The sequence below is a fragment of the Canis lupus genome, chromosome 6, assembly GCF_003254725.2.
Source record: "Canis lupus dingo isolate Sandy chromosome 6, ASM325472v2, whole genome shotgun sequence".
Taxonomy (NCBI): Eukaryota; Metazoa; Chordata; class Mammalia; order Carnivora; family Canidae; genus Canis; species Canis lupus.
Genome location: NC_064248.1, coordinates 39,682,923 through 39,894,247, shown reverse-complemented (window position 1 = coordinate 39,894,247; position 211,325 = coordinate 39,682,923). Strand labels below are relative to the sequence as shown.

The following is a 211,325-nucleotide window of genomic DNA, read 5'->3' as shown; positions in this document are numbered from 1 at the left end:
TGGGGCCCAGCGTGCCCTTCGCTGGCCCCCCGCCAGCCCCCGCGGCCACGATAGGCATCGGCGGCCTTCACAGCTCACTGCGTCCCTCCCCGCGCGGCCGTGCCGCAGGCGAGGGCACACGGGGAGGGGTGCTGCTGCTAATCGCGTCTGTCGCCGGGAGCTGGCCAGACCTCTGTGCCCACCAGGAGTGGCCCCGGGGAGGGCGGCTCCTGCCTGCACGCGGCTCCCCGCGCTGGAGCAGCCGGGCCAGGCCAGTCGGAGCAGGACCCACGGCCGCCCCATTAATCGCACCGGGCGGCTCCCCGCCGCAGGGCAGTGACAGGCCAAGTCCCTGGGGTGGGGCGAGCGGGGGCTGGGCAGCAGCTGACTGGGGTGCTGGAGGTGGGGGTGGAGTCCCAGGGACCTGCTTCTCGCCTCTGCAGCGCCCCTACCAGGCCCAGTTGCACAGCTGCGGGGTCAGGCCCGGTGACCCCGGCCACCAGCGCTGGAGTTACTTCACAGGGGGTGGGCTTTGGGGTCTGGGAGGGTGTGTGGCCTCGCGGGAGCCGTGGGAATCACATCCCAGAGGCCAGTGCAAAGGCCCCAGGCGGGAACGCAGCGGCGCTGGGGCAGCCCTGGGGAGGGCAGCTGAGGGTCCCCGGCCACCCGCCCCTCCCACCGGGTCCCAGCCCCTCCCCCCAGGCTCTGGTTTCTAACAACAGAGGCTGCGGCTGCTGGAGCGCAGAAGCCAGCCCCAGGTAGGAGACCCCGGCCCCCTGCCTCTGAGTGGGGGGGGGGGCAGGGGGCCTAGGACCCCCCCCATGCAACCCCTCAGGGGCTGGAGCTTGCAAAGGGCGGAGCCTGGGGCTGCCCCCCAGGAAGGCTCATTTCCTTGCCTGGAGGAAGGAAGGGCTCCCTGGGCAGGTGAGCCTGAGAAAGGCCGCCCATGTGTCACCGGCCCCCCAGCCCCGCCCCGGACCCCTCACCTCGGGACCTCCCAAGGCCCGAGCCCACGCAGGCCTCACAGTGGGACCCACAGCCAGCTCTGCACGTCCCGTGTGTCCCGGGAACGTTCCCAGGACTGCGCCTGGGAAATGGGGCCTAGCCCCCCGCTGCTTGCTGGGCTTGCAGGCTGGGCCTGCAGTCAGGCCCTCCCTGCCCCCCCATGCCCGAGGCCTCCTGGTGAAGCCAGAGGACAGCAGCACCGCGGGGTGGGAGGGGGCCAGGGGGGGCCAGGGGAACGAGGGGGCCAGCGCTCCCCCCAAAGTGCCCATAATTTCTCTTGCAGCCACACGCCGGGTCGGGCCACAGGACCTCGCCCAGGGGACCTGGGACTGGGATCTGTTGCCACCCGGCCGTGTGTCCCCTGGCCTCCAGGCCCCCGGGCCCCCCGACCAGCTGGCAGGCTGCCCCCCAGGGTCTGCCCTTCGCGCTGGACCCACCCGGAGACCCTGCTGGCCCTTGGCGGCCCCGGCTGCTTGGGTGGATCCCGGTGCCCGCGGGGGCGGGGGGGACCCCGGGGCCTGCACTGCTCCCCGGACGGCCTGCTCTTCCTGACGGCGGGGGCTGCGCCCTGCGTCCACATGCTGGACCTCGAGGGTCGACACGTCTGCTGCGTGTCCTGCCGCTTGTCGGGGCCCGGGGCCTTCGTGCCCGAGGATGTGGCCGTGACAGCTGCTGGGCTCGTGGTGGTCAGCGACCTCGTCCACGGGGCTGTCCGCACGCTTCGGCACACTGCCCGCACCCCCCAGGGCCGCTGGGTCACCGTGGGCGCCTTCCGAGCCCCGCGGGGGCTGGCTGTGGGTGTGGCCAGCCGCCTCCTGGTAACAGACTACGTGCCCGGGGCCGTACACTGCCTTGCGCTGGGCCCTGCCCTGGAGCCGCGCGACGTGGGCCTGCGGGCTGTGGACAGCGCCTGCTGGGTGGGCCCCGGGCCCGATGGAGGCCTGGCCGTGAGTGGGGAGCCTGGGGATGTGTGGCTGTTCGGCAGCGCCTGCCAGCCCCTGGGCTCCCTCGGGGCGCTGACCGGGCACGCTTTCGGCACCCCGGCGGGCCTGTCCACTGACGCCGAGGGCAGCGTGATCGTGGCCGACGAACACCGGCGCTGCATGACGCTGTTTCCTCGGGCCGGAACGCCCGTCTGCCTGGTGTCCGAGGGCCTGAGGCGGCCCCTGGGGGTGGCCTGCGCCCCTCAGGGCCAGCTCATGGTGGCCGATGCTGGGGACAGCTCCATCAAGCTGTACGAGTACCGGTCCCAGCTGGCCTGAGCCTTGCGTGGGCGGGGCAGCCTGCTGTGGGCATTGTGGGGTGGCGCCAGGCCCGGCTGCCTCCTGTGGAGGTGGTCCAGGGGCCCAACCTCCGAAGCGGACCCGGCCTCACGGCCCTGCGTCCGTCCGCTCAGCTCCGGCTCTGTGGGTTCGGGGCGGCAGGCCTGAGCTCCGGGGCTGGGCGGGGGCGGTGGGGGGGGGGGCGCTGCCGGGCGGGGGCCCCAGCCCAGCTCCTAATCAGGCTGGAGCAGGCAGGGCGGGCGCGGTGGGCGGGCAGGGCGGGGTGGGGCAGGGGTGCCACCTTCCCTGTCCCCATCTGCAGAGGCCCCCATGCCCCAAGCCTCTTGCAGCTTCTCTGGGCCTCACTGAGGTAAGGGAACGAAGGCGGACAGCCCCGGGGCACCAGGGGGGGTCCCGCCCTGTCTGCTTCTCCCGTGTGAGGCTCTCCCCCAGGCTGAACCTGTATTTTCTCCTCTGCAAACCAGGAGCAAATGGCTCCAAGCTCACGGTGGGGCGTGCCGGAAGGTTCCAGGCGGCGGTCACGCCAGGAGAGCTTCCCAGGAGGAAGGACTCCTGTTACTGAGACCAGTGGCCAAACAGGGAGGGGGGGATGCAAGAGCGGGACGCTGTGTGCGGGGTGCAGCCGGTCCCCGAGTCCCAGTGAGGGGCTCCGTGGAGGGGACAGGGCCTGGTGCAGTCCCAGGTGTGGGACCCAATGGGGTCCCCATCACATGCAGCAGCCCTGGGGGTGCAGGGTGACGAGGTCCACGTGAGGACACACGTACTCAGTAAACGTGACTTGTTGCTACTGGTGTTGGGGATACACTTGCCCTGTGCGGAGGGGCTGGGGACACCTCTGACGTCCCAGCCCAAGGCCCCGGGGGAACCCAGATGTACCCCTTTGCATAGCCCGGGGTTGGAGGGGGCCAGTTGGGAGCTGGGGAGGCGGCTCCTCCTGGAACCCCACCCAGGGCTGGGGGTCCTTTCATCCTGGGAGGATGGTGGCCCTCAAGCAGGTCCACTGGGTCCCTCAGGTGACCACATGGGGTGGGGGAGGTTTGGCGGCTGTGAGAAGGTGGGGACTGGGGGGTGGGGGGTGGGGGTAGGTGACGCTGCAGGTGGACTGGCGGGGGCGAGGCCCGTGGGGGGATGGTGTGGGGACGAGGATTCTGGGGGGGGATGGAGACTGGGGGGGGGACGAGGACCATGGGGCATGGGGAGGCTGAGGATGGTGGAGGGACAGGGACAGAGGAAGACGGGGATGGTGGGAGATGGGACAGGACAAGGGCAGTGGGGGATGGGGGACGGGGTGGGGGACGAGGACGGCGGGGGAACAAGGACGGGGGATGGGGATGGAGACAGTGGGAAGGCAGGACGGGGACGGGGACGGGGACGGGGACGGGGATGGGGACGCCTCGCCGCCGACTCTGGGCACAGGAACGTTCTGGGCCCGGAACGCTCGGGCGGGGTCGGCGGGCAGCCCGGGCGCCTTTGGGGGCCGGACCGTCGCGCGGCAACGCGGGGAGCAGGCGGAAATGGGGCTCGTGTCCCGCGGCGGGGCTGGGGGCGCCGAGTGCCGTCCGCCCGGGCCGCCCGACGCCGTCCGCCAGCCCATCTCGACCCCGCAGCCGAGCGCGCGGCCCCGGGGAGCAGCCGGTGAGCATCCGCGGGGCGCCCCCCGCCAGGGCGCAGGCGAGGCGGCGGGCGGGGCCCCGAGTCCGGTCCCCCGTAGGGTGGGGGCTCTGCGGGGTCCCCCAGCCTCCCCCCGGCCTCGGGGGCGCCGGGCCGGTGACTTCAGAACAAACAGAACAGAAAAACCCAAAACAGAATGGTAGCTTCGGGGAGGAAGGGCTGGTCGCCGCACGGGGATTCGGCGTCACCCCAAGGGCGGCGGCCCCGCCCCCGCGCTCGCCCCGCCCCTCAGGCCCCGCGCTCGCCTGGCCCCGCCCCGTGCTGGCCCCGCCCCCGCCCGCCCGCCGTCTGATCCGAGCGGGGCCCCGGGCTCCTAGGGCGGGCGACCAAGCGCGGGTGCGCAGGTGCCCCCTCGGTCGCCCCCCGCCCCCCACAGATGAGAGCATCCGCTTCTGCCCTCTGCGCTTCCTCCCCAGATAGAAGGGGCTGCTGCTGCTGGGGCTGCTGCTGCTCTTTCTTTTTCTGTTTTTAGGCAAACTTTGTAGATGAAACACAACACGCACAAAGAAAACGTACAAACCGCGCGCGTGCAACTCCCCGAATTCTCCCGGAGTAAAAACCCCGTCGCTCCGACAGATGCGGCTTCCCCCAGAGCATCTGTTCACTGTCAGGCCAATTGTTTTTCTTCTCCGACAGTAGCGGGGGGTGGTTTTCCCTACTTCCTGCAGAGGAGTCCCCAGGGGGTGTGATCGGCTGTGGGGGGGCCGCCCCTGTGTCTCCACGAGAGGCCCTGGCGGTGATGCCCGCCCTGTGATGGCCAGCAAGCCCGACCGCCAGGCCCGTCTCAGCCTGGCATTGTCAGGAGGAGCAGGAAGCGTGGCCCTGGGATGGGGGATGCGCCGGCCCTGGCAGGGTGAGGAGGGTTGTGTGGGCCGCTCAGCGGGGGCCGCAGGGGGGGTGGGTTGCTGGGAGAGGCCTCTGCCTTCCCGCCTGCCCGGGCTCCCCGCAGGGAAGGAAAGCAGCCCACCAGACCTCGAAGGCCCTGGGCGTTTGTGCCCCCATAAGGCCTCTCCGGAAAGACGTCCTGCTCTCCCAACATGTAGGTCCCCCGTGGCCCGTGCTCCGTCCAGGCCTGCGTCCCTCTTCTGGGTGTGGGCTCCAGCTCGGGGGGTCTCACCCCAGGGTGGCTGCTCTGTGCTTTGTGGGGACCCTCAGCATCTGAGAAAGAGCGAGCTCCAAGGTGAAGCCCTCAGGGCTCCGCAGGGGGAAGGCAGTGCTTGCTGAGAAGCCCACATCCCCGTGAGCTCAGCCCTGGGCGAGGCTCGGTGTCAAGACTCGAGGCACTTGGGTCGAGGCACTTGGGGCCAGTCTTGCCGCCCAGAGGCCCCGGGAGAGGCGTGAGGGGCCGGGAGGGCACGTGCCTCTCATCCTGAGACCAGGCCGTGGGGAGCTGGCCGTCCTCCAGGTCCCTGTGTTGAGACCGCTGGCTAGCTCAGCTGCAGCAGGAGAAGATAGCCCCCCCCTGGGGACGGCCTCGAAACTGTGGGTGGGCGCAGCCACGGGCCAGAGGCTAGGCATAGCGGCCACGGTGCCACGAACGCCCCGAGGCTCCTCTGGGGGCTCCCGGGACGAGGTGGGCTTGGAGTGCGGCCCCTGTGCCAGGGCCCGCAGCCACCAGCAGGAACGCATTTAAATTTTCATGTTTATTCTCTGCAGGTTAGTCAGTAAATCAAGGTTCATTAGATTCAACGCGAGTGACTTTTATTGTTAACGAGTGTACATTTTCCCGTGTGCTGCGTGAAGGAAACTCTCCTCAGTTTCCTTGAAAACAAAGCCGAAGCTGCCGTGGTCAGCCCTGCACACCCTTGTGAGTGGTGCGGGGGGTCGTGCCCCTGCCCTGTGGGGCCTCGCTTGTCACTCAAACCTCCGGGACCATGCCCAAGGCCCGGGCGCCCCCCCACGGGCCCTGTGGCCTGCGGGCCGGGGCCTGCACTGAGCCTGTGCCCTCTCTTCCAGCGTGCCCGGCATGGTGCTCAAGGCCTTCTTCCCCACGTGCTGCATGTCGGCCGACAGCGGCCTGCTGGTTGGACGGTGGGTCCCGGAGCAGAGCAGCGCTGTGGTCCTGGCTGTGGTGCACTTTCCCTTCATCCCCGTGCAGGTGAAGGAACTCCTGGCGCAGGTGCATCAGGCCAGCCGGGTGGGGCTGGCCGTGCTGGGCACGTGGTGCCACCGCCACCAGGACGCTGAGGAGGGCCTGGGCCACTTCCTGGAGGGCCTGGGTGCCATCTTCTCCCACGAGCCCTGGCTCCAGCTCTCCCGGGAGAGGGGCGGCAAGCTCTGGAGCTGCAAGGCCACCTGCCACCAGGGGCCCCCTGGCCCTGCCGCCCCGGATGAGGACCAGGTCATGCTCGTCTTCTACGACCAGCGCAAGGTGCTGCTGTCCCAGCTGCACCCGGCCGCGGCCCTGCCTGACCGCCAGGCGGGCGATGGCACGGCCGGTGCTGAGGGCTTGGCTGTCGTCTTCGACACGGTGGCTCGCAGCGAGGCGCTCTTCCGGAGTGACCGCTTTGACGATGGCCCTGTGCGGCTGAGCCACTGGCAGTCGGAGGGCGTGGAGGCCAGCATCCTCGCAGAGCTGGCGAAGCGGGCCTCGGGGCCCGTCTGCGCGCTGCTGGCCTGCCTGCTGTCCCTTGTGTCGGCCGCCAGTGCCTGCCGGTAGGTGCCCCTGGGGCCGGGGCGGGAGGAGGTCAGGGCCCTGTGCCCGAGGCCCGCCCCTCGGCGTCCGAGGCCTGGAGGCCCCCGCTGCCCCCTCCCCCGGCAGCTCAGGGCGCCTGGCGGTGGTTGCCGCCTGCCGTCATGCTCCCTGGGCAGAGCGGGCTCCCTCGGCAGCCTCGGTGGTTCCGTGGGACCCACTGGGTGGTGGTTCAGGGTGCGCTTCCCATGGCTCAGCCTGGACGGCAGGCTGTTGCCATCGAGGGCCCGGTGCGGGTGAGTTGTTCTCCTGAAGGCATTGGGTTCCACCGACCTCCCTAGCCCTGGGGGCAGTGTCCACTCACTGAAGGACATGGGGCAGGGTGGTGGTCCCCCGCCGTGGCGCTTCTGCACGGTCACCTGGACGCCCGGGCTGCAGGCCTGGCCGAGGGATTGGGGTGGCACCGGGTGTCCTGGCTGGGTGACTGGAGGCCTGCAGCTGTTGGGCGGGGCTGGCCTCCCTGCTCGCCCAGGGCTGCACGGCGCTCCGGCCAGGTTGGCAGAGAGCCCTGGCAGCCGTGCGGACACGCCTCGGGCCGAGAGCCGCAGGGCATCTGACGGAAAGGGGGGGTTTGGACCCTCACAGTTCCCGGGAATGAATGACAGGGAAGTATGTCGCCCAAGGTGCCGCACGGGGAGACATGGTCCTTAGCTTTTATCGCCTCCCCGAGGGCTTGAGGAAGGTCAGCAACTGCTCGTGTGCCCCAAGTCGTGCTCAGCCCATCGGGCTGGGCCGTGGTCGGAGCGCACCGACAGTCACTGGACAGGGGAGAAGCCCCCTCGCCTGCGGGGCGGCCCCAGGGACCGTCTGCGCCTGGGGGAGCCTGGGGAGGTGCCTCTCCAGTGCTGAGGGTCCCCGCGTGGCCAGCTGGTGGCTCTGCGCTCACCCGCCCTGCAGCTTCCTCTCAGCGCTTGCTTTGCCTTGTGAGAGGTTGGTGTCGCTGGGCAGCCCGGGGGGCCTGGACACCCTTGACGTTCACCAGGGCAAGGCGCCGGGTGGCGAGATGCACGAGTCCCTGCTCTGTGTGGATGTTGGGCTCCCCATTAGCAGCCCTGGGTGCCCCGGGACCCCGCCGGGCTGCCTGCGCGTGCCCCCCTGGGGTGTCCCTGTCCAGCTGAGGTCGGGGCCTCCCGGCCTAAGGTGAGCCTGGGGAGGGTGTCGCCGCCAGCTGGAGCAGGCAGCGGAAGCTGGCAGGGCCTGAGCATCCACCTCTCCCTGCAGGCTGTTCCAGCTGTGGCCTCTGTCCTTCATCTGCAGCAAGCTCTCCGTGTGCGAGCAGCTCAGACACCGGCTAGAGCAGCTCACGCTCATCTTCAGTACCCAGAAGGCCGAGAACCCCGCCCAGCTCATGAGGTGCAGGGCCTGCCTGGGTCTCCCTCGCGGCGGCACCCCTCCGGGCACCAAGCCCACCCCCACTGACCGCCCCCGCCCATTGGATCCCCTTGCAGGAAGGCCAACGTGCTGGTCTCCGTGCTTCTCGATGTGACCCTTGGCCTCGCGCTGCTGTCCTGGCTTCATGGGAAGGACTGCATCGGGCAGCTGGCCAAGGCCCTCGTCCCTGTGGCTGACGTGAGTTGGTCAGGGAGCCTGGTGGTCCTGGAGCATCTGTGTCCCTGGGACGGGCAGGGGGGCCCTCTCCGGGGGCAGCCGAGCAGCCCTGCCCTTTCCTTCTGTTGAGCAGTAGAGCAGCCCCGTCTGTGACCCCAGACAGGTCCCCTAGGAGCCACTATGTCGCAGAGTCCCCAGGGCTGCAGACTGCAGCCGACCTGCCCCCGGGGCACGTCGTAGCTCCTGGCCTCTACTTCCCTTTCCCGAAGGCGCTCATGTCCGGGTCCACCTTGTGGTTGGGGCTCTGACCGGGAGCCCCGTGTCCCTGGCTCCTGGCCCTTCAGGCCACCTGCGTAGTAGGCGCCGCAGAGACCTTCCAAGTGTCCAGGGCCGCGTGCGTGCCGTCAGCCCGGGCCTCACGCCTGTGGTGCTCCGGCCCCTCCCACGCGGCTCCGTGCTCCCCCGCTATGGCCTCCCCCGCTGTCCATGCCTTCCCCAGAGCCAGAGGCCCCGCTGGGAGCTGGTCGTCCTGTGTGGGGCAGTCCCTCTGGCCCCTTGGGCTCCCCTAGGCCTCTGCCAGTGGCCTCCTGGCTCCGGCTGGGCGGCCTTCACGTGTGCCTGGGCCTGCGCGTGGACAGGAGCCCCCGGGGCCTCTCGGGAGGCTCCATCGAGAGGAGGGGAAGGGGTGCCCGGCGGTCAGGACAGGGGCTGTGCCATGGCACCTCACTCACCCACATTCTGGTTTTGGCCAGCTCCCTCTTCGACATCCCCTCTGCAGAACTGCACAGGAATATAAATATTTAATTGAAAAATGAAAGCCACTTCCTGTCGCCCAGCTCTTATCCTTTAAATATTAGATAAGCTCTATTTATAAAGAATGCTCTATTCTTTTTCTCACTGCTCCTGATCGGCCGAGGCTTCCCAGGCCCGCACGGTAGGCAGTGGGGGGAGCGACAGCCTCTGATCGTGAGGCAGGGCTGCCTTGGCCATGGCCTCCACACTGCTGACGGGGCGGAGGGTCCCGGGGCCATGCTCAGGGCGTGGACACAGGCTTTCCTCCCTGGGCAGCCAGGACGCCGCTCAGCTTCCCTGCTTGCTGGTGAGAGTCCTGGTGCCATCACTGGGCCTCACCGGACATTCCTGACCTCTAGGGAACCCGTGGCCTTCCCACCGGCCCCCCAGGCCCCTGCTGGGCTGGACACCCTCAGGGTCACCTGAGGTCACACGCGCAGACACAGGCCTCTGGGGTACCCTGGCACGTGGAGGGCGGGATCCTCAGCAGAGGGGGCTGGGTAGGCCCATCAGCTCCCCCGAGGTTCCTGGCTGGCTGGGGTCTGCCCTACATGTGGGCATATGGGGCCAGAGGAGTGAGGCGGAGGCCAGCTGGGTGCCCATCAGGGCCCCTGCAGCCCAAGGGCCAGACTGTCAGCCTTGTAGGCCGTGAAGAGGGACTCCTTGGCCAGACACGCAGGGAACCTGTGTGCCCCTTGCGCTAGGAGCCACCTGGAGGGGGCACCCAGACTGCCCTTTCCCCGCCCAGTGGGTTGGACCCCTGCCCCCTGTGTGTCTACAGCATGTGGCCGAGGAGCTCCAGCATCTGCTGCAGTGGCTGATGGGTGCTCCTGCTGGGCTGAAGATGAACCGGGCACTGGACCAGGTGCTGGGCCGCTTCTTCTTGTACCACCTGCACCTGTGGATCAGTGAGTGCCCGCTGCACCGGCCCCACTGAGCCCCATGAGTCCTGGAGCCTGTGCCCCCGGGTCACGGAGCCCTGGCTGAGCCGGAAAGCTGAGGCCAGGCTGGGCCCCGTCCCCTTGGTGCCTGCTTACTGCCCCCTTGGCGCCCCATGCGCGTGCGTGTGTAGCCCTGCTCTGCCGGGCCAGATGCTCGGCCAGGCGACAGCCAGCAGTGAATTCTGTTGCTCGCAGTTTCCAGAAGCCTCAGGCGCCCCTTCAGTGAGGAATTGGGGAGGGCCAGGACCTCCCTGTGGCCCCCCTCAGGGCGAACCCCCTTCCCACCAGGCTACATCCACCTCATGTCCCCCTTCATCGAGCGCATCCTGTGGCACGTGGGCCTCTCAGCCTGCCTGGGCCTCACGGTCGCCCTGTCCATCCTGTCTGACATCATTGCTCTTCTCACCTTCCACATCTACTGCTTCTACGTCTACGGTGCCAGGTGGGTATGCGCCCCTATCCTTGCCAGCTGGCCCCGGGCCGCCTTCCAAGCCCTGGGTGCGTGGACACTCCTAGGGCCTGGTGGCCGCCAGGGTGGCACAGCGGCCTGGCCATGGTGCCCATGCCCTGCAGGCTGTACTGCCTGAAGATCTGTGGCCTGTCCTCACTGTGGCGTCTGTTCCGGGGAAAGAAGTGGAACGTTCTGCGCCAGCGGGTGGACTCCTGCTCCTATGACCTGGACCAGGTACTGGGCAGGACTGCAGGGAAGGGGGCACCCCAGTCCCGGGGGCCAGTGGGACCCACAGGTGATCGCCTCCGAGCTCCCATCCACGTGGTCCCTCTATGTGAGCCTGGTCTGTGTGGTTGCCCAGCACCGTGACGGGGTGGCCACACTCCTGTGTAGCTCACCTGCCGGCGGGTCAGCATGGTCCCCGGGGACCGTGGGGAGGCGGCAAGGGGCACGTGGAGCCCTCAGACCATGCAGGACGGTGCCCCAGGAGGGAGGTGGACCCTCTCCCAGAGCTCCTGGACAGCAGGGCATGTGGGTGACCTGCGCACAGGACCTGGCTCTGGCTTTCCCCACAGCGTGCTCAGATCCATGTGCAGCCTGCAGGGCAACTTCTCCCGCCTGAGCTCACAGCCCTCCCGCCCCTGCTGTATGTGCCCACTCGGTGCAGCGGCTTCTGTGTCCCCACGTGTCAGTGTGGCTCCCAGAGCTGTCTCGGGAAGCCCGGGGTCCCTGTTGGAGGCACCCATCTGTGCTCGGTGACAGGGAGGGATGGGTGGGGATGGGCAGTGGAGGTGTGTCTCATGCCGCGGGGCTGTCCCCGGCGTGGGGCTCTTGCTGATGCCCCAGTGTCCTTTGTCCCTGTAGCTGTTCATCGGGACTTTGCTCTTCACCATCCTGGTCTTCCTACTGCCCACCACCGCCCTGTACTACCTGGTGTTCACCCTGGTGAGCTGAGAGCGCACGGCCCGGGGGCGCTGACCAAGTGTGGCACGGGGCAACCTGGCCAACGGGCCTGGCCCGCAGTGCTTGGGGTGATCACTACTTGCAGCCAGGCAGCCCTGGGCAGCCCATCTGCCCCTACCCCGTGGAGGGTGTGGCTATCCCGACTCTGGGTGCCGTGTGCTGGGCCCTGCAGTGGGCAGGGCTAGGGTCCTGGCCTGGGGGATGCCACTCACTGCTCTGGGGCATGCAGCTGGGTGCACAAAGGACGGCCCTGGGTGACTGGCACCCTGCTGGGCCCGGCTGGGGAGCCAGTGGCCTGTTTCCCTGCCCCTTGCCTCCCCACAGCCGGGCCTCGGGGGCAGGGTGGCAGCTGTGCCCCCCTCAGGATGGGATCCACGTCCTCCCCAGGGGGTGGGGTCTGGAGGGGTCTGGAGGAGCCCCCGCTCCAGGGGTCTGGAGCCTCCGCTCACTCCCCATCGTGGCCCGGGACCCCATGGGCCGTGCGGGGTGACTCTGAGCACCGTGTGTCGCTGCAGCTCCGGCTCCTGGTGGTCGCCGTGCAGGGCCTGATCCATCTGCTCATGGACCTCGTCAACTCCCTGCCGCTGTACTCGCTCAGCCTCCGGCTATGCCGGCCCTACAGGCTTGCGGGTAGGTGTGTGCTGCAGAGGATCCAGCTGCCCTGGGGCCCCTTTTGCCTGGGAGCTGTGGCGTGTGGGGCACCGGGTGGCGGGAGGGCAGGGACCCCTGGGTGTCCATGGCGCCAGCTGCCTGCAGTGAGCTGGGGGGAGAGGACGCCCCGGCCCTCAGGTGCAGAGGCTGCACGTAGCCCTATGTCTTTCCCACCCTCTTCGGCACAAGAGTGGACATTTGCCCCGAGGCCTGTGTGCAGTAGGGCAGGGGGTGCCGGCCGTGGCTCAGAGAAGTGGCCCCGTGTGCTTGTGTGGAACCGTGGTGCCCGCGGTGCCCCTCAGCCCTGGAGGGGACAGGCCAGCGACAAAGATGCTGTGCTGCCCAGGTCTGGGTGGCAGGAACTGCTCCCGGCCCCTCCCCACAGCCCCCTGCCCACTGGGACAGCCCCCAGCATCCTGGCTGCCCCCGCCGTCCCTGTCTGCAGCTGGCACCAGCCACTGGGTTGGCCAAGCGCCCCTGGGAGCAGCCATCCCCGCGGCAGGCCTGGGTGACCTGCTGCTCACGGCCCTGTGGGTAGGCCTGTCCCCACCTAGGGCTTGTGAGCACGTGGGGAACGTGGGGCACTCTGGGTACAGCCCCCCCAGTGGGTGGCAGGCCCCTCCTCCAGGGCCTTGAAAGCCAGAGGGAACCTGCGCATCCCTGGGCTTTGCTCCTCGTCTGCCTACTGGATGCCCTCGCTCCTGCAGGCCCCACGCCAGGGGCCCCCGCCTCTGTCCACTCGTCCAAATGCCGGGGCCGGGCGGGTGAGGAGCCCAGGGCCCAGTGTCTCCCCGCCCCCCGCAGCATCCCCCCACATCTCCCCCTCCCCAGCCCACTACATCCCCCCTGCAGCATCTCCCCCTCCTCAGCCCACCGCTTCCCCCCCACAGCATCTCCCCCTCCCCAGCCCACCACTTCCCCCCGCCACAGCGTCTCCCCCCCACAGCATCTCCCCCTCCCCAGCCCACAGCTCACAGAGCAGAGCTGTGTTAACTTCACAGTAAAGTCCACAGATGCTGCGTTTTCTTTCTTTTTCACTGACTTTGCCTTGAGGCCTCTTCATCAATTGATAATTAGCTCCCACTTCTCTTTTCAAGAACTTTCTGCCTTGGAAATTCCCCGGCTTGGGAGCCCAAACTATAGGTCAGGGGCGGGGTGGGTTCCCGAGTTGGCCACGCACGCAGCATTTGGAAGACATTTAGTTGCCAGCAGGGCAGTCACACCCCATCCTGTGCACCCCGTGGGAAAACCCACGTCCCGTGTGGGAAGCAGCACAGCCTGCGCCCCCAATGCCCAGCTGACTTCCCTGCCTCCTGGACCTGCAGCTCCTTCAGTGAAGCTGTGCAGAGGCTTTGATGCAGGCCAGGCAGCCAGCACAGAGGCAGACGGATGGGGGGCAGGGGGCAGTGAACCTTCCGAGTGCCGCTCGCAGAGGAGGGGGCCCGCCTCGGCTGGCGCGCGGGCTGGGGCCCTTGCAGGCCGTCTGCGGCCCCGGGGGGCCTCACAGGCACCTCCCTCTGCTTGCAGCTGGTGTGAAGTTCCGGGTCCTGGAGCACGAGGCCGGCGGGCCCCTCCGCCTCTTGATGCAGGTGAGGCATCGTGCACCTGTCACCCCACTGCCTGCAGGCAGATCCTCACCTGCCCACCCCGGGCTCCTGGCCCTCCCCGGACACGCAGGCCTTCCCTCTTGGGCTCTTCTCTCTGAAGCTGTCCCTCTGGGTGCCTTGCCGGGCAACTCGCTGAGTGCTGGTGGGGTCGACCCGAGGGCGGCATCTCTGGGACAGGCCGGCCGCTGAGGCCGGGGGGCCCGTGCGGTTTCCTCAGGGGTGCAGTATGTTCCCAGGCCCGTGTTCTGGGAGGTCCGTCCTGCAGCACAGCGGGCTCCGCGCCCCGCAGCCTGGCCCGGCTCACTTCCCTGCCGCCCGCCCGGAGGAGAGTGTGCTGATCTCGACCTGAGGGCTCCCCGCTGGGCTGCTCACCTGCCCCTGGGTGCCCCTGGGGGGACAGAGCTGGAGCTGCCCACAGCTGGCAGCCGGGGGGCCGCCAGGACTGGGGGGCCTGAGCCCCAGGGATTGCAGGCCATGTCCCGGCTGATGGCTGCCCTCGTGCTTACAGATCAACCCCCTGCCCTACGGCCGCGTGGTGCACACCTACCGCCTGCCCAGCTGTGGCTGCCACCCCAGGCACTCCTGGGGCTCTCTGTGCCGCAAGCTGTTCTTCGGAGAGCTCATCTACCCCTGGAGGCAGAGAGGGGACAAGCAGGACTGAGGGACCCCGGCCTGGCCGGCTCTGCCCCACGGCCCAGTCAGCCCCTGCCCTGCCGGCCACCGACCACCGAGCAGGGGCAGGACGGGCTCCTGAGGCTCGCCCCCTCTGCCCCCGCTCATCGTGGCCTCCGCCTGTTGCCCGGCTCTGGGGTGCAGAGGCGCGGAGTGGGAGGCCGGGGCGGCCAGGAGGGTATGCCTAGGGACCTGCTGGGACCTGCTGTGGCTGCCCTGGAGCCGGGCCGCAGAGCACCCCTCCCGTCACACCCATCACACCCGTCACACCCGTCCTACCTGTCACACCTGTCACACCGGACTGCCCGGGTCAGCGGCGGGGCCTCCCTGTCACAGCTGGGGGACCCTCCCGGGACGCACTCAGCGGCTCTGGAGGCCGACCCCCATGTCTCCTTGTTTGGGGGTTACACTCTGTGTCCCTGTCCCAACCCTGCAGCCCCAGCAGAGCAGGGCCCTCAGCCGGGGTCACACGGGGTTGGCTTCATGCCGCCGCAGGGATCGCTGCCCTGGGCCCTTGGGACCCCGTGGGACCCCGGCCACCCGGGCTGCCTGGAACTGGCTGGCTGCCACTGAGCATCCGCACCCCTGTGGGGACCGGCCCCCTGGCCCGTCTTTGTCCCTCACGGGCTTCCCCGAGGCAGCAGCCGGCGTGGAATCTGACTGGGGGCGAACCCGGCATCCCGGGGGGAGGCCCACCTGCTGCTGGCGGCCCACGTGTCCTGTCACGTTGGAGTCGGAAGCGCCTGCGCGGTGGCCTGCGCTCCTTGGCCGCGGTGGGCAGCCCCGGGGCAGCTCACAGCCCCGTCTCGGGGACAGCTCCTTGCTCTGCCTTTTTCTGCTGCGACAATAAAACCTCCCACCTGTTTGGAGTGCGTCCCTGTCTTCCTGTCGTCGCCACGTGGACAGCGGGTCTCAGGAGGCCCCCACCCTCATCCTGACCTTGGGAGGGGATGGGGTGAGGTTCCCCTTCTCCTAGGCTGGCCCGGCAGCCAGCCCCACTGTTTGTCGTAAGGTGTCTGTGACACCTGTTTCATGTTTGACGCCGAGCTGAGGGGCACGGCGCTCCGTCCTCTGAAGCAGACCTCCCTGTGGGTCTGGCCCCTTGAGGGTCTCCTGGCATGGGTGCCCGCATCCAGGGCCACGTGCTCCCTGGTTTGGGTCTCCCCCTGGTGTGGGGGACAGGGCTGAGGGCCTGGATCTGATGAATTCACCCAGAACCTGTGGACTCCACGCAGGGCAGCAGTCCTGCCCGATTGCTGACCCAGCCTGCAGCCTCTGGGGACCCCCGTGGCCCCTCTGTGCCTGGCATCCAGGCCTTGTGGGGCAGGGCTGGAATCCAGGGGGGTCAGCCAGCGCCTCCCCGCCTGCGCCTCCACTCAAGGGTCAGCAGAGCTGGATGGGGAGCTGTGAGGTCAGTGGGGAGCAGGGCAGGAGCCCAGCCAAGGACCAGAGCCCCCAGGTGAGCCCACGGCTGCCCGAGGCCCCCAGAGCCCGATGAGGGCGGCCTCCCCAACTCCTGAGGCCGGCGCCAGCACACCCACCGGCCTTCGTGGGTGGGCCACTCATGCCCAGCCCAGGTCTCCCTCCGCCTCTTCCTCCGCCCCGGGCAGAGCCGAGACAAGTGGCCGTGTCCCGTTCAGCTGGTGCAGCCACGTCCCGCTCAGGTTCTCAGGGCTGTGGGAAGAGGGTGACTCACGCACACGACAAGACGGGCACTCAGAGAGGGCCGGTGACCAGGCCAAGGCCACTCAGCAGGCGGGTCAGCCCCAGGCACACCCCAGGCGCACCCCAGCCCCCGCCTGCGCTCGGAAGCTTCCTGCTTTCCCTTGTCTCAGACGTAGAAGCCACGCACGGACCCGTTCAGCGCCCTGACCCACATTCCCCGTTGTTCACATTTCGCCACATTTGCTTTTTCACATTTGTGCTCTATTTTTTATCTGAATCGTTTGATCATCAGTTGCCCCCAGTTCTACCCCAACATGTTCAGTGTGTGTCCCTCAAGGCCAGAGAAGTGACTGAGCAGCCCCAGGCTCCGCGAGGGGAACCAGGCTGGCGTGGGTGGGCCCCTTGCCGGGTGCCCGTGACCCGTGCTGGCCACCGCCTGCCGCCCGCCCCCCTGCCCGCCTGCCTTCCATGACACGGATGTGGAAGGATGTCCCTCTGCGGATGATCTCACCAGGAGATTCTGCTCGGGTGCTCTTGGCATAATGAGGACGTAAATGCCACCGTGTCCTTCCTGGGGTGTCACCTTGGGAGACACACGGTGACGTCCCACTGGCTCACCAGGTTCTCTGCAAGGCCACTAACCCTTCAGTGAGTAACTCACGCGGAGGGCCGAGCACCTCCGCGTGAGTGCTGCCCCTCCCCACCTTTGGGCCCACCGTCCTTGCAGGATGCACAGAGAGGTTTGGGGTCTCTGCGCCGTGGGGCCTCTCTGTGGTCCACTCGTGAGCTGAGGAGTTCCAAAGTATCTGAAGTATCTGAAGCTTTCGTGGGTGCTCCCAGAGAGCCGGGGCACAGAGCTTTGGGGGCCCAGGCCTGCTTGTCTCCTGGGACAGCGGGGCTTGGGGTCCAGCAGAGAGGGCGGTGCATGTCCCGGACATCCCAGACCACTCCCTTGTTCCCCACTCCCTGCCTGGCCGGGGGCTGGGTCTGCAGGCCTGGCCCCACGCTTGCCCAGAGCCCGCAGGTGGGGCAGCTGCAGGGGGCACGGGCAGGCGGTTCTTTACTTTCCTGCGTCTCCTGGACAGGGGGTACCTGGGTTGCCGCTGACCACCTGACACGGGGCACCTCATCAGGGCTGACCCAGGGCTTGCAGGGGAGGGCTGCTCTGGGCTGCTTCAACCATAGCCTGCGACCCCGTCCTCGGTCCCCAGAAGGGCGCACGTCTGTGGGAGGCCAGCCCCTCCATGCACGAGGCCTCCCGGAGACCAGGGGGTGGCATCCTCCAGCCATCCCGCCCGGGGCTGGGCCCTGCTGCCCCACAGCCCATGGCCTCCTGGGGGCCTTTGTGGCCTGAGTCAGGGGGCAAGAGGCCAGAGGGGAGCCGTGCAGGAGCCCAGCCGCTGAGAGGCCACGGCTGCCCCAGGGTCACAGCCCGGCACTGGGCCCCAGCCTACAGAGCTGTGTCGGGCAAGGCGGTCAGAAAATGTGCGTGCGGAGCCTGATTCCTCGGTGTCCTGGGCCGTGGGGGAGCGGGCAGCGGGGCTGGGCCCACAGGAGTCCTGGCAGCCGAGTCCTGACTTACGTTCTCTGGAAAGGCGGCGACAGTTGTTTCCCACCCGTCACCCCTCGCAGACCACCTCGGGACCAAGAGGGAAACAATTGACCGCCCGGTGCCGGGGTGTCGGCGGCCCCAGGACAGGGGCAGTGACCCCGCAGCCCCCCCGCCCCCCCGCCCTGCCGGCTGCCCCGTGCATTGCTCTGTCCCCGGCCCCTGCGTCCCAGGCAGCCCCTGCCCACTGCTGGTCCCGGCGCGCCCCGTGCCCTCCCCGCGAGGGTTGCAGGTCGTGTTCGCTGTCAGCCAAGCCCGGGAAGTGGCCAACCCCAGGAGGAGGACGTGGCCCAAGCCTGCGGATCCCCGGCCCCCCAAGCTTCCTGGCGGACCCCGGGGCCAAGGGCCTCTCTCTGAAGGCAGGGAGGGCAGGCAGGTGCCGCGGGCCCCAAACACCTGCAGTGTGCGTACGCACCTTTCCCAGCGAAGGCTGCCTGCGGCGGGGGTGGGGTGGGGCGGGGGTGGGGCAGGGGGCACCCAGGAGGGCCACTCAGGCTGGGGCCGCCGTCGGAAGCCCACCTGCTCCTGCAGGCGCGGCCCAGGTCCACTGACTCCTTCCCTTGGAAGAAAGTTCTTGCAAGCTGGTCCTTGCCTGACGGCAGAAGTGCCGCTCTCGGGGCAATGGCCCTGCACCCGCCTGTACCCCCTGCGCAGAGCTGCCGGTCAGGGCCTGACCTCTGGCGTCGCCCGCATGTGGCCCTCTGCATGCTCAGGTGAAGGCCTGCGCTCAGCTCCGCTTTCACAACCAATTCTTCTGCTTTATTTATTAATAGCTTTATTGAGGCATATTGGACATATCATAAAGTTCATCTGTTTCATGTGCACAATTCAGTGACTTTTATTGTTTTATGGTGATAAAAGGGTGCTCCTATTACAGCATGAGGAGAGGAACCCGAGGGCAGAAAGCGCTGCCGAGTCAATGATTTTTAGCGACTTTACCAAGTAGTACAACCATCACCACAAAAAGAAACCGCTACTCTGTAGACAGTCACCACCATCTCCCCTTTCCCTGGAGTCCTGGAGACCATGAATCTGTTTTATTTCTGGATTTGCCCGTTCTGAGGATTTCGTAGAAGTGGAATGTAGCACATATCACTACTTTATTCCTTTTTATAGATGAATATACCCATTGTGTGGTGAGGTTACTTTTTTTTTTAATTAAAAAAAATATTTATTTATACATGACAGACAGACACACAGAGAGAGAGGCAGAGACACAGGCAGAGGGAGAAGCAGGCTCCATGCAGGGAGCCCGACGTGGGACTTGATCCCGGGACCCCAGGATCACACCCTGAGCTGAAGGCAGCACTAAACTGCTGGGCTACCCAGACTGCCAGTGAGGCTATGTTCTGTTCATCCATTGATCTGTTGATAGAGGTCTGGGTTGTTTCCACCTTTTGGCTTCTGTGAAGATTCCCTACAAGTTTCTGTGTGGAGGTAAATTTTCATTTCTCTAGAAGCTGAACTACTGCTTTATTTTTGTTTTTTAAAGATTTTATTATTTCTTTGAGAGAGAGAGAGAGACAGAGCTTGAGCAGCAGAGGGAGAGGGAGAAGCAGGCTCTGCACTGAGCAGGGAGCCTGATGCAGGACTCGATTCCAGGACCCCGAGGTCATGACCTGAGCTGAAGGCAGACACTTCACCGATGGAGCCCCCTAGGTGCCCCTGAACTACTGTTTTTTTTTTTAAGATTTTATTTTTTAAAATCTTTTTTTTTTTAAATTTATTTATGATAGTCACAGAGAGAGAGAGAGAGAGAGAGAGAGAGGCAGAGACAGCAAGCTCCATGCACTGGGAGCCCGACGTGGGATTCGATCCCGGGTCTCCAGGATCGTGCCCTGGGCCAAAGGCAGGCGCCAAACCGCTGCGCCACCCAGGGATCCCAAGATTTTATTTTTTAAATTTTTATTTATTTATGATAGTCACAGAGAGAGAGAGAGAGAGAGAGAGAGAGGCAGAGACACAGGCAGAGGGAGAAGCAGGCTCCATGCACCGGGAGCCCGACGTGGGACTCGATCCAGGATCTCCAGGATCGCGCCCTGGGCCAAAGGCAGGCGCCAAACCGCTGCGCCACCCAGGGATCCCTGAACTACTGCTTTGTATGGTATTTTATTTTATTTTATTTTATTTTATTTTATTTTATTTTATTTTTTTAAGATTTTATTTATTTATTCATGAGAGACACAGAGAGAGAGAGGCAGAGACACAGGCAGAGGGAGAAGCAGGCTCCATGCAGGGAGCCCGATGTGGGACTCGATCCTGGGACTCCAGGATCACACCCTGGGCTGCAGGCGGCGCTAAACCACTGAGCCCCCCCAGTCTGCCCCCTCTCTGGTATTTTATAGTTAACTTTCTGAGTCACTCATTATTAGGGGTCACATGTAAATACGTTCCATTAAAACAAAGGTCATCACTCTGGGTCCCTGATGGAGTCATGCTGTCCCCCGGGAGGGCATAGTCCCAGGCCTCTTCCTGGGCACACAGAGCTTCTCTATGCATAAAGCCTGGGATCAAAGGAGTCGGTAATTTTTTAAAAGCATAAATGTTCAAATGATCCTGGTGATGCTCTGCTGTCACTGGAGTTCTTCACTGTTGGCGCAGGCTCTCCGTAGCTCCCCGGTCTCCTGGAGCACCCCCACACCGACCGGCTCCCCCCCTTCCAGGTCCCCCTCAGCTCTCCCTGAGCACCCCCCCAGCTCCCCCCACCCCTACCCCTCCAGGTCCCCCTCATCCCCCCAGCATCCCCCCACCCCTGCCCCTCCAGGTCCCCCTCACCCCCACAGCATCCCCCCACCCGGCTCCCCCCACCCCTGCCCCTCCAGGTCCCCCTCACCCCCCCACTTGGCTCACCCCAACCCCTCCCCTCCAGGTCCCCCTCACCCCCCCAGCACCCCCCCCCGCGGCTCTCCCCACCCCTCCCCTCCAGGTCCCCCTCCCTACCCCCCCTCGCCCCCTTCGCCCTTCCTCTCCCCCTCGCCCCCCCCCACCGGCTGCCCCCACGTCCGGGCCCACAGGCCGAGGGGTGGGGAGGGTATTATTCTGCTTTATTTTCCATTTTGCAGAGGAGCTGCGTCGTCACGCGTGTTCGCGGGGTCCTCACGCTTCTCTGTCCGTTAAGTAAAGCAGCGGGTGCAGCCTGTAAACAACCGCCGAGGCGCTTCCTCCCGGACCCCCGCCCCGCCTGACCCGCCCTGACCCGGGGGGGGAGGGGGGGGGGCTCCCGCCGCGAACCCAGGGCCGGGGCAGCCATCCGCCCCGGGTCCGAAGGCAGGCGCTGCCGAGCCTCCAGCACCGTGGGCCGCGCGCGACCCAGGCCGCCCCCGCCCCCGCCCCCGCCCCCGCCCTCGCCCTCGCCCTCGCCCTCTGGGCCGCTCCGGCCCCCCTCCCCCCGCAGCGGCCCCGGCCCGCCCCGCCCCGCCGAGAGCGGAAGTCCCGCCCCCGGCCCTCCGAGCGCTGATTGGCCAACCCCGTCCCGCCACGCCCGGGCCCCGCCCCACCGCGGGGAGGCCGGCTCCCAGGGCGCAGTCGCACGGGGCTCCCCGCCCTGACTGGGGTCTCCGCGGGAGCAGCGCCGCGGCTGGCGAGCGGCGTTCGTCCCCCGGGACCCGAGCGCGCCGCCTCGGCCGGGGACCGCCACGGCCCGCGGGCAGGGGGCGTATGCAAACAACCGAAGCCCCGAGCTCCCGATTGGTGAGCGTGTAGAGAAAGGGGCGGGAAGTGCGGGGCGAAGGGGCGGGCTTAGCGGGCCGTGATCGACGTGCGGGCGGGCCAGTGGCTGTGGGAGACTCGGCAGCGGTGGCCAATGGCGGCGGGGAGGGGGCGGGCGAGGGCCGCGGCGTTCCCGGGGCGGGGGCGGGGGGCCAGGGTGGCTGGCGACTCCGGCCGCTCTGCGGGGCGCGGCGGGGGCGGTGAAGGTGCTGGTGGATGTGCGGGCGAGCCAGGGGCGCCGGGGAACCCGGAGGCGAAGGGCCAAGGGCGGCGGCGGCTAGGCCAGGCGGCTGGAATCTTGCCCCGAGAGCGGAGGGGGGGAGCGGCGGGGGGGCGGGCCGTCGTGACGGACGTGCGTGCGGACCAATGGGCACGGGAGGAGGCGGCGGGCGGCCAATGGCGACGGCGCGGAGGCGGGGCGGCCGGAGGTTTAACGGCGGGGTGTGGGAAACGGCGGGGGGCGGGCCGGCGTGACGGACGTGCGCACGGGCCAATGGGGCCGGCGGGCGCGGGGCGGCCAATGGCGGCGCTCGGGCCGGGGGCGGGGCGCGGGGCTGTGCGGCGCCGTGCGGGAAGCGGCGAGCCGCGGGGCGGCGGGGCGGCGGGGCGGCGGCGGCGCTGAGGTGAGGCGAGGCGAGGCGAGGCGGCGGCGCGGGCGGCGGGGGCGACGGGGCGGGCCCGTCCTGTCCTCGCCGGCGCCCACTCACCCGCGCCCGGGCCCGCAGGTCGGTCCGAGGCCTCCTGGTGCCGCCGTGCGCCCGCGGCCGGCGCGGGGGACATGCGGGCGGGGCCCGCGCGCGCCTGAGGATGGGGACGCAGGGCAGCCCGGTCAAGAGCTACGACTACCTGCTCAAGTTCCTGCTGGTGGGCGACAGCGACGTGGGCAAGGGCGAGATCCTGGAGAGCCTGCAGGACGGCGCGGCCGAGTCCCCGTACGCCTACAGCAACGGTAAGGCCGCGCCCCGCCTCGCCGCCCCGCCCCGCGCAGGCCCCGATCCCCGCGGCGCCCCTGCCCCGCCACCCGGCCCGCAGGGACACCACTGCCCGGCCATTCCCCCGCCCCCCTCGCCCCCCCCCCCCCCCCCCCCGGCAGTGACACCTCTGTCTGGTCATCCCCACCCACAGTGACACCGCTGTCCCCACCATCCCTGCGCGCAGTGACACTCCTGTCCCCACCATCCCCGCCCACCGTGACACCCCTGCCCCCACCATCCACACTCACAGTGACACCCCTGCCCTGGCCATCCCTACCTGCAGTGACACCGCTGCTCTGGCCATCCCCGCCTGCAGTGAGACCCCTGCCTCCGCCATCCCCACCTGCAGTGATACCCCTGTCCCCACCATCCCCATCCGCAGTGACACCCCTGCCCCGGCCATTCCCGCCCACAGCAACACCCCTGCCCCGGCCATCCCCGCCCGCAGTGACACTCCTGCCCCCGCCATCCCCACGGCAGTGACACCACCACCCTGGCCATCCCCGCCTGCAGTCACACCCCCTGCCCCGTGCTCTGTGGGGGCCACTGTGCCAGGTGTGCCAGGTCTGCTGTGACCCCACGGCCCAGGTGTGCAGGCAGGCCGCACCCTGAGATGGTGGCAGCTCCGTGCGGGCCCAACATGTCATGCTAGGAGGAGACATTCTCTTCCCGGTGTGACTACATACTCCTGAAATTTCTGCTTGTGTTGGTGAAGGGTAGGGTGGGTACACAGCCTGGCACCTGTCAGAGCTGCTGCCAATTCACGTATCTCACGTAAGAAAGGCAGCGAGGTCAGTGCCTCCCGGCGTGGGGGCCCCAGCCCCAGGAGGATTTCTTTGAGGGGAACCAGGAAATCTACTGGTGGCCCGGCAGCCATCTCCGCAGGGACCTTGTGTGCTCCTGGAAGTCCTGCTCCATCTCCTCCTACTTCTTCTGGTCTTTGTTCCCCAGCCCTTTGCTATTTTGTGTCTTGGACCCTTGGCGGTCTTGTCGCACTGCTCTAAGTGTTTGCTGTTTGCTCAATCACCTGGAGGCGGCTGACGGTGTGGACGCTGCTACTCCGACCCTTTCATTTTAGGACCTGTCGGGGTTGTTGGATGAGCTGGACCTGCTGACTGCCCTTCCCGCTGGAGCCGCTTCAGCAGGGGGCAGCTCTGCTGGATTTATACCGTGGCCCCTCCTGCAGCTCATGCCCTCTGCCCCACCTTAGAGGAGACAACTGGAAGGGGAGGAGAGGAGGGGCCCCGGGTTTGTTTTAAGGTGAAGGAGGGCCTCCGCTGGGGCCCTCGCAGGCCCTCGCCAGCGGATGCTTGGCAGTGATTGTCAGAGGTGTCCTTCCCGCCGTAGACAGTGAGTGGTTGAGGTGTTTTTCCAGTAGGGGCATCGCCTCCCAGAGCCCCACTCCTGGGTGGCTGCTGGGGCGTGTTTACAAGAGCGTGAGAAGGCCGGGCTTTGTCCGGGGCAGCAGTGTTTTCCTGGAACGTTGATAACGTGCTTCTGAGAGTCAGCGCAGCCTCACCCTCAGGTGTTCCACGTGGGGGCCGCCGGCACTCGGGGAACACAGGGCCACCGTATGCCCCTCGTTGGTTGTGGTGGTTGCCACGGTTCCTGTGACACGTTGACTGGAATAGGGCTGGCAGTGAGCTGCCTGAGACCCCGGAGGAGTCAGAGACTCCCAGTGAGCTGGTCCAGTGGGACAGCCATCTGCCACCGTGCTGAGGAAAGCCCACTCTTAGAAAGCGTCCGGGGGCTGTCCTGACCGCGTTGGCGGAAGAGGCAAAGTGCCAGCCTGTGTCGAGGGTCCTTGAGGTTAAGAGATGCACGACACAAGGACTGGGTGTTTGTGGTCAGGGCTTCAGGGCGCTGACCCCGGTGACCAGCGTTCTTCATCGGGGTGGAGTCGGTAGGCCCAAGAGCGCTTCTTTCTTCTCCTCTGGAGGCTTCCTAAGGAAGACGCTTGAGGGTGTTGGAAGCTCTGGACAGCTGGTTCTCAGGATTCCACATCACGTGACTTCGTTCTTTGCGAGAGCTACTGACATTCAGGAATTTTTAAATTTCTGATTCTCTGACAAAGCACATACATGTATTTATTTCTTTTTCTTCTTCATTGTTGGAAGCCCCCAGCACGTTTCCAGCCTTGTTTTCTGACTAAACTCTCTTGGTTCCTCTGACGAGGAGTGGATGACCCACGCCAGGGAAATCCCCACTTGGTGCAGGACGTGTAATCGGACTCCTTTCCTTGGGCCAACCTGATTACTTACCTGCATTGAAGTCTTGTTTAGCTTGTTCCTCAGGCAAGTCCGTGAGAGCTTTGCAAACACGTGAGTCATCAAAATGGTCTTTTCTGGTGCTGGCACCTGAAGCAGTCACAGCCGCATGTGTCAGTGTGCCCACACCCGGGGGAGCTTGCAGCAGGCCCTCGGCCTCTGGTGGTGCTCACATGCCCTGTGTGTAGACCTCGGTAGATCTGGAAACCTTCCTCTCAGGAGATTTGACTTCTCTCTGAGCACACAGCAGTGTTCTATTTATTTATTTTTTAATTTTTTAAAGACTTTATTTATTCATGAGACACAGAGAGAGGCAGAGACACAAGCAGACAGGGAAGCAGGCTCCCTGCGGGGAGCCCGACGTGGGACTCTATCCCGGGTCCTGGGACCCTGTACTGAGCTGAAGGCAGACGTTCAACTGCTGAGCTCCCCCAGCGTCCCCACAGCAGTGGTTTTAGAGGAGGCATCTGCTCTCCTGGGGAGGCAGCACAACACTGCGAAAAGGTTGTACCTGGGCCGTCTGCAGGGGAAATGACGCTGCAGGGTGAAAGTGTTGGGGAGTGTCAATCGTGAAAGCTGGCAGGAAGGAGGTGCAGGTGTTTTGTGAGCAGCTTCTACTCCCGAGTGTACCCCCAGCTCCAACTGTGCACTGGGGGGTGGGTGGTGGTCTGTGCCTGCCCTGCGGCAGCATGCCAGGTACACGCAGGAGCGCGGGCCTGGGCCCACTCTTCTGAGGGCAGCGAACATTTAGGGCAGTTACCTGCTCTGTGCCTCGGCTCCCACGAATCTTCACATTGAGGGTGGGAGGCAGGCAGGAAAATGTACCGGGTGATGGGCCCACGTCCTGGGGGACTCCAGAGCGCACGGGAGCCCATGTCTCCCTGTCTGCACCTCTGGGGGGCGGCGTGGGTGGGAGCCGCGGGGTGTCCTTGGAGCCCAGGGCACGGGGGCAGGGAAGGTAGGAGCGAGGCATTGTGATGGGTGTGCACAAAGCCAGGCAAGCACGAGGACTGCCATGCGTGTCTGGGTTCTGCTGGTTGCTGATGTGTGTGGGACCAAACAGTGCTTGCTGTGCCCACAGGGAAGCTCCCTGAAGTGTAGGCTACAGCCCACGTCCGCGGCCCCGGGCGAGGCTCGAGCTCACCGTGTCCCCCAGCTCGTGGTCTTGCACTGGACGGTTCTGGACTTGACTTGTCATCCGGCTGGGAGATGGTCTCTATCCTTGGTGCAAACCCAGGGAGAGACTGTGTCTCTGCCTGTGGTGTCTCAGCCGCTGCTTCGTCCCCAGCATCGGCGTGAGGTGGGCCCCCAGGGCACGGCCCGGCGTGCGTCCTGCCTGGGCGAGCAGCCCGTGGGCAGCACCGTGTGTTGACAGGACCGTGCTGTTGGTGGCCGCTCATCGTCCTCTCCCTCTGCATGTGGCTGGTACTCGTGGCTGGTCTCTGCCCGTCTTCCTGGGCCGTTTACTGGGTCTGCCTTCCTTTTGTTGGCTCCCAGGCTCCAAAGAGGAGTTGGTGCAGCGTGTGGTGTGTGCCCACTGCGTGCCAGCCCAGGGCCGCCTCTCTGCCGCCCTGTGTCGGAAGCACCGTCGTCGTGCTCAGCTGGTCGCTGAGCTCCTGGTTGGCGCTTCTTTCCAGGCTTGTCGGTCAGAGTCTGTCGGTGTGATTGGCAGGGATGACCCTGTGCTCACCACGGACGCTCCGCGGTCCCGGGGCTGCCTCCCCCTGCTCTGGGGCCTGCACAGTCACTGAGGCCCATTTGTTCTTCCTTCACTGGGCTGCTCCTGCCCTGCCTGCCTCCCTCTTAGCTGTGACCAGCGGAGCAGAGCCCCGCAGCTCCCAGGGTCAGCTGCTAACCACCAGTTTCTAGAGAAGTTTCCAGAAGGCCGTAGAGTGCCGCGCATACACTTATCCTTACGGGGCTGTGATTTCTGGCTCCCCTTGGCCAGAGGCACTCAGCGGTGTGCACAGTGTCGAGATGAGCGTACCCCCAGCTGACAGGCAGGCTGGGAGCGGCTGGTCTGCTTCGGGTTCAGCTAATGAGGCTGGTTTGTCGTTTGAGCTGGCACGGCCTTGCCTGAGTTTTCCTAGTTAGTAGGTAGAGTATGTTAAATGTCAAGTTTTACCCCCAACCATTAGTGGCTTCCATGAGCTCGGGCACGTGGCCACGCAGAGCTGGACCCTGGTGGGGCCGTGCTGTCACGGTGACATTGCTGTGTCACGCCGGGTACACATTGTTCCTGTCAGCAGGAGCGTGGCGTGGCTGATGAAGTAAACAGGTCTGTTTCAGGAAGGAACCCTCAGCAGGAAACCAAGGAAGTAGGTGGGAAGGGTCTTTCAGGCACTTCACCTCCTGTTGTAGCTGAATTGTACCTGGTGTGGCCAGGGAGGAGGGCGAGGAGGGGGAGGGACAGGCTGCAGTTAGTACAGCTCGGCCTGGGGAGTGGGCTGCCGCTAGTGTGGGATTTGTGGGGTCTGGGGCCACATGGGTCAGGGTGTTGCCACCTGCCACTTGGAGAAAGTCAGGTAAGGTCCATGTCCGGCGCCCCGGCTTGGGGCATAGTGGCCCACGGGGCTGGGTTTGGTGCCCGGGGCGTGCAGGGGAAGGAGGCTGGGAATGCGAGTGCAGATGTGCCGGGAAGGAGGTCGACTGAGCCAAGACTGGGTGTGTAGGGTCACCCTTAGGGTGGGAACATGGGCGCCTTTCGTCCTTTGGGAATGCGAGTAAATACATGGGAACAAAGTGAACTTGAACTTTGAGTCTTAGGCATTACGGAGCTTTGCTCATTACGACTGTGCCCACGCAGGCCCAGTAGTGACCGGCTGAGTCTGATGTCCGTGGAGTGTTGGGTGCCTCCTTGACCGTGGACATGTGTCCTTCAGAGGGTAGAGGAGGCCTGGGGAGCAGACGTGGCAGGGACCCAAGGACATGACCAGACGAGCTTTGGCCCTTGGGGTGCTAGGCGTTTGTTTGGCAGAGGGGTGCGGCCCTTGGCTGGAATGCGTCAGGGGGAAGTGATTTGCTCAGGTGGGTGGGTGGTGCTCTGAAAGATAGGGCTTCGGGGTCGCGAGGAGGGAGGGAAGGTCAAGAGTGGTCTACCCTGGGAGGGGTGCAGAGGGCCTGGTGTCAAGAGGCTGGTATCTCTGAGCAAGAACAGACAAGCCTGGAAACAGGCAGGAACTCTACGGATTTTGGAAAGTGCCAGAGTCCAGACGCGCAGGTGCCAGATCTCTGGGCGAGTGAGTTAACATCCGCCCTGGACAGAGATCTTGGCCAGGTGATAAACCCACGTCCGTGAGCTAAGGAGGCACCTGGGCAGGTCGGAACAAACTGCTGCGGTTCCCAGATCAGTGGCAGTGCTGTGGCCGAGGCGGGCCCGCGCTCCATCTAGTGGCCTCGGGTCGTGAGCGGGGTCATGGCCAGCCTGGACCTTCCTGAGCACCAGTGTCCGTCACCTGGGCCGAGGTGGGGGGGTGCCTAGTAATCAGGTCTGTGGGATGCCTGGCTGAGAGGACGGCTCGTGGGTTAGGTGGCATGACCCGGACTGCACGGCCTTGAGAGGGTGCAGGAGTGTGGTGGTCTCCAGCAGGGTGGCCTGGGCCTTCCTGGCCCTGATGCCAGCAGTGCCCACAGTGCAGGAGGATGTCAGGCAGGAGTCTGGCTTGCTTGCGGAGGCAGTCTACACAGGGAGGGGTGTCCCTGAGCGCAGATTTCAGGTGGAGTGAGCAGCTGCTGCCCTGGGCTGACACGGGGCTCCTGTGGGGCGCAGAGGTCCTGCTGCACCTTCACACACGCAGCTCTCTTGGTCACGGGCTGGCAGTGACCAGAGCCCCGGGTCAGTGAGATGAGCTTGGTGGTCGATCACTGGTAGGATTTCCCTTATTTTAAGTCACTTGGCCAGGGCCACACACGCAGTCCTCAGAGAGGGGCTTCTAATGAAAAGTCCCAGGCAGTGGGCTGGAGCGTTCACTTGTAAGTACCTGGCGGGGAACGGTGTCAGCAGTGAGGGAGTCCACAGCATGTAGTGTCCAGAGCCTTAAAAAGTAGTCCCTTTTTTCCAAGGAATTAGGAATCTTCGCTGGGAATGATAGGGGACACAACTGAAGACACTTATGGCGTAGTTTTTTCTTCCTTTTTTTTTAATTTAAAATTTTATTTTGAAGCTTTATTCATTTTTCTCATTTTACAGTGAGAAAGTGAGCACGTGTGTGTGCACATGGCAGGGAGGGTCAGAGGGAGAGGGGCAGCCGGCTGTGCTGGGCACGGCACCTGAGGCGGGGCTCGATCCGCGAGCCCGAGATCACCCGATCCAAAACCAGGTCAGTCTGCCAACACGCTGAGCCACCCAGGCCCCCCTCCCGCCTTTTTTTTTTCTTTTAAATAATAAAAAATGAAAACCCTGAAACTTCCAAGGGTCCAACAGGGGAAATATGGTTTAGTAGCAGGGTGAGGTATTATACAGCCTTTAAAAATGGGAGTTCGGGGGAATAGCGAGTATTCAGTGAGGTGAGGAAGGGTCTGCATCGTGTTGAGTAGACGCCGCCTGTGTAATTACGTAGTCTCAGTGTACGAAGTGAGAGAGCTGGACAGTGGCGCACAGGAGAGCACGCATGGTGGGTTTCTCCAGATTTTGGGGTCACGAGTAATTTTTGTGTTGTTAAGTGCTCAGTGCTTTGCTAAGTTTTGTACACAAAGTGTGCTTAACTCTTTATGAAAGCTTTTGCCTTGAATTGGCTCTGGTGTGGTTTATTTTATTTTTAAAGATTTTATTCATTTGTTCGTGAGAGACACAGAGAGAGAGGGGGCGGTGCAGAGACACGGGCAGAGGGAGGAGCAGGCTCCATGCAGGGAGCCCGATGCAGGACTCGATCCCGGGTCTCTAGGATCATGCCCTGGGCTGCAGGCGGCGCTAAACTGCTGAGCCACCTGGGCTGCCCTCTGGTGTGGTTTATTAAGGAAAAGTTCTTCTTTTACAGGAAACCAGTCCCCGAGCTGCCCTAGAGCCGCTCCTGAAGCGCGGCGTGCTAGTGCAGAAAGGCGTTTTGCAATGTATTAGGTAACTTCTGCTTCCTTTCCCATCCCTCATCAGGCGGCCGCCGTTCCTTCTTGGCCCACCGGTAGCCCACGTGTGCCCGTGGAAGGCATCCTTGTGCCCACGGCGTCTGTGCGCGCTGTGTGCTCAGGATGGGTGTGCGCACCCAGCTCTCCTCTGCGCTCAGGCGCAGCCTGCAGGGTGATTCGGCGCCCAGCCGTTGAAAGGCCTGTTAGTCTGAAATCTGTGCTTGGCAGTATCCTGTGGGATCACTCGTCTAGAGCACGTTATGTTGAGTTGTAATTTACATATTCTTTTTAAGAGTTCTTTTTTTTTGTTTATTCATGAGACACAGAGACAGAGGCAGAGACACAGGCAGAGGGAGAAGCAGGCTCCGTGCAGGGAGCCTGACGTGGGACTCGACCTCGGGACCCCTGGATCATGCCCTGGGCTGAAGGCCGACACTTAACCGCTGAGCCACCCGGGGATCTCCCTAAGTGTTCCCATTTCGGGTGTTGGGTTCAGTGAGATTTGACAAGCACCGCCTTGGTCAGGACATGGATTATTTCCACTGCGCCCTAAAAGTTCTCTCATGGCTCTGCAAGTCCAGCCCCCAGCCCACGCTGGCCTGCTTCCCGTCCCTCTAAGGGGACTTTGCCTCTCTAGGACGTCCTGTAAATTGAGTCACGCAAGATGGTCTTTCGTGTTGTTGGTTTGTTTCACGTGGCAGGATGTGTGTGAGACTCACGTGGGGCACAGGCCACAGCCCTCATCCCATCCCGGGGAGCATTCCTTCGCACACATACACCCGTTTGTTCATCCGTTCACCTGTCAGGATGCTTCTGGCCACTGGTTATTTCCTGATTTTGCCTGTTGTGGAGAATGGTGTTACGAATGTTCTTGTACAAATCCTTAAAGTTCTTTAAAAATTTTATTTTTGTGGGGGGCCCCTGGCCGGCTCAGTCAGAGGAATGTGTGACTCTTGATCTCTGGGTCACGAGTTCAAGCCCCATGTTGGTTGTAGAGGTCACGTAAATAAATAAAACTTCTTAAAAATTTAGTTTTGTGGTAAATGTGCATATTTTGTTGACCATTGGTACATGTACGATTAAGTGGCATGACACATATTTGTAACCCACAAGTCTTTGTATGGATGTGTCTGGGAGTGGGGTTAGTGGGTCATGTGTGTCTATGCATATAATTCATAAGAATTTGCCAGACTGTGTTGTGATGTCATCTATTGTCCTGAATCCCCGCCAGCTGTGTAGTGAGTGAGTCCCAGCTGCTGTACGTGTTAGCCAGTGTTTGATGTTGTCAGCCCCTTTTTTTTAAGGTTTGCGTATTTATTTGAGCGCTCAGGAGTGGGGGGCGGGGCAGGGGGAGAGGGAGGCTCCCCGCGGGGAGCCGGGGGTGGGGGGGGCGCATCCCAGGACCCTGAGCTGCACCTGAGCGTAGCTGGGTGTCGGAGGTGCGGCTCCGGGGTGCCCGCAGGCGTGCCCGCCGGGGGGACTCCCTGCCGCCCCGGTCCTCCTGGGCGCCACAGAGCGCGTGGCGGTGTGGCCACAGCTCGGCCCTGTGGGTAGTGCTCCGGCCGCGCTGTTGTGTGTTCCCAGCGGGTGGCCGGTTGCCGAGTTCTGTGTTTGGGTTTTTGTGAATGGCGTTCCTACGAAACTCTCATACCTGATTTTGGTGACTGTATGTGTACGTTTGTGTCCCGGACACACCGAGGAGTGGGATTGCCAGCTTGTAGGGCGTGTCCAGCCTCCATGGGCACCTGCAGACAGTTTTCCGAAGTGTCCCACGTAGCGCGGTGGGGGCTGAGAATTTCATTCCTCCCCTTCCATCCTGTTTCTTTACAGCAGCCACGCAGCCTTCCCTCCCAGGGATCCCCTTCTGTTGCTTGGCCACCCCCTGTGGGCGGGCTTTACTTCCGCGCCCAGTGGGTTAACGAGGACTCCTTCAGCGTCCTGCTGTAACACAGTGCCGCATAGTTAGGAGGTCGGCTTCTCGAGACCACCCACGGGCCTTGCCACCTTCCCCCTCCTCTGTCTCAAAGCCCCGTCACGTCCCGGCCAGGCCTTGAGTGTCCCGTCCTTCCGTCTCATCTCTGACTCAGCCAGGAAGGAGTCCCCACCTGTAAGGCGCACCCAGATAACGCAGGACCCTCTGCCTCTCTGGGCCCGTCACCGCAGTCACACATGCAGGGTCCCTTCCCTTCGCCTTGTGGGAGGACACCTCCAGGCCCACCGCCCCATCCTGAAAAGTTCTTTTCCTTGTTTTGGTTTGGATAGATTTTGTGGGTACGGTGCTGGTCAGAGGAGTGCGTGTTTGCATTTAGTTAGTGGTTTGGCCCCAACGTTTGTGTCTTGGCAGCTGACCCCCAGGTGGTAGGGGCAGGGCCTCTGGGGCTGACCTCCCCGGGGTGGAGGAGGGTGGACCCTGGGAGCGGGATCAGAGCCCTGGCGAACGAGCCCCTCAGCTGTGCAAGAAGCAGACGCAGACTTGGCTGGCGCCCCCAGAGCTGTGAGAATAAACCTCCGTTGATCATAAACCACCCAGTTGATAGGAATCGGGCACAGCAGCCCGAGCCAGCTAAGATACCACCACACAGAGGGGCTTAAGGCAGGACCCACTTACCTGCTGTGTCTGTGGCTCAGAAACCCCAGCAGGGTCCCCACGGAGCCGCCCGCTCTCCCGGGCTGCAGGTGCCTGCGGGCTGGCACACACAGAATCCTTTGTTTTCTTTCTTTAAGATTTTATTTATTGGAGAGAGAGCGAGCAGAAAAGAGCAGGGGGAAGGGGAGGGGCAGAGGGGGAAGCAGACGCCCTGCTCATCAGGGAGCCCGAGGCGGCCCTCAATCCCAAGACCCCAGGTCAGGACCTGAGCCAGAGTCGAGAGTCGGATGCTCAGCTGGCGGAGCCACCCAGATGCCCTGAAGAAGTTGTTTCAAGTTGCTGTGGTTGTTGGCGGTACCTGCCACCTACTTCCCAGCCCCCGGTGGGGGGGAGGCGAGGGGGCTTCAGAGGGCGGCCTGCTCCGTGGAGCGGTAAGGTGGAGAATCTGCCGTGGACTGTCCCACGTAGCCCGATCATGGGGGCCGTCTCGGCCTCGCTCCTGGTACCAGGGGCCTGAGAGCCAGGAGGCGGGACCCCGTGCCCACACAGGAGTGCCTGCCGCGTTGCCTGCGGCTGCCCCCCACCTGCTGGGTCCTCAAGACGCTGGTGGTCCTTGGTGTCATGTGTGGGGAGAGGCCTGCCGGCCTGGGCTGTCAGGAACTGCCGTTGGTGGGCGGGGGGGGCCCAGGGCCCTGTGTCCTTCTGTGTTGGGGGGAGTGTCTCTGATTTCTCGAAGACTCCGGCGTTCCTATTCTGCTTCTTGTCTGTCTTTGGGGCATTGAGAGCTTATTTTCCCTCCTTAGGGAGTAACGTTTAAGAAACAGGAGCTGCCTCCCTTGGGTTTAGACGTCCCGTGGAAACACAGGGGAGCGTGCCTGGGTCAGACCGCCGAACTCAGCCGGCCTTCTGGGAGGCGAGATCCGGGAGCCCCGCGTGTTGCGCTGCTCTGGGAGCCTGCAGTGACATGCGTGGGTAACCCGGCTCGCTGTGGGGGTGCGGTGGGCCGTGCTGTCGGGAGCTGCTGCAGCAGGGAGATCCTGTGGGGAACTGCCCCGTGGACCCCGGCTGGCATTCCAGTTCCAAAGGCAGACACGATCAGCACGTTTCATTCTTTTTTTTTTTTTTTTTTAAGATTTTTGTTTACGTATTTATATTAGTGCATGAGTGAGGGAGGGGCCAAGGGGGAGGGAGAAGCAGCCTCCCCAGTGAGTGCGGAGCCTGACGTGCGTGGGGCTCCATCCCAGGACCCTGTGATTGTGACCCCAGCTGCAGTGGAGAGCTCGCTGCCCAGCTGACTGAGCCACCCAGGCACGTCCTCCTGTGGGGTCGCCTGGCTGGCTCAGGGGTGGAGCTCACAGCTCTTGATCTCAGGGTCATGAGTTCAAGCCCCACACTGGGCATGAAACTTACTTAAAAAAAAAAAGTCTTCCTGTGGCTTTTCATCATGCTGTAAAGTAGCTGGGTAATTACACGTTGGGTGTTGCCGTTTCTCCATAAAGGCTGGAACCTCAGACAGAAAGCAGGTGGCGACAGCGTGCTGCCTGGGCAGTTGCTGTCCTTCCTTTCCGCCCCCTTCCATGGGTCTGACTGGTGGCCTTCATTCTGAACACTGGGACCTTGACCAACAATCTCTGTTTACACACAGAATCAAGCCGGCAGGGCTGACAGCTGAAGGTACCTGGTTCTGTTCGTGTTCTCCTCAGTCTGACGGGTTTCCTTGGAGGTCTGCGGTCCTGCGTCCGTGCGGACGGGTGTGTCAGTGAGGCTGTGGAGGGGGCAGCGGAGGAGGAGAGTGTGACATGTAGCCTGTTCCGTCTGGGACACCATGCTTGCACTTCTGCCGGCGGAGTGGCTCCTGCACCAGGTTGTCCTCGACGGGCTGGCCGGGGGGCCTTCCTCCTGTGCGTGCCCGCGGCTCTGCTCGCAGGTCCTGGTGAGGCAGGAGGGGTGCCTTGGTGAGCCCCCCAAACCACCAGCAGGGGCGGGCTGTCAGAAACAGGCATTCGGGAAGGTTGGGACTTGACTGGGCTTTCCTGCGCCACCCTTCGTCCTCCGTGCCGTCCCCGGCTGTCCCCAGTGTGCTGGCCCCTCACCTCTGCCGTGTTTCCTGGGGGCCGCTCGCTTCTGCCTCCCGGGGCCGAGCCCAGGGAGCGGGGACCTGCAGCCTTCCCTTCCCTGTCCCGAGAAGGCCCGAGGGCGGTTCCCAGACCGCATGTCCTGAGCACGCACATGTGCACGGCGGGGTCCCTGTGGCAGGAAGCAGTGTGGTGCATCCTGGTCATTTGTGCCGGGACACAGTTGTACAAGACGCCAGCCCCAGGACAGTGGGAATGGACCTGGTGCTGCTGTTACCAAGGGGGTGGGGGTGGGTTTTTTTTTGTTTTTCTAAAATGATGAAGAACTTGTGGTAAAATTCTGAACAAAACAGGGCACCCGGGTGGCTCAGCGGTTGAGCGTCACACCTTCAGCTCAGGATATGATCCTGGGGTCCCAGGATCGAGTCCCACATCGGGCTCCCAGTAGGGAGCCCGCTTCTCCCTCTGCCTGTGTCTCTGCCTCTCACTGTGTGTCTCATGAATAAATAAATAAAGTCTTAGAAAAAACATTCTGAACAAATAAAACATCCACAATTCACCAGGTGGTGGCATCCCCGACAGATGTGGTATGCTGACGGGTGGTGCACGCTGTGTGGGACAGGCACAGGTGCTTGCCTGTATGCACACCTGGCCCGATGCGGAGCTGCTTGCAGGGCCCAGAACTGTGCCCAGTAGTGGTCATGTGCATGGCCCTGGCCTGTGCCTCCACAGGTGGTGACAGCAGGTGTATCCTCTGTGGACCCTCTGCGGCTCCCGGAGTGCAGTGCAGGACAGCTGGCAGGGGGCCTGATGTCTGGTGGAAGCGTAAATAGTAATTGTGTCAAGTGAGTCACCACCCCCTTGAGCCGTAAAGTAAAGTTCTTAGAGACTGGGGACTCCATCAGGTGAGCAAAGCTGTTGGGGACGCAGGTACTGCCGCCAGGATGGAGCACAGAGGCTGGCACCTGGCATGGGGCGCCGGCAGGAACCTGTGCCCCTGGCCCCTCGGAGCTCAGGGTTGGAGGAAGGGTGGAAAGGAGGGCGGGGGGCAAGCAGGGACACAGGAGGTGGGCCCCGGGCACAACGGGTGCACGGGTAGGGTTGTCGGGCTGCCCCAGGAGCCACCCGTCATCCGCCCTGAGGGGCCTGGCGGCTCCATCCTCAGCCCCCCTGGCCATTGCCTGAACCTTCTGCAGCTTCTTGGGGCCTCTGAGGGGTGCTGGACCGCCCCGCGCTGCCTGGTGGGAGGAAGGACACCGAGAATCCTAGCGGCGTGATAATCAGTGTGGCCTGAGATACAGAGTTACCGCGGCCAGGAACCAGGAACAGAATGCTATTTGAAAAGAGCGCTCAGAGGGCCAGAAAGAGCGTTTAGAGATTAAGTTAGAGCAGCAGGGCCGCCTGGGTGGCTCGGTGGGTGAAGCATCTGCCATCAGCTTGGGTCAGGGTATCGCAGTCCTGGGATAGGGTCCCTGTGGGGCTCCCTGCTGGGGAGTCTGCACCTCCTGCTCCCTCCGCTCCTGCCCTGTGCCTGCCGGTGCTCTCTCAAGTAAATAAAAAATGTTGGGAAAAAAAGAGGGGATCCCTGGGTGGCTCAGCGGTTTAGTGTCGCCTTCGGCCCAGGGCAAGATCCTGTAGACCTGAGACTCGATCCTGCATCAGGCTCCCATGGAGCCTGCTTCTCCCTCGGCCTGTGTCTCTGCCTCTCTGTGTGTGTGTGTGTCTCTCATGAATAAATAAGTGAGATCTTTAAAAAAAAAAAACCAAACAGAGAGGAACAGTACAGTTGAGGACAGCTCCCAGGAGGTGGAACAGGAGCATAGAGAGGATAGGATGATGAAGCTGTTAACCGGGATGTGGGACAGATGAGCTGGACGGGCGCAGGGGTGACCTGGAGTCACCAAAAGGGAAAAAGACCCCCCCCCCCCCAGAACGTTGGCCAAACAACATGCTTCAAAAGCTTTGAGAGGAGAAAAGGAAAAAAAGGTCATGTGAGAAGGATCAGGAATGAGGACAGCACGTGCTTCCCAGGGCGCCTCTGGTCAGCTGCTGCTGGCCCCTGCTGGCCCCTCAGCCCTGCCTCCGCCCACCGTCCTGGGCTCTGCGACCTGGTCACCCAGTGTGACCCCTCCCTGTGTGCACGCTGCTCCTGTCTCCTTGTGCGCTGAGCGCAGGGGTGGGGTGCTGGGGCCTGGCCCTCGGGAGGCCTGGTCACCCCCGGGTGCACCCGGGCACTTAGCCCAGCTCCCACTGGTGGGTTCTGCTGAGTGGTCACACCCACTGTACGAGACCTTCCGTGTTTTGAGTGAAATCCCTGGGTATCATTTTCTCCGACAGATGCTCCCTACCTGTGGCCTGTAGGGGTGAGGCGGGGAGGGGGTGACTGAAATTCTCCGAGAGGCTGAGACCTGAGCCGATGGAGCAGTGGTTCGCTGGGCGCCCCCTTGTTTGTCAAGATTCGGCTTGTCTGCAGCTGGCGTCTCTCCTGGGCTCTGTTCTCTGATACTTCACACATCCTGCTGCACGTCTTGGCAGGTCTGGGAGGTGGAGAGGAGGGGCGGGGTAGGTGTGAGGATGTATTTGAAATTTTGGCGCCCTCATGAACCTGTCAGCCTGGGGCTGGGGCTGGGGCTGTCCCCGGCGGCCGGGCCATCCGCAGCAGTGCCCTGCTGTCCGCCATCCTCAGCCCCTCCCGGGGCCCCTCAGCCTTCCGTGGGGGCTCGAGGGCTCCCGGGAGAGCGGGCGTGGGGCGCGGCCGCATGCTGGCCCTGGGTGTCCTCTAGGCCTTCCCTGAGAGCCCCGTGCTCCGGGAGCCTCGGAGCCAGCCGGTGAGCCACGCAGCAGGCCAGGCTGGCAGGGCCCACGGTCCCGGGTGCAGCTCCCGGTCCTCGGGGCTCACCTGTGTGCGCCCCACTGTGTGGCTGGCAGGGCGCCTGGTGCAGCTGCTGGAGGGCGCAGCCGCGGCCCAACGTGCAAGCGCTGTCGTGCCTCATCTGCTGGAACGCGGGCAGGCATTCACCCTCTGCGCCTCGGCCCCGGGCATCCCCTCCTCCCTGCCGCTCCCGGCTGCGCCTTGGGGAGTCACCTTGAGGTGTGCTTGCCGCAGAGCTGCCTCATCGTGGGGAGCCTCAGACTATGCCCTAACCTGCTGGGCTGGACGTGGTGCTGCCCGAGCACGGAGTCCACACCACGGCCTCCCTGGCCCCTGCCATTGCCAGCATTACCCTCCCAGGGACCACAGAGCCAGGACCCAGGGGGCGAGGCCTCGCTCAGAGCTCTGCTTCCTGTGCCACGGCATTACGGGAGTCGGGGCGCGGGCGGGTGCAGGCCATGGGCTGGGGGACCGGCCTGAGTTTGCTTCTTCCCGGGGAGTGTTTGCTTGAGAGTATCTGCAAGGGGTGCCTGGGGGCTCAGCCAGGCAGGCGTCGTCCTGGGGTCCTGGGATTGAGCCCCGTGTCAGGCTCCCTGCTCAGTGGGGACTCTGCTTCTCCTGTGTCTGCCCCTCCCCTCCTTGTGTGCTCTCTCTCTCCCCCTCTCTCCCCCTCTCTCAAGTGAATAAATAGATCTTAAAAAAAAATAAAGACAATACGTGTAAGAGAGTCTTTTTTCCCTTTTCTTTTAGTTGTGCTGAAAGATGCGTGGGGGGATGTCTGCCCCTGCCCGTGTGTGGGTGCGCGGCTCAGGGGCATCAGCGCCATCCCACTGGGGTGGGAGCGGGACCGCCGTGGTCCACGGGGCTCCCCCACTGTCCCGACCTGGAGCTCTGCGCCCCCGCTCCCCGGCCCCTCCGCGGCCCTCCTGTCTCCAGGGACCTGACGGCTCCCGGTCAGGCTGCGCACGAGTCACTGCAGGATGGACCGCGCTTTGTCCTCCCCTGCCGGGGGACACGGGGGCTGCTCCAGCTCCTGGCCGCAGGAGCGGCGCTGCTGGGAGCGCGGGGGTGGCGCGCCCATCCTGGGTCCCCAGGCCTCGCTTCTCTGGCTGTAAACCCAGCAGTGGCATTTCTGCAGCATATAGTAATTCTGTTTGAGTTCACGAGGAGCCACCAGACCGTGTGCCGTGTAGCTGCACACCCCACACCTGGGCCGCAGAGCACGGGGCTCCAGCTTCTCCACACCCTCGCCAGCACTGGTGACTTTGTCTGTTTTTTTTTCTGTAATAACCGTCTAAACACTTGTGGTTTGATTTGCATTTCCTAATGACGAGTGGGCTTGAGCACCTTTCTGTGTGCGTATTGGCCATTGGTGCGTCTTCTTTGGAGAAACATCTGTTCAAGGCTTTTACTTATTTTTAAATTAGGTTTTTTGTTTTTTAACAATTTTATTTATTCATGAGACATGCAGAGGCAGAGGGAGGAACAGGTCCCTGCAGGGAGCTCCATGCGGGACTGGATCCCAGGACCCCGGGATCATGCCCTGAGCTGAAGGTCAACCCCTGTGCCCCCCAGGCGCCCCTAGGTTGCTTTTTGTTACTGAGTTGCAGCATTTCTTTCTATATTCTGCGTATTGGTTCCTTATCAGATACATGATTTGCAAATATTTTCTTCTATTTTGTCGTTCCAATTTCATTCTGTTAAATGTTTTTATTTTTTATTTTTTATATTTATTTATTTATTTATTTATTTTTGTTAAATGTTTTTAGATGCATGGGAGCCAGCTGGGAGTTGGCCAGGCCGAAGGACGGCGAGGGTAGAGGCACGGTGCCCGAGGGGGTGTGCCGTGTGCACAGTGAGGAGAGCACCTGCATTAAGAATGCCCGTTTTGGGGGATCCCTGGGTGGCTCAGCGGTTTGGTGTCTGCCTTCGGCCCAGGGTGTGAGCCAGGAGACCCGGGGTCGAGTACCGCATCGGGCTCCCTGCATGGAGCCTGCTTCTCCCTCTGCCTGTGTCTCTGCCTCTCTCTCTCTCTGTCTCTCATGAATAAATACACAAACTCTTAAAAAAAAAAAGCCCATTTGTGGGGTGCCTGGCTGGTTCTGCTGGTGCACTGTGTGACCATTGATCTCAGGGCTGTGGGTTCAAGCCCCACGTTGGGTATGAGGTTACTTACAAAAACAAAAACGGGGTGCTCAGATGGCTCAGTTGGTTAGGCATTTGACTGACTCTTGATTTCAGCTCAGTTATGCTCTCAGGGCCAGGAGATCGTGCTCCTCCCCCCCGTGGATGCGCACTCTCAAGTAAATACGTACATAAATAAAATCTTAAAACATAAAAATAAACCTTTAAAAAAAAGCCTATGAAAAGCCAAGAGACTGATGAGATTTGTAAGGCTTAGGAAAGAAGAGGGAAGACAGCTTGTGGGAAGTTTCTGGACAGCCCACAAACCACGTGAAGATGTTGCGTGTAAGCTAAGTGTCCCTGCTCCTACCAACTTGTCTTGGACTATTTCTCATAAAAGAGTAGGAAAATAAAAACTGGGATCCCTGGGTGGCACAAAGGTTTGGCGCCTGCCTTTGGCCCAGGGCGCGATCCTGGAGACCCGGGATCGAATCCCACGTCGGGCTCCCGGTGGTGCATGGAGCCTGCTTCTCCCTCTGCCTGTGTCTCTGCCTCTCTCTCTCTCTCTCTCTCTCTCTCTGTGTGTGTGTGTGTGTGACTATCATAAATAAAAAAAAAAAATAAATAAATAAATAAAAACTAAAGGTATGGCAGGCATAGATTCTGCAGAGAGCTCTCCAGAGAAATGGCATTTTAGAAATTACTTTACCCTTAATAATGCTTGCAGCATGCTCTAGTTGTCAGTACCTGGGGGCTACGGTGAACCCAAGAACTCGGGAGGTCGACGCCGGGACCCATGCAAAGTAGGTCAACAGGGAGACGAGCCACCCTCCCTCCCCGCCGGGGCCGTCAGCACCCAGCCCGGGCTCTTGGGGCCATGCAGGCTGGCCAGCTCGGGTTGCTGGGTGGAGCCACAAGAAGGCCGCAGGGGGGAGCAGCACACTCCCCTTGGCCCCGCGGGTGAGTCCTGGTGGGCCTGTCCCCACGGGTCACTGCAGCCGCTCTCTGCTTCCTTACAGGAATCGACTATAAGACGACCACCATCCTGCTGGATGGACGGCGGGTCAAGCTGGAGCTCTGGTGAGTCAGGCCACGCGGGGCGAGGTGCCTGGGGTAGGGACCAGCCATGCAGTGTCATTGTGATAAGGAGCTGGGACGGCGTCCCGTGCACGTTCATCGGGGCCCGCCGTTTGCACCGACACGCTGTCAGTGTGGATTGGACTTTGCTCCGTGATGCAGAAACCGCAAGTCTGGGCTGTTCCATCTGGTGGAGCCTGGCTCCCTCTTGCCCATAAAGACTCGTTTCTACAGTGACCTCTCTCCTTGCTTTTCACTGGGCTGCACATTAAGGGGCATTTCCTGGAACCTCAGTGTGGAGGCGGGCATCTGCAGGGTGGGGTTCTGCAGCCTGGCAGGGCAGGGCAAGCTTCCAGGGCGCAGAGGCCCACGGAGGCCGGGAGGGGCAGCTGGGAGTGGGAGGGGCAGCTGGGAGCCCCACTGGGGTCCCATGGGCTGTGTTCCCCAACCCCCTGTGTTTCAGGGACACCTCGGGCCAGGGCAGGTTCTGCACCATCTTCAGGTCCTACTCCAGAGGTGCGCAGGTAAGCCCAGCGACTGTTGGGGTGCCACCTCCTCCCGCCACTGTGCTGTCAGACCCCCTGCATGATTCTCTAAGGACATCCTGACATTTGAACGCCAGGCTGCCCCCTGGGCCCACGCACACCCGTGGCTCCTGCTGTCGGAGGCGCCATGGGAGGTGTGCAGAGACCCTTGGAGGTGCCACTCAGCCACCCAGCTCATGGGGAAGAAGACGAGACTTCCCTGTCTCCCAGGACCGGGACGTGCTGGGTCAGCGGGCTCTGGGTGGGCTGCCCCTCCCAGGGTGGGGGGCTCTGGGTGGGGTGGCCTGGGTCACTGTGGAGGCCAGAGACAGCCTTGGAGCCACCGCAGAAGGGCTGCCGCAGGTCCTCCGAGGGGCAGGGCAGCAGCAAGGAGCAGGAGTCGGGTGTGCAGGGGCAGGTCCGCGTCCTCTGGGTTCCCCCCAGCATGCCTGCCCGCTGCCTGGATCTGGCTATGGTTTGAGGAGAGAAGGAGAAGGGAAGGGAGCCGTGAACGGATCTGCCCTCAATGCTCACCGTTGTGTCAGTGTGTGGTCTGGGGACAGGACAGCGATCCCAGGCTTCTGGGATTGCTGAGAGACCTGGGGTCGGACCTGCCTGCGCTGCGGGGAGGGGCCTCTGTGGAGGGCAGCGTGTACAGGGATTGGGCCCGTGGGCACATGGCTGGGCCTCTGGCTGTGTGGGGTGCGGGCCCCGGGGGGCTGCCTGGCTTGGGCTCGTGGGGACCCCACAGGCATCTTTTTTGCTTTGTGAGCAATGATTAATGCCCGGCTACCCCCGTGCTGCTCTCTCTGTTCCGTGGGACCTGGGAAGCCAGGGGAACTTGGTCTATGACTGAGTCCAACTGAGTCCCAGCAGGTGTTGGCAGGAACACCCATCCCAGCCCTTCGTCCAGGGCCTTGTTGACAGGAGAGCACCCTGGACGCGGCCTTGGTCTGCTCTTGGCTGGGGGTGGGTGGGGGTCCCCCAGGCTGGGCTTGGGAGCCAGTGCCACAAGCTCGCACAGAGGTGTGCACAGTGCTCCTGCCGCCGCTGGCTTGGCAATGTCACTGGTCCTCATCTGCGTCCCCCCCCCACCCGTGTTGGGGGCACCCTGCGGAGGAGGCGTGGAACTGGCAGTCCTACCTAGAGCCGACTCAGGGTGTGGGTTGCAGCTTCGGGGCATCTGTCATGAGCACCAGAGGTGAGGTTAAGAGCAGGAGCTGCCTGCGGTTCCCAGCGCCCTCCGGGGGAGCGTGGGGAGAGCTCGGGCGCATGGAAGCATGGCCCACAGCCCCCTTTTATTGAGGAAGGGACTGTGTGTGTGCTTTCAGCACACGAAGGGGGAAGGCTGTCAGAGGGCAGCGTTCACTCTGCGCTGTGGGGTTCCTGCCGAGCTCTCTTGTGATCCTTGGAGTTTGAGAATTTCCTAATTTCTCTCTGATGAACACGTAGTGCTTCTGTGATGAAGACATGGGGTAGCCGCCTCGGGGGGCGCAGGGTTGGGCCCCTGACCGCGGCCACCCTGCCTGCTCTGGGTGCAAACATGGGCCAGGCCACAGACGCTCCTTTCTGGACAGCCAGCCAAGGCCGCGAAGGACGCAGGGAACGGGCCTGCAGGTTTGCCAACTTGTGCGTTTTGGGAAAGCGCGTAGCGTTACTGCGTCCTCTGCAAGCATCCAGCCCAGTCCGCTGTGTGCTGGCTGTTGCTTTTACTTTGCTAGCTCTGGGGGCTCTTGTCATTTTGGGGCTGGAGGAGCCCGTGGCAGATCTGAGGCCTGGGCGGAGCCTCGAAGCGGCCTCACTGCACCGCTGCCGCCCGTTGTACTCCCACCCCACGGGGGGCAGCGAACGGTGCCAAGGGGTCTGCGGGGTTGGCACCCGCCTGGTGGTACCCAGAGTTCTGTATCTCCTGTCACTGTCCTACCCTCCGAGAGTCCAGACCAGGGAGGGACCTTGCAGGGCCTTTGGACCCAGGTCCCAGAAGCCTGTGCCGACCCGGGCTGCTCGCCTGCCCACCACAGTACGATCTCGGGGCGCTTGCCACCAGCACTTTTGTGTCCTGGGCCTTGGCCCATGTTTGCTGTTGCTGGGGTCTCAGGTGGCCACTCGTGTCCCTGAGGGCTGGTGCCTCCTGCTGGGGCTCCCTGGGGTCCCCTAGGCCCTGTGCAAAGAGGGAGCTGGGGGCTTTGGGGTTAGCTGGATTAGCACTGGGCGGCCCCGGCTGGGCACCGGTCTGCTTAGTTCCCATGGAGGGGAGCTTCCTGTGGGAAATGGCCCCGGGCTCGCATCTACCTTGAGTGGGTGCTGACAGGCACCAGCATGCCACCTGTCTCCACCCAGGGGGGCGGGCATATGGGCTGGGGACTGTTTGGCAACTGCCCCGTTTTCGGTACTTCTAGTGGGGGTGTGGGCAGAGGGCTTCACCACAGCTGTTCATTCCTTGGGAGCTTTACTGCACAAAATGCATCACACACCCCGAAAGTTAAATTCATAAAAAATGGACCCCTGTCCCTCAGTCGGGGTGCTGGTGGCACAGGTACGTTCATTTGTCCATACCCATCAAACTGTCCACGCTGAAAATCTCTGCCTCTTCTGAGGTGCAAGCTGTAGCTGAGAACTAATCTTGGGGCCGGGGGCTCCTTCGTTCAGGCATCAGACTTGGTTTCGGCGTAGGTCACGATCTCGGGGTCCTGAGGTCGAGCTGGGCTCCCCAGCTCAGCGCAGAGTCTGCTGGAGATCCTCTCTGTCCGCCCGCCCCCTGCACACGTCTGTGCCCTCCTACGTGACAAGTGGAAATAACCTTGATAGAATGAGGCCGCGCAGCTCCACTTCTGGGATTTTATCTTCCCGGGCAGGGGGGGTCGGGGGGTAACAGACGTTGGTGATAAAGGTAGGTGAAATGACCCGAGTGCCAGCAGTGGCAGCTCCTGAGCCTGGTGTGAGGGGTGGGCTGCCGGGGGCGGGGCCCGGGGTGAGGGCCAGGCACGTAGCCCCTCGACCCTGTCTGTGTGGGGAGTGAGAGTGAGTGCCGTTCCCGGAGGGGTGGGGAGCTCTTCATACCCCAGAGTTGCCCCTCGCGTACAAAGCCTGAGTACCTGTCGCTGATTGAGGAAATAGGATGTAGCAAGAATGTGTTTGCGCCTCTTTGAAACACACAGTGGACACTAGCACCCCTGGGGCTTCTGGGCATGGACGCTTGGGCGTCTGAGTCGTCCCGGCCTGCTTGACCCCCGTGCCCCTCCCCGCCACATCCCTGCGGCCCGCCCCGCGGCCTTCGACCTGACGGCTGTGAGCGGGGCTCCTCCGTTACACCCGGCAGCTGCAGGGCGGCGGTGGCACCAGCGCAGGCCCAGCCAGGGCTTCCCAGGGCCCGGGCTTGGGCGGAGAGCAGGAGCAGGACAGGAGGCCCCAGCCAGCCGCCCGCCGTGTGGTTGTGCTGCAAACGCCTATGGGAGTCGCCGTATGTTTGTGTTTGTGTTTGTGACCCTTGTGCCAGGGCTCACGGGGCCGCGCACTTGGGTGCTTCTCTGGGACTGGCCATCCATGCGCTGTGGCCACAGCTTGTCTTCTGCCAGCTCTGGGACCGCGCGTCTCGGTACTGCTGTGAACAGTGCAGACATGAGCGTGCTCACTGGACGCGTCCTTGGGTATCTCTGGAAGGGGGCCCTAGGCGTGGAGGGTCAGCGGCATGAGCCCCTGGGCCCCAGGCAGTGGGGCCCGTCCAGTCTCACCCTCTAGTGCCCCCCAAACTGGTGTCTTTGCCCTTGACGCCATGTAGGTCAGTGCCCATCTGTCTCGAAGGACTTCCCTCCGGGCCTGGCTCTTCTCCCCCGGCCAGTGTCCCCCTCCCTGGTTGGCGGTTGGCTCTGCTCTGCTCTGCTCGAGGCTTTCCGGGTAGGGAGTGGGATTGTGACCTGTGTGCTCAGAAGACCTGGGGGCTCCCCTGCATCTTCCAGGATTGGAAGGATTTCTCTGAGGGAAAAGACTCATTTTGAGTTGGAGGCTGCCCTGGGTCTGACCTTGGCTGCAGGGTCCCAGTGTGTGAGCGGGTCGGGGTGGGTCCTGAGCTGCTGCCTGGGGAGCGTCCGGGTAGACACAGGCAGGGGCCCGCGGTTCGCTGGAGTCTGAGGCTTGTGACAGGTCCCTGAGCTATCTGAGGCAGGGACGACAGGCGAGCCCAGCAGGTGGAGCCAGCCCACGGCCGAGCTCTCACTAATTGGTCTCTGAGGGATGTGACAGACCCGCCCGGCTGCTGGGGGCCTACGGGGGTGGCGCGCTGAGGACGCCTCCGCTCCGCCCCCGGTGCCTGGGCAGAGGACACTGTGGGACACACGTGGCCTGTCGGCCCTCCAGGCTTGTCCGCAGGGCCCGGCCCACCCGGAGGCCCTCATAGGCTGCCTGTCCTACGGGAGGGATTGTGAAGTGATCACAGCTTCATGCTTATGGTGTGTTTGTAAGAAAGACGTTGAAAACATGCCCCTTGTCCCAGCCACGTCCCCAAGATAGGGAGGGGGCCGCATGGAGGCCACAGGATCCCCCACTGCCATCAGCCCACACGGGGCACCCAGGGCCGCGTGGGCCGGGATTTGGGGAGGGGACGGAGCGAGGGGCTGGCCCAACTGTAGGCAGAGCCGGGAGCAGAGGTGCCTCTGGACGTGACGGAGTCTGGAAGCTGCCCGTCTCCCGCGGGGCTGTGTTAGTGACCCATGCGACCTGCCTGAAAGCCCGTGTGCCTGGCCCACCTGTGAGGGCGGGAGTGGTGCCCTGCCACACCGGGCACTGTGCCCGGAACGAGCATCCAGGTGGCCCGGCCTCTCGACGCCCGCGTCTCCCTTGCAGGGGATCCTCCTGGTCTATGACATCACCAACCGCTGGTCCTTTGACGGCATCGACCGGTGGATCAAGGAGATCGATGAGGTAGGTGTGCACCGCACATGCACCTTCGGGTCTCCATCCCCGGCAGGAAGCCTGGGGGCCTGTTTGCTGCCCCCCTCCCCCCCCCGACCCTGGGTCCTCCGCTCTGAGCACCCTGGCTCCCAGGGGCCTCAGCATGGACCCCGAGGCTCTTCCTGCTCTGGGGCCTGGGGCATGGCGCCAAGACGGGGCACCTCTGCTGAGCTCTGTGTCCTCCCAAGCATGCACCTGGCGTCCCCCGGATCCTGGTTGGGAACCGGCTGCACCTGGCCTTCAAGCGGCAAGTGCCCACGGAGCAGGCGCGGGCATACGCAGAGAAGAACGGAATGACCTTCTTCGAGGTCAGCCCGTTGTGCAACTTCAACGTCATCGAGTCATTCACCGAGCTGTCCCGTATCGTGCTCATGCGGCACGGCATGGAGAAGATCTGGAGGCCCAATCGGGGTAAGGGGCTGCCCGCTGGACCCCAGCTTGTTGGGGGGCTGGGTCTGCCCCGCATGGGGTCCTGCGTCATGGGGGGGCACCATGCACGATGCCCCGCCCCGCCGTGTGCACCTCGGTGCTGGGAAGCGGTGCCGTGGCCTGCAGGCCTCCCTGCTGGAGCTGAGCCCGAAGGTCCCGGCTGAGGAGCCCCGGGGTGCAGGGCAGGGGCCCCCAGGGCTTGGCACACCCGGCCTCTCGCGGCGCCCTGACCTGCCTCCCCCATGTGTAGTGTTCAGCCTGCAGGACCTCTGCTGTCGGGCCATCGTCTCCTGCACCCCCGTGCACCTCATCGACAAGCTCCCGCTGCCCGTCACCATCAAGAGCCATCTCAAGTCCTTCTCCATGGCCAACGGCATGAATGCCGTCATGATGCACGGGCGCTCCTACTCGCTGGCCAGCGGGGCGGGCGGCAGCAGCAGCAAAGGCAACAGCCTCAAGAGATCTAAGTCCATCCGCCCCCCCCAGAGCCCGCCTCAGAACTGCTCGAGGAGCAACTGCAAGATCTCCTAGCGGGGCAGGCTGGGCGCCACCCTGTCCAGGGCACTCTGGGAGAGGTCATGCTCGGGGAACGCTTCTGGCTGGGCACTGGCAGGCGCGGTGTGCGGGGGAGGCTTGGCCACAGCGCCTCCCGGGAAGTGCAGTGGTCTCTGTCAGACCAGTTCTGTGGGACCAGAGAGCCGCAGGAGCCTCGGGGGGCAAGCCTGGGCCCCCACGGGGTGGGGTGCGCGGCAGGGAAGCGCTCAGGAGGCAGCCGTGCCTGGCCTGGGCCTCGGGGGCCGTCTGTGAGGACCCGGAGGCCTGGCTCCCTTTTCTTATTTATATGGAAGTTGTTCACCTTTTTGTACATTTTTAAAGGACGGGCAGGGACCTGTGACGCAGCCACGTGGGGGGCCTGTCTGCTGTGGGACATTTGGAGGGGGAGCACCCCCCCCTTAGGGCTCCAACCTGGGAATTCATAGACACTTCCTGCCCCGCGATCTGCTCGGCGTGGCCGCCTCGTCCCCGGCTCCCCCCAGAGTGCTGGTGCTCGTCCGAGGGGACAGCGGCCTCCAGCGCCGTCACTTCCACTTATATTCCCATTGCCGCATGAAGCTGAGGCACAGGGTGGGGCTGTCCGGGTGCCCCTGACCCGCCCCGGCCTCCGGGGCACCTGGCTTCTGCTCCCTGGCTTCCGTGCACCGAGCCCTCTGGGGCACAACTCCCCAGGGCCACCCTGACCTGGGTCTCCATGACGCTGCCTGGACTGTTCCCGGCAGGGACGCCGAGCCCCCGGAGCGGCCGGCAGCCAGCCCTGAGCAGGAGGCCTGGCCCCTCCTGCCGCCTGCGTGGCGGCTTGGCCACCGGTTCCACTGGTGCTCAGCTCTACCTCCTACTCACAGCCGCGCCCCGGGCTCCAGGACCCCTCCCGCTGGGTGCTGGGAGCGGGGCGGGGGTCGCGGGGCAGGCAGGGAAGGCCACACCTGTCCCGTCCTGCCAACCAGCCCCTCTCTTCGGACTTTGAACCCAAGCACCCGGACGTCGTCTCAAGGAGTGGACGGCCCTGTGTTCGCTCTGTCAACACTACCCTTCGCTGCTGTCGGACGCACCATTCCTGTGCTCACTTTGGACGGTTTTCATTTCTTTGTACAGTAAATGTGATTCAGCTCTGATTTCCAGGCCACGTTTTCTATAAATTAAAGCCTCTGGTTGTAACTGGCCAAGTGGTAGGTGGATGTGACGCTGCGCTGGGTGCAGTGCAGGTCCTGGCTGGGAGGACCGGAGCCCTAGTCCCCGCTGCCCCCCGGGGGACTGTGTGGACGGGGCCTAACTTCCAGGTTCGCTGTGCTGCCGGAGAGGGTGGCGCACGACCCGGGTTACCACTGCTGAGAACCCGCACGGCCCGGGGCAGCCGCCTGCAGACGGCCTGGTGCGCGGCTCTGCTCCGTCTGGGGCCGTGGGGAGCACAAGGGTGGGACCCGGGCCTCCGGCTGCAGCCCCGAGGGACCATGCTGGGCCTGGAGCCCTGTCCGCGTGCGTTCCCTGCCTTGGCGGCTCGGGGTCAGGCTCAAGGCCAGACGCAGGGCCCCGGGGCGCGTGGGGCGCGTGGGGCCTGGGCCCTGGGGTGTTTGCAAGGGCAGGGCGCATGGCCTTGTCCTGGCTGCCTCAGACCCACCTGCCCGCCCAGGGTGGCTCCTCCTCCCAGAGGCCTGAGCAGCCCCCAGGGAGCTTGGATGACCTCGGCCTGCCGGGACTGGTGGCTGGTGGGGGCACCGCTGCCAGGAGCCGTCAGCCCAAGCCCCCAGGCCCCAGCTCCCCCGGCCAGGGCTGTGCCACCTGTGTGGGCGGCCAACCCCCCTCGTCCAGTCGTGGGGGAACCTGCACTGGGCGGCGAGTGCGCGGCCCGGTCCCCGTCGGTCCCTGTGAGCTGCGGGTCACCAGGGGCTTCCCCACTAGCACAAAGGGTTGTCCTGACCCCGGGACCCGCTAGCAGGTCGTGACCCTGAGGATCGAGGGAACAGTTGGATTTTCTTCCTGAGGGAACAGGATGCCTGCTGGTTGCTGGGCCAGACGCAGAGCCCGAGCCCCTGCCTCCCCTGGACGTGCTGACCCAGGGGCGGGGGTGGACCTGCCCTGGGGAGACCCCGGCCGGCCAGCCCAGCCCCCTCCTCTGCCCAGCTGGGGAGGCCCCGGGCAGCTTTGATCCAGCCTGCAGGCCTGCGGGAGGAGGGGCTCCGGTTACGCGCCTCTCCCGCCAGAGTGGGCCCTGCCCTGCCCCGCCCCGCCCCCGTGACCCTCTGGCCAGTGTCTTCTGTGCTCCCGGGCCTTGGCCCCTCCCCGCCCCCTCCGCTTGCCCCTGCCCTGCGCTGACCACAGAGGGGCCCGGCAGGGGAGGGGCCGGCGCCACATGCAGACCGGCTCCACGCTGGAGAGGCTCCGACCTAACCCAGCCCCTGGCGCTGGGGTGTCCCGACCAAGCTTCTGCCCTGGGCTCCCCCCTCGGGGGCTGGGGAGAGCCCCGGGGAGCAGCCAGGGGCCCGGGAAGGTAGATGCCTTCAGGGAGGAGGCTCGGCAGGGCCTGAGGAGGGCCTGGTGGTCACGTCCCCCAGCCCCCGGCCTGGCGGTCCCCATGCTGGCCCCGAGGCCACTCCTGCTGCTGCTGCTCCTCGTGCTTGGGCCGACCTCGGGGGCCAGCCTGCCGCCGGGACCCAGGAGCCATCCGGGTGTGTGCCCCAACCAGCTCAGCCCCAACCTGTGGGTGGATGCCCAGAGCACCTGTGAGCGTGAGTGCGTTGGCGACCAGGTAAGCGCAGCCCCCGCCCCCCGCCCTGGGGGGTCAGACCAGCCCAGGGGAAGCCCAGACCCCACCCAGAGGGGGACCCCAGCAGCTGCACTGGGCCCCAGCCTGGGAGTCGGCTCCCCGCTCGGGCTCCTCACACTCTGCTGCGGGGGGGCCCCGGGGCACCCCCGGTCTTGGCCTTCACGGGTTTGAAGATGAAGAGCCCCCGTCACTCCCCAACGTGCTGACCCCCACCGGGGACCAGCAGCTGTTCTCAGGACCAGTGGGGTGGAGGGGGGGGGCCGCCCCTGGACCTGAGCCTGCAGCCCTGCCCTGCGGCCCGTGGGCCCCCCGCCCCACCCCCCCGCCTTGGAGTCCCCATCTGTGCCATGAGAGCTGCTCTGTGGGGGGACGACCCTATGCTTCAGAGCTTCCGTGACGCGCACACCTGACGGTCCGCAGAGTAGCTATAGTGGACGGTAGAGGACGGGAGGGGAGTTCCCGCAAACCTGCCCAGCTCTCTGTAGGGGAGGCGGGGGGGCGGGGGCAGCAGGGGCGCAGCCTTGCTCCCCGGGGGCGCACACTGAGCCACTCCCCCCACCCCCAGGACTGCGCCGCTGCCGAAAAGTGTTGCACCAACGTGTGCGGGCTGCAGAGCTGCGTGGCGGCGCGCTTCCCCGACGGTGGCCCCACCGCGCCCGCGCCGCCCGCCTCCTGCGAGGGCTTCACGTGCCCCCAGCAGGGCTCCGACTGCGACATCTGGGACGGGCAGCCCGTGTGCCGCTGCCGGGACCGCTGTGAAAAGGAGCCCAGCTTCACCTGTGCCTCGGACGGCCTCACCTACTACAACCGCTGCTACATGGACGCCGAGGCCTGCCTGCGTGGCCTCCGCCTGCGCGTCGTGCCCTGCAAGCACGTGCTCAGCTGGCCGCCCAGCAGCCCGGGGCCACCCGAGACCACGGCCCGCCCACCGCCCGGGGCTGCGCCCGTGCCGCCAGCGCTCTACAGCAGCCCTGCCCCGCAGGCTGTGTTCGAGGGCGGCACGGCCAGCCTGCACTGCGACGTCAGCGGCCGCCCGCCGCCCGCCGTGACCTGGGAGAAGCAGAGCGACCAGCGGGAGACCCTCATCATGCGGCCGGACCAGATGTACGGCAACGTGGTGGTGACGAGCATCGGGCAGCTGGTGCTGTACAACGCGCGACCCGAGGACGCCGGCCTCTACACCTGCACCGCCCGCAATGCCGCCGGCCTGCTGCGCGCCGACTTCCCGCTGTCCGTGGTGCGGCGCGACGCAGCCCGGGACACGGCGCCCACACCCTCTGCCCCAGCCGAGTGCCTGCCCGACCCGCGGGCCTGCGCCGGCGCACCCTCTGGCCTGGTCCTCTGGCACTTCGACCCACAGCGCGGGGGCTGTATGACCTTCCCTGTGTGCGGCTGCGACGGCGGCGGCCGGGGCTTCGAGACGTACGAGGCGTGCCAGCAGGCCTGTGCCCGGGGCCCTGGCGACGCCTGCGTGCTGCCCGCCGTGCAGGGCCGCTGCCAGGGCCGGGAGGCGCGCTGGGCCTATAGCCCGCTGCTGCAGCAGTGCCACCCGTTCGTGTACGGCGGCTGTGAGGGCAACGGCAACAACTTTGAGAGCCGTGCGAGCTGCGAGGACGCCTGCCCCGTGCCGCGCACGCCGCCCTGCCGGGCCTGCCGCCTGCGGAGCAAGCTGGCACTGAGCCTGTGCCGCAGCGACTTCGCCATCGTGGGGCGGCTCACCGAGGTGCTGGAGGAGCCTGACATGGGGGGCGGCGGCATCGCCCGCGTGGCCCTGGACGAGGTGCTCAAGGATGACAAGATGGGCCTCAGGTTCTTGGGCACCAAGTACCTGGAGGTGACGCTCAGCGGCATGGACTGGACCTGCCCCTGCCCCAACGTGACGGCCGGCGACGGCCTGCTCGTCATCATGGGGGAGGTGCGAGACGGTGTGGCCGTGCTGGATGCAGGCAGCTACATCCGCGCCGCGAGCGAGAAGCGCATCAAGAAGATCTCAGAGCTGCTGGAGAAGAAGGCCTGCGAGCTGCTGAATCGCTTCCAGGACTAGCCCCCCGCACCCCCGCACCCCCACCCCCTCGCTTGTGTCCGCCCCGCCCACCCCACCCCACCCCCTGAATAAAGCCTGTGTTCTCCAGACCTCGTGGCCTAAGGTGCCTGTCCTCCCGGGGGACCCTTACCCCACTCGCCTTCCCTCCAGCTGGTCTCCCTCCAGCTGGTCTCCAGCTGGTCACCACACACACCGGCCGTCCCCTCCTTAGGGACCTCCTGTTTCCCCGCAGGAGCGCGAACCATGACCCAAGCCTTGACCCATCTGACACAGGCACCACCTCTTGTGGCAGGATTGCCAGGCGGTCCGCTCAGCCCTGCCCCAGCCGCGCCTCAGTCCTCTACCCTCCTCTGTCCCCCGAGCCGGGCAGCGTGGTCCAGGAGGCCCCCAAGCCCTCACCCCACAGGCCACACCTCTCCTGCCCCGGGTACAGAACCCTCGGAGACAGCCTGCCCGCCTAACACCACGGGGACTGGTCCCACAGGACACAGGGTTGACACTGGCAGCGAGCAGCAGAAAACACTTTATTCCCAGGTTCTGAGCAGCCCTGTGGCCTCCGGCCAAGAGCCCCCAGACTGGTCCAGGCCACCCCTCATGGCCCAGCCCTGGGAGGCAGGGGCTGGCATCTGGGTTTGTTCCAGGGGGACCCCGTGGAGACACAAACATGCGAGAGAAGGAGAGAGTTACTCTTTCCGGAATATCAAGCACTTGTTGTTGGCCGGCATGTCCACCTAGGGGAGAGGCTTTGGCTGGAGCAGCTGACCTGGTCCCCTGGAAGTCGCCGGTGTCCCCCAGCCCTTCCCACCTACCATCCTCTCCAGCAGGAGGCCACTGGCTTGGCCCAGGTCCTCCAGGAGGGCTGTGTCCCGCAGCCCCCACTCAGGGTTCCTGCGGTGGGGAGGAGGCGGAGGAGATCGACCGTGGAGTTGGGGACGGGGGCGGTCGCCCAGCGCCTCCCCCCCACACCAGCCAGCCACCCCCAGCTCTGACCTGCATCTAAGAGTTAGATCAAAATCCACGTTACTCTGCGGAGTGATTCTCCCGTTGACGGCATAGGGCTGCGGAGATGGGAACACGGCTCTGCCCGCCACCCACAGACATGGGGTCAGCCATTCCTCAGACGACACACAGGCAGTTTTGCACACACAGCACCCAGAGAACGAAAAGGACGCACCCCTCCCTGCCCCCAAGATGGGGGACAGCTGAGGATCAGCTGGTGAGCCAAGGGGGTGCAGAGAGACAGGCAGGTGACCAGGGCCATGTTCAAGAAGCATGACCTTGGGTGCGGTTTAAAGACAGGCAGGGGACAAGGCCACTGAGACAAGGAGACCCAACGGAGGGAGTCCAGGAAGGAGGACGGCCGGGAGGGCCAGGACCCGGTCAGGGCCCACCCGCGGGGGAGGCCCCCAGTCTCTGGCAGGAGCACTCACCCCATAGGTGATCAGCAGCGCCTTGGGCTTGAGCAGATGTCCCGCGGCTCTGAAGAGCCCCTGGGGGTGAGGGAGGCGCCGTCGGTCTCGCACCTGACCCCGCGGGCCCGCCGCCCCCTCCCCTGCACCAAGGGGGTGCCCGCGATCAGGGGGGCTCGCCCCGCCCCCGCCCCGCGGACCTCCGTGCAGCTCAGGGGGCTGATGTGGATCATGTTGATGCAGAGCAGCAGGTCCAGCGACTGCGGCAGGATCCCGCCCCAGTGCTCCCAGTCCCAGGTCACGTCCAGGTACAGCGGGGCCTTCACGTTGGACAGCCCCTGGGCCCGGGTGGTGGCCGAGATGCTGCGGGAGGGGCCACACGGTTGGGGCGGGCCCTGCCCCCCGCACGCCCCCGCCCCCGCGCCCGCGCCCCGCCGCACCTGTCCAGGCAGCGCTGGTCCACGTCGGACGGCTGCCACTCGGCGTGGGGGAAGGCCCGCGCGAAGTGGGCCGCGTGCTGGCCGGAGCCCGAGGCCACCTCGAGCACGCGGACGCCGCGCTGCGCCGGGTCCATGTACTGCCGTAGCACGCGCAGGATGGGCTCCTTGTTCCGTTCGGCCGCCGCCGCCACCAGCATCGCAGCAGCTCCGCCGGCCCGCCGGTAGCCGCAGTCCGACACCCCGAGACCCGCCGGGAGCCGTGAGCCGACGCCGCGCGGCCCGCCGGGAGTCGTAGTCCGGCGCCGCGCGGCCCGCCGGGAGTCGTAGTCCGGCTCCGCGAGGCCTGCTGGGAACTTAAAGGGCCCGCAGCCCCGGGGGGCGCGCCGGGCCGTGTGCTGGGGGCGCTGGCTTACGGGTGACCGTCGGCTCCGCACCCAGGGGCCCACGGACGCCCCGGTATCTTCAGGGCGCGTGTCATTCTCCCTTTCTCTGAAACCACTTCGTTGGCTCAGCACCGAAATGGGTGTTTCGTCGTTTCTGGTTTTCTTTCCTTTTGAAATCGGTGTCGTTAGTTCAAATTAGTTTGTTGAGATAAGGAGAATGAAAGAAAAAAGTAAAGAAAACTGATGCGCCGCCCGGGAATCGAACCCGGGTCGCAAGAATGGGAATCTTGCATGATACCACTACACCAGCGGCGCTGTTAGCAATCAGGGCGCCCCCGAGACCTAAGGGATTGTGATGCAACCGCTCCGCGCGCAGAAGCACCATGGCGCATGCGCGCTGCTCCGCGGGGAGGCCGCCGGGACGCCTGGCAGTCGGCCGGCGCGGACGGAGGCGGGGCGGGGGCGGGAGCGCCGGGTCCGCGTTCGGGAGCGGAGACTAGAGGTGTCGGTTGGGCCTCCAGCACTACAGAGCACGGAGCGGAGGTAGGGGGTAGGCTGGATTCGCGCCTGCGCGTTGGAAACCATGACAACCCCGGGCGGTCGGAGGCGGTGGGGCTTGGCCACCGCCGGGTTCCTGGTAGGCGGGGCTTTTCGCTGGGGGCGTGGCCGCGACCGGGTACCGGGTGGGCGGGGTTTAGCTGGGGGCGGGGCGGAGGCGGGCCTGCAGCGGGGACCCCGTGGGGCTCGGGGCTTCCCCGTGACTCCGAGTTGACCGGCGCTAGCCCAGGCTTCGGGGACGTCGTGAGGGGGTCGGTGACCCGCGGATCAAGCCGGGACCCTATCTGATGTCCAGGGGTGCTTCCTGTTGTCAGCCTCGGGCCCCTGTGTCCCAGGCCCTGCCGTGCAGGCTGGGGGCTAGCTTACCTGCCCTGTGCGGTCCTTCAAGGAGCCCCCCTGACCCGACGTCCCTCTGGCCGGAGCTCAGAGGATGGGCCCGCCGCAGGCTTAGCCGTGATCGCCGGGGAGGGGCCGGGGTGTGGGCTGGGGCGGGCGAGGGGGGCGGGCTTGCAGCGCAGGGTGGGGAGGTGGTGTAGGCTTGGCTGGTCTGGACGGGCCTCCCCCTCCAGGCGTCCCCGGCACTGTGCACCTGACCACCCTACCGTGGGCTTTCCGTTTCCCAGCCCAGAGCTTCCTTGCATGAATCACGTTGTGCTTCCCTCCACCTGGTGTGTCGGCGGGGCCGGGAGTTCCCTGTACCCTTCGACCTGCGGAGGCTGTGAGCAGCCTGTGCGGTGGTTCCGAACAAGCCCCTTGCCCCCTTACCTGGGTTCACACCGACCACATGACTCTCGGAGCTTGTGGGCTGGTGATCAGAAGGGTGCACACCCCGCCCAGCACCAGCGCCTTGGTCAACCATGGGGCCTCTGCAGAAGCCCGAGGTGCAGGGGTTTGGGAGCCTCGGGTGGGAACACGTGGAGGTGCCGGGAGGGGCGGGTCTGGAAGCTCGACGCCCCTTTCCCACCCCCCAGCCCCCCCATGGATGTCTTTCATCTGCTGTTGCCAAGTCGATGAACCAGGAAACCTAAGTGAGGTGTTCCCCCGACGTCTGTGAGCCGTCCCAGCAAATTTTTTTTTAAATTTTTTTTTTTTTTTTTTTTTTTTATTTATGATAGTCACAGAGAGAGAGAGAGAGAGGCAGAGACACAGGCAGAGGGAGAAGCAGGCTCCATGCACCGGGAGCCCAACGTGGGATTCGATCCCGGGTCTCCAGGATCGCGCCCTGGGCCAAAGGCAGGCGCCAAACCGCTGCGCCACCCAGGGATCCCCACCGTCCCAGCAAATTACGGCCGGAGAAGGGGGTCGTGAGAACCCCGACTTACAGCTGGGGGGCCAGCAGCAGGCTGACAGCCTGGACCTGTGGGTGGCCTCTGAGGTGGGGGTGGGCTCGTGGGACAAGGCCCTCAGTCCCGGGGCCTGCCCTTGAGCAGTGTCAGGACTGAGTGAAATCGTAGGATGCCCGCTGGGTGCCCGCGGAGGAGGAGGATGGCTGGCTGCGGACACCCCACGCGTCGGTGCCCGTGTTGTGTGCACAGTGTTGCTCTACTTTACCTCAGGCTCAAACCCAATGGGCCGGTCTCCTGCTCCCGGGTCCTATGGCCCTGCCTCGGGCCTCGGGCGAGACCTACATACTCAGCAGGTCTCCTCCCCTGCTCCGCCCCCCCCCCCAGCACTTGCCACATTTTGGTCACTGTGGGCTGGACGCTGCGCGAGCTACCCACGCACAACACGCCCCCCCAAGCTCAGCCAGAGAAGCCTGGCCCTCGGTGTCTGCAGTGTGTGAGTACTTGCACACGCGTGTGACTACTTGTACACACATTTTCCAGATGTCTGTCGGACTCTGGGAGGGCCAGGGACTCGCAGTGAACTTGCGACAGTGGGCGCCTGGGAATGTCTCCCCCCCCCCCCCCCACGGCCTGTGCTGCATGGCCTCCTGGAGTTTTTCTCCTGAGGGGAAGCCCAGCTCCCATGCAGCCCTCCGGAGCCTCCTCCAGCCCTGTGTGCAGGGTACTGGCCGGGCCACCTCCAGTGAGTGTCCACCCGCACCGTGAGCACACAGGAGCTCCCCTGCCCGGCTGCCCACGGCCACTGCGCCTCATTCGCTGGCTTCCTACAGCTGCCGTGACAAAGCGCCCCAAACCTAGTGGTTTGAAACAACAGAAGTTTATTTCCCCATACTTCTGGAGACCAGAAGTGCAAGATAAAGTGGTCTGCTCCCTCCCAAGGTCCTCCAGGAAGACGCTCTGTCACCGTGTGCAGCTGCTGGAGGCTGCAGGCACTGTCCAGCCTGTGGCCACCTCTGCGTCCACTATCACCTAGTCTTCTCTGTACCTGTGTCCAAACATCCCCCTCATTTCTCCTTCAAAGACACGTTACTGGAGTTAGGGCCCATGCTGGTCCAGGATGGCCTTATCATGAAACCTTGCCTGAGTTACATCTGCAAAGACCTTTATTCTGAATAAGGTCACATTCTGAGGTCCCCAGTAGACGTATTTTTGGAGCCACCACTCAACCTAGCGCACTTGGGTTTGGGAATGGTGAAGCAATCCCTGAAGACGGCAGCGGGAGCCCGCAGCCGCACCTTTCCTTAGGGTCCGCTGGCCCCCCCTCCACTGGCAGAGGCCGGTCCTCCAGTCTGGGTTGCTGAGGGCGTGGATTTCAGAAGGAGAAACTTAGAATGAAACCACTTTCTTCTCTCTCAGATAGGGTTTTAGTGTCGTATTCAGAAAGACAGGAAAACACTATTTTTATTATGATAATTGGGGTCTGGGACACCAAGGCCTTTTCTCACCCTGCCTGCCTCTCTTCCTGCTTGCCTGGGGCGGGGGAGGGGGAGGCCCCACCCCCAGGTCCCTGCTCCAGCTCGGGGTTAGGTTCCCAATCTTCCCAATCTCTCCAGCCGTGGGGAAGCCTACTGGCTCCTGCAGGGGCTTCATGACCAACCTGCCTTCCAGGGCTCTGTAGTGTGGGGAAGGTCAGACCCCCAGGCCAGGGTGTGACCCAGGAGGCGTGCTGCGGGAAGGCCCTTCTGGGGGAGAGGGCCGTCACTGTCTGCACCCCCCTTCCTCCTCCATCAGCTATCCCGTGGACCCCTGGGCATGTGCGCACCCCCACATTCCTCCCACTTGCCAGCATCACTGGTGCTCAGTTGCTTCTCCCCTGAGCTCAGGGCTCTGGACCCAACCTTTTTTTTCTTATGAGGATTTTACTCATGAGAGACACAGAGAGAGGCAGACACAGGGGAAGCAGGCTTCCTGCAGGGAACCTGATATGGGACTTGAACCCAGGACTCTGGGACCAGACCCTGACCCGAAGGTAGACCCACCCAGGCGTCCTTGGATCCAACCTTTGACCTTACGCCTGGCCTGCAGGCAGGGCCTGTTCGCCCATCCCGGGCCCTAGTCTTGTCCTGGAGGCCCCTGCAGGCCCGGGGCTGTGCCCGAGGGAGCAGGTGCTCTCAGAGCTTTTGTCACCTTGGGGGCCCTTCCGTCTGCGCCTCTCCTCCTGGGGGCGTGGGAGCTGGAGCCGCGCTCAAGGCCAAGGGCCAGCACAGGTGAGCCGAGGCAGTGCTGCGCCCTGCCGGGGGGCCTGCTCAGGCCAGCACTCGCCGTACGTGCTTTTTGCCTGGGGGGCAGCCCTCACTCCCCTCAGGCTGGAAGGCCTGCCCCAGCCCAGCCCCACTGCAAGCCCGCGGAGGAGGAGCTGAGCAGGCCTGGGGACCGCCCCCACTCGGTGCCTGGGGAGCGCTGGGGAGGGACACTGCCCCGGGCGGTGGGGAGGGAGTTCTTCCTGCCGTCACGCCCCGCCCCCCTGCGCAATCTGCTCGCGGCGTGGGGGGAGCCGGGCTGCTTGGGCCCCGGGACCCCACGGCGCCCTGGGGCACAGCTCGCAGACGGGGCCGGGCCCCGTGGACGCGGCGGCGCGGGAGCGGATCGCAGAGCCCCACTGTGGGTGGGCCGCTTCCTGGGGCGCCGGTGGGCATGGTAAGGACCGGACGCGACCAGATGCTGGACGAGGAGCGGCCTCCGTGGAGCCCAAGGGGGTATCGGGCCCACAGGCCCCGGGGGCGCCGCTCGGGAGGGCACCGCCTCCGGGGCCGCCGGGTGGGCGCTCAGCTCCCGGACCTGCGGCGAGCGCGGCTCCCCCCGCCCGGCCCCGCCCGCCGCAGGGCCCGCCCCCGGCTCCCTGGCCCCGCCCCCGGTGCGGGCCCTGCGCGTGGGGCGCCGGGAGCGCGGCCCCAGCGCCGCCCGAGCCGCGGGCCCTTTAAGGGCCGGGGGGCGTGTAGCGGGCCCGCCCCTCCCGCCGCGCCGGCCGCCCGTTAAAGGGGCCGCGCCCCGGGCCCCGCAGAGCGGAGCGCGGGCGGAGGGCAGGGCAGGGCGCGCAGCGGCGAGCGCGGGCGGCGGCCCCTCCGCACCATGTACACCATCAGCAAAGGGCCCAGCAAGCTGGTGGCGCAGCGCCGCACAGGTGCGCGGGCGGGGCGCGGGGGCGCGGGGGGCGCGGGGGGCGCGGCGGCGGCTGACGCGCCGGGTGCCCGCAGGTCCCCCGCAGCAGCAAGTGGACAGCCGGCTCGGCGAGCTCCTGAAATGCCGGCAGCCCGCGCCACCGACCCCCCCGGCCCCGCGGGCGCAGCCGCCGGGACCCTGGCCCCTGTCGAGGTGAGACGCGCGGGCGGCCGCCGGGGACTGAGCGGTTGACCTTGGGGAAGGTTCGCGGAGACCCGCCACATGCGCGGGGCGGGCGCGGGGCGGGGCGTGTGACCCCGCCTGCGAGGGCGGCTCGGGGCTGCGGGCCGCGGGCCGCGGGCCCCGTCGCACCTGGTACCTGGCCTCCCGGCGGGCGGCACAGCACGAGGCCCCGCTCCACTCTGGCCCCTGGGACGGCGGAGCCCGAGCGCGGAGGCGGCGGAGCGGCTCCCGGACCGGAGGACTCCACGCGGCCGACTCCCGTGCCCCGGGCGACCTTGGGCGGCGAGGCCACGGCTGGAGGCGAGCTGCCCGGGAAGGCGGGAGCAAAACCTCCCAGGGTGCTGGCCCGAAGGCCGCCTGGCTCCCGCCCCGCGGGAGGCTGCCAGCCCCGGCCTTGCCCAGCCTGCCTTGCCCAGCCTGCGGAGGGAGCAAGTGCACGTGGCTCCCCCCTCCCGCCCCCCCCCCCGCCCAGGCACCGCCCTCCTGTGCCCTTCACCCAGAGCACCCTGGCTGCCACGGGAGGCCTCCCACGGATGCTGGGGCCTCGCGGGAACATGCAGCCTCCGGCCTTAGGAGTCTCAGTCCTGGCCAATTTGGCCTCCACGTGACCTTGACGGGGAGGTCAACGGCCCCCATCCCCCGGAGCTGAGCCGGTTCCTTTTTTGTTTCAGTTCTGGACCTTTGGTTTCACTTTCCGCATCTCCTGGACCCGGGGCTTTCTTCCAGGCCCACAAGGCCTGAGGCCTCCCGGGCTAGGCTGTGGGCGGGGGAGCAGATAGGGCTGCCGGCTCAGGGCCCCTGACTCAGCGCTGAGGAGGGCGCTGAGGAGGGCGCGGGTGATGGGGCCTGCGGGGGTGGGTGGGGGCAGCCTGTGGGGATCTTTCTGGGCTGAGGCCCTTACCCCGGGACCTTCTGCTGGGGGCATGTGGACATTTTGAGGCTGCATCCTAGTGATGGGAACGTTCTAGGCCAATCACAGGTGTGCCCTGGGGAGACAGGTGAGCAGGGCCTCCGGGGCAGCTCCTGAGACCCAGGCTGTGCTAAAATATTGTCTTGTGATTTCGGCTTTGGTGCTCACGGCTGCCCCACTGCCCAGCAGAGCAAAGCACACTTAGGTGTAGAGCCACCACGGCTCACCCGGGCAGAGAACCCGGGAGCAGAGTGGTCCAGGGTGCCCCCCACCCTCTCACCTGGAGAAGCACAGCACCTCCCTCTACAGAGTCCCGTTGCTGATGAAATCAGGGTGTATCCGTGGCAGGGTTGGGGAGTGCCAGGGAAGCACATGCGTAGAGCTCCTAAGGCCCCCAGGAGCCTCGCCTGCCCTCTCCGCTGGCCCTTAGCCAGTTGGACACACTGCAGCCTGCCAGGTCGGGAGGGTGCCCACAAGCCCGGCCTACGGGAGTGCAAGGCCCAGCCTGCCGCAGTGCTGTGCGCCCGGGGGCCTTCTGCGCCTCCCTGGGGCGTGAACAGACACCCCTTCCCTCTGAGGTCACACCCTCCTCCGGGGCTGCCCCCTCCCAGCCCCAGTGGCCTTGAAAAGACCCTGCTGGGAGGCCAAAGCGGCCAGTGGGTCCTCCCTCCCCCCTGAGCCTTCCCAGGGGGCCACCCTCCAAAAGGGCTCCACCCGCTTTCCTATCCACCTTCTCTAGTTTTTCCTCGGTAGTGGTTTTTTACTACCCAGCACCCCTCACCCTGACTTGCTCATGAGAGGGGGTGTCTGGGCCCCCGCTGCATCCCCCACACCTGGTGCCTGGTGCACTTTTAGGTGCTCCGGCCAAGCAGCTGACCTGCTAATTACGCAGGCTGGGGTTGTGGCTCAGCGGCTCTTGCTCCCAGCGTGGGACAGCAGAGGATAGTGGAGGTCATGTCCATTGCTGGGAAGAAGATAAAATGGCGCCGTGTGACACCCCCCCCCCCCCCCCGCCCCACGGTCAGGAGAGCAGGTCCGGGAGGTGGCCTGGGAGCTCTAGTCATGGGCCTTGAGGTCGGGCAGGTGTGCAGTTCAGTTCTGGGACTACTGCCCATTTACAGCATGTGACTTTGGGCGGGTCACTTCCCTGCTGAGCTCAGGGCCCTGGGCTGGGAATGGGTGGGCCGTTTACCTTAGGGGTCAGAGAGGAGGCCGAGTGCGAGGATGCCCAAATGGGTGCTGACCAGGGACACCAAGCCTGCCTCCAGGCAGCCTCCCTGAGCGGGCACAGTGTGGCCTTCAGCCACAGGTGCACACTTGAGCCAGTGCCCTTGAATCCAGAGGGCCCTGGAGGATCCTTTATGGGTTAGGGGGTGCCTGCCTGCTGGGGCCCCTGCTCAGCCGGGTCAGGCCGCCACCTTGGTCCCCGTGATGCACAGCCCATGGCTGCAATTCCCTTTTGTTCACCCTTTTTGATGTCCAGCCTGCACTTTGGTGGAGTCTGCCGGCTGGGGGGCGGGGGGCAGGCAAGGGCTGTCCGAGCTGAGGACAAAGCTGCCCACCCTCCGGTGGGTGCAGCCTGAGTGGAGCCCCCCCCTCCCCATTTTCTCCGCTGGCCTGGAGCTGGCGGGAGGTGCCCCTCAAGACACTCCTCTTTATTTTAGTGCCCCTCTCAGCCAAGGAGGACCCCCGAGCGGCGGTGGGGCACCTGAGCCCAGGAAGGCGAGCAGGCCGGCGGGACCGCGAGTGCCTGGCGGAGTGGCACGTGCAGCCCAGGACTCCCGGCTCCCACCTCCTGCTGTAGGTGTGGGCCCCGTTCCCTCCACGGCCCCATCCTGGGCTTTGTGTGTGCAGGGCTAGGCTGCTGCCGCCAGCAGGGACAGCCCATCGCTGCCCTGGGACCCCCCACCCCCCCCACTGCCCTCTGATCCTTGACACAGGCCCAGCGGCTCCCTGGACATCCCATCTCCTCACTCGGCATTCCCACCCCCTGGGCAAGAGTGTGGCCTCGTCTGGGACCTGCAGGGATGGGCTGGGGTTGAAGTCACAGCTTCCCCACTCAGTGGCGAAGTGCTGTCTGGTCAGACCATCACCTAGGGCTCGTCCCCATGGAGCCTGAGGCAGCCAGGAAGCGGGAAGGGTACAGATGGCCTGTTTCTTGTTTGGGTCCTTCCACACTGGGGACGTTGGTGAGATGGAGAAGCTTCTGTGGGGGGAGAAGATGGCCTCGAATTGTGCTTGGCCAATTGTGGTTGGGTCGGAGTGGTCCGGTTGTAGCTCATACCAGAACATGGGTTGCTGGAGGCCTGGCTGGTCCTGAGGAGGTGGGGTGCAGGTGCAGTAGGGGTGCCCGAGAGACCCGTGGAGGAGCACCTGTGTGCCTTGAGCATGGAGCCCTGCTGGGGGTCTGGACACAGGGCCGGTGTGAATCAAGCTGCCCAGGGCTTGGGCCTGCAGGAGAGAGGCCTCGGCCACCACTGCAGCAGCAGCTGCCTTGAAGTTCAAGGAAGTGCCCAGGCTGGGCCTGGCCTGGCATGGTGGGCGGGGGGGGGGGGGGGGGGGGCTGAAGCTGCTCTTGGAGCTTTGCCAGGCATCACCAGGGCATAGGACAGTTGCTGACCAGCTCGTCCTCCGCAGTTCGGGGCCAAGGCTTGTGTTTAACCGGGTGAACGGCCGGCGGCCCCCTGCCACGTCTCCGTCCCTTGAGGGAGCCCAAGAGACCTACACACTGGCCCATGAGGAAAACGTCCGGTTTGTGTCCGAAGGTAGTGTCGAGGCCTGAGGCTGGGGCCTGGGGCCTGTTCCTCTTCCCCACTGTGACCTGATTCAAAGTAACTGGAGGTCTTGGCTCTTCCTAAGCCATCCCCCTGTGTGTCCCATGACGGTCCGGTGGGCTTCCTACTCCCACTTCCTGGCTGGGGTCCAGGGTGGCCACCCAGCCCTGGGCGGGAGACAGGATACTGGGGGCCTGGCTCAGCCCGACTGCCCTCTCCCCACAGCTTGGCAGCAAGTGGAGCAGCAGCTGGGCAGTGGCCCCACTGGCCATAGTGGGCCCAGGCCTGTGCAGTACGTGGAGAAGACCCCCAACCCCCGGCTGCAGAGTGAGCCCTCCCCTGCTCTCAGGGAGTCCCCTCCACTCCCTCCAACCCTGACCAGACCGCTGGGTTCTAGCCCTAGGGGGTTGGGGAGGGCCCTTGAACTTGACCTGCTTTTTCCTACTGCTTGCTACCTCAGGGTCTGGGTGAGGGGCCTGTGGTCAGCTCCAAGGGGGAGATGCTGAGTGATGCGGGAGGCGGCATCACTGCCCAGCCCTCTACTCTGCCCACAGACTTTGTGCCCATTGACCTGGACGAGTGGTGGGCGCAGCAGTTCCTGGCCAGGATCACGAACTGCTCCTAGCTGCCTTGTGAGGAATGCTGCCGTGCAGGGCTCAGCCCTGCCCAGGGGCAGACCCCTCGCCAGGAGAAGACCGTGGCGCCCCGTTTTGCCGCCGAGGCAGGCCGCGCTTCACCCCAAGTCTGGCCAGGAGCCGGCCACACCTGAAGTGCCAGCATTCGGACTTTTGCACCTGCTGAGCCCCTGGACGAGCTGTGCCACGCTGCCGGGGGCCGAATCTGACCTCAATTCTGCTCACTGTGCCCAGGGACCAGCCCCTGCGGCCGGCAGGGAGGAGCTGTAGGCTAATAAAGTTGAAAAACTGCCCTTGTGAGTGGCCTTTCCTTGGCGCGTGGGGGTTAAGGTCCGCGTGAGCTAGGCCGCGCCTCCTTGCCTCGGGGCTGCCGCTCCGCCCAGCTCCGGCCTCCCGGGGCCCGCCGGCCGCGGCCTCTCCTCGGGCTGCCCGGTGCGCCCAGCCTGGTCCCCGGCTCCGCATCCGCCAGCGCGGGGAGGGCCCCGGGGCGCAGAATCGGGGTTCGGGCCTCCCCGCCGCCCAGGCCGGTGGGGCGCGGAGCAGAGCGCGGGCTGCGCTGCCGGTGCCCCGGGGGACACGGGGGGCCAAGCCGGGCTGACGGGGCGCGCTCCCCCCAGCTCCCGCGGCGGCCTCGCAGGGGCACCCGCGCCGCTCCGCTCACCAGCCCGCCCCCGCGCCGTCACGTGGCCGTGGCCCCGTCCCCGGGTCACGTGACGCCGCCGCGAGCTCGCGGCAGGGGCGCCGTTGCCAGGCGGCCGTTGCCAAGCGCGCTGCGTGCCCTGCGTGAGCGCCGCGGCCGAGGCGGGAAGTGCGAGCGGCGGCGCCATGGCGAAGGGTAGCGGCGCTCGGGGCCTGGGACCCGGGGGGCTGGGGGGCAGGGGGGCTGGGGGCAGGCGGCGGGGAGCTGGGGGGACCCGGGGGCGGGGAGCTGGAGGGAACGGGGGGGGGGGCGGGGGGGGCGGGGCGGGGACCGGAGTCCAGTGTCCAGGCGGTGGGGCGAAGGCCCAGCTCTGCCCTCCAGGAGGCCCCCCAGGCCCTGACCCGCCCTGACCCTCCTTGACCCTCCCGTCCCTGCCCCGCAGCCTGGCAGCGCCCGTTCGTGAACGTCTTCCGACACTGCAGGGTGGGGGAGTGGAGGCGGTGCAGCAGGGAAGGCGACGTGGCCGCCGTGACCGTGAGTGGGGCCCTGCCCGCGACCTGGGCTTGGCGAGGCCGCGTGGCCCCCCCTCCCGCCCCCTCTCTGTCTCCTAGGACAAGAGCCTGCGCTGCGCCGTGTACCGCATCCGGGACGCCCCGTCCGCCGGCGGCTACATCCAGCTCCCCGGGACCAGCATGCAGTCTCTGGGGCTCACGGGCCGCTACCTGTACGTGCTCTTCAGGCCCCTGCCCGGCAAGCATTTCATCATCCAGCTGGATGTGGCCACCAAGGTGCTGAGCGGGAGTGGGCACCAGGCGCGGCCTCCCCATCCCTGTCCCCGCATGTCCTCACGCTCGCTGCCCTGCAGGACGGCCAGGTCGTCCGCATGTCCTTCTCCAACCTGTTCAAGGAATTCAAGTCTACGGCCACGTGGCTTCAGTTCCCCCTCATCTGTGGGGCTGGGGCAGCCACGAAAGGTGACATGCGGACGGGGCACGGACAGGCCACCGGGTCAGGGAGGGGCGGGCCCAGGCGACTGCAGCCGGCCGGGTGGAGCGCGGACACCCAAGGCCTGACGGCGGCTGCGCTCTGCAGGGGGGACCAGGGTCGGCGCCTCTGATGCCCGCTGGACGTGCCTGCAGCTCGACCTGCGCAACATTCTGCTGGTCTACGTAAACCGTCGCTACGGCCACCTCAAGAGCGTCAAGCTGTGCGCCAGCCTGCTCGTGAAGAGCCTCTACACCAGCGACCTGTGCTTTGACCCCAGTGAGCTACAGCCTACCTGCCCGCTGTCTGCCGTCCTCCCGAGGGCTCGTGGGGGCGCCGGAGCCTCGGTGGCTGGGCGGGTGGCCCTGCCCTCGGGACTCACCTCGGGTGGAAGAGGGAGCTGGGTGGCCTTCCCTCCTGGACCAGCTCTGCTCTCCGTAGCTCTTACAGTCGCTGAGGCCCAGCGGGCGAGGCTCCGTGTCACACCTGTGCCTCGAGAGATGGCCTTCCCGGTGCCTGAGGACGAGAGCTGGTACGACCACTATGTCCACATCCGGTGAGCGGCTCTGCCCGTCCCCAGGGGGCCGGCGGAGGGAGGTCAGGGCGGCCCCTGGACCCGGACCGTCTCTGCCTGGCCAGGTTTCCAAGCGACAGCTCAGAAGCATCTCCCGGGCCGGTTCAGGAGAGCCGCTCTCCTCCTGAGGCAGGTGGGCCTGGGGGTCACAAGGGGCACGGAGGCTCTCGGAGGGGGTGGTGACGCCGTGTGAGGCTGCGGCTGGCTAGCCTCGGGCCGTCCTGAGGTGCCAGACACGCGGGAGGCTGCGTGGGGGGCCTGGTGTTCTCAGCCTTTGCAGCTGTGGTGCCAGCTGGGACCTGGGGGCGCGGTGGGTGAGGCCCTGCGGCCACGCTCTCTGCAGGCCGGTGGGTACTGTGCCCAGTGGCTTCTGTGGCCATTTGCTCCCTTCCAGATTTCCTGGGGCGTGTGCCGCGGCTTCTCCCTCACCCCGGGGCTTCCAGCAGTGCCGCCCAGGACGGGGCGCCCTCCGCGGGCCCCATAGCCGTGAGTGCTCCTGCGCCCTTGCACACAGGCCCGGAGGGTGGTGGCCTCAGGGTGCTGACGGCCTCTGTGCTCCTGCAGCCTTGCCAGGCCCCCTCGGTGCCCAGGCCCCTTCCAGAGGTCAGCTTGTTCTGTGAGCCCTCAGAGGTTCCCACGGGGAGCGAGCCCTCGGCCCCCGCACACGCCAGGCACAAGCACGCAGCTGGCAACGGTGATGATGTGTCTGCCCCTAAGCCGACCGTGGAGCCCGCGGTCCGGGGGGATGTGGCCGTGCATAAGGTTAGTGCCTACTCCTAGGGAGGCGGGTGGGGCCTTGACGAGGGTGTGCAAGGGCTGCTGGGCCTCTGATCACCTGTCATCCTCCAGCCTTTCGGCGGAAAGCAGAGCAAGCAGGAGGTGGCCCTGGCCAAGCATCCCTTCCAAAAAAGAGTAAGGACGAGCCGCTGACCCCTGGAGGCCTTGCGCTGCAGGCGGGGGCAGGAGCCGGGGTCCTCGGGGGCTGGCACAGTGGCAGTTGGCAGAAGCCCCCTGGGCTACTCTGCTGTGTTGGGGGGAGCAGCTAGTGTGGGCTGGCCGGTCCCTGTGGCAGGCGGCCTCACCTCCTGCGGTCTCCCCGGGTTTGCCTGTTTCAGAGCTTCCTCCCAGATCCAATCCTGAGGCTCAAGGGCGTCGTTGGCTTCGGGGGCCACAGCACCAAATGGGTGAGGGGTGCAGAGCTGCCGCTGGCTTGTGTGTGTCAGTTCCGTGGAGGGGGGCAGGGAGAGCCCTGTGTCTCCTCTAGGTGGCTAGGCACGTCTGCACGTCTAGGCTTCCTCAGGCCCGAGTTTCTCAAGCCAGGGATGGCCGCCTGCTCGGGTCTGCGCGCGACTTGGGGCTGGGCCTGTTTGTTGTGTCGCGAGTGCAGGCGGCTTTGGCGGGGGCCCGGGAGCTGGAGCTGTCCCGTGTCCTGTGAGCCTCTGATGCCTGTCCGGCGTGTGGAGCTGGCGTGGCACCGATGTCAGGTCTATGGCTCTGTGCTTGCCGGGTCCTTCTGAACGCAGACCAGTGTCTGTGGGTCCTGCCTCACCTCAGCCCCAGCGTCTGTGGTCGTGCAGACGGGGTTTGCAGGAGGTCCTCGTGTGTGTGCCCCCGGCACAGGGTGGGGTGTGCTGGGCTGGGGGAGGCCAGAGGCCTGAGCCTGTGACGTCAGCCTCTGGGCCCCGCACGCAGGCCCTGTGGACCAAGGACGGGTCTGCTGTGGTGTATCCCTGCCACGCGGTCGTCGTCGTTTTGCGCACCGACACCCGGGAGCAGCGCTGCCTGCTCGGCCACACTGACAAGGTGAGGTGCCACCGGCCCTGCAGCGGGAGGCTTGTGCCCACTGGCCCAGGCCGTCCCGTCACACTGCCGCCTCCTGTAGGTTTCTGCCCTGGCGCTGGATGGGGACAACGTGCTGCTGGCCTCGGCCCAGGCCCGGCCCTCAAGCATGCTGCGCCTCTGGGATTTCGGGACCGGGGCTTGCCTGTCCCTGTTCCGGAGCCCGGCCCACACGCTCTGCTCCCTCAGGTGGGCGTGGGGCCTCTGACGGGGCCAGGGGGCCGGCCGCAGCCACGCTGACCGCTTTCTGTCCATCCGCAGCTTCTCCCGCGGCGGGGCGCTGCTCTGTGGGGTCGGCAAGGACCGGCAGGGAAGGACGGTAACGGGGCCTCTCGGGGAGGCGGGGCAGCTGGTGCCAGGGTGCGGGTGGCAGCCAGAAGGCCTAGGAAGCGGCGCTCCCCTGCCGGAGCCCCTGCCCTGAGTGCAGCACGTGGTGCCTCACGTTCTCCGGCCTGGCGGGTAGAGTCGGTGCTGAGGCTACCCTTTGCCGTCTTTGCTGACCGCGGCGACGTGTCAGCCTTTCTGAAGTCAGGGGTACTGGGGGCATCTGTTCGTCTTTCCTCAGACGCGTCCACCTTGGAATGTGCAAGCCCAGGGGTACACCTGTGGGTTTTGGTGGGCAGAGGCCAGGCGGATTGGGGGGACTGCGGGCACCCAGTACGGGCTTGTTGCAGGTGGTGGTGGCCTGGGGCACGGCCCAGGTGGGGCGAGGAGGTGAGCCAGTTCTTCTCGCGAAGACGCACACCGGGGTTGACATCCAGGCGTTCGAGGTGGCCTTTTTTGATGAAACCAGGTGACCCTGTGGGGATGAGGCCTTGGCAGCTCGTGGGCCCAGATGGGGGCCGAGCCTGCCCCTCCCTGGCTCGGGGACCACCCATAGCATCACGTTTGTGCCTTGTAGGATGGCGTCGTGCGGGCAGGGCAGCGTGCGGCTGTGGCGGCTGCGAGGGGGGCAGCTGCGGTCCTGCCCGGTGGACTTGGGGGAGCACCGTGTTCTGGAGTTGACCGACCTGGCCTTCGGGCCGGCCCACGATGGCCATATGCTGTGAGTCCTGCCCTCGCTCCCGTAACACCTGCGTCCTGCTCCCACCCGCCTCTTCGGCCCTCACTCGTTGCCTCCCTGAGCAGCTACGTGTGCGGCCGCAGTGGCCACATCTTGGAGATCGACCACCAGCACATGGCCGTGCGGCACGCTCGCCGTCTCCTGCCCGTGTGGACGCCTGGCAGCCCTGTGTCACAGAAGCAGACCTTCGGCTCGGGTATGTGGGTCCCCTGCTGCGTGGCGGGCAGTAGCCCGGGTGCGGTGGGCTCACCCTACTCAATTCCCTAGGCCCCGGCATTTCCATCAGCAGCCTCAGCACATCCCAGGCTACGTGCGCCGTGGGCTCCGAGGACGGCTATCTGCGCCTCTGGCCGCTGGACTTCTCTTCTGTGCTCCTGGAGGCAGGTGGGCCTGTTGTGCCATCTTGCCGTGCGTTGCTGTGGGAGGGCCGTGTCCCTGGGCCATCCCCTGGCTAGGGGTCAGTCCCGGGCTCCGGGGGTGGAGCCCTAACCCAGGAGCGGTGGTTAGCAGGGAGCTGCCTCCCCTAGCGCACAGACATGGAGCGGCAGGCTGCGGGCTCGTCTGTGTCTTGGGGGAGCCCGGGAGGTCACGGAGCCGCCCTGTCCGCAGAGCATGAGGGGCCAGTCACCTGGGTGCGCGTCAGCCCAGATGGTCTGCGTGTGCTGTCCGCCACGTCTCTGGGCCACCTAGGCTTCCTGGATGTGCCATCCCGGGAGTACCGCGTGCTGGTTCGCTCGCACACTGCTCCGGTGCTGGCCCTGGCCACCGAGTGCAGCCATGGGCAGCTGGCCACCGTGTCCCAGGACCACACTGTGCGCGTCTGGGACCTGGCGACCCTGCAGCAGGTGGGGCATGGCCAGAGGGCGCCGTGGCAGGGGTAGGGTATGAGTGCCCGTGGTGTGGGGGGGGAGGCAGACGTGGAGCACGGGAGGGTCCATGGGGGCGCCCCGGAGCGACCGGCTCCCAGGCTCTGGAGGCCAGCTGCTGGCCCCATCTCTGCGCGCCCTCACGGATCCGTCCTCCAGCTTCATGACTTGAGGTCCCCCGAGGAGGCCCCGTGCACCGTCGCCTTCCACCCCACGCGGCCAGCCTTATTCTGCGGCTTCAGCAGCGGGGCCGTCCGTTCCTTCAGCCTGGAGTCTGCCGAGGTCCTGGCAGCACACAGGTGGGTGCCCGGTTGTCTGCAGCCCCACAGACGCCAGTGCTGGAAGCTGAGGTGGTGCGTGGGCGGCTGGGCAGGGCAGGGAGGGCCGTCCACAGGGCCCCCACCGTCTGCTGCCCGGGGCAACTCCGCCAGGGTGAGCTGGGCCGTGAGAGGTCTGGGACGGTGCAGCTGACGGCCGGGGCGACGCTCTCCTCCTGTGGTGCAGGTGTCACCAAGGCCCTGTCACCGGCCTGGCCGCCAGCCCCGACGGCAGCCTCCTCTTCAGCTCTTGCTCTTCGGGCACCCTGGCCCAGTACCACTGCGCCGCCACCCAGTGTCGCGTGCTGCGTGTAGCAGGTCAGAACCCTGTGCTGCCCATCCAGCCTCCCGACCGTGTCCTTGTCGGGTCCCCACGGGGTGGGGCTCGCCTGTAGCTGGAGTGTGGTTTTAGGGCTTACCGCCCCCAGGACGGAAGGTCCGTGCCCTCGGAGGCAGTGACCGGCCTGAGCAGTCGGTGGGGGTCGGGTCACCCGGGGCATCTGTTTCCCCTCGAGGCCGCTGTAACTTGGGCCAGCCCAATCCAGGGGAGCCACCTGCCCCAGCAGTAGCTGTGCTCGCTGGTGTCGCGCCGCTCTGTGCCCGGGCTCTGTGGGCTGTGCACGGTTCTTGTGTGGAGTTCCCCACAGCTGGGGGTGGGCTCGGGCCGGACCTGTGTTTCCCGTGGGCGCCCCCTCCACCCAGCTGACCGTGTGCCCCCGCGCTGCCGGCAGCTAACGTGGTGTGCCGGGACGCCCACCCCACCCCCAATGCCCTGGTGCTTAGCGGGGACAGCCACCTGCTGGCCTTCGTGGGCCCTTCCAAGTACGTGGTGACTGTTATGAACGCGGCCTCGCTAGAGGAGGTGAGTCGGCCAGAGCCTTCTGTCTGTCACGCTGGCTTGGCCGGCAGATCTAGACAGCCCTGCCGCGCCGTCCCACGCTGCCCTGGGTCCCAGCAGGGCAGAGGGAGTCAGGGAGGGCCCCGCATGGAGAGGGAGGGAGCTAGGGGCGGGTGGGAGGCCGTGCTCACCCCAGAGAGGATCTGAGCCTCGGGGTCGCGACTCCCACAGAACGTGTAAGCCACAGGCAGGCAGGGGTGCCACGGGGCGCCCAAAGCTGCCCACCTGTGCTCTGGCTCTGGGGCCCCCGCTCAGCCTGCAGGTTGTGCCCGGCAGCCACTCACGGCTCTCCCCCAGCTGCTGCGAGTGGATGTCCGTGCCCTGGACCTGGCCAGCGCTCGTCTGGCCTCGGCGGTGGCCCTCTGCTTTGGCCCTGGACCCCCTGGCCACCTGTTGGTGTCCACCTCGTCGAGCACGGTCGTTGTGCTGGACAGCACATCGGGCCGCGTGGTTCGGGAGGTGAGCCCAGGGCCGCGGTCTGCAGCTTCACCTCTTTCCTTTGGGCTCTAGCGTTAGTGCCTGCGGTGCCTCGAGGATGGGGAGGCCCTGGACACCTGCTGCTCCTGAGAGGTGGCATTTCTCAGAAGGGAGACTCTGTCTGCAGGTCTGTGGTTTCTGATCTTCCTTCATTGACGAGAACGCTTCTTGCAGCTGCCAGCTGTCCACTCTGGGGCCTGCCCCTCCCTGGCTCTCAGCAGGGATGCCCGCTTCCTGCTGACGGCCGCGGACCGCGCCATCAAGTTGTGGGACTACCCGACGCAGGCCTGCCCAGGCTGCCAGGTGGGTGCCGCAGGCTGGGGCACGGCAGGCGGGCACGGACCACCCCGACATCCCTGTGCCTGCTGCGGCCTGGCAGCCCTGAGAGCCTCTTCCTCACGCCCCGGTCTGGCGGGTCGGGGGGCCCACAGCCGGGTCTGCGGGCTACGTCCGCCAGGTTGAAGCATGTGCCAGCGCTGGAAGGACCATGGTGTCCCTGCTGCGCCTCAGCGGCCCCTGTGCGTGACTCCCGTTGCCCCCAGGTGTATATCGGCCATTCAGAGCCCGTACGAGCTGTGGCCTTCGCCCCTGACCAGCAGCGGCTCCTCAGTGTGGGGGATGCCATCTTCCTGTGGGACATTCTGGGCCCCCTGGAGAGGTCGCCTCCAGGAAGGCAAGTGCCTGCCCTTGGCCTGCTCCCGTCGGCCTTCTGCTGCACCCTTCCCACCTGATCTCTCGTTGCCTCTGCAGTGCTGGAGACTCACCTGGGGCACCCCCGACCTGCGAGGCTAGTGAGTGGCCCCACCTTGTGAGTGGGCTTTGTGACGGTCTCCGGTGCTGGCCTTGTCTGCGGGTGGCATAGCACCCCTTCCTTTCTGGGGGCCCTCGTGCACACCTGGGGTGCATGGCACAGGCTGGCTGCTTCTGTCTTCAGGCCCAGATGCAAGGCAGCTGGAGGACGTGGTGTCCGGGGCCCACGGGCTCCCCCGGCAGCAGGTGCCTAAGCCATCGCAGGCGTCCCCACTGCAGCTGGGCGTCTGTGCGGGACTCCTCAGGGATGATGACGGTAAGGGTGGGGCCTGGCCCCGGAGTCCGCGTGCTTCCCTCAGGCCTGTGGGGGGGCAGGGGCCGTGGAGCTCTGCTCCTTCCTCTCACTGCTCGTCTCCTCCATCTCCCCAGGTGCTTTCTCCTGGTCAGATGAAGAAGGACCCTCGGAGGAGAGCCACATCCCCGAGGGGCTCCGTCAGGGCTCGAGCCTGCCCGTGCTGGTGAAGGAGGCCAGCGGGGCTGGAGACGGGGTCTGGGGGTCTCCAGGGGACCCCCGGGGCCTCAGCATGCATCCCCACCCCCATGGCTGGCCCAGTAAGCAGAAGAGGGGCAGCAGGTTGTGGCAGGGACACTCATGACCGACCATGGTGTTTCGTGGGCTCCAGGGGTCTAAGGGAGGCCCAGCTGCCCTGTGGGCTGAGGTTTGCCCTGAGCTGAGCTGTGTTCACTGCAGGGCAAGGCGGCCAGCCTGAGGCCACAGCGGGGCCAGGCCAGGGGTGGGGCGTGGCACCTGGGCCCTCTGAGCTGCCGTGTCTGCTGTGGGGCAGACACGTGTCCCACCCGGTGGTGCCCGGTGACCGCGTGTGGGGAGGGGTCTCTGAGCAGTCACGGGTGCTTTGATGTTTCGAGGCCTCTTTCTTTTCCCGTCAGGTGCTCAGGGCACCAGAAAAGCCCAGGTGTGTCCCTCTGCTCGCCCAGACTGCTACAAGCACTTCGTGGCACGCTACAAGACCTCCTCGCTACCCAAGGTCAGTCGGGGCGGGTCCTCACAGGCCCAGAGTGGGGGTCATGGCCCCGTCGTTTCTGGGTGTGTTCTTTCTCCCTGAGGGAACTCGGTTTCCTGGGATGTCCCAGGGGCGGCTCCCAAAGCTCACAGCTTCGGTGACAGGGCTTTGACGTAGATCTTGGTGGCCGTCCCCATGCAGGCCACACGTCCACGTGTGCTGCACTCTGGCTTGGCTGGCCAAGGCTCTCATTGTCCTGCTGCCCCCAGAGCGGCCCCAGGTGGTATCCTGTCGAGCCCTCCCCTTTGGCCCTGTGCCCTCCCAAGACCACCCCGGGCCACTTTGCCCTCCCCTGGCCACCCTGCGCTCCAGCTGCCTCCCGCCCCCCAGCTCCGCTGGCCTCTTGTGTGGGTTGTGGGGCCCGTGTTCCTACCGCTTGTCTCCTCCCGGGAGCCTGCATCTGCCGAGGGTTTATCCCAGGGCCCAGGCTGACGGGGAGGGCAGGCACCATCGCGGCGCCCCAGCGTCCTGCGCGTGTCCTTGCAGAGTGCCTCCGTCTCCCGTGGCAGTGCTGAGCGTCTGCTCTTGAAGGCGGTCATGGGCTACAACGGGAATGGGCGGGCCAACATGGTGTGGAAGCCAGACACAGGTGGGGCCACGCGCTGCGTTAGCTCAGGGAGAGCACGGGAGCTGTGCGTGTGGGGGCCGGCGCAGGGAGGAGTCCCCGAGCGAGCCGTGCCCTCCTCGTGGCATGCTGTGTTGTGGCCTCGGACGCGCGTGGGCCCGGTGCAGTGGCTCACGGGTACCCTCCCTGCACAGGCTTCTTTGCCTACACGAGTGGCTGCTTGGTGGTGGTGGAGGACCTGCACTCTGGCGCGCAGCAGCACTGGCTTGGTCACCCCGAGGAGATCTCCACGCTGGCCCTCAGCCACGATGCCCAGGTGCTGGCCGGCGCCCCCGCAGCACACCCGGGGTGGATGTGCTCGCCTCAGCCTAGATGCCCGAGAACCGGGGCTGGCTCTCGGCTCCACAGCAGGACGGGGACGTTGTCCCGGCCTCCCCTCCCACCAGCACCCGATGGGCCTGCGGGCCCCGGCCCCCCGCTGACCGCCCACCCTCCTGCCCACCAGGTCCTGGCCTCTGCCTCAGGCTGCGGCAGCACCGCCTCCTGCTGCCAGATCCGCATCTGGAACGTGCCGGGGGGCTCCTGCCGGCAACTCATTTCTTACCACAGCACTGCTGTGCAAGCCCTGGCTTTTTCGCCAGACGACGAGCTGCTTGTCACACTGGGTCAGTGGGTTGTGGAGGGACGGTGGCCCCTGGACGGCCCTGCCCGTCCCGGGACCCGGGGGTTGCTGATCCCATGCGTCTTCGCCAGGGGACTACGGTGACCGCACTCTGGCCCTGTGGAGCATGGCCACCTGTGAGCTGCTGTCGGCTACCTGCCTCCCGGAGCCAGTGCATGGAGTGGCGTTTAACCCATGGGATGCTGGCGAGCTGGCCTGCGTGGGCCAATGTGCTGTCACCTTGTGGCTCCTGCGTGGCCCCAACGCCAGCCTCCAGGTGCCAGGATGCGGGGCGTGTCCTCGAGCGTGGGGTCTGGCTGGGGCCCTGGACGTTGCTGACCCGTGCCGTCCTTGTGTCCCCCAGGGCCGCCGAGAGCCCCTCCCTGAGGAGCTGGGGGCGGGCGAGCTGACATCGCTCTGCTATGGGGCTGCCCCTCTGCTCTACTGTGGCTCCAATGCTGGCCAGGTCTGCGTGTGGGACACCAGCGCCAGCCGCTGCTTCCTGGCCTGGGAGGCAGACGACGGCGAGATCGGTGGGTGCCTGGCAGGGCCCCCGCGGCCCGACGGCCCGGGCTTGGCCTCTCCTGGGAGGCTCGGCTCAAGCTGGGGATGCAGGGGCAGCGGCTCATGCCGCCTCCCGCCTCCAGGAGTGCTGCTGTGCTCGGGCACGCGGCTGGTCAGCGGCAGCAACACAAGGCGGCTGCGCCTGTGGGCCGTGGGCGCTGTGCCTGAGCTGAGGTGCAAAGACTCCCGGGCCAGGTGAGCGGCCGTGTGTGCGTGCCTGTGTGCTGGGGTCCCCGGGTCCTGGACAGGGGCCTGGGGGCTGTGGGTGGGGGCATGGCCCCGGGTTCCCTGGGCCGCCGCTGCCCGTTCAGCCCGCTACCCCCGCCCCCACCCCAGGTCTAGCTCTGTGTTCATGGAGCGCGAGCTGACCTTGGACGGGGCCGTCGTGAGCGCGGTCTTCCACGACACCATGGACATGGGCGTGGTGGGCACCACAGCGGGCACGCTCTGGTACGTCAGCTGGGTGGAGGGCAGCAGCACGCGCCTCATCAGTGGCCACAGGAGCAAGGTGAGGGCATTTCCAGCCTGGACAGAGGGCGGAAGGCCACGTGTGCTCCAGCCCGGGCCCCGCAGCCGTCAGGTGGCTGTGGGTGTCTGTGGTCCGGGAGGGCCGAGACGGGGCCACCGAGAGCTGCGTGCTCTCTGGTCTCCTGGTCCACGCAGGACCCGCATGTGTCCCCCAGGGGTTTCGGTGTGGCCTTTCCGTCTGTCCTTTTTCTGTTGGTACTTTTTTCTTGCAATTTGTTTGTTGGAAAAAACCAGGCTCCTTGTGCTGGAACCTCCCACCACCTGGGTTGGACCTGCCCCTCGGCTCTGTGTTCCCTAGAGGCCAGAGCAGCGTCTGGTCGGGGGCAGTCTGTCCGTGGGAAGTGCGTGGGGCTGCTGGCCTCTCGGCTGGCCCTGGGACAGTGACCCTGTGTTTGGGCGGGAGTCGCAGGCACTGCCGGCCTGATCCTGAGCGGGAGGCAGCCTCACGAGCTGGGCTTCTCCAGGGGAGACTGGGGCAGGCGCCGCAGGGCGGGCCCTCTCCCTCCCGGGCCAGGTCCCTGAGCGCTGGCACAGGCCATGGGCATCCAGCAGCGCGGCCCAGGCTTTGCGAGGATCTGTGTGAGCTGCCGGTGGGCACGTGGGTCCATCCTCCTCCGGGTTGCTGTCCCCCGTCACATCTCTCCAGCGCCATCTCTCCCCAGGGGTGGGTTCTTGCAGGTGGCTCCCGAGTCTTTTGTTCCTTTAACGTGTTCAGTTGTTCAGGTAGAACGGTTGCCATCAAAGAAACTTGAACTTGAGGTGGGCGAGCAGTAGGTGCTTCCTGTGCTTGGCGGGTCTAAGTTAAGGGGCGAGGATGTGCCACACGCTCTGCCCGCTTGAGCCTGAGGTGGCGTGGTCGTCACAGACTCGGACAGCCATCACCACAGCAGGTTTTAGGGCGTTTCATGTCCCCACGAGGAAGCCCTGTGACCACTCTGCCCGTTGCCCTGCCCAGCCCCGGGGGCTCACTGGCTGCCTGTGCCGCGCACGTTCCTCTGTCTGCCCCCGTGCGATGCCTCGCGCGTTCCTGTGCAGCGCAGTGCGTGTCAAGGCCAAGTGCCGTCCCGGCACAGATAGAGTACATCGGGTGGTTCGTCCGCTGGCTGGCGCGCACTCGGGTTCAGGGCCTTGGCCGGAGCTGCTGGTCGCCCACGATGCCCGCCTCGTCTGGAAGGACAAGGGTCTGAGCTCCCCTCTGCCCAGGACCACACGTGGCTGCTGCTTCTCAAGCCCGGGGGCTCCTGTGGGAAACGGACTCGGGGGTCGTGGTTGAGTCCCAGGAGGCCAGTTGCTGCCCGGCCAAAGACCTGAATTGTTATTTTTTAAATAAGATACATTACGGGCTCACGCTTCCCCTCGCAATTCACGTTCGAGACTAGACCACTCTGTTTTCCCGTGGGGCGTGTGGCGTCTGGCTCCTCTCGCCTGCGCTCCTGCCCGGGCTGTCTCCCTAACCTTCAGTCTGCAGCCCTCTGGGGACACAGCATCCCATGGTGTCAAGCTGCCACCGTCACTTGCTCACGGTCTTAGCAAGTGAGCCATCGGGTCTGGCCGGTGGACTTCCTGTGACTTCATTCCACCCAGGTCTTCGTGAGGACACGTGGGAGGCAGGCCAGGATGGTTTCTTTATGGCCCACGGAGGTGGCTGGGGCCCGACAGGGCTGTGCAGAGGTGGCTCAATGGGAAGTGTATGCGACTCTTGATCTTGGGGTTGTGAGTTTGAGCCCCATGCTGGGTGAAGAGATCACTTCAAAAAATGAAATCTTTAAAAACAAAACGGGATCTCTGGGTGGCGCAGCGGTTTGGCGCCTGCCTTTGGCCCAGGGCACGATCCTGGAGACCCGGGATCAAGTCCCACATCGGGCTCCCAGTGCATGGAGCCTGCTTCTCCCTCTGCCTATGTCTCTGACTCTCTCTCTCTCTGACTATCATAAATAAATAAAAATTAAAAACAAAAAACAAAAAACAGCTTTGGCTGTGCTGGGTCTCCCCTGTGCCTGAGGGCCGCGTGGCCTCGGGGGGCTGGCTCCTTGCAGGTGAACGAGGTGGTCTTCAGCCCCAGCGCGTCCCACTGGGCCACGTGCAGCGATGACGGGAGTGTGCGTGTGTGGTCCCTGGCCAGCATGGAGCTTCTGATCCAGTTTCAGGTGCTGAACCAGGTACTGGGGGCACCAGGGCTGAGCCAGACCCTGTCCCGACCCTGCCTGGCCGCCACACCCTCCCTGAGTGCCTGTCCCAGCCGTGGGGCTCAGCCCCTGTCCTCCACCCCCGGGGGAGTGCTCATGTCTCCCTCCTGGGGCTCCCCAGAGCTGCCTCTGTCTGGCTTGGAGCCCTGCCTCCTGTGCACGCCCGGAGCAGCAGCAGGTGGCAGCGGGCTACAGTGATGGCACGCTGCGAGTCTTCAGCATCTCCCGAATTGCAATGGAACTCAAGATGCACCCCCACCGGGCTGCACTGACGGCCATCGCCTACTCCGCTGACGGTGAGCGGCGGGGGCCCACAGGCCGACAGTAATTGCACGTTGGGGCTGGGGCCGGGGGGCTCACGAGGTAACTGGCCTTGCCTGGCACAGGTCAGACCATCCTCTCCGGAGACAAGGATGGGCTTGTGGCCGTGAGCCGCCCCCGCACGGGGATGACGTTCCGTGTACTGAGTGACCACCGTGGTGCTCTGATCTCCACTGTCCAGAGCAGGAGCAAAGAGGTGAGGTGGCCTCATGAGCCGGCAGGGCCTGGCCTAGGGGACGCGGGCAGGGGAGGAAATTGGGTGGAGCAGGGCAGGGGGCATCCACCGGCCTTACCCACCTCCAGCATGGAGACTTTGGGGCGCAGTGGGGCGACCTGTGGCTGGCGGCCAGTTCAGACCAGCGCATCAGTGTCTGGGCCGCCAACTGGCCGCAGGGCCACTGTGAGCTCGTGGACTGGCTGAGTTCCCCGTCACCCACCCTCATGGAGGTAGGTTCTGGGGGCAGCAGGGGCGGGGGCAGTGCCTGTCCCCCGGACCACAGCGTGCTGCGTCCCTTCACAGGGTCCCAGCCAACCACCGTCATCTCTTGTTGCCTTCTGCCCCTGGGACGGGTCCCTGCTGGTGTGTGCGGGCCTCGGCGTGCGTCCAGAGGTGGTCTTCTATAGCCTGCACCAGAAGCAGGCACGTGTACCCCCCACCCCAGGTGGTGCTGGGAGCCCGAGGGACCAGGGCTGGGGAGACGAGGCTCACGCTCACCGTCCACAGGTGGTGGAGAGGATCCCGTTGCCTTTCTTTGCCGTGTCCCTGAGCCTGTCCCCCGGAGCCCGCCTTGTGGCCGTTGGCTTTGCTGGTGAGTCTTGGTGGAGCGGGACTCCAGCCTGTCTTGAGTGGAGCCAAGCGGGCTCTCTCGTATCTCCACCTGAGACTTCCCTCTCCCCTCAGTGCCCCAAGGTCCTCATCCTGGAAGTGGGGTAAGGACACGCCCCAGGGAACTCACAGGGTCAGGCGATGAGGGGTGTGGGGTGCCAGGGCCTCAACAGAGGGACTCAGCGGCCTAGCTTGGGGCCTTGACGGCACCTGGGTGCTGAGAGGCCTCCCATTGCCTTTGCTGTCACAGGCGGGGGTGCTGGTGTGGGGGACCCCAGGCCCTCTGCCTGCCTGGACGCAGCCCCGTGCCATCTGCCCACAGAGCGTGTGCTGAGGCTGGTGGACTGTGAGTCGGGGACCATGCAGGACTTCGCTGGCCACGATGACTTGGTGCAGCTCTGCAGGTTTGCCCCGTCCGCCCGGCTGCTCTTCTCCGCCGCCCACAGTGAGATCCTGGTGTGGGAAGTCGCAGGGCCCTGGGCCGCAGGTGGGGCCTCAGGCTCAGGGCCCCTGCTTGGCTGAGATGCTGGCACGGCCGAGGGCCTCCTGCGGAGCCAGGAAGGCTTGGGTCTCTCCACGGTGCAGGGGCCTGTGTGGGTCAAGACCCTGAACTTAGGGGGGTGCTGTTTGTTCTTTACCTGAGAGCTCTTCTGTGTCTGCCTCGTGAAGTTCAAATAAACGTGACCCTTGCATCCTGGCCTTGTCAGCTGGTCCCTCCAGGCTCCTGTTTGCCTGGGCCTAGCTCAGCTTCCACCAAACCCCTGGCACCAGCTCTGCAGAGCACTAAGCCCACAGTGTGGGCCCAGAGCGCGTGCCCGGAGCGCCCAGCCCAGAGCGTGTGCCCAGAGCACCCAGCGTGGTGCACCCAGCCCAAAGAGCGTGCCCAGAGCATCCAGCCCAGAGCACCCAGGCCAGAGCGTGTGCCCGGAGCACCCAGCCCAGAGAGCGTGCCCGGAGCACCCAGCCCGGAGCACCCAGGCCAGAGCACGTGCCCGGAGTACCCAGCCCGGAGCGCCCAGCCCCGAGCGCCCTCCCCGGCGCAGGCCTACAGTGCCCAGAGTGCCCGCCCGGGGGCGCCACCGCACAGCGGGGACGCTCTGGCCCGCCCGGCTCGTCAGTGTGGCTCCGCAAGCCGGGGCCGGAAGTGCGATCGGAGGCCGGAAGCGCGGGCGAGTGGGAGGGCAATTGTCGGAGCTGGGTCGGGGTCGGGACCGGGGTCGGGACCGGGGCGGGGGTCCGTGCGGCCGCTATGAAGCGGGACGTTCGCATTTTGCTCCTGGGCGAGGGTAGGCGCCGGGGCGGGGCGGGGGCGTCGGGATCCCGGGTCGAGGTCGGGGTCTGGGGGCGGGATCTGGGGTCCGGTGGGGGGGGGGTCAAGGTCCGGGGTCGGGGTCCGGTGGGGGGATCGAGGTCCGGGGTCGAGGTTCGGGGTCCGGGGTCGCGGGCCTGAGCGCGGGGGGGGCGGGCGCCGGTGTCCGCCGCTGACCGCGCCGCCCCGCGCAGCCCAGGTGGGGAAGACGTCGCTGATCCTGTCGCTGGTGGGCGAGGAGTTCCCGGCGGAGGTGAGAGCGCAGCGCGGGCGGCCGTCGGGGTCAGTGCCGGGGCGCGCGGCCGCCCTGACGCGGGTCCCCGCAGGTCCCGCCCCGCGCGGAGGAGATCACCATTCCCGCAGACGTCACCCCGGAGAAGGTGCCCACGCACATCGTGGATTACTCAGGTAGAGCGGCGCCGCGCGGGTAGGGAGGGTGAGGTGGCGGCAGCCGCGGTCAGCTGTTCCTCCCTCCGCAGAAGCGGAGCAGACAGCCGAGGAGCTCCGGGCAGAGATCCTCAAGGTGAGGCTGCGCCCCTGCCCTGCCCGCGGCCCCCCCCTTGGCCCCGCGCGCCTGCTGCCCCTCTCTACACCTTGGGGAGCAGTCTGGGTGCGCATCACCTTGGCCGCTAATGGGCTCTGCACCCAGTCCTCCCGCGCCGCCCTGACCAGGCCTGCGGGTCCCCTTTGCACCTGTTCCCTGGAGGAATGGGCGGGTCGAGGCCACCACTACCCAGGGCGGCCTTCTGCACACCGTCGTGCCTCGTGGGGATGTCCTCGTCGCTGCCCAAGTTGTCACCGTACCCGAAGCAGCCCGGGGACCCAGAGCTGGGGCTGGGGTGTCAGGCTCGTGGTGGGGGCGGTCTGTCCTCAGCCTCCCAGGGGACTCCGCAGCACTGCCGGGTTCGGGGGTCAGGATCCCAGCCCAGTCAAGGCCGCCGTGGAGCAGGAACCTGTGGTCACGTCAAGCTTCTCCCATTCCCACAGGCAAACGTGGTCTGCGTGGTGTACGACGTATCTGAGGAGGCTACCATTGAGAAGGTGAGGCGCCTGGGTCCTCGGTGCTGGCACGCAGCTCCGTGTCGTCCTTTGCGAACTGTGGACGGGCCTTCGCTGACCCAGGCTGAGCCAGCCCCGGGCGCGGACGCTTAGAAGTCTGAAGCCCTCAGGTCTCAGTCACATGCCGTGCCCTGCTGACTGTTCGTTCCGTGTGGCCCCGTTCCCAGCATCTGTGATTTTGTTGCTTGGGGCCCAGGCCTCCCCGTGTCCAGGTGTGAGTTCCAGGACGACCTGGGGGACAGCAGGCTGACCCTTGCTTTTCAGATCCGAACCAAATGGATCCCCCTGGTGAATGGGGAGACTGACAGGGGCCCCAGGTAACAGGCGGGGCCCAGGTGGGTGCCCCCTGCCAGCCCCTCCAGCCACGGTGACCATGGACCTCTCCCCCTAGAGTCCCCATCATCTTGGTGGGCAACAAGTCAGACCTGCGGCCCGGGAGCTCAATGGAGGCTGTGCTGCCCATCATGAGCCAGTTCCCAGAGATCGAGACCTGCGTGGAGGTGAGTGGGTGGGCGGGGCTGCGAGGCAGGTGCCATCTCGGAGGGCCTGCATCTTCTGGGGAGGCCCCTTTGACATCTGTGGTACCAGGCACACCTGTGGGTCTGTCTCCACGGCCACCAGTGCTCTGCCAAGAACCTGAGGAACATCTCGGAGCTGTTCTACTATGCACAGAAGGCGGTGCTGCACCCCACGGCCCCGCTCTACGACCCCGAGGCCAAGCAGGTGGGCAGCAGGCGCCGGCGAGGCAGCCGGGCTGGCGGGGGTGGTGCAGCGGGGACGTGCTGAGCCGGCTGTCCCTGCAGCTGAGGCCCGCATGTGCCCAAGCCCTCACACGCATCTTCAGGCTCTCGGACCGGGATCTAGACCAGGCGCTCAGTGACGAGGAGCTCAACACTTTCCAGGTGCGGCCCCCATCCCTCGGGGACACGGTCTCGGGTGTCCTGGTGACACCGAGCAGTCACTGAGGGGCTGGCTGATGGCCACTTTCCCTCGGGGGCAGAAATCCTGCTTCGGGCACCCCCTGGCCCCGCAGGCCCTGGAGGACGTGAAGATGGTGGTGCGCAAGAACGTGGCTGGAGGGGTGCGCGACAACCGGCTGACCCTGGACGGTGCGTGCTGGTGCCCTGCCGGTGCCCTGGGAGGGGGTCGCCGTGCCCAGTGCTACCCGCCTTCCCGCCTCTCTCGCCACAGGCTTTCTTTTCTTGAACATGCTGTTCATCCAGCGTGGTCGCCATGAGACCACGTGGACCATCCTGCGGCGCTTCGGCTATGGAGACACGCTGGAGCTCACCCCTGACTACCTGGTCCCGCCGTGAGTGGGGGGGGCACCCCGGGCTCAGCCTCTCCCCTTGGGGCCTCATTGTGTAGGGAGGTCAGGGTGGGGCGGTGGCTGAGCAGACGGCTCCCTGGCCCAGCGCCTTCCTGTGGGCCCCCTGCGGGGCTGCTCGGCTGCGGGGCTGTGCGGGGGGCGGGCGCACCTGGCGGGCCCGGGACACCCTGTGTCCCCACAGGCTCCACGTGCCCCCCGGCTGCAGCACCGAGCTCAACCACTTTGGCTACCAGTTTGTGCAGAGGGTGTTTGAGAAGCACGACCGGGTAAGGGGGTCGTGAGCACCACTGGGCACCGCTGCAGTCCTGCCAGCCCCCGGGCACACGTCACAGCAGCCCCTGTGCCCGCAGGACCGTGACGGCAGCCTCTCGCCTGCGGAGCTGGAGAGCCTGTTCAGCGTGTTCCCTGCTGCCCCCTGGGGCCCCCGGCTGCCCCGGGAGGTCTGCACCGAGGCCGGCAGGCTGTCTCTACATGGATACCTCTGCCAGTGGACGTGAGTTTGGTGCGTGCCCGCAGGGACGCTGCCTGTGCCGGCCGCATGGTGACCCCGCGCCCCTCCTGCCCCCAGCTTGGTGACCTACTTGGACGTCCGGCGCTGCCTCGAGCACCTGGGTTACCTGGGCTACCCCACTCTCTGCGAGCAAGACTCCCAGGCCCACGCCATCACAGGTGCGCGCCCGCCCTCGCCCTGAGCCCACCCCTGCCAGCAGCGCCCTGGGTCACGCTTGCCCCGGCTGCCGTCCACAGTCACTCGAGAGAAGAGGCTGGACCAGGAGAAGGGGCAGACGCAGAGGAACGTTCTCCTGTGCAAGGTGGTGGGAGCCCGCGGAGTGGGCAAGTCCGCCTTCCTGCAGGCCTTCCTCGGCTGCGGCCTAGGGGTGAGCATCTGCGGAGGGTGGGAGCTGTGGGCAGCATCGGTGTGCAAGGGTCAGGCAGCTGCATCCCCCGCCGCAGGACGGCAGAGAGCTTGCGGAGGAACGCCCCATCTACGCCATCAACACGGTACAGGTCAACGGACAGGAGAAGTATCTCATCGTGAGTGCTGGGGTCCCTGGGGGCAGCCCTGGTCATGCGGGGGCGGCCCCGAGCCTGCCCTGAGGCCAGCCTCTGTCTAGCTGTGCGAGGTGAGTGCAGACAGCCTGCTGGCGCCCGCGCCCGATGCCGCCTGTGACGTGGCCTGCTTGATGTTCGATAGCAGCGACCCCGGCTCCTTCGCACTCTGCGCCCGCGTCTATAAGGCAAGCCTGCCCCACCCGGGCCCCGGGGCAGTACACACCCCCAGCCACCCCCCCCCCCTCCCCGCACCCTCCCCTCCCGCCCTCACACGCCCGCCCCGCTGCAGCGCCACTACATGGACGGACAGACCCCCTGCCTCATCGTCTCCTCCAAGGCGGACCTGCCCGCGGGCAGCACGCCCCCTGGCCTGGCGCCCGCTGAGTTCTGCCGCAGACACCGGCTGCCCGCCCCTGCCGCCTTCTCCCGGGTGGGCCCAGCCGGGCTCAGCGCTGCCGTCTTCACCCGGCTCGCCACCATGGCTGCCTTCCCGTGGGTACCGGCGTGGCCCCCTCCCAGGGAACCCTAGTCCTTGTCACGGGGAGGGCGGGACAACTGTGGTGTTGGGACTGGGGTCCCGCAGGTATCGGGCGGGCCTGGTCCCCCGTGGCCCCGGGCTCTGGGGCTTCGCAGACGGTGGGTGCTGTGGCGGCATCCCCGGGTCGTCCAGCCGCCGCTCTCTCCTGCAGACACCTGGCTCATGGGGAGCTACACGCCACCTCCTTCTGGCTGCGGGTGACCCTGGGGGCCGTTGGGTTTGCGGTCACTGCCGTCCTCAGCATCTCGCTCTACAGGGCCCTGGTGAAGAGCCGATGAGGCCTCAGGCCCCCGGGTGCTGGTATTGGGGCACCTGCTCGAGGGGGCCTTCCTTGTGTCGGAACTTCCTTCTGGGGATACTGCCCACCGCCCTGCCCGAGCCCCAAGTGCAGTCCCCCAGGTCTCCGCAGCACGCGTCCTACCCAGCTGCACATGCCAGGCGTTACCCGCTTCGGGGATCACGTGTTGGAGGGACTGGGGTCATGGCGAGGAAGCCGGTGACCCTAGGCCCAGGTATTCTCAGGGCTCCACTTCTCTGGTCCCAATAGCCAGGGGGACTCGGGGACTCAGGATAGGACTCTGGGCCAAAGGTGGGGGTGGCCTCCATCCTCCCTGGTTTGGACATGGGTTCCCGTCACGAAGACCCGAGGTCGGGTCTCCTCATTAAACTTGTCTTTCACACCTGGGATCCTGTTTTCTGAAGACGACTTTTCTTGAGTCCACTGACACGGGCTGAGACGCCCGCTCCTGAGCCCCATGTGTGTCCTGTAGGCCTGAGTCCCCTTCTGAGATGTCCCTCGTGGGCCAGCAGCCGTCTGGAAGCCTCTGTACCCATCAGGCCTCATGCTGGCCTGAGGGGCTCTGATGGAGACCCTCCCGATGGCTGCCCCGCCTCTGCACCCCCCACCCCCCCCCACCACCCCCCCGTCCCACCCCAGACCTCAGCATCCCAGTAGCCGGCCTGAGGTGGGGAGGAGGGGGAGTCTGGGACTCGAGCATCTGGGACTTGTGTGGGGCTGCTGCTGCTGTGCAGGGTTGGCCACGGCCTGAGAAACATGCCCTGGCTCTCCCTCACAGCCTGACCAGAGCCGCAGCCCTTCCTGTCCCCGCGTCCCTTCACTTGGCGCCCGGGTGTCTACTTGGTGGGTGTCCCGGAGGCTGGAGCAGACAGCCTGCCGTGTGGCGGGGTGCCCCCTCCCTGCCATGGATCAGCCGGTGTCCCCCAGGTCTCTCCCAGGCCCCAACATGCTCTTGGCAGGAGGCTGGGGATGCTGGGCCAAGGCAGAGGGCCTGGGGGACTCTGGCGTCTCCCCCACTGTCCCTACCAGCCCTGCTGGCCCTTGCCGCACAGGTGCGGTTCTCACCTGCTTTGGGGAGACCGCCCGCTCAGTCGCGGGAGGGTTGCCCATGGCATCAGGATTTGGAGGGACCGCTAGGATGGCACATCCCAGCCGTGGCCTGGGCCTTAGGGTCTGCACCCACACGGGGGCATCCACGGCTGCAAGTCCCACCGTGCAGCACTGGCTTGGGAGTGGGGGTCTGCAGCCTGGGTGTGGGGTGCTGTGGACTGAGCAGGGTCAGCTGCACCAAGGGACTCCCCGCCCCCTGTGATCGGCCCTGTTGGCTGGCCTTGTCCCCGTGGTGGGACCGTGGGGCTTTCCTGCCACGGCCAGACACGCGAGCCCCACGGGCAAGCTGGCACCTTCAGGGAATGCTGGGCAGAGCAGGGTCGCAGGCGGCGCGGTGGCCAGGTCACCCCAGGGAGGCGGCTTTGAAGCCCCAGGGTGAGGGGCGGGGAGGGATGGGGGGGGGGGGGCTGCCCCGTGACTCAGTTTCCCCAGCCGCGCGACCGAGCAGCCTCAGCCCCAAACGGTAGGCGAGGACTGAGCTGTTCCCTCCCGGGGCGCGTCCGCAGGCAGAGCGCGCGCGTGTCCCGGCCGCGCGTGGGGGGGGGCGGCGGCGGCGGCGAGCGCGCGGGGGCGGGCGGCTGTGGCTCCGTGACGCGCGCCGGCGGAGCGGGCGGGCCGGGGCGGAGCGGCGTCGTCCGCAGAGCAGCCCCTTCCGGCCGCCGCCGACCCCGGCCCGGCCCGGCCCAGCCTGGCTCTATGGACAGGAGCTCGCTGCTGCAGCTTATCCAGGAGCAGGTGCGTGGGGGGCGGGGGGCACCACCGGGAGACCTGGGGCCCCTGCTCCCCTGCCTGACGCTCCGGGAGAGGGCGGCCGCGGCTGGGGACGCAGAGGAGGGAGGGAGCCTGCCCGCCCGGAGGATGCGCAGGGCGGGAAGGAGGTGGGGAGGCCGAGGAGCGGTGGAGCGGGAGCCCGGGACCCGCGGGTACGGAGGCCTGGCCCAGGGAGCTGGGAGCCCGCCCCTCTGCTGGCCCGGCCCCGAGGCCGCCCCACCTCAAGCCTTGGCCGATGGCCGCCCCCCGACCCCAGCAGCTGGACCCTGAGCACACAGGTTTCATCGGTGCGGACACCTTCACCGGCCTGGTGCACAGCCATGAGCTGCCCCTGGACCCGGCCAAGCTGGACATGCTGGTGGCCTTGGCCCAGAGTAACGAGCGGGGCCAGGTCTGCTACCAGGAGCTGGTGGACCTGGTCAGTGCCACAGTGGGTGGACGGCAGGGTAGGGGCCCGGCCGAGCGGGTGGGCAGGCAGCCCCCACGCCTGCCCTTCCCACCTGGGAGGGGTGTGGACGGGGGCGGGGACTCAGCCTCCACCAGGAGCAGGGGGGGGTAGCAAGGGGGCAGGGTGGCTCGGGGCGCAGGGAGCACGGTGGCCCATGCTTAGCGCCCCCCCAGATCAGCAGTAAACGCTCGAGCAGCTTTAAGCGGGCCATCGCCAACGGACAGAGGGCGCTGCCCCGGGCCGGGCTGCTGGACCAGCCGGGCCTGGGTGTCTACAAGCGGTTCGTGCGCTACGTTGCCTACGAGATCCTGCCCCGAGAAGTGGACCGCCACTGGTACTTCTACCGGCACCGCAGCTGCCCGCCCCCCGTGTTCATGGCCTCAGTCACCCTTGCCCAGGTGTGCCTACCCGCCCGCCACCCCGGAGCCTCCCCGCGCCCGGCCCAGCCCAGCCCTAACGCCCCTCTCCCCCAGATCATCGTGTTCCTGTGCTATGGGGCTCGTCTCAACAAGTGGGTGCTGCAGACCTACCACCCCGAGTACATGAAGAGCCCCCTGGTGTACCACCCCGGCCACCGCGCTCGAGCCTGGCGCTTCCTCACCTACATGTTCATGCACGTTGGGTGAGCGGGGGCCCGCCTCTGGTGTCCCCGTCGGGTAGGGCTGGTGGTCCGCCGCCACCAACCTCACATCTGTTTACACCCACATGGCCAGCCTGGAGCAGCTGGGCTTCAACGCGCTCCTGCAGCTGATGATCGGGGTGCCCCTGGAGATGGTGCACGGCCTGCTCCGCATCAGCCTGCTCTACCTGGCCGGGGTGCTGGCAGGTAAGGCAGGCACACGCCCCCCGGCCACTGCACCGGCGAGCCTCCTGCTCACGGCTCTCCTTTTGCTCACACAGGCTCCCTGACTGTCTCCATTACCGACATGCGGGCCCCTGTGGTGGGGGGCTCTGGTGGGGTCTACGCCCTGTGCTCCGCACACCTGGCCAACGTCGTCATGGTAATAGGGCAGACAGCGGGGCGGGTGTGGGGAGGGGCCCATAAGGCCTGCCTCACAGCCTGTGTCTCGCGCCCCATCAGAACTGGGCTGGGATGAGGTGTCCCTACAAGCTGCTGAGGATGGTGCTGGCCTTGGTGTGCAGTAAGTACGGGGTCAGGGGGCTGAGAGGGGCCTCAGCCTCAGGCCAGAGTGCCTCCCACCTGCCCACCTGCCACCTTTCTCTGCAGTGAGTTCTGAAGTGGGCCGGGCCGTGTGGCTCCGTTTTTCCCCGCCACTGCCTGCCTCCGGCCCCCAGCCCAGCTTCATGGCACACCTGGCAGGTGCAGTGGTAGGAGTCAGCATGGGCCTGACAATCCTGCGCAGCTATGAGGAACGCCTGCGGGACCAGTGTGGCTGGTGGGTGGTGCTGCTCGCATATGGCACCTTCCTGCTCTTTGCCATCTTCTGGAACGTCTTCGCCTACGACCTGCTAGGCGCCCACATCCCTCCACCACCCTGATGGGCTCCCCAGGGCCCCATGGGTCAGGGCACTGGTGTGTGTGGGCTGGCTGCCAGGCGAGCCTGCACATCTGCCCTCTGTGAATGTACACCTTGAGACTGCTTCTCCTCCGTAGGGGCAGGTGGCCCTCGCAGCCCACTGAGTCCAGGCCAAGCCTTACATCAGCCCTGGCCACCCCCTCCCAGGCCTGGGGACATAGGACTGCCTGGCCAGGCAGTGGAGGTCCCCAAGTGTGGCCCTAGGGAGACCCTGCCCCTGCCTCTCCCCCACAACTTGCGGTCTGAGCCTTTTTGGAGAATGAATAAATATTTTACACAGCAGGAGGTGGCTGCAGTGGGCTCTGGGGGCTGGCCCCAGGGGCCCGCCCGGCCCTCGCACGGCAGCCCAAGCTCTCCCGGTGCTCCCTGCACCCAAACCAGGCGTGCGCGTGTGGCGGGTGTGCGAGGAGCTGGGGTCCTCACAGGCAGCGGAGACTGCAGCCCAGCCGGTCGCCCGCCCTCCGAGAACCCTGTGGCCCGGGCCCAGCAGGGTTCAGCCAGCCTGGCTTCTCTGCGCTTCTGGGCCGGCGCGGTGTCCTTGCGGGTGGCCAGGCTGGGGCGGGTCCCACGCGGGGAGGGGTCCCGGGCCTGAGGTCCCGCCCGGGCGGGGACAGAGGGGGGCGGGGGCCCGGGCCCAGGCCATGCGGCGCTCGGGCCGGCTCTGCCTGCCGCATGCACCCCGCCTCCCCAGGGCCGCGGGCGGCGGGCGCGCGGCGGCCTCGGAGCTCCTGCAGCCGGGGCTCGAGCCTCGCCAGCGTCTGGGCAGGCGGCTCCCGCGCACCCCCGGGGTCACGGCCACGGGCCCCCCGGCAGGCGACGACACTCACCGGCCGGGCCGAGGTGGGCTGGGCGGGGTGGGTGGGGGAACCTCACCCGGAGCCCCGCCCCCCGCTTCCACGCCGGCGGCCACGTGCTCCTCCGCTCCGCCCCCGGTGGCCGCGGGGAGCCCTCTGGGGCCTGGGGAGGGCGGCGACGGAGCCTCGGGCAGCGGGGTTCGGCCGTCCTGCCACCGCTCCAGAGCTTCCAGCCGTCCCTGGCGGCCGCGGCACCTCCCCGTGCGGCGCCAGGACCGCAGCCCCGCGGCCCTCAAGGCCCCACGGCCGCGCAGCCAGCCGGCGGCCGCCTAGTCCGCGCGGGGCGGGGCCTCGGCGGGGCGGGGCCTCGGCGGGGCGGGGCCTCGGCGGGGCGGGGCCGCGCTTGTCGCTGTCCCGGACGTCCGACGTCGCGGGTCGCGTTCCCTCGAGCGCATGCGCCCAGTCGGTCCCGCCCCCCCTTGCCTCCGCGGCCCGTCGGACGCAGGCGCGCCCCCGCCCGTGCCGCTGGCCCCGCCCCGCGCGGCCGGAAGTTCCGGTGGCGGATCGCTGGACCGGGCCCGAGCGGATCGCGGGCTCGGGCTGCGGGCTCGGGCTGCGGGCGCAGGGCGGGCCAGACGCGGAGCCTGGGAGCGAAGCCCGGGCTGTGCCGCGCGGCGCTATGAAGGGCAAGGAGGAGAAGGAGGGCGGCGCGCGGCTGGGCGCCGGCGGCGGAAGCCCCGAAAAGAGCCCGAGCGCGCAGGAGCTCAAGGAGCAGGGCAACCGGCTCTTCGTGGGCCGCAAGTACCCGGAGGCGGCGGCCTGCTACGGCCGCGCCATCGTGAGTGCGCCCGCGCCGGGGGAGGGGGCCGGCGTCCGGGCGGGGGAGTGGGCGGGGCCCGGCTCGCGGCCCCGCGTCCTCCCCGGAGCCCCTGCCCCGCCGCTCCCGCCGGACCCTCGGGGCGGTCTTGGTTCGCCCGCGGGGGCGTTTGGGCCCCGAGAACTCGGTGCTGATCATGTTCCAGTCGAGCCAAGGCCGCGCGGTTCTCGAGCCAGTGCTGGTTGCTGGAGGGGCGGGTGGGAGCTTGAGGGGTGCTCGAGGCCCCAGGCCGGGACCAGGGTTCCTGTCCCTTGAGAAGCCCAGGCCCGAAGCTGGGGCTCTCCTCAGGTCCGGGAACCTCACCTTTACAAAACCTCCTGGGAGCCCCGAGAGGGTGGGCTAGCGCAGGCCTGAGGACCGGGAGTTCACTCTACAGCCCTAGCTGAGCAGAGGCTTCCAAGCTGAGAAATTTCTAGTGTCTGGATTTTAGCTACGGGCTCCCAGACCAGGACAGGGCCTAGGACAGGGCCCACGGAGCTTTTTCCCTCATGCTGGCTGGCCTGGCCTTGGTCCCCAGACCCGGAATCCTCTGGTGGCCGTGTACTACACCAACCGGGCGTTGTGCTATCTGAAGATGCAGCAGCATGAGCAGGCCCTGGCTGACTGCCGGCGGGCTCTGGAACTGGACGGGCAGTCTGTGAAGGCACACTTCTTCCTGGGGCAGTGCCAGCTAGAGATGGAGAGCTATGATGAGGCCATCGCCAACCTGCAGCGAGGTGGGCCTACAGGTTGTCAGGGGACGGCGGGGGCGCCTGGGACCAGGTGGATGGACTGGCCAGAAGGTGACCTGAAGCCCCTGTTCCCCCAGCCTACAACCTTGCCAAGGAGCAGCGGCTCAACTTCGGGGATGATATCCCTAGTGCTCTGCGCATCGCCAAGAAGAAGCGTTGGAACAGCATCGAGGAGCGGCGCATCCACCAGGAGAATGAGCTGCACTCCTACCTCACTCGGCTTATTGTGGCCGAGCGGGAGAGGTGGGCTGTGGTAGCGGCAGGCTCCAGGGCCCCACCCACCCCCAAGGCAGCACTCTGGGGTTAACTGAGTCAAGAACACAAGTGTTTATTGAAGGCCAGCACTGGCGAGCAGTTGGAGGGAAGAGAGACCTGAACAAGCCTGAGGTTGGGGTGGAGTGTGATCTCTTCTGGCCAGACCCATTCCTGACTAGCTCCTGGTCGACCCCCAGGGAGCTAGAAGAATGCCAGCGGAACCACGAGGGTGATGAGGATGATGGCCACGTCCGGGCCCAGCAGGCCTGCATCGAGGCCAAGCACGTGAGGGTGCCCCAGCCCACGTGTGGATGTGTGCGTGTTTGCGTGCCTGTGACTGGAGGGTGCCCGGGGGAGGGGGAAGGGGCATTTGGCCCACGCGTAGCTGCTTGGTTCTCCGCAGGACAAGTACTTAGCAGACATGGATGAGCTTTTCTCCCAGGTGGACGAGAAGAGAAAGGTAAGCTGTCTGTCCTCTGGGTAGCAGGAATCGGAGCCGGGTCCCCATCCTGGTGCCTGACCTGACTCCATGTGCCACAGAAGCGAGACATCCCGGACTACCTGTGTGGCAAGATCAGCTTCGAGCTTATGCGGGAGCCGTGCATCACGCCTAGTGGCATCACCTACGACCGCAAGGACATTGAGGAACACCTGCAGGTGAGAGCCAACAAGAGTGGGGAGCAGGGCCCGTAACCACTGAGCACTTTCTGACCTGCTGTCACTGCACACTGCAGCGTGTGGGCCACTTTGACCCTGTCACCCGGAGCCCCCTGACCCAGGAACAGCTCATCCCCAACCTGGCCATGAAAGAGGTCATTGATGCATTCATCTCCGAGAACGGCTGGGTGGAGGACTACTGAGGCCAGGCGAGTGCCAGAGCTGCCTGCCTTGCCTAGTACCCTGGCCCAGGTGGGCTTTGGGGCAGTAGCTCCCAGTTCCTGTACATAGTTTGTGTCCCTAGATCCCTGCCCTGGTGTCCCTTATCCCACCCTCATCAGTTCTGCTGCTGGACCATGAGCCCCACCTCCACCCCCTTCTGGGCCAGAAACAGCAGGTGAGGGTGGGCTGCTGCCACCACTGTCCTGTAATAAAACCTGTGAGCACTATAGGGGTGTGTGCTGGTGTGTGCTGGGCTCACCAGCCGCCCACTCTACCTAGCCGAGGAAAGTAGAGATAAAAACACTGGTGTCCAGGTTGAGCGTAGCATGCCACCACCGGTCAGGGAAATACAGCACCTGGTGGAGGGTGGGGCACAAGGATTAGCTGGTGGCGTGTGATCCAGCCTGACCCCTTCCTGCCACCTACTGACCTCACCAGCCTGCACGGTGCACTCCAGGGGCCTCTCAGATGGTGCCAGGGTTGGGTACACGTCCTGAAGCCAGGCCAGTGTGGTTTTGTTGGGGTGGAACTCAGGTGTCTTCTCAGGGGGATACAGGAACCAGCGCTGAGGGTGAGATCAGCCCGTCACTCCATGTTGGCAGGCAGTAAGCCCCAAGCCGCAGCCCCGGCCCGTGCTGACCTTGCGGCCGTAGATCACCTCTGAGAACCCGGGCCCGTGCCAGTGGAAGGGCACCCCAGAACCAGCTCCTGTGGGGTCAGTTAGGAGCACTTGCTGACGCAACCCCACCTGGCGCATCCCCTTCCTCCGGCATGCCACGTGCAGGGTACCCACCTGCGATTCCAAAGCTGTAGGCAGCAGTGGTACCTAGCAGACTAAACGGAGGCGGGGAGTAGTGCTGGAAGAGTGAGGCCCATTCGCTGAAATCGTTGTCCCCGAAGAAGTACAAGGTGTCTGCCAACACAGAATATAGGAGGCGCCCGGGTCTCAGCACCTGTGCTTGTCCACATGCCCCCAGCCCAGCCCACGGCCAACCAGGTGTTACTCACCGTTGCCCAGGGAGCTAGGGTCTTGGGGGTGCAGTAGGTGCTCCACGTAGTCCTGGAAGGGCAGGTCCACTGTAGGAAAGGGCCTGGTCAGGACTGGCCGAGACCGCCTGCAAGTGCCGGCAAGCAGGTGGGGCGGCGGCGCGCGGCAGCTCACCTTTCCGGTAGGAATAGGTATTGGCGGTGCTCAGCCGGACCACGCTGTCCCCGAACGAGGCCAGCAGCCGTTCTCGGGAGCACAGGGCCCGGAAGCGCTGGGGTGGGGTGGGGTGGGGAGAAGATTCAAGGGCGGGCCGGCGCGGGTGGAGAGGCCGGGCGGGGCGCTGCACTCACCGAGTTGTCCGTGAGCCGCTGCAGGATGACGGGCCTGGAGAAGGCGTACCTGGAGGGGCGGGGCCGCAGCGGGTCGCACCGGCTCGGGGGAGGGGCGCGGGGGCCGGGCGGAGGGGCCGGGGCGGGAGGCGGGTGTGGGGGCTGCACGTACTGCTGCACGAACTCGGCGTAGCTGAGGTCCGCCCGGCGCTCCACGGCGCAGCGCTCTTCCTCCGCCACGGCGGCCGGGGCCCCGGGCCCGCGCCTCTGCCTACGGGCACGGCCGTCAGCGCCCCGCCGCCCCCCCAACCCGGCCGGCCGCCCGCGGGTCCCGGCCGCCCGCCCGCGCCGCTCACCACCCTCCGTCGCCCGTGTCCCCGGCGCCGCGCAGCACCGGCGCCGCCAGCGTCCAGACCGCCAACAGCAGCAGTGGCCGCGCCCCCGGCGCCATGAGCCCGCCGCCGCAAAGCCTGCCGGGAGCTTCGTTGTCGTGGCAACAGCGCCCGGCCCGCCCCGGAAGCAGCTCCTTTGGCCCGCCCCGGAAGGCGGAGCGGCCGCCGCGGGTTCCCATGGCGACGACACCGCCCACCCAGCGGAGCCGCCCAGCATCGAGCTGGCGGCACGAGCGCACGCGCGGGTGACGCGTGTGACGGGCGGCCTCACACTGCGGCTCCTGCTTCCTTTATTTGGTCCCCACGCCCAGCGCCTCCCGCCCGCGGCGGTCAGGAGTACTCGCACAGGTGGCCGCAGCCCGCCGGGCAGTGCGAGCTGCCCTCCAGCCACTTCATGATGTGCTGCAGGTGGCCGCCGTGACTGCAGCCCTGGCACCACACGAACAGCCCCTTGACCACGTGGTGGCACACGGCGCACATACTGGCGCAGCGGTGGCAGCGGTCACAGACCCAGCCGCGGCTGCTCATGGGCCGCTTGCAGTGGCTGCAGTTGACATGCAGGGTGGTGGACGCCTGGTTGAGGCAGCTGATGGCGCGGCTGGTGCTGAGCTTCACCACCTGGTTGGACACGTTCCAGAGGCAGAAGCGCTGCAGCAAGTCGATGTAGGACGTGTACCAGTGCTCCTGGGGCGGCGGGAGGGAAGGAGGCCGGAGGTCAGTGCGCCGGCGGCCCTGGGGTGGCAGGGACGCCCTCCCCAGACCCACTCACCCACCTGGGTCTGCTCGTCGATGTCCTTGCGCACTCGTTCGCCCAGCACGATGAGCACGGACACGGCCATCTGCACGTCACCCTGCTCTGCATAGAAGCGCAGCATGTCACACACCAGGGCGCTGAAGAAGTCGGGCGGCAGGCGGCTGTCGTAGAGCGCGTGCGAGACGGAGATGAGCGAGAAGGAGGAGTCCACGGGCACCATGGAGGCTGCATCAGCCTCACTGCCGCTGACGTGGGGCGAGTCAGCCTTGTCCTGCAGGTGCTCGGGCCCCGGCGGAGTGTCCACAATCTCATGGCGTAGCGGGAAGGCCTCCTGCGGCAGCACGTACTCGGGCTCCTCCGCTGAAGGCAGGGTCAGGGAAGGCAGGGTCTGAGCCTCCCGCCCCACCTCCCAACCCCACTTCCCCAGCGCCCACTCACCATGTGCATGTTCTGGCTCCAACAGGTACAGCTCGTCCTCTTCGCCCTCCACGTCACCCAGCAGATAATCCGCAGGCACGTCGCTGCCCTCTGTCTCTTCGTTATCTGCCCATAGGGGAAAGGGTGTTCCAGAGGAGCTGATTCTGGGAGGCCCCAGCCCTACTCCCACCAGTGCCCTGTCCACCCCCGCAGCCTACCCTCATTGGTGAGGAGTGTGGCTGAGGAGTCCAGCAGCACTGTGTCGCTCCGTGTGTCACCCTTGCTACGGTCCAGTCTGGTCTCACTGCCCAACCCTGGCGCCATATCCTTCAGGTTGAAACTGGGGGCAGGGAAGGCCAGTGGGTAGATGGGCTCCAACAGCCCACCCTTAGGGCGGAGCCACCCCAGATGGCTACCTGTTCATGAGTGGCAAGCCGCAAGAGCTGCCCTTGCCCACGCTGTGGTTGAGGTTGGTGGCAGACGCCAGGCCAGGGCTACAGTAGATGATCCTCAGCATGGTCCAGGTCTGTGCTACCTAGGGGAGGATGCCAGGCACTCACCGGGGGCCTGGGTCCCTGGCACCCCATCTAGCACCCTCCACTCCCACCTGGATGGAACCACAAACTGTCAGGTTCTGCTGCCCCAAGCACCCAATGTACTGGCCCACTCCAGCTGGGGAACTGAAGCCTGTGCCAAAGACAAAAATCCTAGTCTCGATCCTACGAGGGGATAAGCAGAAGCAGAAACTGGAGGCAGTCAACATGCAAATCGGTCTGTGGTCCCAGGAAAACAATGAGAAAAGCCATGTCGACCTCTGCAGGATCAGACATCTTGAAAAATCCAAAAGCAAAAATGAGCCACAAGCGGGGCTGGAACACTAACCCCCCAGACCTGCACCCTAAGGATGCACCGCCATCGGGTCCGCTCCAGGCCAGCGGGTATCCTCGGTTACCAGGGTGGTGGCTGGTGGTGGCAGCCGCCATGCTGAGCGGTAAACACAGGGCAGGGTCCGGGTATAGCAGTTGGGGGAGCCCCCAAGGTCACAGGTCCTGGGACCCTCTCAGGCCACACTGCCTACCTGGTTGCGGCCAAGCTCCCGAGCCACTTTCGCATTGTGGTCACAGAGCTCAGCCAGAGGCCGGCCAGCCAGGGCATAACGTTCGGCGGTGTCCACGAACCAGCTCATGCTGCCACTGCCAGGCTCTATCTCAAAGACACTGAGGGCACTGGACGCGAGGCCCACGAAAGGCTCGGAAGGGTCCAGTTTACGCTTGAAGAAGATGGGGTGGCGCCGATCACCAGCATAGGGCTTGCGCCCAGACTCGGTGGCCACTAGGCTCTCCTTGGCAGCAAAGGCCAGGTCCCCAAAGAGACCATAGCAGAGGCCCTCGGGGTTGGCGCGCTCAACAGGCTGGCTGGCGTCACGGAACAGGTGCTGGCACAGCGTGCTGTCCTTAGAGCCAGAGAGCAGGAAGGAGGGGTCGTGTGGGTGACGCCAAGCAATGCCTGTTGTGACATCTCGGTGCTCCTCAAACATGGCAGCTGGGACGAAAGGCCGGCGCACGTCCCACACGTAGATGTTATGGTCCACCATCATGGAGCAGGTGGCCAGGTGGTGGCGGCACTCAGGCCGCCACTTGACGCGGGCCACTGAGGCAATGGTTTGCACACAGTGCACCTCCTTGGCACGGTGCGTGGTCATGTCCCAGACCTTCACCATCTTGTCACGCCCACCTGTGGCCAGCCAGCCCCTACAATAAGTCAGTGAAACCCTCAGTATCCTCTCCGGGGGTGGGAGGCCTCCCCACTCTGCCTCACAGGTCTGGAGGCAGCCCCCCCATGAGCCCACCCATCCCACCCTGCTGCCTGTGCCCCCACCCCACGCCACACCTGTCCTCAGGGTGCCAGTCGCAGCAGAAGACAGGCCCGTTGTGGGCCGTGAACATCCTCTCACAGCGGTCAGGCCGGCGAATGTCCCAGAGCTGCACGTTGCCATTCTCAAAGGTGGAGGCGAAGGTGAAGTAGTCCCGGATGCTGAACTGGACATCACGCACGCTCTCAGACTGGCCTGTGGAGAGGACGTCGATGGAGGGAGAGGGTGAGGGGGCTCCAGCAGAGAGAGCAGCCAAGGGTGGAGCCTTGCAATGACTGTGGACTAATGTCACATGCCTGCCCGTGGTCCAGACGGGGAGGCCTCCAAGGTGGCGTGGACACCCCTGAGCCTGCCTGGCGGGGTGGTGGGGAGAGGCCTCACAGAGATGTGGTCGATAGGCCAGGGGCAGGATGCCAGGCATCGCGTGGTTTGTGAACCCGTAATGTGGACCTCGGTTTCCCCTGGATCACGCATCTGATGTTGGTCCTTGCAGAGCTGCGGCGGGGCTTCGGGGCACTGAGCACACAGGAAGCTGGCTGCGCTCAGCTGTACGCACTCCTCTGAGGGAGGCCCAGGGAGGTCCGGGTGAGGCTGCCCCGGCTTCTGCTCCATCCCTCCAGCTTGCACTGGTGCTGCTGGGTCAGCCCCACGGGACCGCACACCTTAAAGGTCCGTGTCCCCCACCCCCAGCCCCGGGACCAGCACACCGAGCACCCTCGAGGCCTCCATCTTTCCCACAGCACAAGTAGCTCAGCGCCAGCCTCAGGAGGCCCCCAGGTCTGAGGCTTCCAGGCTATGCTCCGTTTGGTCTCTTCAAGTTGGACAAGGGATCAGGGGCTCGAGCCCAGCTGTGGAGGAGCTTGGGCTGCTGGGAAAAGAAGTGTGAGGACAGGCACCCCCCCCCCCCCCCCCCGCCCAAACCCCCAGCCTTCCTGGTGCGCTTCCTGCAGCCGGGTGGTCCTGCCGCTGGTGCCCGCCCGCCCGCCCTGCTGACCCGCGCGCACGCCCCGCGCCGCTCCCGGGCTCGTCCCAGGCCGTCTGGGGCACACGAGGTCGCCTGCAGGGCTCACCCGAGAAGGTGCTCACGGAGTCCTTCCTGCGGAGGTCGAAGCACTTCATGAAGCCATCCTGGGAACCGCTGAGCAGCACGTGTGCCTCGGTGGGGTGGAAGCAGACTTTGTTCACCGTGCGCTTGTGCTCTGTGAACAGCTGGTCCTGCTTGTTGCGCGACGGCCGGCCCAGGTTCCAGGTGACCACCACGCCGTTGGTGGCCGCCGTGGCCAGCAGGTTCTCATCCATCTGGTGCCAGACGACGTCCGCGCAGCTCAGGTTGAGCGAGGGCTTGCGGCCCACACGCAGGTTCAGCTTCTCCACGAACTGCTCGTCCTCGATGGCGTAGATCTTGAAGATGCTGCGGCCGGCCACCACCACCTGGGCCGCGTCTCTGCACACGCTGATGGCGTTGGCCGGAGCGTCCAGGTGGCAGTGCATGGTGCGGCCGGTCAGCGCGCCGCCGCCCAGGGCCGTGCTCACCCGGGACATCTTCTCCATGGCTGCTCGGCCGAGGCCTGTGCGCCCCGAGCTCCCCGGCAGCTCAGTCGGGGGGGGGGCATGGGCCCCGCGGCCCGGTGCTCAGGGGTCCCCCGGCCGCTCACGCCCCTCGAGGACGCGACGTGGCGCCCGCACAGGGCGCGCCGGGGCCTGCGGGGAGAGCCAGGGGGCCGCACGCGGGGAGCGGAGGTCGCGGGCGCCAGGCCAGCGGGTCGGACGAGCCCCTGCCGCCGCCGGCTCCACAACCATTTCCCAAAAGTGCCGGGCCGCCCGACCGGAAGCGCCGCGCCGGAAGCAGCTCCGCGAGCCGGAAGTGGCCCCCCCGCCGGCCTCCCGGCAGAAGCGGGGCCCGCGGCACGAAGGTTCCGGGCCGGGAGCGGCGCTGGGGGAGGGGCGGGGCGGTCCCGGCGAGGCGAGGCAAGGCGGCCCCTCCCGCCGCACAGTCCCACCGCGGGTGCCCGCGTGTCCCCCGGCAGGCCCCGCCCCTGCAGTCGCCGCCGCGGGCCCCCGCCCCCGGCCCCCGGTACCCGGTTCCCGCCGCTCGGCGAACCAGCCCCCCCGGCCCGCCGCCGGGTTGTCAAAGCGCGCCCGTCGTCACCGAGCTGACGGGGAGCCGCCGGGTCACAGCCCCCGTAGGGCTGCGCCTGCCTCCCGGCCTGGGTGGCAGCTTGTCCTCGGTCGGCCTGTCCGTCCTCCGCCTGTCGGTTTCCGGCCTGTCCGTCCCCCGCCTGCCCGTCCCCCGCCTGTCCGTCCTCCGCCTGTCCTCACTCTGTCCGTCCTCCACCTGTCCGTCCCCCGCCTGTCCGTCCCCCGCCTGTGCGTCCTCCGCCTGTCTGTCCCCCACCTGTCTGTCCTCCACCTGTCCTCACTCTGTCGGTCCTCGGACTGTCGGTCCTCCGCCTGTGTGTCCTCCGACTGTCCATCCCCGCCTGTCCGTCCCCGGCCTGTCCGTCCCCCGCCTGTCCGTCCTCCACCTGTCCGTCATCCGCCTGTCCTCATTCTGTCTGTCCCCCGCCTGTCCGTCCCCCGCTTGTCCGTCCCCCGCCTGTCCGTCCCCGGCCTGTCCATCACTGGCCTGTCCGTCCTCGGCCTGTCCGTCCCCGGCCTGTCCGTCCCCCGCCTGTCCGTCCCCGGCCTGTCTGTCCCCCGCCTGTCCGTCCCCGGCCTGTCCATCACTGGCCTGTCCGTCCCCCGCCTGTCCATCACCGGCCTGTCTGCCCCCGGCCTGTCTGTTCTCCGCCTGTCTGTCCCCCGCCTGTCCGTCCTCCGCCTGTGTGTCCTCCGCCTGTCCATCCCCGGCCTGTCCGTCCTCCACCTGTCCATTCTCCACCTGTCCTCACTCTGTCCGTCCTCGGACTGTCCGTCCTCCGCCTGTCTGTCCTCTGACTGTCCATCCTCCGCCTGTCCGTCCCCCGCCTGTCTGTCACCAGCCTGTCCGTCACCGGCCTGTCCGTCACCCGCCTGTCCATCCCCGACCTGTCCATCACCGGCCTGTCCGTCCCCGGCCTGTCCGTCCTCCACCTGTCTGTCCTCCGCCTGTACGTCCTCCGCCTGTCTGTCCTCCACCTGTCCTCACTCTGTCCGTCCTCCGCCTGTCTGACCTCCGCCTGTCTGTCCTCCGCCTGTCCATCCTCCGCCTGTGTCCTCCGCCTGTCCGTCCTCCTCCTGTCCTCGCTGTGCGTTAGGAGGTTAGGGCGTCCCTGCTGCTCGCCTAGGCTGTCCCCGTCGCACCGACAGCACCCATCCTTGCCCTTCTGGAGGGTCAGCTAGATCCTAGATAGCGTTGCTCGAAGACTTTTGTTTTTAAAGACTTGATTTACTTGAGAGAGAGCAGGTGCGCACAAGCGGGGACCGGGGGGGGGGAAGCAGGCTACCAGCTGGAGCCCAGGACTTCGGGACCATGGCCTGAGCCAGAGGCACACGCTTCACTGACTGGGTTCCCCAGGCTCTGGAGGTTAACGTTACATGGATGACTTTAGTATCATCTACATCCCCCATAAGCAGTGGAGGGTCAGGGACCTTCGGTGTCGGTCACTGCTGGTTCCAGTCGGGTAGGCGGCCCCCGCCTCTGTGGCGGAAGGAACCAGTAGGTCTGCTGAGCTCCGAGGTGCACAAGCCTCTCAGGGCAGGGATTCCCCACCCGCCATGGTGTGATGACCTAAAACCAACTCAGACGCGTGTTTTTACAACTTTTTTAATATATATTTTTATAAACAGGTCACGTGATAAAATAGCACAAGAAACACTTACCAAATATAAGGTTATATCTTCCGCATATACAGGAGAATGAGGTCGTTATGTACAATAAGAAAATGATTTTAGGGGTTGGTTGGTTTTGTTTGTTTTCCTCTCTCCCCTTAATTTTTCCTCCTACAGTCGTTCGAAATATCACAGCTTCAGTTGCATTAATACTTTGGACAAATGGACAGCTGCCTCCTCCCACTAGGGAGGCGTGAGGAGGAGGCGCTGAAGAAACTGGCTCCGACCCTCAGCCCCGCAGCCCCCGCGGGGCATGCCGGGGCGGGGAAATCTTTGGGCTGCTGAACCGCGTCCGCTTCAACAGCATCTCTCGCTCGCTCACTCGCGCTCTCACTCTCTCGCTCGCTCTCTCACTCTCTGGCTCTCTGGAAACTGGTTACTTTCTTCCAACCATATGGGGGGGGGGTCCCAAGATTGGGTGTGGGCACTGTACTTCCTGGGGCTCAAGGTGGAGATGGAAAGGGGTCCCAGCCCCCTCCTCAGCAGTTGCCAAGCTGTGCCAGCATCCCCCCAGGACCTCCGTATGTCTTGGGATTGGACGGAACACGGCCAGAGCCCACTTGGACAGGCAGAGGGCTGGGGAGCTGGGGAGGGGGTGGGCGCTCTCTCCTCGGGGTGCTGGAGTTGCTGGGGGGGGCACAGGTCCCGAGCCCCGGCCAGGGCCCACCTTCCCGGCTGCCCCCGACAGGCCTACCCGGGTACCGTGTGGCACTCGGCAGGCTGGCCCAGCCGGCTGCGGGGCTGTGCTGCGGGGTCCCCTCGGGACTGCCTACAGGGCCTGGGTTGCTCCAGCTTGGGGTCTCTGGAGGCAGTGGTACCCCCGGTGCCCCCACCAGGGTGGCCCCACGCCACAGCCCGCTCGGCCGTGTCGGGTATACCCAAACCGGTCAGCCAGTGTGTCCCTCCCGCCAACGCGGTTGTCCCCTGGCATGGCCGAGGGCCTGTGGGCCTGCAGCTGGGGGCGAGGAGAGCGGGGACCGCCTCCTACAGCTGCCGGGACAAGGGGAGGGCCATGGGGTCAGGCTGGCATGAGGTGGGGCAGGGGTGGGTGGGACTTGGGCTCCTTGGCGGGCCATGGCTTTGGCGAGACCTGTTCCCCCTCTCACTCCTCCGAGGGCAGCAGGCATGGAAAATGCGGGAAGCCCTTGGGGCTCTTCGGGCCCCTGTGTCCTGGGGGGCCCGGCTCCCCTCGGTCCCTCTGGGCCCTGCCCGAGATGGGGGGACAGCGAGGAGACACAGAGCGCGGTGCGGCGGAGAAGGCAGTGGGGAGGCCGCCGGAGAGCTCAGAGCACCCCCCGGGGCCGAGCCGGGCCCCCTAGCTCCCGGCGGGTGGACGACAGATGGAGGCGGCTGTGGTGCGGTGGAGGGCGGGCGTGCAGTGCGGGCACGAGGGGCATGCACGGAGTCCCCGAGTGTGCAGCGTGCGTGGGGCTGGGCCCGCCCGCCGTCCCCCACGCGGCGGGGCCAGGAGGGGCACGGGGCGGGCTCGTGCTGGGTCGCCGGCCTGGCGGGGCTGCGGGCGGAGGGCCCCCTGAGGGCAGGGCCGGGAGAAGGCGAGCCCGCCGCAGCGGCTTCCTGGGGGGAGCGGGGGCCCCGCGCTACTCGATGACGAGGCAGCGGGGCAGGTGCTGCGAGAAGTATTTGAAGAGCTCCGGAGTGGCCCCAGGGCAGTTGGTCAGCTCCAGCTCCTCCAGCTCCTGCAGCTGCACCAGGCCCGACAGCCCCGTGGTGGTCAGCAGCGGGCAGCCTGCAACGGGGTCAGGCGGGCGGTGGCTGAGCGCGGGCAACCCCACCCGAGGGCGCCGCGGGGGACTCGGCCCCAGGGCGGCGGCGCCGGAGGGGGCGCGGGGGTCTCACCTGCCAGAGACAAGAGGCGCAAACTCCTCATGGCCAGGAGGTGCTTCAGCCCAAAGTCTTGCACCTGCGGGAGGCGGGGGGTTAACGACCCTGGGGAGCTGCTGCTGGGGCCGGCGGCCTGGAGCTGCCGGAGGAGCAGGGGTTCTCGGCCTCCCCAGGAGCCGGCCAGCCGTGGGGAGTCACCCGCTGGGTGTGCACGGATCCTGGGCTTCCTCACCTGGCCTGAGGTGGCCAGGTAGGCCCGGGCCCCTCCCCGAGGTCCCCGCCTCCCCTGGCCTACACGCGGGCTTCGGAGGTGGGCGGGGCCGGTACCTGGCAGCACCATCGCAGGTAGAGGCTGCGGAGGGACGACATGGTGGACAAATAGCTGAGGCCAGTGTCCGTGATGCGCACACACCTGCTGGGGACAACAGAGGGGCGCTGCCCACTGTCAGAAGGCCTGCCCCACTAGCTCGCACCCGTCCTCACCCCACAGCTGCTCCTCCCCCGGCGGCGCAGCCCGAACCCCCCTCCTGCACTCTCACGACAGCCCCACCGCCCCTGTCCCAGCCCATCCCGTGTGTACGGGGCCACCTTCCCACCACGGCGCCGCCACGCCACTCTGGCTGCGGATCTGTACACTCCTCTAGAAGGTCTCGCCTGCCTCGCTCCCCGGGTCCTGCCCTCCACTGCCCCATGTGCGGGGGGCGCGCGCACCTGTCCAGCACCAGCTCCTCCAGGCGGTGCAGGTCGCAGGCCACGTACTCCAGCGCCATGTCAGTGATGCGCGGGCACCACGAGAGGTCGAGGCTGCGCAGCTTGCGCAGGTTTTCGGCCACGAGCTCGACGCCGTCGTCCGTGACCTTGGAGCAGCCAGAGAGGCTGAGCGCGGTGAGGTTGGGCAGGCTGTGCACCACATTGACCACGCCGTGGTTGGTGATCTCCCAGCAGGAGAGCAGGCGCAGCGTGTGCGTGCTGTGGCCCTGGCGGGCCGTGAAGTAGGCCAGCGCCGTGTCCGTCACGTGGTATGCCTGCAAGCTCAGCTCGGCCAGGTTGGGCAGCAGCTGCGAGATGGCCGCAATGGCATCGTCGGCCACGTTGATGCAGTCGCTGACGCTCAGCGAAGTGATGCGCGCGCTCAGGCTGGACCATAGCCCTGCCTCGGTGAAGTCATTGCAGCCCGACAGCTCGAGGCGCACGACGCCCTGCATCTGCTCCAGCATCACCTGCAGGTGGGCAGGCGGCAGGGCGTGGTGAGGATGGCAGGATAGAGGGTGGAAGGAGCCCACTGAGGGGCAGGAAGCAGTGTTCTCGAATGTAGACGTGTGTAAAACACGCATCAGGCTGCCCTGTGACAAGTGCACTTGACAACGGGTTCGTCACATTGCAGCGATGTTCTAAAAGGAGACCACAGGGGACCTGGGAGCTTGGGGCCTCCCCACCAGCAGGTGCTTGGGAGCAGTTGGCGGTAATGACTGATGGTTAGAGTCCTCGCCCTGGGGAGGGGGGTGCCCGCACCGCTGCTCCTGTGACCTGTGCACCTGCCCCTGCGGCACCCTCCCCACCCGAGGCTGGCCTCATGGGCAGGTAGGGCCCTGAGCTTGGAAGAGCCTCCCATTTGATTGATGGCTTTGATGTTGCTGTCTTGAAATTCTTAATCATCTTTGAACAAGGGACATGAACTTTCACTTTGGACTGGGTCCCCCAAATTACCTGAGCGGCCCTGCTTCCCCTCACCCCAGAGCCATGATCCTCAGGGCACCAGTGCTTCCCTCAGCTACTTTGCGCCTCATCTGCCCAGGTTCCCTCCGAGCCTCACCCCCCCCAACCAGCTCAGTTGCAGCTGCTTGGCCCTGCCCCCCGCCCCGCCCCCGTCCCTTCCAGGCCAACGATGGGGCGCACCTCCAGGCCGGCATCAGTGATGGTGGAGCGCTTGAGGCTCATGGCCTTGACCCCCTTCTTAGAGAGGGCGTAGTTGTCGATGAACTCACAGATGTCCAGGTCGGAGACGCCAACCAGGCAGAAGCCCTCAAAGCCGCGCGCAGCGAAGCCCTGCAGGTTCACAAACTCCTTCTCGCCACCGGGCAGCACATTGTAGAGCTCCTTGGCGTGCAGCACAGGTGTGAGGCCCGCCCAGAACTTGGGCTGGTACAGCACACGCCGCCAGGCCTTACACACCTGGGCCAGCACACACTTCTCACAGGCTGAGAAGTACCAGAAGAGGCCATTGAGAATCTTTTCATCTGTGGCCAGTGGTGGCCGCTCCACCGGGGGCCCGGGAACTGGGGCTGAGGCTGGTCCACCAAGGGGGAGCCCTGCTGGGGGGCACAGGCCCCCAGCCAGGGCAGCCCGTGGCAGTGGGGCAGCCAGGCTGGGTGGTGGGAGGGTGGGCGGGGGAGGTGGCTGGCAGGGGCGGTTCTTGGCAGCTGGCGTGCCCTTGGTGATACTGGCTGCACCCAGGCCGTTGGGCTGGCCCGGCAGCTTTACCAGGCCATTGCGAGGCAAGCATGGAGGCTTGGGGTCGCCGTCCACACCCGGGCTCGACATCTTCCTCGCTCGATCTGCAGACAGGGTCCAGGAGGGAGTAATGAGTCTGCTGCAGGAACAGAGCTGGGCTCCTTCCCACCCCAGGGCATCTCCTCCCGTGGCACTCCCAGAGCCACCCAACAGAAAGGACACAAGTCCATGCCACTCCTTCCCTGAGTGAGCAACAGGAGACCAGGGCTGTTCATGCCCATGACACTGCCTGAGCTGTGTGCACTGGGCTCAGCCTGTCCCCACAGATCATTTCGACACCTGGGTCCTACGGTTCCCATTTTAGAGATGAGAGAGGAGAGGCAGGCAGAGACAGACACTCGCTCGTGAGTGCTCCCCTCACCTTTACGACCCCACTGTCCACCATCAGTGCCTGCCAGGCCTACCCCTCCTAAGCAGGGACTGGAAAGCTGAGGGAGATGGTTTGGGGTGGTCTCCGGCCCCTCCACTACGGGATGCCATCCTGGCTCTCTGCAGTGGTTCCAGTACCCTGTCTGAGCTCACATACCAGCCCTGAGAATCCCAGTGGCTACTAGACATTCCATGGTTCACAGTCTGCCCGAAGAAAGGGCAGAGTTTACTATGATGCCGGCACAGTGAGTCCTGGACATGTACTGTCTCTTTAATCCTCCGTCCAACCCATCTGTGGACGATGATGCTGTGATGACTGTGCCCATTGTACAGGTGAGGAAGACAAAGCAGCATGAACTGTTTGCCCAAGAGCACAGGAAGTGGTGGAGCTGAGACTTGAACCAGAGCTAGCTATGGAGGCCTATTTGTAGGGGGTTCCTCACAAGGTGGGACTGAGCCCACCCTGCGCACCCCTGGTCGGGCCTCTGAGGCTGTGAATGGATGGCAGACGGCTTTGAGTATAGACAGCCCTGGAGGGGGGGAGCGGGACCCTCACAGTGCCACCATCTGCTCCACATTCACATCTTCTCCTGTCCACCCTCACTCCAGACAGCCAGCGGAAAGGCAGTGCACCCAGTGGCTCAGTCACACAGGCCCCAGGGTCACACGCCCTGGCTCTGTGGCCTCCGCGATCCACCTCCTTTCTGCGAGCCTCATTTTTCCTGACTCTGAAGCCTGAGAAGGGACGATACACCCCCACAGGACAACCTGGGAAGGGACTAAGCACGGTGCCTGGCTCACATGAGCATTTGGAAAGTGGCATGGAGGTTGCTTCTGAGCCCCATGGCCTGCCTTAGGTGAAGGTCGGGGCCACTGGGAGGAGGGAGGCGGGCTGCCCTGCCCTGCTCTACCCAGCACCATGCCCCCCACCGACTTCCACGCCCTGGACCAGGCTGGCACTCCACACCGGCGGAGGGGGTCTGCTGGAGCACGTGACCCTCGTGGCTGCCAACCCAGCTTTGGGTCCAGAGGCCTTCCTGCCCTGGCAGCAGTGAGCCTCACACTGGCACTCCATGTGGGGCGGCCCTCAGAGGACACCGCCCCCACTTCGGCTGTCCCTTTAAAGCAGCTCATGACCAGATAGTAGCAGCCTCACGCTGGCTGAAGCACGACATTCGTAGCAACGTTTGCCGAATGCCCGCTGGGATAGTCATGCGCTTCGGGCTCGCGTCAGCCCCAAGTGTGCTGGCAGCGTGGGCACCACTGTGAACCCCACTTTCAGATTAGCAGCCTGAGGCTCGAAGGAGTTAGAGTTCACCCACAGTGGCGGATGGGGGGCGGTGGGCAGCCTGACACAAGTGCTGCCCCAGATCTTTTAAAACTAGTAGGTGGGAAGGAGACCATCGTGGACCAGCAGTGCCGCCTGGAGGGACAGGAGGAAGCCACGACTGGCCCCGACTTCCGGGAGCAGGGGAGAGGCAGCCCCAGCCCGAATCCGCCTCGGCCCGGAGCGCAGCACCATGGACAGCGCCCCTCGGCCCCGTGCGCGAGCTCAGGGCGGCCCGCAGCTGCACGGGACACGGCGGGGGGTTGGGGTGGGGCGCCCCGCGAACCGGCTCGGCGGGGACAGGCCCTGCAGGCGACGGGGCGGGGCGAGAAGCCGCCCTCCCCGCCAAGATCCGGAGGAGGCTGCGGAGGTGGCAGCAGGGGAGAAATAACTCAAGAGCTGTGCCGATTTAGGTTAAAGACGCTCCCAGCCACGGGTGTGCACGTGGAGCGCCTGCGCTGGGGGTGGGGGGGGGTGCACGTGGATGCCCCGGGCATCTGCGGGGCTCGCTACCCCCACCCCTGCAGAGCTCACATTTGCACACGCCCACAGTCCCAGCCCCACTCTTGGGCCTCAGGGTGGAGCTGGTGGAAACAAGCCAGCGGGTGGCGAGAGCCCGTGGGAGGAGGGGCCGGGCGGACCAGGGCCTCCGCCTGGGGAGTGTGAGGGGGCCTGGCTGCCCTTGATCCGGCACCCACACCCCTGGCCCGCGGCCCTTCTGCTGTGCAGCCGAGCTGCGCTGCTCCCTGGCCTTGTCCATGGTCCTGCTGGGCTCCCACGGCCCACTCCAGCCCCAGCCTGGCAATCCCCTGCTCCTCGGCTCAGAACCCGAAAACAGCCACACCCTTGGCCCAGGGATGGGTCTTCCTGTCAGTTAGGCGAGAGGTCTCTTGGGGTGCCGGGCAAGTGCCCCTCCGCCTAGACCCACCCACCCAACCAGAAGGGCTCTGAGCCCCCAACCCTCCTGTGCTTGCTACTGCCCCCACTGTCCCCAGCAGGGCTCAGAAAACCTGCCTGAAGTTTCTCGCTAGGGCAGGGCAGGGGCAGCTGCCAACCCGATGTGGACTGCCTCCTCCTTCAGGAATCAGCTCCAGGAGCTAATGCGAGGGAAAGAGGCGTTTTAAAAAGATGGCCAAACTTGCACTATTCTCAGCCTCAGCCCTGGTGTGTTGTGCCTCCATGTGGAGCGGAATTCTGGAGGAGGTCCTCCTGGGATAGGCTGCGGGGGCTCAAGTCTCCTGGGGGGACTCCAGAACTTGGTGGCTTCCAGGCTGACAGTCTGCAGATGTCCATGCTGGGGCTTTGAAAGGAGCTGCCTCTTTGGCCGTCAAGTCACTGAGTCCTGACACCTGGCACGTCCACCTTACAGCCTCACCTCTGGCTCCTCCCCAGCCTTGGGCCTACAGTCCAGCCAGGCCCCCCGTTCTGTAGTCCTCCTCCCTGTCCCCTGCTGGCTCAAGAGGCCTTCCTGCTGCTTGCCCCTGCCAGCTCCTTCTCCGCCCTTCAGCACCAGCCCTGTCTCCCACTCTGGGGCTCCCCAGCCCTGAGAAAAGCATCTCCAGGGTCGCAGTCATTACTGCCCACCCCTCTATCTCCTCCCTTGGCTGGCTGGGGAGTTCTGGAAGACAGGCAGAACCATGGCTGAGTGGCCTCTGTGTGCTTGCTGAATGAATGAATGAATGAATGAATGAGGACTGGCAGTCAGCAGGGTCATGCGGAAAGGAGTGTGGCTGCCAGATGCCCAGGAGGCTTGGCAGAGGACAGGCCAGGTTAAGAAGAGGGCAGGTAGGGATCCCTGGGTGGCGCAGCGGTTTGGCGCCTGCCTTTGGCCCGGGGCGCGATCCTGGAGACCCGGGATCGAATCCCACATCGGGCTCCTGGTGCAGGGAGCCTGCTTCTCCCTCTGCCTGTGTCTCTGCCTCTCTCTCTTTCTCTCTGTGTGAGTATCATAAATAAATAAAAAAAAATTAAAAAAAAAAAAAAGAAGAGGGCAGGTGGATGGTAGGGGAAGTATAGCTCAGTTTGGTGATTTTGGTTGTGACAGAGGTCACGGCCCACAGTGGAGGCGGAGATGGCCACTGGGGTTGGGTTGGTGCCACTGTCCCTGGGAAGGCTCCCAAAAACCTGGGGCTTGGGGTAGGCCTTGCAATTATTCAGACTCTTGGGAAGAGGATGGCTTACACCTCCTCGTTAGCTGAGTCCCCACTTCAGGAGTTGCAGGGTTAAGGAGGCTGGCTGCCCATTCCCCCCCTAATCTGGCCACATCCAAGGAGGGGACAGGAGCCACCAGCCACCAGGGGGGAGCTGGTCCTGCCCTGCTCTTCCCAGAACCACTCCCCTACTCCTGGGCCAAGCCCTTCCCACACTTCCTGACCACAGGTGGGGAAAGTGAGGGTCAGAGACTAAATTTTCAGAAGTTGCACAGAGTTGGGATTTGACCCCAGGACGCCCAGTCTGTCTGACTCCCAAAGACCAGACTAAGCACTGAGGTCCAGAGGGCCACCCTGGGCCTCCAGCCAGCCTGTCACTGGCCAGGTGCGCTTCCTGTGGCCTCCCTTCTGTGCCCTGTTCTGCTTCTTCAGCGCCCTGTGTCCTCCTTGGGTTGGTGGTCTGTCCCAGCCTTGTTCCTGTCAGACTCCTTCTTCTACTCCAGGGCTGCAAGCTGCATGTCCACCACCAGGACACTCTTTTTTTGGACTGCTCATGGCTAGGAAACCCCCACTCCTCACGGCTCCCAAGCCAGACATCTCTTCATCTCTGATGCTCTGTCTGGCACAGCCCACCCTGAACGCTGGATGGGTCTGGCCCCAGTAGAACCTGCACTGACTGCGTCTCTCTGCCCACTGAGGGCCGTGGAGCTGGGCAGGGCATGGGTAGTCAGAAAAATTCGCACCAGGTTGATCTGCAGTGACAGCCCCAGGGACTGGGGTGACAACCAGGGTAGCCTGGATTGAGGACACAGTGCGGGCTGACAAACTCCATGACAAGCCCTGTGACTCAGGCACATTCATATCCCTTCCCGCCCCCAGCTCAGAGATGTTTCTGGGGTGCAGGCTGCCCCACCCGTGCACCAGGGGCTCCAGGAAGTGAGCACGTGGCCTTGGAAGAGACCAGAATTGGTGCTTCATCAGATCAAGTCCTGAGGTCAAGCACGGGGCAGCTCGGCCATGCGGGGCTGGGTGGTTTGGGGAATGGGTTTGGGCTCTTCTACTTTGAAGGATCTGAGCCCCCCCCCACCCCAGTGCCTAGACTGGGTGCATCTAGTGCCTGCTTCTTTGGGTGGCTGCCTCAACCGCCCTCCTTCCCTGCCAAGTGAGGCGGTGTGGCCCAAGCCCACCCTCTGAGCTGGCCTGGCTAAGGCTCCTCATCTGTGGTGGGGAAGGTGCTGAACCACCCACTTACCCCACAGAGCCTTCCTTCACTGCCACCTCCACTCTCCCTCCACTCTTCCCCTCTGAGACACAGCAGCGAGCACCCACGTGTGACAAGACTGCAGCGGAGCTGTGTCCCACCTTGGGGTGAGAGGTGTCCCTGGCTCTTGGCAGCACAGGCTTCCTGGGCCCGTGGCCAGCAGTCTTGATGGCCCCAGGTCCCCCCTCCCCCAGGGCTACTTGTTTTCTCATTCCTTTAGGAGATAGGACTCCCTGAAGTGCCCTGGAGGTGAGCGTGCACTGGAAGGTAGCACCTGTCCAGTGAGCCTGCCCGGCATTGCAGGCACTTAGAGACCTGCCTGGCCCAAGTGAGAGGTGGCCGAGGAAACAGGGGGCCGAGTTGTGGAGACGGAGGGCAGCTGAGTCCCGGGGTCCCCTGAGACCCGAACAGGCCACCCTGCACTGCCCACGTTTATGACTCGGGTTTGGATCTCCCTCTGCTCCCCACAGTTCCTGGTCCAGCCCCGTGGCCGCTTCCTACCAGGCCAGCAAGTGTCCATCAGGCCTCTGCTCAAAGGGGTTGGCTGAGGGAAGGGGCCTGGGAGGTGGCGGGGAGCGGGAGGGGACTGGCCGAGTGGGCAGGTGAAGCAGCATCGCCATCTGCTCTCTCTTTGGAGAGAAGGCTTCCTGTGCAGAGGCCGGGAGGGGCTAGAGGAGTGGCCAGTGGGCCATGGGCTCCCTGAGGCTGCAACAGCTAGGCCTTCTTTCCTTTTGGGGTGACGGGTGGGGGCTGTCTTCCCCTGGAATCCCGGGAGGCCAGACCCCTCCCCAGCAAGCCTCATGGTGCCCATTTCCCCTTCTGAGGCCCTCCAACCTTGGCCGGTGCCGGCCCCTCCTCCAGAGCCAGGCACATGGCCAGCCTCCCCCTTTCCTCTTCTTGTCCTGCTGTGGCCGCTCCACACAGACCCAGGTGTCCAGGTCAGAGCAGCCCCCAGCCACACGTCCACCTGGCTCCTCCCTGGGGGGAACCGCATCTAACACCTGTCTCATAGGCCCAGGGCCTGCTGGCGTTGCTGCGGAGGGGAGCTCCGAGCTGCAAAGAAGCCCGGCCCGCCCCCCCCCGCCCCTCCCCCCGGCCTGGTGAGCTGGGGGCCTGCGAGTCCACCTCCCCAGGGCTGGTCAGCCCTGGTCCAGCTGCTGCGGGGAGCGCGCTGCAACCGGGCGGCGCTTCGATCCGGGTCCGTGGGAGGGCCTGTCTCGGCCAGGGGCCCGGGGCCTCGGCTGGGAAGGGGCTGCGCCGGCGGGAGCCCCCGGGGCTGCTGCCTGCCCTCCCCAAGCACCCTCCCCGTCTTCATTGTGGCCGCCGCGATGGCGTGGCCTGGCCCCGTCCCAGCGCAGCCTGGTCCGGTGCGCACGCCTTACCTCGGCCCGGGCACCTGGCTCATGCCACGCCGTCCGCCGGGCGTCTTCTCGTCATGGGGAGCCCGGCATGGGCGCTGGCGGAGCGGGGCGGCGGCGGGGTGCTGGCCGGGCCGGCAGGGCCCTCCCGCGCCCCGCGCCCCGGCCTGGCCGGCCCCCGCGGCCGAGCCCGGAGAGGAGCTCCCCGGTGGGAGAGATTCGGCCGCCCCGAGCCCCCCACCGGGGAGGCCGAGGCAGTGCCCCGATAAATAAGGTCGCTTTGCAGGGAGCCGGGCGGGCACCTCCTCCCTCCCCTCGCCCTCCTCCCCGCGCTCCTCCGCGGCCGCCGGCGGCGCCGCGCGCGCCCCCCGCCCGGCTCGACGCGCCGCGCCCTCGCGCGCTCCCGGCGCCGGGAGCCAATCGGCGTGGCCAGCCCGGGCGGGGGCGCCGAGGATGCCCAGCCCCGCCCCGCCCTCCGCGCCCCGCCGCGCGCACGGCGCGCTCCGGCCCCTGCGCCGCGGGCGCCCGCGCAACCACCACCCCGCGGCGGGCGGGGCGCGGCGGAGGGCGCGCGGCCGGGGCGGCGGGAGGGGGACGGGAGGGGGGGCGGGAGGGCCGGGCGCGCGCCCAGCGGGGCCCTGGGTGCCGCGGCGCATGCCCCGCCAGCTCTTTGGCGCCCGCGACCGGCCCGAGGCGCGCGGTCCGGTGGGACCGGGGCCTGGCTCCCGCGCGTCCCGACCCTTGGGTGCCACCTGCGGGGGAGAGGACGGCCCAACCGTCCCCCTCCAGGCCCCTGCTCGTCACCCTCCGGGCCCTTGCATCTCCAGCGCACCTGCTGGGTGCCGGGCCCTGACCCCACCCCTCAGTGGGGACACCCCCACACCACGCAGAGTCGAGAAACAAGTGACCACCAGATCATTTCAGAGAGTGGCCAGTACCATGAAAGTTCAAGAGGGCCACACGACGGTGACCTGGGGAGGGTGGTGGTGGTGTGGCTCCTGAGGTCAGGACACTTGCCAGGAGACCCCGAGGACCCGACAACGGGCCAGGCCTTTGGGGAAGGAGTGCGCACCAGTGTTTGGGTTTTGAGGTCTTGAGGGTGGCGAGTTCTGTCTGAAGCCACTGGAGGCAGGTGGCAGAGGCCCCTTTGCAGAGACCAGGCCCGGGCTGGCCTGGGTGGGGTGCGGCGGGGACAGTGGTGTGGCTCCCTCCTGGCTAAAGAGCTCAGAGTGGGGAACGCGGGGCTAATGGTTCCCATCCTGGGGTCTCCTGGGAGGAATCAGGTGTCGGAGAGCAGAGGCGGGTCTTCACATGAGGGAAAGAGCCTTAAGGAAGCCCCTGAGAGAGGGTCTGGGAGAAATGAGGACAGCTGGTGTTCGCCGTGTTTTGATGGGAAACAGGACCCAGTGGGGCTGCTGGGAGGTGGGGCAGCTGAGGGGGAGCCACGCCGACCGCTGGGGGGTGCAGGGCCGCTCCTGCTGGGGTGAAGGCGCTCCGGGGGCCGGGGGCCGTGGGAGCGCGGTTTCGTCCTTGAGCCCACTCTGGTCAAAGCAGGGAGCTCGGCTGGGCTGGCAGAGCAGGCCGCCTGCAGACTTTGGGGTGAAGGGGGCAGTGTTGTCCACCTCGCCCAGTCCCCTCCGGTGTGTGGGCTGGCAGGCTGGCCTTCCGGTGGCCACAGCATGGACAATGTGTGACCCGAGGGCAAGGCTTCGTCTCATGTGTGCGGGCTCCTGTTCTCCGCAGGCACCAGTTGTGCCCTCAGGGGCCGCCAGTTGTGCCCTCAGGGGCCGGAAGAATCTGAGCGACAGAAACCTCTCTTCAGAGGAGTGTGCACCAGTGCCGCGGGTCTGCCCCCCAAATCCCTGCAGGCTCCGCTCCCCTCTGCACGCAGTGGCCAGCTGGCTTCTGTCCTCCACGGCTCCCGGGCACTTACTGCCGTCCCCACACCACATGGGCATCACTTTACAGGGCGGGCCGCCTCCATCCTCCCGGGGGATGGCTGCCCTTCGGGGCCACATCCCTCACCTTCGGCATCACGCCATCACCAGAGCACCGCTCACCTGGAGTGCTCCCTCACCCGGAGCATCACGTCACCTGGGTGCTCCCTCACCTGGAACGCTCCCTCACCTGGAGCATCACGTCACCTGGAGCACTCCCTCACCTGGAGCACTCCTTGCCCTGACACCTGGATACGGGGGTCTCCCCACTCCAGACTGCTGGAGATTTCCAGTTCTTTAGTCATGGGAGGGTGAAGAGCAAAGGCTGCTGGCAAATCCCACCCTGAAACCCCTCTCTGAGACAGGGAGCCACTGTCACACGGGGGCTTGTCAACCCTCGAGGCCTGGGGCAGCAGCTCTGGGCTTCCTGAGGCTCCTCACGGGAGGGTCCTCCAGCCACTCCTTGCGGGGCTCTGGGTACATGTGCCCTGCAGCCACCTGCCTGGCTCGGATCCTCCCTTCCCCGGGGGAGGGGGTTCAGCTAAGTACTTCCTCTCCTGCCAAATAGGTGTGGGGTCCAAGGGGGTGCCCGGAAGGTCAGCCCGGCACCTAGCACAGCACAGGTGGCGAGAGCCCCATGCCTGATTGTAAATGGCCCAGTATGAAGCCTCTGCTGTGCAGGCACAGGGCCAGATAGACACTGCAAACCTCCCTGCCTCTGCCCCAGTGCCCAGCGCCTGGTGGGGGGGCCTGCAAGGCATGCGGGGGGCGGGGGCAGTGTCAGCTGTCCTGGCCACTCAGCAGCTAGAGCGGGCACCCACAGGAGTGGGAACCTGGAAGCCCGGGCGGCCACGGTGGCTGTGGGCATCAGAGGGCGGGCCCCTTTACTGCCTTGCAACCCCTGCTCCCCGCCTCTCCTCCTCCCGGTACCCAGGCCCAACCTGCCAGGGGCAGAGGGGCGGAGCAGCCAGGGTTGAGCATGACTCAGGGCCCAGCTGTCACCACGGCAACCCCGTCGCCTAGCAATGGCTGTCTCCCAGGAACGGCTGTCTCCTAGCAATGGGATATTTTCCTGGGCCCTGGCTGGAGCCTAGCAGTTATTTTTAGCTCAGCTGCAAATCAATCTGCAGCTGCATTTTTGGCTCCTCTAGAAGATGCAAGGTGTATTGGGGGCGGATTTCTTGTCAAAGGGAAGAAAACATCCCCACGACAGGAACCTTGCTGCCACGTGTCTCCAGATACAGCATCCATAGGTGGGCAGAGCCAGATTCTGCTGGGGGTGAAGGTCAGGGGAACGAGGTGCCGCTGAAGGGGGGGACAGAGGAGCTAGTAGACCCGGCCTAATGGGGTCGCTGGGCACCCTGGGTTAGCTGCTTAGGGGCAAGCAGACGGGTCCTCTTCCTGCCCCCATCACCCATGGGATCTGCCCTGCCTTCCTGTCGCTTGGCCAGGTCCTTCAGGAGCCCAGCACCTCCCCTGATCATGAGTGCTCCTTGCTTATGCCCCAAGTACTGTGGGCTTCCTGTCAGCTGCCCTTTGCCCTCTGGGGTCACCCTCCTGCTGTAGTATGGCTCAGCTGGGACCCTCCCCCAGCATCAGGTGTGGCTCCTGCCAAGATCTGGGTTTTGGGTGGGAATGGACGGAGGGCCCTTGTGGAGGGTCAGGACCCTGAAGGGTCTGGAGCTGGGGGCATGTGAAGGAGCCCCCATGCTGAGCATAGACTTGGAGGAGTTGCCTGAGGTTTGGGATGTCATTCGCGCACCCATTTGCTCATTGGTGCACATACTCCTTGCCTGTGTGTTGATTGAGCACCTGCAGCGTGTCTGGTCACTGCTCTCGTAACTATCCCGGGCAGGCATGGCCTTCTGGGCTCCCCGTCCCATGGGCAGCAATAGGTGATGGTTAACACCACCCAGGTGCTTTGCTGGTGAGCAGCAGCACGTACGAAGAGAGGTAGCCCCTGCCCAGGTTTTCTTTTTCTTTTTCTTTTTTTTAAGATTTTATTTATGAGAGACACAGAGAGGCAGAAACACAGGCAGAGGGAGAAGCAGGCTCCCCGCAAGGAGCCCGATGCAGGACTCGATCCCAGGTCTCCAGGATCAGGACCTGAGCCGAAGGCAAATGCTCAACCGCTGAGCCACCCAGGCGTCCCCCCGTCCAGGTTTTCTGTGGGTGACATTTGGCGTTACTACCCGGCTCTGGGTAGCAGGCCTGGGCAGAGGAAGCCTGGTGATGAGAAGATGGCTCAGGCCATGTGTGTGTCCCTTCTGGACCAGGCACTGGTGAGGAACCCTTCCCGCATGCACCCACAGGCACCCACTCATCCTGGGCAGCCGGGGGTGGGGGGGTGGGGGGGTGGGGGGTGCGGGGGGGTGGGGGGGTGGGGGGGGGTCCTAGGCTGGCAGGGGTGAGACCCCACACCGCCAGCAGAGGGCGCCCGGAGCCCACTGGCTGGCTCGGAGACCTGCTGGGGCGCAGGCCACAGGGACTAGCTGGAAGGCGGGGAAGGGGATGGGCACCCCTGGGCGGCACGGTGCTGCTAACCCCAGCGCCCTCTCCCCTCCTGCCGGTGCCTCTTTTGCCTTCTAGTGCCCAGCACGGCCCTGTCCGCCTCTTTCACTTTTAGTGGAGTAAAATCTGCGTCCTCACCATGTTCAATTGCACAGTCAAGTGTCTGGCACGTTCCCATCGCTGTGCAGCTGGTCCGTCTTTCGTCTTCCCAGCTGGAGCTCTGTCCTCGTTACACACCCTGCCCCGGCCCCTGCCCCCCACGACCCACCTTCTGCCTCTGTGCGCTCGCCCAACTCCAGGCCCTCACAGACATGCAATCAGATGGTGTTTGTCCTTTTGTGTCTGGCTGATTGCACCAAGCATAACGCCCTCAAGGGTCATCTGTGCTGGAGCAGGTGTCCAAATCTCCACTCCCCACCCCCTGCTTTTTTTTTTTAAGATTTATTTATTTTTTTAAAAGATTTTATTTATTTATTCATGAGAGACACACAGAGAGAGAGACAGAGACACAGGCAGAGGGAGAAGCAGGCTCCATGCAGGGAGCCTGACGTGGGATTCAATCCGGGGTCTCCAGGATCATGCCCTGGGCTGCAGGCAGCACTAAACCACTGCGCCACTGGGGCTGCCCCCAAGATTTATTTTATTTTTTTTTAAATTAATTAATTAATTTATGATAGGCACACAGTGAGAGAGACAGGCAGAGACACAGGCAGAGGGAGAGCAGGCTCCATGCACCGGGAGCCTGACGTGGGATTCGATCCCGGGTCTCCAGGATTGCGCCCTGGGCCAAAGGCAGGCGCTAAACCGCTGCGCCACCCAGGGATCCCAAGATTCATTTTTTTAATTATTTTTTAAAGATTTTATTTATTCATTCATAGAGACCCAGAGAGAGAGAGAGAGAGGCAGAGACACAGGTAGAGGAAGAAGCAGGCCCCATGCAGAGAGCCCGACACGGGACCCGATCCAGGGTCTCCAGGATCACGCCCCGGGCTGCAGGCAGCACCAAACCGCTGCGCCACCAGGGCTGCCCCTCAAGATTTATTTATTTATTTATTTATTTTTAAAAATTATATTTATTTATTCATGAGAGACACAGAGAGAGAGAGGCAGAGACACAGGCAGAGGGAGAACCAGGCTCCACGCAGGGAGCCCGACACGGGACCCGATCCTGGGGCCTCAGGATCACGCCCTGGGCTGCAGGCGGCGCCAAACCGCTGCGCCAGCGGGGCTGCCCCCCAAGATTTATTTGTAAGTAATCTCTGTACCCACCGTGGGGCTTGAGCCCACAACCTGGAGACCAGGAGTGGTGTGTTCCACTGGCGGAGCTAGGAGCTCCTGGATCTCCTTCCTTGTTATGATGGAATCATAAAAAAATTATTTTAACGAAGAAACAATGGAATCATAGTCCACGGGTGGACGGGCCACATTTCATTCACCCAGTCATCCGCCGATAGACACTGAAGTTGACCTACCTCTGGCTGTTGTCCTGGCTGCTACTCATGCTCCTTGCCCAGAGCAAGGGGTGTCCTGTACCCCTTCCCCTTGGGGCCACGTCCCCATCTGTCCGTTGTGCCCTTCAGGCCGAGTGTAGCTAGAGGGCTGGGGTACAGGGTAGTGGGGTGGAGGGTTCACACCGCGGGTGGCAATCTATGCTGTTTCCTGCTAAGGCCTCTGTGATCTGACCCGGGGTTTGACCCTGTTCTGGGCCCCTGCCAGGGCAGTCTGCTCCTGTGCCGGGCCTGGAATTGCAGCCCCACCCCCCACCGCCCTCAGGGGATGTCCCTGCCACCAGGAGATCTCTCCCTCAGCCTCCACACCCGCCCAGGGTTGGCCTCATTTCAGCTGGTCTGCACCTCCTGGGGGTCTGACCCTGGGGGCCAGCATCGGGCCCCTCATCTCCGGGGACCGTGCCACCTCTAGGGCAGGATGGGGACTGGAAGCCCCCATCCAGTCTCTGAAGGGGCCACCTCCCCCACAGGGGCTCCAGTGAGGGGTACTCCCACCCCGACCCCAGTCAAGGGCTGGCGGACAGGGCGCAGGCGGAGGTGCGGGGGTTGTGGGGTCGTGGGGGCGACACCCACCCCGCAGCGCGGAGGCTCGGCCTCCTGCCCCATGCGCACCGCCGCGATTGGTGGAAAGTTCCTGGGCCCGGCCCCCACGGGCTGCCCCGCAGAGGAGAGGTGCGGCGGGCGCAGGGGTGCGTGGGGCGCCAGGGGACCACGGGACCCCTCGCGCTGCTGTGCGCGCTCTGCTCCGGCCTCCTGCCCCCGCCGCCCGCCCGGCTGCTCCGAGCATCGCTGCAGCTGGAGCGGCAGGTCCGAGCAACCGGGCGGGTGCGGGCGCAGGGGGTGCGGGCGCCCCGCCTGAGCGCCTGCCGGTCGGTCCCGTCCGCAGCAGCCTGACCCAGGAGCCGGGCGGCGTGTGCCAGCTGTCCTGGCGGGGGCGGGGGCGGGGTCCGCTGGCTGTACCCGCCCCGGCCCCCATGCGCAGCCCTTGGCCAGCGCGCAGGTGTTCGCGGAGCGGGCAGCTGGGGGTCTGAGCTGCTGCTAGCCGAGGGCTGGGGCCCCGTGAGCGCCCGGCCCTCTTCCTGCAGGCCACCCCGCACCCTGACATCAGCCGCCGGGTGGCCTCCTTCTGCTTCAAAATGCGCGGGGACAGGCATCCAGAGCTGCGGCCACAGGCCCCGGGGCTGGGCGCTGGGTGGGGACGCGCCTGTCCTCCGCACTGTAGGAGGGAGAGACTGAGGCGTGAGATGGAAGTGGGTTGTTAAGGAGCGCACAGCTAGTGAGGATGGGTGGGAGGGTCGGAAAGGGCTGGGCGATCCCTCAGGGTTCGACTTAGGGAACCAGGTGGCCCAACTCTCGGTCCTTGAGGGGCTGGGGGAGGGCCTGCGGGGGGACACAATCGAGGCCCCTGGCAAAGTTGTCCAGGGCTCCCTGGCCCAGTGTGACCGTCCCCCTTCCCCCAGTCCAGTGCAGCAAAAGTCCAGTGTGTGCCTGGTCACCATGGAGATACGGCCTTGCCTCCCTGCAGGGCACCAGGCCCTGCTCTTTACTTTCCTGGAGCTTGGAGCCTGACCCCACAGCGGAGGCAATCCTTCTGCTCTGCTCCCTGGCCCCAGGCCGGAGACCCCAAAGCTCACGGTCATGTCCTGCCACCTGCTCGGGTTGGGCTGGTCTTTGGGCCAGGGAAGCCTCTGGGGAGCCAGCGGGGTGGCCTGGGTGGCCACACACTGGTATGCGCGTGTAAGGCGGATGTGAGCATGTGCCCCAGACCCCCCCTCCACGTGCCTGCATGCTGGGCACAGCAAGGGTCACTATGAAGACAGGGTGTCTTTGGGGCGTGTGCCCACAGGCTCCCTCTGGGCCCCGGGGCCTCAGTTGTCATCAGGCCCCAAGGGGAGGGTCTGGAGGCCGGCCCTTTCCCTCCTGCCTCCAGCTGGGGTGGGGGTCATGCAGGGGAGGGCAGGACCTGCACTCACCATCTCCCCTGGTGCCAGGTGCCCGCAGGCCCTGCAGCCACACTGAGCTCCTGCCGGCTGCGTGCACCAGCGACTTGGTGTCTCCGCGGTGACAGAGCCCAGGGGCTGCCATCCCCTGCACGCCACTGGCCAGCGTGTCTCCCCACAGTGATCAATGGAACTATCCATGGGGCTGCCCACGACAAGGAGCTGCAGGAGTCTGTTCTCACAGAGGCCACTGCCCATGTCCTCCAGCAGATGCTGCCGCTCTTCTGGCTGGGGAGTCGGGGACCGGGCCTCCATCCACACCCCACTGCACCGCGGCGTCTGGGGGGGGCCCTGGCACCTTCCTCTTCATGGGCTGGAGCCACTCTGGGGAGGCCTGGCTGGGCTGTGCACCTCACTTCCAGGAGTTCAGCCGAGCCTACGCAGCTGCCCACACCAGCCGCCTCCACCTCTGCGAGGTGGCCCTGGACTGAGGGACCTGGGAGCCGGGCACGGGGGCTGGGGGGCTTCCACCGGGCCACCGCCTCTGAGCTGGTGGCGGTAACGGTAACGGATAAGAGCGCTGCCTCCCTTAGCCGGTGGAGACGAGCGTCCCGTGCCACGCTGGTGCTCCTTCGGCCGAGTCGCTCTGCCCTGGGGACCGTGCATTTCTGCCTCACACACAGGCTGGGGCAGCGGTGTCTCGTCCAGGCCACCCGGCCAGTGAGGGGGACAGCGGCCCAGGCCCTCGGGGAGGAGCTGCTGTGCGGGTTGGCGGGGAGCAGGGACTCTACCCCCCTGTGCGCCTCAGCCCCGCGGCTCCTTCCTTGCACGGCAGGTGCCTCTGTAGCTCAGGGTGGGGGTAGGGGAGGGCTGGAACTCCCAAAGTCCTGGCTGGGTGGGGTCCTTTTGGGGGGGCAGGTAGGCAGACACCACTCATCGCCTGACAGTGAGGGGCTGTAATCGGGTGGGGTGCCGGACTTCCCTCTGCAGCCTGCCGGGACCCAGCAGACCCGTCCTGGCCCCATCCTACCCTCGGGAAGAATGGGCCCTGCTGTCTTGAGGGTCTTGCGACATGCAGAGCATCCTGACATGGCTTGAAGCCTTGTGGGAGTGGGGTGTCTCCTGTAGGGCCGGGCATGCTGCCCGTTTCTGGAGGGCAGGGGCACACAATGGTGTCTCTGAGGACCGTTTCCCGCCACCGGGCCCATTGTTGCTGCCTCCACATTCCTCCTCAGCCTCAGCCACACAAAAGGCCAGTGCAGTTTGGGACAAAGCCTGGGGCCCTTAGGCTGAGTGCCCCTGGGGTGGGGGTGCAGGCAGAGGTGCCTAAACTGGGGATGACCTGACTCAGCTCACCCCAGCCCCACAATCCTTGAGAAAGCCAAAGCTCAGGTGCGGTGGGGGGATGTGTGGGCTGATGGGCTGAGCCCTGGAAGCAGCATCCCATCCTTACCTGCCAGTCTACACCGGGGAAGGGGCTGATGGTGAGCTTAGAGGACAGAGGCCGTGTCATTTTTTAGGCGGGAACTGAGTCTTGGAGAGGGACTGGTCTGTGCAGGGCCCAGACACAGGGCCACTTCCTCCGGGTCCCGCTGACAATCTCAGGGAGGGGAGGTGCGCTCCACCCGCTCTCCTGAGGTTCACTGCTGCTCTTCTTCCAAGCTCGTGCTCAGGGCTGGGGGCTCGGGCCTGAGGCCTCTCCTTCTCTCTGCTGATATCCCCTCACCCGAGAGCAGAACCAGCCCGTGGCTTTGAAAACCATCAACACGCTGACGAGCGTACAGAGTGAGCTGCGGCTTGGACCCCTCCCTAGACTGCAGGTGGCTGTCCCCGTTGGGCCCCGTCCCCAGGAGTATCTTAGCACAGCCCAGAGGAGGAGGAGGAGATGAGGTGATCCTCCTCCTCCGGTAGGGAGGCTTTGCAGTGTCCAGACGGCCCCAAGGACGGCTTCTTCTTTAGGGCTAAGCAGCATCCTCAGCCTTGGCATCTGTCCTGACTTTCTGGTCTCTCCACCGCCTTTCCTAGGAAGGAGGTCTGGCCACACCTGGGGTCACTGTACGGTGCGTCTGGGACCAGTGTCCAAAAACACGTGGGGCAGCTGCCCTGGGGGGCGCTCTTGGTTGGGTCCCGGTACCTGCACCCCGCCCCAGGAAGTGCCTGAGCCTCCCGCCCCAGCCTCGACAACATGCTAACTTGCAACCAGTGCTCGTTCCATAAAGTGCAGAGGCAGCGGCAGTGGGTGCAGTGGGTGCGGCTAACGGGTCACAGGAGCCCCCAGTGCTCCCGGGCGGGCCTCAAAGCCGGGCTAGAGGCTGCACACCTGCCCTGGGGGAAGTGTCAAGGGGAGAGGCTGCGGGTGGGCACGGCCGTAGGGCTGCTGGAGCTGGCCCGGGGGCCCTGGAGCATATGCGCTCTTGGGCACACACCGGCGCCTGTGCCCGGAGGTGACCCCGAGGAGTGTGCTTGGGGGCATTCTCGCAACAAGCTTTTATTGTCTTCTAGAGCCCGGGGCACCACCTTTCTGGGGGGCTGGGGGGGGCTGACAGCCCCAAGGGACAGGGGCTGCTGCGGGCCGGCTCCGGGCGGGGTCTCCTGCCTCCCTGCACACCTGGCTCTCAGGACCGGGGGCGGCGGCCTTGGGCTCTCGCGCAGGGCCGCGTGTGGGTGCAGGCGCCGGACTGAGGAGGGCGCCGGGCTCTGCGCCCGACCCGGGGCCCCGCGGCCCGCCTGCCTCCCCACGCCCTGGCCGCGCCAGGCCCCGCTGCACCCCCGCGTTCTGGGCGTTCCTTGGAGCGGGAGGCTGAAGCGCACCGGCCTTGGGCGCCCCTGCCCTCTGGGTCTCCGCCTCTCCCGCCGCGGCGCCCCCTGCCCTGCCTTCGTCAGCGGGGCACCTGCCGCGGGCTCGGCGGGCGCTGCGGGGACCCGGGGGCCGCGAGCGCCCCGCCCCCCCGCCGCCGCCCTCTCCTCCCTCCTCCCCCCCCAGGTCGGCGGCCGTGTCGTCCCTGCGCGGGGGCGGGCCGCCACCGGCTCCCGGGCCCAGGCCCCCCGCGGGCCTGCACGGGGCGGAACGCGCGGGAAGGGCCCGGGCCCCCGGTCGGACGCGAGCGGAGGCGCTTCCGGCGCCCAGCCGCGGCCTCCGCCCGCCCCTTCCGGCGCCGCGGCGGGGACGCTCTCCCGGAGCCCGGGAGGACGCTGGGGCGGGGGGCCATGGAGCCGGACGAGCCGGGCGAGGCGCTGACGGAGCTGCGCGAGCGGCGGCTGGGGGCGCTGGGGCTGCTGCAGGCGGCGGCGGGCTCGGGGCTGGCCGCCTACGCCGTGTGGGCGCTGCTGCTGCAGCCGGGCTTCCGGGCCGTGCCGCTGCGGCTGCAGGTGCGGGGCGGGGCCGACTGGGGGGCGGGGCCTGGGCGGCTGCAGGGGCAGGGCTGGGGGGCGGGACCGACCGGGGGCAGGGCCGAGCGGCTGCGGGGCGGGGGCGGGGGCGGGGCGGGGCTGGGGCCGGGGGCCCGCGCAGTGCGGCTGCGGCTGCAGGGGCGGGGCCGGGGCGCAGACGGGGCGCTGGCCCTGCCGCCGCGTGGCTCAGGTCAGGGGACCCCGCCCTTGCTCCTTGCCCAGGTGCCCTATGTGGGGGCGAGCGCCAGGCAGGTGGAGCACGTGCTGACGCTGCTGCGAGGCCGTCCCGGGAAGACGGTGGACCTGGGCTCCGGCGACGGCAGAATTGTAAGCACCTGGCGCAGGGGGCGGCCGTGGCCCGCGCACCGCGCCACCGCTCGGTCCCCACGGTGTCCTGTGCCCGCAGGTGCTGGCGGCCCACAGGTGCGGCCTTCGCCCGGCGCTGGGCTACGAGCTGAACCCGTGGCTAGTGGGGCTGGCTCGGCTGCATGCCTGGAGGGCGGGCTGCGCGGGCAGCGTCCGCTTCTGCTGCCAGGATCTCTGGAAGGTAACCCAGGGAGTCCCGGAGCCCCTCATGCCCCACGTCTGACTTCCACGTTTCCCGTCCTGGGTTGGCCACCTGCCCGGGCGGCTGACTCTCCTGGGGTGACGTCTTCTTGCAGGTGAACCTGAGGGACTGCCACAACGTGTCTGTGTTCCTGGCGCCTAGCGTGGTAGGTCGGGGGGCCGGGGCGGCAGCCCGCCCCAGGGGAGGCCCAGGCCAGCCTCGGAGCACCGGGAGGACATGGGTGGGTGGGCGGTCACCTCCCGTCCTGTGCACCCTACCCCCTGCTCTTTCCCACAGCTCCCGCTGCTGGAAGACAAGTTGCAGGCAGAGCTGCCCGAAGGGGCCCGAGTGGTGTCGGGGCGCTTTCCTCTCCCCACTTGGCAGCCTGTGGCCGTGTTGGGTGAGGGTCTGGACCGCGTCTGGGCCTATGACGTCCATAGTGGTAGCCCAGCTGGTCAGGTCCCCCCAGGACCCAGTTCTGCCTCAGTCCCTGGGGCCCCCACTTCTCTGGCTGGCTGACTATTTGGACACAATAAAGACTCAGCGGACTACGTCCTGACTCTTGTTAGGTGGAGGGCTGAGAGGAATGACCCCCACCCCAAGGAGGTGCAGTGGGGAGGCCTCCACGCTGGCTGTGAAGAGTTCTGCTGTGGTTTGACAACTGGCTAGCGGCTTTGGGTCTTCAGGTGCTGGGGCTTCACTGAAGGTGTGGCCCCCACTTTCCAGGCGTCCTCCGTACCCGTCAGCTTCCTCAGCCTCAGGATCTCCTGTTTGTACCTGCACAGAGGAGTCAGCATTAGTCACCTGCTGGGCTGTGCACAAGCCCTGTCTCGGTGCCTGGGATTGGGGTCCTCAGGTCACAGCCAGCCCACCTGCCTAGGTGCTGGTCCACGTACTCCTGTAGCTCAGAAAGTTGCTCCTCGGCCATCGTGGCCCGTACTAGTAGCTGTGCCCGCTCGCGTTCCAGCTCTGCCTGGCATGGGGGAAGGTGTCAGCTATGAGATGGGATAGTGTGAGGAGGGGCTCCCAGCCAGGCTTTGCCGATTACCTGGGTACCACGGGAGAAGTCCTGGAGCTTCTGGTGGATCTGGGCCCAGGAAGCAGCTTCCTGGGCCCTGTGGGGAGACAGGAAAGGGCAGGTATGAGGGCCAGCGTCAGGCCAGGTGCTGACCAATGGTCTTGCTCAAGTTGGAGCACCAGACTCAGGACAGCATGTGCCCACCTGTCCACTATGGGCCTGCTCAGGCCTCTGAGCTATCGGCATGTGGGGGCAGGGCAACCCAGGCCCACTCATGGAGGGCTAAGCCATGAAGCCAGACAGTGACCCCGGTGCCGTATAGATGTTGATAAGGGGCCTACCCCCCATCCTAGGGGTTTATTTCTCAGAACTCTGGCAGTAGGGGCTGATACAAATCCTCCCCATTGCACAGTTAAAAACATGGAGGCCCAGAGGCAAGGACTGAAATCACCGGGCAGCCTGCTCCCGTCCTGTCCCAAGGCCAGGGCCTCTGCTGGCCGTCTACCACGCCTCGTCATCCGTAGGTCACCCAGGTCTCTCTGAGATGGCCCCTCCTCAGGGGATCTCCGTGACCCTCCATTCAAGATTAGATCTCTCCTGGGATCCCTGGGTGGCTCAGCGGTTTGGCGCCTGCCTTTGGCTCAGGGCATGATCCTGGAGACCTGGGATCGAATCCCATGTCAGGCTCCCGGTGCATGGAGCCTGCTTCTCCCTCTGCCTGTGTCTCTGCCTCTCTCTCTCTCTCTCTGTGTGACTGTCATAAAAAAAAAAAAAAAAAAAAAAAAAAAAAAGATCTCTCCTGTCAGGGCCCCATTCACCCCAGGCACTCGGCCTTCTGTGATTATGGCTGCCTCCCATACAGACCCAAACCCCACAGCACAGCTGGGCAGCTTGTTCACCACAGCAACCAAACCCCACCCAGCAGTCAGAGTTGAGGGCGCGGATGACTGATGCTCCTGCAGGTCCCCAGCCCCACCCCTGGGTACTCACTGTGGCTCTAGCGTGCTGCCCCCCTGGGAGGCTTCCCTGGGCCCCTTCTGTGGGAACAAGAGCAGCGTTGTGAGCCTGGTGGGCTGTGATAGGGATCCTGTGTTGGCTGAACGGGGCAGGCTGCTTAGGGATTGGATCTTGGCTGAGCCTTGATGGGTCCGGGGTGTGTTTGGGCTGCCATGCTACACGGCCGGTGGGGGGCAGCAGGGAGAGCTCACCTGGGCCTGGAGCTTCTGGAGCTCGGTCTGCAGCCTGGCCTGGTCTTCTCCTGGGTGACCAAGTGCGGGAGCCAGGTGCAGAGACTCCAGGTCGGAGGTGGCTGCCTCAAAGGTAGCTTTGGGGGTCCCGTGTGCCCCACTGGGGCCTGCCAGCACCTGCTGCACACTAAACCACATGCCAAGTCACATAGAGTCACCCCCGCCAAGGTGCCCGTCTCAGGGAGGGGCCCACCTGTGGGCAGCCAGCAGCTCCTGGTGCCTACGGCTTAGATCTGCCAGGCGCTTGCGGTAGGCACGAGCAGCCCGGGCCAACTGCTGCTCACGGCTGCGGTGCGCTGCCCGGATGTCCTCCAGAGTGGTCTCCAGGAACGTGCGAAGGGCTGCGGCTGCGGGCACCTGGCCCGCCCGGTTGGTGTACTCCTGGAGGGGTGGGCTGGGTGGGCTTGCCGCGCGGACACTGCCCGCAGTCCCCTCTGTGAAGTGGACTGGGCTGTGCACACAGCCAGGTTAGGCTGGCTCCCCGGGACCTGAGGCTGCTCACTCAGCACGGGGCCACCCCCCCAGCACGGGGCCGCCCCCAGTGCTCACGGCCACAGCTTGGGCACATCGCTGCAGCTGGAAGGCATACTCCTCGTTCAGCTTCTTGAGCTGCAGCTGCAGCTGGGCGTTCTCCACCTCGGCCTGGCGGAGCTGACCTTGGCAGGCAGACAACACCTGGGGGCGGCGGGGGTAGCCCTGAACCCACACTCCACGACTGTAGGATGCCCTACTAGGTGTCAAAATGGGCAGGGCAGGGCCTCACCATGGCTTGTGCAGCTAGTCGCTGCCCAGCTGTCCTGGCCTCTGCTCGCGCCCCCTGCAGCCGCCAGCCCAGGTCCGCTCTGAGAACACGGGTGTGAGGCTCAGCTGGGCACAGGGTGGGGTGGGCGGGACTCCCTCTGCTCTTGGGAAGAGCCGCTCTGAGCCTGGGGTCAGGCTGGACCCTCCCCATGCCGAGGGAAGCAGCCACTCACACACGGGCCTCCAGCACCTGCTTCTGGGCCTTGTGCTGCTCCAGCACTCGCTTCCATTCTCCCTGCAGCTGCGGGGTGCGCCAGGGCTGGCTGGCGGAGACCCCAGGCTCTGGGATCCTGGCACTGCCCAACACCACCATGGGCTGGGGGAGATCTGGACAGAGCCCCAAGCCACGAGGCTGCGCACCCACACCGTCCCCCAGCTTCTGCTGTTGATGCTCGGGGGCTGGGAAGTCCTCAGGCTGTGCCTGTACGAGAATGCCAGTCCCGACCTCGCTGTGCCTCTGCTGGGCCCCTGCTGGGCTCCCACCCAGCCGGCCCCTCCATGCACTCAAGGCGACCTGGGGCCTGTGGTGAGTGGAGTGTCCCTGCTCTGGGGCCTTGTGCTGCAGCCCCGGTGCCAGCTCCTGGCAGTGCCCCAGGTCAGTACGAGCTCCATGCAGCTGCAGCTCCAGCTCCAGCACCCGGCTCTCCAGCCGTAGGACCTGCAGGTGAGCGGGTGAGTGGCTGCACCTGCCTGCCAGACCACCTGAGGTAGGTCCACGTCATCTGGGTACATACAGGGACACACAGCACAGGTGGCAGATGGGACTCGCAGGCACCACCAGTGTGGACAGTCACATGAGTGCACCGGGACCCCCCACAGCACTGGTCCCCAGGATGCGCCAGCTCCCCATGTGCTCTGGCTGGCACGTGTGGGCACGTATCAGCACCCACCTCATTCTTCAGCTCAAAGACTTCGGCCTCATGCTGCTCCCGCAGCTGAAGAGTTGTGATCTGCAGGTCGACCAACTCCTTGGAGATCTGCGGGTGTCCATGGTGAGGGGGTGCCTGTGGGTCCCTCCCTCCTGCTAGCACCCTAGGGCCCCCACACCCACCTGCAGTCGCTGCTCCTCACTCAGCTCTAGATCTGAGGGAAGCTCTGTCTTGAGGCTGGCTGTCCAGTCCTCGGCTTGGGGCAGAACCTGGGGAGGCACCCCCATGCCCTAGGTGGGTGTCAGGCTTGGGCGTGGCCTCCGCCCCCCGCCCCCCTCCCCACAGGCCACCGGAGCTAGGGCCGTGTCTCCTGGTCTCTGAGGGCACAGCCTGACCCCACGGCGGCAGCACAGGTGCGCCGGAGGGACTCACATTCTCAGCGGCCCCGGGTGAGGGCCCCGGCCTGGTGGCTGCAGCGCGCTCCATGGGCAGAAGGAACTGTGGCCACCCCAAGGGCGGGCCGCCTCGCCTCCGGGCCCGTTGCCGCCACACTGGCTTGCGTTGCCAAGGCCTCTGTTGGTCTCCCCCACCCGCGAGGGCAGCCGGGGCAGTTGGGTGGCCAGGGAGGCGGCCTCTCGGCTCATTCCCTGTGCAGCCCCATCCTGTCCGGGTTCGTTTTCTCATCCGGGAGGTGCACGCCGGCACCTCCGCCCTTATCCCGGGTACCGCTGGGCGGACCCGGGAGCGCATAAGTCCCAGGCGAGGCAGCGAGCACAGAAGCAGCGGGGCCCTGCGCTGCGCGGGGCTTCACACAGTAGGCGCCGACCTTTCCGGTTGTGCCGGCGGACGGACTCCCCCGCCCCCAGCCGGAGGGTAGGGGCTGGGAGGTTCAGGAGGCCCGGCTCAGCCCCGGCGACGAGAGGGCTTCGCGGAGGAGGCGCTGGGGGACCGGGCGTGCGTGCGGCCCCCGCCGGGCACGCGCGCGCCCCAAGCCGCGCACGCCAGCTCCCTGCGCCGGGGCCCGGGCCGTTGGCGGCGGCCATCCGAGGGCCGCGCTCCGTTCAGGCCCGTGGCCAGCGCCGAGGCCCGCCTCCGTCCGGCCGTCGGTGAGGCGGTCCGCGCAGTGGGCAGGCGCAGCCTCCGCGGGGAAGGTTGCAGCTCGGGGCCCCGGCGGCGCGGCGGGGACAGGAGGGGGGCGGGGCGGGGCGGGCCTGGAGGGGCGTGGCCTAGGGGGAGGTGCGGAGGTGCGGAGCTAGCGGCGCGGGAGGGGCGGGCCCGGGCGGTTGCGTCGCCGCGGGGGGCGTGGCCTAGGCAGAACGCGCGGAGGGGCGGGGGCGGGGCTCCGGGAAGGCGTGGTTAGCGGGAGAGGCGGCCCCGGGCCGTTGCGTCGTCGCGGGGGCGTGGCCGGAGCGCGGAGCGGGCGGTGTGGCCGCAGGGGCGGCGGCGGCGGCGGCGGCGGCGGCGCGGGGGGGGCTGGCGTCCGCACCCGCCGGCCGGGCTGGAGCCTGGGGCGTGCGCTCCCGCACCGGTGCTCCGGGAAGTCGGCGGAGCGGCGAGCGGGCTCCCTTTCTGACCCCTCCCTCGCGCAGCCCTGCCGGGGCCTGGAGTGGGAAGCCCCCGCCCGGAGGAAGGGGCGCGGAGCGTCTCTGGAAGACGCGGGGTGCCTGAGCTCCGCGACCATGAAGGTCAAGGTCATCCCCGTGCTCGAGGATAACTACATGTACCTTGTCATCGAGGAGCGCACGCGGGAGGCTGTGGCCGTGGACGTGGCCGTGCCCAAGAGGGTGAGGGCAACCTGAGGGCGGCGGGGAGCGCTGGGCCCCCCACCTCCGCGCCCCGCTCCCTGCTTCCTGGGCACTTGGCACGCACGGCTCGCCACGTATCTCGGGGCTGCCGCCTCTGACTTGTGTCCCCTCCCCGGTGCCCGTGGTCGTTCGCCCCCTGGGTCTCCCCACCGCATTCCCCCTGCTTCGCCGCTGGCGCCCCGGCACGGGGCCGGCAGGGGGCGGCCACCTCGCCCTTCCGAATCTCCCTAACTCCCGTGCCTTTCAGCTGCTGGAGATCGTGGGCCGGGAGGGGGTATCACTGACGACCGTGCTGACCACCCACCACCACTGGTGAGCGCGGTCGGGGCGGGCCGAGGCGCGAGGGCATCGCCCCTGCCCCGCCGCGACCCCGGTGTGACCCCGGCCCGGCCGTCCGCAGGGACCACGCGCGGGGCAACGCGGAGCTGGCGCGGCTGCGGCCGGGGCTGGCGGTGCTGGGCGCCGACGAGCGCATCTGCGCGTTGACCCGCAGGCTGGTGCACGGCGAGGAGCTGCGGGTGAGCGCGCGCCCGGGAGGGCGGGGAGCCGGCCCGGACCCCCCACCCCCTGCCTCACCGCCGCCCGCCCCTCTGCCGCAGTTCGGGGCCATCCACGCGCGCTGCCTCCTGACGCCGGGCCACACCTCCGGCCACATGAGCTACTTCCTGTGGGAAGAGGAGTGTCCGGACCCGCCCGCGGTGTTCTCTGGTACCGGCTGCCCCGCCCCGCTGCCCCGCCCCCTCCGGCCCCGCTCCTCCGCCTCTGACCTGCCGTGCCCCCCAGGGGATGCGCTGTCGGTGGCCGGCTGTGGCCTGCGCCTGGAGAGCACAGCCCTGCAGATGTACGAGAGCCTGACGCAGATCCTGGGCACGCTGCCCCCCGAGACGGTGAGGGCCGCCTCCTCCCCACCGCTCCTCTCCCCTCCTCCGGGCTCTGGCCGCGGCACACGCTGTGGCTGACTTGTGCCCGTGCCCCTCGTGCAGAACCAAGGTTCATCAGCCCCAGCCGAGGCCCACCGGGTCCCGGTGGTGCTGGGGTCCCGGGCCGGGGGGACCAGGCCGGCCCGGGTGAGCACCCCCCATCTGCCGGTGGCAGCACTGTGCACCCCCCGAGTGCCTCCTTTCTCCAGAAGGTGTTCTGTGGCCACGAGCACACGCTGGGCAACCTGGAGTTTGCGCAGAAAGTGGAGCCGGGCAACGACCACGTGAGAGCTAAGCTGTCCTGGGCCAAGGTGCGGCCACTCCTCCCTGTCCTCCCCGAGGTCTGGAGGGTGGGTGACGGCTAGGCGGGAGGAGGGGCACCGCAGGGGGAGTCAGGACCACTCCTGCCTTAGCTCAGGGTATCCTCCTGGTCAGGGGCTGGGCAGCCGGTAACCCTGGTCCAGGGGTGGCCGCCCTCAAGGGCCACACCGGGCAAGGCAGCCCTTCTGCTCCAGTCCCCGGGAAGCGGTGGGGCTGAGTGGAGCCATGTTGCCTGGGGGCTCTTAAGATAAAGCTGTAACAAGGGCCTGTGGTCATTCCAGAAGAGGGATGAGGACGATATGCCCACAGTGCCGTCCACCCTGAGCGAGGAGCTCCTCTACAATCCCTTCCTAAGGGTGGCGTGAGTACTGGTCGGCATCCCAGGCCTTCTTGTGGGGACCCTGTGCTCACCCCAGGGGCTGTGCTAGAGAGCAGGCTGCCTCGTGGCTGGCTTGCTGTCCTCAGGTCCTCCTTGGCTGTCACCTGGGCTCTGCAGGAGGTGTCAGGGGACTGGCTACCGGGCTGGCTTGCAGCAGGGAGATGCTGGTCTTCAAGCGTCCCCTGCCAATACCCACCAGCAGTCCCCAACAGGGTCCCCATGGCGCCCCCTCTCCCCACAGAGAAGAGCCTGTGCGCAAGTTCACGGGGAAGGCGGCCCCAGCCGAGGTCCTGGAGGCACTCTGCAAGGAGCGGGCAAGCTTCCAGCGGGCAGCTGAGCCGCTGCAGCCGCAGGCCCGGGCCCTCCTGGCACTGCAGTGGGGGCTCCTGGGCACACCCCAACAGAAGTGAGCCCCAGGAGGACCCGCCGTGGAGCCAAGCATCACAGCTCTCCTCCTTCAACCCTCAGCGGACAGAGCTGAGGAGGATTGCCTCTGTAAGCTTCCATGGCCCTGCCCAGCTGGCTGCCCAGCCTTGGAGGGTGGGCACTGCACACGTGAGGCCCTCTCTGGGGTGCATGTGACCCCTGAGGCCTGGTTGTTTGGGAAGCGGTGTGCTAGGGTGCACTATGAATAAAGCTGTGAAAGGCCTCTTTCTCGATGCTGCCGGATGCTCTTGGACTTGGAACCGTTTTCAGAGATCCCTTTATTAGATTTGGAGCTCTGTGGTGACAGGCCTGGCGGGCTCAGCGCAATCTGTCCTCTCCCCCACCCAGTCGGGGGGGCCCAGCTGTGGGATGGGACTTCCTGCCTGATCAACAGAACCTGCTTCCCACCTGGAACTTGCCCAGAAACACAAGTTCTCAGGTCCCAGAAGCCACGGCGTCCAACACCCAGTTCCAGGTGGGACAGGTACTCCATCCCCAGCACAGGTGCTGTGGGCTGGGTGCTCCTCTCCTGCCAGCGTCCACTGCTGACCAGTGCAGGAGGGCTCCTCACCCTGGGCGAGGAGCTTGACTAGCCTGGCCGACCCTGCTTCAGGGGGGTGACTCCAGACATGGGGAGGGGTCCCAGCTCTGCCTTAAGCTGCTCACAAGACCGGCCCTCACGAGGACACTGCTCATAGACCTGGGCCCACGGGGAGGTTCTGGGACCTTAGGGAACCTCCGGCCTCCCGCCATGGGGAGTCTGGGTGAGTGCAGGCTTGAGGTCACCTTCACTGGCTATGGGTCCGAGTCCTGTTTCTGTGTGGGTTCCAACACATCCCTGCCGTTCGGTGTTTTGGGGGCGATCCCTGGGGTCCCAAGACTGGCTGTGGTAGGCCCAGCAGATCTGTGAGGAGGCCTCCTACCACCTGATGCTGAGGCTGGAGCTGGCCTTCTCCACCGCATGGTAGCTTGTGTGCAGCAGGCGGCCAGCCTGCTCTGAGCCTTCACCTTGCAGCCAGCTCCTATACAGTTCCTGGACGCCAGGCACGTTCTCCGGTACTTCCGTCCTAACCATGCCGTACAGCATCTCAACCTGCTGGAGAAGCTCCTTGCTGGGCATGTCGGGGGCCTTGAGCTGGCCTCCGCCGTTCAAGCAGCCTGGAGGAGACAAGACAGGTGAGAGCAGTTATAGGAGGACACCTGCATTCGGGGGCATGGCACGCCGCTTCCCAACGCCGGCTGTCCTGCGCCCCCCGACCACCCAGGTGGGGGAGAAGACCAGGCTTCCTCCACCCCTCCTGCCCTGGCGGGACGCTGCCCCGGCCCTGGTACTGGTAAGGGCCCCGCGCGGTCTTTGAGGAGCAGGCCACACCACAGCTACCTGCAGGGCAGGCCATGACCTCCACGTAATGGTACGGGCAGCGCCCTCGCTTGAGCTTCTGCACCAGGTTCTGGATGTTGCGGAAGCCGTAGGCTGCGGCAAAGTGCAGCAGGACACGGCCCTCCTTCTCCAGGGTCACCTCCTGGAAGTCCTTGTTCCTGAGGGAAGCACAGCTTGGGCTCCCTCCCATTCCCACCCCTGCAGGCACATTGGTCGAGCTACCCGGCTCTTCGGTGGATAGTGAGGAAGGAGAAGGTGGAAAGCTCACTTCTGCTAAATTTCCTCATCTTTAGGATGGGAGCCCCCTGCCTCCCGAGGATGGCCCCGGGGCGGGGCGTTGTGTCGGGACATCCCCTGTGCCAGGCGCACCACCTTGCCACCACAGCCCATAGACCACTGGGGGGGTGCAAAGGGACACTGACCTCTGTGATGGGGAGGCAGAGCTCTGGAGAGTTCTCGCCAGACAGGAGGGCTCAGCTCCTACCTGGTGCCCTGGGTCTTCATCAAACCCAACCTGCTGTCCTCCAAGCCCAGCTCAGCGAGGGAACCTGATGGGCTGCCCTGTCCCCAAGTGCCAGCCCTTCCCACTGACCTCAGGGGTCTGTAGGTGACCTCATCCACGTGGATTCCAAAGAGCTCCCGGGCTGCATGCTGGAACACGTGCTCCAGGTAACCCCCGGAGCCCCCACCCCGATGGCTGCTGGGTTCTTGGGCAGACATGCTGCTGCACCTGGGGAGCAAGGCACGGCCTCAGGTGGCAGCAGGGCTACTGTCCATGGAGGTTTCGGGTAACCTTTGTCTCTCACATTTGAGGGAAAAGAGTCCAGGACCTGGGGGTTTCTGGGTGTCAGGAGGTAGCTCAGGTGGGAGGATGACTGTCCTGCTGTCAAGTAACCTGTTTGAGGAGCTCAGACCTGTGTCAAGTTGGGGTCAGCTCGATGACCATCAGTTAGGTGGCCACTGGCCATCTCGTGAACTTGACCACCTCTGTGGACAAGTCACAGGGCAGACATGGAATCACCCAGAAGGAAGCCATGGCAGGGGAGAGGAAGGGGACGGGGCCTACCCCATGTTCTCACTTCTGCTGCTTTCCAGGACACCTGCAACCCCCCACCAACGTCACGAGCACCTTGACGCCAGACTACATGCTCCCCTCTGCCGCAGGAGATGCTGACTTACAGGCTGTCCAGGGGGGCTGGCTCCAGTTCTGAGAGTGACACCCCTTCTTCCTCCAGCAACTTGAACACTTCTCCTACAACAAGACCCCAGCACAGACGCTCTTCAGCTGAGATCTCCACCAAAAAAACACTGAGGAAACTCACATCGTCTGCAACCTGTGCTTTGGCTCTGGACACCCAAACGCCCACCTCCTGGCCTAAGGGTGGAGGACGAGCCTGGCCACAGAGGCGAGGAAGGACTCTACTTCTGAAGACTCTCAGAAGAGCCAGCCTGCTCCCCAGACCTGCAGCCCACCCTCACGGTAGCACGGTGGGGGGTGGGCAGGCCCATCCCCGAGGTGTGCCCGTGGCAGTGTGGTCACGGCTCCCCACAGGTGGACAGGGCCACATTCATGCAGGAAACCTTTCCCCACTGCTGTCCGGGCTCCTGAGCGTTTATTTCTCTGTATTTTAAGTACCTGGGAGACTCTCTGAGGCTGCTCAACTCAGAAATGGGGAGACCCACGTGAGTCAGAGCAGTTGACAAGAATCTTGGCACACCTCCCACGCAGACTGTTTTAGGGCAAACACTCAGGTAGTGCGGGGGGTGAGGGGAGCCCATTGATCACAGGTCGCCAAGATCATGGAACAGCTGTAAAGCTGTGAAGCTGTGAAGTAGGACCTGGCTCCGAGGAGAGGGCGGGGGGTGCCTCGTGCACAGGGGATGGCAGCTTCAGCTGGGGCCTGTGGGCAGAACCCAGGCAACGCCATCCATGCCCTGGACTCAGGGCAGCAGGACCCACACCTGTGGTGACGACACAATCCACGTCACGCGTCTGGTGCTCCTGGTTGAAAAAGTCTGGTCTGGAAGCTTCCAGCTTTTTGTCATAGCACGGCATTACCGTCACATGGTAGATCCTGTCGGGGGTCAAATGCTGCCGAGAAATGTGGAAATGTGGAATCGCTGCCTGACCCAGCAGTAAAAGGGGGCCCCCATCAGGTGAGGTGGGGGTGACACAGCCGGCCAGGGGCCAGGACGTGAGTGAGCTGCTTTGTAGGGGCCTGTGGACATTGTAGATCTTGGCTCATCTTTCAGGACAATGGCAGTGAATGGTTCACAGATGGAACATTCCTGTTACCTGCTGCTGGGCAAAGAAGTCCTTGACCAGGGAGCCCATGACCTGCTGTGGGGACCGGGCAGTGCTGAGGTAAGGGATGAGGAAGTTCCCGTGTGTCTTCTCAGCATAGCAGATCCAGCCTGCGGTCGACACAGGGAACAAAAGGGCCGTCTCACCAGCCAGTGAGTGACATGATGCTCTTGGGGTGGAGCTACTCGTACAAGGGGCTACGGTCCCAGACCGCCCCTGCTCTGCTGTCACTCACTGGCCGCTGGCATCTGTGAGATCACGGTCTGGGGAGCTAGGGACTCTCAAGGTGGCTCCCCCTGCCGAGGAGACCAGAAGCCTACGCTGCCGCATCGAGCATTCCTGTTACCCACGGCCTGCAGCGTGGACACACCTGGGCAGGCGGACGTGAGCACAGGCAAGGCCTGCGTGGAGTTGGTCTGTTCTCGGAACCGCTGCACAAACTCGCGCTGGCTCTCCAGGAGACTGAAGTTCCTCGAAAAGGCGGTATCAAACACATAGTGCACCCCTGCAAGGCAAGCACCACCTCACCCCCATGAAGGACGGTGGGATGGCCCCAGCTGCGCCCACGGTGACAGCCCAGGACCAAGCCACACCCTTTGCAGTGCCCAGCCCACGACTGCCCAGCCCATGACCTCCCAGCCCAGCTCCTGACGCACAGAAGTCACCCAAAGTGGATCTGAGCTACAACCTGACGGGGACCTGGGAAACGGGCCTCGATGATGATCATGTAAAACCAATGAGAGGAGTGGGTGAGTTCCAGGTTGGGAGAGCACAGAGAGGACTCAGGGGGCTCCCCGCTAAGGCACAGCTCCCGTTTGTCAAACCGAAACTTCGGGCTGAAGTCAACTCCGAACAGTCTGGAGTGTCTGGATTCAGGGACTCGGAGGCCTGAGGAGCCCCCTCACGGGACCCCCCCACGCTGAGCTACAGCACTCACACGACGTTTGGTGCCTACCGATCTTCTTGAAGAATGCGGTCAGCTTCCTGGCAGTGTCCGTAGGGCTCAGCTGAAATCTTGCAGCCAGCGAAGCTCTGGATTGGGGCGAGACAGAAACCACAACCAGCCTCTGCTGCCCCGGGGCTGCCGTCTGCAAAGCAAGGGGCACGTGCTCACTTGGTGTGTTTCACACGGAGTCCCCATGATCTGGTGCTGGAGACAGCGTGCCCTACCTCCGTCAGGACGTGTCATGTTTAGGCACGTGGAGGGCCCAACACTTTAGTGTAGCACTGAAGTACTGAGATACCGTTGATGACACTTTAAAAATGTGGGAGTCACCTGGAGATTAGCTGCCCTTGAAGGCAACAGCTAAGGATACAGGGGTTGATGTCAAGTTAAAGAAGTCTCCGAGACTGCCCACCACTTACCTTGTTGGCATCTAGGACCTTCCGCAGCTCCTCGTGGCTTTGCTGAGTGATGAGCACGGTCTCCGCCGAGGTGACACAGCCACTGCACGCCAGGCAGTCATCCAGCGAGATCTTTGCCTTCTCCAGCCTCTGGGTCCCTCCATCCTGCAGCCACAAGGACATGAGCTCTCACAATGACAGAACCTACAGGAAACCTTTATTCTCTGGCTCACAACTCCGACAACCAACATGGAAGTTGGCTGGCTTTGAAAGCTACGGGATTTTTATTTTTATTTTTATTTTTTTTTTAAAGATTTTATTTATTTATTCATGATAGTCACAGAGAGAGAGAGAGAGAGAGAGAGAGAGAGGCAGAGACACAGGCAGAGGGAGAAGCAGGCTCCATGCACCGGGAGCCCGACGTGGGATTCGATCCCGGGTCTCCAGGATCACACCCCGGGCCAAAGGCAGGCGCCAAACTGCTGCGCCACCCAGGGATCCCGCTACGGGATTTTTAAAGATTAAATATCTGTTACAGAAATATGTACGTTCTATACATATTCTAGACTTAATTAGCTCCATCAAATTCTATCTTTGGTACAGGATCAGCTGGCACATCAGAATCGTATTAATGAGGCCTGTAGCCTGTCGGGGTGGAACGTGGGTGTTAAACCTGCAAAGAAGCAGGTGACTTGTCTGCACTCACGCACAGAGGTTCCTAGTCTGCACTCGTGCAGCTGTGAAGACGGGAAAACGTCAAAGGCCGGAGGCCAACAGCAGGATGAGAAAGGCAAGGCTGAGATGAAGGCAGAGAGGGCAGAGAGAGGTGGCGCTCTGCTCAGTGAAGAGCAGTAGCCCCAGAGGGGACAGACACACGGGCGGCAACAGCCAGATGGCAAACAGATGCAGAACCTGGTGTGGGCGTTGGCGTCCTGGCTGACCCCCTGCCACTTCCCCAGGTGCCAGCGACCCAGCTGAGCCCCTGTACTTCCCTATACGCTCAGAAGAGTGTGAGCCAGGGCCAGGCGAGCTGCAGGGGCCCAGAATGGGACCCAGGGGCTGAGGAGACGGGGTCTCCCTTCCAGCCCAGCTCATCAGGGCTACGCTTCACACCAAAACCCCAATTTGAGCTCAGGACTGAAAGTACCCTAACTTTCGAGTTAGATGAGCCTAAAGACTCAGGCTTTGATCTCGTGCCAAGAGAATAAGCTTCCCAACTTCTTTCCAAATCAACCACTGCTGCTTGGGACAGCACGGCCGCACCTCTCCTGGACCCCTTCATAGGTGGACCCCACCCCACACCAAGGTGGCATTCCCCTGGGCTGTGCTGGCTTGGGCAGGAGCTGCGGTGTGCTGCAGGGTCACTCTCCTGGCCTGAGCAGGGGGCCTGCTCACTCCCTGTGAATGCCTGATCCCCGTCCCCCCAGCCCTGCCATGTGCCACTGGAGGCTCCTCCCCTGCCTGGAGGAGTTCCCGTGCCAGGTGCGCCCATGCCTGTGGTCCCCAGGATGGCACGGCCATTCTTGGGAGTCCTCATAGCCGACTAGGCCAGGATCTAGTTACGCTGTAACCACCTAAGGAGCAGCGTCACTACGAGCAACATCCTCCTGGCCTTCAGGGAATCCGACCACTGCGGAAGGCCCCACGATCCTCGTGCTCATCACTGGAAAGAGCAGCAAAATCGCGCTTTTCGTCAGCTGGGCTGGAACTTACCGGACTGACCTGGAAGTAACTCCCGTCGTCCTCGATGTGGATCTTGGCCACCCCGCTTCCGGGCCGCCTGTCCACCTTCACGGGCTTGATGCAGTCCTGCTCCGGGAGGAGACAGCAGTCGGGGCGCTGGGGGCACCGGGGCGCTCACCGCGGCTCAGTCGCACGGGGACGGGGACAGCGAGGACAGCAGCCACCCGCGCGCCCCGGGCTCTGACCTCACCTGGACCTCATCGTTCTCAGGACGCCCAGGGGCTGCGTGCGCATCTCTGGCTGGAGGTCGGCGCCTGCCCGCGCCGGGACCTGAGCCCCCCTTGCCTCCCCCCTCCTCCCGACCCCCCTCCCCTTGTCCCCACCCCCCTCCCCTCCCGCCTCCCCCCTCCTCGACCCCTCCGCCCTCCCCCCGCCCTCACAGCCCCCCCACGTCCCCCGCGCGGGCAGCGTCACGAGCCCGACCCCCCGGCGGCCTCGGCCCCCCTCTCCCCCAGGAGCGCCGGGTACGCGGCGGGGCTCTCTGGGTCCCCCTCCCGGCGCACCTGAGACGGCCCGATGAAGTCATCCAGGTCCGTCAGCTGCAGCGCCCCGCTGAAGGGCGACGCCATGGCGCCAAGCCTGCCGCCGGGCGCGGGGCGCGGAGGTCGTCAAAGGCCGCGAAACGGCCGGCTTGTTCCGCCACGCTGCCGGAAAGCGCCCCGCGCAGCGCATGCGCGTCTGGCCCCTCGGCCGGGCTCCTGGAGCAGGGCGCGCGCCCCCTGCCGGCGGGTGCAGCCCCGCGGACGAGCCGGCCGCCTTCCCCGCGCCGCGCGGACCCGTGACGCGTCCTGCCCCGGGGCTCACCTGCCGGCCAGGTGTGCGGCCCCGCAGGCCTTGCCTGATCAGCAGCGGCCCTGGGGTGGGGGCTTCCCGGCCCCAGCCATCCCAGTCCTCACAATGCTTGACCGAGGTCTCAGACAGGATGCCCGAGGTCTGAACGAGCACAAGCGGTTCTTAGAAGTAGGCGAGCACGAAACAACCCGCTTCACTGAAATGCCCCCAGCAGTTTACAAAATAAAAGTGAGAAGAGTAGCAGGTGCCATGGAGATGGGGGCAGGATGAGGACCGTTCGGATGGGAATGACAGCGATGATTTCCCCGGGAGGGGCTTTGGCGGAGGCTGGCAGGGCCGTGCGGGGCCGCGTCCCTGCAGGGCGGGCTTCACTCTCCTTCCCCTGGAACCCAAGTCTGTAGAAGCAAACCAGGTGGATGACAGGTGGGAACAGCCCAAGTGTCGTCAGCAGCTGGGTGGGTAGGCCAGTTGTGGTCCAGGCATACAACGATCATCGCGCAGCTGCAGAGCAGGCCGAGGCACTGACACCTGCTGCCATGGGGCTGACCCCTGAGGACCTGATGCTCAGTGAGAGAAGCCACATGTTGTAGGGTTCCGTTCCTAGGTCGTGCGCAGAACCTGGAACTCCACGGAGATGCTAAGTAGCTTCAAGGTTGCCAGGGGCCGTGCAGGAAGCTTCACTGTGCCACGATGGAAAGTGTTGGAAATAGCAGGAGTGGTTGCGCCACACTGAAGGCAACGAATGCCTGCGAGTCGTGCGCTTACACAGGTCCTATGGCGCATTCTTTTGTGTATATAATAATGTAACGTATAAATTGTGTATCAAAAACTACTGAATTGCACCTTTTAGTGGGTGGATGGTATGGTACATGAGTCTGAATCTCCATAAATCCGCTGCCCCAAGGTGACCCCAAGAGTGGGGACAGTGCGTGCGCCCAGGTCCACCCAGTTTCGAAGCCTCAGGGCCTCCGTCCCCGGAGACAGTGTCTGGGTCAGGAACTCTGACTGGAGGTCCTGGCATCACACACGCACACACGAGGGCCCTGGAGACAACCCCGTACCTGCCTCCTCTACGCACCTGCTCTCACACCTGCAGGTTGTTTCATCATCATCATTAGTGAGTATTTACCGTACGTTTCCCGTGTGCAATGCCAGGGTTTACACGCGGGGGGAAACGGGGCCCGTGGCCAGCCTGGGCCACCGCCAGGATGCCGCGATGGGGCGTGGGCGCCCTGCTCCTTGCACTGGGACAGACGTGGACCTGGGTGTCCGCTCCGGGTGTGCCCACAGGACCCCCTTTGCCCAAGGCTGGCCACCGGAGCTCCGGGTGGGCGCGGGCACGGTTCCACCGAGGTGCACGCAGCTGCCCCCGCATGCAGGCGGCCGTCAGTGTTGCCGTGGGAGGGGCCGGCCCTGTGTCAGTGTCCAGTGCTGCTACAACGGGGGACAGCAGCTGGGGTTTACGACCATAGAGGTTTATCCTCTCAGAGCTGCTGAGGCCACAAGGCCGAGGCCACGGTGTCGGCAGGCCCTTCCGGGGCCCCTTCCTGCCTGGTGCGGCTGCTGGTGGTCCCGGGCAGCCCTCTGCTGCTCCGTCGCAGGGCTCCCGCGTGTCTCCTCCTCTTTCCTGTCACTGGATTCAGGGCCCAGACTCCTACCAGCATGATCTCGTCCTGACGTCCTTGATGACATCTGCAAGGACCCTATTTCCACATGAGGTTTCATTTACAGGGTTGGGGGACACATTATTTGGAGGGCACCATTCAACCCACCACAGCCCTCATGTCCAAGATGTTTTTTTTAAGATTTTTTTATTCATGGGAGACACAGAGGGGGAGGCAGGCTCCCTGCAGGGAGCCTGCTGGGGGACTCGATCGCAGGACCCCGGGATCACGCCATGAGCCGAAGGCAGACGCTCAGCTGCTGAGCCATCCCGGCGTCCCCCTCATGTCCAAGTTTTTGTGGGACCCTCAGGGTCAGCTGCGTATGGGATACGTCTCCCCAGGTCTGTGGACTGTGTGGACTGCGCTGGCCCAGGTGCGGGGCTGGGAAGGACCACACGGGCTAGCCTGTCTGACAGCCAGGCTTGGGCCAGCAGGTGTCTTGCAGGCAGGCAGCAAGGATCCAGGGTCGGGAAAAGTAAAAGGCGTTTTGTCCTTCCAAAAAAATGCTCAGGGGCTCGTGTTCTGGTTCCGGTGGAAGAGCCTGCAATTCTTGATCTTGGAGTCATGAGTTCGAGCCCGTGCTGGGTGTGGAAATTGCTTAAATCAATAAAAAATTAAAAAAAAAATCTTAAACATGTGATTTCAAAACATTTACTACATCGTCCAGTGTTGCTGTGTTGTATATCAAGGCATCTGCAAAACGTTGGGAAGTAGAAGTGGGGCTTGCTCCCCCTGCCCCGCCGGGTGTAGGAGGAAGGATGTGTGCAGGAGCAGCCCGGGGGCCCACTATCAGACCAGGGATGGGCACGGGAGGGGCTTCCGGCTGCAGCAGGACCCCTGCCTGGGAGGAAGGTCACTAGTTGGCCGTTCAGGGTGAGTTGTGAAGGGCAAGGCCGGCCTCACGCCCCAACAAGAATGTCCAGCCTCCTGAATGTGCTCCCGTGCTTTTCGTAAAGTGTGGGTGGCCAGCTGGGGGTGTCCCTGCCAGGTGAGGGTCTGCACGCTCGGGAGTTTCTGGGTAAATCAGCCTAGGTCCCTGTGGGTCATGGGGGTCCTCCCCTGTCTGGGGGAGTGTGGGCACAGCCGCTCACCCCTTCCACCCTGTGAGGCTGCGGCTCTGGAGGGACGGTGGGGAGGGGCCCACGCGCGGTGCCCCCCGTGCCCCTTGTTCTCAGCATCCAGGGAGAACAAGCAGGTTCTGGTGTGGGATCCGGGTGCCCCGTCTGAGCCCCCCGGCCAGTGCAGGTGCAGCCTGACTCCCCGGAAAGCCGAGCGCTCCCTGGGCTGAGCCGGGCCACCCTGTATTTGCTGCAGGAAACCACCAAGGGCAATGAGCGCATCATTAGCGCCTCCCGCCGCGGCCCCACGGCTTGTCAACAGGTGTGAGCCGGTGGCAGCCTCGGGAGGCTACGGGCAGCAATTAGCCGCTAATGAGAGGCCTGCAACCTGCTCCTGGGGGACCGGGGCGGGGGGGGGGTTCCGGGGAGGGCGCGCAGCAGGCAGGGCAGGCCAGGATCCCCTGGGGGCTCGCGGGGCCCTGATGCTGCCCCCCACCCCTGCCCTGCGAGGACGCCGAAAGGGCCGCTCCCCCAGACCTCCCTGGGGTTGAGGGTTACCACGTGTCCACGTGCGTGTCTGGCCCACTGACGCCCAGCAGCATGTGATCCTCTGCCCATGTCCCAAATCCTTTCTGGGGACACGGTGTCATCCCTGCCCTGCTGCCATGTCTGAGCTGCCTCCTGCCTCCCGGGCTCCGTGGACCCCCGAGGCCCTGGGTGTGGCCCCTCTGATGCTGCCACCTGTCAGCCAGCGCCCGCAGCCCTGGAAGGACCCTGCAAGGTGCTCCACGGAGCTGGGGCGGGGATCGCCCAGGGCAGCACCCAAGACAAGACCCGGAACCCAGCCTGGCCTGCTGCCTGTGGGAGGGTCACCCTGAGCACTGGGCCCCAGAGCTGAGCCTGGAGAGGTTCCAGCTGGTGAGGTCATGGGCCCTCTTCAGAAGACACCTCCCACCGGGCCCCCTTCCCTCCTGCCCCCACAGTCTCCTTGGAGGACAGCCTCCAATTCCTCTCCCTTGGGCTGTAGAGTCAGGAGTAGGTGAGGGGACAGGGTGCCCCACGCTCTGTAGGACATGAGGTCTTCCTCATGCTGGGGGCCTGGGAGGAAGGAGCCAGCTGCCTTGGTAGAGACGTGGGGCAGGGAGCCACTCTGCAAAACAGAAGACCCCACGGGGGTTCACTCCACCCGCGTCTGGGATGACATGCCTCCCTGGCTCTGACCCGGGAGAGCTGCAGTCCGCAATTCCCGGAGGTCCAGGCTGGTCTCTCCATCTCTGCGTCGGTTCCCCTTCTGACCTGGGGCCACCTCCACCCTGGGCAGCCCTGACTGCCCACGCGCCCTGGGACCTTTGGGACCCCAATCTGGGCCACTGCTCCCAGAGGCCATCCTGACTGCAGGGGTGCTGGGAGGCGGGCGTGTGCTAAGAGCCAGGGAACAGTGAGGAAGCAGTGTCACCCTCTGATGGCCACGTGGGCCAGCCCTACCAAAGGTTTGTCACCCAGCCCTGGAAGCTATCCTGAAGTGCAGTGAGATCCTTGTAGGTATGGCAGGTTCTTGAGAAGTGACCAGCCATGAAGGGTTGTGGTGCCAAGCAGGGCACAGGTCAAGTCTGAGGGTGGGAGGGAGGGGCAAGTCACCCCAGGGGCCCTGGCTGCGCAGGCTTCAGACCATGCGCAGAACACCTGCCACATGGGGGCCACCGGCCAGTCCTGAGCTCACCAAGGGGGCTCCACGGGAGAGCTGGTCCAGGATCCAGTCCACGTCCTACTCCTGGGTGGTGGTGCCTGAGGCCATGAAGAAGGCGGCTAGCTGGGCGCTCTAACCAGAGCCTATCTAGGACCCGGACCCGGGCCTGGGCACTGCCCGTCAGCCTGGCCCTCAGTGAGCCACCTGTCCCACCCCAAAGCACCCTGCCTGGCTGTGCTGCACTGTCCTCGAGCTCATGCCACTGTCTCAAGCCCCCACACAGCAGGTGCGGAGTTGGAAAGACATTTCCCAGGTGCGCATCCAGCCACAGCTGGAGTTTGTCCTGGGGCACGTGGGACATGTAGGAGCAGAGGGTGCCTGGGGTGATTCAGATCCGTGTGGAGGAGGCCAGCAGGCCCAGCCACGGCTCTTGGCTGCTGCCCCAGGACCCCAACCTATGCTGGGGGGGGGAGTCAGTGAGGGCGGCCCCACATGTTCGATCTCCCTCCTGCATGCCTTGCACATCGTGTGGGGTCTGCAGATGCTGCGGTGGCTGTAGGGTGCTGCCTCCAGGAGCAGCTGGGAGGCACTGCTGCAGCCCTTCGCTCCGGGTCGGCCACGCGGGTGGGGTCACCGGCCAGGCTCCCCTCCCCAGTCCAGCCATAGGGCTGCCCACTCCCACCTCTTCCTGTAGTGGCTGGAAGGCGTTGCAGGAGACACCCGCTGGGATCTGGGCTAGGATGGCACCTGCCACGGCTGGCAGGTGGGCCTGGATGAGAATGTGACGTCCTGGCTGCGCTGTCCCTGGAGGCCAGGTCCCAGGTGGCACAGGAGGTGGCTGGGGCAACACTCGGCAGCCAGGCTTGAGGAGCAGGGGTCACTGATCAGCAGTGCCATCTCCCCTTCAGCCCCCGACTCAGGACAGCAGCTCACAGACACCAAGGCATCTGGGAAACAAGCCAGGGTGCATCTGTGCCGTGTCGGGGGTGTGCTGGGTCCCCCATCTAGCTGTGCATGAGCTGCCTCTGCTCCTCTGAGAGGGCATGAAGGCAGCATCCTGGATAGTCCTGCTGGGGGAGCAATGATGATCAAGGGGAGGGTCTGGTGCCCAGCAGGCCACCCCAGCAGCAGCGGGCTGATGGGGGGACACACAGGCTCCACTGGGTCTCAGAGCCCAGGGCTTGGGGTGGCAGTGGCAGGTGTACACTCAGGTCAAACTTGATCCTGACCCCGGGACCTGACTATCCCCCCACCTTGGGGCTTGACCCACCATGCCCCACCCCCCACCCCCACCCCCACCCCGGCACCTGGTCCACCACACCCCCTGACCTGGCCCACGCCACTGGCCCCCCCAGAACTGGCCTGTGTTTCTCACCCCTGAATGAAGCAGCCCCATCCCTGGCCCTGTTGGGCTGTGTGTTTGGGGGGTGCACTTGGGCTCCAGCTGGGGGCAGTTAGTGAGGTGGGGCCGGAGTCACAGAGGCCAGGAGGGGGGTTAGTGGCCTAGCATTCAGTGATGGCGCGAGGGGGGGGGTGCTGTGGCCAGGCAAGGAAGGCCACCTCCCCAGAGTCTCCAGAAATCAGCCTGGTAAGGCACACGCTTAACTGCCTGAGGCTGAGCCACCCAGGGGCCCCTCCCCCTTTCTTCCTCACGCATGCGCCTCGTTCCCCAGTGCCGTGCACCTGTGAAGTCTGCACCTGCCCCAGTCTTTCTGCCTGACTTAGGCGCTGCGGCTCTTAGTGTCTAGGCGCTTGCCTCCTCTTCTCAGGTCATGGGTTTATTTATTCTCTTTCTTTATTATTTATTTAAGTAATCTCTATGCCCAACACGGGGCTCAGACTCGGGATCCCAAAATCAAGAGTCCCATGTTCTTCTGACTGAGCCAGCCAGACACCCCTTCTCTTTCTCTCTCTCTTTCTTCCTTTCTTGAAATTTTTTTCAAAGATTTTATTTATTCTTGAGACACACAGAGGCAGAGACACAGGCAGAGGGAGAAGCAGGCTCCCTGCAGGGAGCCTGACGTGGGCTTCGATCCCAGGACCCCGGGATCACACCCTGAGCCGAGGGCAGACCTCAGCCCCTGAGCCTCCCTGGGGGCCCCGACTCTGCCCTCTTTAAACAGTAATTCCCCTTTCCACCTGCAGCCCCCGGTAGCTTCCATTATGCTTCCTGCCTGTGGGTTTCCCTAACCTGGACACTGCATGGATATGAATACGTACACAAGCTGGGTGGGGAGACAGAGGAGAGAGACACGCAGACTCCCCACTCAGGGCAGGGCCCGACGTGGGGCTTGATCCCATGACCCACGGATCATGACCTGAGCCCAAATCAGGTGTTAGATGTTGAAGAGACCAAGTCACCCGGTGTCACTGGACGTGGAAAACATGGAAAATGCATCCTCCCACGTCTGGCTGCTTCTGCTGAGCATCATGTTCCCGAGGCTCGCCCACGTCGTGGCCTGTAGCCCCATTCCCTTCATGCCTGACTCCCATTCTGTGGCACGGACACACCCCATTTTTTTGTTGGTCTAGTCCTCTGTCAGCAGGCCCTTGAGTTGTGTCCACTGTTTGGCTCCTGCGGCTAATGTGCTGTGGGGAGCACAAGGATCTGCTCGAGGTCCCATTTTTTTTTAAGATTTTATTTATTTATTCATGAGAGACACACACAGAGAGAGGCAGAGACACAGGCAGAGGGAGAAGCAGGCTCCATGCAGGGAGCCCGATGTGGGACTCGATCCCGGGACTCCAGGATCACGCCTCAAGTCAAAAGGCAGACGCTCAACTGCTGAGCCACCCAGGGATCCCCTTGAGGTCCATTTTTAAATCTTATGGGTGTATCTTAAGTTGCTGGGTCACGTAGTAAAACTGTGTTTAAGTTTTTCAGGAGCTGCCAGGCTGGTTTCCACAGTGGCTGCTCCATTGAATGTTCTCACCGGCGATGCACAGGTAACCATTTCTCCATATCCTTGTCAACAGTGGTTATGCTGTTTATTTTTTTTTTTTTCAAGAGAGAGAGGAGAGAGGGAGGAGGAGGAAGAGGAAAAATGACTAAGTTGCATAGTCAGGTGTATGTTTAAATTCTTAAGAAAATGCCAAACAAGAGTGACCGTATTAACAGGTACCAGTGATGTACGAGAGTTCCAGTTGTCTCTGCCAACACTTGACGTTGTCAGTCCCTTTGTTTTATCTTTCTTTAAAATCTTAAAGGAATTACTTATGGTTTGTTAAATAAATAATTAAATTATTATTTATAATAAAACATATAAAATAAATAATTAAGTTTTTAAAGAATTACTTATTTTTTATTTCAGAGCGAAAGAGAGCATGAGCAGGGGGAGGGGCAGGCTCTGAGCTGAGCAGGGAGCCCAATGTGGGGCTCAATCCCAGGACCCTGGGATCACGCCCTGAGCCAAAGGCAGATGCTTAACTGACAGAGCCACTTGGGGGGGCTCCACAATATAGTGAGTCAGCAATTCTATCCATCACTCTGAGCTCATTACAAGTGCACTCCTTAATCCCCATCACCTACCTAACCCTTCCTCCCACCCTCCTCCCCGCTGGTGACCATCTGCTTCTGCTCAAGAGTCTGTTTCTTGGCTTGTCTCTCTTTTTTCCCTTTGTTCATTTGCTTTGTTTCTTAAATTCTGCGTAGGAGTGAAGTCATATAGTATTTGTCTTTCTCTGACTTATTTCACTTGACATTATACTCTCTAGCTCCACCCGTTTGTAGCAAACAGCAAGATCTCATTCTTTTTTTTTTTTTTTTTTTTTTTTTAGGATTTATTTATTGATGATAGAGAGAGAGAGGCAGAGACACAGGAGGAGGGAGAAGCAGGCTCCATGCCAGGAGCCCGACAAGGGACTCGATCCTGGGACTCCAGGATCGCGTCCTGGGCCAAAGGCGGGCACTAAACTGCTGAGCCACCCAGGGATCCCCTGATCTCATTCTTTATTATGGCTCAGTAATATTCCCTTGTATATGGACATAGCCCACCTGTTCCTTACCCATTCATCTGCTGATGGACACTTGGGCTGCTTCTCTAGTTTCACTATTGTAAATAATGCTGCAGTAAACATCGGGGTGCATGTATCCCTTTGAATTAGTGTTCTTGTATTCTTTGGGTGAATACTCAGCAGTGCAATTTGCTGAATCATAAGGCAGTTATTTTTTTTAACTTTTTGAGGAGCCTCCATACTGTCCCCCAGAGTGGCCGCACCAGTTTGCATCCCCACCAACAGTGCACGAGGGTTCCTTTTCCTCCTCCTCCTCGTCAAACCTGTTGTTTCTTGTATTGTTGATTTTAGCCGTTCTGACAGGTGTGAGGTGATATCTCATTGTAGTTTTGATTTGTATTTCCCTGATGATGAGGGATGATGAGCATCTTTTCTGGTGTCTGTTAGCCATTTGTATGTCTTTGGAATATTGTCTGTTGGAGTCTCCATCCCACTTTTTATTTAAACATTTTTTAAAATGGAAATTAGTTTGCTGTTTTGTTTTTTCAAGATTTGTTATTTATTTGACACACACACACAGAGAAAATACAAGCAGAGGGGAGCATAAGGAAAAGGAGAGGGAGAAGCTGGCTCCCCCCTGAGCAGAAATCCCGACATGGGGTTTGATAGTTTGATACCAGGACCCCAGGATCATGACCTGGGCTGAAGGCAGGTGCTTAACCAACTGAGCCGCCTAGGTGCCGCCTGCCTACTTTTTAATTGGATTATTCATTTTGGGGGTACTGAGTTTGGTAAGTTATTTATCTATTTTGGATAGTAACCCTTTATCAAATATGTAATTTGCGAATATCTTCTCTCATCCCCATGGGCTGTATTTTAGTTTTGTTGATTGTTTCCTTCACTGTGCAGAAGCTTTTTATTCTGATGTAGTCCCAATAGTTTAGTTTTGCTTTTGTTTTCTTTCCATTAGGAGACATATCTAGAAACATGCTGCTACAGCTGATGCCAGGTAAGTTGCTGCCTCTAGGATTTTTATGGTTTCAGGTCTCACATTTAGGTCTTTCATCCACTTTGAGTTTATTTTTGCATATGGTGTAAGAAAGTGCTCCAGTTTCATTCTTCTGCATGTGGCTGCCCAGTTTTCCCGACACCATTGGCGGGAGAGCACGTCCTCTTCCCATTGCATATTCTTGCCTTGGGCCTATGTCTTAAACCCAGCTTTCCTGAGCTGTACTGCCCACAGCACACAGCGTACCTGTCTGAGGCGTACGGTTCCGTATCTGCTGGTATACTCACTGTGAAGCTCCTCCTATCACCTTGATGCTCACACACCCAATTGCTCTAGGATTTTACTTTTCCTTCAGACTTGATGTCTCCTAATGATTTCAACCCAAACATTACAAGGGAGAGAAGCACTTATATTTAAGACCTATAAGGTGTCACCATCATTTCAGCAACAATTGTTACGTGACCTGCAAGTGACGTGATTTATACCCTCCTGTGCTGTCAGAGCCGAAGCAAGACGTGGGCTCCCCGTGCACATCTGCAACGGGTGTATGCTTTGAGCTCAGACCACAGCTCCTCAATGCACTCACAAAAGAAATTTCCATACCTCAGAATCCATTGAACTATGAAGTTGAGGAGCTCCCACCTGACTCTCAATTGGAAGTAATGAATCCTGTTATTTTTTTTAAAGATTTTATTTATTTATTCATGAGAGACATACACACACACAGAGAGAGAGAGAGAGAGAGAGGCAGAGACACAGGCAGAGGGAAAAGCAGGCTCCATGCAGGGAGCCTGACGTGGGCTTCGATCCTGGGTATCGAGTATCATACCCTGAGCTGCAGGCGGCACTAAACGGCTGCATCACCCGGGCTGCCCATGAATCTTGTTATTAAGCCCATCCTGTGGACTTTAAAATTCCAGAATGTGTGCTTTTCATTTCTAAAACTTCTAATTTGGTCATGTATTTCCTACATCTCCATTCATGAGAGCCTACTTTCCATTACCCAGTTGAGTACAGCTATACTCATCATTTTAAAACCCTTGTCTGGGGGGGATCCCTGGGTGGCTCAGTGGTTTAGCGCCTGCCTTCAGCCCAGGGCATGATCCTGGGGACCCGGGATTGAGTCCCGCGTCATGCTCCCTGCATGGAGCCTGCTTCTCCCTCTGCCTGTATCTCTCTCTCTCTCTCTCTCTGTCTCTCTCTCTCTCTCTCTCTCTGTGTCTCTCATGAATAAATCTTAAAAAAAAAACCCTTGTGGAGCACCAGGTAGCTTCAGTCGGTGGTGGTAGGCTGTTGTGACTCTTGATCTTGGGTTGTGAGTTCAAGGCCCACACTGGGTGTGGACAGTACTTAAAATCTTAGGAAAAAACCTTGTCTGATAATTCTAATAACTGACTCATCTTGACATTGGCTTCAGGGGATTCTTCTCCTGTGAGGTTGGGTCACCATTTCCTGGCTCTCTCTCTGACAAGTAGTTTGGATTTTTTTCTTAAGTGAAGTATAGATGACACCATCTTGGATTTTATCGTGAACGCATGACCATCAGGTTGTAGGGACTCTACATTCTGTTATATTCCTATGAAGACTGTGAGTGCTTTCATTTTGGTGCCAGTGAACCTGGTCAGGCTGGAGCTGGGGCCCTGCAAAGCCTGAGGTGGGCAGACGCCAGTCTCAGCCCATACTTCCTCTTCAGCCGAGCTGTTTCCAGGATGCCCCACACATGCACGATTCAGGAGTCTGAAGAGCCTTGGGTAGAGTTTAGACAGAATTTGCGGTCCCCTCCTCTGGTCTCTCCCTTCCAGAATTGTCTATTCATTCTCTGGTGTCTGCTTATCCTGGGCTCCTTCGTCCTTCAGCCAGAGAGGAGCTGGGATCTCTGCTGGAGCCTCAGCACACGCACCGCCGCAGCCTCGCCAGCCTCGTGTCTTCAGGGGAAAGCTGCACCACACACACAGGGAAATCTCCCTGCTGCCCTCCTCCCTGAGGGTCAATTCCCCATGAAAATCTGCCCATTTTCGTTCGTTCTTCAGAACCTGCAGGGGATTTTTTCATTTTGTTTTGGTTGCTATCTGTAGGTTGGCTTTTCTTTTCTTTTCTTTTCTTTTCTTTTCTTTTCTTTTCTTTTCTTTTCTTTCTCTTCTTTTCTTTTTTTTAAAGCACTTACTCCTCTACTGACTTCTGGAAGTTGATTTCTTGTACTGGGGAGCCTTGCTGAATTGTTTTATTTTTTAAATATTATTTATTTGTTTGACAGAGAGAGAGAGAGAGCACAAGTAGAGGGATCAGCAGAGGGAGAGGGAGAAGCAGACGCCCTGCGGAACAGGGAGCCCGACGTGAGGCTCAATCCTAGGACCTCAGGATCATGACCTGAGCCAAAGGTAGGTGCTTAACCGATTGAGCCCCCGGGGGTCTCCTGAGTTCTGTTTTAATCGGCATTGGGTTTGGCTGCATATACTGGAAAGCCCAGCTCGTAGAAGAGGATTGGACACAGGCAGCCGTGTACCCACAAATCAGCAAATGGGCCTTGGCAGGGATGTGACGACAACACAGACTCTCCACAGGGAATTCGGGTTCACGAAATTATTGGAGGGGCTGGTTGGTGGGAACGCGGGGGCCACCGGGGATGCTGGCTTCTGGCTGGACCATGAGTGCTGCGGGCCGAGGCCGGTGTTGGTGTGCGGGCGCTGGTAGCCGGCCAGGCCAGAGGCGCGCGTCGTCTGACCTCCGGGCCCCTGGCCACAGCCCAGGCAGAGTGGCCTCCGCCTCCTGTCAGTGGCCGGCCAGGTCCCCGCGGGCCCCACATCGGCAGGCAGTGCCCGAGCTCGCGGAGCTGGCTCTCGCCTGCATTTGCCTCCTGCCAAGCGCGGGCTTGCGGCAAACCCTGCCCTGGGCTGCGAGGCTGGGACCGCGGTGCCCTGAGCCTGGCCCACGCTCCAGGAGCCCCGGCTGAGCGCCCCCCGCCCGCTGACCCCTGACCCCAGGCTGCTGGGCGGCCTGCAGAGAGAGTGCCCCGCCTCGCTGGGACACTTCACCCCACTCTGCGGGACTGGCTGCGCCCCCCACCGAGCCATGGCCTGGGAAACGGGGAGGGAGACCCTGTGGAGCCAGGCCCCAGCTCGGATGCACCTGCTCCTGTGCCCCGGGGAAGGCCAGGCTGCAGCAGCCCTCCGCCAGGGCCCTCCTCCTGGTGGCTCCGAGCACAGCCGCCGCCCGCACATTCTTGCAGCCTGCCGAGGCCCGTATGTGTCCCTTGGCCCACCTGAGGGCTGCTGGCCTCGGGGCCACCTCCCCACTAAGCTGAGGAAACCAAGCACATGGGCTCAGGTTTGGTGGATCAACAGGCACCAGGCCAGGGCCACCAGGGGAGATTCCCAGGCATCTCCTGGGACCCAGTCCAGTGTCCAGGTCACAAGGGACTGACCACGGTCTCCTCTGCATGGGGTTTTTTTTTTTAAGAATTTTATTTGTTGGGATCCCTGGGTGGCGCAGCGGTTTGGCACCTGCCTTTGGCCCAGGGCACGATCCTGGAGACCCGGGGTCGAATCCCACGTCAGGCTCGCTGCATGGAGCCTGCTTCTCCCTCTGCCTGTGTCTCTGCCTCTCTCTCTCTCTCTCTCTGGGTGACTTAAATAAATAAATAAATAAATAAATAAATAAATAAATAAAGAATTTTGTTTATTCATGAGAGACACAGAGAGAGAGAGGCAGAGACACAGGCAGAGGGAGAAGCAGACTCCATGCAGGGAGCCCGATGCGGGACTTGATCGCGGTCTCCAGGATCACACCCTGGGTTGAAGGCAGCGCCAAACTGCTGAGCCACCTGGGTTGCCACCTCTGCGTGGGTTGGGGACAAGGGCCCGGCTGGAGTCTGCATCACCTGTGTGGGCATGCCTGGGGGGGTGAGGGTGGGGTCACGTCCATCTTCACTCCTAGCACTCCTAGCCAGGGTCTCAGTGGGAGCAGGGATTAGCCAAGGCTGGTAGTGGGAGCCACCTGGGAGGGACCCTGGCCACCCCAGAAACCCCCACCCCTACCCCCTGAGATTCCCCCTACCCAGGTCCTCACTGCACCTGGGGAGTGTGGAGACAGCCCCGCACTGTCACCCCGGCTCTGCTCAGACAGCAGTGCACTCGAGGTCAGCTCTGGGCCGGCTGCAGAGCACGTCTGTGCTTGAGGCTAAGTGACCGTGTAGCCAAGACCCCAAGCCTGGAATCGGCTCCCCTGCCCACTCTCTCGGAGAGGCCTGAGCTTGTGAATGTGGTCTGACTTCATTTTCCATCACTTGAGGACCAGACCTTGGGAGGTTGGGCTGGGGTGGGAGAATTGCAGGGGGGAGGGACGGATGGGGCAGCACGTGGTCACCGCTGGCCAGATGTGATGAGCTCAGGACCCTCAGGCTGTGGAAAGGACCTGCCATTGCTTTGTTGTAGACGCAGCCACCTCTGCCTCCTACTGCATGCCGAGACCCCAGGTGGTAGCAGGACAGGGACCGAAGGGCAGGGCAAGGCCGGCGTCTCTGTGGCCAGGCCGCACCCCCAGGGCCCTGGACAGGGCCTGAATCTTCCCTGCCCAGCGTGTGCCGGTATCTGAGCAGTGACCAGCACGCAGCAGGAGCTCAGCCCGTGTGCAGGCGGTCCCTGAATAGCAGGTGACCAGGAGGATGCCGGTCGGTCGTGGACGACTTGGGGAGCGGGTGGGGTCCCGGACACCGCCCCTACTCTGCCCCTGCTGGGACCCACTAAACCGGCACTTAAGAAACGAAGCCGAAAAGGAAGTATGACCGCAGCTTGACCCAGGAGACAGCGCGGGTTTGGACTGTTTGCATTTCCTTTTTTTTTTTTTTTTTTTTTTTTTTGACTGTTTGCATTTCATACGCAAACATGCGCGCTCCAGGCTGGCAGGAACGGGCTTGAAAGTGCAGGGCAAGTGCAGGTCACTGTGGGGGCTGTGCCCTGATGGCTGACCTGCCTCTGTGGCCCCAACCCGGCCTTCCTGGGGGGTGGGGGTGCGAAGGGTGCAGATCCCGGGGCCGTGGTGGCCTGCAGAGGCTCCCAGGACGCCCCCACCTGAGGTGAACGGTGGTGGGGGCACCACCCTCATCCATCCAAGGGCTGGGGGCCTTGCTCCGCTGCCCATTTCCTGATCTGGGGGTCGGGTTTTCTCCCACCTGTTCTGGAGCCTGCAGGGGGAGGGCCGCTCCCTGGGCACTCCCTGGGGCTAGGCTCTTGGCCAGGCTGAAAAGGGCTGTTGAAGCATGAACGCGCCCCCCCTCCATTTCTGAGCCTGGGTGAGGCTGACGCAGCCTTGGGCGGAGGCTTAGGGGGTGCGTGGGCTCTGCCCAGCCCAGGGCAGCCTCCCTTTTTGGGCCTCCCTGGGAGGGGTGAGTGGAGAGGTGGCTTGGTCTCCCGCAGGCCCCGATCAGTGTTCCCCGCGAGCGGCTCCCCACCCACTTCTTCACCCGACAGGGGCCGCAAGGCCTCCCCAGCTCCACTCCAGAAAGGCACGGTGGGAGGGTCTTCCCGGAACCCTGCCCACCCGCTGCCGCACTCAAGGGCCTGGCAGGTAGGAAAGGGTGTTGCACCTGCTGAGGCCTCTGTTCCGGGAGGCCGGGAGCCAGGTGGGTCCCGCCGGCCTAGTCCACCTGGGCCATGGGTGGGGCAGGACGGGAAGGAGAGATCGGCCACACCCTAGGCAGTGGAGCAGGCGGGTCACCCGGCCCTGTCCCCAGCCCTGGTGTAAATGGGGGAACTGAGGTCAGCGTGAGCCAGAGGTGGCCCTGCCTTCTCGGCCTAAATTCTCTCACCTCACCCTGCCCTGCCCTGCCCTGCGGCCAGAGGGGAGGGATACGAGCCACCAGTTGGCCTCTCACAGCTGGGGGCCCGGCTGACTCAGACCTGGAGGGGGAAGGCCGGCCAGGCAGACTTGTTGGCCCTGGCCCTGGGAGCAGGGCTGGAGGCCGCACAGACGCCACCCGCAGGGGCCTGAGGAGGTTTGATCTGGGGCTCTGACACCCCTCCAGACCCATAAGGCCCTGCACTGGCCCAGGGCAAGGGGGGTGGGGGGCCAGGGTGGGGGTCCTGCCCCAGTGGTGGCAGTATCAGAGTGGCTCTTTCCCGCAGACAATGGCCCTGCAGACTGCTCAGCCTCCCCTGGGGTCCCGTTGGACCTCCACACGTGGCAGCCTCCTGCTCCTGCTCCTCAGCCTTGGTGAGTGACGGGGTGGGCTGTCGCAAAGTGCTGGGGTTCAGAGAGCATCAGAGGGCAGCTGAGGTTCTTCAGAAAGACTGCCTGCCTCATACCCCCGCCCCTGGCAGGTGCCCTGAGTCCCGGTAGGCTGTCAGCCGTGTCTCTGCCCCCAGAGCTGCCTGTGTCCTGTGCCCCTGCTGGGCCGCCATACCCTGTGGTACTGGAAGCTGAGCCAGGGCAGTGACGGGGGCTCAGGCCCAAGGGACAGTGTCCATGGAATGAGCTTCCATTGCCCTGAGCAGCGAGGTCTTAGGAGGCGGCTTGGGCTCCCTGGGGTAGGTTGTAAGGTGTTGAGGTGGGGTGGGGGGGCAGCTTTGCCTCCTTCCTACCCAGAGTGGAGGCCTGTGGCAGGTACACCCAGGAGTCCTTGGCCATCCCCTCAAGCCTGTGCACCTTCCCCTGCAGGGTGGGTGTTACCTTCCAGGGCCCAGGCTGCAGACTCAAGACTGGTAAGGTCCCTCTGGGGACAGAGGAAGGTGTCTGACCCTGGGTGAGGGGTCATGCATGCATGGCTCATGCATGCATGGCTCAGCCACAGCGCCACTCTGCCCTCAGGGTGTCATGACCCCATGGCTGCAAGGCACCTCCCGGGACCTGACCTGGCAGTGGCCTGAGCTCACTGTCATCCTCTCGAGGGACCGGCGGGACACACAGAGTAAGCAGGACACCCTGCCCCCTGGGCTGTCAGGACACCTGGGCGTGGGGATTGTGGCATGGGGTCCCACCTGCTCGTACATCTCTGGCCCTTCCTGGCTGCATGACAACCTCGGAGAGTACACAGAATCACCCCGTTTTGCTGATGTGTGAACTGAGGGCTGGAGGGAGTCATGCATTATCCAGGGTCTCGGCAAGGTTTGGGAGGAGGAGACAAGAGAAGGCCAGTCCACAACCCCCCGCCTGCTCCTGCAGAGAAGGTCTGCCCCCCAGGGCAGAAGGCCCACGTGGTGGATGAAAACCTTGTCTTCTATGAGGAGTGGGAGCTGGAGGCTTGTGTGGACGGGGCCCTGCTGGAGGCTCAGATGGACCGGGTGAACATGGTGCCCTTCACCTACCAGCAGCTTGATGTTTTTAAGCGAAAACTGGACCAGGTAGTTGGTGATGGGCTCATGTCTTCCCGCTGGGCCACAGTTTCGCCAGGTGCCCAAGGAGTGGCTGCGGCCCTCACAGTCACCTCCCGGGGCAGCTCTACCCACAGGGGTACCCTGAGTCCCTGATCCAGCACCTGGGGTACTTTTTCTTCGAGATCACCCCTGAGGACATCCACAAGTGGAACGTGACATCCCTGGAAACAGTGAAATCTCTTCTTAAAGTCAGCAAAGGGCACAAAGTGGATGCTCAGGTGACAACCTACCTGGAGGGAGCAGGTGGTGTGGGGTTGTACAGACCCCAGGGGATGCATTTCTCCCTGACCCAGGACGCCTCCGTGGCCTCCTTCCACAGGTGGCTGCCCTGATTGCCTGCTACGTGGCAGGAGGGGGCCAACTGGACAAGGCCACCCTGGACGTACTGGCCACCTTCAGTCCCACGTACCTGTGTGTCCTCAGTCCTGAGCAGCTGGGCTCTGTGCAGCACAGTGTTATTTGGTGAGTCCCAGGGGCCTGCCGGGCATGGTGGGTGTGCTGTGGCCCACCCAAGCTCACTGCCCGGCCCCATGCTGGCCCTCCAGGGTGGCCAGGGCCCAGGACCTGGATGCATGCCGCCCACCACAGATGGATGTCCTCTACCCCAAGGCCCGCACTGCCTTCCAGAACCTGAGCGGGTCTGAATACTTTGAGAGGATCAAGCCCTACCTGGGTGAGCCAGGGAGAACACCTGGGGGCAGGATGGCCGGGCCTGGCTCTTACCCCACCCGGCAGCTGCTGTCGCCATGACAGGGGCTCCACACGGCCTCTGCCCTTACAAGTGTGTGTAGGTTGACACCCGATGAGTTCTGAGTCCCACTCAGGTGCTTCCTCGGCCACCCACACCTCTCCACCCACCCAGAGGGTCAGGCGGTCACCCGGGTTCCCGGGCCCAGGAATTCCGAAGAAGTGGGCTTCTTGCAGCAGCCTGTGCTCAGAGGGTTAGACTGGGGCCTGTTGTGAGGTGTCACGCTTGGTGCCCCTCTCCCCGCGGGCAGGTGGGGCCCGCACCGAGGACCTGCGGGCTCTCAGTCAGCAGAACGTAAGCATGGACACAGCCACGTTCAAGACCCTGCAGAGGGAGGCGGTGCTGGTACGGCTGCGGGGCGGGGCCACACGGAGAGGGGCGGGGCCACAGAGAACAGGACGGGACCACACCGAGAGGGGCGGGGCCACACAGAGGGGGGCGGGGCCAGAGGCGGGGGCCGCAGGACAGCCCAACCGTAAGGGGCGGGGCCGCAAGACAGTGCGGCCGTAAGGGGCGGGGCCACATGTAATGGGGCGGGGCCATAGGGGTGGGGCCACGCAGAGGGGCGGGGCCGCAGGACGGTGGGGTCGTAAAGGGGCGGGGCCACACGGGGCTGCCCCGGCCAGGGTCTGCTACAAAGTCTGGGGGGCTCAGGCAGGGTGCTTGGGCCCGGGAAGCCCCGGGAGGTGTGGACACGGCAGACCTTCTGGGGGAGGATGGGCGGCCCTGACGGCCACGTGGGGACTCCGGCAGCCGCTGACTGTTGCCGAGGTGCAAAACCTTTTGGGTGCAAACCTGGCGGGCCTGAAGGCGGAGCAGGGGAACAGCCCCGTGCGGGACTGGATCTTACGGCAGCGGCAGGATGACCTGGACCGTCTGGGCCTGGGGCTCCGCGGTGGCATCCCCAACGGCTATCTGGTCATGGACCTCAGCTTCCGAGGTGGGCTGGGTGGCTGGCTGGGTGGAGCTGGGGCAGAGCCAGGCATGGCGCCTGAGTCACTGTCTCTGCACAGAGGCCCTCTCAGGGGGCGCCCGCCTCCTCCGACCGGGACCAGTGTTCACCGCCATCCTGGCTCTGCTCCTGGGTTTGATCCCGAAGTGAGCCCACTGCTCTGGACGCTGGACCTCTCCTGCTGCGAGGCTCCCTGGCCACCCCAAGGGGACTGGAGTTCAATAAAAGGCCACCATCCTTCCCCGCAGAGATGCCCTGTGGTGTTCTGAGGGCGGGTGGGAAGGCCCGACTGTGTCACCTGGTGGATGTGCTTCCTGAGCGGTGGCCCCTCCTATCCTCACGTGGAGATGAGGGTCCAGGGGCCTGACTCCGGGCAGGGGGGTGGCCCTCGGGGCCCTCTTACCACTGTTTCCATTCCCAGGGCCTTCCCTCCGAGGCCAAGCCAGCACTCAGGGTGGCTTCTGGTGACAGAGCCCAGGAGATGGCAGACAGAAGTCCTATTCCCCACTAAGAGGGTCTCTGCCCCTCCTTGGGCTCAGGGCAAAGGGACCCAGGCTGGAAGATCACCTCATCTTTTATTCAAATCAATCAGCAAGGCCCACTCCCCCCCCCCCCCATGCCAGTTCTTTATCCTGAGGGAGGCCAGGGGCTGGGCAGCATCGCTGTCAACTGTTCAGGGCTGGGGAGTGCATGGGCAGGTCCTCATTCCAACTCCGTGTCCTGGGAGCTGGGTGTGAGTAGGGACCAGCCCCACAAGTCCCTAGGATGTGGGCCGTGGCCAGGTCCTCTGGGCCCGGAGCCTGCAGCTCGGACTGGATGGGTGTCCAGCTCCACCCTCAGCCTCAGCCTCAGTTTCCCTGCATGCGGTGCTGGGGCAGTGCCATCTTCGGAGGCCTTGGCGCAGGAGCCCCACAAGGAATCCTGGCTGGGGCCTGGGGAGCCCAAGTGCAGCAGCCACAGGAGGCCCAAGGGCAGGGCCACGGCGAGTGGCAGGTACACCCGGTGGGCTGGTGGGCTGCCTGCAGGTGGAACACGGATGGAGTGCCGGTCAGTCCCAGCTGGCAGCCTCCGGGGCCTGCACAGCCCCTCACTCTGGGCTCCACGCCCTCGTCATCCCATGGGTGGGGAAGGCCAGTGGGGCCACCATGGAGGCTGCTCCTCTGGGCCCTGACACGGATCTCACAGCTCCCCGCCCTCCCTGGTGCTCAGCAGGTATTGGGGGAGGTGATTTTGTCCTTCAGTAACTCAACAACCAGGGAAGAGTGAGGCCAATGTCCCCCAGACGTCACCCAAGGAGGCAAAAGTATGAGGTTGTGACATGAGAAACCGGGGTCCTCCGTGGCCCTGGGCAGACGGGGCAGGCCCACCAGAGTGGAGGGAGGGGCGGGGGCGGGGCATACCGGAGGCAGGGGCGTCATTCCAGGGCTGGCCCGAGGTGGGGGCTGGGTAGGGCACCCCAGGTGTGGTGCTGGGGGTCCCGGTGGTGGGGCGGGCGGGGCCGGGGGGGCTGGCGGGATCCGTGTCCAGGCCCAGCTCTCCTAGGGCCGACGTGTTCAAGCTGCGGAGCCAGGAGCTGATGGTCGGGTGGCTGCGCGCCTTCCGCAGGTCCCCCACATTCTGGCCCAGCAGTGTTGTCACATTGCCCACACTCAGGTTCTGTGAGAGGAGGCAGGGGGCCATGGGGGCAGGTCCAGAGGGGCCTGCAGAGGCCAGCTCTGGGATCAAGGGCAGACCCCGCAGGGTGGTACTTAACTCAGGAATGGGCGCAGGGGCGAAGCCTGGCAGATGGGATCTGGGGTTCTTGCAGTCTGCACACCTCCGCCCTGGGGGTGCACGGGGCGGGCAGACTGTGCCAGAGGCCTCCCCTGCCCCATCCCCGACCGGGCAGCTGCGGGGCCCACCTGCAGCACTCGGGGGTTCAGCGTGGTGAAGGTGTCGATGTCCATGGAGACGTTCGCCTGGACCAGGTGCCGGAGCTCCTCCACAGGGGCGCCGCCTGGGGGCCAGCCGTGGTGAGCCGAGAGGGGCGGGGGCTCCTGGGGTCACAGCACCCTCACTCAGGGCCGGGGGCTCCCGGGGTCACAGCGCCCTCGCAGGAGCTGAGCCAGGGCTATTGGGGTCACAGTGCTCTCACTCGGGGCCGGGGGCTCCCGTGGTCATAGCGCCCTCACTCGGGGAGGGGCTCTCGGGGTCACAGCGCCCTTGCAGGAGCTGGGCCAGGGCTCCCGGGGTCACAGTGCCCTCACTCGGGGCTGGGGGGTCCCAGGGTCACAGCACTCTCACTTGGGTCCGGGGGCTCCCGGGGTCACAGCACCCTCACTCGGGGCCGGGGCTCTCGGGGTCATAGCGCCCTCACTCGGGGCTGGGGCTCTCAGGGTCACAGCGTCCTCGCAGGAGCTGGGCCAGGCCGGGGACTCACCCAGGTAGGGACGCATGAGGCGGTAGTAGGCCGCTGTGCTCCTGGCGCCGCCAAAGGCCTCGCGGGCCTTGGTGTAGAGCACGTCTTTGCGGCTCTGAGGGCAGGAGGAGATGTCCAAGGCCCCAGCCTGCCTGTGGGACAGAGAGGCTGCTGCTCGGGCTGGGACCCCGTGCCCCCCTTCCCCATCACAGCTTTCCTCTGGCTCCGTCTGCTGTGCTGAACAGTGTCCCCCAAGACCTCAGAACGTAACCTCGATGGAGAACAGAGCCACACTACTTGTGGACGGGATCTAACGGCCTCACGCTGAATTAGCCTCCCAGTCAAACCATCCCAGTCAAAGGCCATGTGACAAGGAAACCAGCACGCAGGCGCTGAGAGGCAGGCAGAGGCTGAGGGGATGCGCCCACCTGCCCAGGAAGGCCAAGGGGCTCAGCAGCGGCACGTGCAGGATGGACACCCCCTTCAGGCTCCAGGGGGAGTTGGCCCTAGGACCTCCAGATCACAAGGGAAGTTTCTCTCATTGTAAACCACCTGGTTGGTGGTCCTCGCTTGTGCAGCCACCGGAGGCTGAGTGCCCCCTCCCCGGTAGGCTCACCGGAACTCCGAGGGCCTGATGGCCTGGATCTGCCGGGGACTCATCCAGCAGAGGCGCCAGCCCCCGATGGCCACGAGCAGGGCGCCGGTGATGGTGCCGTTGTGGTCCAGGTACTTCTGTAGGACAGCCTGGAGGCAGGGCGCAGGTCGGCGGGGCTGGGGCAGCACCTCCCTTCCCCTCCCCCCCCACCCGCCCCGCGCGTGGCCCTCACCTCAGTCTGGTTCTCCAGGGCCACGTCCGAGGCCAGCAGGGCCACAACCGTGTCCCTGGATGTGATGTTCCACTGGCCAATCTCTGAGCGGGAGTAGAGGTAGACCAGCGAGGTGATGAGTCGCAGCTGCTCCTCGGGGACACCGTGTGGGTAGACCTGGGGGGTGTGAGGGTCAGGCCATGCTGCCCATGCCCCCCACCTCCTCCCGTAGCTGGTCAGCAGCGCACCCGAGCCAGCTTGGCCTTGACGACGCGCTGGCACTCGGCTGGCAGGGGGTGCTGCAGCAGGGGATCCAGGTTGGCTGTGAGCACGCGGCTGCCCAGGCAGGAATCCAGCTGCAAGCAGTCATAGCGCACTAGAAACAGGTTGTCATGCAGCGTGGCTGCCGTGATGTCTCCACGGAGGCAGGGTCTCCCTGTGGTGGGGGGGGTTGGGGGTTTGAGCTGACCTTTGCTGAGTTTGTCCCCCCCAACCTTAACCTACCTTTGACTCTCTCTGAACTTGACCTCTAGCCAAGAACTTGGCCTAGACCATATAGAGTCAAACCTGACCTTGACCTGTGGTTCAGCTCGGTGGCCTCCAACCACGCCCCCAACCCCAGGCTGGATGCGAAGCCCTGGGCTATACCCAGGAGGTCCAGCAGCAGTGGGACTGTGTGTTGGGTTGGGAGCCCAGATCAAGGGGAGGGACAGCATCCCCAGGCCACAGTGGCCACACTCACCTGTGCCCCTCTTGGGCCGAGAGGACACCGACTCGGCCTTGGCCTCGAGGAAGCCAGTGACGAAGCGCCTGGCATCGCGCTGGCTGAGCTGCCCAGCTCGGTACGTGGCCACCATGCCCCTGAAGAAGTCCAGGCCCACAGCCTGGCGAGGCAGGCATGGAGACTCCATACCCTGGGGAGGGGCTGCCAGGGACCACCTGGTTCCTCCTCCTGTCCCACAGACAGAAACCCAGGGACGCTGGTACGTCCTACCCCCAGGCCTGGACAGGCTGGTGGAGGGTCGGTGGATGCCCCTGCCCTTGTCCACAGCCAGCTCGACCATCCCCCACGGGAGACTGTCCTACCTCCTGCACCTGCATCCACAGGCTGGGGCTGATGTAGGTGGCCAGGGGTCCCAGAGCCTGCAGCCCCTCTAGGTCCCAGGAACCAGGAGGCCTGGTGTGTGGTAAGGGAGCACCGTGACGGGGTCAGGAGCAGAGCCCAGCCTCTGGAGGCTGCCCGCCCCTCCCTGAGCACCCAGTTTCCAGTGCCTGCCCTGCGGGGGACACCTCCTGCTCAGCCGAGGCCCTCCCACCCCAGGTGTCTGGGCGGAGGGTACTGGGCCTGGCCTACCCAAGCACGGTCGTGCCACTGGCTAGCAGCGTGTTGAGGGCGGCTTGCTGGGTGGTAGTGAGCCCGCGGCAGCGCTGCAAGTTCTCCAGCACACGGGGGTCTGCAGCCTCGATGCTGGACGCGTCCATGTCACACACCAGGACCCCGAGGAGCAGCAGGTCAGAGGCGCTGAGCCGCAGCCGGGGCCCCCCCTGCCAGACAGCGGGTCAGCACCGGCCTGGCCCCACCACCTGTCCGCCTGTCCTGTCCCGGTGTGCCCACAGTGCCTACCAGGCAGGCCAAGGCCATGTGTCGCAGGGCGGCCCTCTGGTCTGGCAGGTTGGCTAGCAGCTCCGTGTCCCCCTGGACGGCGCGGTGGATGAAGGCCCGGCACCTGGCTTCCCTCACCTGAGTCAGGCTGCAGGCAGGTTGGTGGGTGGGAGGGTGGAGGCCACCCGAGGGTCCTCTGGGATGGCCCACGTGTCCCTGGGGAGCTCAGCCTCTGCTGCCTGAATTCGAGGTGGGGTGGGGGGCAGGCACTCACTCATAGAAGAGCAGCAGGTCCGGGGGGTGGAGCTCAAAGTCGTCCTGGAGGCCGCGCAGAGTGACCAGGTTGGCCAGGCAGCTGAGCTGGGCAGGGCAGAGGCGTGTCGCTCGCTTGCCCACCTGGGGCTTCCGGGCCCTCCTTTCTGCCCCGTTCCCCTTGCACCCCGTGTGGGGCCCTTCCTGCCGCCTGGGCTCTGTCACCCGCCCGACGTGTCCTCTCCCTGTCAACTTCCGCATCAGAACTAGTCTCAGGGAGCGTCAAGGGCAGCCTGACACCCCCCGCTAGGTCTCCAGGCCTTCTGCCCCCACCCCGGCCCCCACTGCACTACAGCGGCTAAGAGTCCTTTATCCTTTTTTTTTTTTTCAGAGTCCTTTATCCTGATGCCACCTCCCGCCTGGACTTCTTGTCTCACTTGATTGACTTTGGGGTCGTTCCAGATTTATTACTAATTTCATACTAACTTTATAATGAGACAAAATAGTAGCTTTTTTGTTTTTGCAGCTTTAAGCTCAGGGGCAGGCAGTGCTTGGGTCTGCTGAGGGTCGAGTGGGCTCAGGTGGCAAGGGAGAGGCCAGTGGGCTGGAAGATCCACACACAGCCCAGAGGGCCCGCCCCAGGGAGGCAGGAAGTGCCCAGCGCAGGCCTGGTGGACAAGCCCTCACTAGAACCAGACAGAAGGTGGGTAATTGGCTGAGAGGTCCTGGAAACGGCCCCATGTAGGCAGCACCAGAGAGTCACCCGTGGGAAGGAAAACTCAATGTAAGATGGCTAGACCTCCTGGCACGTCGGGGTTCCCCGAAGAGACGCATCTCAGGTGCTTGCGAGGTTGCCAGGGTCTCGGGCATGGCCCCGGCACTCCGGTGGGCTCGCTCCCCATCCTGGCCCCGTGGGCCCCCGGCTGACCCTCTGCCCGTAGCTGGGGACGCCCTTCCTTCCGACCTGTCTCTTCCCCTGCCTGTCTGCCCCTGCCCTCAGCACCCCCTGCCCCCACCAGCCACAGCCACAGCCACACACCTGCCAGGCTCTGAGAAGTGCCTGCTGTGTTGCCATCCCCCTGATGAGATCGGAAAGCTGGTCCCGGGGCAGCTGGCTGGCCGGCTGGCACCAGAAGTTGTGCAAGAGGGAGGAGGTGTTGGCGCTAGCAGGAAGGAGGCAGGTGGTGAGGGGCGGCAGAGTGAGGCATGCAGTAGGGACGTCAGCACCCCCAGCGCAGAGGGAGCGAGACCCAGGAAGCCTGGCCAGCGGCGCCTCGGCCCACGGCAGCCTGGGCCCTCATGCGGCAGGTGCAGCCCCAAGCTGCGGGCACGCTTCACCATGGCCCTGGCCTAGTCCTGGCGGGCTCTGAGCTCGGGCAGGCTCCACTGTCCCAGCGACGGCCGAGGGCTTGTAGGCGACATGGCCTGGGCACCTGCTGGGCCACCACAGCCGCACTGGCTTCCAGCCGGGGGCTCCTCACAGTGTGCACGGGGAGGGCATCCTGTGTGCGCCGGCCTGGGCCCCTGCTATCCCCAGCCCACACCCATCGCCCACAGATTGACGGCTCGGCAGATCTCTCTAACCCCGGGAAGGGAAGGGGGGCTGAGCCCACATTCAGGACCTGAACGGTGCTTGGAGATGCCTGAGTGTCGGGGCCGGGAGAACAGCCAAGCCCCGGGCAGAGGAAGGAGGCCCAGAGGACCCAGGACGCCGAGTAATTGCCCGCCAGGCCAGGAGCAGTGCACGTGGTGAGGGGCTGCGATGGCCTGGGGGACCCGCTCCTGGCCCCCTGGCTGTGACTCTGATGCAGGACACTGGTTGCCCTGGGCCATCTCGGGCATGCAGCCCCGCCTCCACTATGCCCGGGCCGTGGAGTGCAGAACCTGGAGATGTACCCCCTACCCCTGCCTGCCAGAGGATCAGCTGCGGAAACGTGACCTGGTTGTTGGAGTGGCAGGACGGGCTGGCACTCACATGGCCCAGGGGTTGGCCCTGCTGGCATCCAGCCCTCCCTCGGAGAGGCCCTGGGCCTGGGGACAACAGCAATGCGCGGTGAGCCACACGAGGACGGCGAGGCCTGGGCTCACCTGGGCACCTGCAACGGAACAGGCCGTGAGCAGCTGCCGGCCCCCCAGGCCCATCCCTCAAGATCTGCCCGGGGTCCCCTGTGTCCTAGGGTAGGCCTACCACCACAGATGGTCCTGCCACCCTAGGGGAGTCTAGCCGTGGGAACCATGCCCCGGAGCGTCCGAGGTACCCCCTTGTGAGGGCCGTCTCACCTGCTCTGGGGCCCATGGCTGTGCGGTGAGCACTGCTTGTCCTGGCACGAAGGTGTGGGGTCACGGGCCGTGGGTCTAGGACAAGCTGGAGAAGAGAAGGTGATGAGACCCACCCCCTCACCTTCCCCTGCCCTCTTTGGCATGGGGCGCAGACAGGGAGGTGCAGTCCAGGGTCGTATAGGATGGGTGCCCTACCACCGCGTGTCTGTGTCTTTGGGGAGGGGTGCAAACCCCACAAAGAGTGCGTCTCTGGAACTGGAGGGAGTGGCACGAGGAGGGGCCTATCTTATCACAGGCCGGGCTCCTGGGACCTGCAGGCTTAGGTGTCTCCAATAAACAGATCTGTTGACAGCTACAGGGGAGGGCGGGGGTCTCAGTAAGTCTCTGCAGGTGGGTACGAGTAGAGGCTTGGGGGCTCTCAAACCTGTCCCCAAAGCTCTCTTTCCCTCCTGGGGCCTCGGACACCCATCCAGACAGTGCCCTCAGCCACAAGCTGCACCACAGCCCCTCCCCTGTAGCAAGCAGCCCTGCCCGTCTCCAGATGGCGGCCTTAACTGTGACCTGAAGGGTGTCCTGTGGGGTCCTGGGGTCTCTAGATGCTGCCTGGCCCCGGGCAGTTACCATCAGTCCTATGCGGGGGACGAAGCGGAAGCTTGGAGAAGCTCAGTTACCCACCCAGGGCCATCGGGAGACCGCCACAGAGCCGAGGCCCTGCCCCAGCCGTCGCTTCTCACCTGAGTGTGGAGACCATCTGCTGTAGGAGGGCTGCCCCTGTGCCCCTGTGCCCCGAGGTGGCTGTCGAATGCAGGGGGTGTAGGCCAGGTGCCAGGTGCTTCAGACATCAGTGACCCCAGTCTGACTGTCAGCCCCTACAGCTGAGCACTGGGGCACAGTGGTGGTGCCGGGGGGTGCCACCTAGGTTCCTGCTCACCTCCATGCCTCACCCAACACCCAGACTGCCCGGGCACCCGATCCCGCAGTGATGCCTGCCAGGCAGATGTGTAGGGGAGGGCCCAGGGCTGCGTCAGGTGAGGCTGCCATGTGCACCCCTGGGGGCCCCAAGCACAGCAGAGAGCACACCTGCTCTCCGGCCCTGGGGGAGCGGGAGGCTGAGCTCACGGTTGGCAGCTGCCCAGCGCACACCCCTTCCCACCGGGGAGCGAGTCTGCGCCCCGAGGACTGTATGTGCCTTTGCATGCGTGCTGGTGTTCTTGTGCACACGTGTGTGTCCAGGAGCACCCACGGCTATGTGCACGTCTGGTGCATGCGTTCCCTGCAGCAGGGACGTTCAGCGCACGGGGATCCAGTGTGGGACCTGGGACCTGGGTGCAGTGACACGTGTGGCGTTTTTTGCCCTGTGAGCACGTGTGTCTGTACACGTGTGTACCGTGTGGGGGGACACGCTGGCCCCAAGCAAGTGACCTCAGTGACAAAGAGCCCTGCCACACATGCCCTGGGGCCCAGGGCGGGGCAGCTCCACCAGGTGGGGCCTCTGAGGCCTGGTGGGAGGTGCCCCAGCTGGGGTAGGCGGGGCAGGGTGCCGAGGGGGACCCGGGACTCATCCCCTCCTGGAGGGGATGCAACTCCCGCTCCGCAGGGCTGGGGGGGCCTGGGCTGTGGAACCCCATGATACTGGCTTAGCTACCGGACAACCGCCACCAGCACCGCCAGGAGGTCTGCACGTGACCCAAAGAGCCCGCCTCAGGGCCAAGCAGACGCGCTGAGCCGGAGGGACCAGCTGGGGACTGGACAGCCCCACGGAAGTTTGGCTGCACTGTGTGGGGCTCCACGTGCTCCTGGCCTTCCAGCAGCACACGGGCCCCAGGAACTTGCCTGTCGCGGGGCTGCCCCACACTTTCCCCTGCCCACAGCACCTGTCTGGCCACCCTCACCTGAGGAAACTCTCCTTGCTGTCCCTGTCCAGGAGGCCCTGATTCCCACTCCAAACCTGGCCCTCCCACAGCTGGGGGGGGGACGACAGACAGTCTGTATATATAGCTGTGTCCTGGCTCTGCAGCCTCAGCCTGGGGGCCCCCACGTGGGAAATAGCCAACCCGTAGGAGCAAGGCCTGGATCTGGCCTGTGGGTGACTCTCTGGGTCCTGGGTGCCTCAAGGGGCCAAGGATACCTAAGAGGTAGCAGCAGGGCTGGGGGAGGGGCAACACACATTCCCCAGGGGGTACCCGTCCTTGTGCACCTCCCCATCCTGTCTCCCTGCCTTGAGAGCTACCAGTGTGTCTGTCCAGCCCTCCAGCTCCTACGTTGCGTGCTCTACTGGCCCAGCCCATGGGCCCCACCGGGCCAAAGGGTCCAGACCAGTGTTCTACGGCTGGCCACACCTGCCCTCTGCTCTCCCCCAGTGCCCACCCGAGCCAGGAGGGCCCACTCTGCAGGGCAGCCGGTGTTCTCATGCTGGAGAGCCCTAAGGAGAATATGGTGTCAGCTCCCCTAGGGAAGGGCCCTGCTGAGAGCAGATGGGTGTTGCAAGGCTCTGGCTAGGAGAACTAGGGATCTAGGAAGGGGCTGATCCAGTGCCAGTCCTTCACCCAGAGCCCCACATCCACATAGGGCCGCAGGGTGCTCGCTGCGTGGCAGGGCAAGGACAGGTCAGCAGCCAGGACCACAGAGTCCATCCTGGGTCCTGCTGGGGGACCTAGGGTGGAGATCTGCCCGGTGCAGGGAAAAGGCAGGGTTCTGGGGCCCCCCAAAGCTTCGTATCAGACGGATTCATAGTCACTCAAAATGTCAGTCGCTGAGTATTTATTCGGGGTCCTCAGAGCTCAGCTACACCTAGGCTGATGTGGGTGTGGTTTGGGGATGGAAGAAATGGGGGCTGGCCAGCCTAGCTCCCAAGCTGAAGTCTGAGGCCGTGGCTGCCCAGGCACCGTGAGAAGACCAAGGGGTGTGGCTCAGACCCGCCCCCCCCAGTTGTGTGTGGATGGAGAGGAAGCCCACAGTGGAGCCGGGTAAAGCAAAGGCACGAGGCAGTACCGGCTGGGCAGGATCAGTCAGGGTCCGCAGGTGGAGACGACCCAGCCAGGGCAGGCTGACCAACACAGAAGGTCCAAGAAGAGCAATGAGGAGCAGGGTGCTCTGAGGCCCAGCCAGGAGCCAAGAGGACCCCAACCTGATGCTGGCCCAAGTGTCGGCTCTGTCTGTTACAGGGTGACCCTGGGCAAATCTACAAAACAAGCCCCTAGGGATGAAGCTTTGGAGTCAGGAAGGCAGGTCTCAGTTTCCCCCAGAGGGGGAAGCAGGTGTGCTTAGAGAGAGGTCCCATCCTCTACAATCATGGTGGCCTGGCTCCCCCTGCTGGCCTCGTCCGCCTCTCTCCAGGCCTGGTTGCCGTAGCTGGGTCCTCAGGCCCCATCCACCAGGAGGTCACATACGCAGGGACACCCCCGCCTCAGGATGGGCCTAGGGCTCTCCCCTGCAGCCCCCATCCCCATAGGGGTCCCAGTCTGCCACTCCCACTCAGCCTGCTGCCCTCAGTGGTCAGGCTCCAGTGTCCACTCTGACAGCCACTGCAGGCAGGAGGCCTGTTGCGCCTCTGTCTCAGGGGGCTTGCTGGGGGGTGTGGGAGTGCTGCAAGGCACAGGGCACCCTTCTGTGGGATCAGGATCAGGAGCAGCCCTCAGGACCTGGACGAGCTGGTCCAGTGACTGCACCAGGGTGTGGGGGCTCCAGCAGGCATCGAGTGCCGGCACGAAGGGATCTGGTGTGCAGGCTTCCACACACTCGCTGTGGGTGGGGATACGCAGATAAAAGGCGTGCAACATCATGCGGAAGGGCTGGTCTTCTTGGTCCGACGCCTGCCCATAGGTCAGGTCCCCCACGACAGGATGGCTGAGGGCACTGCAATGCACACGCAGCTGGTGCGTCCGGCCTGTGGGGGAGACGGGACCAGTAGGGTGGGAGTGCCATCCCATGCCCACCCTCACCCGCTCACATCACCCCATAACCCTACTCCCTGTTGCCCTCTCAAAGCCCCACAAAACCCTTAGAAAGAGCAGATCTCCTGTTCCCTGTTACAAACAAGAACGCCAGAGATGCAAAGAGGAGTCAACTCCAAGGTCACTGCCAGGAGAGGCAGAGCCGGGAATGCTGCAGAAGCCTTGCGAGCTGTCCCGCTACCCTCACATCAAAGATAGCAAGGCCGTGTGTGGGGCAAGAGGCTGTAGGACGTGGGGTGCAAACAGCGGAGTGGCCCCAAGCAGGCTGCTGTGCCCCTGTGCCACCACTTCCTCTCGTGTGTGACAAAGATGCCACTGTACCCGGAGTGAAAAGATGCCGGCGCAAGGTGTTCACCATGTGGGGGGGCACCATTAGCAGACGGCAGGGGGCCTGGAAAGCTTCCCGCCCTGTCCCTGGCTCACCTGTGAGTGGCTGCAGCAGCACTTTGGAGACGGGATCGCCTGCATACAGCCCGTGTTCCAGGACTACCAGCTCTGTCAGGCTCGGTTTGGGGTTCTCACAGCCTGCGAGCAGAAGACAAAGCGTGAGCGCGGCTGGACCAGCGCCAGGCCCAATCCTCCCCAGCCCAGCTCACTCAGGGTCCTCTCTGGGTGCCGTGTGCCCGGCGATCCCACCTTTCTGCCCTCCGTACCCTCTGTGCCCTCAATGCACATGGTGTGAGCCCGACCCTCTGTGCTGTTCCTGCCGATGGCATAGTTGATGGTCATCCGGCTCTCCTGCACGTGTCCCCGCACCTGCTGGGCAGAGTCACAGGCTGCTCTCAGGGCCACCCACCACGACCGGGGTGGGGACATTCGGCCTGCCGTGGTGGCTGAGAGTCGGAATCCCCCGCCTCGGGGCCTGGTCAGGCCTTACCAGAGCCAGATAGGCCTTGGTGACACGCCGCTCCTTGAAGCACTTGTACGCGCTGCCCGCTGCCGCCTTGTTCAAGGCCACACAGAGCGCCCCGCTGGTGGAGAAGTCCAGCTGGTGGCAGAACCTGGCACGGGGCGGGCGATCAGGGCTGGAGCGCCTGGGGGTGTCCACTGCCCCCCACGTAAGCTCCCAGTACCTGAAGCCGTAGTAGGTGTCAGGATCCGCTAACTCCGGGAAGTGGTGGCGCAGCTGCTTCTGGAGGGTGGGAGTCTCGCGCCACATCCTGCTGTCGATGCGCAGGTCCCAGTGCTTGTTCACCACCAGGAAGTCCCGGCTCTGGTACACCACGGACAGGTTCTCTACCCGGCCCGGCTCCATGGCGGGGGCCTGCAACGCGGAGCGCGTGTGTGCACGGGGGTCCCCGGGGCGCTGGTGGGAAGCCAGCCAGGCGCACGGCCCGCGCCCCGCTGCACCCCCATCCCGAGCGGCCGTCCCACCCACGCCCCGGATCCGGGACACGCGGCCCCGCGCCCGGCCCACGCCGGGACCGACCTGCAGCTGGGCAGTGCCGCCCGGGCCCCTCCAGGCAGCCCCCGGCCCTGGCTCCAGCACCCGCCCCCGCGCCCCCGCGCCCCCCGCGACCCCGGAGCCGCGCCTCGCTGGGCCAGGCCAGAGCGCGCAGCCCCGCCCACGCCACGCCCCCCGCCGCGGACGGACGGCCGAGCGGGCCAATGGCGAGCGTCCGCGGCGCCCGGCCCGGGCCCGCCCCAGTTGCGCGCGCAGCCCCGCCTCCGCCGCGCTCTCTCGTGGGCCAATGGCGAGTGGCGCCGGGACGCCGGCCGGGGGTTGGCGGCGCCGGGACGCCGGGGGCGGGCGCGGCGACGGCGGCGCGGGAGGTTCGGAGCGCGCTGCGAGTGCGGCGGGAGCTGGCGCCATGGGAGAGCGCGAGCTGGGGCTGGGCGGGGCGGAGGACGACTTCCACGACCGGTTCGCGGCCGAGCTGGAGGTGCTGGCCGAGCTGGAAGGTGGGCGCAGGCCGGGGGGCTGCCCGGGGGAGGGGGCGAGCGGGGCCCCGTGCGCGGGGCGCGCTGAGCCGCGGCTGTCTGTCCTGGCAGGGTTGGCGGCCGGGTCACCCCGCAGGGAGCGCTGGGCCGCGGCGGGCCGGGCCGGGCTGACGCCCGAGGACGCCGAGGCCGGAGGGGCCGCCGCCCGCCCCCCCGCAGGTGGACGCCCGGGGAGCCGCGGCGGCGCGGGGGTGAGGCGGCTGGCGGCGCCCTCGCCGGGGGACGCGGCTCTGCCCCCCAGTACGTGCGCAGGGCCCGGGGCGCGGGCGGGGCGCGGCTGCGGAGGAGGGCCACCCACCACGACCGGGGTGGGGACATTCGGCCTGGGCGCCTGACGTCTGCCTCCCCAGCCCCCAGGGTCAAGCGGCCACGGCTGCAGGTCGTCAGGGAGCTGAACTTCAGGCCGGAGGAGCCGGAGGAGCCGCCGGGTCCTGACTCCCCCGCTGGGGACATCACCCCCCCGCCGAGCCCCGAGGTCCCCCCTGAGCTGTGGCCCGAGGGGTGTGTGGCTTGCCGGGTTCCGGATGGGGCCGGGGCCCTGGGAGGCGTCCGGGTCCTCAAGACGACCCCTCCTGTCCCTTCCCAGGCCCTCGGATGCTGCTGCTGACGGCGGCCTCCTGTGGGCCCCCGGGGCGGCCCGAAATCCGGTCCTGAGGCGGCCCCCTGTCCTGGAGGACTACGTCAGCGTGACCTCCACGGCGGGCTCCCGGGCCTTTCTGGTCCTGCGCGCGGACCCCGTGGGCACAGGGGTGCAGGTGGGCGCGTGCTGTCCTGACGGGCCTGGACCCTGCGGACCCTCCGGACACTCACCAGCCCGTCCCCCTCTCACCTCCTCCCTGGCTTCTTCTCTTTCGTTCTATTGCTTTTCTTTCTTCCTTCCAGATGCTCCCACCCAGAAGGCTTTTCTTCTTGGAATGCTTGCTTAGGGACAGGCCCGTCTTGCGGCTGGTGTGTTTGTGCTGGAGGATGCCCTTCTGGGTCCTGCAGCGCTGTCCGGAGGGGGTCAGTGGGGGGTTACGTTCTGGCAGGTGATGATTGCTGCACTCCCTTCTCGGCAGACACCTTTCCGTGACACCTGGTGGCGAGGCCAGGGCCGGCTGGATCTGTTGGGTGTGTCCTTTGCCTCCCTGAAGGAGCAGGTCGACAGCGAGGTGGGGCTTGCTGGGAGTGGGAGGGTGGCTCTAGGGTGCCTGCACGCTGGAGCCTTCCTGATGCCACCCTCTGGTTTTGCACAGCGGAGGCAGCAGCTGCTGCAGGAGGCCCATCAGCTCTCGGATACACTTCGCAGGTGAGACGGTGACCCCTTCCCCTTCTGTGGCCTGTATCGGGGGGCTGTGCAGTCCCTCCAGAGGCCCGGCGGCTCAGGCATGATGTTCTCCAGCCTCAGGTCGGAGGAGGTGGAGGAAGAGGTCCAGCCCCTGGGGGCCCCTGAGGAAGAGCTGGCCAACAGCCCGGATGGCTCCCAGCACTGCCTCTGGGTGGACGAGTTCGCACCCCAGTACTACACGGAGCTGCTCAGTGACGACGTGAGACCTTGTCGTTCAAATGTGACTGGCTTTTTTGTTTCCAAAGATGAACAGTGTGGAATTCAGCTAATCCTTGTGTCGTCAGCTCACAGGCCTTGGGGTGGGGGGAGATGGTTTTGATTTGCCCGTTAGAGGCATGGGTGGGGAAGCTGAGGTCAGCACGGCGTGGCCGGGGACCTGGACTGGGGATCCCCCCACCCGTGCCTGGAGCTTCTCTTTCCTTTCCTGCTGTCATAGAAGCTGGTGCAGGGATGCCCCTGGGGGTGCTGGGGGCTCCTGAGGGGGTCAGAGTTGTAGGGGTGGAGGTCTGCTATGAGCCTCACTCTGTCGGTCACGGGTTGGGTGGCCAGGCACTGGTCACCTGTCACTTAGTTTCAGTGTCTTTGTGTGTTTTTGGGGCTCCTGATGGGTGGATGTGAAGGGCAGGGTGTCCCTGGTGCTGGCGGTTCCTCCAGGCTGTGCTTCCCTTTATGTAGTTCACTAACCGCTGCCTCCTCAAGTGGCTAAAACTGTGGGACCCAGTGGTGTTCGGCCGAGAGAGGCCTGCTAGGAAGCCAAGGCCCAGCATGGACCTGGCCCGAGGTGGCAAGGAGGCCACAACCTCCAGCAAATGGAAGAGCCACGAGCAGGTGCTGGAGGACATGCTAGAGGCTGACCTGGACCCGAGCCGGCGGCCCCGACAGAAGGTGAGTCCTGCTTGGCTGCTCCCCACACACGTGTGAGCCCAGGGGCGATGCTCTCTCGGCCGCCAGCACCTTTGCAGCTTCCTGGGGCCACGAGGCATGTTTATCCCCCCCCCCCCCCCCACGGGCGTTGTAGCATCAGGGTGTTGGCGTGGACTGTCGGTGACGCGAGTTGGAATCTGAGTCTGTTTAATGGCTTATGTGAAGCCTGCGCTGTCTAGAGGACCCTGGTTCTCCTTTGAATGCTCATGGTGACGGTGGTCTCTTGGGCTCTGTTGTCTCAGTGATGGCCGAGTTGCTTGTCCCATGTGGGACTTCCTCTCGCTCTGTTGCATCGGCGGTGGAGCGCGAGCCTGCTGGAGTCTGTTCTTGTGCGGTCACCGCAGGGGGTGGGCGTACGTCCCCCCCCCCCCCGAGTAGCAGGCTTCAGCCTGGCGGTTGGGTGTTGGGGGGGCTCCCCTGGGCACAGGGAGTAGCGTATCCGCATCTCCTTTGTTGTGGTTTCAGGTGGCGCTGCTGTGTGGGCCCCCGGGGCTTGGCAAGACCACCCTGGCTCACGTGATTGCACGGCACGCTGGGTACAGCGTGGTGGAGATGAACGCAAGGTGAGGGGCGAGGAGGCCAGTCTCCAGGGCCCCCATCTGTCCTGACTGCACCCTAAGACCCCAGTGGTTGGAACGGAGTTGCTTTCTCACGGCTGGCTGGGGTTGCCGCTGTGTCTCAGGGCAGCCTTGAGGTGTAGGCGTAGCGGCTTTGCCCTGGGAGGCTCTCATCGGGGACCCTGGTTGCAGCTGTGGCCAAGGCCACGCTGCCTTGACGGCTCCCCCCCGCCCCCCCACTGCTTCCAGTGATGACCGCAGCCCTGAGGCTTTCCGCACGTGCATCGAGGCGGCCACGCAGATGGAGTCGGTGCTGGGTGCTGGCGGGAAGCCCAACTGTCTGGTCATCGATGAGATCGACGGAGCGCCCGTGGTGGGCCTCCTGGATGCCCCAGTGGGTGGGCAGGTGGGTGGGCAACTGGCTAGGGCTTACTGCATCCTCCTTGCATTCCCTAGGCTGCCATCAACGTTCTTCTGAACGTCCTGGACCGCAAGGGCCCACAGGATGCAGAGTCAGGGGGTCCGGGCGTTCCCACTAGTGGGGGACGGCGACACCGGGCCGACGGGGGGCTCCTGATGAGGCCCATCATCTGCATCTGCAATGACCAGTGAGTGGGGTGGAGCAGGGCTTTGCACAGGGCGGAGTGCGGGGGGGCTCCCCAGGAGGGTGGAGGGCCCTGGGAGGGTGTACCGCCAGCTCTGCCTGGCCACCTCCGCCCGCTGGGCTGTGGCACCCACCCTGGTGCGTGCCCATACTCCTGCAGGTTTGTGCCGTCCCTGAGACAGCTGAGACAGCAGGCCTTCCTGCTCCACTTCCCACCCATACTGTCCTCGAGACTCACGCAACGGCTGCAGGAGGTTGGTGAGGGCTGGGGGTGGACACGATGAGGGGCTGCGTGGCCGACTACAGGCTGGGGGGACGCGCCCCCTGTCCCGGCCCTGGCCCCCTCTGCCTCCCCCAGCCTCCAGCCGGCCCTGGGACATGACTGCACCGGTTTGCTCTTTGGCAGTAGGAGGTTCCAGCAGGGACCCAGGCGGGTCCGCGGGGATCTGTAGCTGCGGTTCTCCCGTGTTCTAGGAAGAGGGGGCCTCGGGGTGGGTTTCCCGGGGAGCATCTGCCCACCCCCCTGCCCCTCCCTGCAGATCTCCCTACGGCAGGGCATGCAGGCTGACCCAGGTGCGCTGGCAGCTCTGTGTGAGAAGACCGACAACGATATCCGTGCCTGCATCAACACGCTGCAGGTGGGCCAGTGGGCAGGTGGGCGGGGGGCCGCGGCCGGGTGAGGCGGGGGAGGCCTCCTCTCACCAGCTCCCACCACCCTGTGTCCAGTTCCTTCACGGGCGGGGCCGGCGGGAGCTGAGTGTGCGGGCCGTGCAGACTACGCGGGTCGGGCTCAAGGACCAGCGCAAGGGGCTTTTCTCCGTGTGGCAGGAGATTTTCCAGCTGCCCCGGGCCCAGAGGTAAGCACGCGGGCCTGGGGGTGCTCGGCCTCCCCCTCCATCCCCTTCTGGGGACCCACAGAGCTTCATCGGTGTACAAACACCTGGGCCGCTCTGGGGAGCGAGGGCGATGAAGAGGCAGGGTGCCCTTGCAGCCTTGGCACCCCTCTGCAGGCAGCGCTGGGCCCAAGACCCCTCCTCTGCCCCACACATGCTCCTGCTCGGCGATGCGCACTTGGGCCCAGGGCCCCGTGCTGCCGAGGCGCCTCTGACCACGGCTGCGCAGCGCCTCCACCGCATCCTGCACGTGGCTGCGTCCGCAGGCGAGCACGAGAAGGTGGTGCAGGTAATCTCGTTGCATCCCCAATGAGACATTTTTGGGGGTGTTGGTAGGCTAGCATCTGGCCGTGTGTGTGTCCCAGAGAATAGGAGGCACTTGCAGTGATGTCAAGGAGAGGGATGAGCGAGGGTGGCGGACACGGTGCGTCAGGGAGACCTGTCAGAGGTGACGGCAAGCCGGGACGGGCCGGGGACAGGAAGTAGCTGGTGCCTGGTGGGATGGCCGGGGTGAGCTGGCAGCGATGGGGGGTGGGTGGCACGGCCCGAGTCAGAGCTCGGGAGCGTTCCCGTTCTGGACGTGAGCTGTGGGAACGGGAACGTGGGGTGGAGCTGGCAGGGTGAGGTTTTGGCTTGAGCAGGTGGCAGAGATGCCCCCACGCCCGGGAAGCCTGGTCTAAGCCATGTCCCTGACTAAGCAGCTTTGGATTAGTGGCTGGGGATCTGCATAAATCCGGAAAGCTCTACGGGGAGGGGTATGCTGTGCCCCGAGGGCAAGGGAACCTCACGTGGCACAGGAGCAGGGGCTCTGGCCTCAGCTCTGGCCCACAGGACTTCCTTCGGGGAGGGGGTGGGTACTGGAGCCTGTGGGCTCCTTGAGGTGGTGGGGGCGGCGTGAGGGTGTTTCCTGCATCTGGGTTGTGGCCAACAGTGGGGGCAGCAGGCTGGGCCTTCCTGGCTCCTCTTTTGGGGCCTCAGGGTCCCGTGCTGCTGTTCGCTGCTGCCCCAGACCCTGGACTTGGCAGGGCAGGTGGGAGGTGGAGGGTCCCATGGGGGGTGCTTATACAGTGGGCTGCACTGAGGCCGGGGGTTCAGAGGCCCACCCACCTGCTTACCCCCAGGGCCTTTTTGACAACTTCCTGCGCCTGCGGCTGCGGGATTCCAGCCTGGGGACCGTGTGCACGGCCCTCGACTGGCTGGCCTTTGATGACCTGCTGACCTGCACCGCCCACCACGGCCAGAGCTTCCAGCTGCTGCGCTACCTGCCCTTCCTGCCGGCAGCCTTCCACCTGCTCTTTGCCTCTAGCCACGTGCCGAGGATTGCATTCCCCAGCAGCCAGCAGGAGGTGTGCCCCTGCCCCCTGCCTGGGGCCTAGAGTCTGGCCCAGGGACCCTGGGTTACCGAGGCCCAATCCACCCTGCATCCTAGGCCCAGAGCCGGACGAGCCGGACACAGAACCTCATCCACACACTTGTGGCAGGCATTGCACCTGCCACCCGCAGCCGGGCCACGCCTCAGGCTCTCATCCTGGATGCCCTCTGCCTGATTCTGGACATCCTTGCACCCAAGCTGCGCCCTGTGAGTGCTTTGTCCAGAGTGGGGGGTGTGGCTGCTGGTGGGGCTGGGCCCTGACCACGCTCAGCGTCCCTGCCCACTGCCCCCTGCCCATAGGTGAGCACGCAGCTGTACAGCACTCGTGAGAAGCAGCAGCTGGCCAGCCTCGTGGGCACCATGCTTGCCTACAGCCTAACCTACCGCCAGGAGCGCCGGCCCGATGGGCAGTACATCTACAGGCTCGAGCCGTGAGTCCGCAGCACCTGGGGTGGGTGCCAGGGGCTGGGTGCCAGGTGCTATGGCGGTCACTGGGGCAGGAATCTCAAGGTGCAGTCTCAGCGAGGTGTGAGTCTCACTTTTCCCGTCTGTGGGGCAGTGGTAGGGGGCGGTTCCAGCTCTGCTCAGTTCCAGCTCCGCTCTTGCCCCAATACAATTGTGGCATGGCTCTCACTGCTTCCATGTCTCTCCGGGAGCTGCCCTCAGGGCTCTGCTGGCCCATTCTGAGATGTTCCCTGGGGCCATGCTGCCCAACCAACAAGAGGGCCAGTGCTCAGCCCCCTTGGGCCATTTGCAAGGAGGCAGTAACGGTGACAGTTCCAGGTACTCCAGCCTTGAGTCTAGATCTTGCCATATTGTCTCATTTCTTTATCTTGCAGCCCTGGGGCAGTTCCCTTCTAATGCCTGTAGGCAGTTGGGGAAACTGAGGCTTGGGGTGGGTGATACCCTGCTGTTCTGGGGCTGAGGCATCATATTGCCAGGACGAGCCCCACGCTGCAGCTCTTGGTTTTTGGCATCTGGGACTGGTGTGGGAGGTAGCCCCTGCCTGTGCCTGTTGACCGGACACGTCTCTACTCTGAGACCAGGAACGTGGAGGAGGTCTGTCGCTTTCCTGAGCTGCCCGCCCGCAAACCCCTCACCTACCAGGCTAAGCAGCTCATTGCCCACGAGATTGAAATGGAGAAAATGCGGCGGGCAGAGGCCTTGGCCCGGGTTGGGGATGGCCCGCAGGTAAGCCTACCCTGGGCTCTGGGCCAGAGCCAGGCTTAGAAGGGCAGGGCTGTTGTCCCTGGAGTGACCCTGCCTGGGATGTTCTCACCACACCTTGCTTCTGCAGGTGGACAGGGGCCCCCCAGGGGCCACGGCTCCACTGGGCGGTGCTGGGGAGAAAGAGGCACAGCCACCCACCTCACACAGCCAAGAGGAGCAGTGGCTGGAGCAGCGGCTGGAGCGCATCCTGAAGAAAGCAGCTCTGGAGGAACAGGTGTGAGGGGCAGGGCTGGTTCTCAGCCCTGGGGGGCCTGCCACGTGCCTGCTGCTCAGCCAGGGGTGGGGGTCCCACTGGGCCCATTTCTCATCTGGTCAAAAGGGGGCCTGCTCCTCCTTCCACCCTGGGCCCGGCTATGGTAGGAAGATGCTGCTGTGGGTGGTGGGGGATCAAAGGGATCCTGGCCCCCGGGAAGGGGAGGTGGGCATCTGCTCCCACGGCCTGGGGCCATTGGCTCCTCCCTGGGTTGTGGCCTCTCAGCCCTCCTGCCATAGTGGAAGTGTCCGCCAGGGGTCTGTCCCTGAGAGCCTGACCCACCTGCCTCCTTTAGCCCGAGAGGGATTTCTTCGGTCGTGTGGTCACGAAGAGAGCGGCCCCCCTGAGTGCAGGTGCGTGGGGTGCGGGAAGGGCTGGAGGGGCCAGGGCGAGGTGGAGGAGCAATGATGTGGCTTCCGCAGGAGCTGTGGCCCCCGAGACAGACGTGGCTGAGCGGCGCATAGGCAGAGCAGTGGGCAGGAGCGACGTCTGGTTTCGCTTCAAGGAAGGCGTCTCCAATGCTGTGCGGCGCAGAGTGCCCGTCAGGGACCTGCTGTAGCCGGGGCTGCACCCAGCTCCTTAAGGTCTGCTGGACGGCCCGGGTCTACACCCAGCTCTGTGACGCCTGCTGGACAGCCCGGGTCTACACCCGGCTCCGTGACGCCTGCTGGACAGCCCGGGTCTACGCCCGGCTCCGGGAAGCTTGCTGCACAGCCCGGGTCTACACCCAGCTCCGTGACGCCTGCTGGACAGCCGGGGGCCCACGCTGGACACCTTAGCCCGTGCAGGGGGCTGCAGATCCATATGAGATGCCCCAGGGCCCACACCCGATGCTGTGTTGCTTTTTCTCCATCAGAAGATGTACAAAATCACAAACACTCTCAAAAAGTCTTTATAAAAGTCACACGTTTACAGAGTTGTCCTCCCTACAGAAACGAGAATCTGGGGGCGGGGTGTGGGGGCCTCACAGGATGGCGCACTTGCCCTTCTCTACCCATGGGTTGTTCTTCATCAGGTCGGGGTTCAGGAACGGGTCCTTGGGGATCCCATCCTCTATCCACTTGAGAAGCCTGTGGTTGGGGATGCTGAGGTGAGCAGGTGGATGCAGGGGTGTGGGCTGACGCATGCAAATAAATACATATGGGGCAGGGAAATGAAGTGCAGATCAGGATCAGCGGGTGCTGGGCCGGGTGGGGTCCTGGGGACTTACTCAGGGATGGTCTTCGACGACATCTCCCTCTTGAAGGCCAGCTGGTATTTGAGGCTCTCCACCTCTTTTTTCATCTGGGGCACGTCCCACTCCTCCATGGCGTCGGGAGCTTCGGAAGTGGCCAGCCTGGGGCTGCAGGATACAGGAGCGAGCAACAGCCAGGGGGCTGCCAGCCTGCCATCATCCCCTCGGTGCTCCCTCCCCACCAGGAAGGGAAGGAGCCCACCCTTGCACGCTGACTCCCAGTGTAGTGCTTGGGAGGTCCCCACGGCTGTACCAGCCCTTTCCCAGGCTCCATGTAGGCAACCACATTGTCCACAGGGTGCAGGGCCTGAAGCTGAGGCCACGGTAATGAGGCCTCATGTGCCTGCTCCTGGACCCCCATGGGGCTCATTAACTGCAGAGAAAACTTTCTACTCTGAGCACACCTCTATTCGCTGAGCATCCTCACCTCCCAGCCCCCCTTACCTCCGCCTGGTCTCTTGGAGAGAAGGGGCAGCGTTTCGGCGATAGTGGGACCAGGCACCCAGCACAGATGGGGTCCCAGAGCCCACCCTCCAACTGCCAGGCCCAATTCCCGCTCCTGGTTGCAGAGGGAGCAACCCAGACCCTCACGTGAGGGGTGGAGCAGGTCTCCGCCTGCCTTCCCTGCTTTGCAAGGGGAAGCCTCCCTGAAGGAAGTTCATTTTGGGTCTGGGAGGATTTGGCTGCGATTTGCATCTTGACCCAAGGAGCTGGGGGGGGGAGTCGGTGCTGAGGGTCTTGGGGTCACAGGCTGCACAGCGGGTCTGGGACTCAGGTGGCTGCAGCATCCTGCCTGCTGTCACCGCCGGCACCTTCCACACGCTGCCTGCTCCGCTTTCTACTGTGTACCAACCTGGCAGAGCGGGTCCCCCCCCCCCCCCCCCCCCCCCCCCCGCCAGGGGCCCAGGGGATGGTCCCTCTCTGGCCCCGGGACCCTGCTCCCATCTCTGGGGGCTGAGAGCCAGGGGATTGGCTTCCTGGCCCTTGGGAGGGTGGGAGGGTGGGCGGGGGTCACGGCGGTGGCCCTGCCTGCATCAGCCTGCGGAGGGGCCTCCAGGCTGGAAGATCTCCGTGTTGGGGGCGATGGGGGTCGGCCCTGGCCGGCTGGGGACGAGCAGCCACACTGAGTCGGGGCGGGGGAGCCGCGGGGGCACAGAGTCGGCCTCTGGAGGGGCAGCCGGAGGGGCCGGGCGGTGGTCCCCACCCGCACCCCCCGGGGCTGGCGCCCCCCTCCCAGCCGGCGGCCTCGGGGCGGTCTCTCCCGGGGCGCCCGCCCTGCCCGCCCTACCTGCGCGCCGCGCCGCCGAGCCGGCCGCCCGTCCCGCGCGCCCCGCGACGCCCCCGGCCACGCCACGGCGCTCGGCGGCACTGCGGGCGGCGCGCACGACAGGACGCGGCTTCCCTCCGCCCGCCCGCAGCGCGAGGGGCTGCCGGGGCTCGGGGCCGCAGGACCGACGGGCGGGGGCGCTCGGGCGGCTCAGCGCGGCGGCACCGGCCGGCCCCGGGAGGCGCCGCCGTCCTGCTGCGCCCTGCTCCGCCCCGCTCCGCGCAGGGGCCCCGCTCAGACCTACCTCGGAGGGTGCCGCCGAGGGCCGAGGGCCGATGATGGGGAGCGCGGCCGGGCCAAGTGAGCGGGAGCGGCCGTGCCCCGCACAGCCCGGCGGGGCCCCGCCCACTCCTGCCACCTGGGGCCGCCGGCACCGCCCCCTCCCCCACCCCCACGCCCGGGCCTACCCCGGACCTGCCGGCGCCTGTGGGGGCCACACGCCAGGTGGACAGTGCGGAGTCCGTGGCCGGGCACCAAAGGCTTCCAGGCCCCGGCAGGCTGGGGTCGTCGGCCGGTGGACGGCAGGCACGAGCCTCGGCAGTGCCCACGGATGGGCAGTGCCCACTGACGGCCTCGGGCGGCCCTCCCCCGGAGCTGAGTCGCCCCCAGGTGACCTGGCCCTGCCCCCCACTCGCAGGCCAGCGGCAGGCCGACCGGGAAGCTGCCCTGGGGGCACATCCACGTTTCCGTTCACCCCGAGGGAACAGACTTGACCTGTGCAGGCCCAGGGGTTGCTCAGGGGTGCCCAAGCCCAGGGTGAGCAACTCTGGGGGCTCTGGGGAGGGGGGTGTCCTCCCTCAGTGTGCACCTGTCACATATCTGCCTGGCTCCTCAGCCGGCCCGTGATGGGACCTAGCATGGGACACTCGCTCTGCCCTCGCAGCCCTTAGGGTAGGTGCCATCAGCGATGGGGCCACATCCCTTTGTCCTCAGACACGATGCCCTGGGTGTGTGTGGCAGGCCCCACTGCCCAACTCTCGGGGGAACTGTGCCCTTGGGGCCATCAGGTGACGCAGGCACCAGGCTGCATCCTGGGCAGGGGGGCCCTGGGCAGCAACGGCGGCCGCAGGGGGCAGCAGCGCCCAGCTACTCAACCTCGATCCCGGTAGAGGTCCGGACCAGGCCTTTGGCAGGAGCTCTGGCCACCTCCTCTGGGCTGGGGGCCTGCGAACAGTCATCCTGTCTTCATCTGGGAGGCAGGACGGGGTGCCCCCTGCCCCTTTGGGCCCCTGAGCCCTCCCTGATGCGATTCTGTGAAATGGGGTCAGCTGTGCCTCCCTGGCCCATCTCACGCGTTGACACGATGACGCATCAGGAGGCACTTCTGGAACTGGGGCACATCAGGAAAGTGAGGGATTATTTTTATTATGGATTTATGGGGGCAGGGGGCTTAGAGCCCAGGGCACTGCCGTCATCCCCAGGGCAGATGGCCGGCGGTGCTGGCCTCACTCCAGCCTGGAACACTGTCGCTCTAGCCGCCGGGGCTGCTGTGCACACGGGGCGGCAGCCTAGGGCAGGGCGCACGTTGGCCCTTGGGACTGGCCAAGGTTTGGTCTGAGACCCGGGCCAGCCCGACCCGGCGGCCTTCTCTTCAGACCACACAGGCAGAACTGGGCCCCGGGACCAGGCTTTGGTCCGACAGCATCTGGAGGGCCCCCCGGAAGAGGCCCTGGCATGACCTGGGTCACCCATCAGGTGTGACTAGGGTCTGCTCCCAGGCCCTGCCCTGCAAGTGGTTTGAATGCTGCACCACTGTCACAGGGAGGCCAGTGTAGACGTGCACCGCGGGGACACCTGAAGGCAGCTGGGCGGTAGGGCACACTGTCAGGACAGTGGTGGCTGCGTGGGGTGCGGGGTCCTGCGTGTCTCCTGTGGCTGTGTGCTCTCTGGTCTCTGGGCGCCGGCCACACCTGCCACTGCGTGGCCTCTCCAGGCTCAGAAGTGGCCCTGAGCTGATCACATCCCCCCGTGATGGCGGCCACAAGGCTGTGTGGCACCCCTGCTGGTGCACAACTGTTGTCCAGGGCCTGAGGACCCAGGTTTCTCACCTTCCTGGGACGCTGGATGGGGTGGGGGGCAGTGACAGCATATCCTCCAGGGGATGCCACCTTACAGATGCCCAGAGCCAGTCCACAGAGACTAGACGCCGTGCTGAAATTAGCTCCACTATCTGGGCTGCTGGTGGGACCCAACATGCTCATCATGGCCTAGAAACAGCCGCTCCGGGCCCCGCTGCTGGGCTCCTGCCAAGTGGGCAGGCGGGCAGTGCGGGCTAGGCCTCTGGGGGCCGTGGTGGGCACAATGGGACCGTGGCAGGACCTCCCCCAGTAGTGCTGATTTCAGTGCTCAAGAGAATAAACACCCAGTGTGTGTGGGGGGCCATGAAGAGGGCTCAGGAGGAGGGGGGAAGGCCCCAGCACACTGCCCCCCCCACCACTCTGAGCTGGCAAAGGCTTCTGAATGGCACGCTGGCCACCCAGGGCCACCTGAGAGCAGGACACAGCCCAGAGAGGCCGGAGGCAAGACTGCAGCTCTGCGTGACTGCTGGGGGGTCAGACCCACCGCACCCCCAGGCCACAGACACAGCCCGAGGGCTCTCAACAGGTATGGTGACCACAGCCAGGTAGCCCCACGGGAACACACTGACTCGTTTCCTGCCCCTGCATGGTCTGGCGGGCAAATACCAGGCCTGGAAAACCAGAAAAGAAATCTTTTATTTCTCTTGTTAATCAGAGCTCATAAAAGAAATGAGAGTGTTTTTCCATAATCTTTGGGAGGTTGAAAACGACTCAAAAATAACCCAAGCGCTCTTAGGCTGACGTGTGCAATTAACGTAAGACGCGATTCTAGGGCAGCCTGGGCGGGAGGGCAGCTCCGGCCTGCAAGACCTCTTAAGGCAATGTCAGGGAGGCCGCGCTGGGCCACTCAGCTCCTTGTCCCAGCTCTGTGGCCAGTGAACAATGCCAGGCCCCTCTGGGCACCTGGCCCGGGGGCTTGAGGTCTCAGGGAAGGTGAGACCCATAAAGCAGCTCCCAACACCAGCCAGAGGGACTTGAGGTTTCTAAAACATATGAACCTTCGAAGTTACAGGGGCCCCATCTCATGAAGGTCTGTGGAGGGAGCCTGTGATGCATGGAAGGTGCAGGTGAGGCCGGTCGTGTCATGGGCTTTCTGACTCCTGTTTGCAGGCTGCCTACTGTCCCCTTTCCCAGCAGCCCCCTGGCTGGCAGAGCTGCCTCCCTCGGGCAGATGCTTACTTTGAGACAAGAAAGGTAGAGCAGGGATCCCTGGGTGGCTCAGCCCAGGGTGTGATCCTGGAGACCTGGGATCGAGTCCCGCATCGGGCTCCTGCATGGAGCCTGCTTCTCCCTCTGCCTGTGTCTCTGCCACTTTGTCTCTCTCAGGAATAAATTAAAAAAAAAAAAAAAAAAAAAAAAAGGTAGAGCAACTTTGCCTGGTCACCTGTGAAGAAGGGATAGCTCAGTGCTGGCCTCCCTCACCCGCCCCCCATTTCCCCCTCCCAGGGCCAGTGGCCATGGCCAGTCCAGCGGGACAAGTCCTTGGAAGGGGTCATCCTGCGCTGAACGTCTCATCTCTGGTGAGGCACAACTGTGCTTTATTGCCTTAGGCTTCCTGCTACCAGACAGGACTGGAGGGTGCCAGTGGCCTGTCCATGTGGTCCCCAAGTGCGGAGACGGGCACCACAGCCTGCACATAGTCGGGCCTAGGTCTGCCACCTGTGCAAGCTCAGGACACTTCAGCACACAGCCAATTCTGGTCTGGCTACACCCTCAGGCCGCGTGGGGTCACTGCTTCATGAGCCTCATGCCACTTGGGGGTCCCAGCACGTCAGTAGGGAGTCTACGGGACCACACCCCAAGGCACACGCACCACAAAGGGAGGTGATGTAAGCATTGGACCACGAGGCCGTCTGGGCATTGGGCTCGTAGGGGCACAGGCTGCTCTGAGGGCTTGGCATTCTGCAGTGCCTGCTGAGCTGACCCTGGTTCCACTCGGCAGGGGTGGCGGCACCACTGGCATGTGGATGCAGGACATGCACACCGCGTTGGGGTGGTAGGAAGGCCCCTGTGTTGTGTGTGGCCCCTGACCCGGTGGACAGCTCATCCTCTGCTGGGGGACGGCACTGAGTGTTCCCCCAGGAGGATGTGTGAGGGCCAGGGCAGCTCCCTGAGCAGCACGTGGAGAGCGGCCGGACACAGAGACGGGCCGGAAATGATGTCCATGGGGGGGGGGGCGGTGGGGAGCGCCCCACGCAGCTGTCCACGCTGGAGGGGGGCCTGGGGGCAGCGAGGCCTTTTCTTGTGCTCCCGCGGGACGTTGGGCTGCGCACACCTGAGGCGCCGAGGCCGCCACGTGTCGGGGATGGCGATGGGGCTAGAGCCCGGACAGGCTGGTGCGGGGGGTGTGTGCGGAGAGGAGCGGTCACACGTGGGAGTCCCGGGGCGCGTGGGGGCAGCTCAGGCCAGCCCCTCAGACGTGCAGGGGCTGGCCGTGTGCGCAGCCCCCAGGGCGGGGAAGGGGCACAGACGCCTGGTGCTCTGCGACGCGTCCAGGGTGCCCGTAGATTCCCGCCATGGCCTGCGAGGCCCCCGCGGAGGCCGCTCCCCCTCGGGCCCAGGGCTGGGGGACGTGGTGCGGGCGGTCTCCTGGTCTCGGAGTACGGGCCGGGCCGGGCCGCGGGGCGCCGCCAGCATCCCGGGCGCTGTGTCCGGAGCAGGAGCCTCCGGCCCGTCCAGCTCCGCAGCTTCTCGTCCCGGGTGAGGCCGCGCGGAGCCCCCGGGACGCTGCCGTCCCCGCGAGTCGCCGCGCGGTCAGCACGGCCCTTCACAGGAGGCAAACGCTCGCTACAGCGGGGCCGAGAGCCGGGCTCGCGTCCGCGTCTGTCTGTCCGTCCCCCCCGCCCCCTGCGTCGCTCCCCGCGACCCTCACCTGCCCCAGCTCGGACCGCCGGCCACGAACCTGAGCGCACGTCCCGCGGGCTGGAGGCTGTCGCCGCGGCGGCCGCACACGCCCCGGCGGCCCCCGCTCTCACCCGAGGGCGCTGAGGGACGCGGGGCACGGGACCCGCCCGGGCGCCGACTCTCCCTCCACTCGCACACTTCCGTCTTGGGAGGCCACTTCCGGGTGAGCGCCGGAAGGGGCGGGGTGTCCGCAGCGACTGGGCGGGGTCTCGCGGTAGGTCGCGGTGGCGTTGCAGTCCCGGAGCCGGGCGGTGGCGTCGGCGCGGCGGGTCCGCGGGTAGCGCGGGCAGAGGGAGCTGGGGTGTCGCGTGGCCGCCCGGCGCTGCCTCCCTAACGCGAATTCCTTGTCCTGAAGCTGCTGCTGCTAGGACACAGCCTGAGGATTCTGATGCCCATCTCTCAGAACTAGTTCTAGCTCCATTCTTTTTTTTTTTTTTTTATTCATAGAGGCACACACACACACACAGAGGCAGAGACACAGGCAGAGGGGGAAGCAGGCTCCATGCAGGGAGCCCGATGCGGGACTCGATCCCGGGTCTCCAGGATCACGAGGGCACGCGGACTGCCACCTGCACACCCGCAGCCCTCCCGGGCCGCGCAAGGAAGGAATGCACGAGAACAGGGTCAGGGCACGAGAGGTGGGGCCTCGGCGGGCTAGCACGGTGGAGGCTGGAGGCGCCCGGGGCTCACCAGGGGCGCCAGGCTTCGGGGGCGCACAGCGCAGCTGCTTCCCTGCCCCCCCAGGCCCCATTCGGTCTTCAAGCCACACCTGCTCACTCACCTGCGCTCCCGCCACCACGCGCTCCCCCACCACGGCCCAGAGCTCCTGGCCACTGGGACGTCGCCTGGGGTCCTTGCACCGAGTCACGCTGGAAAGCAAGCCGGCCGCCTGTTACCCCTCGGTCCCCCCTGGAACGCTGGCTCACCTCGGGGCCGAGACCTCAAACACTCCCCAGCAGGCGTGCGGCCTGCTGAGATACGCGGAACAGGCCTCTAGTAGGGACGCAGTCTCCACGGCGGGTGTGGGGAGGCCCGAGCGTGCAGGCCCAGGGAACGCAGGGGGGACACGGCGCTGGGGGGGCGGGGGGGGCTGACGGGAGAGTCACTGAGGAGACCGGGGGCCCTGAGGGGGAGACGCTGAGGGGGAGACACTGGGGACCTGAGGGGAAAGCCCCGGAGGCCCCCCCCGTGTGCCTTGCCCTGCTCGCCGCTAGGTGGAGCCCCATGCGCACGTGAGGACGCCCGGGCCCAGGCTCGGCTCCCCGGGCTTCGACCTCCTGTCGCGCCCGAGGTGAAGGGTATTTTCCGTGTCGGAAGTGGAAACACACGTATGTGCCCCCGGAGGTTTTCCCTTAAGCCCAACAAGACAGGCCCGCCGCCCTAACCAGTCCCTCTTACCCTCTCACGGAAACGTGGCGCTGTGTTCAAACAACCCCGGATGCGTCGTCTTACGCTTATACGGTCCCCCCCGCCCCTTTTTAATATACTTTTTAAAAGATTTATTTATGTATTTGTTTGTTACTTATTTATGATAGAGAGAGAGAGAGAGGCAGAGACACAGGAGGAGGGAGAAGCAGGCTCCATGGACGGGGCCCGACGTGGGACTCGATCCTGGAACCCCGCTGTCACACGCAGGCCGGAGGCCCAGGCTCACCCGCTGAGCCCTCTCCACCCCGGGGGGTGGGGGGGCCCTCATACCGACCCCTTGAGGGGAGAGCCGCCTAGTCCCTGCTTCTGCTTCCTCCCAGTGTCGCATCGGTTGGCCTCTGGGACACGTCCTGTGCCCGTTCTGCAGAAGGGTGTGAAGAGTGGTGTGAGCAGTCCCGTGACAGTCGCGTGTGCCCTGCAGGCCCCACGCCCAGCCCTGGGCTGTAGGCGGCCCTAAAGCGCTATGCCACTGGGGCTGCCCCGCCCCCTTTTTAAAAAGATTTTAAAAATTTATTTATTCATAGAGGCGGGGAGGGGAGCAGAGACACAGGCAGAGGGAGAAGCAGGCTCCATGCAGGGAGCCCGACATGGGACTTGATCCCAGGTCTCCAGGATCACACCCCGGGCTGCAGGCGGCGCTAAACTAGGGGTGCCCTCTAGCTCCATTCTTTACAACCACCTGACTTTGGCTGTGAAACACACGTCAGACTGTAGTGTAATAACCTTGAATTTCATCTCCTTAGAGTCATTTTTCTCAAATTACAGAAGGAACACATATCAGGAATACAGTAGTGGGCTTCACTTACAAACCAACAAGATGTGTGCACACTTAAGTAAATTAAATGATGATGCAAATTATAAAAAGGCTCACTGCTTGGTCCTTTTTGGTGCCCCAGTGCATTTTTCTATGAATTGACAAAACCTTTAGGTTGCAGATATTTCCAAGCACATGTCTCTTGAAGGCAGTTAAGAACACTTGTGCCTGTTTTTGTTTTTATTTTTGGAAGGGAAGAAGAATTCCTCTTACTCCAAGTGGAAGAAACTCTGAAGTGTTGGGACGGGCACTTTGACTTTTGTTATTGTCATAGTAATTTATTAGGCACCCTGAACACAACCATGGTTTTGCTGAAAGGGTAAACTGTGGAGAGGTGGGTGCTGCAGGTGAAGGGGAAGGGCCGCAGGCATAAGCAGCTGCTTATGTAAGCCGTTCGGGATCATTGTGTAACCAGGGCTCCAGGAAGCAATTGGCTGAATGGTTTCCATCAGAGGATATTCGGCTTCTTTTTTAAGACTTTTAGTGATTTATTTGAGAGAGAGAGAGAGAGAAGGAGCAGGGTGGAGGGGCAGAGGCAGAGGGAGAAGCAGATACTGAGCAGGGAGCCCAACCGAGTATCGATATCAAGACCTGAGCCAAAGACAGATGCTTAAACGATTGAGCCTCCCAGGCTCCCCCAAAGGTGTTCTGACCTTCACTTCCTTACACAGCCTGGACAGTGAGTCTGTGTCCTGGCCAGGAGAACAGGGAGGCTTTGACATATACAGCCCACGCCCTTCCCAAGCTCTGTCAGTGGCTTCCTGGGGTAAGAACCCAATATAGTCCCTCTTGTCTGCTGCCCTGGGGGCCACACTCTTCTGGTTCCTCCTTCACTGGGTGTTCTAAACACCCTCACTTGGGAGATCAAGTGGCTCTTAAAAGATCTGCTGGGCCTGGTCTTAGAGGAAAAAACAGAGGGAGCTCACACGATGGTGACTCCCATTGGCTCAGGAGGGCTTGGTTACAGCTGGGCGCTGAGGTGATTGCATCGTGGTTAAGGTGAGCAGGACGCGCCACTCCAGAATATACCGGTTTGGCATGATGATTATTCTGAGCTGAAAACAATTGAGAATCAGCAGATGTAGAAGGAATTCTTGTTGGAGTTTCCTTGTCTGAATACAGGAAGCAACTTCTGGGAAGTAAGGCTGCCTTAGATTCCTTCTTTAGGATGGGTCTACTCTCAAAGGGAGTAGCACGGATAACACCTATCCTAAATCCCTTCTCCGGGGTGGCTTTATGGCCCTGAAAGAGACAGAGGCCACTTTTACCTGTGTAGACAAATATTATCACATACTTCCTTATATCTCAGTTATTTTCCTGGAACACATTTGTCTTTCCTAAAGAAGGCGATTTGTCTTTCTTTTAAAATGGATTTTTCTCAGGACACCTGAGTGGCTCAGTTGGTTAAGCATGCGACTCTTGATTTTGGCACAGGTCATGTCCTGATTGGGCCCTATGTCCGGCTCCATGCTTAGCAGGGGGTCTGCTTGTCCCTCTCCCTCTTCCTCTGCCCCATCTCAAATAAATAATTTTTTTCAAATAAATAAACCTTAAAAAAAAGATCTTTCTTTCCTCATCCTTTTCCCTACTAAGTTATGTATATAAATATCTAATTGAAACTGCTGGGCCAACTACTTTTCTTGGCGGCCACATACACATAACTAAACTTTTTTCTTCTGTTAATTTGTTGTTTGTCAGGTGAATTGACAGGCCCCACTCACAGAACATAAGAGCCACTCTTGCAGCCTTCTTCACAGAGGCTCCCTAACTTGGCCAGACATACAGGTGGGGTGAGGGAATGGGGGTGAAAGGGATGTGGGGGTTGGTGCTGGGACCAAGGACCCCTCCACCCTCCATCAGCCTGTTTTCTCCTTATGTGGGACATTGTGCTCACAAAACTCAGCAGAATGAGTGAAAAAAATCAAGATTGCTCATCATCTCCTAGTCAGACATCACCCTGTTGGGGAGATAAGAAAAGGGGCCCCAGTTGAAGGCAGGTGGAGGCCTGGGCAGCAGGCCAGGTTGTGCACTTCCACAGAGTGGGCAGCTCTTCATGGCCTTGAGTGGCTATTGGCTATTGGAAAATTTAAAAAAAATTTTTTAGTTTTTTCTTGTGTTTGGTTTACTACCTTTTTTTTTTTTTTTAAGATTTTATCTATTTATTCATAGAGACACACAAAGAGAGAGAGAGGCAGAGACACAGGCAGAGGGAGAAGCAGGCTCCATGTAGGGAACCCGACCTGGGACTCGATCCCGGATCTCCAGGATCACACCTCAGGCTGCAGGCGGCGCTAAACCACTGCGCCACCAGGGCTGCCCTTGTGTTTGGTTTAAATCGGTTTTAATTTAAATTCAAAATGTCCTGTGTAAGAAATGAAAGGGAGATTTGACACATGTCACTACTCTACCCCACGCTTGTCAACTCCTTGGTGCTCAGAGAAAATTGGGAGCCCCTCATTGCCTGGGCCAGTAGAGACTCCAGGGGCTCACCAGCTCCAGCGAGCTTCCAGCAGCAGGAGGACTGGGAGTGGGACAGTGCTGTGTAGGAGCAGCCATTTGTACCTTGGGAGGCCTCACCCCTGCTCTCTTACCTGCCTGGGCAGAGGTGTGCTCACATGGCTGGGATGTTTATCATTTGGAACTCACAGGTATGCATAGTCATGCCCATATTTTCACGGAGATACAGAAAAATGTGGTTTCTCTATTTTGGGTAGCTCCTTTTAAGTTATGCTGGTGTTTCAGGGAGAGACACTTTAGAATGTCAGAAATTTAAAATGCAAAGTGCTGTAATGTGGCTCTTCGAGTCTCGTGTGCTGAGAGCATGTCTGTTGAGGGTTATGTGCACCCTGCTTTTGTGGAAATGAGTCCAAACTGTGTATTTATCATAGGCAGAGAACTGAAAAAACGTAGAGCCCACTGTGCAGGGAGTAGAGCTGGTGGCACAGCCTTCAAGTGGTAGAAGGCATCTTTTGTGTTTGGTATTTGTCGCTATTTTAAGCATAATGGTGACATCTGGTATCGCTACGTACTGTCTGTCTGAAGCATAAAGCATTTTTCCCTTTGCATGAGGGTGAAGTGTTTTTATTTTTTTAAGATTTTATTTATTTGAGAGAGAGAATGAGTGAGAGAGAGAGAGCATAAGCAGGGGAGGGGCAGAGAGAGAGGGAGAAGCAGACTTCTTGCTGAGCAGGGAGCTGGATGCAGGAATCAATCCCAGGACCCTAAGATCATGACCCGATCCGAAGGCAGATACTTAACCAGCTAAGCCATCTAGGAGCCCCGAAGTTAGGTTCTTAAACACTTTCCAAGGATTTCAGGTTACAGTGGGCTTCTGTTTGGATGGTTTGGTTAGTGACATTACTCTGGTTCAGGATGTCAGCCTAGCCTCTGGGTTGTTGCTTATACAAGTTCTATGATAATTGAGATTTATTTCTTCCTGGAGAAAATAAAATATACTGATGATAAAGTCCTTTGATGGAAGATCCTTAACAAAGGAACACCCAGGAGAACATCAGAAGACTGAGGCGGCCCCTCCTGCCTGTTTCTAGGATTGACCAAAGGCTGCTGTGCCTGGCACAGCCTGTCATTCTCCAGGGCAGGCTGTGCTAGAGGGTTCTGCGAGCCTTACCCCAAGTGTTGGGGGACCCACCTGCACCCAGGCCCTGCCCAGAACCCTGTACATTCAGGGGCTCGATAAAGATGAGCAGAAACAACTACCACCCATTTTAACAAATGCACCAAGGGCTTAACAGACATTTCCTCAAATAAGTTACACAGATGGCCAGCAGGCCGGTGAAAGGATGCCTAGCCAGCTGTAGATCAGTACTACCCTGAGGCACCACCTCACACCCACCACGGTGATTATAACAAAACGAAATGCAAAATAACAAGTGTCGGTAAGGAGGTAGATGGACTGGAGTGCTCAGCACACACTCCTGGGTATACACCCCAGGGAAATGAGAACAGGGGCTCGAACAGATCCTTCTACATCGGGTTTGGTCTATTCATAGTAGCCAAAAGGTGGAAACAACAATGTCTACAGGTAGATGGATAAGCAAAGTGTGGTCTGTCCACTGGTGGAATATTATTTGCCTGTAGAAAGAGATGATGCGCTGGTCCACACCACAACGTGGGGAACCTTGAGAACATTATGCCCAATGAGATGATCCAAACACAGAGGGCCACGTATCGTAGTTGTGCACTGATGGGAGACACTCAGAACAGGCAAATCTGTGGAGAGGAAAGATCAGTGACTGCCAGGGTCTGGGGAGGGGGTCAGGAGAGACCACTGAACGCAGGTGGTTTCATTTTGGGGTGACGGGGAAGTCTGACCCTAGATACTGTGATGGTTGCATGGCAGGAAAGAGCAAAACTACCTGGCTGTGTGTCGGGGAGCGGGGGGAGGGGGGGGGGTGCGGGGGGGGGGGAGGGGCTGAGGGGCAGGGTTGAGGACAGCCTTTCTCTTTTCGCCCTTCCTGCTCCTTCTCAGGGTCTCAGAGAGGCTCGGAGGAACCACCCCCTCTCCCCGGGACAGGAGTAGGCTGGGAGGCGGGAACATGAGCCTGGCTTCATTTTCAGGAAGGCAGTGGTCAGGAGCCACATCATGGCCCAGAGGCTTCGCACACGGCCTGTCCCAGGGGGGGCTATGCTGGAGGGAGCTTCACGTGGTGTCAGAGCCCATCCCAGCAGAGTCCCTGGAGAATTCCAAATTTTAGTCACATTACATTTTCATTAAGAGCTTTCAACTGGAGAAAATGATGGATTAGATTTTATTGTTGGAAAGATGCCAGGTAAAATTAGATGCGTCTTGGTTCCCCACCACCCACCCCTCACCTGTCTGTTCTTATCTGAGATCTTTACTGTTATCTCTTGGTTCCTGGGTGGTAGGTGCCCAGGGGTAGATTCACGAAGACAGGGATGCACTGTGGCTTCCTCGAGGTTCCCTGTTTATTTTTTTTTTAATTTTTATTTATTTATGATAGTCACACAGAGAGAGAGAGAGAGGCAGAGACATAGGCAGAAGGAGAAGCAGGCTCCATGCACCGGGAGCCCGACGTGGGATTCGATCCCGGGTCTCCAGGATCGCGCCCTGGGCCAAAGGCAGGCGCCAAACCGCTGCGCCACCCAGGGATCCCGAGGTTCCCTGTTTAAAACATTTTTATTTATTTTATTTATTTATTTTTAAAAATATTTTATTTATTTATTCATGAGAGACACAGAGAGAGAGAGGCAGAGACACAGGCCGAGGGAGAAGCAGGCTCCCTACAGGGAGCCCGATATGGACTTGATTCCGGGTGTCCAGGGTCAGGCCCTGAGCCCCACAGGCGTCCCATCGAGCCTCCCTGCTTTAGTTTCAAATGCGATTCTGCATCTGCTCCATCCGATCCGGAACAGCTTGGTCCTTGGGCTCTGCGTTGGGTGTGCGTGTGTGTGGTTTCTCTCTTCTCGTCAGTAAAGCTTGCTAGAAGTTTATAGCTGCAAACTGATGAGAGTATTCTCCTCACAAAGAAGTTCATCTGGTTCCTCACGTCTTGTGTCTTCTCTCCAAGTCCTTGCTCTTGGCAAAGCTAACCTGCTGTCTCATCCACCTAAATAGAACTGGGTTTGTCTCCCAACAGCCACTTTTTAGCAAAACCAGGTTCTGATAGTCTGCTATCATCTGTTACCATGCGTGGACAGCGAATTTTAAGAACAGCGATTGTTTCTTGCCTGCAGGAAAGGAAAGATTATTCTGCACGGAAACTAGGATGTCGCGCCGTCCAGCGGAGCTGATAGCTCATGGTCGGAAAACATCCGGGGATAGACCACTGAGGTGGTCACGGGTTGCAGATGCGCTGGCCCCCGGGGGTTGGTTTCTTATTAAATTCTTTGTGGAATTCAGCAGAGGCCTTGAGTGCATTTTGGACAGCCTCAGCCTACACGTCCCCAGACTTAAATTGAGCACGTGGGAGAGGGCATTACAGGGCGTGGGGGCGGGGAGCCGCCTGTGGCAGAACAGCCTGGGCACCGAATGCAGCTGGCGACAGTCGCCTTCCCCCGGGTGCCTGACGCAGTCGGTCCCCGCGAGTGTGGCGGGAGCCTGTGGTCAGGGTCACGCCGTGGTCAGAGGGCCAGTCATCCACAAAGTGGCTTTCCCAGGGATGAAACCCTCCTCCGTCTCTCTGGGCCTCTTCTTTCTGTGGTGCCAGCTCGGCCTTACAGACACACATTACAACTCCCTGGAAGGGATTTCCTTCCACTCCTCCCCTGATTTTTACTGCTGCCCCAACGGTCTCCCTGGGCAGCTGAAAGCAGTTCAATGGACAGTTTTATTGGTTTCCTGATGCCATCTCAAGACGACATTACCTAAATCCCTTGGAACATTTTTGGGACTGTGGATTCAGAGGACCTGGAGGAGACCCAGGGGGAGAGGGGCCTGGAACAGGGAACTCGGCAGGTGAGATATGGCCCTCTTACTGCGTCTTGGGCTCTGGACCAGAGCCGAGAGCCAACGTCCAGTTACGGTGGCCATTCTAGCAGCCATTCTGCTGCCCACTGGGCTGGGGGTGGCCACAGTGGTTTTGTTCATTGTTTGTCACTGGGTGACAAGGAGATGGGCTGCACACTGTGGTGCTGCTGGACACCGTGGCCACTGTGCCCTGGGAGTGTGGCTGGCCTGGAGTGAGGTCCTTTGAGTGTGAAACACTGCTAACAGGAAGACTTAGCACAGGTAACGAGACAGCGGATTAGTAACTTCCTATCCTCATTACTGGTGAAGTGGCAATGGTTTAGATAGGTCTGGTTAAATCTATCATTAATTTTATTTCCTTTTACTTTTCAAATATGGGCAGTTACTAGGAAACTTAAAATTGAAAGGTACTGGTTTAGCTCAGTTGGAGGAGTATGTGGCTCTTGAGGGGTTCTGAGGGCCAGCTGCTTGTTGGGCATAGAGATTACTTTTTTTTTTTAAGATTTTATTTATTTATTCACGAGAGACAGAGAGAGAGGCAGAGACACAGGCAGAGGGAGAAGCTCCCCTGCAGGGAGCCAGATGCGGGACTCGATCCCAGGACCCTGAGATGATGACTTGAGCCAAAGGCAGACTTAACCACTGAGCCACCTAGGCATCCCCGGCATAGAGATTACTTAAATAAAATCTTTAAAAAAAAAAGTTGAATCTGTAGCTCATATGATACTTCTTTTGGAGGAAGCCAGGCCACAGGCCACCTTCTTGGGACAGGTGTACATGCATACACACACACCATCACACAGACACACCCGCAGACACGCACACACACATATCTGTATGTGCATGCAGACAGGAATGGAACAGTGCACGGTGTATGCACGCACACACACATCCTCTCAGGACAGGCTGGTTTCCAGCTGACCCCTGGGCAGTGGGGCCCTGTAGGCTGCTGGAGGGGCAGGGAAGTGATGTTCCCTGTCCTGACGTCTGTATCAGTCACATGTCCTGAGAATGCTGTCCCCGCAGGGTGTTAAATCTCTGTGGGAGCTTCGGACAGTGCCTGCAGAATGGATGTCAGACATACCAGCCCCTCTCCACCCCCAACTGTCCCTGCTGCCACTTTTCCAGGATTCAAGATGAATTGCTTCTTTACAGTTTCTTTTCTTTTTTTAAAAATGAGATGAAATGCACATAAAATTAACCACTTAAAATTCAGCAATTCAGTGGCATTTAGCACATTGGCAGTGTCGTGCAACCACCACCTCCATCTAGCTCCAGAACCTTCCCATCACCCGCCCCACAAGAGACTCCGAACCCAGCAGTGGTTTCTGTGTGTCTGTGGACTTGTGTGCTCTGGGTGTCTCACGTGAGCGGAGTCCTGTGTGCGGGTGGTGTGCTGTATTCACTCCACTGTGGGTGGACGCGTGGCTGGCCTCCGCCTTTTGTGGTCATGCTGCTGTGATGCGGGGCTGAGTCTGAGCACCCACCTCTACTTTTGCAGGGTCTGTGCCAAGGGTGAGGTGAGGCCACCCTTCAGGAAGGACTCTGAGTCCTCTGGCACAGCCCCTTCGGTCGCTTGGAAAAATCCCTGTGTTGTTTCCAGACCCGAGTGTGCTGCATCCCACCTGAGGTCCTTGCGGTGCTGGCAGTCCCCCGCTCGCCCCCATGTCCAGCTAGCCTCTCGGAGCTGCCCCCAGGCTTCGGGCCCTGGAGCAGCCAGTTTGGTTCATTGTGCTGAGATGCACACGACAGGCATCAGGGAACGGAGGCTGACCATTTGCTCGAGTCTTGGCTGAAAGAGGCTTGTATACGAGTGTATTTAAACACCAAGATTTTTATGGTAAGATGGGTCCAGAACTCATTTCTCAGGCCCCTGCAGGGGGGCGGGGGGCTTGTCGGGACTTGGACCCCTGAGGCCCCTGAGGCCTGTGTTTCCACCTGAAGTGGCTGGTGACTCCCAACCCCCACCCCCCGTCCCCCGGGCTCACCTGAGGCAGGTGTAAGTGGGGGCCTGTGGGCACATCTGTGTTGGGCCACCTTGGGCTCATCCTCTTGGCCCCTTACGTGGGTGGTGATCATGTTGGGGGTTGAATGGGTGTGCCGTTGGGGGGGAGGGAAGGCCGGAGGCCACACAGCCGTGCAGTGTGGTCTGAGTCGAGGAAGTGCGGGAGGGCTTCGTGGAATCAGGTGGAGGAGGGCAGGGACAGCGCGCTGCCTGGCCGCCGGGGACAGGGCCGCTCAGCCTTGCAGAGGGGCCACCGGCGTCTTCATCCAGCTAACATTCACGTGGCACAAAATGACGGCTCTAAGGGGAATAGCTTAGTGGCTTTTGGGGTGTTCACCACCCACACCACCTCTGTAGGCCCACAACACGTCGCCATCCCCAAATGGAACTCCGTATTGCTTGGCACTGCATCCCGCGCCCGTGGCGCGCACTGTCCACCTCCTGTGTCTGTGGATTTGACTCGTCCAGGGACCTCCCTGAGAGGAGCCACAGCATTTTCCCGTGATGGCTTCTTGCCCCAAGCAGGACCTCCACGTTGGAGCTCATGTCAGAATTTCCTTCCTTTTTGAGGCTGGGTGGTATTCCATCCTGTGGATGGTCCACGTCCTGTTCACCCGTCCTCTGTGGGTGGACATTTGTGCACAAGTTGTCACGTGGACAGGAGTGGATGCTGTGCCCGGGCGCCCGCCCAAGGGTGGGACTGCGGCCACGGGGCACTTTAGTGAGGGTGAGGGCCTGTGGGGGGTGTGTGGTTCCCAGGGTCTTGTCCTGGGAGCCCCTCTGTAGGACAAGGGTGGTCTGCCCTCCAGGAGGCCAGGAGGCTGCGGGGGAGCCGGCGCCTGCTGTCCACGAGCTGCCAGAACGCATGTCTGTGCACAGGCTCGTGGGGGCGCAGCCCTCCACTTACAGATTAAAAGAGGTGTTCGTGTACTCGGCTTTCAAAACAGCATGAGGTTTGTCAGAAGGTGTCCGTGGGATAATAAAGAGTAGACTGCTGGTCTTCGTGCCCCCAACGCTGGCACCCGTGGAGGGTGAGTGTCTTCTGTGTGCTGCTGAGGTGGGCGCTACTGATCAGAGGGCTGGACCTTTTGGTCCCAACCCCTGACTTCAGTGGAGGAGCAAAGCGATGAGGATTAATCTCCAACCGCCATCAACTTAATCAATCCGCTTCTGTAGCAAGATGCCATAAAAACCCCTCAAGTCCTGGGTTTGGGAGCCTCCAGGCAGGTGAACACATAGAGGTGCGGGGGCGGGGGGTGAGTTCCTGGGAGGCTACTGGGCAGGAGGGGGCGCTACTCTGCAGGGCCTGGAAGCTTGTGCCCCTTCCCCACCCCTCACCCTGTGGGTCTCTTCCATCTGCTGTTCCTTTTTTTTTTTTTTTTTAATTTTATTTATTCGTAGAGAGAGAGAGAGAGAAGCAGAGACACAAGCAGAGGGAGAAGCAGGCTCCATGCAGGGAGCCCGATGTGGGACTCGATCCAGGTCTCCAGGATCACACCCCAGGCTGCAGGTGGCGCCAAACCGCTGAGCCACCCGGGCTGCCCCCATCCGCTGTTCCTGAGTCGTATCCTTTACAAGCATACCCCAAACTTTGAAGCCAGTTGGGGCCCCAGTGTGGGTAACCTGCGGACCCGGTACTGTGGCTCCTGAAGTGGAGGATGTCTCTGGGTCCCTGCAGCCAGCGGTGAGTGTCTGAACTGAGTTCACTTGCAGGACCCGAGGCGGGGTGTCCAGAGAGCCGGAGAGTCCGTCAATGTCAGGAAAAAGCCGCGTGGGAAGTGTCGCGGCCGCCTTTCTGACGTGGGGGCATTCTTGGGTGGGAGGAGGAGGAGGTGTGGGGCCTCTTGTGCAACGGGCCGGTCCTGAGTGCACGGCCTCACCGCTCCTGATCCGCCTCTCATCCCCGTGTCACCAGGGGCCTGACGGTGCTGGATGTCCCCGTGCCCAAGCCTGTGGCCCGGCCGCCCTGTTGCCTCCTGTGCCCTGTGCGTGGGGCCCAGTCTCCGCCTGCGGGTGTAAGGGCCTCTCACCCGTGGACGGGAGCGTGTGGGGGACGCTGTGCAGCCCGTACCGTGTGGGTGGCAGGCCCGCCTTGGCGAACTTGGGCTCAAGTGGGAAGTTACACGCATGCACCTGTGCTAGGCCCGCAGGTCTGGCTGTGCCCCCACCCCGTGCACGCGAGGGCAGGGCGTCACCTGCAAGCCTGGCCCCGGCCCCCGGGCTGAGGGGCCCCAGGAGCCTCCGCCTGGGCTCCCAGCGCTGCTGACTCCGCGTTTCAGATAAGCAGGAAATTCCTGAGAGGAAAACTACAAGCTTTATGTTTATTTAATTCCAGCCATTCTGTGGTTTTTGGAGATGGCCTTTAAAGATTTGCTTTTGATTTTTATCTCTAAGAGAATGCAGAAAAGTCCCCGGTCGGTTGGGCTCCAGAGAAAATACACACAAAGAAAAGAAGCGAGTGTGGATCTCGCCAGGCGGCTCTGGGGTGAGGGCAGGATGGGGCTGGGGCACGTCCCCTCAGAGCGGCGGCCTGGCTGCGCCCGCACATGTGGGCCCCAGAGCCACGTTCCCTCATCAGCTCGGGCCACAGTGCCGGAGGACGGGCTTTGGGGAGGCCTCCCCTCGTGGCGGCCGGCTTCCTTGTCCACCCCTCGGGCCGCAGGGAGGGGCCGGGGCTCGGGGCTCCTGTCGGGTGCCGTCGGACACACGCTGTGCCCGGTGCCCATCTTAGCTGGTGGAGTGGAGGGTGTGCTGCGGGCGAGGGGGAGCGGCAGTGTCCGTCCGGAGCCCCCCGCGGCCGAGCACCCTGGGCGGGTTATCCGCCAGAGCCGCGCAGGCTGGCGCACCTGCTGCCACATGCAGATCTCTCCGAGGGCAAGGCTGTTGCCCGGAGCAGGGAAGTCACTGGGGGGCCTTTCCTCTGGGTCAGGACCCTCACCTGGAACCTCAGGTCATCAGTCCAGGCCTTTTGGGAAGGGGATTAGCTATTGAACACCCACGAGCCACCACGGGGCGGGGGCCTGTGCGAGCTGGGGTGCAGCATGGGGTGGGCTCTCAGGGAACAGGTCGACACGCGTGCATGAGCTGGACTGCCTGGTGGGTCCCCCAGCTTGAGTCTGTCCGACAGCACCTCGCTATAGGTGGCAGGGGCGCGTCCCCTGAGGAGGGCCTGCTTCCCATGTGCGGCTGTCAGCAGGCAGTCCTCCAGGCCCGTCTCCCTCGCAGCCCGGGAACTGTCAGTGCCCTGTTTCTTGTCAAACTCTTCATTGATTCATGTGATTTCCTCTTGTTTTCACGGTTCCGCTGCTGGGGCCGCGACCGGTGGGAGCCTGTATGGGGCCGGTGCTCGGTGTCCTTCCTTGCCTTCGGGGACACAGGTGCTGAGACCCTCTGCCCCTGCCCTCTGTCCTGGTGTCTCTGGCGGATGCAGGATTGAGAATGACTGGGCGCACACCCGCACGCGGGCGCGTCCGTACCACCACTCACATCGGAGCCGTGAGTTTGCTGATGCGCCAGATCCACTGTGTCCCTGGGCTCCTTCGGGTTTTTTGTCTGAGCCTGTGGTTCCTGTCTCCCCCGCACGAATCCACACGCCGTGCCTGTGGGGGTGCTAGTCCCCAGGGAGGAGCCTGCCTCATCCCATCCCTCCCTGCTCTGGGCAGGGCTCATTCTGGGCAGGGCACAACCGAGCCACCTGGCCTCTGCTCAGGGCCAGCAGGGAGACGGAAGGGACCCCAGCTCCACCACCACCTCTAGGTACGGGCGCATCCACCCCATGTCCCCTCAGGGTGGATGCTGGGGACACTGACTGTCCTCTTGGAGTCAGGTCATGCATGTGAAGGTGCAGTGGTGCCTGGTGAGCCTTGCGGCTGGGGCACGCGTGTGCGTGTGCTCACGGGTGTGGCACGTGTGCGCGTGTAGGGAGCAGAAGCAGCGGTCTGCTGGGCACCTGTGAGATCCTCAGGCTGACACGGCTCCTCCAGCTCCAGTGCGGCCACGGGAATGCCTGCCACTGTGCTTGTCCCTGTCCTCTCTGGAGGTCACCAGACCTCCTCCCGGCCCCCAGTGCTGCTGCAGGTGGCAGATCCACATCTGTAGCGTCTCTGAGCTTTCCAGGGCCTCCCGCATGTTCTGATTAGCATGGGGAAGAATCCACATTTGCACCGAATGAGCCAGAGGTGGTTTCTAGCTACAGCAGGTGGGAGCCATTCAGCATCCTGTAACAGGGATGGGGACAGAGGATGGAGGAGGGGTGTCCCCGGCCCGTGGCATGTTCTGGATGCTGGGCCCACCTTGGACTCAGGCACTTCTGTTTGTTTTCATGGTCTTATTACTTTCCTAGGGCTTCCTTAACAAAGCCACCAACTCAGGGCTCAAACTGAGGTGTCACAGGGCCGTGCTACTTCTGGGCACAGCCTCTCCCAGCCTCTGGTGGTGCTGGCGTTCCTTGGCGTCCCTTGGATGGTGGATGCATCACCCCATCTCTGACTCCGGGGTCACATGGCATCTCTCCTCTGGTAAGGACACTCTTGTTGGGGTCAGACTCACTGACTCCAGGTAACCGACCTCCCTCTTATCAATCACACCTGCAATGGCCCTATTTCCAGATAAGGCCTCATTCTCTGATCCTGGGGTTCAGGACTGAGGCATATCAGTTTGTGGGACAGTTCAATCTACTGCAGGGTCCCAGCTGTACCCTCTTGTATTTGACAGTATTGAAAACCATTTATAGTTTTAAGAATAATTTTTAGAGGGGAAACCCTGGGTGGTACAGCGGTTTAGCGCCTGCCTTTGGCCCGGGGCGCAATCCTGGGGACCCGGGATCGAGTCCCGCGTCGGGCTCCCGGTGTATGGAGCCTGCTTCTCCCTCTCCTGTGTCTCTGCCTCTCTCTCTCTCTGTGTGACTATCATAAATAAATAAAAATTTAAAAAATTTAAATAATAATTTTTAGAGACATGCACAGAAACATGGCTTTTCCTAACCTCAGGGCTCACGAGGCTGGGCATCCCCAGGACACTGTGCGTGCAGAGGCCTGTGCACACAGGTTTGCTCTCCACATGCACCATCTGCTCCCCTCTTTCACCCCTTGGGGATCGCTCAGCATCTGTTGTGTCTGGAGCTGCCTGGCTCTCCGTCGTGGGCGTCGCTTCTCAGCGGTCAGGTGACTTTCAGGACGTGATCACCAAGGCCAGAAAGAGCAAAGCTTGTTGTCACAGAAGTCACTCTCACAGACCAAGCATGACATCAGTTCCTGCCAGGGAAGCACCTGGTCCCAGGGTGGGCATTTGTAATTAAATTCTTTTTATTTTGAAATAATCTCATGTTTAGAGAAAAGTTGCAGAAACAATACGATTCCCTGTGTTCTTTTCTGCCAGGTTGCCCAACCGTGAACATTTTACCATGTTTGCTTCAGACCTAAAGCTGCAGAGCGGACTCTTTCAGGGCGTGTTCTCGAAAACCAGGGTCTTGTGCTGCACCTGTGGGGGGCTGTTAGTGCTGACACAGTGAGGTACCTCCTCTACTCTGCAATCTGTTACCTGGCCCGATAATGACCCTGCACACTGCTCCCTCGGGTCACTGCCGGGCATTTTACCATCTCGGTGTCCATTGATGGGGTTTCTCGGCCATTCCATCCTCCCACTGGGGATTTTGTGCGGATATGAGGACTCTTGGCTTCTGTGCGTTGTATTTAGCCTTACCGAGGTCCTTTATTATTTGAGTCTGTGATCTCCCTGTCGATGGTCTGGGGCTGTGCGTGCTGCCTGTTTGGGAGGCACGACGTGAGGCTGGGTTTGAGTGTAGAGAAGATGAAATGAAATGCTCACTCCTCAGCCATGTGTACCCCATTTCCAGTGCTTAGTGGCCACAGGTGCTGGGCTGGTTGCGGATGCTGAGGATGTGGAACATCCCATCATCACGAAAAGTCTCCACGGGATTTCCAGGTACAAAAGTGTACCTTTGCAAATGGAGTCAGCCCCTGTGGGCTCCATTCTTGTAGCCCCAATGCGCTCCCCAGTTGGACCGTAGTGGTTGAGGCCTCTGGTGCCGGTTTCATGGGCAGTGGGGGGAGCAGGCATGGCTGCCATCCTGCCCCCGAGGACGTCCACATCTGCTTCTTCAGTTAGGCATAGGTGTACCAAAAGGCATATCCATGTCACTGTGCCAAGAAAGCAGCAATCAATTCCTACTGTCTTTACTCTTTCCGTTTTATTATTATTTGTTAAGATTTATTTATTGATTGTTTCCTGAGAGACCCAGAGAGTGAGGCAGAGACACAGGAGGGAGATGCAGGTTCCACGCAGGGAGCCCGATGAGGGACTCGATCCCGGGACCCTGGGGTCATGGCCTGGGCTGAAGTCAGCCACGACCGCTGGACCACCAGGCGTCCCACTGTTTCCGTGTTCATCAGGAGTGGGCGTCATTCTGCCCGAGGTCCCTGTGCACCTCTGGGGAGAAGCCGCCGTCTCTCCTGGAAGGTCACTGTAGCATCCCTGGGTTTCCCAGTGGAGAAGCAGCCGGGGTGCCTGGGAGCTGGTCCGCGGGGTCCGGTGCCCTCCTCCCGTGCATGGGCTCCGTCTGCGGGCCTCCCGGGGGTGGCCGGAGGTGGGCGGCCCTGCCCCGCTCGCTGTCCAGCGCGTCCCGTCGGGAGGCTCTGCGGCTCCCCGGGGCCTCGGCCGCTTGTGGGGGCGGCTCCTGGTGGGGCGTCTCCGGGGGGTGTCTCCTGGGGCGGGTGTCTCCGGGGACGCGGCTCCTGGGGGGCGGCCTCCTTCTCCCGTGCAGCCGTCGGTTCGGCCACGTCACCTGGGCGTTCACACTGACAACATCCTCGGAAGGCGGCACGACGACCGGAGCCCTGCCTCGCCCTGCCCGTCGGCTCCGGGAGGGGCCGCGCCCACCGCCGCCTGCAGGGCTGTCCTGCCTTGGCGGCCGCGGGAGCCCAGCGGGGCTCGCTGGCTGTGGGCTGGGCGCCGCGTGTGCGGCCCGGGGAGGGGGGCCACGGGAGCTGGGGGAGGCGCTGGTGCGCAGGCGCGGCCGCCCCGGGTCGGACCGGGACAGGCGGGGGGGGGAGGGGGGGGGGGACGTGCCGCGCGGGTTCGGTCCGCCCCGAGGGCTGGGGGCGGGCGGGGGGGGCGCGCCCGGGGGCTGGCCGGGCCGGGTGGGTGTGCTGGGGGCCGGGCCGGGTGCGGAGGCTGGGCGGGGTGAGCCGGGCGGCCCAGGTGGGTGCGGCGGTCCCCAGGGACCCCGTGGGGGCCGCAGGGCGGTGGTTGCGCTGGGCCTCGTCCTCTTCCCGTCTTGGAGCCGCTCGACGGGCACAGACCCCGGGCACCCGGGTCCCTGTTGCCGTGAGTGGTACGGCCCTGGGTGGGCCCTGGGTCCTGGCTGCGTGCACCGCCTCCCGCACCCCGGGAGGGCGCGCCCCGGCTTCAGGGCGGACGATGTGTGAGTCATGGTTGGAAACAGAGGCGCGACCCGGCAGGTTCCTCCGCCCGCTGAGCCCACCAGGAGATGCAGCAGGAAGACAAGCTGTGTGGTTTTCCATGTTTTTGCGCTTTGTCTTTTCTCAGCATCAAAAGCTAAGTGGCACCTTGAAAATGCACTTGTGTGGGGACCGAGGGCCAGGTTGTCCCCGCCCAGAATGCTGCGGTTGCGGTTTGAGGACCGGGGCTGCTCTGGCCCCACTAACTGGACACGATATGTCCATGGCTTTTGCTTAGAGTCAGATGTAATTCCTCTGCCTTTCCCGGGCTTCCCAAAATTCTCACCCTAACACAGACTATTTTGATGATTAAAAACAAAGGAGGACCCCACACCAAAAAAACCTGAACCAAACAAGCCGACTACAAATAAGGAAATGAATAAATATGTTCAAAGCAAAGCCTGTGGAGATGACTTAGAGTTGGTAGGGTGTTTTTTTTTCTTTCCATTTTTTAAAATTGGAGTTCGATTTGCCAACATATAGTCTAATAGTCGGTGCTCATCCCATCAGGTGCCCTCAGCCCGTGACCCAGTCACCCCACCCCCACCCACCTCCCCTTCCACGACCCCTTGTTCGTTTCCTAGAGTTCAGAGTCTCCTGTGGTTTGTCTCCCTCTCTAATTTTTCCCACTCAGTTCCCCTCCTTCCCTTATAACCCCTTTCGCTATTTCTTGTATTCCCCGTATGAGTGAGACCATGTGATGATGGTCCTTCTCTGACTGACTTCACTCAGCATAATCCCCTCCAGTTCCATCCGAGTTTGTAGGTTTAAAGCATGTTGCCAGCTTTCTTGAAGCGGCAGCCCCAAGGGGAGATGCCACCAGTGGCAAGCACCCTGGTATTTGAAGCAGTGTCTGGAGACTCTCGGACAAGATGCTAACAGCTGTCACTGCTGGCTCTGGTTGTACGACCTGGCCCCAGAGGTGACAGGTTACTTTGGGGGCAGAGGTGGGGATGTCTGTGGGGACTTGAACACGATCCTCCAAGACACTGAACAAGTAGAGCAAAGGTAAGCAAAGCTACAGAAAATTAGAATATTGTTGGTAATAAAGTGAATTTTACTTGCATTTATGAATATTTATAATTTTTTTTCAATTTTTATTTATTTATGATAGTCACACAGAGAGAGAGGCAGAGACACAGGCAGAGGGAGAAGCAGGCTCCATGCACCGGGAGCCTGACATGGGATTCGATCCCGGGTCTCCAGGATCGCGCCCTGGGCCAAAGGCAGGCGCCAAACCGCTGCGCCACTCAGGGATCCTTGAATATTTATAATTTAGAAATAGGTATTTATGAGTACACATGTTGTTATTAGGTTGTTATTTCAGGGATTCAATAATGTAATTTCATATCCGAAAATCCGTTCAATTTATTTATGAGTTAATGCTGAAAAAGTATTTAACTTTCAACTCTTCATGATAAAAAGCATTCAGGAATTAGGAATGGCATGTCATGTCTAACTTGAGAGCATGTAGCAGAAATGCCCACGTAACGTGTCGGGGAGGACATCCTGATCTTTCTGCTATAAAGTTACGAAGCAGCAGCTCCTGTGAGTCTCTGTGAGTCCTGGAGGCTGCGTCACTGTCAACATGAAGAAGGTCACAAGGGGATAAGTTAAAACCATATACCAACATGTTACTTGGCGAGATGCATAAATTAATCCCTAGAAAGACATAAACCACCAGAACTGCTTCCAGAAGAAATAGACACTCTGAATACATTTGTAAGAAACACAGAGACTAAACTCATACTTTAACAACTTCCCACAGAGGAAAGCCCAGGCCCAGGTGGCTCCACTGTGATCCTGCTGAGTGTTTAAGGCTGTCAGCCTGAGCTGGGAGCAGCAGGAGGACCCAGCGCAGGCCCCGGCTCTGACTTCTGTGCTGCCTGCAGGCCTGGGTGCCAGTCCCTGGTGAGGCCACGCCCGGAGCCTGTCAGTCCTATGAGGGAGGGGCAAAGCCTGGTAAATTCTCGTTTTTCCCAGAGACGAGAGTTACCACAAGGCATCACAGTGTGTGTCGGTGGACTCATGGGGAGGCAGCTTGGCCTAGACCCTTTCAGCCACAAAGCAGCAAGGCAGGCAGCAGCCTCCCGCCCCTCCAGCCGTCACTGATGGTCCCTACAAGTCCTGCTGATGTGGATTCATCCCTCTGGGGCCCCTCAGGCTGAGAGCTGCCAGGAGGGCAGAGGTGGGCATGCCTCAGCCGGGCTGACACTGGACCAGGGTGTTAGCAAACTCGGGGTGGGGAGGCCCGCCAGGGGATCTTTGAGTGCAGAAACAGAGGTCAGAGGCTCTTCCCCTCCAATCCTGTGTGAGCACCCCGCGTGGGCTGTCAAGAATGCTGGGGTGTGGGAGCGGGGTTGCCAGGGACTGGCCTGGGAGGTGCATATCGGGCTGCGTGAATGTGCCGAGGCTGGTGGTGCCTTGCTGCGGCAGGCTGGGTTCACAGGTCGTTGTGGGCCAGAGATGTGTCCCCAGAACCTCTGAGCACAACCTTGTTTGGGAATGGGATTTTTGCAGATGTAGTTAAGTCGTGGGTGAGGGGCTGGGCTGTGTCGGATCCTCAGGGGCTTAGAGGTACCTGGGCCGTGGCTTACGTACTGATGGGGAGACTGAAGCCACAGACACGCTGAGGTCCCCAACTCTTCTGGTGGTGAAACCATCAAATTGTGATCACAAGATGCACACATCTTACTACAATTTGTGGGTTCTGACGAAGGGCCTATCAGTAACCTGTGCCCCACCCCATCGCCCTGCAAGCCCCTCATGCTTTTGCCAGTCTGTCCATCCAGAGGGGTCCCACCTGTCCTGAAACTGCACAAGTGGCATCAGTCAGTACACGGCCTCATTGATCTGGTTTCTTTCACTCACTGTAATGCCCCCTTTGTCCCCTCCCTGCCCGCTCGCGCCTGGAGGGCAGTGGCAGGCAGGCATCCTTGCCTTGGGCCAGACCCCTGGGAAGCACCATCTCTTCCTCCTGTGCGCTGCAGGTTCACTTCTCTTAATATGATGAGAATTAAAAAATTTTTTAGTGTGAATAGGTACTGAATTTGTCTAGTGTTTTTTTGCATCTGTTGATAGGATCATATATTTTTTCTTCCTTAGTCTCTTAGTTGATTTTCTAATTTCAAACCAGCCTTGTGTTTCAGTGATGAACCCCTCTTGGTCATTGGTCACAGTGTGTGATCTTTTTTTTTTTTTTTTTTTAGATTATTTATTTTAGAGAAAGAAAGTGTGGATGAGTGTGGGGTGGGGAGGGGCATAGGGAGAGGCAGCAAGGAGAGAGGATCTCAGGCAGATGCCCAGCTGAGCGTGGAGCCTGACATAGGGCACAGTATCATGACCCAGAGATCAGACCTGAGCCGAACCCAAAATTCAGACAAGGATGGTGCCACCCAGGCGCCCCACAGTGTCCGATTCTGTGTACCTGTGTACACGGCTGGTGCACTTGCTAGTATGTTGCTAAGGATGTTTCTGTGTTCATGAGGGATGTTAGTCTGTAGTTTACTTGTGTTGTCTTTCCTGGTTTGGATCTCAGAGTAATGCTGACTTGATAAAATGAATTGGGAAATGTTCTCTCCTTTTGTATTTTTTAGAAGCTGTTAGTTAGAATGGATGTTACTTCTTTATTTTTTATTTATTTATTTATTTATTTATTTATTTATTTATTTATTTAATTTATTTATTTTTCACGAGAGGCACAGAGAAAGAGAGAGGCAGAGACACAGGCAGAGGGAGAAGCAGGCTCCATGCAGGGAGCCCCATGTAGGACTCGATCCCGGGACTCTAGGATCACACCCTGGGCTGAAGGCAGATGCTCAACCGCTGAGCCACCCAGGGATCCCCTATTTTATTTTTTAAAAAATATTTTATTGGGATCCCTGGGTGGCGCAGTGGTTTGGCGCCTGCCTTTGGCCCAGGGCGCGATCCTGAATATCCGGGATCGAATCCCACGTCGGGCTCCCGGTGCATGGAGCCTGCTTCTCCCTCTGCCTCTCTCTCTCTCTCTCTCTGTGTGACTATCATAAATAAATAAAAATTAAAAAAAAAAAAAAAAAAAACAGGCCAAAATAGTCTGGGCATTGCTAATTGCCATAATCCCCCCAGGCTATGCAGTAGAGTGGCCACCTTCTTAAAAAAATAAAATAAAAATAAAAAAATAAAAAATATTTTATCTATTTATTCATGAGAGACACAGAGGGAGAAGCAGGCTCCATGCGGGGGGCCCGATGCAGGACTCGATCCTGGGACCCCATGATCATGCCCTGGGCTGAAGGCAGACACTCAACCGCTGAGCCACCCAGGGATCCCGGTGTTACTTCTTTAAATGTTAGGCAGACTTCACCAGTTAAACTATCTGGGCCTGGACGTTTCTCCTTCATACTTTAACTGCAAATTGAGTGTCTTTAATAGATATGGGACCATCCAATATCCATTAAGTGAGTTTGGTGTTCTATGGATTTGAGGAATTGGTCTCTTTCATCTAAATTAATCAAAGGGAGGCATTTCTGCTTCTTACTTTGGGTGTATCTTGTGTAGCCTGAGGTCAAGGGTGAGTCCTGATGAGGCTGAGGGGCAGCTGTACTCCCAGGGCTGACCAGAGAAGTCACAGGAGGTGTGGGGTGATGGGGCTGCCTCCGTTACACCCACCTCATGGCTGTGTCATTGTCCTGTGGCTTCCATAACAATTTACCACAAACTGGTGGCTGGAAACGATGGAAACTTATTTTCTCATAGTTTTGGAGGCCGGAAGTCTGAGACGAAGATGTCATCAGAGCAGTCCAAGTAAGGTCACATCCCTAGGTTCTGGGGCTTAGGTGTGGATGCATCATTTTGGAGTCTGCTACTCAGCCTACCAGGGTGCGTCACTGGCAGCGCGGGCTGCTCCCTGGCACAGCCCCTGACATCAGGGCAGGGGTACATCTCCCTGGCCCTGATCTGGACCCATGGGCCCTGAGGAGGTGGGGCACACAGGCCTCCAAGCCCACAGAGTGACCCACCCGTCCTTGGATCACCCATCCTTGGACCCACCCGTCCTTCAGATCATCGAGTCAGGAGACTCCTGTAGTCTTCTCAGCTCCCACCCTCACCGTGTGTGGAGGGGTGTCGCAGCCCCATAGGCAGGCGAGGACCACGTGTGTGTGCATGTGTGTCAGCCAAGCTCTCATCTTCAGGGCTCTTTTCTTATTCTTGTGGGAGTGACAGGGGCTGTGCCTGGTTTGGTGGTGGGGTCCCCGGGAGCCTCTCAGGGAGGGACCCAAACTCAGAGCTCCCACCTTGTTTGGGGACTCCTGAGCACCCTGGTGTCCAGGTCTGGCCCTGGGGTGGATGCTGCCCTGGGGGCCCGGCTCACGTCCTCCCGGTAGCCACAGAGCAGACATGGGCACTTTGTTGTCTGGGATCAGAGTCCAGCCTCGTGTGGCCAGCCCAGCGGGGTGCCTGCTCTCCAATAGGCTCTGGGACCTCACTCCTCTACGTGGGGTTTTCCTCTTGTCCCCTGGGCTTGTCCCCTCACAGCTGGAGTGGCAGCTGTGTCCTGGGTTTCCTCACTGCCCTGCCTCCCTGCCAGCTTGTTCCTGGGAGACCACTCCCAATTAGGTCTTACTCCTGAGAGAAGCTGCTCTTGGAACCCGAGCCACTGACCCTCTCCCCAGAAAGGTGGGTCCCGCTGAGTCCAGGGACCTGGTATCTTCCTATGTCATTTTTTTTAAAGGTTTTATTTATTTATTCATAAGAGACAGAGAGAGAGAGAGGCAGAGACACCGGCAGAGGGAGAAGTAGGCTCCACGCAGGGAGTCCGACGTGGGACTCAGTCCCGGGACCCCGGGGTCATGCCCTGGGCCGAAGGCGGTGCTAAACCACTGAGCCCCCCGGGCGTCCTCCTCTTCCTGTGTTCCACTGGGCTGTCCCTCTCTGGCAGTGCTCTTGCCCTGGCCCTTAGGGGATGGCTGGGTTGGGGAAGAGCCAGTGCCAGGAAGGCATGGAGCCCCCCCAGGGGCCCTCCACTGGGCCTAGCGGCAAAGGAAAGGAATCCTACCGTGTGGTGCTCTGTGGGGTCAGAGGGCAGAGCTGCCTGGAGGCCCCCAGAGCTGCTGCCCACCCCAGCACTCAGGGGCGATACGGGGTGTCCTGCTTTGTATCCCATCAGCCAAAATCCTGTGACACCAGTGAATGTGGAATGAGCCAGTAGGCTGGGTGCAGTGGGGGCCGTGGGCTGGCCGTGGATACCCCACCCCTGGGATGTTGGAAGGGGCATCTGAGCTCAGAGAGAGCTCCTCCCTTGACATTCTAAGCTTGTGGGGGGCTTATGTTCCTTCCTGTAGGAGGAAAGGGGAGCTGATGCCTTGGGCACGCGGCTCCTGCTTAGAGGCTGTCTGTTGGGACAAATGCCCTTGGGCCTGGGTGCTCTGTGCAGGCCAGGGCACGGCCACCCCCGGCAGGCCCACAGAGCGGAAGGTCAGTCTGGGTGGTCACTGCTAGTTCTGGAATATCTAGCCATTCACGTAATTTATAAAATTGTGATGCTGGCATGTGCTGTCATATGTGCTGCTGCATACTTGTGTTTCTATGCACATGGGGGTGTGTGGTTGTGTCACATCTACGACTGTGCACTGTGTGCGTGTGGGCCCTCGTTAGTGCCTTTGCCCTCTCTGAGTGTTCTTCACTTTTTCTTTTTTTTTTAGAGACTTTATTTATTTATTCATTTATTCATTCATTTACTCATTCATTCACTCATGAGAGACAGAGAGAGAGAGAGAGAGAGAGAGAGAGAGGCAGAGACACAGGCAGAGGGAGAAGCAGGCTCCATGCAGGGAGCTCGATGTGGGACTCGACCCCGGGACCCCAGGATCATGCCCTGGGCCAAAGGCAGTTGCTAAACTGCTGAGCCACCCAGGGATCCCTTGTTCCTCACTTTCTGTCCCTAGGGAGTGGGGTGTCTGTCCTCAGGAAAATCCATGAATAGGTCAGTCCACCGCTCTGATCAGCACTGCCAAATCCCACACTTGGAAACCAGAGGCTTTCTTGTAGGTTTGGGAAGAATCCACGGCCAGTGTAGCCTATCCTGTGTCTTTGCCCTGTGGAAACCCCGAGTGCTGGTGACAGTGGGGCTGCCCAGGCCCTGCCTCTGAACCCCAGTGGCAAGGAAGGGACCAGATGAGGTGAACTCTTCTGCTCCTTGAAGGTGAAAGGTGGAAGCTGGGGAGTTTCAGAAAGTCAGGGACCCTATAGGAATCAAGGGGCAGGGATCCCTGGGTGGCGCAGTGGTTTGGCGCCTGCCTTTGGCCCAGGGCGCGATCCGGGAGACCCTGGATCGAATCCCATGTCGGGCTCCCGGTGCATGGGGCCTGCTTCTCCCTCTGCCTGTGTCTCTGCCTCTCTCTCTCTCTCTCTGTGTGTGTGACTATCATAAATAAATAAAAATTAAAAAAAAAAGTTAAAAAAAAAAAAAAAAAAAAAAGGAATCAAGGGGCAGGAACAGTGTTGGGGGTGGGGTGGGCAGGTCCCCTCTCAGGCAGGTGGGTGTGCAGTGCCAGACCTGGGGCATGCTTTCTTCTGGCCAGGGCAGAGCGAGTCGGACAGTCTCAGTGCCCCTTAGCCTGGACCTGCCATGAGGGATGTGGGTGCTGCCCACGGCCCCTCCTCTTTGTGCCAGGTGGGCCCCCCTGGGGCTGTGTGTGGGTCTGGGGGACCTAGCCATGCTGTCTGGGGAGGAATCTGTGGAAGAACTCTGAGGAAGAGGGACTCTGTCTAGACCTGCTCCCAGGTGGGGGAAGCAGTGGGAGTGGAGGGCCTGGGATCCTCGCCCTCCCCAGGGGAGGCCTTATGAACGCCCAGCTGAGGCCCCCAGGAACTCAGTGATCCAGGCATTTTTTTTTTTAGATTTTATTTATTTATTCATGAGAGACACAGGCAGAGGGAGAAGCAGGCTCCGTGCAGGGAGCCCGATGCGGGACTCAATCCCAGGACCCCCAGGTCATGCCCTGGGCTGAAGTTGGTGTTAAACCGCTGAGCCCCCCAGGGATCCCCTGGCATTTGTGTGTTTTGAGGGTGGGGGTGAAGAGTCTTAGGTGGTTCTTGGCTGGGTGCTAAGGGCTTGGAGGGGACCCAGGACTCCCAGGGGCAGGTGGGGTCAAGGCGCCAGAGGAGGCTTGGGGAGGCAGTCTTTGGACAACTGTTGGCCTCACTGGCCTTGGTGGGGCTGCTGTCCCAGGAGGCAACTGGCCCCTGCCCCATAGGTTGGAAGGGGAGTGTGGCTGTGAGGGCCATTCTGGGTACGTGGGGCTCCTGCACCGAGTCGCTGCCTCCACTGCTGTGTGTAGGTTTCTGGGGGCCTGGAGTCCCGTGGTCTCCGTGTGCCTCTAGTTCCTCTTACTACAAGGACACCAGACATTGGATTCAGGGCTCACCCTCCTCCAGCATGACCTCCTCTTAGCTAATTACGTCTGCAGACTCTGAGGTTCTGGGTGGACATGTGTTTTGGGGGACCCTGATCAACTTACTACAGCTGACACCTGCCCAGAGACCCACAGCAGAGGCCTCTGGGGCGGACTTGTGAGCCAAGACCCTACTTGGGGCGGTAGCTAGCAAGAGGAGGACTCTGCACCGTGACTGCAGGCATCGGGGGACAGCAGTCGGGCCTGCGGGCCCCTGGGTTGGCTGGCTCAACCCCCCGGTCAGTGCCTGAGCTCTGAACATGCTGTCCGCTTCCGTTCGATGGGGTAGTGATAGGCCACGCTGGACATGGT

General features: G+C 63.8%; 22 protein-coding genes, 3 long non-coding RNA genes and 1 other non-coding gene across 99 annotated transcripts; 16 read left to right on the top strand and 10 right to left on the bottom strand.

The window, feature by feature from the left end:
• Positions 1–3,745: 3,745 nt before the first annotated feature.
• Positions 3,746–15,120, top strand: PIGQ (phosphatidylinositol glycan anchor biosynthesis class Q). Of its 3 annotated transcripts, none has more exons than XM_025417170.3 (12): positions 3,746–3,902; positions 5,595–5,745; positions 5,895–6,593; positions 7,852–7,983; positions 8,079–8,199; positions 9,752–9,878; positions 10,200–10,353; positions 10,485–10,596; positions 11,227–11,307; positions 11,841–11,955; positions 13,504–13,565; positions 14,092–15,120. In XM_025417170.3, the coding sequence occupies exons 3-12, from the start codon at positions 5,905–5,907 to the stop codon at positions 14,242–14,244; spliced, it is 1,746 nt and encodes a 581-aa protein (XP_025272955.1). In that variant the 5' UTR covers positions 3,746–3,902; positions 5,595–5,745; positions 5,895–5,904; the 3' UTR covers positions 14,245–15,120. The 3 variants fall into 3 exon arrangements, with proteins under 3 accessions (XP_025272955.1, XP_025272959.1, XP_025272958.1); XM_025417174.3 differs by lacking the exon at positions 3,746–3,902 and adding an exon at positions 4,411–4,544; XM_025417173.3 differs by lacking the exon at positions 3,746–3,902 and adding an exon at positions 4,411–4,791.
• A 5,965-nt stretch (positions 15,121–21,085) lies between these two features.
• RAB40C (RAB40C, member RAS oncogene family) lies at positions 21,086–47,844 on the top strand. 2 transcript variants are annotated; one of them, XM_025417163.3, is made up of 7 exons: positions 21,086–21,219; positions 21,963–22,186; positions 40,217–40,277; positions 40,738–40,798; positions 45,638–45,715; positions 45,934–46,156; positions 46,425–47,844. In XM_025417163.3, the coding sequence occupies exons 2-7, from the start codon at positions 22,045–22,047 to the stop codon at positions 46,703–46,705; spliced, it is 846 nt and encodes a 281-aa protein (XP_025272948.1). In that variant the 5' UTR covers positions 21,086–21,219; positions 21,963–22,044; the 3' UTR covers positions 46,706–47,844. The 2 variants fall into 2 exon arrangements, with proteins under 2 accessions (XP_025272948.1, XP_025272949.1); XM_025417164.3 differs by lacking the exon at positions 21,086–21,219 and adding an exon at positions 39,925–40,000 and having other exon boundaries at positions 22,137–22,186.
• Positions 26,804–36,013, top strand: LOC125755294 (uncharacterized). The gene is made up of 2 exons (XR_007411329.1): positions 26,804–27,003; positions 33,772–36,013. It is a non-coding gene; the product is annotated as an uncharacterized LOC125755294 (long non-coding RNA).
• A 137-nt stretch (positions 47,845–47,981) lies between the features above and the next one.
• On the top strand, positions 47,982–51,615 carry WFIKKN1 (WAP, follistatin/kazal, immunoglobulin, kunitz and netrin domain containing 1). Its single transcript, XM_025417161.3, has 2 exons — positions 47,982–49,475; positions 50,059–51,615. Exons 1-2 carry the CDS (start codon positions 49,080–49,082, stop codon positions 51,535–51,537), a joined length of 1,875 nt encoding a protein of 624 aa, XP_025272946.1. The 5' UTR covers positions 47,982–49,079; the 3' UTR covers positions 51,538–51,615.
• A 427-nt stretch (positions 51,616–52,042) lies between these two features.
• Positions 52,043–53,679, bottom strand: METTL26 (methyltransferase like 26). The gene is made up of 6 exons (XM_025417165.3): positions 53,387–53,679; positions 53,147–53,309; positions 52,968–53,027; positions 52,528–52,595; positions 52,347–52,425; positions 52,043–52,268 (listed from the first exon to the last, which is right to left on the bottom strand). Exons 1-6 carry the CDS (start codon positions 53,581–53,583, stop codon positions 52,221–52,223), a joined length of 615 nt encoding a protein of 204 aa, XP_025272950.1. The 5' UTR covers positions 53,584–53,679; the 3' UTR covers positions 52,043–52,220.
• Positions 53,680–54,013: 334 nt separating this feature from the next.
• Positions 54,014–54,084, bottom strand: TRNAG-CCC (transfer RNA glycine (anticodon CCC)). The gene has a single exon. It is a non-coding gene; the product is annotated as a tRNA-Gly (tRNA).
• Positions 54,085–54,144: 60 nt separating this feature from the next.
• On the top strand, positions 54,145–63,627 carry MCRIP2 (MAPK regulated corepressor interacting protein 2). 7 transcript variants are annotated; one of them, XR_007411327.1, is made up of 5 exons: positions 54,145–54,406; positions 61,590–61,725; positions 61,866–62,065; positions 62,563–62,690; positions 62,925–62,937. XR_007411327.1 is itself a non-coding variant. In XM_049111590.1 (5 exons), exons 1-5 carry the CDS (start codon positions 54,160–54,162, stop codon positions 63,322–63,324), a joined length of 684 nt encoding a protein of 227 aa, XP_048967547.1. In that variant the 5' UTR covers positions 54,145–54,159; the 3' UTR covers positions 63,325–63,627. The 7 variants fall into 7 exon arrangements, 5 of the variants coding, with proteins under 5 accessions (XP_048967547.1, XP_025272954.1, XP_025272952.1 ...); XM_049111590.1 differs by lacking the exon at positions 61,866–62,065 and adding an exon at positions 63,254–63,627 and having other exon boundaries at positions 62,925–63,026; XR_007411328.1 differs by lacking the exons at positions 54,145–54,406; positions 62,925–62,937 and adding exons at positions 58,626–58,794; positions 58,868–58,985.
• A 438-nt stretch (positions 63,628–64,065) lies between these two features.
• WDR90 (WD repeat domain 90) lies at positions 64,066–79,172 on the top strand. 11 transcript variants are annotated; one of them, XM_025417147.3, is made up of 43 exons: positions 64,067–64,169; positions 64,417–64,508; positions 64,586–64,762; positions 64,840–64,948; positions 65,067–65,237; positions 65,400–65,490; positions 65,598–65,665; positions 65,927–66,018; positions 66,097–66,294; positions 66,382–66,444; positions 66,648–66,716; positions 67,225–67,335; positions 67,415–67,560; positions 67,633–67,690; positions 68,046–68,164; positions 68,273–68,416; positions 68,500–68,630; positions 68,702–68,818; positions 69,044–69,279; positions 69,460–69,599; positions 69,805–69,935; positions 70,349–70,479; positions 70,771–70,974; positions 71,167–71,295; positions 71,535–71,665; positions 71,743–71,783; positions 71,927–72,058; positions 72,172–72,354; positions 72,691–72,788; positions 73,311–73,413; positions 73,584–73,705; positions 73,895–74,054; positions 74,143–74,327; positions 74,415–74,583; positions 74,698–74,809; positions 74,951–75,122; positions 77,179–77,301; positions 77,450–77,624; positions 77,715–77,845; positions 77,953–78,096; positions 78,170–78,289; positions 78,374–78,458; positions 78,726–79,172. In XM_025417147.3, exons 1-43 carry the CDS (start codon positions 64,160–64,162, stop codon positions 78,995–78,997), a joined length of 5,595 nt encoding a protein of 1,864 aa, XP_025272932.3. In that variant the 5' UTR covers positions 64,067–64,159; the 3' UTR covers positions 78,998–79,172. The 11 variants fall into 11 exon arrangements, with proteins under 11 accessions (XP_025272935.3, XP_025272937.3, XP_025272932.3 ...); XM_025417146.3 differs by having other exon boundaries at positions 65,400–65,514; positions 77,179–77,289; XM_049111585.1 differs by lacking the exon at positions 78,726–79,172 and adding an exon at positions 78,551–78,681 and having other exon boundaries at positions 65,400–65,514.
• A 438-nt stretch (positions 79,173–79,610) lies between these two features.
• RHOT2 (ras homolog family member T2) lies at positions 79,611–84,449 on the top strand. 8 transcript variants are annotated; one of them, XM_025417156.3, is made up of 19 exons: positions 79,613–79,761; positions 79,979–80,037; positions 80,111–80,192; positions 80,264–80,307; positions 80,772–80,825; positions 81,108–81,160; positions 81,235–81,343; positions 81,465–81,566; positions 81,647–81,745; positions 81,844–81,952; positions 82,035–82,155; positions 82,355–82,439; positions 82,524–82,666; positions 82,742–82,842; positions 82,921–83,051; positions 83,128–83,208; positions 83,289–83,411; positions 83,516–83,718; positions 83,916–84,449. In XM_025417156.3, the coding sequence occupies exons 1-19, from the start codon at positions 79,725–79,727 to the stop codon at positions 84,040–84,042; spliced, it is 1,863 nt and encodes a 620-aa protein (XP_025272941.1). In that variant the 5' UTR covers positions 79,613–79,724; the 3' UTR covers positions 84,043–84,449. The 8 variants fall into 8 exon arrangements, with proteins under 8 accessions (XP_035573219.1, XP_035573220.1, XP_025272941.1 ...); XM_025417155.3 differs by having other exon boundaries at positions 81,432–81,566; XM_035717326.2 differs by lacking the exons at positions 81,108–81,160; positions 81,647–81,745 and having other exon boundaries at positions 79,611–79,761; positions 81,432–81,566; positions 81,746–81,952.
• Positions 84,450–85,749: 1,300 nt separating this feature from the next.
• Positions 85,750–88,211, top strand: RHBDL1 (rhomboid like 1). Of its 3 annotated transcripts, none has more exons than XM_025417142.3 (8): positions 85,750–85,907; positions 86,200–86,361; positions 86,565–86,789; positions 86,865–87,013; positions 87,105–87,217; positions 87,292–87,392; positions 87,473–87,533; positions 87,620–88,211. In XM_025417142.3, the coding sequence occupies exons 1-8, from the start codon at positions 85,869–85,871 to the stop codon at positions 87,889–87,891; spliced, it is 1,122 nt and encodes a 373-aa protein (XP_025272927.1). In that variant the 5' UTR covers positions 85,750–85,868; the 3' UTR covers positions 87,892–88,211. The 3 variants fall into 3 exon arrangements, with proteins under 3 accessions (XP_025272927.1, XP_025272928.1, XP_025272929.1); XM_025417143.3 differs by having other exon boundaries at positions 85,752–85,907; positions 86,203–86,361; XM_025417144.3 differs by lacking the exon at positions 86,200–86,361 and having other exon boundaries at positions 85,763–85,907.
• A 1,048-nt stretch (positions 88,212–89,259) lies between these two features.
• On the top strand, positions 89,260–91,692 carry STUB1 (STIP1 homology and U-box containing protein 1). The gene is made up of 7 exons (XM_025417141.3): positions 89,260–89,561; positions 90,118–90,316; positions 90,409–90,574; positions 90,784–90,871; positions 90,990–91,046; positions 91,127–91,243; positions 91,321–91,692. Exons 1-7 carry the CDS (start codon positions 89,403–89,405, stop codon positions 91,444–91,446), a joined length of 912 nt encoding a protein of 303 aa, XP_025272926.1. The 5' UTR covers positions 89,260–89,402; the 3' UTR covers positions 91,447–91,692.
• Positions 90,644–93,406, bottom strand: JMJD8 (jumonji domain containing 8). Of its 10 annotated transcripts, none has more exons than XM_025417136.3 (10): positions 93,139–93,281; positions 92,955–93,053; positions 92,804–92,852; positions 92,628–92,724; positions 92,474–92,542; positions 92,259–92,378; positions 92,106–92,173; positions 91,896–92,030; positions 91,725–91,821; positions 90,644–91,209 (listed from the first exon to the last, which is right to left on the bottom strand). In XM_025417136.3, exons 1-9 carry the CDS (start codon positions 93,231–93,233, stop codon positions 91,741–91,743), a joined length of 813 nt encoding a protein of 270 aa, XP_025272921.2. In that variant the 5' UTR covers positions 93,234–93,281; the 3' UTR covers positions 90,644–91,209; positions 91,725–91,740. The 10 variants fall into 10 exon arrangements, 9 of the variants coding, with proteins under 9 accessions (XP_025272921.2, XP_025272923.2, XP_025272922.2 ...); XM_025417138.3 differs by having other exon boundaries at positions 90,644–91,147; XM_025417137.3 differs by having other exon boundaries at positions 90,644–91,147; positions 91,741–91,821; positions 93,139–93,280.
• A 41-nt stretch (positions 93,407–93,447) lies between these two features.
• On the bottom strand, positions 93,448–98,057 carry WDR24 (WD repeat domain 24). 3 transcript variants are annotated; one of them, XM_025417132.3, is made up of 8 exons: positions 97,289–98,057; positions 96,236–96,413; positions 95,424–96,096; positions 94,762–94,880; positions 94,564–94,685; positions 94,367–94,471; positions 93,948–94,030; positions 93,448–93,858 (listed from the first exon to the last, which is right to left on the bottom strand). In XM_025417132.3, exons 1-8 carry the CDS (start codon positions 97,767–97,769, stop codon positions 93,505–93,507), a joined length of 2,115 nt encoding a protein of 704 aa, XP_025272917.1. In that variant the 5' UTR covers positions 97,770–98,057; the 3' UTR covers positions 93,448–93,504. The 3 variants fall into 3 exon arrangements, with proteins under 3 accessions (XP_025272917.1, XP_025272915.1, XP_025272916.1); XM_025417130.3 differs by having other exon boundaries at positions 93,948–94,288; positions 97,289–98,056; XM_025417131.3 differs by lacking the exon at positions 97,289–98,057 and adding an exon at positions 96,515–97,093 and having other exon boundaries at positions 93,948–94,288.
• A 1,890-nt stretch (positions 98,058–99,947) lies between these two features.
• FBXL16 (F-box and leucine rich repeat protein 16) lies at positions 99,948–111,191 on the bottom strand. Of its 2 annotated transcripts, none has more exons than XM_025417133.3 (6): positions 110,871–111,191; positions 103,767–104,425; positions 102,582–103,090; positions 102,198–102,285; positions 101,886–101,949; positions 99,948–101,775 (listed from the first exon to the last, which is right to left on the bottom strand). In XM_025417133.3, exons 2-6 carry the CDS (start codon positions 104,409–104,411, stop codon positions 101,627–101,629), a joined length of 1,455 nt encoding a protein of 484 aa, XP_025272918.1. In that variant the 5' UTR covers positions 104,412–104,425; positions 110,871–111,191; the 3' UTR covers positions 99,948–101,626. The 2 variants fall into 2 exon arrangements, with proteins under 2 accessions (XP_025272918.1, XP_025272919.1); XM_025417134.3 differs by having other exon boundaries at positions 102,198–102,282; positions 110,871–111,188.
• A 5,879-nt stretch (positions 111,192–117,070) lies between these two features.
• On the top strand, positions 117,071–119,577 carry METRN (meteorin, glial cell differentiation regulator). Its single transcript, XM_025478570.3, is given in 8 exon segments — positions 117,071–117,120; positions 117,273–117,642; positions 117,785–117,827; positions 117,830–117,850; positions 117,853–117,988; positions 118,786–118,859; positions 118,930–119,085; positions 119,088–119,577. Coding segments are annotated over 8 exon segments (996 nt in total). The 3' UTR covers positions 119,234–119,577.
• A 2,329-nt stretch (positions 119,578–121,906) lies between these two features.
• ANTKMT (adenine nucleotide translocase lysine methyltransferase) lies at positions 121,907–123,230 on the top strand. The gene is made up of 5 exons (XM_025417129.3): positions 121,907–122,111; positions 122,355–122,459; positions 122,539–122,679; positions 122,795–122,845; positions 122,977–123,230. The coding sequence occupies exons 1-5, from the start codon at positions 121,950–121,952 to the stop codon at positions 123,196–123,198; spliced, it is 681 nt and encodes a 226-aa protein (XP_025272914.1). The 5' UTR covers positions 121,907–121,949; the 3' UTR covers positions 123,199–123,230.
• CCDC78 (coiled-coil domain containing 78) lies at positions 123,229–127,531 on the bottom strand. 6 transcript variants are annotated; one of them, XR_003124111.3, is made up of 12 exons: positions 127,047–127,531; positions 126,797–126,904; positions 126,636–126,722; positions 125,919–126,403; positions 125,708–125,786; positions 125,494–125,640; positions 125,138–125,325; positions 124,906–125,071; positions 124,688–124,734; positions 123,728–123,794; positions 123,552–123,648; positions 123,229–123,456 (listed from the first exon to the last, which is right to left on the bottom strand). XR_003124111.3 is itself a non-coding variant. In XM_025417121.3 (12 exons), exons 1-11 carry the CDS (start codon positions 127,362–127,364, stop codon positions 123,585–123,587), a joined length of 1,782 nt encoding a protein of 593 aa, XP_025272906.1. In that variant the 5' UTR covers positions 127,365–127,531; the 3' UTR covers positions 123,229–123,456; positions 123,552–123,584. The 6 variants fall into 6 exon arrangements, 5 of the variants coding, with proteins under 5 accessions (XP_025272906.1, XP_025272901.1, XP_025272903.1 ...); XM_025417121.3 differs by having other exon boundaries at positions 123,552–123,674; XM_025417116.3 differs by having other exon boundaries at positions 123,552–123,652.
• A 58-nt stretch (positions 127,532–127,589) lies between these two features.
• Positions 127,590–130,698, top strand: HAGHL (hydroxyacylglutathione hydrolase like). 5 transcript variants are annotated; one of them, XM_025417125.3, is made up of 9 exons: positions 127,590–127,720; positions 128,204–128,398; positions 128,667–128,731; positions 128,820–128,937; positions 129,019–129,127; positions 129,203–129,306; positions 129,549–129,650; positions 129,942–130,021; positions 130,281–130,698. In XM_025417125.3, exons 2-9 carry the CDS (start codon positions 128,294–128,296, stop codon positions 130,447–130,449), a joined length of 852 nt encoding a protein of 283 aa, XP_025272910.1. In that variant the 5' UTR covers positions 127,590–127,720; positions 128,204–128,293; the 3' UTR covers positions 130,450–130,698. The 5 variants fall into 5 exon arrangements, with proteins under 5 accessions (XP_025272910.1, XP_048967536.1, XP_025272913.1 ...); XM_049111579.1 differs by having other exon boundaries at positions 127,654–127,765; XM_025417126.3 differs by lacking the exon at positions 127,590–127,720 and having other exon boundaries at positions 128,060–128,398; positions 129,552–129,650.
• Positions 130,699–130,724: 26 nt separating this feature from the next.
• Positions 130,725–137,899, bottom strand: CIAO3 (cytosolic iron-sulfur assembly component 3). Of its 2 annotated transcripts, none has more exons than XM_025417122.3 (11): positions 137,742–137,899; positions 137,209–137,304; positions 135,517–135,660; positions 135,107–135,239; positions 134,522–134,656; positions 134,143–134,261; positions 133,809–133,938; positions 133,026–133,098; positions 132,439–132,576; positions 131,847–132,004; positions 130,725–131,623 (listed from the first exon to the last, which is right to left on the bottom strand). In XM_025417122.3, the coding sequence occupies exons 1-11, from the start codon at positions 137,805–137,807 to the stop codon at positions 131,385–131,387; spliced, it is 1,431 nt and encodes a 476-aa protein (XP_025272907.1). In that variant the 5' UTR covers positions 137,808–137,899; the 3' UTR covers positions 130,725–131,384. The 2 variants fall into 2 exon arrangements, with proteins under 2 accessions (XP_025272907.1, XP_025272908.1); XM_025417123.3 differs by having other exon boundaries at positions 137,218–137,304.
• LOC112640612 (uncharacterized) lies at positions 131,505–136,036 on the top strand. 2 transcript variants are annotated; one of them, XR_007411325.1, is made up of 3 exons: positions 131,505–131,641; positions 132,376–132,515; positions 132,942–136,036. It is a non-coding gene; the product is annotated as an uncharacterized LOC112640612 (long non-coding RNA). The 2 variants fall into 2 exon arrangements; XR_004816417.2 differs by lacking the exon at positions 131,505–131,641 and having other exon boundaries at positions 132,381–132,515; positions 132,942–134,003; positions 134,100–136,036.
• A 7,235-nt stretch (positions 137,900–145,134) lies between the features above and the next one.
• LOC112640605 (mesothelin-like) lies at positions 145,135–156,716 on the top strand. Of its 10 annotated transcripts, XM_049111577.1 has the most exons (13): positions 145,135–145,385; positions 147,364–147,402; positions 149,657–149,780; positions 153,522–153,609; positions 154,054–154,097; positions 154,204–154,303; positions 154,489–154,739; positions 154,832–154,987; positions 155,089–155,231; positions 155,315–155,442; positions 155,768–155,862; positions 156,271–156,457; positions 156,531–156,716. In XM_049111577.1, the coding sequence occupies exons 4-13, from the start codon at positions 153,525–153,527 to the stop codon at positions 156,617–156,619; spliced, it is 1,278 nt and encodes a 425-aa protein (XP_048967534.1). In that variant the 5' UTR covers positions 145,135–145,385; positions 147,364–147,402; positions 149,657–149,780; positions 153,522–153,524; the 3' UTR covers positions 156,620–156,716. The 10 variants fall into 10 exon arrangements, with proteins under 10 accessions (XP_048967534.1, XP_035573253.1, XP_035573251.1 ...); XM_035717360.2 differs by lacking the exons at positions 145,135–145,385; positions 147,364–147,402; positions 149,657–149,780 and adding an exon at positions 152,753–153,019; XM_035717358.1 differs by lacking the exons at positions 145,135–145,385; positions 147,364–147,402; positions 149,657–149,780 and adding an exon at positions 153,026–153,155 and having other exon boundaries at positions 154,576–154,739.
• A 455-nt stretch (positions 156,717–157,171) lies between these two features.
• LOC112679149 (mesothelin-like protein) lies at positions 157,172–163,670 on the bottom strand. Its single transcript, XM_035718190.2, has 14 exons — positions 163,504–163,670; positions 162,568–162,691; positions 161,551–161,636; positions 161,298–161,424; positions 161,028–161,218; positions 160,760–160,850; positions 160,416–160,557; positions 159,922–160,109; positions 159,695–159,850; positions 159,484–159,611; positions 158,889–159,019; positions 158,371–158,465; positions 157,870–158,125; positions 157,172–157,488 (listed from the first exon to the last, which is right to left on the bottom strand). Exons 1-14 carry the CDS (start codon positions 163,668–163,670, stop codon positions 157,172–157,174), a joined length of 2,199 nt encoding a protein of 732 aa, XP_035574083.2.
• A 2,881-nt stretch (positions 163,671–166,551) lies between these two features.
• RPUSD1 (RNA pseudouridine synthase domain containing 1) lies at positions 166,552–169,313 on the bottom strand. Of its 2 annotated transcripts, none has more exons than XM_025417106.3 (6): positions 169,191–169,313; positions 168,835–169,025; positions 168,639–168,762; positions 168,415–168,520; positions 168,185–168,286; positions 166,552–167,694 (listed from the first exon to the last, which is right to left on the bottom strand). In XM_025417106.3, the coding sequence occupies exons 2-6, from the start codon at positions 169,014–169,016 to the stop codon at positions 167,297–167,299; spliced, it is 912 nt and encodes a 303-aa protein (XP_025272891.1). In that variant the 5' UTR covers positions 169,017–169,025; positions 169,191–169,313; the 3' UTR covers positions 166,552–167,296. The 2 variants fall into 2 exon arrangements, with proteins under 2 accessions (XP_025272891.1, XP_025272892.1); XM_025417107.3 differs by having other exon boundaries at positions 168,415–168,517.
• Positions 169,314–169,512: 199 nt separating this feature from the next.
• Positions 169,513–177,774, top strand: CHTF18 (chromosome transmission fidelity factor 18). Of its 8 annotated transcripts, none has more exons than XM_025417097.3 (23): positions 169,520–169,663; positions 169,754–169,942; positions 170,053–170,203; positions 170,289–170,457; positions 170,585–170,650; positions 170,761–170,853; positions 170,938–170,990; positions 171,084–171,228; positions 171,705–171,914; positions 172,419–172,516; positions 172,760–172,883; positions 172,967–173,118; positions 173,275–173,368; positions 173,654–173,752; positions 173,841–173,971; positions 174,125–174,296; positions 175,129–175,353; positions 175,437–175,586; positions 175,680–175,810; positions 176,426–176,570; positions 176,677–176,823; positions 177,088–177,215; positions 177,285–177,774. In XM_025417097.3, the coding sequence occupies exons 1-23, from the start codon at positions 169,573–169,575 to the stop codon at positions 177,313–177,315; spliced, it is 2,994 nt and encodes a 997-aa protein (XP_025272882.1). In that variant the 5' UTR covers positions 169,520–169,572; the 3' UTR covers positions 177,316–177,774. The 8 variants fall into 8 exon arrangements, with proteins under 8 accessions (XP_025272884.1, XP_048967532.1, XP_048967531.1 ...); XM_025417096.3 differs by having other exon boundaries at positions 169,521–169,663; positions 177,158–177,215; XM_025417099.3 differs by lacking the exon at positions 169,754–169,942 and having other exon boundaries at positions 169,513–169,663; positions 177,158–177,215.
• On the bottom strand, positions 177,737–184,554 carry GNG13 (G protein subunit gamma 13). 6 transcript variants are annotated; one of them, XM_025417105.2, is made up of 3 exons: positions 184,374–184,554; positions 178,073–178,204; positions 177,737–177,932 (listed from the first exon to the last, which is right to left on the bottom strand). In XM_025417105.2, exons 2-3 carry the CDS (start codon positions 178,168–178,170, stop codon positions 177,827–177,829), a joined length of 204 nt encoding a protein of 67 aa, XP_025272890.1. In that variant the 5' UTR covers positions 178,171–178,204; positions 184,374–184,554; the 3' UTR covers positions 177,737–177,826. The 6 variants fall into 6 exon arrangements, with proteins under 6 accessions (XP_025272890.1, XP_035573321.1, XP_025272888.1 ...); XM_035717428.2 differs by having other exon boundaries at positions 184,404–184,533; XM_025417103.2 differs by lacking the exon at positions 184,374–184,554 and adding an exon at positions 179,668–179,778.
• An 11,951-nt stretch (positions 184,555–196,505) lies between these two features.
• Positions 196,506–201,705, top strand: LOC112640601 (uncharacterized). Its single transcript, XR_007411323.1, has 4 exons — positions 196,506–196,664; positions 199,471–199,617; positions 200,089–200,378; positions 200,477–201,705. It is a non-coding gene; the product is annotated as an uncharacterized LOC112640601 (long non-coding RNA).
• Positions 201,706–211,325: the final 9,620 nt, after the last annotated feature.

Bases quoted from the DNA above. Each gene is read 5' to 3' on its own strand.
- ANTKMT (XM_025417129.3), top strand. From the start codon at position 121,950: ATGGAGCCGGACGAGCCGGGCGAGGCGCTGACGGAGCTGCGCGAGCGG. The intron at 122,460-122,538 runs GTAAGCACCTGG...CTGTGCCCGCAG, and splicing joins GCTCCGGCGACGGCAGAATT to GTGCTGGCGGCCCACAGGTG. The intron at 122,846-122,976 runs GTAGGTCGGGGG...TCTTTCCCACAG, and splicing joins TGTTCCTGGCGCCTAGCGTG to CTCCCGCTGCTGGAAGACAA.
- JMJD8 (XM_025417140.2), bottom strand. From the start codon at position 93,391: ATGCTGGGCGGCTCCGCTGGGTGGGCGGTGTCGTCGCCATGGGAACCC. The intron at 92,853-92,954 runs GTACGTGCAGCC...CCGCCCCTCCAG, and splicing joins TACGCCGAGTTCGTGCAGCA to GTACGCCTTCTCCAGGCCCG. The intron at 92,031-92,105 runs GTCAGCACGGGC...TCTCACCCTCAG, and splicing joins AGGTGATCTACGGCCGCAAG to CGCTGGTTCCTGTATCCCCC.
- WDR90 (XM_025417145.3), top strand. The intron at 67,561-67,632 runs GTGGGCGTGGGG...GTCCATCCGCAG, and splicing joins CACACGCTCTGCTCCCTCAG to CTTCTCCCGCGGCGGGGCGC. The intron at 68,165-68,272 runs GTGACCCTGTGG...TGTGCCTTGTAG, and splicing joins GCCTTTTTTGATGAAACCAG to GATGGCGTCGTGCGGGCAGG.
- MCRIP2 (XM_049111590.1), top strand. From the start codon at position 54,160: ATGCGCGCTGCTCCGCGGGGAGGCCGCCGGGACGCCTGGCAGTCGGCC. The intron at 61,726-62,562 runs GTAGGTGTGGGC...CGTCCTCCGCAG, and splicing joins CCCGGCTCCCACCTCCTGCT to TTCGGGGCCAAGGCTTGTGT. The intron at 62,691-62,924 runs GTAGTGTCGAGG...CTCTCCCCACAG, and splicing joins CGTCCGGTTTGTGTCCGAAG to CTTGGCAGCAAGTGGAGCAG.
- WFIKKN1 (XM_025417161.3), top strand. From the start codon at position 49,080: ATGCAGACCGGCTCCACGCTGGAGAGGCTCCGACCTAACCCAGCCCCT. The intron at 49,476-50,058 runs GTAAGCGCAGCC...CCCCACCCCCAG, and splicing joins GTGAGTGCGTTGGCGACCAG to GACTGCGCCGCTGCCGAAAA.
- STUB1 (XM_025417141.3), top strand. From the start codon at position 89,403: ATGAAGGGCAAGGAGGAGAAGGAGGGCGGCGCGCGGCTGGGCGCCGGC. The intron at 89,562-90,117 runs GTGAGTGCGCCC...CTTGGTCCCCAG, and splicing joins CCTGCTACGGCCGCGCCATC to ACCCGGAATCCTCTGGTGGC. The intron at 90,575-90,783 runs GTGGGCTGTGGT...GTCGACCCCCAG, and splicing joins ATTGTGGCCGAGCGGGAGAG to GGAGCTAGAAGAATGCCAGC.
- RHOT2 (XM_025417155.3), top strand. From the start codon at position 79,725: ATGAAGCGGGACGTTCGCATTTTGCTCCTGGGCGAGG. The intron at 83,052-83,127 runs GTGAGCATCTGC...CCCCCGCCGCAG, and splicing joins TCCTCGGCTGCGGCCTAGGG to GACGGCAGAGAGCTTGCGGA. The intron at 83,719-83,915 runs GTGGGTACCGGC...TCTCTCCTGCAG, and splicing joins GCCACCATGGCTGCCTTCCC to ACACCTGGCTCATGGGGAGC.
- RAB40C (XM_025417163.3), top strand. From the start codon at position 22,045: ATGGGGACGCAGGGCAGCCCGGTCAAGAGCTACGACTACCTGCTCAAG. The intron at 22,187-40,216 runs GTAAGGCCGCGC...GCTTCCTTACAG, and splicing joins CCCGTACGCCTACAGCAACG to GAATCGACTATAAGACGACC. The intron at 40,799-45,637 runs GTAAGCCCAGCG...TCTCCCTTGCAG, and splicing joins CCTACTCCAGAGGTGCGCAG to GGGATCCTCCTGGTCTATGA.
- LOC112679149 (XM_035718190.2), bottom strand. From the start codon at position 163,670: ATGGGCCTGGGGGGCCGGCAGCTGCTCACGGCCTGTTCCGTTGCAGGT. The intron at 158,126-158,370 runs GTGGGCCCCGCA...CTCCTCTCACAG, and splicing joins TGAACCCCCGAGTGCTGCAG to AACCTGAGTGTGGGCAATGT. The intron at 157,489-157,869 runs GTATGCCCCGCC...TTCCACCTGCAG, and splicing joins GAATGACGCCCCTGCCTCCG to GCAGCCCACCAGCCCACCGG.
- RHBDL1 (XM_025417142.3), top strand. From the start codon at position 85,869: ATGGACAGGAGCTCGCTGCTGCAGCTTATCCAGGAGCAG. The intron at 85,908-86,199 runs GTGCGTGGGGGG...CCCCGACCCCAG, and splicing joins TGCAGCTTATCCAGGAGCAG to CAGCTGGACCCTGAGCACAC. The intron at 87,393-87,472 runs GTAATAGGGCAG...GCGCCCCATCAG, and splicing joins ACCTGGCCAACGTCGTCATG to AACTGGGCTGGGATGAGGTG.
- LOC112640605 (XM_035717355.1), top strand. From the start codon at position 153,051: ATGGGTGGGGCAGGACGGGAAGGAGAGATCGGCCACACCCTAGGCAGT. The intron at 154,988-155,088 runs GTGACAACCTAC...CTCCTTCCACAG, and splicing joins GGCACAAAGTGGATGCTCAG to GTGGCTGCCCTGATTGCCTG. The intron at 155,232-155,314 runs GTGAGTCCCAGG...CTGGCCCTCCAG, and splicing joins GTGCAGCACAGTGTTATTTG to GGTGGCCAGGGCCCAGGACC.
- PIGQ (XM_025417170.3), top strand. From the start codon at position 5,905: ATGGTGCTCAAGGCCTTCTTCCCCACGTGCTGCATGTCGGCCGACAGC. The intron at 9,879-10,199 runs GTGAGTGCCCGC...CCTTCCCACCAG, and splicing joins CCACCTGCACCTGTGGATCA to GCTACATCCACCTCATGTCC. The intron at 11,956-13,503 runs GTAGGTGTGTGC...CTCTGCTTGCAG, and splicing joins CCGGCCCTACAGGCTTGCGG to CTGGTGTGAAGTTCCGGGTC.
- RPUSD1 (XM_025417106.3), bottom strand. From the start codon at position 169,016: ATGGAGCCGGGCCGGGTAGAGAACCTGTCCGTGGTGTACCAGAGCCGG. The intron at 168,521-168,638 runs GTAAGGCCTGAC...GACTCTGCCCAG, and splicing joins CCAAGGCCTATCTGGCTCTG to CAGGTGCGGGGACACGTGCA. The intron at 167,695-168,184 runs GTGAGCCAGGGA...TCTCCCCCACAG, and splicing joins GCTGCTGCAGCCACTCACAG to GCCGGACGCACCAGCTGCGT.
- HAGHL (XM_025417125.3), top strand. From the start codon at position 128,294: ATGAAGGTCAAGGTCATCCCCGTGCTCGAGGATAACTACATGTACCTT. The intron at 129,128-129,202 runs GTACCGGCTGCC...CGTGCCCCCCAG, and splicing joins CCCGCCCGCGGTGTTCTCTG to GGGATGCGCTGTCGGTGGCC. The intron at 129,307-129,548 runs GTGAGGGCCGCC...TCCTTTCTCCAG, and splicing joins GCACGCTGCCCCCCGAGACG to AAGGTGTTCTGTGGCCACGA.
- WDR24 (XM_025417130.3), bottom strand. From the start codon at position 97,769: ATGGAGAAGATGTCCCGGGTGAGCACGGCCCTGGGCGGCGGCGCGCTG. The intron at 96,097-96,235 runs GTGTGGCGTGGG...GACTTATTGTAG, and splicing joins GACTGGCACCCTGAGGACAG to GGGCTGGCTGGCCACAGGTG. The intron at 93,859-93,947 runs GTGGGTGAGTGG...CCGCCGCCCCAG, and splicing joins ACATCGACGAGCAGACCCAG to GAGCACTGGTACACGTCCTA.
- CCDC78 (XM_025417116.3), bottom strand. From the start codon at position 127,364: ATGCGCTCCCGGGTCCGCCCAGCGGTACCCGGGATAAGGGCGGAGGTG. The intron at 125,641-125,707 runs GTGAGGCCCTGC...GTGTGGGTTCAG, and splicing joins GACTAGCTGCACAAGCCATG to GGCTACCCCCGCCGCCCCCA. The intron at 123,795-124,687 runs GTGAGTACCCAG...GTCTCCCCACAG, and splicing joins GGCAGCACGCTAGAGCCACA to GGCCCAGGAAGCTGCTTCCT.
- METTL26 (XM_025417165.3), bottom strand. From the start codon at position 53,583: ATGCTGGTGGCGGCGGCGGCCGAACGGAACAAGGAGCCCATCCTGCGC. The intron at 53,310-53,386 runs GTGCGGCGGGGC...CCCCTCCCGCAG, and splicing joins GACCAGCGCTGCCTGGACAG to CATCTCGGCCACCACCCGGG. The intron at 52,269-52,346 runs GTAGGTGGGAAG...CCTCTCCCCTAG, and splicing joins GCCTCCTGCTGGAGAGGATG to GTGGACATGCCGGCCAACAA.
- GNG13 (XM_025417102.2), bottom strand. From the start codon at position 178,435: ATGAGGCCTCATTACCGTGGCCTCAGCTTCAGGCCCTGCACCCTGTGG. The intron at 178,205-178,298 runs GTGGGCTCCTTC...TGTATCCTGCAG, and splicing joins CTGGGAGTCAGCGTGCAAGG to CCCCAGGCTGGCCACTTCCG. The intron at 177,933-178,072 runs GTAAGTCCCCAG...CCCCAACCACAG, and splicing joins TCGTCGAAGACCATCCCTGA to GCTTCTCAAGTGGATAGAGG.
- CIAO3 (XM_025417122.3), bottom strand. From the start codon at position 137,807: ATGGCGTCGCCCTTCAGCGGGGCGCTGCAGCTGACGGACCTGGATGAC. The intron at 134,262-134,521 runs GTGTGTCCACGC...TGTCGACCGCAG, and splicing joins GCTCACGTCCGCCTGCCCAG to GCTGGATCTGCTATGCTGAG. The intron at 132,005-132,438 runs GTCAGTGGGAAG...TGCTTCCCTCAG, and splicing joins GTCACCTACAGACCCCTGAG to GAACAAGGACTTCCAGGAGG.
- FBXL16 (XM_025417133.3), bottom strand. From the start codon at position 104,411: ATGTCGAGCCCGGGTGTGGACGGCGACCCCAAGCCTCCATGCTTGCCT. The intron at 102,286-102,581 runs GTGCGCGCGCCC...TGTTGTCCCCAG, and splicing joins GAGGAGCTGGTGCTGGACAG to CAGGTGTGTGCGCATCACGG. The intron at 101,776-101,885 runs GTGAGACCCCCG...ACCCCGTTGCAG, and splicing joins GCGCCTCTTGTCTCTGGCAG to GCTGCCCGCTGCTGACCACC.
- CHTF18 (XM_025417096.3), top strand. From the start codon at position 169,573: ATGGGAGAGCGCGAGCTGGGGCTGGGCGGGGCGGAGGACGACTTCCAC. The intron at 169,943-170,052 runs GTACGTGCGCAG...CTGCCTCCCCAG, and splicing joins GGACGCGGCTCTGCCCCCCA to CCCCCAGGGTCAAGCGGCCA. The intron at 170,991-171,083 runs GTGAGACGGTGA...GATGTTCTCCAG, and splicing joins CTCTCGGATACACTTCGCAG to CCTCAGGTCGGAGGAGGTGG.